The 288,358-nt window shown below is 34.0% G+C and overlaps 4 protein-coding genes and 2 long non-coding RNA genes across 7 annotated transcripts; 5 read left to right on the top strand and 1 right to left on the bottom strand.

Moving 5' to 3' along the window:
- Positions 1-34,578: 34,578 nt before the first annotated feature.
- LOC119189218 lies at positions 34,579-39,784 on the bottom strand. The gene is made up of 2 exons (XR_005112300.1): positions 39,671-39,784; positions 34,579-34,940 (listed from the first exon to the last, which is right to left on the bottom strand). It is a non-coding gene; the product is annotated as an uncharacterized LOC119189218 (long non-coding RNA).
- LOC119189219 lies at positions 36,504-37,864 on the top strand. Its single transcript, XR_005112301.1, has 3 exons — positions 36,504-36,782; positions 36,854-36,890; positions 37,622-37,864. It is a non-coding gene; the product is annotated as an uncharacterized LOC119189219 (long non-coding RNA).
- Positions 39,785-108,060: 68,276 nt separating the features above from the next.
- LOC115453992 (hypoxia-inducible factor 1-alpha) lies at positions 108,061-198,434 on the top strand. Its single transcript, XM_037438053.1, is given in 14 exon segments — positions 108,061-108,505; positions 123,307-123,494; positions 129,484-129,656; positions 134,867-135,037; positions 141,072-141,295; positions 143,930-144,036; positions 166,850-166,902; positions 166,904-166,995; positions 189,569-189,834; positions 189,941-190,149; positions 190,235-190,418; positions 190,421-190,540; positions 190,616-190,776; positions 196,505-198,434. Coding segments are annotated over 14 exon segments (2,910 nt in total). The 5' UTR covers positions 108,061-108,128; the 3' UTR covers positions 197,090-198,434.
- Positions 198,218-204,647, top strand: LOC115452991. The gene is made up of 2 exons (XM_030181615.2): positions 198,218-198,458; positions 198,752-204,647. Exons 1-2 carry the CDS (start codon positions 198,442-198,444, stop codon positions 201,552-201,554), a joined length of 2,820 nt encoding a protein of 939 aa, XP_030037475.1. The 5' UTR covers positions 198,218-198,441; the 3' UTR covers positions 201,555-204,647.
- Positions 204,648-205,545: 898 nt separating this feature from the next.
- Positions 205,546-232,560, top strand: LOC115452993. 2 transcript variants are annotated; one of them, XM_037438050.1, is made up of 7 exons: positions 205,546-206,496; positions 207,988-208,083; positions 213,864-213,991; positions 220,416-220,472; positions 225,639-225,733; positions 226,024-226,152; positions 226,858-232,560. In XM_037438050.1, exons 1-7 carry the CDS (start codon positions 205,740-205,742, stop codon positions 227,027-227,029), a joined length of 1,434 nt encoding a protein of 477 aa, XP_037293947.1. In that variant the 5' UTR covers positions 205,546-205,739; the 3' UTR covers positions 227,030-232,560. The 2 variants fall into 2 exon arrangements, with proteins under 2 accessions (XP_037293947.1, XP_037293948.1); XM_037438051.1 differs by having other exon boundaries at positions 226,024-226,167.
- A 25,475-nt stretch (positions 232,561-258,035) lies between these two features.
- Positions 258,036-262,544, top strand: LOC115453781 (silk gland factor 1). Its single transcript, XM_030182505.2, has one exon. The coding sequence runs from the start codon at positions 258,153-258,155 to the stop codon at positions 259,203-259,205; it is 1,053 nt and encodes a 350-aa protein (XP_030038365.1). The 5' UTR covers positions 258,036-258,152; the 3' UTR covers positions 259,206-262,544.
- Positions 262,545-288,358: the final 25,814 nt, after the last annotated feature.

Raw genomic sequence — 288,358 nt, 5'->3', positions numbered from 1 at the left:
CGGTATATTTTCTGATAACGTTATTATAGTCTTGTACCTTGTGTGGTACAGTTTAGCTGGAAATTGGCGTCGTGCCTGCAATCGAAAGGACTAATGGAATGGCAAGACTGGTCATTGGCAGGCGAGACGGAAAATACATGTATTATGATGGCTAGTGCACATTCTTGTAAAAATAATCGAACAAACATAATCTCGACTGTGTATTTTTACACTAGCATTTGCTTTCGGCTCTGCCCAAGTATTTTTTTCCCGAGATTAATAATTTCCAAGCTAAAAAGTAGCCTATAGCACTCAGGAGTAATGTGGCTTCCTATTAGTGAAAAAAAATCAAAATTGGTTTAGTAGTATATTAGCGCATTCAAAACGTACAAACAACCTCCTCAGGTTTACTTTATATCTATTATATTAGTACAGATATAACAAAAATATAACAGGCTGATGTAAGTACATTACATATATATAAGAAAAAAAAAATTTATTAAAGCTACAGAAGCCAAAACAAGAGTATTACTTTTATTACAATTTTTATCTTTATGTCTGTATGTTTGTATACGCATCACGCAAAAAATACTGCATGAAATTGGGTGCAGTTTTCACCAAAGTATTGTTAGAGTCCTTATCCCGGTAAAATAAAATTAGGGATTTCTATCCCTTCTATGCCACGCGGGCAGAGTCGCGTCGAAAATCTAGTATACTACAATATTCTAGAACAAATTAGATAATTTATAGAATGTTAAGTCAAGTGCTCTCATCTCTAATTGTGTAATAATATTTTTTCAAAATAAAATTCTTACAGTGGACTTTAATAACATATAAATTGCCTTATTTATATTAATCCAAGATTTGAACAGTGTACCAATAAAAGTGGTTTTTGCTTTTACCTTGAGCAAAAACATTATATATTTTCAAATATTTTCGCTTTTTTTATATTATTAGTATAATATAAAAAGATATTGGCGATATACTTAATTAGTTAATTATGCCAACAAGAATATACGTAAAAGAAAATCAAATATTACTTTCCTTATAACTTGGAGTATCGCGTTTCATCTTTTGATCGAATGTCATATTTTTAACGAAGATGTCTCGATGTTTTCAAAGCGGAAATTGCTTATGATCTAAATTAATGTTGGTAGTACACGTGTTTCTTAAAAGTTACTTAAAGCCAAGTTTGCGCATTTTTAATGGCACGAAAAGCAATTTTACTATTTTTTTATTGCTTTGAATGACGAGACGAGCTTGCCATTCGCCTGATAGTAAGCGATACGACCGATAAACGGTAGGAACACCATCCAACGCCTTGAATTACAAAGTATTATTCCACTGCGTTCGCCATCCTGAGATATGAGATGTTAAAACTTAGTATGTCCAGTAGTTACACTGGCTAAAATGTCCTTCAAACCGGAACACAACAGTGACTACACACAGTTACTTGATGGCTGAAATAGATATTGCGGTGGTACCTATCCAGGGAGACCATTATATATGAAAGACCTACCACCAGTACGGTTACAAAACTAGGTGTTCCTCACGCCTATGCACGGTAAATAAAAATCTCTCTATACGTTTCCTTTTTAAAGGCCTAAATCTTAATTTGGGATATGGTCAATCCGTATACCAAATTTCATACAAATACGTTCAACGGTTTCCATGTTTACTTCCTACAAACCTTCAATATTTCGTATTAACAAGGTATGTTTTCTACACTTCATTCAACTACACAGAGTTATATGAGTGTTTTTACGCTTATTGTGAGCAAAGTGTAAAGGCGCTGGCTTGAGGTCGTAAACAAAGACACGAGAATAAAAGCCGAATTTCTTACTCTCGACAAAGCAACAAACAGCCCTATTTTTAGGGCTGTTTTCGCGTGATTTGCACAAAAGAAACACTATGTCTCGTATGTGAGTGTTTTTGGAAATAATTTTGACTATCTCTGTCGTCAAGCATTATTATTATTCCCGATTATAGTATGTATCAGAATTATTCCGCATTTCGTGCGCCATATAACGATGGAATGATATTTATGGCTTATAGGTATTACGGTGTAGCGACACATGTATTGATAATTGCATAGTTGCAATTTTATATGCAAATTTGTTTAGCGCTGTTAAGTAGTCCAGTTACGCCCGGCACAATGTATAGTCGTTTAGTGATAATTGTTGTAGTATAATTGGTGATTTAATTTAATATGACAAGAGACATTTAATGAACATTATACATAAACGTCAGTAAACACAAGCATATAGAACAAACCTCAAAAACGGAAACAAAGCATTTATGTCAAATATATGTTTCAAATTTCCAAATCTAATATATTACCAGAGAAACAGCCGTTTGTAAATTATCAAATAAGGTTAGCTTGTTCGTCAAATTAATAAACTCAATTGCGCAAATGGATAACTAAAAGAATCATATTCCATTATAATATCCCTTTTTCCATTTACCGTGTAATATTATTTTAACGTTACGCAGAAATATTATCGAACAATCCATTTCATAGTACGTACGTTACGTGACTAAAATTCGTTCTGTACGACAATTTACTCAATAAAAATACAATACTAGGTAAACGTGAGAATGGTGAAAAAGAAACATTTGGGTTACATTATCCTTATTGATAAAGAATTCATTCATGTTCTTTAGTGTGGTCATTAGAACTTATTTAACAAGCTTAACAATTTAATAAATATTTTTTTTAAATTACACACACGAAAACAGCCTTTATTTTAAATAAGGTAGGAACAGGCAGCAACCAGGGCATCTAGTTTTCACCATGGGTGTTTCATCCATAGTGTAATGGGGCAAGTTTTTTGCCAAATCCGGCACAAATTTCAGACTTAGAAAAACCGAATATCGCTTTTCCCGACCTGGGGATCGAACCCGAGGTCTCCGCAACGTGCCGTAATATTGTTGCAGTCGTAACGAAATGCAACAATGCGACGAGGCACGCCAAAGAATTTTGAACCTTATTATATACAATACTAGCGACCCGCCCCGGCTTCGCACGGGTGCAATCCTGACTATTTAATGGATGTTATTATTATACATATAAACCTTCCTCTTGAATCACTATATCTATTAAAAAAAAACCGCATCATAATCCGTTGCGTAGTTTTAAAGATTTAAGCACACATAGGGACAGAGAAAGCGACTTTGTTTTATACTATGTAGTGGTTGCCTAATAATAGTCTAGTCAAAAACCGAATATATTATATATTATAATATTATTATTCACTGATTCTTATCCTGCATAGAACTGTAGACTCTCACCAACTTATCTGGCAAAGGAACAACTTTATGATAATTGTGTCATAAGTTGTAAAGAACAAAGGCTAGATTATACAATCAGGAAGAGCTACAAAACGTACAAATTCCAAATACATTTCATAGTAATTGTACGTACACTAGATCATAGTTTTTATGGAGGGAAGGCGCTTCCGCACGTATGTAGCGTAGCCGCGTGTTAACTTACGACCGGCGTACACGTTATGCTGTTATATCGATAACTTATGTGGCCCATGTGGGTAAACTTGCTATCTCTTTCGCGCATGGGCAAAATATTTGTCAAATTACTTAAAAATTTTGCGCCGAAATTCTTAAGTAGATTTCCGTATACAGCCAACGCCATAATTTGGGTTGGTTTGTTAGGCAGAAGGAGGGGTGAATTGATTGTAAATATTTTATTAGTACTCTATAGCAACGTTTAGAAAAGATAAAACCAAATTAAGCTCTGCAAGTAGCATTACTCGTAAAAGGACTATATTACCCATCAAGTTTCGCGTTTTATATTATTATACAACAGTATTAATTATCATCATAGTCATCATCAGCCGCAAGATGTCCACTGTTGAACATGGGACTCCTCCAAAGATTTCCAGATCGACCTATTGGAAGCGGACCGCATCTAGCGACCTCCTGCCACTTTTATGAGGTCATCTGTCGTGGACGTGGTGGTAATAATAATTAATTTAATTTAATTATTTATATTCATTATTTATTTCACCATTTATAGATGCTTTGTTGATTTCTGCACCACCCTATGGTCTACTGTGTTTATAAAGTGTAATAATAAATAAATAATTCGCACTTCAAGAGCACGCGATCAACACGCCACGTGAATATCACACCCTGCCATGCTTAGTCTAACGAGGCCTTTACGGCTTTAGGTGATACGCTATATCTGTCCTGCCAGCCCGAACTGGCTTTTTTGTTTACTTTGTACTCTTATCTATTTTATGTCCAATATAAAATGTCTGTAGTTATAAAACAAAGTCCCCAAAAGCTGTCTGTATGTATGTGATCGATTTTCTCAAAATCTACTCATCGAATTTTTGTACGGTTTTTACTAAAAGATAGTGCAATTCTTGAAGAAGGTTTAGCTTAATAGTACATTACGATTTTATGTAAATTGACTGAAATATAACGATTACTGTTGAAAAGGTCGCGAGGTTGTAAAAAATCTCGTGAGTCGGGATTAACTTTGTGACACACTGATTTTCATACGGGCGAAGAAGCGGGCACAGCTAGTATAATTATAATATATATTCTTATGTGCCCTGACTTACCATAAGCGCAACTATGTTCGCTAACGTGATGAATAAACTATTATATTTCATAATATACCCGTACGAAGGACTTCGAAATTTACGAACTAAAAGTTGTAGCGTGACGCTAGAGAAACGATAGTACGAAGTGACACAAAAAATTGTGTCATAACATTATGAGAAATAGAAGGCGATACCCAGAGAAGCAAGTATATCGATTTAAAAAATAGACCATAGACGCTGGTTAAAGAGTAAAAAATTTCATGTCAGTCGACTGTGTGTACCGGAACGTGTTAAATACTTATACGATGGAAATGTGGCTCGACAAATGGGCTTTTAACATAAATTAATGTCAATTGATAACTTAATGTGCGCAGGTTAAATCCACGAAATGGGAACGATAGAATTTATGCATTAAAATAAAACTATTCGTTTTTTATCGCGGTTTTTATATTATATGTTTCTTCCGACGTTTCGAAAACTGCAACCTTCATGTTTACGCAGGGTCTTCCGTATACCATTCGAGTGAACATAAGAAAACATTAAATCAAATTTAGGTTTTATTTGAGACCATTTTGCGCGCCACAACTCTTTCCTACTGTTCGGCTATCACGATTATATTTGTTGTCAACTTTAATTCCTAGGGAGCAACACTAATTTTATTTTAATTTATATAACCGCGCAGTAATCGCTCTGATTTATATTGTATTCTAGTACTAATAGTTCGGTAACTAAACGTGCACGTAATAAAAAGAGTTCGCATTGCTGTCTAGTACAGCACTTTAGTGAGCACAATAAATTTTTATTGCAACTAAAGAATTCGACTAAAAACACGTTCCGAGTTTGGAAACAATTTGCAGAGCAGCGCTGCCAGTTTTCTAACACACTACAGTACAGTATAACTATACATAGAAACGACTAGACAAAAGTATTTTTTTTTGAGCACCACATCGTCATTATCATTTTGTTTGTTAATGAAATGTAGACACTATTAAAACACAGCTGAGAAATCATAATGTTATGTGTATACTAGAATACTAACTCCTACCTTTTCAGAGTTCCATAAGTTACGATATTGACCTAAATAGGGCCGTACGTGACGCGACCGTAGCGTGAAAGTAAGCGGTTGACAAACTGAAAAACGTCGGCCGTCGAATGTTTTACGTTATCTCAAACTGTTTCGCCGTCAACTTTTGCCAAAAACTATTTTTTCGTTTGAGGTCTCGGCCTCGCTAAACTGTAACGTTATTTACGCTGTCAGATTTCTGTCGATAAAAAAAACATTGCTTTTCCAATTCGAAGATTGAAATCATAAATTTGAAATTTGAAAATAGAACATCCGTGCCCTATTTGAGTTTATTAAGTTTAAATAGACAAGTAAATGAAATATTTGAAAATAGAATATTCACGGCGTAAATTACGGTCAGCTGCCCATTAGTCATGTTGTGGCTTTTAATTTGGCCCGGAATTATAAATAAGTATTTTTTTCTGATAGTACTTCCATTATCTGAGCCGGCCGGACCGAAATGTTTATTCGTAAATCGATCCACTTTCCTGACAGTAGCGACACATACGCTAACTCATTCTGATATACTTACGGCAACTAAATCACGTCAAATTAATAGCTCTGTACCTAATTCCCTATAATCGAATCAATCGACACTACACGAAAAGTTCTGCGATTTGCGACCTAATGATAAGTAAGCGATAGTTGCAAATTGATTATCCAGTGCGGTCGAGGGAATAGGGAATTAATTTACAAACGCTCAATAAATGTAATATTTGTTAGTTCTTTATAAATTTTCAGTCAAATTTTTATTTATAATTAACTAAGTGTTCTTTACGGCTTTACCCGTGTGAAAGCCTTTACCGCTATAGAAGTCCGTAAGACGTCAGCATCATCTATTTCAAAATCACACGGAAAAAAATACGTTATTTCCTACAGGTGCAAATATAGCCTATGCGTAAAGCTAGGATATAGTCTACCCATGTGCCAAATTTCATCCGAACCCATTTAGCTGCTACTGAATTTACTTCTAACAAAAATATCCAAACGTTTCCTGACCTTTTTAATGCTGGCCTTTATAATATTGAAATATTAAAAAAAGAAATAAAATAAGTTTGCAGCTATATTTAGAAATTCGTATGTATCATTCCAAAAAGTTAGCTACCATGACTTTAAACTAAATTTGAAAATGGAACTCTAGTTTTCTGTCGGCCAGAACATTCATTTTGTTCGTCGGTTAATGTCGCACAAAGCAATATTCAACATCTAAATCAAATTGAAATTTGCACATTTCGACTGAACCGGATTAACCGTTCTCGTGAGAAAAACGCCCAAATTATGTTCATTATTCGTATACTATATCGAGGTACACATGTTGGCCTTCTTACGTTATTATTTGTCTTCCAATAAGTGCTCACATTTGCGTCTCGAGTCCCATATTTAAATAAATTAAAAACATAACTTACGGTCGTCAAGGGCCATTTACTTCACGATTTGTTTGTTCACTTAATTAGTATTCCGAAAGCCTATACTTTTTCGTAGTTTTTATTTGACTTTTTATACTTTAATAGCGCATTTAAGAAATTTACACGTCATTTTTAAAATCACCTGCTTATATTGAAGTGTTTACGTGTGTACAAACATTAATTTTGGTTTTTAATGAACAGCGGTTAGTGGGTGTTGTAAAACCTTTCGATTAATGTGTGAAAATTTGTTAACACGTGTAAGTGTTAATAAAATTACAAGTGTCTAGTAATAACACGTCTTACGTATACAATTATGTTATTTAATATGTATAGAATATACTACAAAGGTAATTATCACGTTCGTGTAATATAATTAAAATAATATATATTTTTAAGAAAGTCAGAATATTTGAACAATATTTTTTTTTATGACTGGATGAGCTTGCCGTTCGCTGGATGGTAAGCGATACAACCGCCCACAAACAGTAGAAACACCATTCAACACCTTGAATTACGAAGTACATTGCGGTGGTACATAACCAGGCGGAGTCTTACATATGAGAGACCTACCACCAGTAACAAATATCGATATTTTGTTATTTAGGCTGATCGTTATCAGGTAGTTGACTCATTCCCCGTCCTAAGGTTAGGGGCCACTTACATACTCACTAAGGTCATAAGGTACAAATTTGACTGACAACAATTATGTGACATCGCCGTTAATCTATTTATCATAAGACAAATTAAAATAATTTAGATGCAAACGAGTATTACGAAATGCGATCTAAAAGTCTGTACCTCAACATAATATTATATTTATCATTATAAAAGTAAAAATATGGCCCCTTTGTAACTTCGTTTTATGAAGTTTTGCTGGTGATAGGATATATTTTATATCCGCCTGGATAGCGACCACCGTACACAAGGTGTTAAAATCCGCCATAGTGGCCCACGTAAGTGTGCCCGGGATCAGCCTGTGTATATCCGGTTTCAAGAGGCCGCCATAATTGTGTCGACTGCCGAGGGGTAATCATGTCTCGTCAGTCGATAATCTATTGGCCCCAACTCCACTTACCATCAGGTGCAGTGGGGTCACTATGTCGTGTACGTATAAGGAAAAGAAGTCGCTCAATTAAACTACTTCGTAACAGTAAAATTGTAAGAGCTTCTTTTTCTTCTTTTATATGAACGCTTCCACTGCTTATTTGTCGATGATTTTGCCAATGTCGAGTAATAATAGCAGATACAAAAAAAGAGTCTATAAAATCAGCCATTTTCCGTATCTTGTAAGAGCTTACTTTATCTGTATATCGTTTGACAATCTAAGACCTACGAACATAAAAACAATATAACAATTTTCCACGTCAAAGAAATTTCTCAGCAAACTCAAAGGGTTTCCATTAAAACTTGTAGTTGGTATAACCGCAAAATCCATTAATTAATTTCTTGTGCTGGCAACTCAGATTACTTACAATGTTTAGAGTTGGTGTAAAATACACATCGGCTTGGACCCATGTTTGTTTATTTGTTTTGAGCTGACGTCACGTGTTCTTGGGAGTTAGATCGGGTTGTCACAGAGCTGGATTTGGACTTGAGTATTTAGTAAAAAAAAATCATATGCAGAGCCATCTATTTTTCTCTTTTTCCTACTTTATATCTGCCTTGTAATGTAATAGAGGTTGTCTTCTAAGTGTACGGGGGGCAAATTACAATCATGAGTTTTTTGGAATGCAAAATATCCAATAAACGTTTCTGTTAAATATTGAAATCTTATAGTTTATAGTCTGGAGTTGCTTGCTAATGAAGCGATAAAAAAAACAAATAAGACATATTATGAAAAAAAAGGTAAATGAAGAAATGAAGAACTTCGTACATTGAAATGCATATTTCAGCGGACCGTAATACATGATTTTATTTCTCATATGTGAATAATATTAAACGATTCAATGAACTGTATGAGTATATTACAGTAATAAATATCATTTCTATCAGTGTCCATGCAAGTAGAAAAAAATCAAATTGATGTTCATTCTTGCATCACAAAGGTATGAATAGAATTTAAAAAAGATATTTAAGTGGAATTTTGTATAACTTTGCATCGTACAATGAGTCTTTACAGTATTATTCCATAAATATTAAAAAATAAAGTTCAATTTCCAATTAGCACAATAATTTGATTTGAAAAACAGTCTTTAATTTTACGCGCACAGCTGTTAAGAATGTGTGTAAAATACACACTAAAATACATCAAATTAAAAACCAATGTCCAATAACCTCTACACGCGTAATGGCGGCAATTTCTTTAGTTTCGGTAACCGGTTTACTAGCGGAAGCCGTTTGTAAACTAAACACTGGGTTTCATTAATTTTTTATACTCCAACCAGTGACCACCTATCTGGCGATCGAAATGCGTTCCTGTTTTTATTTTTAAAGTTTTATCCTTTACCTCGCTTTGTTTTTTGTCGCATTCTTAAAAAAAACTAGTTATGAATCATGAGTTATCGTCGCGTTACATAAATTATTGTTCATATGTCATGCAAATTATAATGTCACACAGCAGGCCATTTGTTATCGTTCAAATTACGTAATATCTTTGATATTCTCGGATTCCCGCGGAGGAATCTTTTGTAATTGTTTATTGTGTTTTGTAAAGAGAATTCTGCTATATGCTAGCTATGATGAGATTTACATTATGTTCACATATTTAGTAATCGCCTTGTTACCTTAACAAATTAATTTAAAAATGTTTGATTTTGAATATTTTATTGGGTTTAGACTGCAAAATGAGTTCGTTATAATTTGAGAATTCTGGATATTTTATTAAAATACGTTGCGTATTCGCACAGTTTTCACTATTTTGTACAAACAAATCATAGCCGTTAATTATATTTATGACGCCAATAAATAAAACATTTGCAAGGGATCATCAATGACTACAAATGTGAGAAAATTTTTGTATAAACAAATAGGTTAATAATACTTTAAATAAAATAATACGTTAAAACAATGATAAATTATATTGCGTTAAAGTACTATTAAATATTTAAAACATTAATCAAACAAACACTCTCAAACATGAACATGTAATACAAATGTTTGTCCAACTTATACCATTAATTTCAGCACACATTTTATCTTCACGTATATCTAAATGGCGGCTTGAAAATGCAAATGTATTGGCTGTTGCGTATCATGCAACGCAACATAAATAGCATGTGTACACGGCTTTAGTAAGACGTCAAATATACGAATTAATGATGTCACTTATAACTTGGACAGATATATATTACCCCGCACTTTCCCGCAATGTGCTTATATTAAACAGAATAAACTAGCTGGTCTCGAAGAAAATGAAAATGTACTACAGCATGTCCTACAGGATAGTAGGTATAATTAATTAAATAGTAACGAAATAAGCAAATATTCGTTTAGTAATTGTAGTCCTGTATTATCATACTTCTGGGAAGAATTCTTCTCTCCTGCTGAGGAGGTTTAGGTCTTAGTCCGCCTTACTGGCCTAGTGCGGGTTCGAAACTTCACATACCTTTGAAATATATATAACATCTCTTCGATTTGCCTCATTGCTTTCACATTAGGAAGTGTATAAGCTATAACTATGTTTACTTTTGTTGTATATCTGCTTTATTCCTTAAAAAGATATAACTTTATGTTTAAACATTACTGAGCACTTTCTTCGTTCACCTTCGTCCTTTGCCTATTATCTACAAGGTAATTTTAACATTGAAGATGTAAAATAATAAATTGTAAGGAACAAAATAAATATTAATAAAAACTAATCTTAGTTTTACGCGCCCTAATGCCACTAATACTACGCTAAGAGAATTCGTCGCAGCGGCAACATTATATTTTCAGTCAGAAATACTCACGCACACAACATATTCACATTAAACTACAAAATGATCAGAAAATCAGAAAACGAAACCAGGATTTTTAGTGAAAATATTCGTTATCGATGATTTTTGCACAATGTCAGCAAAGGTGAAGACGAGTAATGAGTATATGGTTTCATTTAACGCAATGCCAAAATGACCGTGTATATTTTCCCTTCCGAAGATACATTCATGTTTCTTTACATATTGTGGGTGTTTATGCATGTTATGTATCACTCATCAGGCACCATGCTTTTCATTTCCCGGCCTATATATCATAAAATTATTGTCCGCAATATCATTTTATTACACGTGGATTTAATTTTTATTTTTACCGTAGATTTATCGCTCTATTACAATTACTCATTAATCATACATCAAATAGCCATTCTGATATTTTATCGAAAATTTCCTTTTCTATTCCGATTGTTTATTTATTCAGCCTTAAACGATTGAGGACGGAAACTCTTTGATTTCTGCTTCAATAGTCAAGGTCCATCTATAAAAAGCCATTTCGATCGTGTTTTATCATTACATACAGTGTAAAATAACGCAAACAGGGGACGTGGCAATTGCCGTAAATTTTCCCTTGAATATACTCGGTCCTAAGAATATGAAGGAATATTTAAAATTCAACAAGGGTGGCCTGTTTTCATTTTTAATGCAGCCCATACTTACCGGAGCTTTACAACCCTTTGCGTGGGTTGACTTTTTCTAGATTTTCTTTCTTTTATCATGTGTACGTGTAATGTGATTATTACATACCCGTATTTCAGACGTTGTTTTTTATTTTAACTTGACAGAGTGATGTTTTAGTTAGGAAGTGTTTATATATGGTTATTTTGACATGGTGTTATTAAATGAAACCATGTACTCTTCTTTACCACTGCTTATATTGTGCCAAAAACCCTGAATCAATAACGAATATTGTTACCAAAAAATCCTGGTTGAAAGTGTGATGTTACCGCAGCGACAAAATCTCTTAGAGTAGATGTGGCATAAGGGCGAGTTAAATTAAAATTTACATTTACGGTTCGAGTAACTAACTCTAATGTATTATTTTCAATAAGTATATAGTTTCATTTAGTAACGCAACGTCAAATTAACCCTTATAAGACCAAAGGATTTGTAAAATTTGCTTTAATTCGGAACTGTTATAAACACAAACAAGGTTAGATAAATGTTATTTTTTTTTAAATTAACCTCAAAATTTTTCATTATGTTTCTAAACAATGTCGATAAGTCAGAATATATGGAATTTCATCGACGTTCAAGTCATAAACGTTGTAACCACTCGACCCGGTTAAAGTGGTCTTTGCACTCTCTATTGAATATTATACGCCATTTTAGTTTCTTCACTCAAAACGTGATCAGAATAGCACTAGTATAATATCTTGGCAATCGGTGTATCAATTAAGCCTTCTTGATGTTTTCATTCATTCATTCCTTTATGACGTTTAACTTTCCAAGAAGATAAAACTCCACAAATTATTTTAAAAAACCCACTTCCTTTTTATATCTGTAGTTCGCCAGGTTTTGTTTATATAGAGTCTAAACAAGAACTTACAGATTTTTAGTAAAATTTTATAAAGTGTCCCTGTCTCTACTAATACTGTAAAGAGGTACAGTTAGTGAGTTTGTATATTTGTTTATTTGTAGGTTTCTAGGGGCTTATCTCTGGAACAACTGAACCGATTTTGATAACTCTTCCACAATAGGAAGTTAAATTACTTCTGAGTGCTGTATTATTTTTATTCCAGAAAAATATAAAGCGGGGCTTTTATCCTGAAAAAACGTTCACGCGGGCGAAGCCGCAAGCATAAGCTAATAAGATCTAAATACTAAAAAGTATAATGGCCCAGTGTGGATAATTTTATTTACATACAAAGAGTATTGAAGACCATAATTATTGTACAGTGGCATAATACTCAATTGAACAGTCAACAAGGACTCTATATTCCATGAAATAAAGTTGATATTTTCATTATAATTTAATTATCTAAAGCCCAAATCCAATTTTGGTTGATAAAAAACTAAAAATATCATGTCAGGGTTACCAACTCTTAAAAATATTTATCCTAAATACTAAGTCAAAAAACACATAAAATCGCTAAGTTTGTTACGAAAACCCAAAAAAGTTTTCTTCTTGTTATTACTTTTCAAACGTTTATTTGGGTAAGAAAAATACTTATAATTGTAGCGGTATGAATGTTATCGGTGTTCCTCAATTTCAATAGAACTAACAAAGGACTAAGGAGTATTTCTAGGTAAATCTTGGCATACACAAAGTAAATAATCACCACAGAGTGTACTCGACCTTTTTTAATTTATAAACGCCTATTCTAAAGTAAAACTCCCAACATCTACGTTTTTATTTAAGTCGTAATTTCTAGTAAAGAGAAATTGTAGGAGAAGTCACTTAATCGACACAAATAAATTAGATTGCAAAAAAAAAAATGGCCCTCAAAAAAAAATCACCCGTAATTCCCTTAAATTTAGGGAGAAAACTCGTAAGTTGGGATCCCTGTATCATGCTGACAACATTTAATAGGAAATGGTTTCTATTGTGTTCTCCCGACATCACACGGCTGATTGAATAACAATGTTATTGTTATGAAACTCTTGTAATAGATAAAATATCCACAAGTAAAACGATATTTTCAAGTTACATCTCAAGGACCAGTTTCGGCTTCACCTATATAGCGGTATAATTTAAGGTTCTTTTAGGTCATAGCTATTTCTAGTTTCTCACGAATTGTTATTCCTGGTTTAAAAGTTTAATTTACTAGGCTATCAGGCGATCTAGTTTTATAGGTTTCTGTTACTAGGTTATCAGCCGAGGCTAAAAACTTTACGAAAACTGTTTACAGTGGCAACAGTGTATACTTTAAGACTAAGAAGATTTCCACGAAATTTAAAATTGTAAGATTCCTCATTATATTTCGTTCACCATTAAAGCAAGTGATAATTTGCAAAGAATATGTATAACTTTAGAATAGTCAGATGTTTGAGAAGCCTTGGATTTAGAACTTGCAAACATTCAGCTCGGCAGTCCGTTCCACTCATAATTAAACTATGGCCACTTTCATATGAATTGTGTTCGATCTCTACCACAATACTACACGGGAGGAACATATGCGAAGTCTAGGTAAACTATTTGCTTCTCTATCTGAGCCTTCAGGGACGTGTGAGTATATCTCGATAAAATATCTCGGTTTGCTCTAACATCTATGTAATGCCTCGCCCATACACCAAACTTGGTGAATTGTTAATGAAACATTTAAACTTTGAGTTATCGATCGCGGATGCCTGCTAAATATTGGATTTTAGAATCACTAACCCACTCCCACGTCGGTATGACACGTATAAGTGATAATTAATCTTCAGTGTGGGTAGATAAAGGTGTGAATAGTGAACGTGTTTCTAAATAAAAGACGAGAATATTTTTGCACTGTATCTTAACGCACCTTAATCATCACACACGGCAGTTATAATGTATATTACATCGCAGGATGTATAAACGTTTTCCCATGGCCACCACAGCTGCCTTCTTTTATTATAACCATCAAATGAAAATTGGCTTATTTCTGTTTAAATGCTCGAAGCGTTACCAAAATAAAACTTTGAAAGACAGCCCAGCTGAAGAGCACTTCTGTCAGGCATCCTTGGATAATTGGAAGAAAATAAAAACTCTTTACTGTTTTATAATAATACAATCATCACCGACAAAACAATCCACTTCAACAGGCCTGATATAACAATTTTCCATAAACCCAGTAAAACTATTTATCTCGTAGATATAGCAATTTGTAACACAAACAATATCGTAACTACACACAATGAAAAAATAGCAAAATATACGGACCTAGCAATAGAACTCAAGACACAATGGAACGCAACTACAGTTAAAACTTTACCCATAGTAATTTCTTCCACCGGTGTCATACCTAAGTCACTCCATGCTAGTCTCTGCACCCTCAATATTCACAAACTTACCTTCATCCTTCTACAGAAAGCCGTAATTCTAAATACATGCCGCATAGTCAGAAAATTTCTATCTCTTTCGTAATTATTTTCATATGCACTTGGCTTAGGCCCGTGCTAACCGTACCTCCGGATAGGAGAGATTTAAAAAATAAAAATAAATAAATAATAATAATAATAATATCAGCCCTGTATTATATACTTGCCCACTGCTGAGCACGGGCCTCCTCTAATACTGAGAGGGATTAGGCCTTAGTCCACCACGCTGGCCTAGTGCGGGTTGGTAGACTTCACACACCTTCGAAATTCCTATAGAGAACTTCTCGGATGTGCAGGTTTCCTCACGATGTTTTCCTTTACCGTTAAAGCGAACGATAAATTCACAAAGAATACACACATGATTTTTTAGAAAAGTCAGAGGTGTGTGCCGTTGGGATTTGAACCTGCGGACATTTGTCTAGGCAGTCCGTCCCACACCCAACTAGGCTATCGCCGCTATTATTTACTGTTTTATGAAACCGAAAAGTAAAAATAACTGTTCATGTTAATGTGAAAAATACAATAAAATATTTTTTATTTGTTAGTATTAAAGATGCGAAACAAACAGCGGTTTTAGGGTACGAGAATTCAGTCATAGCGAACTTGTAAATAATAAATCTATACTATTATATAAAGCTGAAGAGTTTGTTTGTTTGAACACGCTAATGTCTGGAACTACTGGTTTGAATTGAAAAAATATTTTAGTATTGTATAGCTCATTTATTGAGAAAGGCGATACATCAGGCTATTACTAATAGGAGCACCAATAACAAATATTTCAAAACGATATAGTTAACACCGGCACCAGGCAGATATAAAATATATCCTACCACTAGCTAAAATTATATTTAGACTAAACAACTTTAATTACTTTCATATTACAGCACATTTCATTGTACAATAATAATTCTTATTAATTATAAACAAGTAGTTTTTGCTCGCGGCTTCGCCGGCATAAAAGGGATTTTCGGGGATAAAAGTGCCAATATATATTTTCCGGGTATAAAAAGTAGTCTATGTCTTTCGCAAGTTCTCATGCTATGTTCATATCAAACACCGAAAACCGTTGGATAGTTTATAAGTTTATCGTTCTGACAGACGGACGCAGCGGGGACTTTGTTTAACAATATGTAAAGGATTAATGTTATTCGAAAATTCTTCGTGCATATTTTACCGTTTCCCGAAAGGCTTGAAAATATTTCAAATATTCGACCTTTGTAGTTTACACAAAGAATTTTTGGGACTCGAGGCAAATACAATGCAAAGAATCTAGTTGATAGACAATTTGTTGAGCATGAAATTGGTACACAATCTTATAAATGTAATAAACTAGCTTTCGCTTACGGTTCCGCCTGGTTGTTTTTCCGGGATACGCTATATATTGTCCCGGGATAAAAGTAGCCTATGTCCTTTCTAGGGCCTCAAGATATCTCCACACTAAATTTCATAGAAATCGAGTCCGTGGTTCAGCCGGGAAAGCGTAACAAACAGAGTCAGTGTGGCATTTTGGAAACAGTTTGCCCATAATAAAAACTTTGCAAATACTAAAGTAGGAGAAATATTATGTAATTTTTTTGACGTGAGTTAATATGATCTGACTGCAAATTTTAAATGAAATATGAATTTTACATGAATTATCACTAAAGAAACAGCACGTAGTTATAGTAAATGAGAGTGAAATATGCCTGTGTTACCATGTTATGTTTATGCATTTCGTAATATTATTATTCACATCAACTATAACAGTATGCATAAAAAAAATATACACTTATTAAATATACATGTTCCCGTGGTGTATATAATGAATGAATTATGTAATGGAATCTCACGTACGACGGATATAGAAATGTCTTTACTTATACAACTTCTTGTTTTGTTTAAGGGCAAGGTTAGTTGAGTTACGTTTGAGGAAGTATACGAAAAGGTTAATAAAATATTTGAGTTCTCCAGAATTTATATATTTTCTATGACATGAATTTCAAAAGACTAAAGGTATGTATGAGCGTTACATTTATAATATCAATACGGTTCCAATTGATGCTACAATTTGAAATTGAATTTTTGATAGTATTGTCAATTCAATGACTATTTGTGCCACAATTTAATATTATATATTCAAATGAACTCACATTAAGTTACTTTCGCTTCGTATTGCCGATTGAACAAATCACACAATCTGAAAACCAAACCCAAAATATACATTTTTACATTCGACATGTTGTCTCCCACACCGAATCAGCGGGATATAATTACTTACTTCATGTTATACAAGGAAAGGAAAACGACACCTAACATCTCAATAAATCGCATGGCACATTCCGAATAATATATTGAAGCTAAATTGATACGTACATGTGTATGGGCATCAATATGTTTAGTAACAGTCATAAATTATAGTACAATTCATTCAAATTACACGCGGTGTTATGGCAAAAGAGAGGCAATAAACTATCTCTTTATTTTGAACACGCTCAATTGCTGGGTTCGCTTCGGAGGCTGACCTGCGATATTTTATCTCGATAGATTATAGTTGAGAATCGACAACGAAAGTAATGACAGTGTTGTTTTTTTATGTGAGCGTATAGTTTTGTAGTATCAGAGGTAATGGTCAAGTATAAGGTTACAAGTTTAAAGGTTTTGAATTTTAATGACGAACTTCAATAGAATCAATATATATATATATATATATATATATAATATCTGCCCTGTATTATATATTGTCCTACTGATGGACACGGACCTACTCTACTATTGAGTTTAGACCTTAGTCCACCACGCTGGCCAAGTGCGGATTGGTAGACTTCACACACCTTCATAATTTCTACAGAGAACGTCTCAGGTATGTAGAATATCTTACGACGTTTTCCTTCACCCTTAAAAAAGCGATAATTCGCAAAGAATCCACACATCATTTTAGAAAAGGCAGAGGTGTATGCCCTTGGGCTTTGAACCTGCGGACATTTGTCTCGGCAGTGTCTTCCACAATGATCTAGGCTTTCGTAGCCGATACATATATAGAGTCTTTATATGCTAGACAGCCTTCATACGCTAGTTTGATTAAAAAACCCTCAAGGCGCTCTTGACAATCTTTAGTTAAGTTCACTGAACTATATACATTGGTAACACTCATCTAACACTTAATTAAGCCATAATTTCCGATTGAAAGGGAGCATCAATTGTAGTATAATTAGTATTTCGACAATTTAAACTGACTGCAGCCTAGTATTTAGTCCCAACATTTTTACGTTCTCACGGTAATTTCGGAATCTATTTTTAGATTTTATAGCGGTTTTTTATATTTTAATGTTCTCACGCAAAATGAGCACGCAATGTTTTAAAGCGTACATCGCACCATCAATAGCCAAAATTTAAAAATGAATGTATAATGTAGTTAAATATTGTTTTGACTTTTCGGACGAACAACACCTCACTCACCATAAAAACTCGAAAGACTTTGAAATATGGCGTCGGTAGAAAATTCAAATATAAAAAACCTCGACAAAATCCGAAGACTAGTTTCATTTCTATGTTTAACATTCGCGTAAACACCAAAAAATGTTATCTATTTTTAGATAGATATAGGTGAGGGCGATCGATTAAAATTCTTATAAGGGGTCGAAAGTGACATATTTTTGAATGTTATTCATACACACGATAAGTTTGATAACATGTATGGCATATTAGTCCATTAATAAGATAAGAATTGAATATAAAAGGTATACCAGAGATCCAAGTAGGAAAATGATGATAATTTTATAATTCATTATAATTATAATTTAATAATATTCTAACATTTTTATTATAAAATTAAGTCACTATTTAATCATATTAAAGGTGGTTACAGATTTTAAAATGTCAAATATCTTCCATAATTATGTCACATTTTGGTGGCCGATAATATTCCGGTAGCTCTCATCGGAAAGAGGTCAACCTCAGAGATTATAAAGCTCTACATTCACATCATATTCTATTATATATAAAAAGGTGTCAGCAATTATGCCTCGCCAATCGAAATTTAAGTCTGAATCAGTTGGTTTTAATATGAAACGAAGCTGCCTACAATGAATTCATTATGCAAAGCTAACCATTACAAGGGAATATTGTATGAAATGGAAATTAGAAAAATCAGCAAAGTCTTTAATTTCCGCTTGAATTAAGCCCTGACAGGTTTATGAAATGAAATATGAATTGGTACAGATTCTTTGTTCTAATTCCCAAAAATGTTTAAATTAGCAAAGATTTTTTTGCTTATGCCTATTGTAGATATCATTAGCTATTTTGTACCTGAATGAGAGGACGAGCAAGTTGTTCGCCTGATGGTAAGCGATTGCCCATTAACAGAAGTAACATAACCAAGAATTTTAATTACGGCGCACTACATGGTATTGAAGTGCGCTCTCCACTCCGATACATTACATGTTATCTCTCATAATATCCAATATTACATTGGCTAAGATATCCTTTAAACCGGAACACAATAGCGCAAAATGTTGCTTGGCAGCAGAAGTAGACTTTTAAAACCTATGCAGTTACGCATATACGAAAACCTATTAAATGATAGATTAAAATTACGGACGATATAGTAAGGATAACTTGGTCGGATTTGGCACGTTTCCATTTCAAAATTGTGTCAAGTATTGTTATAGTTCACTTTTAATATTTACCTATTATAGTTTTAAGTTAATTACGTTTATATTTTACTACAAATTTGTCCAAATAGAATGCTGTATACAGTAGTATATACGTCAGATTTATGCCATGTTTGTTATGAATGTATCCCTGCATAAAATACAATCTAGTCTTTATCTGTGTCTTATTATAGAAATAAAAAAAGGGATTTCATCTTTTGTTATTGTATGTAATGTTCAATACTAAGAAAATTATAAAAGTACGCAGGAAATATTTTTAGCTCGAGCAAGGGGCTTCGTTCATTAACAAAGGCGCCGGTGAAATATTTAACGCAGACATTTTAAAGTGACTAATTTGTTGACAGATTCAACTAATATAACCTTGTTTTCGTGTACTTCGTCCCATTAGCTGTAACACGTGATGGTTATAAGATGCGTGGTGTTTTTGTCGCCATAAATTTAGAAGAGACGACTTGAAATCGAAGTTACGTTCAAAATCCATAGTACATTTACCTATTTTACTATTAAATAATATTGTATTTAGCTATACAATTAAAATTTAATAAATGAATGAGTAAGTACTTAACAAACCACTAAATAAGATTTCTCCTAATATGTAAATACTGATTGTCAAAGCCACGATGAAACTAATATGTAATTTCAAAAGCAAATATGATTTATATTTAGATAAATTCGTTTAATTTTATTTCTCTATTATTTTGCGATATTACTTTTTTCATATTGTATTTTTTAGGAAATATAATTTAACTTCAGCCCTTATTATCTATACTTAGAAATGTAACCTTTATTGGGTCACATCACGCTTATTACCCTAAATAAGTACGTGGAAACGCCGTGGGTAAAGATATAACATTGTATCCAGACATAACAAAGTTATTACATTGGATATTAGAAAGAAAAGAACCTATAGTTTTTAACGGTTCTGAGCGTGCGGCGCATCGTCTTTAAACAGAATGGTTATGGTGGAGTTTTGTGATGTACGGCAACTATTAACATAATTGGATATAAACGGTCGACAGTCGTATAATATATCTAGCTGAAGATCTTCTCCTTAGATATCATACCCAACAAAAGGTCGGTGGGGGTCAGTATTTGGTCAACCCAAAAAAGATTGGTGTAAATAATCATTAGATTTCGTGCCATACGCCAACGCGATAAGACCGTCAAACATTTATCATCATTACGTAATTAAATTCGATGTCAATTAATCGAATTAGAATGAGTTCGAGCGAGAAACTATTGGACGGACCGTTATGGCGCGTGGTTTCGAGTCACGAAACAGTTCCGCTCTTCTTTACTATCTAACTGTAACTGGGTTATCTTGGTACTTAAAATACACACATCTTAATTCCCGAAGGGGTAAGCAGAGGCCCAGGGCATGTGTGTATTCCATCTCATACTGTAAGAGAGGATGGGCCTATGGCCATATCTAGCACAAAGACTCGGGGCTGATGCTTAATAGAAAAACTGATTATTACTTTGTCTGAGCCGGGGATCGAAAACCTACAACAAAAAAAAATGTAAAGCTAATGTGCATCATTGTTTTGATTTAAGCAAGAACATTTTTAAAATATTGTCTTATTAGTGAACTTCTCAAAATTCATTCAACAGTTTTTAATGTGGTGTCGAACGGAAAAATATCTGATCTGTTCAAAGTGTTTTTTATATATCAATTTTCGCAGGAAATAGTTTGAGATGCCCGACGTGGTATTCACACGAAAAATAATTTAAAATATCTGCCCCTGAGTATATTACAATTAAACGCGATTCGTAAGTCGTTGTTTAATTCTCATGTTTGTGATTGATCGAGAGACCAATGCGTTAATCACGTGTTACTCTTTCAACCAATCCCAATAAAACGACACGGAGTTCTGTTGTGTTAATGCCATATTCTGAGCACATTGACTATTTTAGTTGACAAATCCTTACATTACCTTTAGTACTTAGTGTGGCAATAAGCCATCTTATTCGCAGGGCTAGTCGCTCTGAGATCCTATGTTGGGCGGGAGCTAATGTTTATTAGCCTGGGGAAAGAATTGAATGCGAGTGAAGTCGCGAGCAATAGCATGTACAACCACAAAATCGGTTTAACATTCGAGCCTACGTTAATTAAGCCATAAAGCTATTTGTAATTATTTATGACGTAGATGATGCGCGGACGGCGAATTTTTCAATCCAATTTTCCCAAATGACTGCGCACGGTGTTTTCGACAACATATGCACCATAAATTAACCAAATACTGTACTAATTAGTGTCCAATACTATGCAAATTACGATAAATTTTACAGAATAATGTAAACACAATATTTTAATATCGGGAATATTGCAAATAAGCAAATGTGTTATTTTAACTGCTGGCGATGTTTCGCGATGAGTTACGTATTGTTGATATTTCATTAACTTCGGGTTTAACGGCCTGTATGACGTAAATTCTAGAAGATATTTTGGGATATTTAGTATGGAAAATAAAAAAATATCGCCGCAAGCCGACGCGACGGCTGAAAACATTTGTTATCGATCTATAAAATACGAATGTTATAAAACAATACTACTGTTTCATTCTAAATATAATATAATAACAATTTGTGTGATATTTTCGTAATGAAAATACATGCCCAAATTCTACTGTCAAAATTCATTCCCAATATAATAGAACAAAGCGGCGATAGTCTAACTGAGTGTGGAACTTGTCGAGACGAATGTGCGCACATTCAAATCTCAAAGACACACCTCGGACTTTTCTGAACTTATACGTGTATTCTTTATGAATTATCGCTTGCTTTAACGGTGAAGGAAAACATCGTGAGGAAATCTGTACATCTGAAAAATTCTCTATAGGAATTTTGAGGGTGTGTGAAATCCAACCCGTACTAGGCCAGCGTGGTGGACTAAGGCTTAATTCCTGACAGTAGTAGACGAGGCTCGTGCCCAACAGTGGGACAGTATATAATACAAGGCTGATATTATATTATTTATGATTATGTGATAAACTCGCTCTCTAGTCTCTATTATATATCCTTTACCTGCCTTTACACTTTAACAAAATGAGATCTTTAATGATACATGATTTGACTTAGATTTAAGATAGACCTCTTTCTCTCTAGAAAGATAAGAACATAGACGTCTCCTTGATTAAAAAATCTGTAAAGATTTTAGTACGAGCCAAATGAACTTAGATAAACCTGTATATTACTTCCCCAACCCTCTCAGAATAAAGGCGTAAACTCATATTTATATAAATATGTGAGGTCATACGATAGCAAATAAAAGACTACCCCAATTATTATGTTGCAAACATTATAATTCGACATGTTGGACACCACAAGTTGTGGATATAGCCAATTAGGCGCGAACAAATGCGGCCCTTCGCAAAATGCACAACATATTGGCATCGAATACGTTCGATAGAAAGTAGTCGCCATTTTTTGTCGTATATTTGATCCCATCTTTTCAGTTCCCATATTTTTGTACGAAGTTGGAAACTCATTACTTACCGCTAATTTATTAAGTATTTACATCAAAAAACAATTTGCATTTAGGTTTCCGCTGCAGCAATAATTATATATTACTGTTCAGGAATACTCCAGAACGAAATAATTAGGCCCTGTGCAGATGGAGTTTTTAGCAGATCTATTAGAATAACGATTGTCAGACTCCGACAAAATATGTTTTTTTTTAATTAAACTATTTTTCGGATTTTATAAAAATAAAATATTAAAACCGCGATAAAATCTGAAAAATTGTTTAATTTTAATATCTAACATTCACGTTAACATAAGAAATCATTTTGTCTTTTTTATCAAGAAGTTTTTGCATACAATAATTATTATAAAGCTAACAGTTGCTTCGAGGAAGCGACGACATGAATCAACTCTACTTTGTCGACTTAAAATTGTTTGACCGTTGGCACAAAAATTTTGAACTTTGCTGCACATTTTGCTTTGGAAAATTTACTAAAATATAATTTTAACCAACTTACTCTAATATTATAAATACTAAAGATGATGAAAAAATTTGGATGATTATTAGAAGTAAACGCAAAAATAACTGAACGGATTTAGATACAATTTGGTAAACAGGTAGACCATGTTCTTGATTAACATAGGTTACCTTTTATCAAGGCAATTTGCTCTCAAGTGATATGAATACATTTTCAAATAGATGGCGCTGAAGTAGAAGAAATTTCTAAGGACTTTTTAGCGGGAAAGACTTCTTACGCTGGCTAAGCCGCGAGCAACCCCTTATACAAAAAAACTCAAAAACTATTCAGCGATGGAGCATTTAACACAAGGACTGTTGCACTTTATACATCAACGTATCTAGACGTATTAATTATCGTGGAATTTATTTCTACAGTAAACGTGTGCGCTGCGCCTTAATTCAACTAACATATCAATACAGGCAGTCGACTCGGCGCGGCGCACTTGTAATTTCTCGGGTGTAATTTCTTTCATAAGGGGGGTAATTCTTAATGTGTAGACATTTTTTTTTTGACGAAATATATTGAAATGAGTATTGAATATACAAATAAAATACTTATGACATAATATTAATGTAGCGTGCGACTAACAATACATTGCATGCAAATACTGGCAAACATTTATTATACCTTGACTTGATAAAAGAAAAAAAAAATTTACTGGCGGCGGCCGTTTATTCGACATATCTGTTTGAAATAAATATCGAATTTTTGATAATAGTCCCCGAAATTACATTATACACCGACTCGATATATCAGGGCGATTGTAATCGTGTCTGTTTCTCGCAATTATACAAGTGATAAAGTAAATTGCTGGTCGTGGGAGTGCCTCGATTTGAAGACTGCTATCGCTTTGCAACCGGAATTTGCTTTTTAACGCACCCTCCCAAGCGTGAAATGTTTATGCTCGCACTTTCTTATTAAACACTTGGAAATTAAAATCACTAGTTCTTAGAAATGTAAGTATTTTTGAGAAGGATAACAAACTCAGCCATCTCTGGATACAGGACCTCTCAGGGTGCTGGACTTAATTTTTTTTCATTGTGAAAAATACCAGCTATGAAATGGGAAATGTACTGGAAAATTATTTTTTATGCTTATAGAATCTGTTGGAAAGATAAATTAGTTGTCTCTTAGGGATCAAGCGACTAGCTTTACTACAATTAGAGTAAGTATTCCGGTACATTATGGAGGTATATAATCGTGAACTTAAGATAAGCTTCGTCCTTTACACTGACTTTGATCCGTCTTATCCGCCTATTACATCAAAGGTTATGTCATCGCAAGAAAACTATTCATAGTATCTGTAATAGGCTAGATTGCCTTACAATTCTTAGTTGATTAAAAGTCAATTGATCTGGAATCTTGTCAAAGGTGAGCTCTTGACCTACTCTTAGCCTGCTATTGTCTAACAGCGGTTTTTAATAAACGATCCCAACTTCAATCTTCAATCCGAGAATAAACCAATCAAAATAATTCATTTGTAAGTATGCAAAAAAAACTTTGTTCTGATTGGTCCATTTTTGAGATAAATCGAAAAAATTGATTGAGATCGTTTATTGAATGTAATCTTGAGGAATATATGTATTCCATTATATGTTTACTATTTATTTTTTTATTTCATAGCTTTATTGTACACCATAAACATATTTACTATCTCCTGTCGTCATTATCCACAAGACCAGCGTTCCGTCCTCCCGCACCCTTCTAATAGTTCCGGCCCGCGTGCCGACGAATAAGGCAATGGTTAGATTATTAGCTATGAGTTATGACTACGCGCATTGATGTCTCATCCTCTCCCAGTGAGCGTCCTGAACCGAGGTTCATAACCCGTTAGTGGGTTGCCCTCAGCATGGTCGCTTAATCTTCGAGGATCGCGAGCACCTAAAGCGCACACCTAAAAGTCAGATGTATTTGTATAAGTCGGCCTTTGCTAAGCTATACATTAATGTCAATCAAACATAATTAATTAACAAAGGTGCTTTGTGTGGTGTGCCTTCTTCCTGGAATAGTGCTCGTTGGAGTGCTTTTGACATTGTCGTGGAAATAGTTCTTTTAATTATGATCTTAGTCAATTTCTTTGGCTTAATTATGTCCTTTAATTTTATTTCACTACTAACATTATAAGATTATTAAGAAGGAAAAACGCGATCGGCTTCTCTCTTTAAACTACTTCAGAGATAACAGAGCATTCTGATACGTATATGATTAAGAATATTGAATAATCTCGTGGCCATGTCAGTTGATTAGTGAAATGCGGGCCGTCGGGCTGCATCGGAATTTTATTTTTAATTGAAATTTATGGACGATATCGATACGAAATATTCAGATGTTCATTATATTGTTAATTCAATTAATTAAAATAATGGCCAATTATAATTGTCAGTATATTCACGGAGAATAATGTAGGTACAGTTGACGTCAAAAGTGGCAAATATTTATAAAAAAGCTTTGAAGCAGCGAAGAGAGTAAAAGAAACAGATATATGTGAATATAAGTTGAAGAAGTTCTAAACATTTATAGCGACTCGCTAAGCGAGCAAGTGGGTCACCTATTGATAGGTCTACACAACTCATAACCATCCATAATACTAAAAGAATTCTAATTAAACTGCTGCCCATAACGGAAAGAAATCAAGATCAAGGAAGGATTAAGATTAAAAAGGTGTTTATTTGGGGTTCGAAAATTATTTTTACCTCCCGAAACACAACAGTGTATAATTTCTGTGAGTCAGTTATAGCTCAAACCAAAACTCAATATATTTCTTTATTTAAAAAGTCTTCGCTCTTTAGAATCGTAGTTAATCTACCACCGCTTCGGAACGTGTTATCGCTGAGAAGAAGAAACGAAGCAAGAAACACTCTCAACAACACGATCTGTCTACTCGATCGAGTCGGCTCGTTTATGCTGTAGCCAAATAGAGTTTGTCTTGCCTGACTCTACCAAGTTTTAGTTTAAAACATTTAGTTGAGACACGATTTAAAAAAACACTTGCAGTAGCATACTTCATGGTTTATTAATGTACTAACTTCTGCTGGCGACTACGTTCGCGTAAAAGTTCGTTCGCAGGATTTAAAATAGCTTATAATGTATCTTTTTGTTAGTGAAAGAATTTTTAGAATCGGAGCAGTAGTTCTTGAGAAAACGCGTTCAACAAACTCAATTTTTATCTTTACTATTATTTTTCGTATTTAGGTTGAATAACGTGCCGAAACGTGAAGTTGTGGATAAGAATATATTTTGTATAGTTTTGTAAATATATTTTTGAGTTATTAACAAAGTTATTTATCTTTAACATTGTTTATTCAAGCCAAAAATTAATAGAACGGAACATTCTAGTATAGATTACATAATGACGTTCAGCCGGCCCTCCAAAGCCAACGCAACATAATTTTCAAAACAAGTGAAAACTTGATCCAAAACTGTTTATGGTTTTATTGATCCTAATTCCAATTAAATATTTAAGTACGGGTAGCAATCAAGTTGTTATATAGCACTTTCGAACACTTTATATAATTAAGGTTGGTCGACTTCGATATTTAGTGTATAAGACTAATACGACTTCGAATACTCAGATATGCTAATTAAAATGAGTCTTAAGTGTATTGTAACAAGATTTTATTTTCTCCTTTCTGATATTAAAGCTCCATTGTATTAAAACAAATAGGAAACTATTTTGTATCGAACAGTACAGGCATCGTGCTCTACCGTTCTGATTGGTGATTATTATTTTTAATTACCGCAAGCGACGACAGGCGATGGTATTCGAGATTTAATTCCGAGCCAGCCGGCTCAACATTATAATTACGGACAGAAAAGGCAAACCCACAAGTTCCGACTCATCAATAATTTCAATGATCTTTACCTTAATTTTGTAATGTCGAGATGGAGGTTTGGTACGCACCCCTTGATTATGATATTATGATAATGCCGGCCTATCAGGATGTGTTTTATTCTGAATAATTTTGTTTACATTTAACTTAATGAAGCCATCGTTTTCGTGTTAGCGGATGAATAATGTTTGAGCTAATATAATTTGAAACTATGAAAATTTATAAAATTATACAGCGTAACATTGCATAGTTAAAGTTAATTTAAAAAGGATTGTTTTTGTTTATTTAAATATACATCTCTAACGAGTGCTCAATGCATTGAAGAGCAGGTGTCGTAAATTAGGATCAATATAATCGTTGCGTTTAATGTGATAAAATCAAAACTAACGTTCCATTTGATTTTAATCTAGTAACAAGTTATATTAAAATTACGGTAATGGGAAATATCATACATAAGATGATTTCTTCTTTCGAAAGCTCGGCAATTTAACGTGTTCCAAGGTCTCTATGCTGTCTACAGGGGTGAATCACTCAGCAATTATAGGCTTTCAACCGAAGAAGAACTTTGATAGCCGTATAGGTTAAGGAGTAAATAATCTAATATTTATTTTTGTGTAATTTTCATCATGAAATTAAAGAAACAATATCCACATTATAAAGAAATGTAAATAACCAAAGTAAAGACGATATATGGCAGATTTAGAATGTTTATTTATGTTTATGTTTCTACATGTATTATAAATTATGATATATATATCTTAAAATACCACCGCCTTAAAGATTGTCACTGCTAGTAACTCACGGTCGAACAAAACGTCTTATCGAGTACGCAGTGGAGTGCATTATCCTTTTCATAAGGCCACACATAAAGCCAGTTTTCTTGGGAACTATCATGTTACAGTCTTATGATCGCTTCATTGATCTAGGAGGCGTAGGATGTGTCAACTCTTTTCATAACCGGTTCAGGCTCTTCCGAATTGGGTCGGGTGGACAAAGTCCGTCACCTCCTTTCATTATTATCTAGCCGATGAGATACCAGAAATTAGTCTGTTATTTTTAGTCCTTAAGACATTGGCAAGTTGCAATACAAATTATAATTCATTATCTCTCTAAAAAATTACAACGAATTGACCTTTTGTGAAGTCAAAATAAAACGTCCAAAGGAAACTAAGATGTAGAATGAAGTAACAGCAACAGTTAATCAGAAAGAGAAACAACGAACTAAATGAGTTTGCGGGCGACTTACTGATTGTGGAGTCTCTGGTTTACATTTTAAAACGGATTGAAATAAAAGTTTTCCCAAAGTAATAAATCATTGAATGACGGAAGGGTTATAAAAGAGCTCAGCTGCTGTTTTCCATCCACTTTCCATATTTAGTGCTATTAATTTATTTACTTCGTAAAAATCGATTATGGTTGTATTTTAGAGGTAAAATATATGGAGTGAAGAATTGTGTTATAAAAGAGAATGTTGGTTGTTACCCGCGACCCTAAACTACCTAACTTTATCTAAAAATCCTAAGTAATATTAGCGTTTATAATATTAAGTTCTAGCTTTTGCTCGCAGCTTCGCCTGAGTGATTTTCCCGGGGAAAAAGTTCTATTTTCCGAGAATAAAAAGTAAGCTGTGACCTTCCCAGGGGTTCAAAATATTTCCATACCTTTTATCGACATCAGTTTGGCAGTTTTTGAGTTTAACGCATTCAGACAGACGCGGCGCGGAACTTTGTGAGGAAGTACAACTGTTTATGCTCTTGTGTCTCTTTACTCAGTTTAATATATCATAATTCGTTATTTTCTGTCTTTACATATAAGGAAGAGTAATACAGAAAAAGGTAGCGACTCTGTAATTAATAACAATAATATAATAATATCAGCCCTGTATTATGTACTTGACCACTGCTGAGCACGGGCCTCCTCTACTACTGAGAGGGATTAGGCCTTAGTCCACCACGCTGGCCTAGTGCGGGTTGGTAGACTTCACACACCTTCGAAATTCCTATAAAGAACTTCTTAGATGTGCAGGTTTCCTTACGATATTCTCCTTCACCGTTAAAGCCAATAATAAATTCACAAAGAATACACACATGATTTTAAAAAAGTCAGAGGTGTGTGTCGATGGGATTTGAACCCGCGGACATTCGTCTTGGCAGTCCGTTTCACACCCAACTAGGCCATCGCCGCTTCTGTAATTAAACCATGTAAATATTGTAAGCTTCAGATTATGATGAGTGCCTGTCTTCAGGTCGCGTGGAAATTCGTCAATTCTCGTTACCAAAATCACGAATTGATAGCTGTGTCCAATAACCTCGCGTTATATGAATGTTTTGATATATTGACGCGCTGCATTTCCATACTTTTCTTTTAGGGACCTTACGGTACCCTGTATCTAAATAATAGAGCACATTTTTATCTGTCATCCTTATATTATGCAAATCGGTAAGTCTGGTCACGTAATATCAGATAAAGCGTTAACTTTATCGTTTCCACCACGCGATGGGATGTTTGATTCCATATCGGACCACATTCTTGTATCCAGTTAAATATCTAAAATATCTATCGTTACGATAAAGTTACCGTAAAATTGTGCCGACTATCGCTTCATTGGTTTCGAAATGCTTCACTTTAGATCTCACGAAATAATTTAGAAATACTAAAGATAACTTGAACTTCTCCGTGTGATAGAGTTATATTTATTAACGATTTTAAAAATACTTATAAAATTATACACGATTTAAAAAACGAACTTAGCAAATAGGACCGTAAGCTAGAGTTTATTTGATGGTGTACCACTGATTTGTTTATTTTATTTATTTTATTTATTAGCACTTCATATACAAATGTATACAGGTGGACTTTATGCCATAGGCATTCTCTACCAGCCAACCTTAGGGTGGTGCCGAATAATCATGGCAGGTGCAAGAAAGAAAGGTTGAAACTTTAAAAGTTCAAATAACAAATAATGAAAATATATATACATATAGATATATAAATACATAAAATAAGTATTATTTTACATAAATATATATGTAATATATAAGAACTAAGTAATTTTAAACACTGTGTTCCTATCTGAAGGACATTGACATCCCCAACTCAAAATATCCATAGTTATATAAGTAATTTTAATTGTTATTTAGAAATAACAATAATTATTCATATACATTGTTTTGACGTATCATAAGTGCAACTTTGTTCGCCTACGTGATAAATAAAGTATTTTATTTTATTTATTTATTGGAGGCGATGATTGCGTAATATCGATATACTAAGCTTAATGAGCGTGATGAAATGCCGTTCATTATAAATTCTTTAAGGTGTTAATTCTTTGTATTGACAAGCATGACGTTCTGTATCGAGGTAAGCCTGCTCATCGATTCGTTTTATATCAGAACTACCTTTTGGACGCGGCTCCGCTTATGTAAAAAAAATCTTGAAATAAAGCCCCAATTTATATTCTTTCTGGGATAAAAATTAGCCTATAGCACTCAGGAATAATTTCGCTTTTCATTAGTAAAAAAAAAGAATTTAATAGTGCTTGAGGGCGTGTTCAAACAAACAAATAAACACTTCAACTTTATATTAATATTTAAATTATTATATAGATACAGATTTATTGTAATCGAAATAAAAAACGAATCTCAATAAGAATTTAATCAATAGGTTTTTTAGTTCCAAGGAATTTCAAATGCAAGATATTATTGGTAGCATTTGTGTCATTAATTTTATGTTTGTATAAAATATACATTAGTACTAAGAAAATAAATAACAAAGACTACACTGTGACCTTTAATCAATTAATTTAAAAGTTGCTGTATAATGGGATAAGAAAAAGAATGTATTCTGACCATATTGTTTTGTCTTAGCTGTCAATAACAGGTAGTGTGAGTAAAAAATATATTTTATAACAAAAATATCACTTGAGTTATAACACAAAACAGTTTTAACCTGAGTCTGGCACTTTAATTAGTCATTTATGCATAATTCCTAGAGGCCACACACAATATTTACGCAAACTTAAAATACTTCTTTAATAAGATATCAAAACTCACTTTTTAATGTAAATTGTATTTGAAACTCTATTACAGAGGAATAGAGCTCTGAACATAATGAAAGAACAGTTGAGCTGTTGTACCGACACGAAGTCATCTTAATGGTAAATAGTAATTGGAAAGTAATAAAATGCTACCGGTGTGCTATAAAACTGTTCTTACACTTAAACAGGGTTCTAATTAAGGTTACTCACTTTACTGCCTCCAGGACATCTGCCAAGTTGACACTCAATCTCTATTCGTGTAATCATTACTGATTTGAATCACACATTGTAAATACGAACAGCAGATTTTTTATTACAACGCCATCTATTTATGATAGGTAATAATCATGAATTAAAAATTGCCTACAGCGATCTGTAATTTGAATTTTAAATTTGGAACTTGTCGAACAAGCTGTGAATTCTGTGCGAGCGTGTTTGGAGTTGCCTATGCAATTATGATAATGTTAAATGAGAGCTTGACCTCCGCGGTGGATCCGGTCTGATATTTTCATATTATCTAACTTCAATTTAAAAACATCATCAAATTTCTTAAACGAATTATTTAAGTCGAAATGAACTTAGTATATTTCTTTGATTATTGCATATTTCCAGCATTTTAAAGCGATATCATATTTTTTCGACTTAATTGAACGTATAAGAAACGAAATAAAAGTAAAATTTACATACATTTTATTAGCAATATTCTATTTATTGACAGCATATTTTAAAATAAAAGTCAATTTTACGACGATATATTTATTGACACAATATATAAATACTCTTAGAAAGAAATATAAACATTCCCGTACTTTTCATTTTACATAATGTTAATAATTTGTAATCAGATCTATAAAATATAGTTCTCTATAAATATATGTCATACCACAAAGGTAAATTGGATTAAAGCTGAAATACCGAATGCTTTCTCCGTCTTACCGTACCGATCTTGATCGGTAATTGGTATGAAGAGTTACTAAATATGCAGAGTTTTACTGTAAAAGTAAGTGGGTCAAGTAACACACATACATTACTATAACTTTAACTAAATAATATTCAGCTGTTTATCATAAAACCTGTGGATTTGTCGCCATGTTAGCAACTTTTTAAATATATGAATGGGAATTAGTGTGGGTTTTGTAAATTGCACCTCAATTATAGGGAAATTCAGAGCGCATTTATTTTTCGAATTTTGTGACGGTTTTGTATATTATAATTTTCCCGTTTCGTAGACTTACCGGAGTATGGAATTTGTGCCCGATATGGCGATAGGTTCACCTCCTATCACATGGGACTGAGCACACGTGGCGACAAGTGGGTGCCTTGGCGCGCCTCTGCATACCCTGCGGAGATAAATGCGTGATGTGTATTTGTTTTGTTTTTGCAGTCTTCGAAACGTCAGGATAACATTATATTATAAAAAACCGCGATAAAGTCTGCAAAATAGTTTTATTTCGATTCGCGTAAACATAAATATCATTAACCACATTCATTGTCAATACTATCTGTCCGTGTGTCAGGTGTGTTACATTTTTATTCGTTACCTTTTGTGCCTAATGACATTTTAATGACTCGAGCGTTGTTTCAAGTCCGAAACGCCGCCGGGCTGTTTCTAATCGATTAGATATACCGACGGCTGATTAAACAAACTCAAATCCGAGTTACGGCATGCTTTAAGAACTGATTTAACATGGAAAAACGCTTAAAGTAACAGTAAATTCATTAGTCTGTTAATTGGTCTAAGGGGAGATTGGTTATAATTTTGGATTCCTGCGAAAATAAACATTTTTTTTTATACTTCAGTAACATTCGATTATTTTTTACTCTTTATTGTACATCGTAGGAGAAGTACAAACATAAAATATAATTAATAAAAAATTAACACAATAGTACAATTGGCGGTCTAATAATGGGCGGTCAAAAGAATTATTTTCTTGTATCGTAAACAAATTGAAATACTAAATGTGGTTTTATTTTAATTTCAAATTTTCATAATACATATTATATTATATAACTAGCTTCCGCCCACAGCTTCGCCCGCGTGGATTTCGGACTTCAAAAATGGAGCCGGTCGCGAACGTTCGAGAATGTTCGTTTTACGAAGCTACTCGCTAGGTGATTCGCTAGCCTCTAGGTGCCAAGCAAGCCGCCTGTGTGTGCGTTCGCGACCTTATATATATACAAAAATAATCCTTATAGCTGCCTCGGTGGCGTGGTTGTACTGCATGCGCGGTACGGCAGCGCTCTGAGGTCCTGGGTTCGAATCCCGGGTGGGGCAAAGTGATATTTGGGTTTTTCTGCTCAGTATCAGCCCGGAGTCTGGAATTTGTGCCCGATATGGCGATAGGCTCGCCCCCTATCACATCATGGGACGGAACACACTTGGCGAAAAGTGGGTGCCATGGTTGCGCCCTCTGCATACCCCTTCGGGGAAAAATGCGTGATGTTGTGTTTAATCCTTATAGCATGATTCAGTATTCACGCATGATGGCTTATTATTAGCGTATTTCATGTATAACTTTGGTGTTTCTATACCGATTTCTATGATTCTTTTTTATGGAATATTTAATAATTTTAACGTTTTTAATTCGGGATGACTGAGAGTGTTATAAACGTAAGAGTAGACAAATATAATGAGAAAGCTTCGAACTGCTAAGCTATTGGGAGTTACACGTGTTATTGTGAGTCAACCATAAAAGATAGACATATGCTGTCGTGGGATATTTTTTACATAATTTTAAGGAGAACATTTCCGTCATACATGATTTCTGTGTAGCTTTAACCATTAAGGTTGCACACGCGACGGAAGCTTAAAAATGGAGTAACTTCTCCCGTTTTCCCAACATTTCCCTTCACTGCTCTGCTCCTATTAATTGTAGCGTGATGAAAAGTATACTATAACCAGCACAGGAGTATGATAAATACTTGTACCAAGTTTCGTTAAAATCCGTCGAGTAGTTTTTGTTCCTATAACGGTTATACAGACAGACAGACAGACAGACAGACAAAAATTTTACTAATTGCATTTTTGGCATCAGTATCGATCCCTAATCACCCCCTGATAGTCATTTTGGAAATATATTTCATGTACAGAATTGACCTCTCTACAGATTTATAATAAGTATATAGATAGATGATAAATAATACACATAAACATTGCTTTGGAATTTATTTCATACAATATTGTATAATAGTTAAAGTTTAAGTAAGATTATAACATTTTCAATTCATAATATTTTTATGTACAGCCGAACTACTGGTATGATGGTAGTTTGTATTACATTTCATATTAATGGTTCAGTAGCAAAAACGTGATAATCTACTTACTTCTCAAACAACTATTGAAACTCGTAGTATTCTCACCAATTATTGGATCTTTATATTTTTTTCTATAGTTTATGTTTTTGCTGTAAGAATAGAAAGCCTTCTACGACATTTTTCTTCTTAATACAAGCCATCTTCTTCAGTCTTCCTTCTGCAGTTTATACGAGTATGTCCCTCACGATTACTGGTTTTCTGGAATAGATCGCATTTTAGCGATAAGACCGCCTATTGTCTCGATTCAAAAAAACATATATGTATTCATTTTGATGTATTTGGTGTATAATAAAATGTTTCATTAATGAATTCATACAATAATGAAGCTTTGTTTTTGTTTTAAGAGACTTCTGGGGAATAAAATCTCAAACAAAATATGTTACGGTAGATAAAGCCTCATTAAGGTTTTATAGACTTGTGAATGCAATGCACGAACTCTCTAGATTGGTGCCGACGTTCTGGACTTGTTATTTTGCAACAATTGATCTTAACTTGAAACATCTACAATAAGTCTTAAGGATTAGCAGTTTAGTTTTTCTACAGTACTTGATTCACTGTATATTGATTCGTTTTTAAATATGTTTACATATATAATTATAAAAATATATTAAATCTGTGAACAAAACTTGGCCCTATCCTTTTTTTATATTGTACATTATAGCTGTAGGTTTTATAAATAAATAAAATATAAAATAAATTAAGGCCTTTGTGGATCAAGGAAATAAGGATGCTGTATTCGATAAATCAATTAACTTTTGAAATTGATTTCGTCTCTTTTTTGACGAAATCGAGATTTACAATAAAAATTAACAAAATCTCAAATATATATGGTTTTATAATCTGATATGCATATCTCACGCTAACATGAGTCAACCCGTAGTAGGTACTCCTTATAAAATATGTGACTTAATTTCCGAGTTTCAGCGTTCTAGAAAATATAAGCTGCGACAAAAATAAACGATGTCGTGTATTATTAGGTTAGTCTTGAGATTATCTTTAAGAAAATAACATTATCTCGAATTACTCGTTGGAAATTATAATAAACATTTTGGAATACGTAAGAATTCGCCTTAAAGAGTCGCTATATTTTATCTGTTTTTAATTAATCTTATTATGGAACGTAATAAGCTTGGCGAAAATGGGTGTAAATGTTGCGTCTCTGCCTATCTCTTCGGGGATGAAAAGTGTGGGAGAATATTTGCTGGTGGCACGATATATTTTATCCGCCCGGATAGCGACCACCGTACACAAGGTATTAAAACCCGTCATAGCTGCCCACGTAAGTGTGTTGCGTTCTGGAATCAGCCTGACCCTGTGTATAACCGGTACCAACAGGCCGGCATACTTGTGTCGACTGCCGAGGGATAATCATCTCTCGTCAGTCGACGTTCTGTTGGACCCCACTCCACTTATCATCAGGTGCAGTAGAATCACTTTGCTGTGTATAAAAAACAAATAGCATTATTTTATAAACAGAATCTGCAAATATGCATTAATTATAAAACTTAGCACATTTTTCGAGACTTAAGATGCTATTAAGAGTTTAAAAACTGTTACACTCAGTGCCACGCCAATGGGATTTGTCAAGACAAGCAAACCGTGCCAGCAAATGCTTTAGTAGAACCCGGACAACATTATCAGTCTCTTATCTAGTGCCATTTTACATGTGTTGATACATCTTATCTTTCCTCAGTTATATGGAGAACTATCTTTATATAAGAGTAATGAAATTAACCATTAATTACCTATAAATTTAGATAGCGTTGACACAATAACACTCCAAAGCGGGCCATGAGATAAATTGGATATCCGTTAATGGCATAAAAATGTAAAACAATACCGAAACGCACGTGTTTCGAGTGCCACTCGACGCCGTCGAGTTTGTCCAAATGTTTGTAAATCTTTATTTATTCAAGCGAAACTGATGTCCTCATAGTTTATGTTTGGCTGGCTTGTAATGTGACTGTGGGGAATTGTATTGAACTGTTGCGCATCCTTGCCAAGCCAAACTAGATACGTGAAATAATGTGACATTTAAAAGTAGGTCATGCGTGAAATGCATTTTATATAATAAGTTTATTTGTTGTATAAATCATTTTTTTTTTCTACAGCATGAACTGCTGCAGTGCTGCTAAGGTTAAGATGGTGGTATGTACTAGCTACTTAAAACTCTTTTGCAAAAAGGAAGAAGATATACATCTCCGAAGTCATCAGCGAGTCTGGGTTGCAAATATGATTTCGTTATTTGTTATGTTATGTTATGTAGTGGAAACCATTTAATACCAAACAAGGCACAAGGTGGTATGGCGGCCTATGTTATAAAAAAAAAGTTTTTTTTTTACTTCATAGGCTAAGAATTGAGGAAAAGTGTTTCTATAACTATTATATTAAGAATTCCAAAGGAATCCAAAATGCCATTTCATTTTCTTTCCATAATTCTCCTTATTATCTTTAAGAAAATTAAAATCATTTCGCATGTGTGTGAATATGGTATATTACATTATCTTTACGCCCTTATAATTGAATCTAGGCAAGAATGTTTGTCTTAATTTTCTCATCAAATGGATTTTATATTACTAACGCACGCTGTAACATTAAATAACTTTGTTCTATCACTAATACAATTTTGACAGTTTGTAAATATCTTTGTATGTAAATATCTTTGTATCACGCACAATGGCCCGACTTTTTTACGGGCTTAGTGCGGAAAAAGGAGCCCATAACCATAAGTCATAACCATATCTTTGTATGTCTGTATGCGTAATTATCAATGGCAGACGTTTTTTAATAAATTTAATTTACAATTTGAAACATTTGTACATTAATTTCCGAAGTGACATATATAAAAAATTAAATACCTTTTTTACTTCCTTGTTTAGTGGCAACGTGTAGGAACTGTGAAGCGGGAGTTGGCGTGTTCAATTCCCCAAACTGGATCCCCATGGAGCATTGTTTACGGCAGACAAGCGACCGGAAAAAATCAGTCAAGCTCTTACAGCAATATTTTCGAAAAAGTGCTGCAGTCATTCCACATTTGAGACAAAGGTAAATGGAATTAGTATTCAATCATCGATATATATGTACAACGTACTAGATTTGGCCTTCCGAACATTCACTGTAATATAATCTGTAATCAATTCAAACTGACTTTAGTATGGTCAATATTGACAGCTCGTGGTTGTGTACAGAGAGGCGCTCATGATATAAGAACTCGAGTCTAAGTGTAAACCAGGATTTGAATAAAAATATTAATCAAATAAGTAAAATTATTTGTTGTTCAAGTGAATAAATATGTTATAACAGTGACGTTTTGGTTGCCATTTTAGTTCAGATTTTGAACAAATAATTTATTAGGACGTTCGTGTAAATAGAATATACGTCAATCTATTCAATGACTGAATCTAAAGATAATAAAATTTCAAATCCATTCAACCATCCAATTATTCGCACGCGTTCAAGTAGTGTAACAAGATGGCACAGTTACAAATTAAACATGTGCGTGCTCCATTCGCGTGAGTAATTCTTTAATGTTGTTGGAAATGTAAATGTAATAAGATGAAAAAATTGCTTCCACAAAGACGAACAGAAACATAGGAAAAAGGATTAATAAAATTCGCTTGAGAATTGGGAATCAAAACGAATTTTCAGTTATAAACCTTCACAAATTGTTACATGGTTGAGTTACTATAGTCAAAGTAGTAAGTTATACTATATACCATGAAGGCTGCAAAGTCTTTTAAACGTCGGGAGTAAATGATTATAAAAAAAACCGCAATAATATCCGTAAAATAATTTCATTTTAAAGTCTAACATTGGCAAAAACATAAAGAATCATTAAGTAAGTCAACCTGTTAAATAAAAAGTAAACAGTACTCTTAAAACGATTATAGTTTTAGTTGAAAAATTTAAATATTTTACAGCTTAAAAATAAAGTTTATTGCATAGCGTTCGCATAATAAAATTGTCGTAAATAATAATAACCTACCTCAAGTCGTTTTGAGGTTATTTCTTGTACAAAAAAACGTAATTACGCTAGTTTTCTAAAGGAAGTTCCACTAACAACGTTTCATAATAACAAAGTTTATTATTACTGACACCATAAAACAAAGTATAATTAATTGAAATAATTATATTATCTGAATGACATTTCAAGATCAACGCTTAAATACTGTCACGTGACTTGGTATAATAAATTAAATGATTTAGTGTGTGATAAATTTTATGTTGATAGCTGGCTGATAAAATCATAGAGAATTTAAGTGAAAATAATATATAATTTGTTTTGTTTAGCTGTTTGTTTAACGATGTAGCAGATACTGTGAATATAATTTTACTTGGTGAAGAACAGGCACTTCAAACAGTATAAGCTGGACAATGTTTTGAAGAATTGTACTTGACGACACTCGATGTGAGGAATGTAATTGTTTAAATATTATTTTTCGTCTTTCTACCTTCATCCCAGTGTAGTCGTTGACACATAATCTAACATTGTACCTCAGTATCTGAGAGTGCTATTGTATGTAATCTTAAGTCCATCAACTCTTACGGGTAGTTACTACCTGTAGATTTATTTTCAATAACTATTTTTCACATATATTCTTTAATGGAGTAGGTATTTCGTAGCGATATTTCGCAATATTAATTTTGTGATAATCTCTGCAAAAGTTAGAACAAATTTCCAAAAGCTGTTGTTTTACTCTTAGTTATTCTTCGCGTCCAGGCTTTAACACAAAATATTAAATGCACGGACACGGGAAATTTATGATTTTCTTTACCGAAAAATATTTATATAAAAAAAATCTACTGTAAAGAAATGTTTCTGTACTAAGGGCATTAAAAATACCATCTTTAGAAATAGAAATCTAGATTTTAAATAGTAACAGTGGCATAAATAGTGCTGCAGAATGAATTACATGAATAATGGATACCTCTATGTTACAGACAGGAGACACGTAGCTATAATTAACTTCGGTCAACCTCGCAAATTCATAACTAGGTGTTTCTGGCGCGATACGTCGCGCTTGACTGCTGGCAAAGAGTTCGTCTAGGGTAGCTGATAGAATTATATTTGCCAGTATTTAAAATATAATACCTATTTGAACATTATTGTGTTTTTTAAACTATTTTTTTTCCGAAGTTACGTTGACGTGTATACGCATTAATATTTTGAAACCATAAATAAAGCACTATACAATATTTTATAAGTAAACGCTAAGGAAAATTAATATCGCCATTCTGCGAAGAAATGAAACGCAAACTAATCTTTGAATTAAATCTTCTCGGTGCATAATTTTTATCCCAGCTTGTGGTTGCAAAATTGCCTTGAGTTAAATTTTGTTTTGAACACTTTTTGCTTTCAATTTTGGTAATAATTACTATATTCCCAGCAAATTTGTTCGACCATGCGTCTCAAACAGCGGTTTTGTTTTATGCATCACCTATTTCAACAACCTCATTGTGGTCAAGATTTTACTTTACATTTATTTTATTAGGAAATAAAAATTGCTACTCTGTGGTGTTTTATTTCCAACTAGATTTTTTTCAGTAGTATTTATTTTGTTATGCTGATAATAAAGAACATATCTATAGATGTAAACGGTATTAAGTTCTACTGTATTCTTAGCTATTCATACATAATAAAAATAATATCAGCCCCGTATTCTATACTGTCCCACTGTTGGGCACGGGGCTCCTCTACTACTAAGAGGGATTAGGCCCTAGTCCACCACGCTGGCCTAGTGCGGATTGGTAGACTTCACAGACCTTCTAAATTCCTATAGGAACTTCTCAGGTATGCAGATTTCCTCACGATGTTTTCCTTCACCGTTAAAGCAAGCGATAATTCACAAAGAAAATTATCATATTAGCTATTCGTATATTACATTAAAATTTTGCGGGTGGTAGAATATATTTTATATCCGCCCAGATAGCGACTAATGTACACAAGGTGTTGAAATCCACCATAGTGGCCCATGTAAGTGTGTCACCTCCTCGATATTAGCCTGTATATATCCAGTTCTAACAGGCCGGTATAATTGTGTGGGCTGTTAAGGGGTAATCATCTCTCGGCAGTCAACATTCTAACGGACCCCACTCCACTTACCATCAGGTGAAGTGGGCTCACTTTGATCGTGCCTGTAAAAAAATCCAACTATTCTACAAGCCATTATCGTCCTAGGTACACCGGGAGCACTCCGAGAAGCCTGTGGAGGAACCAGGAAGTTCCTGCGCTTCTGGAAGGAGTTGGGCTGGCTAGGCCCATAACCGGCATCCCACATCATCATCTTGCGGAAAAAGGAGCCCCTCAACATGGAACATAGACATAGAAGCCATTATCGTTTTTAATGCGTAATCTATTTGATTATTTCCTTTATACGTTAACATACTAGTTGTGGTACTGGTTCACATTTATATACTGCCATTCTAGATAACGGTCATTAATCAACTGAATGAATGAATCATGAATGAACACAGTCCGCGTACGTCAAAGACGGACGACCACTTGTTGTGATAACCGCATAAAAACATTAAAAAATGCTAGTTACGTGTGATATCCATTTGTTTAATAGGATACGGTTTAAAGATGGTATCGGGAAATCCGCAGAAGCAATTAAGGCTATCGGGATATCTAGCTATTTGGGTTGATTGGCTCCGCGTTGCAAATTCTACACGTAATCAACGTGGGCACGCACAGTGACTTTTCTACTACAGCTTTGTTGGAAAATTGTTGAGGCATGTGTTTATTTTGTCATTTATTTCTTGATCATATTCGTATGGCGGCTATTAAATAGTAGTTTCTTGCTAGTTCTTGTTCATATGAGCGGAAATAAGTTTCTTTGTATAACTATATATAAAGAGGCTGAAAATGTATACTTAAAACCCGGAAAGAAAATATATTCTCGTCTAAGTAATGCCAAATTACTCAGACATGCGTCAAACTGTCCCAAGTTGGAAGTAACGGAAAACTCGGAGCGCACCGCTGGAGACAAGTTTCCAACTAAATACCCAACCGAACTTGCACACAATTGTCAGGCATAAAATCACGTTCCCATTATTTTTTACGTGTACAATCAAACTGTAATTAAGCAAGACTGGGGCAAAAACAATAAAAAACTAAGCTGCGTAACCAATCAAGTAAGCTGACCTCCAAATGTTCCGTTCAAATTACGTGCAATAAACGCAGGAAGTGCTAAATAGTGGAGACCGACATTCCGAGTACCGATCAAGATATCTTACTACTCTGGGCAATCTGTCACTTTAATATCAAGATGGATATTATCGTTGAAAACCGGTCGATGTTTGATATTCAGATAGTGCGCACATCGAGTTAATAGCTCGGCGCCCTCAATTTCTTCTGTGATTTGAAGTTCATATTTCTTTATGTAAAACCACGGAACAAGAAAATTGTGGGAATCTTTATTGTTTTGTATATACATAGTATCACGCTTCTATCCCATAGGGGTAGGCAGGGACTATGGATTGCCACTTTGCACGATTCATACTTCTCCCGCTTCCTCCACCTTCATCAATCTACTTTTGACATGGCGTTTATTAAGAATGTCAGATATATGACATTCGAAGGTACGGTGCGGTCAACCTCTACCGGCTCTTCCATCTACATTCGCCTTATATACTTTTTGTTAGTTTCCTATCAACCACCCTCTCCAAATGCCCAAACCTGCATGCAGCATGCAGCTTTAGTGTTTCGTTTAATTTAAATTAGTAATGTGTGTTGAAGAATAAGTTTATTACTAATTTTAGTTTTATTTATGAATACGGCCCTAGGTCTATCGCCAATTGGCATTTTGAAAGCATTGTTGTTTTCCTGTTTAAAGAGCACTATATTCAGGTTGCTGGTGGTAGGATGTATTTATATCCATCCGGATAGCGACCACCGTACACAAAATGTTAAAAACCGCCATAATGGCCCACGTAAGTGTGTCACGTTCCGGGATCAGCCTGAGTATATCCGTTTCCAACAAGCCGGCATAATTGTGTCGACTGTCGAGGGGTAATCATCTATTTTATTGGACCCCGCGCTCGTATCAAAAAAATAGTTTTTATAAATAAAGAAATAATTAGGTAATAGTTCTTAACGTAATATTCATACAAAGTTGATAATTCTCGGAGAATCCCAAAGACGTTTAAATAACAAAGATATAAATGGAACATACCGCAGACTTATTCATTCCTTTCATAAAAATAAATTACCTACACTGTCGCTTACAATGGAGCACATAAAAACACGCATTCTGATATCATACAACACAGCAATGTTTCACACTCCATTAAGAATTAATGCGATGAATGTAAGTACTTTAGTTGCTAACTTAAGCACATTTTAATTACGAAAAAAACTAATGTAGCTTTGTGTCACTGAGTTGTAAACTACGTAACGAGCGTGGAACGAGTATTTCTGCTTATCATGCGAGTAAATTACTGTAGAAAGTATTTTGTGTACACAAATATGAAACATCATTAACTACGTAAGTGAAACCAGGGTAAGATGGCATTGGGTGCGTGGGAAACATATAATTAATGAGGTACCACTAGAACTTAGGTCCTTGTTTTTTTTAGTTTTATGTCATGCTTATTTAGATCTACCTATATTTTAAAATACTTACGGCCATCTCTTTAAAAAACAGCGCGCTAACCGTATTTTTAAAAACTATTTATTCGAATTTTTTTATTCATATGGGAAAAAAAATATACAGTATATTTCTGCAATATGTTATATTTACTTCGGTTGTTTAAATATTTTTATAATGAGGATATTGTTTATAAATTACATAATAAAAATGCCACTAAAATTGTTGATTCCATGCATCTTCCAAAAGTACACTTTATTTTTATTTGCAACCAAACAAGCCTCTAAGTATGGTACGAATTGTTCAAGGCCGTGTGCTCGAGGTGGCGTCCTAAAAAGTAACGGAGTGGTAACAAACATGTTTTTATAAAATATTATATTATACCACAGAGCGTGGCAAATAAGAATTATCTACAGTTATATTTCGTTTATACATTCCCGTGCTGTATGCGCTTGATAAATACGCAAAATAATTATAAAAATGAAATAAAATAAAAAGACAATTCGCTAACTCACTAATACTAGGTCCTATGTTAATTTTTGCTTATGTTGCAAAATGAGATTAAAAATTTTCATGTTGGTATAAATTAGAAAGGACAATAACCCATGGCTCCCTTTAGGTATTTATCTTTCGAGATTATTGGAAACTTTCAATGAAAAACATTTAGAATTATGTGATTGAATTCAATTTGCAAGGAATGCTTATTAATTTATATAAAGGAGAAAATTAAAATATAAAAAATACGAAAAAAATCGATAAACTAATTTTATTCTATGTCTAAAATTCGTGTAGACATAAGAAATCATTAACATAGAACCTAGTAGTATAGCCAGCGTAATGTATTGCAACTTGCAACGCTACTATGTGAAGACGGCTATGTAGTAGTAGTTAGTCTGGGTAGGTGAGGAATATTGCTTTGCTTAATACAACTGCTCTCGGCAGCGGTGCACAAGAAGTATTTTCTAGTTTGATGGATATTAAATCCAGAGTAATTATTCTACATTATGACACTCAACAACAAATATCTCAAAGTCCCTATAGCACTTCCATGAGGTATTTTGTAATTCAAAGTTTTGGGTGATGTTTATGAGGGGTCGCAGCGGCTGTTACGGCGAGCGACATGCTTCTCCCGTTCAATTGCATTGTTGTAAATAGAATGATTATTTTTCGAGGAATTGATTAAATGAATATACATATTATTGTTTGAAATTCCTTAGCGTTAACTTGTATCATAATCACTTTAAATTTGTTGAACCTATAATATACAGTACTGCCCTACATATAAGTAGATACCTCAGTTATAATTTTAGTTAGATAATATTCTATAGCACTACTAAATTTAAATAAATAAATAATTAGTTCCGAACTATCCTCGTCACCACTATAAAAGTCGTGCTTCTAATACAGCGTTTATTATCCAACTGCTCTACCGACTAAACAATACTTAAAAGTAACACAGATCAGCTACGAGTTTCGCGCAATACAAACTGATTACGGGCCTAGAAATTCTATAATACGCTGGCAAATTGCAAACCACTTTTGTTAATGACAGACAAAGAGTACAAAGACTTATTACTAATTACTAATAACTTTTGAAGCCGAATTTGGGCCTAATATCCGGTCTGTAACTAACTGTTAAATACTCAGATACTGTTTAATGTCTGATGTTAGAAAAGGTATAAAATGTTACGGAATTTGTTACTAAACGATACATTTTTGTATCTAGGGGTTTTTTTATTCCTTTTCTAAGGTAATTTGTTCTATGTTAAGACTACTTGGCAATATATATTCACTTCGATCAGTGCCTGTATTTCGCCTCATATTAACATGTTTTTTTAAATCAAAACAGCAGCCTCTTTTGACGCGGAATCCATTTTATTCAATTATATTTAATTTAATCAACACGCTATTTATAATATAATACACACTATTTAATTATTATATGCTTTCAAGTAATGTACATAGTTTGAGATATATCTCAGCTTAGAGGATTTGGACTAAGACCCCGACACATTTAACAACTAATATATTATCATGAATTGCATTAATAAAACTTCTTTATCTTTATTTATTAGACATTTTATTTTAGAGATTATGCTCTGTAATTGCCTTCGTAATAGTAACTGAGACAGCTGATATTAATTAGTAAGTGGTAATTTAATTAATAGTATTATTTAAGTACTTATTTTTATTGTGCATCTCTCTTGAATGATTTATAACTTCTCATGATGTTTTTGGTACTTTATAATGTTCTTATGCAGCTATTTATGATATTGCATTATTTGTGTTAAATTATAATGTTCTAAATGTCATGATTTGTTAATTATTTTTCTCAGCAAATATCTATTAGTTTGGTAACCTACAGTAATAATTTCACTAAAATAATAATCCAAATACAAACAAACTATTTAAATTATGGGTGATTTAGTATATTAAACTAGACTACCAAGAAATCGTATCGTTCAATTGCTTTGCTTATGAAATAGACAAACAAATCGAAATTTCTCGTAAATTTGTTCAAAGTTAAACCACGTTATGGTAAATTATACACCGCTATAATATTATGGCGGGTATTTAACAAATACATAGCTATGGGCAAGAATATAATACCATATCTCAACATCAGAATGATAATAATATTAACGAGATATGTTTGTTTAACGTCTATAAATTTTGTGTAATTAAACATGATGTAATCTTTGTTGGGATCGCTCGTAATTTGTACAGTCCCAGCGAAAATTATTTGTCCAAACTGACTTCGTCCCTTAATAATTTACTTGGTACTTATTGTAAATGCCAAGCAATAAATATTTGGGTAAATATTTTATAGACTTCACTTAAATATGGAAGCAATTTCGGAAAATAAGCTTTATTAAAATGTGATATTAAACGAAGCTTAGAAATAGACCAAAGAACCTTGTTGAGTGATTGAACATTTAAAAAAACAAAGCGTACCTATTCAGATTCAATTTTTCATTTCATTTTGTAAACCATGATATTAAATCGATTGTCTCAAATATAAGTTGCTAGCTATTGCGTGGGGTTTCGCCCACATGATGGAGATTTCCGGGATGATAAAAGTCCCGCTATATATTTTCCCCGGATAGAAAGTAGCCTATAACCTACCTAGGGTCTTAAACTATTTCCATACTAAATTTCATAAAAATCCGTTGAGCAGATTTTGAGAAAGTCGATAACATACACACAAGCAAAAAAGGTGATTTTGTTTTTTAATATGTGTAGGTAAATTTATTTAACGATGTGCATTATTGTCAGTTTTTGTGTTAAAACACTTTCATTTGTAATTAAGCAATTTCGTTCATCCATATAAAGTAGTGTAATGTAAATTAAATTAAGCACTTTTTAACCACAGAAAATTCAGTCGATATAATACGTTCCAAATTACTTTTTGATGGCAACTGTACGTGTGTTAATGAATGATACACGGAAACTTACGACGGTGTTTTAAATAGAATAATATGAACGCTAACTCGTTGAAAGAAAATTTTAAATAAAACCGTGTTTGTATGACCATTCGGAATAGTTTCGTGTCAGCTTTAGTTGATTTAGAGCTCAATTACTTTGTGTGCACTGGACTTTGTGATATCAAAATAGGCGGCAATAAATTTATACTTTAAAATCTGTATAAAATAAATACTGTGCGGTCGCATAATAATTCAGTTTTGTAACGAATATTTTTATTTATTTTATTGATAATGTTAATGTGCCCGGGGGCCGAGTGCGGTGCGGTGACTTGATTTAGTTTGTCATTCCTATTCAACCAGGTGAGGGGCCGCATTCATAACTCATCTCACTTTTGAGTTAAATCTTAAGTAAAGTATTATACTAATTAATAAACAAAACTTGTGTCATTTGAGCGCTTGTTAGCTAAGAAGGCGACCACAAAATTCAATCGTGAAAATCGTGACTTAAGATATTATTTAAGGTGGAGTTAATATCTGTCTAATAAATAACGGCGCTCTTAAGATACTGACATTAAATTGATAGTGTCTCAGCGATAATGGCACTTCAGCTTCATTTATGAATATGGCCCTAGGTCTATCGCCAATTAGCATTTTGAAAGCATTGTTGTTTTCCTGTTTAAAGAGCGCTATATTCAAGTTGCTGGTGGTAGGATGTATTTTATATCCACCCCGATAGCGACCACCGTACACAAGGTGTCAAAACCCGCCATAGTGGCCCATTTAAGTGTTCGCGTTCCGGGATCAGCTTGTACATATCCGGTTCCAATAGGCCGGCATAATTGTGTCGACCGTCGACGGGTAATCTCTCGTCAGTCGACATTCTATTGGACCTATCCCGCTTATCATCAGTTGCAGTGGGTTCGCTTTACCATCCACGTATAAAAAGGTCAGTGTAATTATAGAGTTTTATAAAGAACTGAAGATTTATTATTGGGAATATATAATTAAAATATTATAAAACCCTTTCGTAATGCCTCGGAGAGACGAGAGCCCCTGCTCTTGTATTGCCATGGCGCTTTGTATTTCTAAATTCTGGATGGTGTTCATTATTTTATAGTTAGATGATGCGGGTTTTATAGCATGCCAAAAAATTTTAATAACCTTGAGTCTGTGAAAAGATCTTTTACCAATCGACGCTTCTTTTACGCATGATTGATGGATGTATCTTATATTTTTGGCAGCGACGATCATTTACTACTATTTATGGTATCATAACTCCTATTTATAAGTGAATACAAAAAATTCTTTGGAAATATTTTTTTCGCCTCTCAGACGTTTCCAATTACTTATTATTAAAACAGTAATAGCTTAACTATTGATCTGTTTATTTGTCCTAAGTAGGCGTATCACTAAGGTATTATTTATTGAAATTGTCGACACAAGGTTTGACTAATAACGACCTTATGTGATTGCGTACAACGTCGTCGACTCGCTCTTAAATATTTTTAGTTGACATCACAACTGTACTATCATGAAAATCTATAATCAGGAACTACTAAACCGATTTTTCTTTTTTTCGAATAGGAAGCTATATAGTATATACTCCTGAGTGCTACAGGCTGCTTTTTATCCCGAGAAAATATTTATCCTGGAAAATCTTTTTCACGCGGGCGGAACCGCAGGCAAAATCTAGTATGTTATAAGAAGAAAGTAATACCTAAATATCGACAGAATATATCCTTTCGTAAATAAATTTCGGGCTATGTTAAGCGCTCAGGAATGTGCCTTCCATGGCCCACCAGCTATGTTTTGGATTTTTTAAGACTCATGATTTCTGTTGGTTTTATTATTTTTTTATTATTTAACATGTAATTTAATAAAGGAATAGAAATAAATATGTTTGTTTCTATTCCTTTACAAAACGATTTTATTAAGATTATAAATTAAGTGGCCGTCGATGGTACAACGTTATATAAAAAAATCAACTTCTTTATACATTTTATTACGTTTTTATTATTTAATTATTATTTTATTTTATTATCTTTTATCAAGTCCTTTTGAAATAAGCGTGTATTTCACTACTCACCGACGAATAATTAATTATATTTTATATTTATTTCTGTGCATTTGGTTACTCTTGTACTAAGACAAATCAAATACTACACTCAAATAGTAAACATATCTATTTATAAAGAATTATACTATCTAATACGTCTGTCGCTGTGCTAAAGTTTAAAGCCGGCAAAAATTATACTTGTCACGATTCCGCAGTTTCAACTTTGGTGAAGTAGAATGTGGTAAATTTAGAATCAAACAACGCTATGTTCGGTTTAATAAAAACAGTTTTACATGTTCGATATATGGTAGTGTTGACATAGTTGTGAAGGATGGACAGCAGAATCCTAAAAAAGATAAAACTCAGAAAAAAAAAAGGTTAAAGCAACCGATAATTCCAAAAGTATACACACATAATTTTAGAAAAGTCAGAAATTAGTCTCAGTAGTCCTTTCAACAACTAACTATCGTGGCTTAGTCTTATTTTTAATAATGTTATTTGTTCATTAAAACCTATAAAGCAAAACGAGGCTGACTGCAAAACGTAAAACAAAACGTAAGTCTACTATACATTATGCAGATAATAAAGGGAAGCCTTAAATATATTTCTGACTACTTTATTACACAACCATTGCAGCGGATGCAAGTTTAGTAACTCGCTGGATTGCCTCTAAAAATATCACATCCGACGAGTCTAAAACTTTGCTTTTAGTTTATTTTTGTTCTCATAAAACCTGTGCACCGGTAAGGCTGTTGCCATGACATATTCATGCAGTTAATTTAGTGCTAATCACCGGAATAATGTCATTATATGTTTTATTGTATGTAATATAATCCGATATTAGACATAAAGATTACTGTATAATTATAGGTGTTACGAAAACAGGTAGGTACTAATTGCTTTAAGTTTGACATGCAGTTCTTACCGTTTGTGCTGGCAAATTGGTAAAGACATTGTGTCAAAACTATGAGACTGCTTAATGATACGATAGTTGTAGACATTTGTGACTCGTTGCGCTTACTTTCTGATTTGCTGTTTGCTTGTCTCATCTTTAAATTATCGTCATGATCATAACAGTGATAGCTTGTTACATTTCGGCTGCTAAAAATATTTCTTTATAAAAATTGTTGTGCCTAAAAAGCAACATTCTTAGTTAAGTTGAAATCATAACTTTATCTTGTAATAATTCTAATGGCCTTAATAAATAATGCCGTCTATAATGAAGCGCCCTACTTAATTCCGTAACCCCTTACAATACGAATGCGCAACCTTCTGATTGTGTTTTAGTTCTGTAAATACAACTTATTACCTTATAATGTCGGAATATTAGGTGACGAGTGAAATGACTGAATGCCAGATTAACACTAATATATTCAAGGAATACATTTTATATATAGTTAATATAAGGTATAACTGTACATAATACAATAATATGTGCCCACTGCCTCTATGCGTGTACATAAGTGCGTATTTATTCGTCGCATTGTATTAATACTACGATGAATAATCAAACTTTAAGGGACTCGTGAAATAACCACAACAATGGTAGGGCGTCATCGTGGATGGCATTAATTATACCTTAATTACTTTTGTGTTGTAAATCATATTGGTATTACTTAAGCCGTTACTCCTGCTCCTACCTTTGATGATTTAGCTCTTACAGTGCATAAAGTTACAGGCTGTTAGTTGAAACAAAGATAACTAAATGACTTGACCACAGTTTCAATAGCCAATTCGATTCGTGATAGAAGCCGTGTGAGAAATGCGAGATGAATCCGTTTGAACGGAGCTCCGAAGTTGCCTGATTCAATTAACACACAAATGGGCCGATCAGACTATCTTAATTAACCAAGTTGTTCCATCGCATGCTGTTGTGGCCATTTTGTTTATGGAATGTTTGCTTCAAATTCCATTGTTCTTCATTTAAAATAACAAATCCTGTAACGCTCTATATAATATTATCTTCTCACAGTATTTTGTAAATTCATGTAACTCTAATCTCTTAGATAATTTTTTCTAGTGTTGCATAAATCTCTATAGCGATACATTTCAAAATCATAAAAAAAAATTAAAATATTTCCCATGGTAGCAAATTCTGAGTGCAAAAAGTAACCTATACGTATGTTTTCCAAGATATAGTATGCCAAATTTCATCCAAATCCGTTTTATGTTATTAGTAAAAATATGATAAAATAAGGCAGTTTCGTTTCTCACTTTGACATAATAATTATCCAGGATTATTTTATTTTATACAATTCAACGAGAATTTTATAGCTGCAAGTAACAAATACCATATTGCAAACAAATAGTTTTGTGTTTACAAAGCCTCTTTGTTAGGACTGGCAGCACAATGTTGTTAAAATTTTTGAAATTGGAATGACTAACTGAATTGCGTGTGCTGTTTTATCCTGATTGTATTTTTGACATGCAATGATTTACTAATAAATAAATGGTTATATTAATGGAAATCTAGTTTTCTTTCACTTGCTAAACACACTAATTATGTTGTGATATTCTGCTAGAACGACCTATAGCCAAAGAAATACTACATTTTATTTAAAACTAGCGACCCGCCCCGGCTTCGCACGGGTGCAATGCTGACTATTTAATGGATTATTACCTATGCATATAAACCTTCCTCTTGAATCACTCTATCTATTAAAAAAAACCGCATCAAAATCCGTTGCGTAGTTTTAAAGATTTAAGCACACATAGGGACAGAGAAAGCGACTTTATTTTATACTATGTAGTGATGTTTCTAGACAATTGTTCAATTCTATGATATTCAAACGTGATAACTAATGCTTAGTAACCTTTTAACTAAACATTTCAATTATTATAATAATACTAACATTAGGTGTCACGCGTCACGAAAACATTAAGACAGATAACATCAATCGAAAATTGTATAATAGAGGCCAACAACTTCTGGTAGCCATGATTTCACTTTCATCGTGACATCGATTTAAAGTATCATCGAATAAACGTGGGCGGGTATAAACGAATTGACACGTGAGAAATACATTTACATACAATCATACATTTCCTACGTGTATGTAAATTGTAATATATGTCAATCATAATAATATTTTGCATTAGCGATTTAATTCTTGACACACGTTTAGATTGGAACTACATGTTATTTTCAAAAATAACTAAAAAAAAAATTCTTCGGAAATACAATTTCGAAAAATATAGGTAGATATCTCAATAAAGATAAAATTAGACGAACGAAATATTGTTACATAAACATGGATGAATTGTAATAAAATATGCCAGGGTTTACGAGTAACATAAGGAACTTATCTCCACAGCACCATAATTACCGAAAGGATAAACAGCAAGGCAAGACAAGGAACGTACATCAAGATATGAAGAAATAAATAAACGAGCCGGTAATCCACGAGATAATAATACACTTGCAATTGCAGAATGGATGCAGCTGCACCACAATAAAAATAAGGCAGAGAGTTTTATTTCAATTTTTCTTTGGCGCAAACATGAAGAGTCTATTCTGATACTCGGTGTACCTACAGAAAAAAAAACAATTTTTCGGATTTAATCTCGATTTTTTGATATTATAATTTTCTCCTCTAGAAAATATAAAAATTTTCTCGGGCTGGAAATGATTGTAAGAAAACCCCGACAAAATCTGAAAAATAGTTTTATTTCAATGTTTTACATTCGCATAAACATAAGAAATCATTACTCGGTCTTCAGATTAATAATAAGACGTAAGTTTTATGTCAATAAATGTGGCGTTTAAGTATGTCTATGGGTGAAAGGCTTATCGATTTAAGCAATTTTTTGGACTAGCTTTTACTCGCGTCTCCGCCAGCCTGAAAAATAATATCCGCAACAAAAGTTCTGCTCTTTTTTTCCGGGGTAAAAGTGGCCTATAACACTCAAGAATAATGTAGCTTCCTATTAATAAAAAAAAATCTAAGTCGCATATCACGATGAAGTTTTAAATGTCAAACGCCTGATACCGTTGTCAAATTATTTCAATAAGTCGTGGTTACAAGTACACTTCGTCTCGATATCTTTAAACCTTATTGTATACCTAGTATGTAACTGATTTACTCTTACTTTGGTTATAATGTTTAAACAAAACTAGCCAATGAATTATTGACATGTTGATTGAGAAAAAAACTGGATCAAAATATTCTCGTTTACAATGTCTATACGTTTTGACAAACACGAATAGGCAGGTGGAGCGGCTTGTGGTACTCGACTGACAGGGAATGGATGACTTGAACCCGATAACCGGGATCAGTAACGCGAGCCTGGAAGTGTCAAGCAATCGATAACAGACGGGTGGTGTCGCCGTAATATATTGTATAAGAACGAGCTAGACAACAAGCTCTTAGTTATATATTTGGTTTGAGTTGGTGTAATACATTCTAATACTTTAAATGGGATAGTAAATTCCTTACGTTATCTATACTTATAATAAATCTGTAGAGAGGTCGATTCTGTACATTAAATATATTTCCAAAATAACTATCAGGGGGTGATTAGGGATCGATACTGATGCCAAAAATGCAATTAGTAAAATTTTTGTCTGTCTGTCTGTCTGTCTGTCTGTCTGTCTGTCTGTCTCTATAACCGTTACAGAAACAAAAACTACTCGACGGATTTTAACGAAACTTGGTACAATTATTTGTCATACTCCTGTGCTGGTTATAGTATACTTTTCATTACGCTACAATTAATAGGAGCAGAGCAGTGAAGGGAAATGTTGGGAAAACGGGAGAAGTTACTCCATTTTTTAAGCTTCCGTCGCGTGTGCAACCTTAATGGTTAAAGCTACACAGAAATCATGTATGACGGAAATGTTCTCCTTAAAATTATGTAAAAATATCCCACGACAGCATATGTCTATCTTTTATGGTTGACTCACAATAACACGTGTAACTCCCGATAGCTTAGCAGTTCGAAGCTTTCTCATTATATTTGTCTACTCTTACGTTTATAACACTCTCAGTCATCCCCTAATTAAAAAAAGTTAACATTATTAAATATTTCATAAAAAAGAATCATGGAAATCGGTATAGAAACACCAAAGTTATACATGAAATACGCTAATAATAAGCCATCACGCGTGAATACTGAATCATGCTATAAGGATTATTTTTGTATATATATAAGGTCGCGAACGCACAGGCAGGCGGCTTGCTTGGCACCTAGAGGCTAGCGAATCACCTAGCGAGTAGCTTCGTAAAACGAACATTCTCGAACGTTCGCGACCGGCTCCATTTTTGAAGTCCGAAATCCATGCGGGCGAAGCTGCGAGCGGAAGCTAGTCGCTAATAAATTTTAAAATTAAACTAACTTTCGGATTTTATCGCGGTTTTAATATTTTAGGTTTCTCCCGATGTTTCGAGGGCTTCGTGGTCACGGGGGGGGGGGGGTGTTGGTCTTCCGCAAAGTCAAAGTTACAATAAATACCTACATTTTTTTCTGTTGGTGGTCCTATCTACACAGAATGAGCTCAGTCTCTTAGAGTCGTACAGCCGGTCTTTTGGGTTCCGATTTATCAAAGAAAAATACATAACCTATTTTTTTTTCTTAATAATTGTCCCAAACCGAATCCTACGCAAATGAAGTCACGAACAAAATACATATTACATATTATATCATACTAAAAAAAATATCAAACCGTGTGAAATAAAGCACTAACCCCCTTATTCATAAACATTATTTATCTAAGGACGGAGCTTTGCTGTGATAACAAGTCTGTTTCTCAGTGCTGACGACATGGCAGCCTTCGCAGTGCGTATACATAGGGTCGTTGTGATTGACTAATATTGAGATACAACTTTAATCAAGTTGGCTGTCAGATAAACAATGGCTGAATAAATAGTAAGCTGTCAGATAAACAAAGCTGAGAAACAGATATGTTATAACAGCAATGCTCCGACCTTCGATAAAAAACCTCTATGAATAAGGGGGTAAGCCTTCTGTAACAAACCTCTTCCTCGTTTTTTATGGTAAAAGTAGCGCGGACCACTAAATTGACGGCTCATTGGTTATAATTACCAGTGCCGTGGTTCAGTAGTGCCTATGCGAGGCATTAAATTGAGTTCAAAGATTGTATCTGCGGCTATGTAAAGGCTGGAGGAGGGATGTAATACAAATAAACGACTTACAACGGGATGTAATATCTGTTGGAATATAAAGTGATTGCGGACCATAATTTTTTTTTTTTGCATTTTCACTTATAGTATATATTATTTCGTTTTTTAGAACTAAATGATGATTTGAGCAATCCTTAGGATCTCCCATAGTTAATAGTATTTTTATATTAAAACATTAGATGATTTATAAACTTGCAAAAACGCGGCTTGATTTCCGAAGGGGTAGGCCTTGTTTCGCTACGTTTATTCGTCCCATGATATGATAGGGGGCGAGCTCATATCCATATCGGAGACAAATTCCGGCCTCAGTGCTGATATTTAAAAACACTTAATATCCCTTTTCCTGCCTCGGGGTTCATATAAGTTTATAATGGTAGTCTTGACCCGCACGCATTATACCACACCACCGAAGCATAAATAATATAAACTTGCGACTTCATATTATTCACACATAATTTTAAAATCATATTTTGGTACAATCCAAAAGATTATTTTAAGAGCGTTTACGCATCCGCGCGCCGTATGTCTCAAAAACAGCACTTTTCGAAGGAGATAATATCCATCAAAACATTATTTTAAAAACATATGAATTAGTAATTATTATAGAAAATTTTGTTGTCTAAAAAGTTAGTAGAGAAAATTTTTAGATTTATTGAGTATTTGTAAATTGTTTAATGATTACTGAACAGAGGTTTTTACAAATTTGCGCTTCGAACGTCTATTTCGAAGCTCAAAATATCTAAAACCACTAAGGAACATAACAATATGTTATTTTTATCTAACTAAAAAGATCCTGAAGAAAAAAAGTTAGTAGAGAAAAATATCTTTTTATGTTTAATTCATGAGAAATAAAAATTCAAAGAATTCGAAAATTTCAGAAATGTTGGTCATTTAAATGATTTTTTTATAACTATATCTTACTTAATTGAATATAATATTGGATTACTATAATAGAAGAACATCTCCTTAAAAACATACAATTTAAAAATTCAACAAAATTAGTTCTGTTATTTTTCTATAAATATTTTAAATACCACTATAAAACGCAACGCGCAAATCGTTTCAAATTAGTCCGCCTTGAGGCTTTCTAGAGAGAGGACGTATCGCTCGTCGCTCCGGCCAGACTCCAGTTGGCCTTTGCTGTGCGTAGAAAAAATAGTCACGTGTATACAGTGATTGCCACATCTTAGTACTTTAGTAAGTAAAATATTTTTTTCTTTAATGAGTGACAATAATTTTAGTAGTTACTATAAATTATTATTATATTATTATGTTTCAGACACAATGGGAAGTAAAGCTATTTCTAGGCAAGAAAAGGAAACGTAACAACGCTGAAACTTTGTTTCTTTTTTTACTCATTAAACACTTGAGCAACAGTTACTCGAAGGAAAAAAATTGAACCTTAAGCTAAAAACAATTAGCCCATTGAAATGTTACATGAGCTTTGTATTTTTAGAGGACCCAATTTTATTTTTAGAACATGTGTGGGGGTCAATAGAAGCTTAATCTCAAGTTTGTGAGGTCGCCCCCTTGTCCCCTTGCCACCATCATGGAAAAAGGGGTGCAAACACTTTTTCGCGATATCTCGGAAACTATGCGTCTTACATAAATTTTGTAAAGTCATAATTTGTAGCAAATTGTTTTGCCTACAAATATGTTTATATAACTTTTTGCCCTAAATTAAAAATTAAATAAGTTATAAGCAAAAATGTGAGAAAATGTTTATAAAAGTTTTCTTTTTTGCTCTATAACTTTTTTTACATTTTACAAAAAATTACCTCAAACTAACTTGTAAATGATCTTTTGAGGAAAATTGTTCCCTATAATTTTTTATTTCATTCATTTAAAACGCTGTTACAGCGCTCCAAAGTTTACCGGGTTCGTCAATGCTCATGAGAATCCGGTCGAAACAAAATGTTTAACTTATTTTTTGATTTTTTTATTGTAAATATATTATTACAATTTTTGTTAAATTCGTACAACTTTACTTATTAATCCTAACTCTTTTCTTTGCCATAGAACTTACCAAATTTAACTTATCGAATGTTATGCAGGTAGAAAAGGTATGAGTTACCATTTGGGGATAAAGGAGAAAAAACATATTTGCAGGCAAAACAATTTGCTACAAATTATGGCTTTACAAAATTTTTGTAAGAAGTTAAATGTTACGACGAGTTAGCTAAATGATTGAATTTAGCTGCAGAGGACAGGATGCAAGAGGCCGCTAGAGAAGAAACTGATAAAGATGTTGCCTGTAGCGATGTAAAGACGGTATTCCCATACTTACAGTCAAAGCTGACTGCTGTTGGTCAAAAAAGTACAGAACCAACTATTTTGCTTCGTCGTGTGTCGCAAATATTATGCAAAACTATGGATACAAAACTGGTAAATTGTTATACATGGATGTACAATCGATCGATTGATGATCAATGTCACTGAAAAAAAAAACTATCCAAAAAAATATAACCAACTTCCGAAAAAAGAAGTCTTTTATTTCTCACTTTTTAGTTATACATCTAAAAATGACATCTCATTACACACACCTTCTGACTCAAAATATAAATTCCAATATGTAATTTCTAATGACTTAATTTAAACTTTCAATACGCTAAATATTAAAAACTGCAGATCTATGGAGTAATTATGTGGTCCATTATAAACATCGTAGCACAGTAATTTTCCTGATTTATTGTCTGTTTACGGAGTTCTGGTGCCTATCTTTCGGCTTCATGATGAGCTCCACTTTACTAAAGGGTACTTTCTAAATGCAAATGCTTAAATTTTTTTAAGCATTTGCATTTAAAAAGTGAAAATAACAATTTGTAAAATGGCCGTTAAAATTTGTTAAAAAAATTTTTTTTTTTTTATAATTACAAAATGATACATATAAACTATTTCATGATGAATTCTTATATATTTAATAATAGAATTCTTCATTTATCATAAATTCATAAATCATAAGTTACATTCCAATTAGATAATTAAAACGAAAAGATCAAAATTGGTTGGTCTGACTATAAAGATAGCCGACGCGCTAACTCTACGCACACAGCTACACAACGGCTCTGTGTGAGTGAATTTTGCGAAGAATTACCTATAGTTGACTTCACGCGCGGCACGTAAACGCTCTTAATAACATGTGCAGTTTTAGGACATTCATGATAATATTACTTTTAGGCCCCACTCAGATTACAAGCGTTAGACGCGCGTTAACTATAGGTATTTTGATCGGAATTTTCACATGCTGATGCGCTTCACGCGCCGAATTTCTAACGCGCGTTGAACACTTAGTCTGAACGGGGCCTAAAAGTAATATTATGATAAATGTCCTGTGTTTAAAACGTAATGTGGCTATTTAACAACTAGTTTCAAGTCATTTGTAAGACTTAATCATTACAGTAATTTTAAAGCCATTGAACGAACAGCTATTAGAAGTAACAGCTGAATTAAGTACTCTATCGACCCTGGATGCCCGAGTGCAACTCTTTTGTAGCCTTTGAAACGGCCGACAAATGAACGGCTTGTGTCACATTTAATTGTAAAACTCCTCGACGTACTAAAATTGAAAACGGTATTGGAAATCTTACTTTAACAAATGCGAATGTTGGTGAAGCAGTTTGTATGTTTGTTAGAAGTAAACGCCGAAATCGCTGAAGGCATTGGGTTAAAATTTGATACACAGATAGATCATGTCCTGAATTAACATATAAGCTACTTTTAATCTTAGTTTTTTTTACCCGGAAAAGATTTCGCGGGCGAAGTCACGAGCAACGCCTCGTAAAGTATATAACAAAATGACATTATATTTGGTATTTACAGATCTAGGTGCAGCAAACATTATTGAAGAATGTGGTTTTTAGGATAATTCCAGTTATTTAACTGGGCATATTCATTGATTCGTCTGTTGTTTTACAAAAAAAATAAGACTTGGATACATTTATTCAACGTAAAATATAGCTTATTCTAATAATATGTGTTCACAACTTTGATATGAATTATAATAATTTGTAATTCTATGAATAATTTGGTGAACAACAACTTATTCATGGGCCCAACTTTTGCGATTTAAACATCGTATGAAGATTTCAACTTATTTGCACACAGGCTCGTCTCGTGTGTTTCTGTAATCTTATACCTCATATGGCATTTTTTTAACACGGTCATAATAAGTCACTTCACTGGGTCAATACACTTTGCTGTGCTGTGAACAGGTGCAGTGGCACATGATGGAAAGTAGAATGGGGTCCAATAGAATGTCGACTGACGAGAGATGATTACTCCTCGACAGTCGATACAATGATGCTGGGTTTGAATTGGATATACACAGGCTGATCCCGGAACGCGACACTTACGTGGGCCACTATGGCGTGTTTTAACACCATGTGTACGGTGGTCACATAATCCAAAGTCAAATATATCCCACCATCAGACAATTTTTTTTTGTATGTATGGATAATTTTTAGATGTAAAAGAATAACCGCTGCATTGATATGGATTAAATTTAACACACACAAGTCCAGAATTAGCACGAGATTTTTTATTACGGAAAAAAATAAACGGACAGTACCGCGAGGAAATGTCTCGTCTATAAAATACGGATTTGATGAGGAATTTCTATTAAGTCAGAGTGAGGTGTTAAACAACTCTATCAATTGCTTTTTATGACTTCAAATATTAATCTCCGACCGTCACTAATAGGATCGTCGAAGTATATTTTGTCTAAAAAACGATGATGAAGGGCCTTGGGGCCGAATTGACGTATTAAAAAAAAACTAGTAAGAAAATGTAACTTCTTGTTTTTATTCAAATAAAATTATTTTATGGACTTTATTGCGGTTTTTTATATTATAGTTTTTTTTCTGACTTTTCGAAGACTTAGCAGTCTTCATGGTCACGGGGGGACTAGGTGTTGGTCGACCGAAAAGTTAAGTTACAATATCTACGTACATTTTACGATTATATTTTTTTTTTCCGTTGACGGTCCGATCTACACAGAAGGAGCTGACAGTGTCTTGAAGTTCTTGTTTCTAAGTATACGATCTATAGGAAGTTTACTATTACTTCCATAATTGAATGTTCTTCGCACTTGTCCTATTTTTACAATGTAAAATTGAAGTCTTTGTTTGGAAACGTCTGTGGAACGTTTTTTTTTTATTGTTTTGAATGACGAGACGACAAAGTATTGTTCGGTATTCCACTGCGCTCGCCATCCTGAGACATGAAATGTTAAGGCTTATTATGTCCAGTAGTTACACTGGCTACAATGCCCTTCAAACCGGAACACAACAGTGACTACACACTGCTGTTTGGCTACAGAAATAGACATTGCGGTGGTACCTACCCAGGCGGACTCTCACATATTAGAGACCTACCACCAACGAACTATCGACTGCTCTATTTCTGAAAATTCCTTCACCATTAAGAACCTTAATTATTATATATAAAAAAGGTAGTAGTTTTCCCTGTAACTGCATTTAACGCGAACGGAGCCGCGACAAACGCTAGTTAATTACAACGTAAACGTTTGAAGAGATGATTTAATATATTTTCAAGTAGAGCTCGGATAATGAAATATTTTGCATATTTATCAAAATATAATACGTGAGGCTGACGTGAAATTTAATTCATCCTTCGTATCATAAAGTTATTTAGATGTTATAATAGATATTAAAGGCCGAAGGTTTTTGAAAAATTTACTTAATAGGTTTTAATAATTTACATTATAACTTTTAGCTTTTGGAGTCATTGCCTTTTAATTAAGTATCTATGTTGCTAGGTATTAGAAGTCAGATTGGAATAAAGACAACTTAATATACATCAACATTATTAGCTTCATAAAATCCATTGCTTAATACCTCCCTTGTCCCCCTACAAATATCCTAACGTACCGGCTTCTATCTAGCTTGTGCAGCGACCTTTATCAAGTCGTCTAATAATTAGATTATTTACGGCTGTTTTCAATAAACGATCTCAATCTCAATCTTCAATCCGATTCTTAAAATGAACCAATCTAAATAAGTCATTTGTAAGCGTGTCAAAAAACTGATTGGTCCATTTTTGAGATAGATCGAAAAAAGCGATTGAGGTCGATTATTGAAAATGGCGCTTAGACACTTACACAATAAACTTTAACTGAAGCATTTAAAAAAAGAACTCGCGACTTTATTATACGACTGCCACATTTAACTGTCTTTACATAATTATATTATTATTATATGTTACCCGTCTGACTTAAATTTTGCGTCAATGCCGGACATATGTTTAGGAACAGTGTTTGATTCATGCCGCTTTATTTTAGCCCGACGCGAAATATCTTCACGTTCTGAAGTCTTTTGTTTCCCGCTCATTTCAGTCGGCAACAACCGACAATAAGTTGGACATAGTATGCAAAAAGGAACAAACACACAAGCTCGTCAAACTTCATAAAAATTCTCCAATAGCAGACCTTTTACTCTGTCAGAACTAGTAGAGAAAGGCATCTCCATTGTTACTTAATTAAATGTCAGCCGTTATATACTAACCGACAATTAGTATATTTAAATTTAAACATCAATTCATGATAATTTTGGTGTGGGTTGGTTCTTTCTTGCGTAACTACGTCCTGTTGTATCCTGTATGGACGCGGGACGAGGTAATACAATATCTATAAATAGTTGCAGGCGCTAAACACAACATTGTTCATTAGTCACCCTTTGGCAAATGTTTCCTTTCTGTGTATTGAAGTATTTTTATTATTTTTGTCTCGCTAAATAGGAAGTCTAAACATAGAGAACGCACTTCTATTTTCATACACAATAAAGTAACCATCTGTTCCTATTTATGGGCTCAGTGCGAAAAGGAGCCCACGAACAATATCAAAGGTACCGTTTATCACCTGGATTAAACCGCCTTGAAATTTGCCAAAGTGTTATCTATCAAATTGGAATTAAGATTTTGAAACACGAGATATCAATGACGTTAGATTATTGTACAAATTATAAAGTTATAAGGATGACGTTGCATTGATACCTTTTTTTTCATGTGGAAAATCATCTTGAGTTCCCACCTATTCGTGGTAAGCAAGGTACGCCGGAGTTTTGCCGGCTAAAACCCCATGTTGGTCTCCATCTACACCTTGGTGGAGCTCCGGGACCTTAAAATGAACACGCCAAAACACGTTGGTTTGTTACCTAGTTAATATTTGTACGTTTTACAAAAATAATCACGTTACATAACAGACATTTCAACGTAACCTTTGAATGCCTACCATATTTTAAAACCAATTTTGCATTCAGACGTGATAGGTCGCATCATCGATTCGTGCTTGACATCTACTTAGTATATCTACTATCTCTATAGACAGTATTGTACTTCCGCCCTGTGGAATGGGGGCGTTTGGAGAATTCCACCACGGTATCCCCTGCCTGTCGTAAAAGGCGACTAATAGGGGCCATCGGGGGGTCGTCGGCGGGCGGCTGGGGGCCGTCCGCCCTTAGTGTACGTTGTGCACATCTCGCACATTGTGATGACCCCCGAGATGGACGGCAGCGTGGAAGGTAGGCCTCATGCTGCCGTTGACGCCGACAGCGTCCTTCGGTTACGCGGGGGCTTCTGAGCCCCCCCATAGGAGACGGGCCGCAACAGGCGGCACCGCGCAGGGACGACTGCGGACGAAAACTTAAACATTTTGTCAGAGGAAGCCCACAGTCGTCCCTAATGCGCCGAAGACGGCCACCGCGGAGTTTTAGTTGGTATGCCGTGCGTGAAAATAGGTTAGGGACTCGGCCCGGCGGTCACCCGAAGGTCAAAATCAAATCCGGGTGGCTCAACGCCGGGCCGTAAGGCACGGTGACCCCAACATAACCGCTCAGTCGCCCCCCCCGAAGGCTGGGCGGTAGTCATAAGGCACTTTCTCCGCGAAAACAAAAAAAAAAAAAAAAAAAAAAGACAGTATTGTACTATGTGAAATATAGTTATTTTTAAGACATAAAATAATGATTTCTTTTTACCAGCGCGTATAATAGCCGTAGGTTTTCAGTGAGTAAATTGAACTAAAAAATGGAGATAAAATATGAAACTTTCATTTCGTTATCCAATAATAAAGAGATGGAACAGTCTTATGATAACCTAATTTTTTTTATAACAATGGAATATCACGCGAAATTTTTACACAAAGTTTCATTTTCTTGTAATAATGCGTCGTTGAAAACGTCTAATTCTTGTATAGTATTTCAATTAGCCATATTTTATAATTACTATTTTATTAACTACAAGCTGTTACCTGTGGCTCCGCCTGCGGGAAAAAAATCCGGAATAAATATTAACCCGGGATAAAATGTAACACCCGGGATAAGATTCAGGAAAAATGCAGAGCTTCCTATTAGTGAAAAACAAATCAAAATTAGTTTAGTAGTTCCTGAGAATAGCGCGTTCGAAAAAACTTTTCAGCTTTATATATTAGTAATAGATTTCCTCCGTTGTTTATGTTTGTATTTCGACATTAAATATTACGCATAATGTTAATAGAAGTCAAACCATTGTCTTACATATTTTTCAGATTAGTTTAGCAATTTTAATTGTGAGAACAATTTGTACTCTGTAGTTTTCATCACGCTACGAGAAATTGTTTTGAAAGCTTGCCAGATAAAAATATTATAAGACCTAACTCAGCCAATTACTAGGTCATCTGTGTATACACTTAAAAAGAAGCGGATTTTTTCTTTAAAATTTAATTGTTAATCGGCGCACATTCGCAAGTCCGAATTGAAATTATCATTTCTTTTTTTATATTTCTAATAATTTAGTACGTCTTTTAACTAGGCAGCAAAGTAAAGAAAATAAAAACTTTTAGGTCGAAACTAACCATTTGTTCGTAGTTTTATCCGCGTAATAAATATCTTTTACCCTGTGTAAAAGCGTTTACCGCTAATGTAGTAAAGTATATTTTTTTAACAATGACAAACATATACATTCCTTAAGTTTAGACAATAAGTTTGTGGCGCTCCGCATCTTCCGCATGCGGGCACCTATTTAAAGGGAGACAAGAGGGTCCTCAATTGAAACTCTGTAACTCTGAAGCTTAGAGGAAGCCTCTATTCTCCTGGCGCCCCCATGTTACGGACTATACGACCTATTAACAAATTCAGAATCAGTCACATTGTTTCGGTGCTTAGTTATATTCAAACTCATAAACTTTACATAAGTATTTTTAATAATAATAAAATATTATATTTACATTAAGGTCGTTATTATATTTATTTTAATGTCAATTCGTATCGTCCTGGCAAAATACAAAAGAAAGATACTAAGCGTGTTTCAACATTGTAGAGCTTAAAAATTAAATAAATCTGAATCAAGACCGTGAGCGTGATTGCTTGCTTTTTTATTTTATTCGACATTTCATAGAATGCTTCGTATAAAATGTTCGTTAAATTTTATTTACTCTTTATCTTTAAAGTGGTTTACAACTTGGAACTAGTTGTGGCACACGAAAATGTACCACATAGTGCTGTTAGCTAATATTGCACTAGAAGTAGCTAAATTTCGTGATGAACGAACTGAACTAGTTCGTGACTAATGTCACTTTTTATTGAGCAAATTTCAGATATTGGAGTTTGAGAAGTAATCTTCCAATTGTAACCAACGTTACAACTTCTAAGTGAACGGTGAGGAAACTAAACTGATGGTGTAGTGGTGACGCTAATGAAGCGTTAACCATTTTAAGGCCGAATTTATCTTTCCAAACTAAAAGACTTATTGAAATATTTTTTTTATGCAAGTACGGCCAAGTTGCTAAGAAAACAATTCGAGCCCTTCTGAATTTAAATTCCCCATACTATGCATCACTGGTGAAGCGAAGAATTCTTGGCTACCAGTGGTCTGTGAAGTCAAACAACGTGTACAGGCCACTTGACCTGCGCAAACGCAAGACAGGTGTAAAGAGTCATTTCCTTGCTTGTTTTAGTGAAGGTATATGTAAGGTCATATGAAAATATTTAATTTTAAATAACAAATTGAAGTATGTCCTTGCACATGAAATTGAGAATGAAGTTGATTCCAGCAGTATTTAAAAATATAGTCCTACTAAAGGAAATCTTTGTATATAAAAAGATAGGTCGAGGATTACGTGTTTGTTACACTTATGTTATTCCTTCGACGGTAAATGCATTTACTATGTTGTTTTATGAAAGAACAAAATACGCCTTAACAGACTTTTTGTACGATGACATTAGAATTTACTAGCTTTTTAATATCTGGTCCCAGGTTTAAAAATTGCATGAAGTATTCACGGATAACAGCTTCCTTATACTAAAGAATTCAGAATCGGACGAGTATTTCTAGAAATAATAGTAATAGTTTATTTTAGAAATATATAAATGAATTGTTACAGAATTTAAGGAAGAAAGAAAGATTAACCTCTATAGGTCTCGTGGCTTCCAAACTAGATTTAACCTGTATCTTGGGATTGTCAAATAAGAGCCTTCGAATAAGCAAAACATAACAACTTTTATAGTAATATAAATTAAATTAGTGGTGCACGTTACTATAGAATTTGCAATAAAACCAGTTTATTCACTAGAAATATACTTTTAGAAATAGCTCATTAGCTTTTTTATAAAGAATGCCGGCGTATAGGTATTGATCAGTTTTACGAAGTGGAAATTCTTGAAGAAACAAAAAGGTTTAAGAACTTAACACTCTTCAATTTTAGTGCATTGATATAATCAAATGAAATCACTGTAAATAAATTAAATTGTGGCTTTTTTACTTGAGTATCGAGGCCAAAAACTCTTTATAATTCTAGCTAGCAAACGCCCTACCAGTAAATAAATAATACAAGAGCATTTTACTTAAGGTGAAAAAGCCTCCACAATTTCCTGGTTCATTTGTGTTGCTATTGCTTTGTCTATTTCTGCAACCGTTCCATGTCTTCTAATCAATTAATAGACGTAAGAGTTTAGTATCAGAATAGCATGCAGATCACGACGTAATATAAATATCATTCAATGGAGCCTGTGCTATATTGGCGAAAGGTAGAATTGATTTTTTTATTTATTCATTATCCAACTAATACTACTTACAGGGTCATTACCCCAATGCTGTAGTATCGACAATCTATTTACATATTATGTATATATATATAATAGTTATTTAGTTTTATAACATATTATACATGTTGCTATCCTTTTGCATACACTCAGAGTATAATTAAATAGATCAGTTTCAATTGCAATGAAGTTGAGAGTGCGGAGCGCGCGCGTTAGTGGTGCTTCTTTTAATAAGTTGGTACTGGCGCGCGGGATAGCTAGCGCAGGCTTTCGCCGATATATTCCGAAAATATTCCGTAAGGGAACCCGATACAACATATATGTACTACGCATAGTCTGCAAACCGTTCTAATGATTCTACATAAATACTAAATAAAGGGAAGTTGGCAGGAATTAGATTATTTGGACCCTCCACCTCTCTGTACTATACCAATAACGATGACGAATCTATCTTCCCTTACATAGTTTCAAGTAAACTGAACTCTTCGTGCACTGATTGTGTAGGATCGTGGAATCACGACTGAACTCCAGTTGTTGCATTTAACTGAGTACCATAGATGTCGTGTCTCGGAGTTACCGGCATGACTGTTATTGTGCCACCCGGCAAGTTTACTTTAGTAGTATTAAAAGTTGCTACCAGGGCCGAAGCTGTAAGTTGTGGGGGCTGTGACCTCCTGCATTAATTTTGTAAATAAATATTAACGTTTCAGTGGCAAAGGTCAAAAGGGAAGATATATTTACTATTTAATTTACTGATGATATATTTTATTTGCTTTATCTATTGGACAGATTTTCGAAGGTAAACCAGTAAGAATCGTGTTATCTCTACTACTATAAAACTAATTATCTCAAAGTAGACATCGATGCAAGAAGGATGTGAACAATTGCCAATGATATTTATGTCAGGATCAAGACAATTATGTATGTACATTGTGCAAAGGACCTTTGCTTATTGCTGCAATTAAAGTTTCAAATCACTATGGGATTGCCCCCGATAATTGCATCTAGACATTTCTGCAACAAAATCATTAAAGTTATTATAATAAGATAGCTAATTAACTAGAGATATACATTTAAAACTCTAGTAGTATCGACAAGAAGTATCAGGAAGATCTATTTTGAAATGGGTCTTAACAATAGTTCATAAAAAATAGAAAGCTGGACAAACTTTTGAGGCTAATGAATTTTCAAATATGTTTTTTTTTATAAACGTTATACGAGTCGATATATCACCTAATAAGTGGTTACCACCCATGAACATCCACACAGCTAAACCCGGCCCATTCATCCTTAAGACCAAACTGTGAGCCACACTGTTCGGAATGTGGCCATCACTTACAAACTTAGATACTTCCTATTATTGGAAAAATTCTCGCACTAAATTCCTGACTAAGGCTCCGGAAGCCAATGCTAAACGTTCTAGAAAAAAACTGCCGGAAAATAGAGTCCGTATCTGTCTATCGGAACGTTGCATGCATCGACTCTCGTGGGTGAATTGCTAATCGGGTTTTGAATTCAACACGAATTTTACATTTTTGGGTAGAACGCAATACTTTTCGTGATGTATTGAGTGCAGGTAATGTGGTAGTAAATCACGGCAATGGCTATTTGTCGGACATAAAATATGTATTTTGTTCAATATCGCTTAGGGCTAAGACAGACGAGCTTCAAATGCTGTGGGCTATAAAACTATTGAAAATCGTTAAATGCAATAACCAAGTTATCCATTCAAGGACGAACTAAGAGTTCTGGATGCGACCGATTTTATATTATGCATTTATTTGTTAAGAAATTATTCGATTGAATTATAATCAGAGAGATACCTTCTCGTTTACAAAACGTGTGCGTAGCAAATTAAACTACCGATTACCCGAATCCCGGACAAACGGTTTTATTAGCACTGAATCATTGCACCGGAACTTCAGTAGTAGCGTTTCCCACATTCCATGTACCAAAGCCCTAATCGTTTTGTAATTCGCCAACTTCAACTCACGAGCGATTCCGGGAAGGTGGCTATAAAATCCAGTGCGCACGGATTGTTCCCGCCGACCTCACATCGCACAGAAAGCAAGGGCGTTTTTATTAGACAACAAATCATTTCTGTACATATGTGGATAGCGTTAGACACTCATGCATAAGTAATGTACGCATTCCAGTATGACCAAAGTAATTTATAGTTTTCCCAAACAGAACGCTTGGAGGCGTTATGTTGACCATAAATCATAGCGAAAAATAATGGCTGGGATATTATGAACAATTAATGAGGTTAAATACAAATTTATTCAAATTTTATGATAATTGTTACAGCTCCTTCAATAGATGACAAGATAACGTTAATTTGTTTATCCTACGATTACATGTAGGAGCAAATACAAATTGTGATACATGTAAAATCAATGTCCAATTAACACTGGGTTGTCGACTTAATTTATTTACATTCCACACTCTCGCCTAGCTCAGGTTTCATAAAGTTTTTGGGACGCTGTTTATTTATTGATATACAAGTTTGTGTATTTAAAATTTAATTTGCTCTTACACTGACATTAATCCCAACATACGGAATGCAAATGTTAACTTTAATGAATAATCATGACGATAAAATGAGTTATTTGTAGAAAGTTTTAACATTTATAATTAAATGTAATTTTTAACTGCATGCATAATCGTAAAAATTCAATAACAGTACATATTACATTAATGAACGGGTGTTTAGTTTGATTTAAAACGTCAGTGTGGCGAAAGAACACGACAGGAATCCGTGAAATTTTATTGGGATTGGTTGAAAGAGTAACACGTGGCTTACGCATTGGTCTCTCAGCCAATCACAAACATGAGAATTAAATAATATGGACTTACGAGTCGCGATATTCTTAGAGGATTAGGTCTCTTATTATATTTTGTACAAATTGAATACGATTAGGAGCTTAAAATTGTTTTTACTATAAAATGTTTTCTTCTATTTTTTATGAAAAATATTAAAATAAATAAACTTGGCAGTTCGTAATACGCTAATACTAATTTTAAATAAATATTCTAAACCAACAATCAAATTTGTAGTTATTTTAATCTATTAGTTTCCAAGCTTTTGTCATCTAAGCGTGAAGAAGCAATTTGCTCGGTTGAAATGTACAAAGAGGGTTAACGAACTAACTGAAAACCTACTTCCGGTCATTGTTTTCCTATTTTTAACACAATAGGAAGCTAGTATGACATGTAAAAACAGAATGGTAATGCTATTAATTAAATTGCGTATATCCGAATCAATTTTAGTATATTTACACCCAATGTATGAATGTAAAATATCGTAGGTAACCATTTTGGAATTTAAAAAAACTGGAAGACAGAATGATATATACATAGGTAATCATTTCATAATTAATACGTAAAATCTGGAAAAGACTATAAATCTGATGTAATGCGACTAATATTAGAAATGCGAAAGTTAGTTAAAATGTTTCGATGTTTGTTAGATGTAAAAACAGTAACAACTGTACGGATTTGATAGACCATGTCCGGGATTTTAATTCCTATCTGTTAACATAGGCGAATATTTATCTCATGCGATTTAATATTTATTATTCTGCTGAATTATTGTCCCGTAGGAAAAATGTGGTATAAATAGATGGCGCTAACGTCGCACAAATGACGTTATGGATCGCTACATTATTTTAGGGACTTTTCTAACAGAAAGCCTTTTCACGCGGGCGAACACCTACTAAGGTAATAGAATATTCGCCTATAAATTAAATTTGACGTCAACAATTGAACTAATGACTAGCCCTAACAAACGCATTATTTAAATAAGAACTTGGGGTATAACTCGTTTTTCTGTTATATTATGAATTCGGGCAGCACTTTTTATTAGTTTTCTAACTCGATTACTCCGGGATAGAATCGCTCAAAGGTGAAATCAAGCAGGTCAGTCATAGATTTTTATTTCCTTGTGTCACATACAAGATATTTCCTGCATAATAGTTTCATATCCGAAAAAAATCATAGTTACCCTACTACAATGCTGTTCACTGTTTTAGATCAAAATGTATGCCAGTGAGTTGATTTAGGTGTTTTACTTTCCCATAAGCAAGTATCCAGGTGTAAACAACAAGCACCTGTAGCGAGGTCTTCATTACGAAATGTCTCGTAAATGGAACAAAGGGAGAAATGTGAAATGTTCACGTTTGTTTGGATTTGTTAGCTCGTTACTTGTGGAATTTGGAACTGTGGAATTTATGCACTCGCACTCATTTCGTATACATGGTGATACAACATCGCTTTAAAAAAGATTAAGCTAACCGTGTTATTAACATACAATCAACGATAATAACACCAATTGGTTTTAAGTACTTCATGAGTCAGACCCCGACTATAGTAACTAATAGTTATAACGCAAACGGATATACACATCCCGCCTTCAAATAAAGCTTATAGGTAATAAGATTACAGGTATTGGCGTCTATTCTATAGACACGAACGTCCATATAAACTGTTTGTTCAAAATCTGAACTAAAATGGCAACCAAAACGTCACTGTTATAACCTATTTATTCACTTGAACAACAAATAACATTTGACTAACAAATTTATTTGACTAATATTTTTATTCAAATCCAGGTTTACACTTAGACTCGAGTTTTTATATCATGAGCACCACTCCGTACACAACTACAAGCTGTTAATATTGACCATGCTAAATTCAGTTTGAATACATATCAGTTCAAATCAGTTGAACACAGTGAATTTGGGAACGCCAAATCAAGTACGTAGTACATATTATATCGATGATTACAAGCAATTAACTACCTATCAGAATCCTTCTTGAATACTACTCGAAATAAGTGGAGAGCAATTGATATTCTTAACTGGTTGCCCCACGGCCATAAACAGATTAAAAAACTGTATCAAAATAGATGTTACGAGCTCAACCAAAGCTAGATAGGAAAATTAAATCTCCCGCTTTTACAAAGAACGCAATTAACTAGAGCGGTTCCACGAACTAAACCCAATTAATGTTTTATTGTTGTTTCGAATGAGGTAATTGTTTAAGTTTGGAGTAAAAGGTTACATTTTTTATTTTGTTTGACACTACTTCAGGCCAGCTAAGGGATTAAGATCGTGCCTTGATTTTCTAAAAATAACTAGACTATTGGTTTTGGAGGTTATAATCGTCATTGTAAATCTATCTGTATGGTAAAATGCCCTTAAGCCTCAAATAGACAGAGCAGTTTTTTGTGGCAAGTTATTTGAGGCGAGTCTCACCTGGCAGCTCTAGCAAGTTTTGCCTCGCCATTCTGTTCAGACAGAGCATTTTTTTTATCTTGCTCTGTCTAATTGAGTCTTTAGTAACATCTCACCACCATCGATTAACGTGTCGAAAATCATTAATCATATGCTGCGTAACAAACAGTTGTAAACAGAGAGGTTTAAAATTAATGATGTAAGATAAGGCTACCTTTCTTACTAAGAACTTGTGAGATACTACCGTGGTCTATCGTGTTGTCTAATCTAACTCTGCAACGTGGTTCTGCCCATGGGTATACCAGAAGGTACAGAGGACATAATATACCTCTTCCAAGCCCTATCAAAATTTAAATGCCTTATTTTTATTTCTGTTGAATAAAACTACCTAGTACATACGGAATTCCTGGTTTGAGAACTTCTCTAGGCTTAAAGCTGGATGAGTTAATGGTTCCTTCCCTTAAAAATAATTATAATTATAATGGAAATTACTAGCATGGACACAGAGTACTTATGATAATAGTAAGCAGTACGTCTAGGTGTGCTGAGAGCAATAGTACATTAATAAGTTAATAACAAAACGGTTATTATAAAGTGTTGACTGAATCATGACATATACACATAAATATGCAAAGTAAATCCCTTGATCCTTGAGGGACCGTCTTAACCTTTTGGTTAAGACGGTATTTAAAAGTTCCTAATCTGTCATCAAATATCAAACTTTGATGTCGAAATAATAGTCGATACTGTCAAGGTCGATAGTTTTTATTTCGCTAACACAATTAACGCTTATGCGCCGATTATAAAAAATACCTTTATTATTTATGAGTTTTAAATTTGTTATTTTTATGACTTAATTACCCGTTATTTGTTAAAAATGGTATTAATGGTGTAGGTATAAAAATTATATATAAATATTTTCATAGGTATGTATGATTTTTTTATTTTTTTGTTTTTCTTCAAAATTCTCATTCTACGTTGTGTCCAGGTAGAGTATGGACTGAAGAAAGATTATGCCTTGCCAGTTGACGCAACTATGCTGGCTTTTCGAAACTAGATAAACACAGGATGGTTGTAGCTGGTAATTAGATATTTGTAGCGGATAGCGACCAGAGTACACAGGGAATAAAACCCACCACAACGGCCCGCATATGTGAGTCGAATACCGGGATATGTCTTCGTATCCGGTCTCAAACAGGCCGGTATAATTTTGTTGACTAGGGGGGGATAACTGTCTCTCGTCAGTCGACAAAAAAAGGATAATACTGGGAAGCGACACACTTTCGTAAGTGACTATGACAGGACAACTTGCGTGCCGTGGTTTAACATCCGAACGGATATAACATTGTCTTACGACCAGCAACTTACTGGTGGTAGGTCTCTCATATGTGTGAGTCCGCCTGGGTAGGTGCCCCCGCAATGTCTATTTCTGCCGCCAAGCAGCAGTAGTCATTGTTGTGTTCCGGTTTGAAGGACATTGTAGCCAGTGTAACTATTGGACATAATGAGATTTAACATCTCACGTCCCAGGATGGCGAGTGCAGTGGAATACCAAACAATACTTTATATTTTAAGGTGTTCCTACTGTTTATGGGCGGTTGTATCGCTTACCATCAGGTGAACGGAAAGCTCGTCTCGTCAATAACAGCAAAAAAAAAACTTTACTGTATTTATAAATAAATACGGAATATTTCGTGCTAATAATATTTTATTAATATTAAGAATATCTGTAATTATTACTAAACCCATAAATTTAAGAATGGAACCAAGTCACCTGGTATCTAAACATGCCACAACGAAATTAAAGGGGAACCTAAATTGCTTTGACCCTTAATATGAAGCTAAATTAGTTTACACAGGTTAATTTTGAAGAAAATATCAATTTAAGTCACGAGATTTTTCGTCATTTGTGTACGTTTAATTAAAATAAATAGAAATTTAAATAAATGAAATATTAGCTGTAGACGGTCCGGTCTACGCAGAATGAGCAGATGTCTAAAATTTTAAATTTTGTATCATTGTAAAATATAGATAGATATTGTAACTGACTTGCGGATGACCAACATCTCAGTCCGCCCCGTGACCAAGAAGGCTGCAAAGTCATCGAAACGTCGGGAAAAAATTATAATATAAATAACCGCAATAAAATCCGTAAATTGTTTTATTTTAATATAAGCTTAAGTTAAATAAATCATCATATGTTTTTAAGCATCAAAAATGTTAAATATAGGACCTATTACGATTCCTAGGTTCAAAAAATATTATTTCGTTATAAAATCATTTCTTTATAATTTAGTGTAATCCCTCTTCCGAATGTATCTTTAAGGAAATTTAAGAAAAATGATGAAGAAAAGATTATAATATCTTAATAGCCATTGTTGACTATGAAGTGGTACTTTATAACAAGTTGAATGAAGCAATTTTAAAGGCAGTAGATCGTTTGATACAATTTAACGCATCCTCATAAACAGCGAGCTATTTTGTACCGTCTTCAAAATGTATAGAGTTGATCGTAAAAATGAAGAGTTGCAGGAATTTATGATAGCGAGTAAATTACGACATCAATGTACAAAATGCGGCGTGAATGCGGTGATTATAAAAATTGTTCTTCTTGAAAACAATATGCAGTTATGGCTTGGAGAACAGAACTGCAGCTAATTTTAATAAAGTAACCTACTTTTAAATGGTGTGGAGTTTGGCCGAATTTTAATGAGGTAATATTATGTTTAGGAATGAACTAGTCGTGCATGGTTCGAATAGAGGTATAATTATAAGAATTACTAAAATATTCATATGCATACATTTGTTTTATTTACCGGTCATATATTGCGCTCTATATAAAGATTAAATTATGCATATTATTAATCACCTTTTATTTATACCACACAGAATGTGTGAAAAAAAATTTAAGTGTAAAGAATAGTTCTTAAGCAGCATATAATAATCATTTGTTTACTTTCTTGTTTCGCACACACAACAATTTTCACTATCTAATTTCTTTTATTTTGTTTTAAATATGTTTGCTTTTCCTTTTTATTTTTTGTTCTTAAACATTTGTAACTATCGTTTCTATCCAGAGGTGGGCGCTATTAACTGTGATATAATTAGATTAACTAACTACAGCAGTTAGTAACTATTTGTCGTACCTATCTCACGTTTGTTTTGTACCTAATAAGAATTATTACATTTTTACTGTCCAACCTGAGTTAGAAATATATATTAAGATAGTCGTAAAATAGAATTAACTATGCTAAGTTCTCGGCATATTCAATATCCAAGGATCAAACAATATTTAGTGTCACAAATCGCGATCATTAATAATAATTCCATCGCAAACATCAGGCGGCCTATCTCCTCAGATGAACAGAAGATAACACGTCAAAAGTAAACATTTAAATTAATAAAACAGCATATCTTTAATTACAACTGTCGATCTATACCCGTGATTACGTTTCGAATTGATTTGTTTCATGCCCGCCTACTTACGGCTGGTTTCTTCATTGAGTTATACCTTACTGTTACTTGTGCCTTAATTATGACGTGTGTTTTATGAAAATTGTTATGGCTTTTACTTTAGCGACGTTTGTATTGTAGGAACTCTTATAGCTTTTAATTTAGCGACATTTGTGTTGTAACAACCCTTATGGCTTTCTTTTAACCGATGTGTATGTTGTACCACTCTTATGGCTTTTAATTTAGCGACATTTGTGTAAAAACAATTCTTGTGGCTTTTATTTTAGCGACGTGTATGTTGTGGAAAATCTTATGGCTTTTACTTTAGCGATATTTGTGTTTTGGCAACTCTTTGGCTTTTAGTTTAGACGTTACCTTCAAATTTACGGATAAATTGTTACATAACGGTTTTATGATATGAAATTCAGACTATATTGCAAGCTATTTATTATAAGAAGGACAATAGCTAATTACTGTAACTTATAACACCATTTACTTGCTCTGGTCATTTTGGCGCTAAATGAGCATCACTCAAACTTGCCTAGAGCTTAAACTCAAGAAATAATACAAGTTATACATACATTACAAGCGGTTCTTTAATTTATCCAATGTTCTAATTTTTATATTTTCTTTTATAATTTTAATGGTGTAAAATATGCTCCGTGCAGCCGAAGATTCTTCCAGAGAAGCGATATTATTTGTCGATTTAAAAATTCTTGTGTAAGTAAATTTATAAAGCTTTGTGCACTTGTTACTTGATTGTATAAAATGACGTATTATTTCAGTACTTAATTCTTTATATAAAATACCTTATTGGAATTTTATTTTAAGAATATGCCATAATTCGAAGTGGGCATTACTTTATTATAAAGAACGATAATAAAGTAAACTTTATTATTTTATCTTCATTTCAACATATTTTATTATTTGTAACAATAATAAATTCAATATTACCACTTAAAAAATAAATATGTAATAAATAAAATCAGTATTATATATTAATATCCCTCTCAGTAGTAGAGGAGGCCCGTGCTCAGCAGTGGGCAAGTATATAATACAGGGCTGATATTATTATTATTATTATAAATAAAATCAATATCAATGATTTCGATAATTAACATAGGAAATACTTGGGTACATTTTGAAATACTTATGCATTAAAACCTAATGATTTAGTAGTGCTTAATAGTATAACGAAACTCATGAAATTGTTATTAAAATATTATAATCATTAGCTATAATTTGGGAAATTCTTGTGTTGAAATTGGTCATAAACTGTTAGAAGATTTATGTCGTCAAACTGAACGTAAACACTGATACTCGAAAGGATTAACTTAATGTTACGTTACTTTGACAGGTTAACGGCTTAACTTGTGTTTATGATCCTGAGGTTATCACGTTTAGTTATTGCATGGGAGTTATCGTATTAACCGAAAATACTATAAAAGATAGATCAGATTTTTTTTAATTTTATACAACTGAATGTAGAGTTGATTGTCTCATGACACGCCACCACAGACTTTAAACAATGGTAATATCGTCTAGAACTTAGAATTGCATAGCACCAAATATTTTGCTGGCGGTAGGATATATTTTATATCCACTCGGATAGCGACCAACGTACACAAGGTGTTAAAACCCGCCGTAGTGGCCGACGTACATGTGTTGTATTCCGGGATCAGCCTGTGTATATCCGGTTCCAACAAGCCGGCATAATCGTGTCGACTGCCGAGGGGTAATCATCTCTCGTCAGTCGACATTCTATTGGACACCACTTCACGTACCATCATTTGCCCTAGGGTCATTTTGGTGTATCCTTATAAAATGTTAGTTAAGGTCCAACAACTGATTACATTAATTACAATGGCATCAAACCGAAACGTATCAGTGCTAGCTTGTTGTGTTGGTAGATAGACAAATCGGTCACACCTACAAAAATGGACAATTGCAAAGGAGAGAGTTCGATATAATAGGATTATAGCAAATACCTAATTAGTATATGAACTTATATATATTAGCCTTGTTTTATATATTGACCCGCTGCTAGAGAACTGCTCAGGTATTCTGGTTTTCTCACGATGTTTTCCTTCGCCGTTAAAGTAAGCAATAATTGACAAAGAAAACACACAATTTTTTTAGAAAATTCAGAGGTGTGTGCGCTTGGGGGTTTGAACCTGCGGACATTCGTCGCGACAGTCCGCTCCAGACCCAACTAGGCTATTGCCGGAAAATGGAGTATGAACTTTTATAATGATTGGCATTACACCCACAATGTTAAAGAATCATTGCTTTGCCCACTTATAAGGACTGGAATAGCAATTTACTTTGAGCCTCTGGCAATGGACGTAGAAAAATAATGCATTTAAAAGTCTTAAGTGGGTAGTATTTTTTTTAACAATTCTAGGGACACAGTTTATCTCTTAATAGAAGCTGCAAATAAAGGAGACTATTTAAACAATTACCCATTTGCAAAATCTTTTAATCAATCTAAAGTGCCCAGTTGTTGCCTTATTGTTAATGGAAGTAAATGTCCGAGTAGCATGGGGTTCTTTATTCAATTCTCGTGCTTAATGGAGACAAGTTAATGCGTCTGAAGCTGTAAACCTTATATCTATGATGTGATAAGGGCTATTTTACAGCTTTTGCTTGCGACTCCGTCCGTGTGAAATAGTTTTTTCGGGGTAAATATTTTCCGGGATAAAGTAGCCTATAATACTCGGGAGAATGTAGCTATTTGTGAACAAATTAAAACGGTTTAGTAGTTACTGTGATTACAGCGTTCAAACAAATAAACTCTTGGACTTTATTAGTATAGATTGGGCACGAATACCAATTCTACATGATTTCGATGTGTTTGCTGTTGGTAGGATATATTTTATATCCGCCCGGATGCCACCGTACACAAGGTGTTAAAACCCGCCGTAGCGGCCCACGTAAATGTGTCGCGTTCCGGGATTAGCTTGTGTATATCTGGATCCAACAGACTGGCACATGACATGACTAAAATCAGCTCTCGTCAATCGACATTCTATTGAACCTCACACCACTTACCATCAGGTGCAGTGGAGTCGCTTTATCGTACCCTATAAAAAAGGAACCGAACGTGTCGAAGCAAGTTTTATTTCCCGTTCATAGCCCAGAATCTCACGCTTACCGTACCAATGATATTGACGCGGCAATAATGATTAGCGGTGGATTCCAGTGAAATCAAAATGCCTTGAATGTTACTGACTCTTTAAATTAAATATTGTTGTATATCTAACTTCTTCATTCTTTCATTCATAGACATTTTATGTATGCTTAAACTGATAGCACGTGGTTTTAACGATCATTCGGATGCTTTATTTCAACGCTTCTTGGGAACGCCTCCTACGTAAATGCCGACTGTTGTAAACGAGGCCATGAGATGAAAAGGCCTATATTCGCACAATGATCCTATACATTACAAGTAATGCCGATTCACGTTTTGCGTTTTGCAACTTTGTCCTTGAGCATCCGACGGAAATGTATTTTAAAGACAAATTTGTATAAATAGAAATGGAATATGAAAATTTGGGTATTTAAATAAAGCATATACTTAATAAGGAAAAAACATAAATTAATATTAAAAGTACAGAATTCAGAATTAATAATTTGAAAAATACAGTAATGCGCTTTTTATTCCGTAAATTATTCGTTGCGTTGTTTTGTACAAGGGTGGGATAGTAACGGATGTAATACTAATTTTATTTTATTTTTTTATTGTAATCATCAAATACAATTTCTTTTTTTTAATCAAAAGATAAACGTGAACTGTGTAAGGTTTTACTCAGTATGACATACGTTTCAAGCGTCGAAAGGGTCCATTTTTCGATGACAAGAGAAAATAGACAAGCAATAGTACGGAACGCAAGAATTCATGGCATATAATTAGCTGAACGAACACGATTCAGCCAAATTTCATCTAGAAATTATAATGGCCATAAAACTGACCAAAATATTGATAGTGTATTTACATAAATAACAAGCTCGCAAACGAGGAACAAATAATGTTCCGTGAAAATTTGTGAACACATGAACTGAGAATACGTACTAGATAAAGAGTATCCATAATCAATATTGTGTAATTAAAACAGAAACCTTAGAAAACCAGTTCTTCTCAAAGTTGGCGATAAGAGGGACAGTAAGACATCTATCTATAGGTACTAATATTGTAAAGAGGATTTTTTTTTTAACTTTATTTGTACAGGCTAGTCTCTGGAATTACTGAAGCGATTTAAAAAAAATCATTAATTTGAAGCTAAATTATTCCTAAGTGCTATAGGCTACTTTTTATCCTGGTAAATTATAAAGCAGGACTTTTATTCCGAAATTTATCATGCAGGCGAAGCCGCAGGTTAAAGCTAGTATGAAATAAATCCGTTCAGTTAGATATCCGTTAAATCGTACCAATCAAACAAACACACCTAATATTAATAAAGATGTAAATTTTAACTCAAAAAAGGAAAACACAAATTACTAACAGAAGGTATATTTAAATTAAAGTAATAATCCTAGAAACTAGTTGATTCTCACAGTAGACATTAGACGAAATAATTTTGAGAACCATGATCTAGACGATGGTTGATAATTAGTATTCAGAAGTGGGCCTATTTACTGGAAAGCCCTCTTATTAAAATGTAGGATAGTACAAATACTTGTTTAATTACCCAAAAGCAATGTCACCTTTGAATTCCTTAAAATAGGTAACCATAGAATTTACTTAGGTATTCAAAGTACAAAGAGGCTTTTAGAAAGGACGGTCTCGAAGCCGGAGATGAAAGCCTAAAATCCTTGGTTTTTAATTTTCAAGACTAAATATAAACCATTGTGTATCCTTAGCTCAACATACCTTCTATGGGTACCTTTGAATATACTTTTGAATAAATTAAAGAGAGGACTACGCAAATACAAGGCACAAGATACTAGGCGGACATAAACGAAAGGATATAAGAAAACAAAGGTGTAATCAGTCTGAATTCGAGGGTTATGCCCATGCCGGCTCAGCGCCATTATCTGTGGATCGTTAACCCAACGCGCCGGATGGCGGGATCAGTTATTATTTCAATTACTCAGGCAATACTGGCCAGTTTCTTTTGTTTTATTTTGATGAACAAAAGTATTGGGAGTACAGTCAGCTGGTTAGAGGTTTTATTTTATGGCATCGATAAGGATTAAGGTTAAGTATAAAAAAAATCATATATAAACCAATTTATTAAAACCAAGTTTGGTATTTATTTAATTAAACTTTACGGAAATCTTATTCCGAAGAATTAGTCATTTTTAAACGATGTTTTGATTGTCCATTACAAAACTAAATGGAATTTATAACTATAGAAGATTATACATTCAAATTATGTTAAAGAATACAATAAAACGTTACAAGACAAATAGAAATATATCATCACACCTCTTACAGCAAATGATTATATTATTCGTAAGATTGCGTGTGGTCTTTATGCGAACCATATCACCCATCGCTTGTCAATATAATTAAAAAGCCGACATTTCACGGGCTATGCCAGATGAAAGGGCTTGTTAGGCTGGACTCATTATCACGCTGTTACATCGTAACGAGGCCGGCACGTAAACACCCGGTAAATATAACCTTGTGTGTGGCTGGAAACGGTCAAAATAATCAACCTACATTATAATGTTCGGTGGTAGAATCAACATTATCTTTTATTCGGAGAACTATAATAACAGTATTGGAACGCTTACTTTCATTATTGTAAGTGGTTTAATATCTACAGATTAGTCGTAAATATCGGACTTTATTTAATGTATATTAATCCAGTACTCAAATAACTAGGAAGAAAAATTTTAAAAGAGTGAATTTTGTAGTAGGTATCAAGCAATATTCAAATTAAGAAGGCAGTCATCGAAAGTTAAGAAGCAAAGAATGGGACTGGTTTCCTATGATCGAAAAAATGCAAAGAAAATAATGTAAATATTAAGAAACTGAATTAATAAGATGTAATAACAAATGTCATTAAATAAATCTCTAAGGCAAATAAAACTCCGAAATCAAACAAAATTAACTCGCCGCACAAGCCAAATTATACGTTTGCAAAAAATATACCGTCGTTTTTCATATGGGTTTGGTTAAATGACATCAAGTTTATAAATAACATACGGATCTCTCGAACATAACTAGGTATGCATTATAAATACTTAGGATATTATTTCCATCTAGAAAATTCATACAACTTCGCACTCGTTATAGAATAAAAAATCCCTGAGCAGACACAAGTAGGTACGTGACGTAAATAAATAGATCGATGTGTGTGGTCGCCCTTTTGGTTTAGTGGCAGCTTATGTAGTATCAGGAGGTATACGATTCGAATCCGATGACCAGCTTTAACTTGTTGATTTTGATTCATAAGTAGAAGTATGATTAAATCGTATCCAAAACGAGCTCGAAAAGGTGTAATATGCAAATATGATATTGGAGTGATATGATATCATGAGGAAGGATATGAGACGAGTCATACATTGTAACAATATGACGGTAATAGATCATATCGATTACGACTTTCGAGAGAACTGTCAAGATACGAATAGCGACAGAGAAATTTTCTACCAAATTCAATTACGAAGGAAGGAGTCTTAAAAAAAGTAATAATATATATAAGAATGCTTTAAAAAAAGTGAATCAAATGTACAAAAGGTCCAAAATTTTTGCAACTTCGCAGATAATAGTTAAGGGAATTTAGGATGAGGAGCGTTTTGTATCTTAATGAATATTGTAGATCTCAATCCACGTAATCAGATATGCGTGGGTCGATAACTTTCACTAGAATGACCTAGTGAACGTTAATTTAATTCCGCTTATCGTGGTATTCTTTAAACGCATGCCTTTGCCCAATTCTGGTTAATAAACATGGCGACTCGCTACGGTTACGTATGATTTTTAAAAACATTGGTTAAAGCAATATTTATATATTAATAGGTTATGTCTATTCAATGAAAATATTGACCTAATTGCTCCAGTAATGCTAGAGGGCTATTCTGTAAACGTATTTTTTTATTTATATCACGTATTTATACAGAGATACTTATGCATACGTGTTATTAATGCCTCCGTAGTATATCACACCTTTTATCGCCACGCATATCATCTCATTATGAGATAGAAAATGTGTATTAAATTACTTGTTTACGGGCTTATCGGTTTCCTAAGATAAAAAACAAACTGAGTGCATCCTATACAATATTAATATTTATAACATTTATATTAATTATTTTACTAATATATTGCTCTGTTGTACCAAGTAGCATGTCGAATAACACGAAAAAGCATAGAAAGGCAGTTTATTAACGAATAAAATTATAACTCTCGTTGTAAACCCATTAATCCAACAAATGACGGATATTTTTCTGAGCCTCTAAAGCGGAATCCCCGGAGTTGAGATCTTCGGATAAAAGTTCGTAATTTATTACAAAGTCTTGTTAAAAACCGTCCGTGAAATAAATCGTTTTTGATTTTCGACCGAACGTTTAGTGGTCCAGATACTTCCTGATAGAATTGATAAATACATCACGCCCTTTTTCACTTTTCTGGGATAGGCACAGGTGAAATATTTGGGACGAACCACTTTTCCCCACTCAGGGGTCGAACCCAAAACCTTCCACGGTAGTCGTGTACGTTACACAACTCAGCCTCTGAGCCAGTAAATGGTAATACATGGTAACTCCGCCATATTCAGACAATATCCGCCTAACTACGAACCGTTGTATAATGTTCTGAATTAGTGTTTTGTTTTGATTGTTGAGTGACATTTAATGTTCCGATATTGCTTCCTACAGGAAACAAGACAAGACATCGATTAACTATTAGCGATGTAAAACTATACGTATAACTTTTAATAGAAACTAGGCGTTGCTCACGACGTCACCCACATATAAAGCGTCTCCCACTTCAATTGACCCTAAAATATTGTTTATAGGGCGAATGACAGCGCCATCTATTTCAGAAAATTGATAAAAAATTTCATTATTTTTTATGGGACATTAAAAGGATAAAAGTTACCTATGTGTTAATCCAGGACATGGTCTACCCTTGTGTAAAATTTCATAAAAATCCGTTTAGCTATTTCTGCATTTATTTCAAACAAATATCTAGCATCCAAACATCTTAAACTTCCTTCAGTGAATTGATAATTTCATTTTAGATTTAAAAATTCCTTCATAAGTACTAAACTAGATATAATAATGCAGATAAAAATGTTCAAACTCTACAACTTCCCTTGATTACGGCACAAACTCAAGCACTTTTATAAACAAACTCAAGTAGTTTAAGAAATAGTTGGAATGAGCGGCTAACCGCACTGTCAGAGTTTCCGCAAACCCCTTCTGTAACCTTGCTAAGTTAACTATTTAAAAACGTTAAGAATATCGGCTCTATTGCAATTTTACTTAGAGCCAGTTTACGTTAGTTAAGTATATCTTCCTCTATATATCGCTCTATATCTTAGTTGCAAGAAGTGTAAAAAATATTTAATTTGAAAATATAATAACCACGTCACTATACCTCACGCTTACAGCCTTTATTACAAGACCATTGAGGTAATTAATAAAAATAGTATGCAAGAGGCGTCAGGGTAGGTACTACCGCAATGTTTATTTCGGCAGCCAAGCAACAGTGTGTAGTCACTGTTGTGTTTCGGTTTGAAAACTTTGTAGCCAGCTGGGCATTATGAGGCTTAACATATTGTTTCTCAGGGTGAGGAGCGCAGTGAAGTATCACGCAGAAATTCAAGGTTCTGCGGGGTGATCTTACTATTTATGGTCGTATCGGTTACCATCAGACGTGCGGGTTCCTCGTCTCGTCATTCAACTGCAATAAAAAGATTTGCCTCATGAAATAAAATACAATTCTATAAATTACCAAAACAAAAACAATGATGCTAAATATATTGTAACAACTGATATTTAGACGCTCCATTTTTCTGTGTGTTGCAGCATAACGCATAAACTTACGAATAAAATTCATTTACATATTCATGGTTGTGTTCTTTATACAGACACATAAAAGTTAGGTATGTACTGCTTCGTATGAGCATAATGTTGCACTAGAAAAAATACGGTATATATTTCCCCTATAAACTTGGAACATTACTATATTTTTAGAATTGTTTTTTTGTGAATCTATTTGCGAGACCCGTCCAGCTATTTGATATAATATGGCATTGTGTAACAAATGTGTGCAGGTATTTTATCAGCGTAATTTTCTTGAGTTTATTATTGTTTTTGTTTTATCTCATTGCACAAAACGACATCTCAGGCTATATCTCTACGTGGTTATGACCATATTATTTTGTTATTATTTGTAATGTTTGTTGCTACGCATATTTTGTACGTAACTATTTATCTTGATACATAAATTTATTGGCATTATCTTAAATATCCAAAGTTATTTTTAACTTCAAATAAATTATTGAAATAAAACTGTTTTACGGATTTAATCGCGGTTTTTTATATTATAATTTTCTCTCGACATTTTGAAGACTTTGCAGTACACATAGAATTCGTGACCTCAGCTCTACAGCCGTACTGTGATACAACTACGCCATCGAGGCAATTTATTTAAAGTCCATTTTAATCTCATTACTCGGCGTTGTTGGCAGTACATTCCTCTGCTAATCCTGGCTCATAAAAGCTTCATCACTAGCGCGCGAAAGGTCGTCTCATAATAGGCTTTTATTTAATTAATGTATTACTTACCTCCTTTAATAATTAAATTATTTTTATTAATAATTAATATTAAATATTAAGGGATATTTTACTATGTCAAATAACTTGTTCGTGATACGGTTTTTTATTTCAACACAGTGATGCGACGTATGAGATACAACCATTCAATTTTTGTTATTCTGTAATGGATGGTTTTACGCTGGGGTCTTATCACAACATTGTCCATTGTTGCTAGATTACAGACCTCTTTCCATGCACGCTGTGTGCTCAATTTATTTTATTTTATCAACGTTATGGATCATTATTTGGCATGAAAGGAACAGATAAAAATGATAATATTGTCAATGATCTTGTTATTTATACTTTCGAGTTTTGAGAGGTGGCTTCTAATTTTTTTACTTATACTAGTCGTCGTCCGGTGGTCAAAATTTATATACTTAAATGAAAATATGTGACAGCTGCTTGTCAAAAAAAAAATCAAAACCACTTCGCCACGACAATTCTTCTTAATATTTTTTTATAAATGTAGGGGTCTGAAATTGTTCTTTTAATGATTCCAAGCTCTACATTTTTGCCACTTTATTATCCAATAAGTATGAGGTTGGTTGGAAATTGCGTCCATACAAAAAGCGCACATGTTCTTTGGTATGGATCTCCATATCATACAAACTATCTAGTTTGAGACTCTGGGAAGGACATAGACTACTTTCTTGTCGATTAAAATATATAGCGAGTCTTTTATCCCAGAAAATTCTATACCAGAAAAACTTTTTAACACGGACAATGCCGGGAGCAATATCTAGTATATTAATTAATATTATATATGCCCATTAATAGGTACGTAAACATTGGTGTTAATAATTTTACATTGGAATTTGCTTATTATTAATGTATGCATCTACACTTGGAATAGGATTTTAATTGAATATTAAAGATCCGCAAACTCATAAAACGGTAATAAGTTAAAGTTATTTATACGTAGGTATAAATATTTTTCCATAACTGCCCAACAGTGAGACAGTATATTATTAGGTACACGTAGATACAAATATTTTTCCATAACTGCGTGATATTTGTTGTTCCATTTTATTCAAATATTGTGAAAACAACAGATTTATTAAAATGTACCCGCCATGGCATTTCGTTAAACCCTGAGAACAGTACACAGAATCGTGCACTCAGGCTGCTTAACGGCAGAATTAGACAGAGCGGATCAATCTATCCAGAGTAGAGGGTCTGTCCTAAGTATTAATTGAAACTCAACAAATATAATTTAGTCTATCCGTATAGTACGTAAGTTAGTAATGGATTTGACCACCTAGTGGTAAAAAGAACACAATTAATTTTCTTTAGCTGCCAATTACATCGCTTAATTAGACAGCGGAAATAATAAACTTTGATACGCATCTGTTAAAAAGAGACACCCAAACCCGTCAGACAAGTAAGGCCGACCATGGCGATACGTTTAAAGTTAATTAAATAACGACCGCATTAGTGAATCAAAAACGGTAGCTTTCACAGGTAAACTGGCGTAGAAAATATTTAGAACTCAATTCTCGAGGGAGGCGATAACCTCGCCGAAGTCGGGTAAAACAATTTAAACAATGAATGCGAAGAACTTTTAAATGTGCTGCTTTGTGTTCATTCAGTTGTTTTTCGTTCTTTTTCGTTTTAACTTCGGACTTTGGATGGCGAAGGCGGTAAAAGTTTTAGTATCATAACAGCACGGATTTGTGTTGTCGTACTTTCGCCCCACGGATTTGTTTTATGAAAATTTTTGATCATAGAAATATTATATATGGTTTTTAGTTGTCCCAGTAGGTAGATCATTATGGATTTAAACATAGATAAATGGATTGGATCATAAGAAGGTGAGACTACCGATTTTTTTATGATTGACCACTTCATAAATATTCTGTCAGCATTGGTATGATTTAGTTATGAACTTATAAATAACACTTAAAAGATAACAATATTGCTACGTTTAAGATCCCAATCTTTTGGACACCGATTAGTGACTAAATTGACACTTATTTCCATGTTAATCAATTCTGTTCGCGAATTTTATATCAATTTAGAATATTTTATAGTTTATTAGTTGATTAGTGGTGATTATAAAGTCTTGTTGGCGGCGAGAGGCGCCAGAGTGTCGCAACACTCACTTAGGGGTCTAGTATCTCGACTCAGCCTGACCCAGCTCCTAGAATAGATAGAATCTTAACAAGTCAGCTATATTTCTTAATATCACGTTCCAAGGAATTAATAAAGGGAATGTAACATTATGATACCTACTTATCTTCATGCAGTCAGATCTAAATCAAAATATCAAAGTATTAAAATGAGTAAATAATCGTAAGTAGTCAAAACACTTACGTCCTAAATCGTACTTTTTCTTATTTCTTACTAATATTATTCTTAAATGTGAAAGTTTGTATAAGTATATTGACGTTTGGATGTTTGCTAGAAGTAAACGCAGAAACAGCTGAACGGATTTGGATGAAAAGATAGACTGTCCAAAATTAACACATAGCTTACTTTTTATCCAGTTACTTTGCTCTCATGAAAAATACTGTAGTTTTTAAATAGATGGCACTGGCGTCGTAAAGATGGCACTATAAATGATTGCAATGTTTGAGGGACTTCCTTAGAGGGCAAGGCTGTCGCGGGTAAAGCCGCAAGCAACACCTAGCGTTATGAATATATACCTAACCTACCTAATTAATTCAATTCAAACAAAAAAAACGTTGAGCTTTAGATTCCTCCACCGTCATATGGGTCGAAATCTGGATACGCCAATGTACCTAGGTAGGTGTAAAGAAGTTTTACAATATACCTTAGTATTTACCAATTCTTTAATAAAATTTCGCACGAGCGTCTTCAGTCTTGTGTCACTTCAGCCTTACACGGGCTTTCCAATTGCCCGGGGCTTTATCATCAAATTAAGCGAACGAATTTTAAATATTTAAAAATATAAACTAATCAACAGGTAGATAGGCACTGATAATAGACCCCTCTAGCGTTTAACACCGTTATTAGGTGTTAAACTTATATTTTAAATTTTATTTATATCCATAGATGTCGCTTTAATCGGAAAATAAATAGCTTATATAAATAATTATTATTTTGAATAATTGTTATTTAATAAAAGAATAAGGTATTTTATGAAATATTTTTCTTCAGAAGCTAAAAATTCTATAAGCCAAGTGCTGTATCTATGTTATAACGCGACATCTATCAATCACCACAAATACTACTTAATACACACATCACATACTTAATTGTTTTTTACGCCATCTATGGGTGCGGCAGTAAACGATAAATATATGTGCGTGTTTGCTTGTTTTTTTTCAAACGTCAAGAATTGATTGGTTGTTTTTATTTCCCCGTATTCTATCGACGAATAAAATGTAAGTTTGACTTCTTAATCATAAACGTCGCAAGGTGGCAAAGAGAACAAACTATTGTAACATCGTTTTCGATCTCGTGTTTCTACTGTGCAAGTTCACGATAACAAAGTGCATTTTTGTGTGTAGTGCATTGTAAAATGACCTAAATTGTGATTAGTGAGACTTAATTGTGTTGTTGGACTACGTTTCACAAAAAGAATATCGTTAAAAGCGATATGATACTCTCCTTGGCAGTGTTCTAAGATTGTGTTCATATCGCGAAGTTTCATAATAGTGTTTCATATTATCATAAAAACGAAATGTCTTCAAAGCCAGCTAATCAGAAGCGGAGGTGAGTGAAAACAATTTTTTTCGTATATTTTGGTTTCTAACCTATTACTTAACGCGATAGTTAGTATTTGTGTGCGCTTTTCACTAGAGTTTTTTATTTCCCTGTTAATTGTGCCAAGTGTCACTAGGATGGGTTAACTTTCTCTTCTATTTATTCTTTAACCACGTGATATGATTGTAAACAATAGGTATATTACAATCAATGGGTTGCCGAGGGCTTGAGGGCATAATATATCTATATAAACTAGTGGAAAGTAATGCTGTCCCTGATATACCACCTATCTTGTTTACATTGTAAAATTAAACGAAATCAACTCATGGCTTTAATAAAGTTAACTTACAATGTGAGGCTAAATGTTGAAATGCATTTAAATAACATGTGTTTTTCCTGTTTAGTTAAAATTGAACCAGATGTTAACCCTGTAGAATTATTTTTAAATTATATAATATAAACAAATTGCAATTGTAAAACAGTCCTTTTTATTGATTGTGCATGAAGTTTAAAATTATTCAGGTTTAATAATATATCGAAATTGCTAAGTTTGATATTTCATCATCTTTAAACTTTGTACCACCACTATTGATGATTCTAACCAAATTGCCATCTAATGTGGAACTTTTTACTAGAAATAATTCCTTTTAGTTTGCTTAGTTGTATGTAGTATTCATTTACGTATTTATTGATTATTTGCAAATATTTTCAGATGTTTTTAATTTTGTGATATTCTATAACAATCACATGCAATGTCTTTGGATTTATAAAACGCAATAATACCCGCAAACTCCAGTTTGTGAACTATTAAATATCTATTAATAAGAAAGCATAAACAACCACAAAAACATTTATTCAAATGGTTCTATTTTGAAATTCGTCGTTTGCAACTATCATAACTTAGTCAAAAGTTGGTGCGTCAGCTCACACCCTCAGCACCACAACCAAAGAATGTTTAGCCTCAGACAGAAATTGTGTTACCTGTCTGAGGAATAGGGATTGAGAAGCCCAGTAATGGCACTAATCATAGGATTTCCACTTTATATTGAAGGACTTTGGCAATAGTACCCTTTCAGTTAAACTGACTCATTCACTGTAGACAAGATGGCTAACAAAACAGCTTCATAATTACAAAATGTATTAAAATTCAACATCTCATTGTACTGCTTCACGTTTAACCACAGTTTATTAATTTTCAGAAATAGTCTAAAATCAAGCACTGGCAATTTAGTTTTTCTCCCTATAACTTGCAGTCACATATGTAGCAAAAATTCTTCAACCTATTATACAGGAAAATCCTCTAGTAGTCAAGAACATAGTTTAATTAACCTAATTAACAAATTATGTTTAGTTTTGACAACTATATACTAAACATTCTCTTTTTTACCTTTTAAAGTAACCTGTAATATTTAACGTGATGTAATCATTATTCTAACGCAATACATGTCTATTAGCTGAAACCATTTATAGAAAGGAAATTTGTGTATTGTCTCATGGATCATTCTTTGAAACTGCATTATTAATTTAACATATTTTTGTTCATCAAAACAGTCTTCATAATTTTCCAATTCATTCTTTTTTGTTTTGCAATTTGTTAGTTTGTTCTCAAATTGTAATTACGACTGAAATATTTCCAAAGATCGTATTAGAACTAGGAATTTATAGCTTACAGTTGATGCACACTTAACAAACATACAAACCTGTATTTAAAAACACACCATAATTGTTAGTTTTACAGTTTAAATTCCAATTTTATTGCCTAAAGTGCTCTATATGGAGCATAATAGCTATAAATTGCATTATAAAAATATTAATAAATTGCTTTCAAGTCCTTTAGGAAACCAGTTTCATATCATTAAACACTCATTTAATACACAACTTTTACCTAATTACCAAGTCATTTAATTACACTATATTTTTTCTACATCTATAATACCTTTCATTACAATGTCTTTAATTTTTGCCTCATTTATTTTAATACAAGCAATGGCAAAATATGAAGACAAAGGATTTTTTGTGTTTGTATCAAAGGACAATGCCCAAAACCAGGCTATCTTTGCATCAGTCATGCGTCTTAACCAAATAACCATGTAAAATCATAATTTTAATTATTACTTCATTTGTATTTATTTCAGCCATGAGCAAATAGGGGTTTTAAAGATATGAAAAAAAAAGTTGTTTAATTGTTGCAAATCAAACACCGGATAATTTACTGCTAATATGGCGAATTGATACCAATTTATAACAAATTCCCCTTTTAAATGGAATAAAAAAGTTAATATGCACAATAAATGTGCTTGTACTTGAATCTACAAAATATGTATTAAATATATTATTCATTAAACAAAAATATTGTTATAAAAAAAATATTTTACTTAATAATTATAACCAAACTCCAAATAGCTGGTAAAAAAGATAAAATATTAATCCTTCTAAAAACAAACAAATGGCGACTTGTACTTGCATTGACAGAAATACTAAAACAAGTATGGACTTTATTTTTAATGAAATGAATATTTGGGTACTGATTTTTATTACACTGGCAACTAAAATGAATGCCATTTTGACACTAGATTTGTCAGAATGAAAATATTTCATTATTAAAATATTTTACTCAAGATCAGAGTGTTATTCTTATGTATTTTAATGTTGAGTCGAGAAATTCACTGTTAAGAAACAAGGTGTATAATGTGTGTTCCGAACTTTGAGACGGAAGGCTTTTAGTTAGCAATACAAAGTCGTCTAGAACCTAGACCCAGGACAATTAATCGAGACGACATATCCCGGCGATGTTTTAACTGCACCATTGCGATGCCACAGCAACGATAAGTATATGTCTTAGACAAGCTATCCAGTTTGTAAGTTATGTAGATTATTATTAACCTACCCACAATGTGGGAAAAAATCTTGCAAAAACTAAAGAACACAGTTTAACAATAATAATAATCTGAACATGTTTACTCAACTTCTACATTATATTTCAGGTTTCAAGGCTGGAATGAATTTGTGCTGCCTGCTGGAGATCAGTTAATAGAGAGGTTTACAGACAACAACGACATGACATTACCCGACCAGCACTGCAAGAAGTCATTCACTCACTTCAGCAGTATTATAAGCGTGTTGCGGCCTCATCAAGTTCTTGTTTGTTTTCTGGGAAGTCATATCTATCAAAAATACACATCTATATAAAAATATACATCGGACTTCGTATTTCTTGTTTTATTTTTCTTTACCTATGATAAGTAACTATTAGCCTAATTAGGCTGTGAAGTTAGTTCCTGGGTTCCTGTTCGATTTCCAGACCAAGCAACATTTTATCTCGGTGTTTCTGACATGAGTTGCCTGGGATCGGAATCCTCCAAAGAGGGTTGGCATCAGGCAATCGGCCGGTCATAAAAACTAAGCTGAATTTATTCTACAATATGTGTTGACGCCATATTGAAATGAGATAATGGTAGGTGAAAATAAAGATTAAATTAATCCATGTAATAGAATAAGTCATAAGTCAGAAAAATATGTACTTACACAAAGGGTCGGGTAGTATATGCTCAGTGGAAAAATTAATATTCCGCCATACTATCTTAGAAGTTTTATTGGAGCTTCGTCTCATCAGATATGTTAATACCTATCAGTTTCTTATAAGAGCGATTAAAGCTAAGTGAAAAGAATGTCCAATAATTGTTTATAGCAATATCAAGTAGGTACTGCAATACTGAACTTAATTAGGCACGTAGGTACTTTCTACCGTACATTATTGCAGTCCATACTTAACCTCAAAATAACCGAGTTAATAAAATTCTGATTACTCCGAACTCCCATCGAATATCCAATTGTTTTTAATTTATATAAGATTTAGGATATATTCCCTATAGTTTAGTGAAGGTTTTGTACAGACGCAAGCGTAGCCCAACTTTCATACAAAAATGGGCATTCTCCTTTATCAGGGCATGATGTAAGAGCTAAAAATAGTTACAAATCACACATATATCCCATGTGTCTAATCTTGACACATTCATGGCCTATAATCGTGATTGTAATTTCAGGCAGATTTTGATAGGCAACTGATAATGTAACATTTCGATAGCTTTAAAATGTCAGTGAATTCTTTGTTAACTGAGATCTTATCCATAGTGCAGCCTGTGCTGTGGATAAATAATATTAGAATCAATTATTTTTCTAAATATCAGGATTAAGACGTAAAAATCAGAACAACATTACGGGTCTTCAATAATTTAAGTACTAGCGACTATACCATGGTAGATTTCTTCCCAGAATATTTTGAACTGCAGTACCAATAAATATTTAGATTAGGGCTTTTCAGCTTACGGCTCAACGTGTTGACAGAACGCGACGTGGCGCTGTTAAATATAGGACTACCCGCCGGAAGGATATATTTTGCACGCAAAATACACATTATATTGTTACCAAAAAGTCTGTTTCGGTGACTCATTCATAATCATGGCCGTGTCCTATATACGATCAAAAACTTAAAACATACACATACATGAGTTTCTTTTGTAATAATGTAATAGAAAACCAATTTTTCGATAATTAATTTAAGAGAACGTTTTGATTCCTGAAAAATTGCCGATGGCAAGTCGCATCGGATACGCTTCCTTAGCCCTAAGACGTGAGAAGCTAAGATCATAATTTATGTTCCTCTGTATTAAATATTTACTAAGAATCGTCCACTAAAATAATGCATCTTTTGGTTATTATTTATATAACGTCAATCCTGTAGTTATAAATTGATGGTTTAATGGAGAGTTATCTTCACATGTCAGTGAGATTGGCTATCGTCCAAAAGCAACAGAGAAACCACTTGTAGTCAATTAATAATATCCACAAGTTGTCTATTATCTGATAACGAAACAAAAATATGTATTTGAAAGGCAGTGTGCACACGCGACGTTTTTTAAAAGAACTCAAGACGCTTTTGTTTGTTGCTTGTTTTTCCCGTTCGTATGTAATACATAATTATGTCAAAGATCAAAAGTATACAGTCCACGGCTGGATCACGTTTCCTATGCATGTGGCTTTATTTAACCGAGCCGAAGATACGCTCTCTGCGAATTTTGTAAAATATGTTAAAGAATTTTTTAATCCCCGTCCTACGAATGTTTTCAATTAATTTTTCCAATCTTAATCTTTAATCTGATACTGAAAATAGACTCGATGAGTTATCAAAAATTCTCTATTCATGAATGGTCAATTTTTGCTTTGAACAAAAAAGCCATTGACATCGTTTATTGAAAAATTGGCGGTTAATTGTTACAAACGTGTTGACGCGTCATTATACGTCTTTTAAAAATGCCATGTGTATAAAGGCTTCACATATTCAAGGAATTGTTTTGAAAACCGACTTTCCTTATTTACATGTATCGGTGAAATACTATTCTGATTCATTTGTCAATTCGACACGCGTTGATAATAATTGATTTTATTGAAGTAATAATATTTTAATATATCATTAAGCATCATTAATATTCTTTGGCATTTCATTTTGTTTTCTTTGTTATTTACTCGGATAGTCGTGAAACATACTGGCAAATGAACAAGGAAGGCTTACTTTGAGATAACCTTGCTAAACGATGAGGATGGTCTCTTGAAAAAAAAAACAGTGTTATGGGAAATTAAAATGCATGTACTTCCTTATATTTTAATTTAAGATGATGATAATGGGTTGTATTCGAGATAGCAATTCGTAGTAAAGAAAGTATTTTATATTTTTCAAGGTTCGTAATGTCTTCTAAAATAACTCCGTAGATTAATCCAAATAGCTACTTTAAGATCCGCCCCCGAACAAACGGCTTTAAGTGTTCATCCCAGCGGAGGAGTAATAGGCGGGAATAGCCACATTTACGAAGAATTGCTTAAAAAGTCTATTTAAAAAAAAAAACTGTAACAATGTTCTATATTACATTGTCTGATCTAGTAATATTGGTTGCAAATTAATATGACGTGTAAGGTACTCGTAGATGGAGATGCACGGAATCAACAATTTCAGTGACATTTCATGAGGATATTAATAAAACAATTTCCACATTATAAAATAAATTAAACATCCATAGAGAAGGTAACATATTGTAGAAATATTTCAAAGTTCAGAATATATAGTTTTTAAAAATACGGTTAGCGCGCAGCTTTGCTGGGGACACCGCCCTAATTTGATTTATATTCCCCGTTATTCTAAATACAAAGTAGGTATAAAGTATGCAATACTCACAGCGTTTGATCGACTAGGTTTCCCGTTTACAACCTTGTAGATAAATTGCCTGGTTAGTATTGGAACTTACGTAGATACGCTACTATACAGAATTGTAATACGGTTCTTGGATTTATTATGACGTCACTGTCCATTGCCTAGTCCATTGGACTTTAATCCCTCTCATGAGATCCGGAAATCCTTGGCAATTCTTAGGTCTAGTAACATTTATCGTATAATTCCGATTACAGAACTATAATATCTACTTAGGTACGTTTACTTAAAAATGAAAACAGTTGAACGAATTTGAATAAAATTTGGCGCGCATGTAGATCATGTCCTTGATAACATACAATCAACTATTCATCCTGATAATTTTCTCTAATGAGAAAAAATGTTATTTAAATCTATTTTTTTAAATAAATGTCGCTGGCGTCATACAGATTGTGGAATAAATTGCTACGGTATTTAAGGGACTTTTGTAGCTGGAAAGGTTTTCTACAGAGGCGAAGTCGCGAGAAACATAGCACTAAATAGCAGTGGCGAAAGGTGACATTTCCCGAAAGCGAACCTGACAACACATACTAATATGCATAAATGCGGTCTGCAATTTGTAGTAACGATAATTAGGTTCTACATAAAGTGAAGCCGGCAGGAATCCGGTTGTATGGACCCTTTGACATTCCTGAATAGTCCAAAAACTGATTTACTTAGTGCACTACTTGCGAGTGTTACTATGTATGCAGTGATGATTGTTTGTATGTTAATTACTATCGCCCTCTTAACAACTACTTGAGTGGCTACTTGTACATAAGTTATTACTTACGAGTCTACCGTCTGAGCAGGTAATCAATGCCATGACTAACGCTATTGCGTTTTCCTGATCTTTGCTAATCTAATAAAACCGCTTTTTCAATGAACAGAGGGTTCAGATCATCAAATACTATCGCTGTATGCTTTTCAGGAAAACAGGAAATTAAATTGATATCTCACTTGTAATCTATCACATTATACGTACTTACCACCTATCTAAAAACAAATTCGGTGAGTCCAAAGGTGATTCATAAATTTAAGTTTGGAGTATTTTCACAATATAGCTAAATTAGACTCGGTCAGGCAGACTTGATATGGGTATTTTAATACATTTTATCTGACATCTAAAAATCACAATTGCCCTTTAAAACAAAAGCATGGACATTAGGCTGTCATCAGACCATTTCTTGGCACCTAGTATAATTTAATAGATTTCATCTCAGTTAGTATTCAGAATAAGAAAACGTTCATTTGAAACGTTATATTTATATAACTAGTGAAATAAATAATATTAAAACGCGTGAGCCTCGGAAATACTAATATTAAATTTATCTCCGATTTAAATCCTTTCACCGTAAAACAGTTTATTTTACAGAAAAACAGATAAAAGCATGAAATTTCTAGTGTCATCAATCCAAATAACTTCATCCTAAATAAACTGCGCCTTATCATTGAATCAATAAAGATGTTTTTAAAGCAAAAAAGTTTGAAACTTAACTCAACACCTTAGTACAGTTAGTATACGCAGCAAAACAAATTTGAAAGTATAATGCACAAACTACTATTACAGCACGAAAGCGTTTCTAGCACATTCTATTAGTTTCCGAGAAGCGAATTCATATTTACATTATCACTCTATACGGAAAGGAAAATAATTCCAAACACTGGAATGTTTTTTTTTAACGCATGGGCTGAGTGATTTTTATCGTAATTTTAGATTAAAATAACGTGGTGCGATGGTAATGATAGCAGCTGTTACATATTTTAATTGATATTTGTTTACTATGTTGGTGTAGTAGTTATTTTTGGTTCATGTGGTATTTATTTTGAATATAGTAATGTTTGAGAGTTGAGATGTTAAATTAATTTTGTGAAACATATTTGGTTATTTTTTTTATTCGGGCACGGCAAAGTGACCCTAATTCATTTGATAGTAGAGTAGGGTCTGAGAGAATGTCGATTAACGAGAGATGATTACCCCTCAGCAGTCGACACAATTATGCCGGCCTGTTAGGACCGGATATACAAAGCTGATCCCGGAACGCAACACACTTACATGGCTCACTATGGCGGGTTTTAACACCTTGTGTACGGTGGTCGCCATCAGGATGGATATAAAATATATCCAACTATCGGCAATAGAATTTTACCATTTTTAATTTATCATTGAATACAGAAGGTAATGATATTTCTACGCAATTCAGATTATCGTATTTGCAACATTGTACTTTTATGACCTGGTAATTAGTATAGCAATATTTATACGCCAACTCAGTAATCACGTTAATAATACAATTAATTAAAATGATGCATTAATATTTACCTGTTACGCTTGTTTTGAGTCCGACTTGTGGGGCTCCCCTTAGCGCCGCGTCCGGTCGATGCTTCGTGTTCTTGGAATGAAAGTCTGTGGTTGCAAGTTTAATTTAATTGGGTTCTTTAAAATTCAGCTTTTCTGCCATTATCATATTTGCTCCCTCCATTCAGGTTTTGTTAAGGAAATACATTGTTTTATGAAAGATATTCCTTTGAATATAGATGTTATTACCAATATAGCTCTGGGATTCTGAATATATTGTAACTGTCATATAACTAGGATATTTAATATGTGGGTACTAGAACCAAAAGGTGCATATTTCTAGTTGGAGAACTAGTCTATTAAATTAAAGCATAAAAATTGAAATTGACAATACATTATAGTAAATCTTAAAGATAAAATACAAAAAAGAATACTCTTTGAAATCATTGATTGCCTAGGTGTACCTAACGATAAATAAATCTAACATTGTTCTATAACATCATTAATGAAAAAGTATTAAAAAATCATTATAAACAGATTAAAGTCCCGTGTCAAGTTAATGGCATGATATTGTGTCGTCATCTAAATACGTCAATAAATTTTTCATAAAAGGTGATGATTATCTATAACAATCATATTCATTTTGTAAGGTAGAGGTTATTCCCTGACCCTTGGCAATTCCGCAGTGCTGGATTTTCAATACTTTCCTTATAGGTTTAGGTGGAATCGTGATGAGTATAAAGTTCTGTGACCTTTCTTGTGTATTCTAAACAAATAATTAGAACTTAACGAATATTGTGGTTTTAAACTTCTATGCAGCAAATGACAAGAATTTCTATGACTAGTGTGTCATACTCAATGACGTCAGAACATTTTCATTAAGTTTTATGACATTTTCATAAGTTTAAGGTTTAGGTTCTTAGATTTTATTATGGGCGGATTGTACTAGTAATATCAGCCCTATATTATATACTTGCCCACTGCTGAGCACGGGCCTCCTCTACTACTGAGAGGGATTAGGCCTTAGTCCACCACGCTGGCCTAGTGCGGATTGGTAGACTTCACACACCTTCGAAATTCTTATAAAGAACTTCTCAGATGTGCAGGTTTCCTCACGATGTTTTCCTTCACCGTTAAAGCGAACGATAAATTCACAAAGAATACACACATGATTTTTTTTTTTTTTTTTAGAAAAGTCAGAGGTGTGTGCCCTTGGGATTTGAACCTGCGGACATTCGTCTCGGCAGTCCGTTCCACACCCAACTAGGCTATCGATTCGGATTGTACTAACCGGTTTCTATTAGTTAATAAGCTATTTTACCTAGTATAATTCTTATTAAGTTTATCAAAAATGTTTAAAATTGAACATAGAAAGAACGATCGAAATCCGGTAATAAATCAACAAGATATAAACCTTTAAAAGCCGACGGACAGGGTAGATTTAAAAAAAAAACAAAAAAGAGACGCAATAATATTTTTGTAACGTCATGGGAAATTACGACGCGCGAAAGAAAGAGACGAAGCAATTACGCCACTACGCGCCCATTATTGCAATTTGCATATTTATACTATGAATTGCTGCTCCATTTTTATACTAACTTTAATTCGACTTTTACAAAATGTCTTCTCTTTCTTTTTATTTTTCATTTGTAGAATAATCGTTAAAATCTAATATAAAATACCCTATTGTGAGAAAAATAATTCTTATTGTTTACCATTTAGTGAAAATGTCTTCTCCTACAAACACTTCTACCTACTTGTGTAAGCAGCAATTGCAATCACCAGCCGTTTCATTCACAATTTCCTATCCACTTACTTGTTCCTATGTGTATAATTAGTTGCCAAGTACAAAAACTCGTTCTGGATAGATCGATTTAAAAGTACCGTTGCTTTTTTTAACTGTTACTTGTTTTAGTATTACTATCAAGTAACAGTTGTTGTAAACTATCGCCTTTGTAAGTTATTCTTATGTATACAAAAAAGGTGTACCTTTTTGTAGTTATTAATATTATAATGCGCCCAAAGTAACATAGAAAGCTATCGAAATTTAAATGCCTGAAATATGAGTGTTTATCGAACGCGTTGGTGGGGAATGGGAAGCACAAATGTTTACGACTTTCCCATTGCGCAATTCACCATTTCTTAGCCAGCGTGTGTTAAACGGGCCGATATGCAGAAATAGCTTTTCCCAACTTTTTCCGGGTTGTTTTGTTGTTTCATAACAACAGCTGAAACCATCCAGTTCAGCTGTGTACACTGAATGTTATGTTCATTACAAATGAACAAGAGTCGAGAAAAATAAGTCATGTATGTCTTAATGTTGGTACACTCTGACTTCTTTAGGTTTAACATTAATCATAATATGAAACTATAATATAAAAAAAACTGTATCATCGTACGAAGGTTACCTGAGACGAGGTAATCATTTGTTCCGGTAAATTATCTGTGTGTATTCTATGTGTACAAATTATATGTCGATTAATATAAACACATGAACACAGAATGACAAGCAAACATGCAATTTGCTGCAATTGTGTTAAGTATTCCTCATTGTGGTGGACGTTTGGAATTAGACTGTTCATTAGCGGACTCGGTGTTCGTATGTTCATGAATTTGTCCTGAATAATTAGCTGAATTGTTTTCCCAGGCGAATGGTGTCAGCCAGATGGTGGTAAACAATTATCAATAACTTTCAGGACAATAATTTTGTGTTTTTGCGAATTATAGGCTTTGAAATACGGTCCTTTACATACCATAAAGGCAAAGTCTTCGAAACGTGGGGAGAAAATTATAATATAAAAAACCGCGATAAAATTCGAAAAATATTTTTGTTCCAATAACTTTCGGGACGTTATTCTAATCAGAGAAGTGTCGAGCCTTCTAAGAGGTCCTTCGTAAGTTATGAAGAGTTGATGACTGCACCCCATAAAAGTCAGTGGCCTATTTTCATATTCAGGAATCGAAAAAAACAATATTCGAACAGATTTTGAAATATGTTCCTACTTCTACTATATCTATTGCAACAAAATAATATTTGAAGAAAAATATTTGTTCCCATTTTTTGTCTTCTTGAAAATGTTATTTTTTAAGATCAGTTAGTTGTTATCAGCCGTGCTTTTCCACGATTGAATTCAAGTGTTGATCGAAACGTCAGCATCATGTTTGACACAAAAGCATAGAACTATGTAATTAAAAAGTTGTACGGATGGAATCGGAACATTCGAGCAAGTATTTATATGTTTTAAAACTACTACCATATAACTTATTCGAAGGGCCAATCACCATAGATGTTAAAACCGGATTGGTCCTCGTGTCGAGTTGTTAATGCCGTGCCGTCCATGCTTATTGGTACCCTCATAAAAGTTTTATTTTAGACTAATGGTCCAGAAACTATTGCCGTTTGACAACGAATTTATGACTAAACATTTTAGAAAATATTTTGTTTACTTTCGTGTGACAGAAGTTTAAATAGATACTGCACGCGTCTAGAGATTCGCAATACTAATGTGTCAATGTTGCAATATATTGTTACTTTCGTAGTTCTATGAAACAGCATTAGTAGAAAAAGTACCTGAGTGTTTCGTGTAAACATATTTACACAAAAATAGACTATAGCGTAAAAAATGCCATACCTCGCGAAAAAACCAGTGACTATATCAATGTTATTCCTGTGCATCGGTTAACCTTAAAGACCCATCAATATACATCAGTCTCCTTGAATTACGAACGAATAAAAATGATCGCATTAATATTAAAACTTTAATCTACACCTTTGACAATAAATCATGAGGCGACGCAACGCGCTCGCGCAGTTCGTCGACCTCCATTAGAAATGGAGATAAATAGATAAGTAACGTAGATTAATCTGTATCTTGGGTCCGGTCTTCCAAGGTGCCTCGGAATGTAAATCATCACTGTAAGTTGCTCAAACTATTTTAATCCAGCGGTTCCTAATGCATCCTTTTATTTCGTCTTTGTGACATTTTTAAATGGTCTTCTAGTTGTATCGCCTGCTTTTGTATCGATGGATCTTTCTTATTTAGTCTCACCGTGTTTTGTTTTTTAATAGGCAGTGCCTTGTCGGTTTTTGTGTTGAAGATTCTAAAATTATCATGGTTGCCTGTTATTTTGTATTGAGCTTCGTAGAGTTTTGTAGCCGTGATGTTCATTAAATTTATAAAATACAAGGAAATTTGTATTTTATAAATTTATATAAAATTATATAAGAAATTTAGACTAAATTGACAATTCCTAATTACAAAACTCATCGTCATTAAAATAGTCCTTGTTCCCGTTCAATAAGGCCATTGGTTTAGATTTATCCGTGGTACAGATGATTCTCGACACTAACTTGATTAATTTATATGGCACTAACTAAAGCTAATGGACTTGTGTATTGAGGTTGATTAAAGGTTTTAGTTCTCGCTCTATAAGAGAATTAATTCTGGGTTTATTTAAAGATTCCTCGCTCTAAAGTCTAACGAGTCACGTTCTGGCTGCATGCGATACATAATATTAAGTATATATATCACTATTTAGTTAGACAGGTTATTAATTATTATAGATCGTCCTTATGTCGAACTTCGACCGTCAAATTTAATATATTTGTAACACATGCTATGTACAAAAGTTTATTTCTCTACACTCCTCTATACGAACTTTAATCATGCCAAATCATCATCATGCCCGCAATATACTTAAAAAGGGCACATATTTTTTCTTCATGTATTAAAATAATTTATATTAGAAATGCACTATATCTTATACTTATAAGCATGCTTTATTGTAATCTATATTAAGTAATAATATATTTATTGTAAGTTTGCGTAGGTATTTGTACGTTTGTTAGATCTTAAAAGTAGTACACGCAGAAACATCAGAATAGATTTGGATGAATTTAACACACAAGTAGATTAATTCTTAGGAGGACATATTATAGTCTACTATTCATCTCGGAAAAGTACGCAAACAGAGTTTAATTCTAAAACCATTTTCACGCGGTCAAAGTCGCGAGCGAAAACCAGTTTAATTAGATTATTACATCCAGGACGACGCACCCCACTACTTTCCCTAATCGCTTTTAGAGTGTGTGAGCAGTAGGAGTGCATACACACTACGATGGACAGAGTCGAGGCTGAGGCTTGGATCAGTTCCTTTACCCCGCGACACCCCTCTAAACTCCCGCACAAAAAGTGGTGGTGCAAGTCATTGTGAATGAAATTACCTACTAAGTGCAACTTTTTGTGTTAGAATGACTAAAACACCGCTACAATCACTTTCGTGACAACAATAATGAAAAATAATATACAATTGCATATCCAATGCGAATTATTGTCGTTTAATACGAAAACAATTATTCCGCAAATGCAATTAAGTTTAATTAAAATTACACGGCAGTAAGTGAATTTATCATCGCTGACGTCATCACGCTGTAGATAACGTGCTTGTATCTTCAACAGTTATGTTGAACACAGTGGGATATTGTAGCAATTAGAATTAACAACTTACATCGCGCATTTATCCCCGAAGGGGTAGGCAGTGCAACCAGGGCACCCACTTATAGCCAAGTGTGTTCCGCCCCATGATGTGCTAGGGGCCAGGCTAATATCGGGCACAAATTCCAAACTCCGGGCTGATACTGAGCAGAAGATCCTAAATATCACTTTAAATTTTAGATAACAATTAACGCTCTTAATTATACTATAAATATGTGCTATTATAAACTAAACGGAACCGAATCTAAAAAAAATATCGTAAACTGGCAACTATAGCGCACGATCCACGACCTTATTTTTTAGAATTTTTCATGTATTTTGTTTTTTATGGACGATTATTTTTTATTAGATTTGTAGGTATTTGTGATATTTTTGAATGAATGAGGAAATTTATTTTCTTAATAAGTAGGTGCCTAATTGTCTAGTGTTTTTAATTCTTATATTCTCTATTTTTCGATAACGTTGATAAAATAAAATTCGAAATATTATTAAACGCACACTAATGTAACGACAAGTGTACTTTTCATTACCATAAAGTTTATTCAATCACGTATGGGCCGAATGGTTTTTGAATTAAATCAGTAAATATATATAAATAGTAGTGTATATGTTAAAATAAGGATATGGTCTACTTATGAACACATTTCCGATTAAATATGTTGGTCAGCTTCTACGTTTTTGACTTATTTTGTAATTTCACAAACTTAATATTAGTAAGAAATGGTCAAAGAAAGTCATATAAAGTTATATAACGCTGTAGATAAAGGCTAAAAATATTTTTCCGACTATGTCATCACCAATCCGATAGCTGTGCACTCCAAACAACTGGACAGATGTATTTTGACTTATTGACGTAAAAGATAAACTTATCAATGTTTGAATGGCAGCATAATGTTCAAATCGGAATGAAGGTGATGGCATTACGCGCGACTTACGCCCATGATACTCACGCACTGAAGCATTGAGAAAATTAAAATTAAGAACCTTCCGTCTTTTTTTAAACTCGCACGGCAAAGCGACCCCACTGCTCCTGGTAAGTGGAGTGGGGTCCAATAGAATGTCAACTGACGCGAGATGATTACCCCTCGACAGTCGACACAATTATGCCGGCCTCTTGAAACCGGATATACACAGGCTGATCCCGGGCACACTTACGTGGGCCACTATGGCGGGTTTTAACACCCGGTGTAAGGTGGTCGCTATCCGGACGGATATAAAATATATATTCGCGGATATAACCACTAGCAAAGGAGCAACGTAATTTCCAAAAGATTTATTGATTTTCGACAACCTAATTTTGTACCGAGAGTCAATGATTAGTATCATTCTTAATTTGTATAGTGTAGTACCTAATTAGTAGTGGATTGCGTGCCAGGACGGCTGCGATTATAATTTTAAAACAAACAAGAACTGGCAATCTGTTGCGAAATGCGATCTCTATCGCTCATGAAAAGTCACAATACCAGAGGCCGTATGGATCAATGAATTTTAATGTACAGACGAATGTCATATAAATTTATTATACGTAAACACGATCCTGATTTGATATGTATAACAAAAAAGATTTCAAAGTGAGTTCGTCGTGTAATATTTACGAGACGCGAAACAAGATTATGTTTTACATTTTTGTATAGTTTTACGACGCCGTAACTCTTAGCACTTAAATTAATTTGGTACTTAACAATATAGCTCTTACCCCCTTATTCATAGACGTTTTTTATCTAACGACCGAGTAAGGCTGTGATAACAAGTCTGTTTCTCAGTGCTGACGGCATGGCAATCTTCGCAGTGCGTAGACGTAGGGCCGTTGTGATTGGCTAATATTGAAATACAACAATAATAACCAATCACAACGGCCCTATATCTATTTCTCAGTGCCATGGGGCACTGAGAAACAGGCTTGTTATCACAGCTTTACTCCGTCCTTAGATAAAAAACGTTTATGAATAAGGGGGCTAGTTTATGCTAATTTAATAATGGTGTAAAGTATGTTAATAACATCTTTGAATCACCAATTACGAGATTAAAACTAACGATTTTTGTAAATTCCTCTTCTACTGAAGATGGGTAACCTGACGGGACATACAGCTGTGAGATATAACAAAACATATAGTTTGTTCATTTTCGCGTCATATTAAAAGGGCTCATCCGTGCAGGTTTCAGTAATATGGTAAATTAAATTCTAGAATATTAATATAATAGTATATGTATAGTAATTCTAAATACAACAAGTATCAAGAAAGGTACAGTTTTTTTTAATACGAGCACGACAAAGTGACTCCACTACACCTGATGGTAAGTGGAGCAGGGTCTAATGGAGTGTCGACTGACGAGAGGTGATTACCCCTCAGCAGTCACCACGATTATGTCGGCCTGTTGGAACCGGATATAAACAGGCTCATCCCGGAACGTGACAAACATGTGGGTTACTATGGCGGGTTTTAACACCTTGTGTACGGTGGTCGCTATCTGGACGGATATAAAATTTATACTACCAGCAAGTAAATATTGTATATAATGCATATACAATTTCATGCAAGTATCATTGACACAGCTGGTTGAAATTTAAAAGCATCTTTGTAACGAAAATTCTGAACACAAACAATACTTGGTAAACTTTATTACTTTACAATATGATTTGCAGAAATTGTTATATTGGATTGGTATAAAATCATCTAGCAACACAATATGTCCATAACTGGAATTAGAGGTCAACGGTATAGCGATAGGCACGGATGTCGAGAAGATAGAGAAGATTTGTTGAGACTGAGAAATTCATAGACTATACAAAAACAACAGCAGAACGCGCGCGCTGGCATGCTCAGAAAAAGTGGTACGGTCACAGTCCGATACTCATAATATCGACATTGTGTGCGGCTAGTGGCTCAACCACTTTATTTAGTTATTGAATATATCGAATCTAGATACTTACCCTTATTTACTTTTTTCCTCTTGTTGCATATAATTGCGTCGTATATGAAGTTGAATTACCTCATTGTCAGAACCACACCCTCATTCTTACATTTTTCCTTATTGTAACGCATATTTCATTTTCCGCGATCTTATTGACTGTGACTGTATTGGTTTACGCTACGTTTAAAACGACCAATAGTATAACGTTTTACATATATGTATTGTATTATGTATTAAGTCCTAATATGTTTGTGAGGAAAATCGGAAATTTTTACGAGGGCCTAAGTTCAGCAGTGGACTTCATGTGGCTGATGATGTGTAGAAACTTGGTCAATGTCCCAGTGGCGAAGGGTGAAAATTTTCAAAAGGTAACCCGAGTCAAAAAATAGCCTTAGTTAACATATCGGGGCCAATTTAACAGAAAACAAAAACTAAGACAAACGTAGATGAGCCTCAAAGGGAAGCTGGTAGGAATCGAGTTGTACGGACGCTTCGCCACTGCAATGTCCATTACATACGTTTTCTATGTTCAGCCCGTGCAAATTCAATGGATAAATATCAATAATTTTGTAAAGAACAGTACTTTTTACTGGCTGAACTGTTTTGATTTTCAAATTCTGCGAATAAAATGAAGTCTCAGTAGTCAGTACTATTGGCCTTATTTTAACATGTAAATGGACTTTTATTCCTGAAACAGATTTGTAATATGGGCAAAGTCGAAAACAATAGCTAGTTTTAAATTTAAAGTCAGGATAAATATTATCAAAAGCCACTCTCATGTGGAAGGCCTTGATCCGACACTAGGATTACTTCATTGGGATTTCTTAAGTCTACCATTTATCTAAAACAGATTTTCAGATATATACGTCCATTCTCAGTTGGATTTCCTTGACTGATAATTCATGTGGAAAATTCTTGACGACTTGAGATAAGTCTTGTTTATCTAGTTGTAATTTGTTACGTAAATTCAATTGCATCGTGACGATCTGTTAAAATTGATTTAATGCAACAGTACTAAGCCAAACCCAAGGTGGTAATATACGAATTCTTGGATACTCGTTGCTTCGTTTATATCTGACATCAAGCATCATTCTGTGTTTTGAAAGCGTTATTTACTTTGGTTTGAAGGACATAAAAACGAATATTCTTGTGCAATTTATGAGATTTACATTCGTGGCGTTCATAAGACTCGTCCTCAGCTTTACTCGCGTACTGATAACTGTACTGCTATTTGTAAAGCCTGTTTTGCGCAATTTTCTTCTAAGAATAACAATCATAATTCATAGGTTATATGTCAACTTATCCTGGTTTTTTCTCGCAGACTATTTTTAATACACGTGTAAACTAAGTGCTCTTTTCAGAACCTTGACTGCTTCTGTTTCATTGTTTTGTTAATCTTTTTCATATTTTTCCTCAGTTAATTGTTTTTTCATATTGTTATTACAATATTAAATTAACAATACTAATCTGGCGTCAATTTTATGAAAACTTAGTTAATGATTCCTGTTTATAACGCCAACCGTCCGTTATCAACTTGCGTACATAGCCATATGAGTATAATGATGTCGACACATTCAGATAAAAATGTTTAAATAAAGTCTTTGTTTTGAATATGCCATTTAGAGAAAAATTTCATTTTTTCCTTCATGCAAATGTAATTTTGCGATATGGAGAATTTTACCGCTACTTATTCAAAGATAAAATAATGCATTTGCTGCGTATTGATACAACCATAAAAGGAAATCCGATTACAATAAACAAGAATATTAATAATTGCCTTAAGATTTGGATTGGTTTAGGCGCCAATTCTAGCATATGAACGTGCGCATTCGTTCCCATTGGCGGCACACTATTTACGGGTGAGAATATCCAAAGATTTAGGGGTCAATATATAAAAAAACAATTTTAGGTCTTTTTAATATCCATAATTAATTTCCTATCTAACAGTGTTAGTAGCAAATTAAAATTATATTATGTACTTTAGGAGGAGATCGGAACTAAAAATGTTAATGGTATTTTCATTATAAAACTGACGAAACAATATCCATATTATTTAAAATTTTAAACAACTACAGTGAAGATTACATATTGTAGGAATATGAAGTTGTTTTTTGGAGTGTGTGTCCAATTGTTAATGAGATAAACAGTAATGAAACATAAAGCTATTTAATGTGTCGATAACCAGCCTTATTGCAATAAATTAAAGCTTGTAAAGAGACTCCTGTCAAAACACGTGATAATAAAATAGCCAATTACAATTATTACAAACGATATCAACCTACAATGTCATAACTGTCTGATCCCGGAACAGTCACTAAACATATACCGAGAGTGAACGATAAGTTTTCATAAATAAAAAATAGTACAATTTATGAAATTATATTTTGTTACGTTTTAAAAGGAACAATTTTAAACAATTTGAATGTTTATTTGTTTTTGCAAATGTTTCATCAGCATTTTTAAAATTATACTGTTATTGTGTTTCGTAATTTATTTCCCCAAAAACAAATGTGATTTTAGTCTCTATTAAATTATGAATAAGATAAAGTCTGTTCAAAAGAAGGAAATTTCACCCAATGTAGCAAAAAACTAAGTATGATACCTCATTGCTAGTATCTGTCATTGATGCCAATTATGAATATTCTATAACAATTGTAATTACCTATGTGTTAACAGGTGTATTTTATTCAATTTTTCATTTAAATCTTTATTTTAGCTTTCCTCGAAAGGTATTGCCATCTTCAAGTTATGTAAATGAATGATCATTATCCGCAACTTATGAGTAGGTCTCATTACGTCCACGAGTTATCGATAAGCACTTGAGTTGACAGAGACATTCATCCTTTTATATAAAGAGTATTATTTGCCGAAAGTCATATTAATACGTGAAGTATGATAAAATATATATTACAGATATTTCCAGGGTCGGAATAAAGCGTTATCTAACACATTGTTATTATCTACTTTTTGCCACTATGGCTTTTATACCCGAGATAAGACCATCTTTCGCGTTATCAGTCGCTTGCTGATTTTGTACCTCGATGGACTGCTCCGTCGCTCCATCAGAGAGTCATAATGCTCGTGAACGGGTACGGGGAGCAATATGCTGACCAGTGTTCCGTCGGAGGACACTTCGAGGAGGCCGGATGGAATGTGCAGTGTCAGTTGAACCAACAGTGGGGACATCAATCCGTCAATAATGTGTGCAGTTTCGGTGCTTACGGTCCGGAATACCCCGGACAATATTATAGGAGTGTTCCGTACCAGTATGGTGTACCTCCTCCGTATAATCCTCCGAAGGTGTATCCTCGTCAGGTCGCCTATGTACAGCAGCCTATTGTTCCAAACTTACCCTGTCATCAAGCTCAGCAATGGGACTATAATAGTATGTGCTTCAATGTGGATGGACAGGCTTGTCAATACACAAATGTTGTTGACTTAGAAGATTTTATGTGAGTTTTCTTGATATTTTATATCACTGACAGTATTAACATTTATCTGTCTTTCTATTCACTTTGAGGATGTATAAAGGCTATAAATATTTTTTGTCTATCTTGAATAATTTATCCCGGGTTTTAGTTACATGAACTTGTTTTATTTATTTTATTATTATTTATCTCCATATTTAACTTTTGCCTTGGTAAAGCTCCTTTCTCCATAGTTCTGGGTGTTATTATTGGATGTAAGATCCAATGTCCGGTTAACGGAGTACAATAATATTCAGTGAATCACTTCTGGTTAGTATCGCAACTGTTTATGGACAGTCATAAAAAATAAACTTTTGGTGTATCTAGTAGTTTAAAAAAAAGTAAACGTTTTCCTTGACGTTTAATGGAATCGTTTTAAAAACTAACGAAAATGCGAAAGCTTTTATCGAATATTTAAACAATAAAATAAAATAACCCATTAAATAATTATGTGACCGCGGTGTTAAACTGGTAAATCTACTTTTCTTTACATTTCAAAAAACCGTTTCCAAGATTTATTGAGATTTTATGGTGTTTACTCGAGCCCAGCTTTCTGAAGTATTGTGTTCTACATTCGTTATAGATTCACATGTGTATTAATCTAATCGAATTACTTATTATTTCAATTTGAGTCTTGTTGCTTACGTAATTATCTGTGCTTTGAAGAACTGAGTTATCTGTGATTTGTTTTCACGAACCGACTTGTCGGTATGTATAGGTACACACAGCGATCGCGCCACGTGGTTTTCAGCCAAGCCGCACCGATTTCAGACAGTTCATGGCATTACTAATGCATGGAAATATGCCAAGCAGTCTCGAGGTGTATCAGCTGATTGTGTCTCGTGATTAGTAGATCTTGTATGAAAATCATTACCAATGAGTAATTAAATATAGGAATAACTGGAGAAATATGTGTTGCCTGTCACATTATTGTCACGTGGTTATGTTGCTGTAGTCATTTGTTTAACAGTATTGATCTACCAATACCGTAATGTAACAGTCGGTTTCTTCTTTTCACTCGAGTTTCCTACGTCCTCGATTCTGCGCTGTTTCGGCCTTGTGTTTTATCATGTCTAAAAGTGTTAAAACGAGGTACGTTTATATACGTGTTTTGAATATAGAGTTCATTTTCGCAAAATTTTTCATTTTTGTGAATTAAACGTATTTATTTCCATTTTCTATAAATAAAAGTTGTTTACTTATTCTTATTTTAACACGGATTAAATACAAGCTGCGCTAATTATATAGATAATTGTAAACAAAAATATCTTGATTATAAAAATGTTTGCATACTGCTTACATTGTGTGTTTTTCCATCTGGCTATGGATACGGTGTTAGTAATTTGAATCACTTTTAAAACAAACTGTAGGGGAAACACATGCTGTGGATGATTGCGATATATCGTTCGATGGTATTTGGCTAAATTGGCTTTAAATTTTCTTTAATTTCACGTATCAATAAATTCACCTGTTCTAATTGTTTCCCAAGTTTGTTGAAGGCGGCGATAGCCGAGTTGGTTGTGGAACAAACTGCCGAGATGAATGTCCGCAGGTTAAAAACTCAAAGGCACACCTTTAACTTTTCTTAAATTATATGTGTATTTGTGAATTTTCGCTTGCTTTCGTTTCGTTCGATGGTATTTGGCTAAATTGGCTTTAAATTCTCGTTAAGATCACATATTAATAAATTTAGCCAACTGTTCTAATTGTTTACATTTGTACTGTTGTAACTATTAATGAAATTTTGATTTTCTACCGTGAAGTTAAAAATAAATTGCAATTTACACAAAATTACCAAAAGTCGATAAGTTTGTACTTTTTAAATGTTGTGGATCAAAAAGGCTATTTAATGGTTTTTTGCACTTGCGTCATTGTATATCTAAATTGTGAATTCAACAGGTGTAAATTTAGATGTCCATAAGAACTTACTGCATTAACTATTGTTAAGACTTAACAGTCTTAATGTATTATTCAAACAGCATTATCGCGGTTTACATTTTCTATTTCCACGAAATCTGGTACATTCTAGCGGTCACAGTCTGCTGGAGGAAAATGTTTATCTATTCATCTTTTTTATGCTTACATTAAAATGCCCCCCATTTTGCAAACACTGTCTAACTTCCCTACTAAGAGGTCGTGAACCAAAATAAAAACGCTGTCCTGATACGGCTTGAAATATTGCTATTTGTTTGTGAGTGACTCATCTTGAACTGCAGACAGCCACGTGATTCTGATTTAAATTACATAAGGTCGAATGAATAAAAATTGTGCCAATAGAAAATTCTGCAATTAACAACGTAAAGGTATTTCTCGGTCTGATCTACGCTTGCCTTCCGCTCATTAAAGCTAGCGCAATATAGGAAAGATTCAAGATTATTGACCTCAACGATAATGCGTATTAATTAAATTACTTATTCTAACTTCATGTTTACTTATTTGGAACAAGCTCCTGCTGTCCAGCGGGACTGTTGATAACATAACCTTACTCTTTGAATGACCCATCACACAAATATCATGCAAGCGATAACAGTGTTTGCCTGATAACATTATCAAATGGTGTTTTATTAACTTTAATGTATTAATTACTAGCGACCCGCCCCGGCTTCGCACGGGTGCAATGCTGATACTAAATACACTACAGAAAAAACTGTGAACGTTGTATATAAAAACATAGCGGCCCGCTCTGGCTTCGCACGGGTATAACATAACAAAATACCAGTATTTCTCCACTATTTAGTGGATGTTATTATACATATAAACCTTCCTCTTGAATCACTCTATCTATTAAAAAAAAACGCATCAAAATCCGTTGCGTAGTTTTAAAGATTTAAGCATACAAAGGGACATAGGGACAGAGAAAGCGATTATTTTTATTCTATGTAGTGATAATGTACAGCTATTAGATTATAGCTTGCTTAATATAGTACGTGATAGATTTCATATTTATTATCTTCATTCCGGTGCATCGTAATGGAATTAAATGTGGCTAATAAGTCCTATCATCATATTCATTATTTCCGAAGAAAATATTTTGACCTTCAAAAGGTTAATAATGACGGCTTAGGATACTATTTGAGTAGTTTACAAGATTTGACAACGGACATTTTAAATTTGATTCTAGCAGAAGATTCAACAGCGCAGGCCGAATACAAAAGGCATACATACACTCGTAAATGAACTAAGAATAAATATTTTTGCGCGATTGTTTTTATCTTTGTTGGGTTACCTTTGCTTTTTTTGATATTTGTAAGCCGTGGTGGTGCAGACCGTGAACTGCTTTTTTTGTTTTATTTTATCATGCGATTATTCATGTTGACTATGCGCGGGTGACATGATAGAATTAATCGAACATAGAGCGCTACTCGCGAAAGCGCTTTATTGAAAATGATTAAGTTTCACGCTGATTTTTAACCGACGTATGCTTTTAGGGATGATGAGTTGATTCGAATGCTTTTGTGCTTTGTATTTGGGATTATGGAATATTATTAATATTCTACAAGTGGGATCTTGAGAATTTCATGGAATTCATTTGTTTTAATAAACCGTGGTTCGTTCGAGATTTACTTTAGGATATAGTCTTGTACCCTTTGCATTACCATCACATTAAAGTTGCTAGCAAAGCCTTAAAGCTGTAACCATATGAGTTTTAATATCATTTTGTAGATAAGAATTTCATTGTATACTCCTACTTTTAAGATTCAATTTAAAACGAAATAATTTGATACCTTTTATGAATTATTTTGTAACAAGTTGGCTGTTGTTTATAAATAAATGTATTAATAACAATCTAAATATTACACTAATAATGCTTACATTGTTAGTTCGCTACGATTACGCGCATCCATAATCGTTGATCACGGGTCGGGATTTACGCGGGAAAAACTTCGTGACATACTGATTACCACGCGGGCGAAGACGCGGGCACGACTAGTTAATATATACATATATATTTTATCTTAATCATTCCGGTCTACTATAATATAGATATCTAAGTATCCCATAGAAGTAACTAGAAACCATTACAAACGAACTATCCGCGGCACCTATAACCTACAGCGCAATAAATTATCTTGTCGGTCTGTCGCGATTAACTTCTATTACACAAAATGACTCCAACATGACGGTCGGACCATGGCGCGAATCACGTTTTTATCAACGAGATCAATTGCTCCTTAATTGCATTATAATAGTTTTTGGAGCACAAAATAATTAATGATCAAGGAAAAATCGTCGAAATTTATATTGTTATGATTGTTTTGATGTTTATTGCGTCCTTACAAAGAATCAGGATTTGTCCTTAACCCAAGAAAACTGGTCTATGTAATGTTACAACTGGCGAAGATTTGTTTCGTTTCCCCCACGCATATTTGTTTATATATTGAGGCGTATTCGTTAGTAATTTATGTTGATCTGTAGATACATAAATTAATTTGTTTTTCGTTTATTTAAAGTTAATGGAGTTGTTTTGTGTACCATTAGCAGCGTAGTATCCATTTTGATTTAAATATTTGTGTCAAAGTGCCTTTGTTATTTGACAAGTGTTGTTTCTGGTCTTCGTATCAATATGATCTATTAAACGTAGAATTATGTTTTTAGTACTCTTATAGTAGTCAATGTGAATATTAATCAAGGAAGATAGGGATTGTCCACCAGTGGCTTAAGGGTCCACATAGCTCTTTTCCTGACCGCTTCCTTTTATGTAGAATTTAATCATTATTAAAACATTTTGCACAATTCATGCATAATAGTACCTATATCGACGGTTGAAAAGCTAATTGACTTAGCGATTTTTTTTTTCGAAAAATTTTAACTAGTTTAAAAAAAAATAAAAAGGTGCTGATTTTAAATATGTATGAAATGAATTATTATTAAAACATTTTACAGCATTCATGCATATCAGTAGCTATATCGACGGTTCAAAAGCTAATTGACTTAAGCGAAATTTTTTCGAAAAATTTTAAGTAGGTTAAAAAAAAATACAAATGTGTTGATTTTAAATATGTATGAAACTTAATGTCCCAAAAAATGTCGCTTAAGCCACTGAGCCTTTTAACCGTCGATATGTTGTGTTGCCATTCTAAAAATTTCAACTTTAGCCACTGTCGCCCATATTATCCTTTATCAATGTATGAAAAACCACAAGGTGTTTTTGGTACTCTTTTGCATGATGCAATTATCCAAACATTTGCGGATCATACAAGAAATGCGCCCGGTGTTCCACCGTGACATGTAACAGTAGCAAAGGGTCCATATAACCCGATTCCTGTCGGTTTCCCTTTCGTAATCCATGTAAAATCTAATTATCAGAACGATTTGCACACCGTATTTATTCATATTATGAATACTTTTATTTTGTGTCGGGAACATTTCACCCTTCGCCACTGCAGGTAACAGATATGAACTTTGAAAGTACCATTCATATGTTAAGCAATTCTGTAAATAACGTTGTATTGTTAGTTTAAGTATATGGACGGAGTACGTTTGTATGCCGTGCATTATAATTGGATATTATTCTACTGGAACCTCATTTTTGTGCCAACGTTTTTATTCGCGTCGGTCACCGTACGTGTCGTGTCAGTTTCATTTATATTTTTTATTATAATTTGTTTTGGGTTTGTATAAATCGTTATTTATGGTGGAGCTAAAGGCCACGTTAGATTTTAAGAAGAGTTTAATGCGCGGTTGGTTGGTTGCAAGTTGTAGAATAACGGGGTGAAGACAGGTCCAAATTCGGCTAAAATATTAGATTTGGAATCGATGCTTTAGAATATATCGCTTTGGATAGTTTGATCACAATGTCACAGCCTCTCATCAAGATAGTCATTGAAGGACATTATTTTTGTATAAAAACGTAAATAACGCATATTTAGAGGAAATATTTTTTTAAGTATAAATTATTACTTTAATGTCAAGTAATAAAGTCTATAATTCACGTACCTTAGATAATAGATACTGAAAATGAACGGTAACAAGTTTTGGTGCGTGATTCCTCATCAAGTCACAGCCGACGCATGGTTTTGTACTATTTACGTCACGAACCCTCAATTGGTAGACAGGAACGCGATTATTTTTGCAATCAGCGCCAATTGTCGACCGCTGACGTACTTGTTGATCGTCTAGTCGCACTAACTCCGATTGGTTCGTTCATTCATTCATTCGACATTGGCCTCAAAAAATACACCGGTTCTTTAATTTCATGGTAACGCCCCATCACGAAATGTGAAGTACCGATGTATTTGCTGTATCTTGAAGCATAAGTTTTTATGTTCCAAACAATGATATAAGTATTTAAGGCTTGCGTGATGTCAATTTATCTTCATTAAATATGTTTTTGTTCACATTCGAGTCCTATTAGTTCTTATCACTAACCGCCATATTCAATAAACGATCCTTATCACTTTCATCGATCTATCTCAAAAATAGACCAAACGGAACAAAGTTTTTTTGACACATCTAAAAAAAATTTTTTTTTATTGGTTTATTCTCGGAATTGGATTAAAGATTGAGATTGGGATGGTTTATTCAAAACGTCTTTAAGTCAGAAAACTTACAAGTTCGTATTTAGGACTATGAATTATAAGGTAGCTCATGCGTTGAAATAGCTTTTTGTAGTCAACCGGAGTAGAAATTAGGTTTTTGTTTTAATGGTTCGCTCAATGGCGTAGTTGTAATGTGTGCGCGGTCCGACACCGGTCTGAGGTTTTGGGTTCGAATTTTGGATCAGGCCGTGAATTTGTTTTTTTTTTCAGTTAAGAATAAGCCCCTAGTATGGAATTTGTGCCCGATATAACGATCGGCTCGCCGAAAAGTACATCATGGGATGGATAATGGCACAAACACAGCGAACCTGGGTGCCCTGATTTCAGTTCTGCCTATTTCTTTGGACACAGAGGCGTGTTATTTGTTGGTTTCGTTATTCATTTAACTGAAAACACAGCACTTAGAAATAAACTTAACATTTAAACGTACGTAAGTGCGTATTGTATGTGTGTTATTGATTCGTTGCACTTTTAATTCTATTCAAAAACTAAATTGGATTAATTTCAATTAGGAATTCCATTTTCGTGATTCATTGAAATCGTCTAGTTCAAAACTTATTTGATTTAAACAAATCGATTTTTACTTATAAAATCACTATACCTACAGATTTATTTTAATTACTCACACCACCAATCACTTAAAGCTTTTGCATATGCCGGATATACAGTTATGTATAAAATTTGACATAGCATTAATTTACTTAATAATTAAAATATGCCATATGGTTATTAACTGACGAGTTTAGAAACGATTTATAACCATTAGCAATTTGTTTTGCGCCGATCGCGTTACTGAGAATTCCATTTATTTGTAGTGTCGTGTTTATTACCTTCGATTCGTGTTTCAACTGTTTTCCTCAAATCGTTGCACTAAATGTCTCAAATACTTCGGTTATCGTTCGGACCACCGAAATTCGTTTATCATTTCCTAATGTTTGTTTGTGTAAGCGTGGGCGTTAGTTGGTAACCTGTTTTGGGTGACATGTTTGTGTCAACGACGTTTCTGCTTAGTTAATCTAGTTGTACGATTAGTTTGTTTGTTTGTCATTGCTAATATTTAATGTTTAATTATGTATCTGATACATTTTATATTGTTCTCAAAGGGCACTAAAGCCCTAAATATCGAATAAAATATTCAGTAATATACACGATGCCATAGGAATAGCTTATTTAATAATAACTGACTACTTTGAAGTTATAATTTTGTACTATTTGTTAAAACATAGAAGTGCAATACAGTTGGCATTCGTTTATTTCGGACAGAACTGAAATTTGAATGTTTGGAAACACGGTTTACCCTTGACAGAATTGGCAAAGGCGAGCACACTTCAGTGATCACATTTTTTAGTATTGTGCATAATCTCTGAGCAAATTTTCGTGTTTGTCTATTCCGAGTTATAATTAATAGTAATTTGGGCAATTACTCCTGAGTCTTAAAGTACATTCTTATCTAATTGTATAACTAGCAACCATTCGCAGTTCATTGCTCCCTCTGAGTACATCCCACAATACAATTGCATTTTTCTAGTTAGTTTTTGTTTCTATCTTTGCGTGATGTGGATTTCGGTTTGTGATATATAAAAAAGTAGCATATGGTCGTTTTTCCTATACCAGCTTCCATCGTACCAAAATTCATCAAAATCGGTTTAGTGGTTTAGCCTTAAAAGTATGACAGACAAGTTCCTTGCGCATTTATATTATTACGTTGAATCAATTCTACTTTTATTAGCTCACCGTTTATCAATTTCGACGAGTGTATCTAATTAAATATACATTTTCGTCTGTTTACGGGACTACACGTGTCGAGTTCAATGTATTATGACCCCTACGACCGGATTGCATTACAAATCTAACATTCTTTCCATTACTTTACGAACACAGCAAGCATATAAAATGTATGATATAAAGCCTCGAATTTAAGATTATATTCACCTAAATACAGTGATTTGTGTTTTGTTTTGAGATGTATTTGCAATGAACGTTCACGAAATACATGCATTTAAAAACAAACGGCAAACGGCCTTGTGCAATTCTATACTTAAGGTGGTAGCTCAAGGTCCATTTTCATACATTTTGTTTCGGCTTTAATCTGGGTAACTAAACAAGTATTGGCAAGTAAAGAATTTAAATTCACGTCTAGTTAGTGATTAGTTCTCGCAGTTGAAAGAAAAATGTAAAAATAATTAATAATCATGGATATTTCTGCCATTAAAATTTCGTCATATTAAATTTTAAAGGCCGAAATATCCATGATTATTAATTATTTTTACGTTTTTCTTTCAACTGCGAGAACTAATCACTAACTAGACGTGAATTTAAATTCTTTACTCTTTCGAAACAAAATGTATGAAAATGGACCTTGAGCTACCACCTTAAGGGGTTATTGCTAGATAAAGATTTTCATTCATTTGAATATTCCTTAAAACAAGACTTTTAGTTTGATAATTTTAACTATTTAAACATTTCTTATTAAATTGTCTATCTAGTAGTGTTGGTTGTAAATAATAATGATGTACTCATCAATTTTAGTGGCGTTTGTATCATGAAATTAACAATATTCACATTATAATAAACATGAAGCAATTAAAGTAAAGATAACATATTGTAGAAATATGATGTTTATTTTTGTTCCTGTTTGTATTAAAATTCGAATAGCGTCCAAGAATATAGTTAACGCGCTGTTTTGCTAGAGAAGCACCTTAATCAGCATTTTATTTTGTCCTTGCTATGGCCAAAAAGGATAAACGCGTTATAAGAGATGCGGGCTGTTATATATATTTATAGACGTAGGATATGAAAAATACATGCTTTTGTTTATGACTGTTCTGGAAGTCCAGAATTGCCTGGAAACCAGGTCTAGGTGCTGAAAATGTATCTCCCGAACTTCCTACTTTGCAAATAGGCGACAAAGTTACAGGTGGCGGTTTTTTATTTTATGAAAATTAAAAACAATGACTCATTTATGATAATAGAGTGATGATACCTATTGCAATTTTCTAAAAGTATGTAGTACATGCCGGGTCATTCTAGATTGCAATATAATTTCATGGCATTAATGTTATATTTACAATAGTATATTTAGGGCCCTTTGTTGATATGACCTTTTTAGTATGTTTTCTATTTATATATGTTTAGTAAAACAATTCACGGTTTTTCAGGGTCTTGTCAGTTGCTAAAGTTGCCTTTGTGATACAGAAGTACATGTATTTTATTTTGCTGCAAAACTAGCCTCTCAATTTATATTCCATCAGAATGGTGTTTAAAATGGAATATATTTCATAAATACACCTAAAACGATGCTACTATTAATATGCCATCATAATGATATTTAAAATGGAATATTTTTATACTTCTAAAATACATCTAAAACAACACTTGAATTAACCCCAGACATCGACGCCCCAGTCTTCGACATCGATTACTGGTCAATACGCAACAACCTTCATAAGATATACAGAATAGTACTGATAAGAATTGTTAACGCTGACCAAATATTAAAGAGATCGCATACGTCAGGATGATGATGGATGTATTTAGTGTATTTATCGAATTTATTAATTTTAGTCGAGCCATAATTTTACAGAACAAAAATTAATAAAGTAGTCAAACACAGATAACATGTGTATGGGTAATAATGTAAAATCATATATCTTATAAAGTTCTGTAATAGTGATTTTCTGGTGGAAGGCGATTTTGTGCCAACTCATAATGGAAATCCTTTCGATGTCAATAAATAACATATCAATTTCTAACATTAAAATATGAATTTTATAATTCTTGTAATAATTATTTTATAATATGGAAAAACTTACAAAATCCCCACTCACTTAATATTTTCTATTCCTACTTCTAATTACTTAAATAAAAAAATGACGATCATTAATTCAAATTAAATTAAAATAATTCAAATGAATCTAACTCGTGTAGTTCAGAATACTGCAGATATGTTTGAATAACTAGTTGTAATTTTGTTTACATTCATCTGCGAGTTGTAGGCTTGCGTAATCAATCTTTAGACTGTTTAGAATTTTGCAGTGAAACATATTTTAAAAACCAATATACCGGCATGGCCTACTTTTGGGACGTCTGACAATATTGAAATTCTTAATTCAATTAATGTTATTATCTCTGTGTTTTTTTTACAATAAAGTTTCATTTATTATTATAATGAAGTACTTGCGACTGTAGCTGATTGTAATGCAGCAACCTATTTTAGATTTGTTCACGAAATACCTTTTAAAGGTTGAGACAAACGTTCCCTCAAACAATATAATTGTTGACGGGAGACATAAATAGGAAGCCCGTCCAAAGGCGCTACCTGTGAAAGAATGATCCTTGATAAAAAAAATCTATACCAATTGTGTTTCCATTACCATGAGTTAGCGAACCTTTTAAAAGAGTAGCATCTTTTACTTATGTTGCTTTACAGGTATCCTTTTTTTGGTCATATTTTAATGTATTGTGGCCCGAATTTAAATATCGTGTATACAATGTCAATCGATATGTAATGTAAAAAATATCTTAACCTTGTTTAGTACATGTTTGCGCTCAAAAACATTCATATCAACAATATAATACAATTGATACTTGAAATCTACAACAAAAAACGTTGCGTCGTTGTTATTCTTATAAGTTTTTTTTATAGCGCATGCATTTCCAGTCCTCGATTAGTACATTTTTATTTTTGCGGAATAAATTATTAAGTTATCACACTAAACAGGTACTTCATATTAATTATTTATTGTATATTTTTTAACACGTGTGTAAAATGTGTAACACGTATAACGACTAATAGCGATTTAGTACCTACTAACAAGGTATAGAAGTTAGTTTCACCCTGTATTGGGATTTTCCTGCATTAAGTTAGTAAGGGTCGTCTGATGTCAAGTACCCGTCCATGACTATTGAACAATAACAATTCCAGTCAAGTTTCGAATGCGTTTCAGAAAAGGAAAAATAAAATATTTGTGGTAAAGACTGACAACGTAAGGTAAACCCAAATAATCATATTAGATTTAATTTTAGGGTTTACAATAAATATTTCACTAGCGTAAAATAACTATAATTATAATTCAAAACATTGTTTAGCTTTTCTCGTTTGTTTTTAAACCTTGTTGTATGTTCCGGTTCGGTGCCTTTCGCTTTACGGCCCATGTCGATAACGTTTCGTGAGGGCCTTGTTTTATCATATCTTTTTTTATCAATAAACTAGGAAAATGTTTGATAAAACTAGCTACGAAATGTCAGAATTTAGAGATATTAATGGAGGTTTGCTGAAGCAGTAAATAGCACTTATGCCACATGACCGCCAATTCTGTGATATCCGTAGGTGTTTACAGTATATTGAGAAATATTTTATATTTTTCGTGTAAGTATGTATCATATTTTCGGTATATTATAATATAAAATGGAATATTCAAAAAAAAATTAATAAAACTTTGAATGTTCTCCAAGATTCCTAGTCTCTCAGTTAAATCATCTGACATTTATACTATAATGACTATTTGACCAGTTATAAAATGGCTAGATTGTTTTTCCTAGAAAACTAATAAATCACGCTGAATAACACGATTAATTTATGTTGTAATATAAACTATTTTTAATGTTCTGTAATCATACATAGCCCACGTGTATATGAAGAAATGGATAAATTCAAAGTACGTAAAAGCATTAGTCGTAAACTGATAACTGTTCGTCAAATATCGCAAACAATTTTGCAGGTCAGTTATGAATTATGAGCTTATATAATATGTATAGCTTACTGTTTTATTTTTACTTTAAAGATCATTGTTTTAATCAGGTAGTTTTCTACGTTTGCTTTTACACATTATTTTATATGTAATAGAAAATAATACAAAAAAAAAATCTGTGCAATCATCGAAATAGTTTAAGAAATAAAGCAGTTATTCATATTAGAAAAATTAGTGGTGGGTTGATCGCGATATCTCTTTCTCACGCCTGCAGTGTTATGACTGGTCACTTGGTGACGTCACAGTTTGCTATTATTGTTATTTTACAGCTACCTCTTCCAGTATATTACAAAGCTTTATATATTTTTTAGATTCTGAAAATATTTTTTCTGTTGATTTCAAATGACATACATTTTTTATAAAAATAATATATTAAAAAAGTTGTCAACTACCGTATGGCTACTTTTTTCTTAATTATCTTTAAGTTTTGTTGGTAAATGTTTTAAGAACCAGCAAAAGACTTGGTAATCCATTTTTTTTTTTTATATTCTAAGAACTCTTGTTCACGTGAAGTACCTATATCCTTTATGTATGTTAGTAATAGCATAGCATGTGTATATTGTTTTTACATAACGACATTGCCTACAAAGGGAATTCACACTCATTCATTACCAATCAAATTGTTACACACACATTGACGTGGTACAATGGACATTGGACATGTCATATGATTATTCATATAGCCCTATATTTAATGAGCTTTAAATTAACATGGTTTTGGTTAAATTAGGTTTTCAAAGTTTTTATATTTTGTCTTTTAAGAAGCCATATCATTTTGAATGTCTTGTACAAGTTTCGAACTAATCTAAAACGCCACCAAATTAATGCCATATTTTCTAAATAGGTTTGGCGATATCAAATATAGACGCAATATTATTCTTTTTTTAATTATTAAATTTGGTATTCGCAAAAGATTTTTTTTCCGTTGTATTTATCAATACCCCACCCTGCAGGTAAATTTGGCTCTCTCACACCATGGGACGGATAACACGTGGCAAAAATAGGTGCATCAGTTGCACCTCTTCTAGGGTTATTGAGTTGGTGTGTGTAACCAGTCCAAAGGTTACCGTGGTTCGAATTTCACACAGTCGCCTTCTGTTAATCAAATCCGATCACGTTTCTACGTCTGACTTACGTCAACAATCCACCTTCATACATTGTAATGGCACATATTCTCACTTATCTATAATCCATTGTGTTGATACATCGATATGCCTCCGTGACGGCAGTTGTCCACGTTTTATTTGTTAAATTCGGTCGCGAAGCATATTTTGACAGTTGTTATGGGACTGAGTATGTAAATATGTCAGCAGAAAATTTACTGAAGTATTATATGAATAAGCCTTAAACATAAAATGGGAAGCAAGTCTATGTCGAAGCTTATTTGACCAGTTCTACCGTACTTTATTATGATCAATATCGAATAAATTTATTATGAATATTATAAGCAACAATGTATTAGTTGATACAGTCGTAAATCCTCTTATTTTATCGATAATGAAAATTGATTAGATTCAATAACATGAATATGCTTTAACATTCTTTGATATCGGATTTGGGTATTATATAAAATCGAAACAATCAGTTTATTTATTGTTTATACGTCATATTACTTTAATTAGAAACGATTGCAATTATCTAGTTCTTAAATTTCAACATGTTATAACGACTCTGTTTGGAGAAGATATTTGTATCGCGATTACAGTTTACCTTATTTATTCTACACGCTGAGTTCCTCAAGCCACTCGATTGTCCATTCGTAGGTTTTCAAACGGGCTGCGTTTGTTTATCGATTTGAGACTAATGCGTTGGCCGATGTCTGACGTGGCTTATCATCGAACTGGTCAAACTACTTATAAAAATATGTCCAAAACTGCATCTGTGACGCACTTCATAAATACGCTATTTAGAACAACAGATAGCGTACCGTCGGTCGGGGTCTAATGAGAAATTAATGGAATAAAGTCACTGTAATTACTGGTCACACCACACTGTGGTACGGCATGGTGTTGTCTTGTGTTGTATGTCTCTGTGAATTGTTTTACCAAAAAGTTACTAAATTAATGAACGTGCGGTGTAATTTTTGCGCGTCAATATGTGTGTACCCGGAGCTCCGGAAATCGTTGACGAGCGGGAAAAGCTGTATGCTATAAAGAAGAGGTATCTTCAAATAAAAATAATAATTAAAAAAAATATACCGGAAACGTATGCATTTGTGTGATCAAGTTACTAGATAATTCTACAGCACAATAACATTCTTGGTATTTAGCTTAATTGAACAGTTTAACTCTACTGTACGGCTCATTTAACTAACTAATTGGAAACAATTGTTTTTTAATAAATTGTTGTGTTTGGTGTGTTTTTATTTAAGTGATAGATATATTTAATTTGGAGTTTAGTTAGTAGTAGTTTAGTAATAGAAGTGACGATTGTCAATTATTTCAATTTTCGGGAAGTAAATGAAACGTTTGTAGTAATGAGCCTCTTTGTTTTACAGGAATAATGAGAAACGGAAGGAGAAATCGCGTGTGGCTGCGCGATGTCGTCGCACCAAGGAGATGCAGATCTTCTCGGAGCTCACCGCCGCCCTCCCGGCCAAGAAGGAGGAGGTGGAACAACTGGACAAGGCCTCCGTGATGCGTCTAGCTATATCCTACCTTCGCGCCCGGGATGTCGTCTCCATGCGTGAGTATTAACAAACTATGTCATACTAATGACAGGCTAATTGATTGGCTTCCAACGTCAATGCGACTGTGACAGATATGTCATTAAGCTGTTGCGGTGAAGTCAATGTACGATTATCGTTGGGCTAAAATTATTGCATTATATTTATGCGGTGTGGTTAAAACCTGATTTAGAATTCTATGCAAGTTCATTTATATTATAAATTAATACGCAGTTTTATGTTAACAATACATTGGTAGACAAACACTTCCAGGAAAATGATCCTTATAATTCATGTTATTAATACTATTTAGTCTAGACATGAAGCTATTAAAATAATTTACCTTATATACAAGTCTAGCTACGCGACACCGAGTAACAGTTAGCAACAAAATCGAAGTTTATCAGCGTAATATTAAGTAATAGTGATTCGTGTTGACAATGATGAATTACTCTGACATAATAATTGTGACCTCGCTCAGCTACTGAATGATTTGATGTTTTTGCTATGGTTTATGGATGCTTCGTGTCATAAACAATTGTTTTGTTATCAAAGATTTGAAATATCTTTATTAGATCAATTAATTGGCCGAGATAACCTTGTTAAATAGGAAAAAGTGTAGTTTATTTTTTATGGAGTCGAGGGTAACTTGAAATTATTTTACATTTTATACTCGACGTTTACTTTTAAGATCATAGTGAAAATTTTAGTACCTACTGCGATGAATGCAAACAGCTCTGAAACGTCCATTACATTGCCACGTCAAAAAAAATTATTTTTAATAGCCAAGGTGGCGTTTTCTAGCTAATTAATATTCAGATTACAATACAGGATAATTGTGCAGTTTGCTCATCAGAGCCTAACTATGTTTATTTACGATCTTTAAATTTATTTTATTTTTTTACTATAACATCTGCAAAAACCTATCTAATTTTCAAGTAAAGACGTATAATACTATATTTTATATATTATTCAATTCCTTATCAATAAACAACATAAAAAACATAATTTAAAAATCATTATTGTTACAAAAGACAAAGAACACATGTTCAAGCATGTTTACTATTAGAAAAAGCCATGGTTTAAATTAAATCGAGGGTTGAGAAATAGCTATAATACAAATGGTTTCCACATACATGTGGATTTTTAAGGTAATAATAATAAAGTACAATAACAGATTTTGAATAAATTACGTTATAGCTTCATAATTATTTATTATATTGGAAGTAATAAAATTCGAATCGAGACAAAAGGAATTGTAAACGATGTCAAAACGTTTCTTACATTCAGGTTACTGATAAATTTCTTTACAACTTTGAATTATAGCTGTTCTACTGAACAATGAGATAGTTAACTATGTTTATAATGTATACAACTTTCTTTCTCGTAAAATATCACTAAAAGAAGACAAAAGCGTTCCTATCTACAAGTTTATAAGGAGAACGGTAAATAGAAACTATAAAACAGTAGTCATAAATGGCGTCAATATACCAAGAAAATTGGTGTTAATATATATATTTATATTTTTTATTATTATTTAACAAAAGGTATAATACAGAACACAATCATTATTAATATTTATTACATTAATACTTAAGCACTAAATTACATTACGACTAGCCTTCTTTAAACCTATGCCCTAATCGAAATTAAACTGCGGAAACTTACCTATTGATTGATGTTAGAGGAAAATTTACTATTGGCGCGACTACATCGTGCGTGTAACAATCAAGGTCCGTATCGCTATAGCTAAATTATTCTAGATATTATATTGTTATAATTTGCAAGGTGAGTAGCAATTTACTGAACGGTGGGCGCGGTTCTAGTAACTGTTACAATTTTGCTTTCGTCAACTCCTTGGTTAGTTAACTAGTTAGTACTCGCTTTGTTATTACTTTGTTAGACTTGCATGGACCGAAACTTAACGCTGGTCTCGAAGTTTTACATATAATTTTCTGGTTTCAATAATTTCAGTAATACCTCGTACATTTTAACTAACGAATTTTACTTCTTCATATTTGTATGAAATTGGATTTTACGTGCATCTCCATCGAAAGTATGATTTTATTGTTACATATGTATAGATGGAGCAAATAGGTTAATATTATGATTTATGAGGTAAAATTTTAGATCCAACTTTATTCACAATCATTGAAGTTATCAACATAACTAAAAATTTATTTTTTGTCTCATTTCTGCTGTAACTTGTTGACTAATCACATTAGACGGTTAATTACTTGTTTTTGATAAACATCCCCGGTCCATAGTTTACTTATTATCGCAATGTGACATTCAATAAACTATTTGTTTTTGCATGTCGTCACGTCTTTATTGGAGACTAGCTTATACCCGCAACTTAGCCTGCGTCAAATTTTCGGTATGGCGTCAAACATGCATGGACGGAAAACTAGTTTTCGAGTTTATCCCGAATATACCTATAAATGATATTTATCACTGCATTTTTTCTTACACGATTTAATACGTCGATTGGGTTATAATATATTTTTAAAACCAAACTAAACTGTTTCAAAATAAAACATGGCACTTATTGTCTCTGGCAATGTCCACTTGTATAATAAAACTGTTAAATAACTCTGGAATATTTTTAGTATAATCACTTTAATAGGCTAGGCCGGCTACAATACTACGGTAGTAAACAACTAATTGTTAGTTATTGTAATAAAAAAGTAATATAAAATCGTATAATGTAACGAAAATATACATTATTCCATAATTTTTTGTATGCAAAATCCCGCGAAAATAGTCAAAATATGGAAATGCATATAATTCGGTCTGTACTTCACTATCGTTTTTCAATGACAAGGCAATCATGTCAAATGCTAATCTTAAGGAACTGCTTCTTAGAACTTATTTAAATTCTAAACAAAATATGCTTCCACATGTGAATTTTAATGCGAAGTTTACGACCGACAGGTTCGACCACCTGACGTTTTATGACTAGACTGATCTCGTGTACAATTTCCCGACCTATTGCAAAGGGCCAATAGCTGCCAGTTTCTGTAGAAAAATATAACGACAATTCAGGGCGGAATACAGATTTTGTTTCGAAATAAAACTAGCATTCAAATTTTGTTGCGGTTTTAACTGACTTCAAAAAAAGAAGGAGGTCCTCAATTTGACTGTATTTTATTTTAATTTTTTCCCGACGTTTCGAAGACTGTAGTCTTCATGGTCACGAGGCGGATTGAGGAGTAGATTGTCCTATGTAGAAAATTAAAATAACAAACAAAAAAAAACGTGAATAAATTACAGATTTTGGCCTGGCACATAATTCACAATTCATGATATTAATTAATTAAATTCAATGTAGTCCGGACTCCAAATAATGTCGATCGAACTACATTACGTATACGACGCCACGGTCGTAATAATTATGCTTTTCTTATTGGATGAACATCAACCTTCAACGCATGTCTTATTATGCACCGCGCGGGGAGCATGGTGATTGACTCATAATCTTCAAGGTATAATCTATGGGCAGGCTCGGCAATGAATACACAATATCTGGTAATGCTAATATGAACCTTTCATTCCTCGTCATGATATGATTTGTCGTTACAAAAAAAAAAAAAACTATTTCTGCTATTGTTACTGAACACGTATTTGACAAAAAAAAAATATTAAGAAATGCCTCCTAAAAGCTATATTGATCTATAATTTTGGTTGTCTACCAACAATTTGTCAATTCATATAACTTGATAGTATTAGAATGAGTTATTTTCATTCATCAAATAATCCTCTCTTACGCAAATTAAATATTGATGAACTTCAATCTGATAAATAATCTACATTACAAATAAGTTCATCATTTGTTACTTATACGTTTTGTGTCTATAATTTTATACAGAATTTATGAAAGTTTAACTCGTCATAGCTTTGCCACTTACATATAAACAAAGATTCTGACTGAAGATAATGCCTTACTTCTTCCTTATATCTCATTTTGTTTTTGGTACTATGTACACGAGTACATAAGTACTGCGAACTGCAAAACGTTTTATCGCATTAAATAATATCAGATAATATCGACGTGCAAAACGGTAAAATAATAGTAGGTTTATAATATACAATTCATTCCCATCAATTTGAAAGCTGAGATTAGATATGTAAATCTCTTTCAACTGTCTGTATTAAGCTATTTTTATGAACACTGTAAAACACTAGAATAAATTTATTATTTAGGCAGGTGTTTTGTCCATTTATGCCGTGCAAAGCACATCGAAATTAATGGTAAAGTAGTTGATATACTGTGATATATTATTATTTTTTTTTAATATATCCGCCACTTTGTTTTAAACTAGCTCTTGTCTGTGGCTCCGCCCGCGTGAAAAAGTTTTTCCGTGATAAAAGTCCCTTTATATAATTTCCCGAGATATAAGGTAGCCTATGTCCTTCCCAGGATCTCTGTCACCATATTAAATTTCATCGAAATTCGTCGTGCAGTTCATGATTTTATCGTATTCAAACACTTCGTTTTATAATATATTTTTTTAAACTTTTTGCGCGGAACAATACCGTCATATTTGTTGCTTATCTTTAACCATTTACACAGTGTATGCAACAGAAGATTTGCAGAGGAATACCTTTTGCCCATTTTTGCAACATTTTTCATTGATGATTCGCTCCTAATGGTGATAGTGTGATGTTACATAGGCGATAGCCTTCCTTGATAAATGGGCTATCCAACACTAAAACAATTTGTACAGAAACCATAATTTCCTGAGATAAGCGCGTCCAAATAAACTCATCAGTTTTATATAATAGTATAGATTAACTGTCCAAGTATAGCCTACGAAACAATATATCCAACATAATTTGCAATTTTATCTTTGCCATCATTATTCATTACTGTGATTGTACCTCGCGTCACAGACAAGACGATTCAATTGAAATTACGTTTAGATCAAAGATAATTTTACTTGTTGACGCCGTTAAGGTGTTAATTTGAATTGCAAATTTATATTTTTGCGTATATATCAACTTATTTGTAATTTTAGCACGTGTCACATATACTTGCATCATGTTTATAAATTAGACTTAAAACTACAAAGCGCCTGTGATCGATATATAGAAAAATGAGTAATGGCTAAAATGAGCATGGTTCGAAATGCCCTAATCTTTCTTGCAAATATCGTCTACGCCATCACTGTTGGTGACAACGTGTGTAATAGTTCGGCAGGTGAGATAAGGAAAATTTAAACATAATGTGTTAATTAAGTTTTTACTTTTTTATCTGGAGATTGGACTGATATTACATGTAGTACTTCCTTATGCCTTTCATATGGAAGGACTAGTTTTTGCGAAGGCTGTGCTTGTTGCAAATCTTTTCACGTTACTAGTACATTCACTTCAACAAGAGGTTAAAATCCGCCATAGTGGCCCAAGTATGTATGTCGCGTTCCGGGATCAACTTGTGTATATTCGGTTCTAATAGGCCAGCATAATTGTGTCGATTGCCGAGGGGTAATCATCTCTCGTCAGTCGACATTCTATTGGATCTCCACTTACAATCAGGTGCAGTGGGGCACTTTGCGGTACACGTATTAAAAAAAATATTATGCCTTACATATTGCACTTCATGACACAAACTTGTTTCTAATTACCTTTACCTCTATAAGAAGTCTTGTTTGCTTGGTATGATTACTTTATAAACGTGGTTATAAAACACCGGAACAGAAAAAGATGTTATGACGTCAGATTCCTAGAACATGTCGTATACTAGCGGCGCTTTTTACTACTTTCTCTAAACAGTTATGCAGTCAATAAGGATGTAAATTTTTAATAATGTCTCACATCACAGATTATTAAAACAATAACAATAAAGTAGTATCTTATGTTGCGTATTATGATAATACTTTTGGTATTAAAACACGTAAACTTGAAATGAATGATAACAGATTTTAATTATAAGTTTATCGTACTAAGCCCGCGTGCATCACATGGATTTAAAGTATTGTCAATATTCGTAATGATTTCCCCTCCTTGCAGTTCCTGATGTTGACAAAGAGCAGCCCAAAGTGCAGAATCCGAAAGGATATGAGGAGTTGTCTTCAGAACTATCGTACATGAAAGCCTTGGATGGATTCGTCATGGTGCTTTCACAGCAGGGCGACATAGTGTACTGCAGCGAGAACATTGCCGACCATCTGGGCGTGTCACAGGTAGGAAATATCACTGTTATCAATCATTTAATTTGGGTAATTATAGGAGGCAAGGATGTTTATTTTATTAACGATAACAAATCCGCATTTGGCTTAAAACACAAATGTGGGGACAGCAACAACACATTTTTCAAGCACGCTCGGTAAGGATCTGACTGAGCATTTAAGACCTGTTTGATGCTCACCACCTCTGAGAAAATTAAAAAGTAGGTTATAAAATTGTTTAGTCAAAATCGCTTAACTGTTTTTGAGTTTGTGGTAAACTTAACTAGCATGGTGAAATGGTAGCCGGTTGTGCAAGTTATTTGAACAGAACTATGCCTCATTAATTTCCATCAGACACGACAAATGTACTAGACGGTTCTCAGCCAGATACTATAAAGAAAGGAAAAAACGAATAACTATGTATAATGTTTTATACATAGTTATTCGATTTCATTACGAAACATCTTCAATACGAAACATGCAGTAGACAAAATCTTACATATAGATTGCGGAGTAGCTAACGTTAATTGAAATCGATTAAATAAACGATCCTGGTATATGAAATTTTTACATTTTGCAAATGTCAGTAGAAATGCAAATAACCTTGTGCTTTTGACTAACAGAAATGTTTTGTATATTTCTAGAAGTCTAGCGTTCTGTCGTGATCAATGACAATCATCATCTGTCACAACAAAGTGGTACTGGTATACTATCACTAATCTGGTGTTGATTTTGGATTTCTTCGAACATACAATGATTTGCCTGAAATTTAAATTCATCATCATCTTTGGGGTATTTAGAAGTAAATATTACAGGTGGCTATGGCAATATTTTGTTATCTCTTACATTAATAGTTCTATTACATACATAACACGTTTTTAATCAATTTGGCATTATCCGCTCTATTTACCCAGATTTACAAGGAAAAGACTAACAAAAAAATGACAGATGTTTAGCCAGGTCAAGGTCTTGTAGATCAACCTTCGTCGTTCACCGTCTTTGTTTTAATAGTCCAAAGGTCAAACGATAAGCAGAAACAAAGATGCTATATTCAGGTCGTTTATTTAAAATTAATTTCTTAGTATCAGTTATATTAAACAAAGAATAAGTAATAGGAAATGAGGAAGAAATCGATTAAAGCATTATTTATTACGATGAATTCTACGTATTGAATAATGTTGATTTTTCTCTGTTTATTTATTTTACGTTGTTAATTGTTGGGGAAAATGTTATCAGTGTTTGTCAATTGCATCTAAATATTCAAGTTCTCTGGGTACTTAATTCATATATTATCGGTTAAAATTTAATTAAATTCTTAAAACTATTCTTCTTATAATTCAAATGACAGCTTACAAATTAACTATTGAAGTATCATTTCTCAATTATAACTAACGGGAGATTTCAATAAACGATCTTAATCTTCCAACTGATCCCCAGAATAAACCAATTAAAATGAGTCATTTGTAGGATGTCATAAAAAACTTCTATTCTGATTGGTCCATTTTCGCTATTGATCGAAAAAACTGACATTTTAAAAACTGTATGTTCTAGATCAATCCAAAGTCCATAGATATCATTCAGCGCAGATACAATTAGATAGAGAATGCAGTTATATAATAGGCATATCTCGAATGATACAACAATTCAATAGATTGCTCATTGAACGAATTGTACCGGGGGCAATGAACCGAAGGTCATTTATTTTTATTGCTTAGAAATTCGCGGAAACTTCATAAAAACATAGTCATTCCGTGTTTAGATGATAGAGGTGCAAAATGTTCCATGACGGATTGGTTTATGGTGTTTATATAAAGCTGCTATCTATGTATTTTGAAGAATTGTGAAAGAATAACTGGTTTTAGGGCGCAGTAGGCGCTTTACAGGATTCGCTATGACACATGATAGCTTCTAGGATATAGCAAGCGATTGGACTAGGATGTAATCTAGCTTCAAGGTTTTTAGTCAATAGTTCAATATTTATCTGATTACGAAAGGATCGAAGATCTCTTGTACATCCTAATACTCGGGATACAAGAGCTGTCTTAGTGGAATGTAAGAATTTTTGCATATTTTAGTAATTTAGTGGTGTCCAGTGGTCGTAATTTGACCGTCGAATTAAGATAGACAATTCTTTATTGAACACCACTAAAAAAAATACTTATTAATTATAGCTAGTGTAACAAACAATAGGCGGTCTTAACTAAGAGCGATCTCTTCCAGACAACCATAGGATGGAATTATTTTTGCAAAGAATTTGGATATATTAGTCACACATATACATACATTTTATTTCCTTGCGTTCCTTCTCTATATGAACTTTAAATATGTCAATGAATTGTGCTTAAAAAGTGGTACAAAGATTTTTCTTCAAGTATTATACAGACACTTATGTAAATATATCTGTAAGGATTTGTTTGCTGCAGTCATTGTTACTATTACTGGATTGTATTGTTTATTCCTAACTGTCCATTGCATTGAAATACAGAGTACGGTAAATTACCTCACTTATTAAACATAAACGCGTTCACATCCATTATTTCTTAGAAGGCAACAAGGAATGATTATTTATTATTCATAATAATTTAAAGTTTCTTGTTATTAATAAGCGGATAAATCAATTCATATGTAATAGTGTCAAAGTTTATGATTTTGTTATCTTACCGATGAAATATTTTTGATTATAAAATTAGTACTGCAATTACTACTAGTTAGTTTTTACATAGATTTTCCTCTTGCTCGAAGGCAACTTACATTTGTTAACGTAGAGTGAATACAAGCTGTTTTTATTTCAATGTCTTTTCATATTAACATTTTCACATGTAACGATTTACTAAATTCCAGTAGTTACCGTTACAATGAATTATTCATGCATTTATGTATCGTTTCTACTTGCGCGGGCGCCGAACGCAGTTCATCTCAGAACAAAGACCCGCCTAAATTATAATCATTCATCGGCACGACGGCATTAGTAACCCGAAAAACCTGTTCCGTAAATATTGTAGCTCGGGCTGAATATACGTCATAGATGCGAAGGCGAATTATTTTATGTTGAAAAATGTAACCTTTTTAAAGGTGTTTTTAAAGTGGTTAATGATGAATGTATTTCAATACTTCATATCTATAGATAAATACATTCTAATAGATCGATAGAGTGGTATAGTAATATAATCTATTAATTGTCTATGAACAGTATAACCAGTACTTCAAAGGTCGATAACATGTCTACTCGTATACAAATGTTTATAAAACGCATACGTCTAGATGGAGTTTGTCACATATTAATCGAATCGTGAGATTATACGACTATTTCCGTCGTAGTTTATTCCCCTTTAATCCCTCACGGATCGTTTATTTCACGGTTGGAACGTGTGGTTAAATTTGATATGTCGTAACTTTACAATGATAACTTATAATTAATTTAAATCTCCGAATGTTATTAAAAAATTAAGTATGTAATTAATACGTATAACAGATTTTTTACTCTAAATATGACCTGTTTTGTATGTCAATAAAATCATGTATTTATCATTTAGAGCCTTTAAGGAAGTTGTTTATTCAAAATACGTAACAAATACTGATGTTTGGACATCCTGTTCAAAGGCAAAACGATATTCATTGTACCAAAAAGTTACGAGAAACTATTGGCAAAAAACTCTGACGTCACAATAATGACGCGCCTGAACTCTGATGCAAGCATATTAATGAATGCCCAAGCCTAGTTCACATCTGCAAACAATCGTAAACCATATTGATGTAAGTATACATTAAAAGCGTTATACGACGTTTAAACCCATATGTTGATACAGTTTAAAATCTATTGTTGACCTTTGAAATTAGTGAAATCTGCTGACTCATTACGTTATTATAAGCTATGACTTAACATTTACAATGTGGCATACCTGGGATGATGTCCATTTCATATAACTTAATTGAAAGAGAACTGATTTTGATGTCTTTTTTTATTTTCGTGATCAGTTATTTGTTCTAATGATGGGTCTTGAATTTTGTTTAGTCATAGGGTCCAAAATCATTTAACATCTTAAAATGACGAATTGTATAAAGTATTTTATTTTGCATGAATATATTTACGATAATATTTTCACATACTAGAAACTTCCTCTATAACTCGATTAGTTTTGTCAACGTTATCTTTACACGTGTGATGCAATTGCTGACTGGGTGCTACTTTAAATTGCAGTTTACATGACTCTTAACTTAAAGACATAGAGGTTATTTTAACACTGTCTATAATAGGCGCAAGTTTCCACAATACGCGTGTTCGATAATGCCACGCCGGCGCATGTAGGTCGACGCCACCATCGCTTGACGTCACAACTAGTCTCGCTTCGACGAATTTCTGATTTTATATGCGAGTTCTGGATAAAGCCGACGAGAAAAAGCAGGAAAATAGTTTTTTATTTGTTTCGCACGTGACAGGCACGAATTTCGCGATAGCGATTTGGAATAAGTCATATTTATATCACCTTGGCCCCGTTTCAGCTTTTTTCGATGCCTGTAATATTTAAATGAATACTTAATAAGCCTAATGCAGTATTCATTGTAATCATGACATAAAACGTATTTGTGAATTCTGCTACTATCAATTGCATACGTATTGTTTAAACCGCCCAAGGATCAATTTTATTACTTTCCCTTCAACATCCTACGTTTACTAATTGCACAAACACATTATAGATTCCACGCTTGTACAGCCTTTTGTTAACAAAAAGCAGCATACCATCCAAATAAGTTAGAATAACGTTGATGTGTTTATTCAAGTTGCTAATCATTAAATAATCCCTATTTGGTATGCTAACATTGCCGGCGTATATGGTGCACACTGAACGAGTTTGAACCATAGCAAATAATTGTATGAGCAAATGTTTTAAATTGTTCCTTGTAAATGACGAGCTTCTGTCGCTTTGTTATTTTTGTTTGCATAGCAAATGGTGAGAGTGTCTTAATATTGAGTAATATGTTTTTATTATCCTCATTGGATTGGATTTTGTGTAAACATAAATGGAATTGATAGATAGCATAAAGTTCAGTTGATATCATATGCCTTTTATCTAATAATCGGTCCATAAGGAATCGAATTTTCTTCTCCATAAACGAGTAAATTAAATAAAACCTCGATCCCGTGGCAATCTTTATAGGCCTATAGTTTAGTTAAATACCAGGTCATTCTTCAAAGCCGTTGTAAAACACACCCTATTAACTTCCAGATGGAGATAATGGGCCAGAGCGTGTTCGAGTTCAGCCATCTGTGTGATCACGAGGAGATCCGTGAGGCGCTGCGCCCCAATGGCGGCGGACGCCGTGATCTGCTGCTACGTCTCAAGTGCACCCTCACCAGCAAGGGACGGAACGTGCATCTCAAGTCGGCTTCTTATAAGGTTAGATGGGAGGACAGTTGTACGATGTAGGTTAAGTACAAGATTTATTAAGTGGTAAACCTATCTATGATAGCCTGGTTAGGAATGGTACGGTCTGCTTAGATGGAAGTCCACAGGTACACAGCTCCTAATCTTTCAAAATTGTGTATATATTGTTAGTCAATATATAGATGAAGGAAAACATCTTTAGTCTTCTACATAGCTGAAAGTTCTCCAAAAAGAATTTCGAAGGAATATGAAGTTTGTCAACCCGTACTAGACCAACGTGGTAGACTAAGGCCTGAACGGGCTGCTCAGCAGTAGTTCTGGTCTAATTAGCATTGTGCAAGCCCTGTTAAGGTCCAGTTTGATGCACATTGTATCTAGGAAAATGTTCGGCATGACGAGATTTAATATCCAGTGTCGGGGTTCCAAGCACAGTGTAGTATTATGCATTGATGAAGATTTTAATTTAACTGAACGGACTAGTGATCTTGCTTTATGTGAGATGATGTCGCTAAACACGCTAAACATTAGGCAAGTGACGTGCACATCGAACATGATCGTTAAAAAGACCAAGGAAAAAGGAAATTCGAAGTTATGATTCGATCTTGGGTATTGTTCTTTATTCTGTTAAACTATAGACCCATATATGCGGTCATTTTAAGAAAATAGGGAACAAGACCTAATTTAACTAATCGGATAACACTTAATGCTCCCAGCTGAAGCAACACAAATAGACTTCAAACTAACTAAACGAGATGATGTAAGCTCAGATATCCATAAACGATAAAAGCATATTTGCGTTTCGGGCTTTCATTGCCAAAACCACTTACAAGATAACTCGATATGCATAATAAAGTAGTACCTATATGCGAGCTTGCTACAATACATATATTTATAACTAGCTTCTGTTTACCGTTCCGTCTGCTTCAAAACTACGACATAAGAGTAGTCTTAAGCATTCTGGAATAATGTGGCTTTCTATTACTGAATTAATGTTCAAAACTAAATCAGTTTTTGCGGAAATTACCTCCTGGTTCTTGCGTCCTAAACCGCCTTGGGCCTCACGCTTATACGAAGGATCTTTTTTTTACCGCCCTGTTTTCGAACACATCTCAACCATCTTATCTATGACAGTTTAATCGCGTTTATTTGCTCCTGCGCGAGTACTCCCTCCTGCACTGACAAGGAGCATGAAGTAAAAAGTTCACCCAAAGATCCGCCGTCCAGCGCATCGCGTTGGTTAAAGTCGCCACTAGGTACCTACGAACTTCACCTGTCTATAGTATTATGGTATGCTACTATAGTAAGAGGAGCGCGTTGGCGAGCTAAAACAAGGTGAATCATAATTGATGGTCAAGGGTATTGCAATATTAATGAATTGCTCCGCGAACCAGAAAGTATAGTGTATTTTACTAAGCAGATTTTAATTGAAGTGATCCCAATCGGCTCATTGAGCAGAGGAAGTCGCTTTTCCGTGTATGCGTAAAATTAAAATTAGTTTCTAAGGAGAACCTCTATAAAAATATATAGATGTATAGTTTGGTATACCGCCTATCAAAGAAGCATATTAATTGAAACTAAGCTTCAATTTCTGGTGCGTGTATTAATAAACACAAGACTCATAGTATTCCAGTTTTTTTTATTTGAGTTGTCTCTATACGTATCACGGGCTTGTGTATTTTTGCTGCCAAGCAAAATATAAAATTATACATTATACACCTCCAATATTTCAGTTGCAAAGACATTGCAATAAGTTATAAATACTCATTATTAGTTACTAATTTGTAAGGACTTAGGAAGACCGTTTATGCTGCCGTGCTAAGCGCAAAAGCAGTATGTCAGAAAAACTTATTTCGAGGTAATCGAAGTTTTGTAAATATAGTTTTATATGTAAAACTGAGACAGAGAAACTCTTTTAAGGTTTTTTTTTAACAAGTTATAAACAAGATACCGTTATTTAGGTAAGTTCACTGGATGAGTATTTCTTTGAGCTATCCGACGACATAAAAATCAAGATTTTGTTTTTTTTTTAGCTTAGCTCGGCAGTTAACGGGTAGTTGAAGCGCGTGTCATAATGGGAAATATTGCATCATTAATGTTTTAAAAAATAACACAATGTGCTAAAGAAAAGATAGCCATCAAATGTGAAACGATAGTACAGTTGTTATGTAAAATTGATATGATTCATTGCTTTGTAATTGATGAGATAATTTAAAATTGACATTTGTTACAATACCAATTTACTATATTTGGTTGTATTATCTATACAAATTATAAAGCAATGTCCCCGTCTCTCGTGTCTATGTTATCGATTTTCTCAAAATCTACTGAACGAATTTTATGAAATTAGTTAAGAGGATAGTTTAAGATCCTGGGAAAGTTATAGGCTACTTTATATCCCGGGAATATATATAGCGGGACTTTTATCCGGGATAAATCCTTCACGCGGGCAAAAACTAGTATCTAATACAATTACGCAGAATAACTATTTGAATAATGTTGATATTTGAAATTCCACGCGGAGATTAATTAAATATTACTAAAGGGCGAATGTAGGCAAGATTACAGGTAGACTACTTTTTTCCTATTCTTTCTATATATGCTAAATTTGGTAGCGCATCCATGACTATGTGTTTTGACTTTATGGGTGAGCATGGGCGGGTGGATCACAACAGTTGACACTTGTTCGGTTATCCGTATTTTTATAAAATAATATTTTATTAATATATAACAAAGCATAGTGATTCAAACATCACTGAGAACTTAGATGAATCATTTAAATATAAAAATAATATTGTAACATAAAACTAATATCTAAGTAGTATGACTATAATAATAACGTTTAAATCACGTTCCGTAATGTTTCATGGCGCAGTTGTGCCATTACGTGACTGTTATCAACAGAAGGCATCATGAAGGTGTCGTATGACATATATGGTACCTAGAATTGTATAGATTTCATTACAAAACTAGTGTTTTGATAACGAAGCGTCATGTTACTGCATATGCCAGCGAAATGTGAATAATATAACCCAAAACATGGACACGCGTTTGACGCGCGTTGCGAAACTCGGCGTTCAGGGGCCATATTCTCTATCCCGCACGTTATTTTAACGGTGCGTAACACGCACATAACACAACGTATCATGTTTAGGACTATAGAAATGTGGCTTACAGAATACCGTTCCACGCACATTTCTCGAAGATAACATGAGACGGCCGCGTTACGCGTTTACACTACCATACAGGGGCCTTATTCTCTATTCCGCACGTTATTTTAACAGTGCGTAACAAGCACGTAACACAACGCATCATGTTTAGGACTATAGAAATTTGGCTTACAGAAGAATAAGGGCCCAGAGTGCACGTATTTTGATTGCGATGTTCACGTGGTAACACGCGACAAATGCTTGTCTGAACGGGATCTTAGTTTTAAATAAAATAATATAAGAAATATGTAGAATTTGTACTTACTTTTGTTAGGTATATGATACACAGTTATTATTAATGGTCATTTGTTTCCCTTTTAATTAACTGTTGATGACCACGCGCTCTTTTCGTTGTTAACTAAGTACATCCAAAGTTTGTCTGGAAGAAATCACCAATTGCGATAAGACCACCATATGTACTTTTTAAAAATAATTGTATAACTGAAGCTAAATGGATAAATTTTTACGTTTAAACATAGTTTTAACTATAAAATCGTATTACAGATTATATTTAACATCTGTGACGTCACATGGCGAAAGCTTGCTCATGCGCATTCTGAAAGAAATGTAAAATTATTTGTCCTTGAAGACACTGAGGCGTCAGGCGATTTCTCTTGTCTCGAGGTCTGCTTATGCAACTTATTTTACACATTGCAAAATTACAATCACATAACTACATTGATTTTTCTTTATAATTATGTTTATTCGCATTTGGTCATGCTATAAATTCCAAATTATTATACCTTGTGGGTAATGATTTATAGTATTGTAGACACTGTTAGTAAAACAAATTGAAACTGTAAAATCGGTGACGCAATTTAATAATTCTCTATATCAGACAATTATTCGAAACATGCATGTAAGTTTCTCAGTACAGAAACCAATGCCAATACTTATTATAATAAAAATTGGCGACATAAAAAATCAAAATTTGTACTAATATTTTACAACATAATATATCTAAAAGAAAAACATTAAGTACTCGCTGACCCGACAGACGTCCCGTCTTAACTATGAATTTGCAGCGCGCATTCTGTCAATCGCTGACAGTTATGTCAAACTATTGACAGTTATATAAAATTAATATTTTCGTTAATTTTTTAAATTTTCCGCGCAATTTTTTAATTTTTTCTTTCATAAAAACCTTCTCCTGATAATAACAAACACAACAAAAAAAATGTGATGTCGGTCGAGCCGTTCACGCGTAATGGCGTGACCAAGGGAAATAGGGATTCATATTTATATATATAGATTATAGCGGGTAGGTATTTGAAATTATTCACCAGACTTTGAATGGCCAGTTTTGTTCCATTCATAAAAATCTTTATTTATTGTGCCAGCATCATTGCACTTCTATTTTTAAATTGTACGTTGACTTACGAGACTAATCTCCAACGCCCATGTGTAAACACGTCCACAGTTTTTTTTTTTCAAACGATAGATGTCACTTATAAATATTCCATTAATAAACATATTACGACAGATTTTATATATTCTGTTTTTAACCGAATTCTTTATTTAAGCATTTGTGTACTAAGAAGTCGAAAGTAATTCGTACGGGCTTGGTAATAAGGTTCAGAATATAATAAGTTTTAGAAAAGGCCTGGGTATTGTGTACATGCTGAATATGTCAATTTACTTTCATCTATTTTCTGTTAAGTCAACATGTTATTATGTACTTATGGCAGCTAAAAGATTCCGTAGAATTCGTTTATTGGCTTTTTTACAATCGTTAACGCTAACATCATGTAGCGGAATGACAGACTTCCTCCTAGGTCTCTTCCTTGACCACGAAAGCTGTAAAGTCTTCGTAACGTCGGGAGAAAAATATAATATGAAAAACCACGATAAAATCAGATAAATAGTTTCATTCATCGATATATTATATGTACTACGTACTAGATTTGGTGTTCCGATTATTCATTGTGTTTAACTGAATTGAACTGCAATCCATTTTAACTGACTTTAGTATGGTCAATATTGACAGCTTGTGTTTGTGTACGGAGTGGCGCTCATGATATAAAAACTCGAGTCTAAGTGTAAATCTGAATTTGGATAAAAATATTAGTCAAATAAGTAAAATTATTTGTTGTTCAAGTGAATAAATAGGTTATATCAGTGACGTTTTGGTTGCCATTTTAGTTCAGATTTTGAACAAATAGTTTATATGGACGTTCGTGTCAATAGAATATACGTCAATGGTTTTATTACAATGACACTTGTTATTCTGATATGTCAGTCTCATATTTTTTTGTTATCTTTTAGGTATCTTGGCTACGGCCTCTGTTATAGAAACTTTGTTTATGACGCGATCAAAATGTCAATTATTATTTTATTATGTTATTAATACTGGGATTACATACACAATGCTCTAAAATAAATTCGTATGATTCATAGAATTCATTGTTTTACGCCTCGTATGATTGTAAGGATACATTTGGCCTGAAATTCTCATTCCAAGCGATTTCCAATATGTATATTGCATGTCCTTTGTTTTCCGTAATATAAATAAGTCTATAAATTCTTCGAATGAATAACGACACTGAATGTATAATCCTTTTTGAATATTGTCATATAAATACTGCGCCTTTTGTTAATTTTAACGTTTTTAGAAAAGTACAATTAAACTGCCCAACAGTATGCGAAGTTATTGCAGTTTAAAAATAAAAATAAATGTAAAAACGAGCATAAGGCTAGCCTAATACAAAACTGCACAAATGGACCACAAATCAATATATGACCTTCTCTCAAATCTATCCAGTTCTGACTTACGACGAATTATATTGTCTAATGTTAACTAAGTTTCTACCTTCTGTTCTAAACAATAACTCACTTTACAGGTGATTCACATCACCGGTCACATGCTGATGCCGACCAACGGAAAGGAGCGCAACAACAACAAGGAAGATAAGAAAATCGACGACGATAAGAAAGCGAGCGGCGCCTCTCTTGTTGCCGTCGGTCGGCCGATACCGCACCCCTCCAACATCGAAATACCGCTGGACAGCAAGACCTTCCTCTCCAAACACAGCTTGGACATGAAGTTCACTTATGTGGACGAGGCGTGAGTAGCTTTCATCATTATTATCATCATCATCAGCCCGTTGCAGTCTACTGTTGGAAATTGGCCTCTCCTAAGGTACGCCACAGAGCCAGGTCTACTGCTTTATGCATCCAGTCGCTGCCGACCGTCTTTTGTACGTTGTCCCGTTATCTGTCCAGACGGCGTCCCACGCTACATTTGCCAAGACGCGGTCTCCACTACAGAACACTTTATCTATACTAATATACAGGGTCATTTTTACATTGCGTTACTAAATGAAACCACATACTCGTCTTCACCTTTGCGGACGTTGTGCCGAAAATCATACATTAAAAACTAATGTTTTCGCGAAAAATCCTGATTTTATTTTTCTGATTTTTTGATAATTTTGTAGTTTAATGTGAATATGGCGTGGTCGTGGATGTATTTCTGAATGAAAGTATGATGTTGCCACTGCAACGAATTCTCTGAGTAGTAGTAGTGGCTTTAGGGCGCTTAATATTAAAATTACTTTTTATGAATATTTATTTTGTTCGAAATTTACACTTTTTTATTTTACATCTATGGCTCAAGTAACTTATTGTAAAGAGTTATTTCCAAGTAGATAAGAATGTGGTTTCATTTAGTATCGCGACGTCAAAATGACCCTGTACAAAGCTGAAAAGTTTGTTTGAACGAGTTGATCTCAGGAACTACTAAAACGATTTTAATTATTTTTTTTTTGTTCTAATAGGAAGTTACATTATTCGTGAGAACTTGGGCTGATTTTATCCCGGGAAAATACATGTCCGAGAAAAACTTTTTTACTTACAAAGTAATGAGAGGGACAGGTCACATTTTTTTCACGTTCTAATATTCTCGTCTACCTGTTTTGCGACTAATTTAACGGTGCAATATATTTAATAAATCATTTCTCGTGTGTCATGATCACGCCATGGAAAATACACGTAACTTTAACACCTATTTATTTCCTTCTACACCTAATACTTGGAATATAAATATATTCAATTGTCTCATTGTAAATATCACTGTTGCTTGGCGGTAGAAATAGACAATGCGGTGTTAATACCCAAGCGGACTCTCACATATAAGAGACCTACCACAAGTATCTCGTTAATTTACATTATTAAATAGAGTTATGGATAATATGGTTTCATTATAATAATAATAATAATATCAGTCCTGTATTATATATGGTCCCATTGCTAGGCATAGCCCTCTTCTACAACTGAGACGGATTAGGCGATAATCCTCCACGCTGGCAAATTCTAATTGGCAGAATTTATATACCCTTAAACTTTTAATATATTTTTAATTCTACATTATAGAGACTACATTATTGTAGAGTAAATAATAATTAGTTTGCTAAAGCCTGGGTGTCTTATTCTAGATTTTTTACTAACAAATGATTGCAAAAATTACTACCTAACTAACGTGAACATTATTTGTGTATGATTATTTTTTATTTCAGAAAAGATAAAACTTGAAGTGTATTTTTATCAAATCAAGTTAAGAATAATAATATTAATAAAATTATTCGTAATATTGCCTATTTATATGTTTGTTTATTCTGTGTCTCTTGATTTATAAAGGTCCACTTCAGCAAACTATTGTTTAATTTGACTATAATAAGAAATATACTACAAAAGAAACTATAATTTTGTTAAAGCAACTGCCGCGTTAAACAAGAGGTGTGTAAGACATTCATTCAACGCTAAGTTTCTTTATAGAGGACGTATTGTTTCACGTTTTCAATAGATGGCGTTGTTACTACATATTCGCTCGTATTGTCTAGACATTTTCGGTGGTACAGTCGACTTGTCGAGCCTTAACCTTCGTAGCGGGCTACATAAACCGTCCGCGCAATATCAACAAAAATATCACCTTCAAACGTATTTTGTAGGTTAAACATGATGTGATTTCGCGGTTTTGTACACAGTCCGCGATAAACTTCGGCGATTTCAGTTGTTGTACACAATATACGAGTGTTGTGATGTGTGTTTTGTGTTATAAAATGTTTGTGTTGTGGTGTGTGTGAAATTTTGTTCGTTTGGACGGATTTGATCCCGAAAATCCTGGAAAAATGGCGGGATTTTCAAACTGTTATCTCGTAAGTTGTATGGTATATCATAAAAGATAACTTATTTCGAGGTTTTACAGTTGATTATTGTATTTATTGGGACGTCCGTATGTAGGAGTGGCGGTAGGTCATTCAAGGTTACCCATGTTACCGGTAAACATAAACCATGCATGGGTGTTTAGGTCACATTGGGAATGACCTTTGGAATCCATGAGGTGTTTAAATAACTATCGCGCCCAATTTTTATCATCTCTTTATAGAATTCGATATTAAATACGAGAATATTTAAAAAGTTTCGCTTATTGTAACATTTTTTTATATTTTTTTTCTATTGTTTGCGACTCAAGTTATTTCAAATTAAAATTTAAAACCTTTACATTTTAAAATCATCCAAAATTGCTACCTATAAATCGAAATATGATTATAAAAACTATATATGTATTTAAAATTGTGCAATAAAACATCATGCTAACGTTTTCTGTATCGTACGTCATCACACCACTTTTCTAGAACAATAAATTTTTTTATCGTTTCATTGTAATTATTGGTACTAATAATATCTTCCTTTGTTTCAGTTTGCTGAATACTCTCGGATTCGAACCAGACGAGCTGGTCGGCAGATCGCTTTACGATTACCACCATGCAGCCGACAGTGCTTCTATGATTCAGCAGTTCAAGTCTCGTGAGTATCCTAAGAATCTTATTATAATCAACTATTATTAATAACAATATTTGGGTCAGTTTGTATTCTGAAGATGCAATTTATATTACTCAGAGTTGAGGTGCTGTTTCTTAGTTTTGCTGCGGCAAAAAATATCGAAAAGGTCTTATATTTTCGTTTTGTACTTATACGAATTCCGCTTCAAGATATTGTGTAAAGTTAAAACAATTTTCGTACACATATATTTCTATAGTTTTATGTTTACTGTCAATCTACTGGTAGCTTAAGTTTAATTTTAATGTGTCCGCGTGAGACAATGTGACATTGACCGGAATGTGTATTTAAAATTTTTGTATTGTTCTATTTTGTAGCTAAGTTTCGAAAGCTTTAAATTGTATACTGTTTTTTTCTTATATGTGCATCAAATTATCTTTAAAGAATTCTTATTTCTATTGAGTAAATATATCTTTAGGTTCTTTTTGTATTAATAATAATAAAGTGTCGGATACAATGTCAAAAAAGGAATATTTACAACAAGTCTTAACTCAATAAAAATGCAAAGTTTCTTTAACAAATTATATGTCATATAATATTATATACTTACATACCTATTTATTGTCTCGATGTTTTTTTTATCTTTTCGAGATATTCGCAAAATGTGCAAAATGCAGCGCCCTCTGTGTTCGCGTTATGAAACTGAACGCTTAACAGTTACTGTAAAGTGTTTGGTGTCTTATGTAGAACATAGATGGCGACACTGTGCATATATAATGGAATAATGACAAAATTATCCTCTTCAAGAACCTATATCAAAACACATTTCTTTTCATTCACGTAATATTCTCTTGGCAAGGATCGAGAGTTTATTTTAATTGCTGGTCACATCGGTCACCTATTTGACTGCAATAAAATTTTTTGCTTTTTCTTAAATGTGGCAGTTGCCATGTTTTTTTTTTCGAAAATAGTAACTAAGCCAAGGAACATAATTTAAATGCCAACGTGATGCTTAGCAATGTCTACTAATTTATTCTATTCGCATCAGAGTAAGATAGATTTTTATTATGTACTTTGATGCAACGCGTTTGCACTCCATAATAGCCTCTATTGTTCTTTTGGCGCTCTCTATCAGCCACGGAACAGTTGGCAAACGGCCCTAAATATAATTTAGTATTGTCGCAGCACTAATGCAAGATTATTATGTTGTTTAATCAATTTCAAACAGATTATGTAATTTTACATTGTGATGCTGCGGTTATGTAATTTCAAAGCTTTGTAGAGCGATTCCCTAATATTTTTTTGGGTTAGAGCCAAAGCCTCAAACCAATATTGCTTACGGCGAGACTTGGCTCAGTCTGTACGTAGACATTGTCAACGTTTATGAAGGTAGTAAACAGCCAAATTGATTAATTGGAAATATAATTGGCAATTTGACTTTAATTTGCGGAAAAAAAAATCTAGCTAGTACTCTTTAAGAAAACTCATTTAAAGGCACAAAGTGGGGAACCTAGGTACATTCAATTTACTAAAAGGAAAAATCCTTTAGTATGGAGGTTCTATTAAACTATAACGATATAACAAAATATTCAAAAGTTATTTAAAATCTAAGCTTTAAGTATATTTTTATTGAAATAATAGGTGTTACCTCGGGCTTTCGCATGCGTGGAAAGCCTTTCTAGGTACAAAAGTCCTTAAAACACTAACGATTCATAGCGACACCTGTACGACACTAGCGTCATTTATTTCAAAAATCACAATAAAATCCCATTATTTCCCATGGGAATAAATAACTGGGATAAAGTGTTAATCTACATGGTCTACCTGTGTGCAAAATTTCATCCGAATAAAGATTTTTCTGCGTAAACTTCTAACATTTTGACATCCAAACATTGCCACATACTTTCACATTTATTAGAAGGATAAGAAGTAACATAGAAAGGTTCCCTGTCAAAGAACTTTCAGTGGAACATTACAATATACATATGTATTATAAAACAAAATCTCCCTATCCGTCTATCTGTACGGGATCAATTTTCTCAAAATCTACTGAACGGATATTTATGAAATTTGGTATGGAGATAGTTTAAGACTCTCGGAAGGTTATAGGCTTGTATCCCGGGAAACTCCTTCACGCGGGCGAAGCCAGGAGCAAAAGCTAGTATCATTTAAATTAACAAAGTTAACGTTGTGCCAGTTTACATAGGATTTCTTGGAGTGATGAGCAATTGCCCATTGCGCATGTTGATGATTAATGCATAGATATCAATTAACGTATTACGACAGACGTCAGTAACACCTGTGACACGTCAGGAAATGGCGATGTATTTTCTTATCAATAGATTATTTAGGATACCATTTATTGTAATCTAATGCAGTGATACTAGTTTAAAATTTGTGCTCCAAAATTTTTGTAATGCATAAAATATGAGCTGACATCCCACCATAATCTACCTTTATTATACTCAAGCATTAAACGTCTTTGCAATAAAATAACAGAGCAGCGATTTTGTCACGTAAGAATACCACAAAGAAAACTCACGTAAAATGTCTCCGTTGCGTAACTTTCAATATGTAACACATTTTCGGCGTTAGCCCTAACCAGACTCTTTGTTTTGATATTCGAAACGCGTTCGACAGGCGTCCCTATTTACAGATTATGTGTTCGATATTCGATCTTCAATGCATCGTTACGAACGTCAAGTACCCAATCGAGTTCCTATGGAGTCTACAATTCCATAGGAATTTGATTACTGTTAAGCAAATAGATTAGTTTTAAATTATGTACCTTATAAAGACTTATATAAAACTTAAAAATTATAATTATCATCATAGTTCTTGTCCTAAACTAAGGTATATATATAACAGGCTTAACTGTTGCAAGTATCAGTACGTGGGATTTCTTCTAAAAGTACCTACATACTCTTTGCTCGTAAATAATGTTTACAAATAATATCTGTCTGAATTTGGCCACCAATTACCCTTGTTTTTTTCCACTAGTGGTGGGTGGATTTGGAATTCGCTTAAAAACGTGGGAGTTTCCATCGAAATACTCAGCTCGTATTTAATCCCGGAGACCAAAATGTCACGCATTCCGCCTGTGATTTACGACATTTATAAACATAAATAAAATAATTCTAACAAGCTCACTTCAAATTACGTTTTTTCAAACGTTTAAGCAAACTTCGTGCCAATTCAGATATGTTGAGCTGTGGAACGCGTCTCAGGGTCTACTTCGAAAAACGAACGTCGAAACGTGGGTACGAAACGACGAACTTCGAATTTAACTCTACTACTAAATAACTTCGGATCCGTTACCGTTCTGTAGCTTACTTTAGTGGTAGGATCAATTCCACGTATTTTTTTTTTTTTTTCGGAGAAAGCAATGGAACTTTATCCTCGCAGATAGTTTTAAAAAGTATAACTCTTAGTTCTTACTTCCATGTCTGTAATATTGCGATGAATGGATCGGATCCGGCGTCGAATCCGTCATCGGATCCGTAACACTTCGTAGTAACAAAACGTGCAATCCGTCATCCGAATCTACGGATTTCGTTTTTCGAAGTAGACCCTCTGATGTGATGTTTACATCTATTCTATTTTTCCCCGTCATAAGACTTTTTTTCGTAGGACTCTTAGGTGCCGTATAATCAAAGCCGTTCAGAATTACAGGTGTTATCTACTACTATATCATATTTGCGATAAAATAACAATAAAATATTTATTTTCCAGTATTATCAAAAAGCATTACGTATTAAATGCCATGTTTTGTCATGGCGGAAGAATATAATTCCTGGTAATCGCCTAAACATTGTGAAAAATATTATCTAATTCAGGTTACTTGATAACATCTAAATTGACACGCACAAGAGAGAAAATTATTTGGTTTTATTATTTTATGTTTATAACTTCGTAGTTTTGAATCTATTTGTTGTCTGATATTAAATATTTATTATGTACTCTTATAAATTGCCAAATTTTACACACTTAATTTTTTTTTATGTTTGTTATAAAACAGTAATACTCCTTACTATTTCCTTAAGTATATTAATTTTAAATACGTACTCATGTTTGTTTGCTCGTAACAATTATTTATATTAAACATAATATTATCAACATAATATTCTATTCATTGTAACACGCGTCCGTTGTTCGATCTATTAGAATAACAATGCTATTCCATCCAACATGTACACTACACTACACAGTGCTAATTTTAAACCCGACTCTCTAAACACACTGACCACCCACAACATCATGCATTTGTTCAACTAATGATGTTTACAATATTCTAGAAACACGTTGAATTAATCTTGTTAATAGTTGTACAAGAATTAGTTAAAGACATTTGTGTCTGAGACTGATATTTTAGTTTTGTCCTGTTAGTAATGTAGACGGTATTTTTGTATTAACTGGAATTGATATTATCTTTTGGTCCTAGTCTAATAAAGTATCTCTTTATTAGACTGTGCTAATTTCATTTTTCAACTATTTTATTTGATAAGGTAGCGTGACCGATGGACGCCCTGTATGCGGTATTAATTAAATAGTGATGCTTTGGACTGCGTACGTTTGATTCTGATTAAGCAATAGTATCAGTGCAAATTATTTTTAATATCGAATATTTTTTGCACATTAACTATGTTTAACTTATTACACGTAAATAATTAAGGTTTATAAGAAAATTCACAGCTCTTGTGTCAATTCAAATTTCTATATGTATAACATAAAGAAAACATTGTATGACTGTAACATGACTCAAATATTATGCAACTGAAAGTAATTTCTGTGACCTGTAGTGTACAGCACAGAGTGTCGCAACTCGATTGTTTCACGTTGTAATCATTATGTCATAAAGCCAAGGAAATAGCGATCGGCTGACGATCGCGACACGTTAGCGATTACCAACTCGCTCTTTACGATCCTTGATAATTTTAACTTCAATAACGCCGATATCACTTTAATAGGCTCTCATGTTTTTAGTATTAGTATAAGACTATAAACCGTAACCTAAGGTTTTAAAACAAGATAAGTCTATCTCAAGATCGTTTTGACAAAAGATAAGTGTAATTGAATTGCCGTTATAAAGAAATGTTTATCTAATGTAGAAAACACATCTACACATCTGAGAAGTTCTCTATAGGAATTTCGAAGGTGTGTGAAGTCTACCAATCCGCACTAGGTCAACGTGGTGGACTAAGGCCTAATCCCTCTCAGTAATAGAGGAGGCCCGTGCTCAGCAGTGGGCAAGTATATAATACAGAGCTGATATTATTATTATTATTAATGTAGAAAAAAAACAGATGATCCAATATGTACACGGATCAGTGACGAATGGGCTATAAAAACCCGATTCCTGCCGGCTTTCCTTTATGTAGAATATAATCATCATTAGAACAATTTGCAGGCCACATTTACGCATATTTGTAACTATATTCACTTTTCGCCACTGGTACGTAAAGTTGGAAAAAAAAACCTTGACCATCGTGGAGACACGGGTGCGGGGATTATGAAGGTTTGTCAGAGAATATTAATGCCAGAGAATGTGTATTGGACGTCTTATGTAGGCAGTAGAGACCTTAGTTCTAAGATATTGTCTTGGTAAAGAATGTTCTATGTCTAAATTCAAAGACTTCGTCGGTATATTTTTGCGTTTAGATAATTAACCTCTAATTACATAATTAAATCAGTTTCTTGCTGTCGAATATTGAAGTGTATTTTCTTAGCAGTCTCCACTTCTGTTATATGTTTGAATACTCTTATACGTATTAAATAAGGTAACAAATTATCCTTATCTTTTACACATGAGCGATATTAACTTACCTCTTAGAATCACTCATAATACTTGCTGTTAATGATATAGACATATGATTACACAACAAAAAATGAGGTGACTTGGAAATAACAGGTTTAATTCTGAGAAAGAAGTGGAATACGCCAAGTTGACTAAAATTGTTCGAATAACAAAACTGTGATTCCGATGAAATCGCATTCTGAAATTGGACGCTAATTGTGCGGTTGCTACATAATTGGATGTGTTACGTATGTATATTGTAATCATACTAAAAAGTACATTACTAAAAAGTGGGAAAACTATACAAAAAATTACGTCATCTTAAAATTGCCAGCCGTACAAAAGTCTTACGATTCTTTAAAGCTGATGCTATACAAGGAATACAGTCATTGTAGTTTTTATTTAACAGAATAAACAAATCGCTAGTTTCCTAGTGGAAAGGATTCGATATTTATGAAATAATTTGTTTAATTTTTAAAAAAATTATTTAGTGACGTACATTAACACACAATTCTTACTATATACGCTATATCGTCTGAACCGAAATGTCGTAAATAGAGATTTGCACAATAATAAAAATTATGAATAGTGCGCGTAGAGTGGACACATTTAAATTATACATAAAGTATTTTAACAATTTTGAACATAACAAAAGGAATTTTTATTTTACAAATTTAAATAATCGATATTGAAATAAAGTGTTGACTGATACAATATAACATAATTTTAATGTACAATATTATTATACTTATATTAGGACGTGGAGGATTTTGAATGGTATTTAAAGATGGCGTTTCGAAATTCTATAATTTATTTATTTATTACTAACTTGCGGCGATAGCCTAGTTGGGTGTGGAACGGACTGCCGAGACGAATGTCCGCAGGTTCAAATCCCAAGGGCACACACCTCTGACTTTACTAAAATCATGTGTGTATTCTTTGTGAATTTATCGTTCGCTTTAACGGTGAAGGAAAACATCGTGAGGAAACCTGCACATCTGAGAAGTTCTCTGTAAGAATTTCGAAGGTGTGTGAAGTCTACCAATCCGCACTGGGCCAGCGTGGTGGACTAAAGTCTAATCCCTCTGAGTAGTAGAGGAGGCCCGTGCTCAGCAGTGGGCAAGTATATAATACAGGGCTGATATTATTATTATTACTAACTTCTCCGTTTTTTACAATTTGGTTTCGGCTTAAACGTCTCACACTAGGCTAAGCTTGTATCGTGAGATGTTTTTACAAGGGTATCCTAAATATATCTATAATTTAGCCACATGTATAGTAGAAAAGGATGCAAGCGACTCTACATTTTAGTGCATAGCATATAAAATGAATTACCTTTAGTGATCATTGGTACTTTTGGATTTTCATAATATCTCTCAAGCCTATTTGTCCAAAGAAAACTATGTGTCATATCAATTAACTTGTTTGTGTGCCTATTGTTATGTGGGGAATGTATGCGGTTTGGACAGACCAGAAATATCGGAAATAATGCTTCGTAACTAACATATTTCTAGTATTTTCCTCTTCTACGCTACCCTTATAACTAAAATATGTTGCCATGTTTTTTATAATGATATCTGATGTTTACGCGAATTTTAGACATGGAAATAAATCTATTTACGAATTTTATCGCGGTTTCATATATTATAATTTTCTTTCGACGTATCGAAGACTTTCGAAGGAGAGTCCTGAAGAAAGTCATGAAGGCTGCAAAGTCTTCGAATCATAGGGAGAAAATTTAATATATAAATCCGGGATATAATTCGTTAAATAGTTAGCTTCAATGTTTTTTATCTTTATAAGATGTAATTTCCTACTGCTGATACGTTTTATTATGATGATTAGTAGCGTAATTATACTAACTCTGCAATATGATATATTTACATTGTTTGTATATCTCAGTTCGAAAGAATAGGGCAGAGATAAAATTGCCATGTCATATCATACGATAACAATGATTAGACAAATACTAATACCTATAAATTTGTAGCTCAATTATAGTCACTGATTACATAACTAGCGTAAATATGTAAATATTCTATTAATATTTAGCCCAAAATAAAGTTAGTTAACGTGAGTTATTTCGGGATTGTTACATTGTTACGAACGTAAAATTTCCGCGCGCTGTACGCCTCTTCCGGCAGTTTGTGGTAAAAATAAAAAAGTGATTATTTAGGCCGTTTCGAACCCTGCACGTGCCGGTTCATACGTAACAATACCCCTGGACTGGCGTAAAGAATTATTGTTTCTCTAATTACAGTTATTTGGTGCCGTATATGTTTTATTAGGCCGCAATAGGAATAATGTAATTTGGTTTTATAGATACCAACGTAATACGTGATGTTGTTTGGCAGTGCTGGCGAACTTATCGTAAAATAATAAAATATTGTTCAGTACAAAATTTATGTGTGGATAAATCAGAGAAAGTTGAACAGCAAAATTTCAAGAATGCCGTCATGTTAGGTTTTGGTGCTAATGAGTTAAAAAAGCAAGAGAAGTAAAAAGTTTAATTATGTTTCCTTGTATAAATCTTGTTTGACGTCAAGGTTTTTTTTTTTTTGATCGCACCTCGATTTAATATTTAAATAATCCAATAAAATATACCAAAAACTCGATAACCGAAACTTCTCTCTCCAGCATGTCAAATTAATAAAATATTGTAAAGCCGTATCAAGGTTGATTTAAACCGGTAAACCTCTTAATGATTTCTTATGTTTACGCGAATGTTAGACATTGAAATAAAACTAAAAACTATTTAAACGGATTTTATCGCGGTTTTTTATATTATTATTTTACGGTAAACCTCTTGTTACGTGTAACAGTCTGGTAAAACCGGTAGTGTTACGCAACTATTGGACGCGAGCTTTTCGCAAGTCCACGCGTGGAAGCACGCGCCACGCTTTATTATAATACAATGAATTTAATACCATCACGTGATGCTGATGATGTTTGATAAATATACACAGTTTTACCCGTGACGTTACAACAGCTGATGTGATGGGGAATTGTTAGGTTGATGTTATTTTTTTAACTAAATTTGTAGACATATTTACTTTTAGAGGATTTTACATAAATTGGTTTTGGCATACATTTACGTTTCTTCCCTTTTTATGCAATAAATTAAACATGCTGTATAAAAATTAGTTCACAGTTTTCTTTTTGGGTTCATAGGTACAATTTGTTCAAGACCTTTCGTGTTACCGATAGATATACTCCTACGCTTTTAAAGTAAACATTTCTGTAAAGATAAATAGTTCAATGTTAATATACGTTAACCCAGCGGAAACTGCCATACCACTGACACGTGACAAAATTATTTACTTTAACCAAACAAACTGAAATATGGAAATAGTGTTCATGCGTAAACACCATGAAACGTAATTGATAGCTAAATCGTTTTATGTCACGTTTAACCAGCATTAAAACAATTGTACTTATAAACGGACCCTCAAATCATGGCGGATCGAAACGAACTTAACTCGGGGTCATGGCCGCGGTTATTTGGCGCGACGATCATCGGCCGACACACAGCTGATGACTACAGTCTCGTACACGACATTGTCACGTACAAAACACGCACACTCTATGTGACTGATAACGGCTTTCAATAATCCGCGGATGACTTTCGCACTAATTTTAGGGTTGATATCGCCGGATGTTTTCTGCTAGAGCTATTCCCAGTCGCTTTAAGGCGATACCTCAAGGTCCATTTTCATACATTTTGTTTCGGCTTTAATCTGGGTAACTAAACAAGTATTGGCAAGTAAAGAATTTAAATTCACGTCTAGTTAGTGATTAGTTCTCGCAGTTGAAAGAAAACGTAAAATAATTAATAATCATGGATATTTCGGCCTTTAAAATTTAATATGACGAAATTTTAAAGGCAGAAATATCCATGATTATTAATTATTTTTACATTTTTCTTCAACTGCGAGAACTAATCACTAACTAGACGTGAATTTAAATTCTTTACTTGCCAATACTTGTTTAGTTACCCAGATTAAAGCCGAAACAAAATGTATGAAAATGGACCTTGAGGTATCGCCTTAATGTAAAGATTTTTATTTTGGATTAATACGCGTTGGGACCATATTTCCAAATGCTTGTAGGTTATTTCAGCGATTATAAATTAGTTTTTATATTCCTACTTTCACTTGACTAACTTTCAGTTTAGTAAGAATATCAAGTCTCATATGCAAATTTTCGGTGGCGCTTCAAGCTTTAAAAAAGCCTGCTTTAAATCTATGCATGATATTATTTCTTGAACCTTTGAACATAATTTTACTTACAAATCTAAGCTGATTATGTTGCATGAAGGGTGCTGGCATAAAACCGGCTCACTACAAGACGATGCCAGCTAACATAATGATCATCATTGATTGTTAATTTATCTTCATTCATAGCTCTATTATTGCGACTGGCCTTTCGTGTCGTAATAAAACTCTGTGTCTATCTATGATGATAATTGCATCTTTGAATACAAATATGGTTTTAGAATTACGGTGGTATTAATTTATCTGTTGTAAGGAGTCAACCCGCATTGATTTAGGTTGTTAGGGTGAGAGCCAATCCTTCATTCAATAGGGGACCCTGTACCTTGATATTACCGTTTAAAATAAACGAGCTATTGTTATTCTTAGATAAATATTCCAAACGACACACATGCTTTACACTGACTACAAAAATACTACGTGATTTATAGTACCCATTCCTTTTACCTTTTCAGAGTTTTTTAGAGATGTAACAAACATTTCACCAGCTATAAGTAGTGTGTAATCTATATTTAAGGGGGAGTGAGCCGATTGTCACCGGATACTATACCAATTTGGGATTTTATTGTAACTGATCATAGTATAGATGGTATATAATATACAATAATATATTCACAATTATCACTCATTCAATTTGTACCTCGTTAATTTCGCTAGAATAAACAAATGTAGTTGTGTAGTAATTCAGCCGAAATTGGGCCCTGTTGTCTGGACGGAAAATTAAATTCCGCCGTAAAACAATATTGCGAGAACGAAGCTCGTAAGACGCACTCGGCAAGTGTCTAGCTATTCAGATCACGTCTCAATTGGGACAGATGTTTTTCGTGAGTGTTACAATAAGGAAATAATGTATTAGTATAATCCCCCTATGCTCGGTCAAATTGCAGTCATGATAGATCGCTGTTCTGATACGCAATTGCGTTCACTGAGATGATTCGATTGTGGAATAACTTGCGATTTTTCATGATGCTGCATCGCCTACGGAAAGACCTAAATGGCATATAAAATCTGACTATAGACTAGTGGCGGTAGGTGAAAATTTCCTAAAGCGAATCCGACACAACATATAGGTACTAATATGCATAAATGTGGCCTACAAATCGTTCTAATGATAATTAGATTCTACATAAAGGAAAGCCGGCAGAAACTGGGTTATATGGACCCATCGCCATTGCTTCAAACTATGTAGCAGTTTAGATCAATTAGGCAAAGATTTGAAGTTCCCAGTAATGTGGTAAAATCCATCCTTCAATAGGTAATGAATATAAATCACGTCAAATATGTATTTTACTCTGACTACCGATAAAAAAAAGCGGCAATATCCTAGTTGGCTGTGGAACGGACTGCCGAGACGAATGTCCGCAGATTCAAGCCCCTAGGGCACACACCTCTGACTTTTCTAAAAAATCATGTGTGTATTCTTTGTGAATTTATCGTTCGCTTTATCGGTGAAGGAAAACATTGTGAGGAAACCTGCACATCTGAGAATTCTCTATAGCAATTTCGAAGGTGTGTGAAGTCTACCAATCCGCACTAGGCCAGCGTGGTGGACTAAGGCCTAATCCCTCTCAGTAGTAGAGGAGGCCCGTGCTCAGCAGTGGGCAAATCTATCTATATATATACTATTATATAAAGCTGAAGAGTTTGTTTGTTTGTTTGTTTGAACGCGCTAATCTCAAGAACTACCGGTCCAAACTGAAAATTTCTTTTTGCGTTGGATAGCCCTTTGTTCGTGAAGTGCTATAGGCTATATATCATCACGCTATACCGAATAGGAGCGGAGCAGTAATGGCTAATCTCAGGAACTACCGGTCCAAACTGAAAAAATCTTTTTGCGTTAGATAGCCCTTTGTTCGTGGAGTGCTATAGGCTATATATCATCACGCTATACCCATTAGGAGCGGAGCAGTAATGGCTAATCTCAGGAACTACCGGTCCAAACTGAAAAAATCTTTTTGCGTTGGATAGCCCTTTGTTCGTGGAGTGTTATAGGCTATATATCATCACGCTATACCCAATAGGAGCGGAGCAGTAATGGCTAATTTCAGGAACTACTGATTCGAACTGAAAAATTCTTTTTGCGTTGGATACCCCTTTATTCGTGGAGTGCTATAGCTATATATCATCACGCTATAACCAATAGGAGCGGAGCAGTAATGGCTAATCTCAGGAACTACCGATTCGAACTGAAAAAATATTTTTGTGTTGAATAGCCCTTTGTTTGTGGAGTGCTCTAAGTTATATATGATCACGCTATGACCAATAGGAGCGGAGCAGTAATGAAACATGTTGCAAAAACGGGGATAATTTATTAGTTTTGAGAGCGTTCATTGCGTACGCTGCGTAAACGGTTAAAGTTATGCAACAATGATGTATGACGGGATTGTTCCTCTTAAAAAGTTCTAAAAAATATATTATAAAACAAAGTCCCCCACTGCATCTATCTGCCTGAACGTGTTAAACTCAAAAACTACCCAACGTATTAAGATGAAATTTGGTATGGAGACAGTTTGAGACCCTGGGAAGAACATAGACTCCCGGGAAACTACTACTTTTATAACGGAAAACTTTATAACGCGGGCGGAGCCGCGTGCAAAAGCTAGTATATAATACAGGGCTGATATTATTATTATTATTATGACTGCCGATATGTCTGGCACGATTTTCATCGTGTTAGTGTTCGCAAAGCTAGCGTTGAATTTCGGCCCTCGGTACGGCAATCGGTTTATTTAACGCGTGTGTAGCCTGGCTGAAACATAACGTAAAACTTTTGAAATAACACGAAACCTCGACCTTTTTTAATTAGTCTAGCCGATGTTTATCTTGCTTATATATTAAACTGGTCGGTTATGACCTGTTATTTTGTTAAACGTAGTGCTATGCGAATTTATTAACCTTTTTCATTCGTCATTATATTAATTGAGTTGTAAGGGATGATTGATTATTATTATAAATGTATTTTGTATGTATTCGATGTTGGAAATAGTGCAACATTAAGAGGTAACCAAAAAAAATATTATTCTAATGGGTACATTTATATTCTATTAAATATTTTTTTTTTTTATATGATTTGTGAGAAAGCTTTTCTCATGGAAGTATTAAAGTCGAATTTTCAATAATGCTACAGAAACATGGTACCTATACAACTTACTCTTAACGTTGCAATGTTTCCTGGTTGTTTTAAATAATACAAGAATAAGATAATGGCGCCACGTAAAGTGTTCACGCGTCGTTCACGATTCTTCCGTTCACCTTGAACTTGAACGTAAATGATTCACCTTGCAGACATTTTTATATGCCGTAGCGTTGGCAGCGTCTCGCACTTTCATTACCACATCAGTGATAGTTTACATGGGATGTACTTCTCCTGTCTCCTTGTCTTATGTAATGAGAGTTGATTGATTAGAATACGTCAGTTTTGCTTGATGAAGTGAATGATTAGGTGATATGGCATTGGTTTTTGTCGTAACAAACTGCCAGAGAAATCGTAAGGTTATAATTTTATCCGAAATATTTTCATTTTAATGCTTTTAGTATTATTGAATATCTTAAATGTCGATTGTATGGTATGGTAAAATAAATCGTATGATCAAATATTTTTTCAATTCAAAACTCTAATGCATCGATGATATAACCGAAGTGTAATCGTAATCTGAAATTTGAACAGTCCATTACATTCCACTGAAGATGAAGTTGGCATTCATTTCGACTGAAAGCATCCACAGCACGAGACTAGACCTTCGGGCATCTCGAAGAGGTCGAGGCGTCGACAAAAATATCATTTAGACGTACATACGTACACACGTAGCGCGTTCGTAAACAAACGACCACGCCGCAACGATGTGATAAGGGATTATTTATTGAGTTCAGCAAAAAATTCTTGCAAAATTCAAGATTACAAAAACATACGCGTTATTGGTTTGCGTAAAAACGCAACGACGTTCAGCAAGGACGTAAGTAATGTCTGAAGATTAGGTGTTTTCAATATCGGGAATTCTAACGTTCCGCGCGGCGTGTTCTATCGATTTACTTTGAAGGTCTTTTGTTTTATTGTTTATTGTAGATAGGGCAGTGATATACGAACGTTGTCTTTACTGACGTGTTACGTAATAATTTAATTAAGTCTTAACAACAATTCATTTAGTAATTGCAATATAGTCCATTGAATATCTTTAGACGTATTCCCTATCTCAAGTTACATGTCTTCAAAACATATTAAGGTATTTCCTTAAAAATAGGTATGCTAGTGAAAATGGATGCACCCCGAATAACGATTGAAATAAGTTTTAAGTTCGTTTAAACCTCGCATTAATGTCATTTGTCAGTTCAATCATTATCCTCACCTACATTGCTGGAAAAAACTCCATTGTAGTCAATCGATTCTGTTCTATTTATTTCGTGTGAACCTTACATAATGGCAGTCGTGTCCGGCCTTGCCGTTGTCGCATTATCCACATACTAGCGACGCATTTCGGTTATATTATATGAATCCGATGAATAAGTTTTGTAATCTCGGGCATATCAAAGAAAATTATTTGAGTAGGCTATAGAGAGCAATACAATGTGAATTGCAGCCATCAGTCTTGCGTAGAATTGTAAAACGAAAACGAAATTAATCTGTATGCAGTTTTATCGCTTCAAAACTGTCCACTCGTACCCGCTTTCTCCATTAAAACTAGCGTCAATATCCAACTTTCCAGATACAATATCGTGGCTAAACTTCTTTCGGAATAAAGTTTGGCTCAGAACAATACAAGTATGATATAATGCTGATAATTGACGCAGAAGTTTTTTTGTGTAAGTTTACAAACAATTCCGATAGACAGAAATAATGAGAATTTAAAACATAAGCAAGAAATAACGATGCTATACCTTCGGATACCTTTTATTTAATAGTTAATAACGTAATGGAATGTGCGTAAATTAATGGATATCCGTCCACGGTGCCGTAATCGGTCTACCGAAGTCATTCAGAATGAATTAAATTAACAACACATGGTTGTGCATTTACGGAACCATATTTGCAATGGTAACAAGGAAAATAATTGAATTATGGTTAATTATAAATAACACAACATAAGATAGGTGAGCTTTGAGCATTGTTAAAACTTAAACAACTAAGCGTCCCTTGCCTGTACAATTGTATAAATATCAAGTTAGTTTTAAATCTATATATATATAAAAATGAATCCCTATTTCCCTTGGTCACGCCATCAAGTGTGAACGGCTGGACCGATTTTACTATTTTTTTTTGTTGTGTGTTTTATTGTCAGGAGAAGGTTCTTATGAAAGAAAAAAAACAAAAAATTGCACGGAAGTTTAACTGTCAATTGTTTGAAATAACTGTCAGCGATTGACAGAATGCGCGCTGCAAAATATTTAAGACGGGACAACGTCTGTCGGGTCAACTAGTTATTTTATAAATCCAAAAAATAAATAGTACAAATCAAATTAGATGTTTATTTAATATGTTTTTTAAATTTAATATTTTTCATGAATCGTTTATTTTGAATCTGTTTTCATCCACTTATGCCGTAGTCACTGTATGCAGACTGCGTTTTACTACAGTTCGCAAATGAGTTTGTTCACATTACAAGTTCTATTGCAAATACAATACAAATGACGTCACAAGTTTTCAAAGTTACTGCATTAAAATCTGCTACAAGATTGAATATACAAATCTAATTCACATAACAATGTTAAGTTTATACGCAACTATAAATTCCAATATAAAAGTTATCCTGTAGCTATTTCGTCAGTAGCTTATCTAACTCCAACGAAGGCAGATAACATGCAAATTTTACGAGAGTCCAAAATTGACGTCCCCGCGGGCCTTTTTATTACTATTGTGACTAGATTTTTCCAAAGATCAAATCGTTTGCGTCCGCCCACATCTATTCCAACGCTTAAATTTAAGACGGAGGCAAGTTCTATGCGCGTGCCTAGATCTATATTTTGAGCTGGAAACTTTTTAATGCGTCTGTATGGTTCGTCGACCTTTCAAATTAAACGTGTAGCATGCGTTTAATATAAGTATTGATCGTTCAGTGTTTACAGTGAAATTTCCACCTTCAGTTGTTATGACGAAGACCTTCCTCGTTTTGTTTTTTGCTTATTTACAATGGTCGGCGGGTGTTGTTATTGCTCTGAACGCTATTTCCTTTTTTTATGTTCAATTTTCATTTTTATCGTAGCAAACGTCTGCATTTCAAGATAAATATCTTGACGCGTAGACGCCTCTTGTAGAAGGAATAACGGAGCTTTGTTTATGCTGAGAATATTGTCTTGTTATTGTATCTATGTATTACTTAAACAGATTAAAGTAATGTATTACTTACGGTTGTACTAGTATTTGTTTTAACTAAAAATATGATTTGCCTAAACATTATGTTATCTCTTGTGCCATTAACATCGTTCATAACAGTAATGAAATTTAATTAACACGAGTCCAGATATTCAAGTGATTACAAATGGAGCAATTGAATTAAGTTTTGCTATTTTTTTGCGTGCAAGTTATTATTCCTAGGCCACTTTTAATATTTTGTTTGTTTTTTCAAATATTACAATGGAGAAGATGGTTGGAAGCTTGCCTGGGATTCTGTTATACATTTCATAAATCGGAACCCAAAAGACCGGCTTCCAGACTTCAAGACACTGTGTGCTCATTCTGCGTAAATCGGACCGCCAACGACGAATATTGTGAAAATGATATTATAATTATCAAATGTAGATATTGTAACTTTGACTTTTTTGGGTTACCAACAATTCAGTCCGCTCCGTGACCATAAAAGTTGCAGTCTTCGAAACATCGCATTGGGAGAACAATAAAGTATTAAAGACAGCGATAAAATCCGATAACAAATTTTATTTAATTATTAATGAGTTATTTTACAATAATATATACGTATTTTTTATATACTTACTTATGATTATGTATTTGAGTCCGTTATTACAGTGAGAGATATAATCAGAGAAAACATTTACTGTGCTTCTTCATTTAACACGATTTATTCTGTAAGCGTCGCATGAAAATAGCAAAAAAATCTCACTTTACATAATGTCCACAATTCTGGGAGAATTTTACAAAGTCGTAATGTTACAGTTTTTAGCTCTCATATATTCTTTGGAGCGTCGTGAACCTGGATCGCTACATGATTTCATATTTTCAGCACGTTTGTAATTTTTTTCTAATATACAATATCGAAGTGTTATCATATCTTTGAAGTTGAATAAGCTAAAACGTTTACCAAGAAAATAAATAAACCGATACGTAATCATGCAGGTGAAATTCAATACGGACATTTTCATTATGCAGCACATACCGGGAACGTTGACGCCTCGCCTCATGTTTATTTTCCTGTTCCACTTTATTCGGGAACGCGCGCGCATATTAAAAATTACAGCGACAAACACATCTTTTAAGGGTTGTTTAACCTCATTTTAAAAGATTAGCTCGTTTTTACAACATTATTTAGGATCGCACTCGGCCCGTTAATCACATTTTTAATGTTCTTTTTAAGTTTAGTTTTACGTTTATGCCATCGCGTGCCATTCTTATTCGAGTCTTGTCTGCGATCTATACAGGGTTGTCGACCCACCTGTCACACGATCCACCTACTGCTGAAGTTTATTTGATCAGAATAATAATATCGGTGCGGAACGTATAAACTTTCCATCCAAGTTTAAAAGGGTTAAGTGCGTTTCCGCTCCAGTAATGAAATCTTTGAATCCTCGGGCTACGCAGATAGGTAATTCTGCCTTAGTTTACTGTGCGTCGTTTGTTTAGATATTTTGGCAGGATATGTGGACTATACTCTACTGACTTCTACTTACTTGACGGTTGAATTAAGCTGTCAGATATTTTTCAAATATCTACGGTGCCCTCAGAATTCAACAAATTCATTGCTTCAATTTCTGACTAATATTTTTGCCTAAAGTTTTTCCCGATTTGACGTATTTCAGAAAATGCCTGATGCGGTAATTATTATTTAATGAGCGTCTATTGCATTTTGTCGGGGTCACGAAAACTAATAATTCCATGGGTGATTTATAATTGAAGACTCATATAGATTAGCAGAGGAATACTAATTAATATTGATTCTTGAATTATAATATTATCGATGTTTAAAAATATAATTATTATAATTATTATTGTAACTGCAGTGCTATAAAAAAAACACCTCCAGTAGAAAACGACTGAAATTCATCCTTGTCCTGTCAAAAACCATTAATATACATAACAATTTAATTGTTTCACAAGACACATGTTTTGGAACATATAAATGATGGTGTTTACGTCAACCGTTTGTGAAGACCGTCCAAATTTCTCCACGGTGTCGTTTAATATCTCAAGTGATAAATGGCAGGCAAGCTGACCACGACCACGTTATAATATTACTTGGGTTACTGCATATTACGTTATTCGAAGTGAACTTAGTCCCGTGTCCTCGGACCGATTAACACCGTAAAGGTCCATTTGTAAGACAATTTTTCCTACACTGGGATGACTCAGCCTTTTTGTGTTATATATAGCCAGTTGGGACCCGTTAAGTTTGACCGTAGAACTTTTTGTATTTGTAACTTCACAGATTACGATCCGATAACCACTATCTGTCGTTTAAATAATATTATCTACGTTGTTACACGAAATTATCTACTTTTATTTTTAAAGCGTGATAATGCATTTGTCATGAGTGCTCTCAGAAATACTGATATAATTCGCATACATTTTCCGACCGCTCAACAGATAGAGAGCACTGAGCGCGACGCGTGATGTATGCAAACTACCGGAATGGTAATGAACTACCCTAATATACAAGAGTTTTATAAATCCGTGTAAATTATTCATATCTCGACATAAATTGGTTTTAATTTAAATGTAACACAATGTTATTGAACAGTTGCTGTTAAGGGAGTACAATAGCCCGCAAGGATGACACTGAAGATTGATTTCCATCTATTAACATCCATAAGAGTCGGAGTGACGCCACAAACGCAATAGTAACTCAAGAATTAATGGAATGTGCATCAGAGCGTGACAAAGCTAAGCTTCCTTCAGCAAACTAGGGTAGATTTAAAATTAATGATGTTGAACGTGTTGTAAATGTAACAAATATTATTAACTCTGGCAAGAATTGAAGTTAATACTCTTCATTTCTATAAAATATACCTGTAGTTCTTGCTTCGTCCAATCTATCTAAACCCTTTTAAAGTTGTTCTTATGAATTTTTTGATTCAACATTATATTCTACTTTTATAGAATGTTGTTGAGATTAATGCTTTCTGCATTATCCAGATATTGTTTTCTATATAATACTATACCTCGAGTTAGCAGAAAGTGTTACTCTTTGTCAATAAATAAATATGAAGAAAACTCATACAATGTATTCAATTATATTATCCTTGTTATATAATTGGACTAGACATGGAATGTGAACACTGGCACGTAGTTAGCTCAATAAAAACAATACAATCATTTTATTAATCAATTAGATATCTGATAGCCTCGGGACGTTTTACGACTTTCTTGTTTTTCAACCACTGAGCGTAATACATCTAGCAAATTAGACTGAGTAGCGTCTACGGCATTTTAGCTTAGAGCTTGGTTAGGTCTTTATGGCTACAACTAAATCGAAATGCTGTATCGACCATCGACCATTCCCATAATGCTTGATTGTAAAAGGCTTCTTGCGTTCTCGCGAAAGTTTTACTTCGTATAGTGTTCTAGTTTTAGTTATTGGTCGATTGGGATATAATGGAATTCATGCGGTTGAAATGTTCTTATAACTGAACAAGACTCCGTTTCTTGCATCTCCCGATTGGACCGTCATTGCAGAACTAAAAGTATTACTTAATTACATGATGATAATTTTCTTGTAACAAGGTGGATACATAGCGCAGAAATAAAATTTATTTGTATGTTTGTTTTCATCGCGTTGTTGCCAACCGCCTTTGCTGGCGACGTGCCAAATATTTTGTATTTAACCGAAGCAGTGTAAAAATTACTTTAGTACTTAGTTGCATGTTATGAGCGTTGCCTTTATGAGATAATTTTCTTAGGGTAATTAAAAGATTAGTTTATTTATGTCGTTTGATCTATATATTTAAGAATCAAGACAAAACTAGCATATCGTCTGCACTGAGCTAGTCTGTTCCAAATTTTCCGTCGATTCACGTCTCTCGCAGCGTCGAGTTTCAAACAAAACTTGTTCACAGTTCATCACAACTCGGGCGCTTAAATGGACTCTAAGGGCTATTGAAAACATTACCACGCCATCATTCGACACTTTAGCAACTCATTTTAGATGCAAATTACTTTTAGCCCGCATCTAGCCAGACTAAAAATATTCTCAATGTTACTTAATTGGAACAGTTTCCGTATGATGTCATCAAATTAATTGGCAACAGCAATTTAGTTATCTTATCAAATGGACTTGTTGAAATTTATTTAAATTTTGATTAAAAAGTCTTTGTTGCCATAATATAATCGGACATTGCTCCTTTATCTGACTTTATTTGTTTAGCGTGACTTCTTTTCGTGAGCATAAAGCATTATGACGGGTGTACATGCAAAATATGAGACTATCGTATGTGGTGCTGTTTTGTTTTCGTAGATCATGCATTCAGAACACAAAATGTTTTGACTATATTATGTACGGATGATTTGGAAAAATAGATTGCATTGATAAGGATATCCTAATTTTATCTACAATTACACAAAAGAGTTTAGATATGGCCGAACACTCATGCCTTGTTATCGCATCGATTTCTTGCGATAACTGAAGTACTTTTAGTAATATTGTGTAATGTGTTGTTGATTCGTTTGGAATGCCGATAGTTCTTGAAAAGTAATATGGCTCATTTTATGTTGTAATTCACAACATAATTATCTTTGGGCTTTGTTATTGTTAGTTGCTAGTAAGGGTAGAACATCTGGATTACTTTCCAAACCCAATACAATTTGATGTAAATGTGATTGTTAAAGATGATTTTCCAAAGATTTATTTTTGTTTTGAAATTTCGTAATAATTCGTATTTTATATTATTAAAAACGTAGTCAAAAAAAAAAATATAATCATAAGGAATGTTTGTCGTGCGTTTACTAAACTTACCAATATCAGCTTATCGATTTGACTTAAACTCTTAATACAAACTAATGTTCTACCGTATTTTCTAAATTCTAAAGAATATCGCCATAAAATAGTCTTAAAGATGTTTGGTTATTAATCTGAGTGTATAGTCCCGCCGGTCCTACGTTTACGAAAAAATAAATTGTCGGCTCAAGATCACAGCGAGAATTAACTGGTCCCCCGGGTTTGGTTCTTATTACGATCCTCGCGCCTTATGTGGTGGCCATTAATCTTTATTAGTTCCCTCTTTTGTTGACCACTTGCACCTACTGTCGAATATTGTGTTTCAACTTTGATATATTAGATCGAGTGATATTACTAGCGAGCTATGAAGCTACTATTTTTCAAATACCTCTGATTCGTTTTTATTACGTTCTACTTTAACAAATTGACTTATATTGTTCATGCATAATGGAGTATTGAAATATCGAAGAATATTACCATATTCCTTAAGTAAATAAAAGTGTTTAGTGAAGTTTTTGAAAATGTCTTAAGTTTTCTTGTATTATTAGTATTTCTCATTTTACAAATTGAAAAGTTATACGTGTATGTTATTTGCCAGTGTCGAGTATGGGTGATATAAAGAGATAAGCACAAATTTCATCTGGTAAATGCGTGACCGGCCCTCACATTTCGGCTCAAGTGATAGACAAGTAGAAGCACCTAAAGAAATTCCTTCAAACATTTCTCTTTGTATTTGGCGACCGCACTTTATAGCCGTCTCCTAAGTACTTCCGTAATGTATCTCACTCTGCACCGGTCGTTTGACTTTTTATTTATTTACGGAATGGAGTATTTGACAAGTTCGCGTCTGGAGAAAATTGAATTTGATATTGCGAGAGCTCGATAAAGTCTCGTTTAACGCTGTTAAGATTTTTTTGTATTGTGTTTGTTTCTTTCATTTTCATTCGTAAACGTTCTTGTTATGAGAAATGTTATTTAGTTTCTAAATATCACCTTTCTTTATAAAATCTTTTTTACTTTGCATTTTAACTTTATGAAATAAATTATAAACAATTTTAGAACCTGTCCAATAGCCAAAGTTTATTTATGTATAATTTCTGGAAACAATGAGCTTATCCAGAACTTAGTACATGTTCAAGTTATATCCTTGTTAACAAAGTTAATTTACCTACCGAACTACAAACTTTACGTGTTAATATTCACATACCTTTCCACATCGATAATGCTTGAGGCTAATGACCTCCATTAATTCAGTTACTTGGTATATAAGATTACAAGTTTACTTTAAATCACTTTATAAAGGTCACTTTATATATCGGTTTTAAGTTTTGTTTATTTCTTGAGTTCTTCCAACCGAATTAAGAGCGGGAGTTCTCCAAGACTATACAAATCAGATTGTAGTGCGAATTCTTTTATATGCAGTTCGTATGAAACTGTTTCTTTTATTTTGAAAATATGCTGACTGCTATTCGTCTGGAAGCTTGTTGTTCGCGAGTTTTGTATTCTATAGATGCTTTTCTTGAAAATAAGATGCAACAAAATCTGTTTATTCACTTGGACATATTTTTTCCTTTCGATTTCTCTCAAGTTTCAGCACTATCGGATGCATTGCATTGCATTTATTTGATAAACTGGTGATTGGTCTATATCATGATTAATTGAACGATATTCCTTTGTTACAGTGTTCTCAAAGGGACAATGCGAGACCGGCCAATATCGCTTCCTGGCCAAGGCTGAGTGGCTACGCCTGGGTCCAAACCCAGGCCACCGTCATCACCGACAAGCAACAGAAGCCAATCAGCGTCGTGTGCGTCAACTACGTCATCAGGTAAGGCTAGATATAACACTCAATATTCAATAATGGCTTATTTTGACAGCGCTATTTCAGGAATTGACCCAAATTTTTAAATGGATATGATGTAAAGATAACGGAATTCCAAGGTAAGTGACTTTCTCATTGTTTATACATTTCATGTTTTGTATTTTGTTATCAAAGTAATTTGAATACTGGTCTACCGCCATAAAAAGTGTTACGAGCTGTGACATGAAACCATACGTAATACGTACGACGAAGCGGGTTTATCTTGATGTACCAGCTCCATTTAGAGCATTTCCATTAACTTTATTACGAAAATATGAGGCCTTATTACTGTATGTCATAATTTGCAAATTTTCGGTAAAATTTTTTACATCTCACGGCGGGTCCTAAAAAATCCTTTACTTACCTAAAGACATCTCTTTATGATATCATTGAAAGTGCACAATATATAGATAAGGGATCATCAATACTAATATTATAAAGCTGGAATTTCTTTGCCTTTTTGTTTGAACAGGCTAATTTCAGGAACTATTAGAATTTTTTTCACCATTAGGAACATTAGGTACAGCTGAGTGCTATTTTTTACACTATTAGAAACATTAGGTACAGCTGAGTGCTATAAGCTATTTTTTATCCCGAGAAAATATTCACCATGGATAAACTTTTTAACGTGAGTAAAACCGCAGGCAAAAGGTAGTATAGAAATATACTTATCTGACCAGTTACTATGTTGTGTACATTAAAGATTGTTTAAAAGAAATGATTTATGGGTATCCTTTATCTATTATTGCGTTTAAAGCAATTAAACATTTCTTCACAATCGTTTACGTATCATTTGGCTGTACAAGAGTCGGTAAAGTGAAACACAAATATTTTTTGTTCGAGGTAATGTTTTTACAGATGCGCAAAATTATTTGTAGGTATTTTCTTATTTACACCGAGCCGACATACGACATACAAATTGAATCTCTTGTGATTTGTGATGCGTGATTTTAACTTATTTTCAGTGGAATTTTATGAAAATAAAAAATGTATATAAAAATAATAACCCTTTAAAATACAATTGCTTTTGTTGTGGTCACAGAATGAAACAAAAAATGTTTTGTATTCTGCTAAACACTAAAGAACTCAATTAGTTGGAACATTTTATTTTGCTTGCGTAATAATTAACTCTTTCTTGGAGATTCGTTTCATTAAAATTAATTATGAGCTTCCCGTTGTCTTCGCTTCGAGAGATTTTATTTATGTGCTCTTATCATAAAGTTTTGGTTTAATTCAAAATGTAACATTATTTTCTTCACATTATAGTTCTTATTTGAACATTAAATAATAAACGTGTAAGTTGCGTTACATATACACGCGTCGTTTACAATATTTTCAAGTAAATATTATGATAGTAATATAGCCTTATCGAGAATATAATACCTTAAACTTGATTAAATTGTGTGAGTCTAGATTTAATATCTCATTATTGTAGATTAGCTATTTTCGCAATAAATTTTCTTAATCAGGCATCCAGAATGTTCTACCTTTTTCCATATCATAACTAACAATTTAACAAAATCCGTTTTAGTTATTCTGTTACACTACCATCAAACTGACCTTATATCTGCGACCGATATACTGATATATTTATTTTTATCAAGATCTTGTTAGATAGTGATCTTATTTCGCGCCGGTAAGTTGTAAATATAATGAACTATTAAACACCTGCGTGATCCCGGCATCGTGTCAGGGTCGGTAACTTGGCGTCTTTGTGTAGTTCGCAATATCGCTTGGCAAGAATTTGGATACGTTATCTAACTTTTGTAACGCGACGGAAATTTTTATTATAATATACAATGGAGACAGCTAAAGGGTTACGTGATGAGATATGAAAAAAAAAATTACATGCAATTGTTCCGTTTTGCCCGCATGTTTTGAACACACAAGTTGTGTGTGCTATAAACCCTTAGCTATAACCAGATAAGGTAGAAATTTCTTTATACCTATAATCCTAGCATATTTCATGGCGATGAGGTCACAGAAGTAGTACAAGACGAAATAGCCCATTTTCATAATATGTTTTTGGCTTTGTTACATAACTTACCGTAAGTATTGTTCCAATTCCTCCCTCTTGCTTTATGAGGTCATTAATTCGATCGTTACATTTTGATTACCGAGCGGTGCCGAAAATTACGTTTAATTTCTGATCATTACAATTTGCATGAAACTTGTTTGTGATAAAGAAAAACATGGACGTTCTGAGATCAGTTTACGAGAAATTGCTGCAGGAAAGTATGGAACTATTTACTTACAATTTAAGTTTGATAGCATTGTTCTCAGTTCTTAACTTGTACGAAGTTTAAAAGTTTTGTTATGTCTTAACCCTTGAGTGGCATCATGTCGACGTAAATTTATGCAATTTGTGACTTTAATTTATTTGAATTACACTTTTAAAGTGTTATAACATTCTTACGTGCGTAAGCGATTTAATCGATATGAGTCATATCGATATAATTATTAATGCCAGACACTTTTATCGCTGTTGCTAACTAGAGTTTATCAATATTATCACAAGTTAAGCATCATTGTAATTCATACTGAAAATGCATAAAGGAGTCTGACCACATATCCGGATCATAACATGACCGTGCTATGAACGTATCAGGCACGGCAAGAAACGCGCCATGGATTTCCATGCCCACTAGAACGTATCAACAGCATAGCTAACCGTTTCGTTGCCTGCGCGCATCAGTTTGGAAACGTCCCGTGCCATGTACGGAGCGTAGTGTCACTTTCATGATATTCTCACCGATAATTGTTGATGATAACCGAAAATCCTTGCATGAAACGTGACGGTGTTGGTCGATGACGGGACGGGCTCGTCTTCATACTTACTTCTCATAGTTTCAATACAAAGAATTTTTTTTTTGCCCATAACGTGCCTAGAACATTCATAGTATGAAACGCTTTAGTGCATAGACCTCCTTTAGTCCTAGTGACGCATGTGGATTATTTGGATTGTTTTACCCCAAAATTATTTATAAACAAATTTGGTTTACATTTAAATAAATTATGAGCGTTAAATACAACCTTCCAGTTTTATGCTGCATTAAATGTTTCAATTACGCGAAGGCTTTTTACGAAGCGCATTCATCCATGACGGACGTTTTTTCGATGGCCGTGGAAGATGTTTGAATCGGTAGAGAAAAAGTATAATGTTTCTCTTTTATGACAAGACTAGCTTTTGCCCGCGGCTCCGCCCGCGTTACAAAGTTTTTCGGGCTAAAGTATTCCGTTATAAAAGTCACGCTATATATTTTCCCGGGAGCCTATATTCTTCCCAGGGTCTCAAACTGTCTCCATAACAAATTTCATCTTAATATGTTGGGTAGTTTTTGAGTTTAACACGTTCAGGCAGTCGGATGCAGCGGGGGACTTTGTTTTATAATATATTTTTGTAGAACTTTTTAAGAGGAACAATCCCGTCATACATCATTGTTGCATAACTTTAACTGTTTACGCAGCGCACTCAACGGAAGCTCCCAAAACTAATAAATGTTCCCCGTTTTTGAAACATGTTTCATTACTGCTTCGCTCCTATTGGTCATAGCTTGATGATATATACCCTATAGCATTTCAAAAACATATTGCTATCCAACACAAAAATATTTTTTTCAGTTCGATCTGATAGTTCCTAAGATTAGCCATTACTGGTCCGCTCCTATTGGTCATAGCGTGATGATATATAGCCCATAGTACTCCACGAACAAAGAACTATCCAACACAAAAATATTTTTTTCAGTTTGAACCGGTAGTTCCTGAGATTAGCCATTACTGCTCCGCTCCTATTGGTCATAGCGTGATGATATATAGCTTATAGCACTACACGAATAAAGAGCTATCCAACACAAAAATATTTTTTCAGTTCGAACCGGTAGTTCCTGAGATTAGTCATTACTGCTCCGCTCCTATTGGTCATAGCGTGATGATATATAGCCTATAGCACTCCACGAACAAAGGGCTATCAAACGCAAAAAGAATTTTTCAGTTTGGACCGGTAGTTCCTGAGATTAGCCATTACTGCTCCGCTCCTATTGGGTATAGCGTGATGATATATAGCCTATAGCACTCCACAAACAAAGGGCTATCCCACGCAAAAAGAATTTTTCAGTTTGGACCGGTAGTTCCTGAGATTAGCGCGTTCAAACAAACAAACAAACAAACTCTTCAGCTTTATATAATAGTATAGAAGTATAGATAACTGTTAATGTCGTATCTTGGAGAGACCAGAATTTAGTATTAAACCCGGGTCATTAAGTAAGTTCGGTAGGTACGTTCAAAACGGCTGAAAGTATGTAATTTGATAAATTCTTAGTGCGTAACATAAAGCGGCATAAAGTTATCGTGTTTTTATTTCGTGCGCTTATTTTATTTAAAGATTTATATATATATATTTTTTAATTAAAGTATATTTGTGAAAAACGCAGCGTTAAACAAATAATTTAAAGATTTTCGAATTTCTTAATATTTTTTAACAAATGTTATAAATTGGAATTTAAAGATACTCTTATTTACTTAGCGCTGCTTAATAGCAAACGCGGTCTTCAGCAAAGTGAAAACAAAAGCGACTATTTTGAACTTTATCGGCTGGATCCAAGATAAAATCCTGTAATCACGTACGAGATAAGGTTCTTAGTTCCACTGCGACAACCATACTGTTTCAACTCGCCTCGTTGAGCCTGAAAATAAAACCTAATACGTAGTTAAAGAGTAATGTGTATTCCAATACTGAGATTATGATTAAATCCAGGACTTGAAAACGTTAAATACGATTCTGGTTTGAACTATGTATCTCTTTGGCGTGATTTGGGACAATATACCTCGACATGCACGATTTTTAAAAACTTATTTTTGTGTTTAATCAATTAAAAATATTATCGCATTTTATCCAGAGATTTACGAATATAAAATAATCATAACTGAAGTTCGATTTAGTTTTTACGAGCGTATTTCGGCACGTTATGTCTTCAGCACTCAAGTTGCTGCCATTGCAAACAGTGCGATATTTTTAACGATTCTTCTTTGTTCGATGTCGTTATTTGGGTTCTTTCGAGTTGTTAGAAACCTTATGGTGACAGCTATGTTATTTTTTCTTATAATAGAAATATTAATAATTAAAATAGGCAGAAAAGTAAATATTATGTATCTTTGGTTTAATAATTTTGGTGACCATACTATTACAATTACAATCGGTTTTAATCACTACATCTAAAATCAAATAGTCTGTGAAAAAAGTAAATTAAATTATGCTCACATCATTTTGATGGAACCCAAACGAGTTTATTTGTTCTAATTTTCTGTTACTTCCATACAATAAAAAAAAATATAGTACATATAAACGAGTACGTCTAAAAATGAACAAATAACCGTTCAGGTTTGTAGCACGTGCAGTTTCCACTCGTGACAGTAGTTTCACTGCCTTACTACGTTTGTGAACATAAATAGATTAAAAGTTGGCGATCGTCGAAGACATTGTGTTATTGAAAAAGTTTAAATATTGTTTGTTGTGGGAAATAAACCGTTACGACCTTATGGTCAGTTGAGACTGACGGTTTTATCACTGAATTGAATAGTTAAATATTATTATGATTTAAAGTTATGAATTATTTACGGAAGGAACCGCTCGCGTCTTCACTCGCGTGATAAACCTTTCCCGATACAAAAGTTACTAAAAAACTACGACGCCAATGCCATCTATTTAAAAAATCAGATAAAAGAGTTCCATTATTTCCCATGGGAGCAAATTACCGAAATCAAAAGTAGCCATGTGTTAATCCAGAACATGGTCTATCAGTGTGCCGAATTTTATCCAAATGTATTCAGTTTTTTCTGCGTTTACTTCTAACAAGCATACAGACATCTTCAGAAACTTTCGCATTTATATTAGTAAGATAATAATATACTTAAATAAGATACTTCATCATATCAACATGTTGAGAAACTGTGATTTACTTAAAGTAGTTATTTAATTTATTATATAAAATAAAATTTTACGTAACCATAGTGAATTGGCAAAGGTTTTGTTATTTATTCTATGTTATACCTAAAAATTAGTATTTATTAATTTTATGTTTTATTTTATTCTATGTTTTAATAATGTTTATGATTGTTTTTATTTTTTGTTTTATCAATAATTAATTGTTTTTTAATTTTTTATTATTAATAGTTACCCCACATTGTCCCTTTGGAATACTGTAACGACTGTGTGGGAGAAATATAAACAAATAAATAAAAATAAATAAAGATAAATAATTATGAAACAAACCATTTACACATTAGAGTTAAGACTGATTGATTTAAGAGATCGTCGGTCACCATTGGCAATTTGAAAAGATATCAGTTTTATAGAATCCGAATCCCTGCAAATTGTATTGCGCACTATCAAACAAATGACGGATTGCGCGCATCCCTTTAGCTGTAAGTGTTTCGTAAATCCTATCGCTTTTATGGGCTTCGGTTTGGTTGAAACATTCGGCCACTGTAGACATTGATCGATACTCGGGGTGTTGATAGCGAAAGTTATGCGATTTCGTTACGATTTACACGCTATCGTTAAAGCTTCTCCTAAATTATTTATAAAGCAATGTTTTCCTGTTGGATTCATATTATTATTACATTTAAGGATTAAGCAACGAATCTACCAAGGAACTCCAATATGTTATTTCAACGACTCGTCGAAACATACGGTGTTCTATCTTTGTCAAACCGGGAAGCTGTCGCGTTTAGGTGTTCTGTTCTTTATTCAGTGTAAATGTATAGCGAAGTGGGTTTTATTTTTATATGAAAAAAGGAGATCCTTCCGCCTTGGAGATATGTATTCTGAGAGTTTACTCTATATAAACAAATAAAACAAACACCCATCACGTCTTCTGAAGGGATAGGTATAAAATTCTAGTCACCGGGCTGTTTGTGACCAGCAAACCTAAATATAGCTTTGCCTGACCCAGGATTTAAACCCGGGACTTTAGGGCAGCGGTCATACCGCGCACGCAATACAACTACGTCACCCAAGCAATTCTTCGATATGACTGTGATTTACACATATATTATTTTTAGACCTAAAAAACGTTTCACGTAATAAACAAATTACTAAGAAATCTACAATTTATCCAAAAAAAATGTTAAGTAATGATTTCTAATATTCACGTGAATGTTAGACATTGAAATAATCTTACGGATTTTATCGTGGTTTTTATATTATAATTTTCTCCTAACATTTCGAATATTGCCTTCGTGGGCATATTCGAAATGTTAGGAGTTCGCCCCATGATATATCAAAATAGTTTTATTTCAAAATTTGTTAAGTCTAACAACGGTCAAATTGACGGCTTGAAATGTTGGTACACACTCAATAAACGCAATATAACCATGAGGGATTACAAAATCACGCGGCTCGGTCGCTCCTTACATTATAAATGCGAGCGCTTAACGTAAGCAGGTAACTGACCTTGACCTTAGGAAAGGTTAATACGTTTCCAGCCACCACTTTCTATATCAACTATACAATACAACATATAAGCAGTATAATATATGCAAAATGTATTCAGCGATACTGTGGTACAGCAATGTACAGTGGGTACTTAATATGGACACTTAGATGGTGGGTAACATCGCATGCAAACAGATCTAACGTCACTAAACTATACTGGGACGCCACATTACTATAAAGTCACGTGGTGAATTCGTTATTACATCATGAAAGAAAATGTGATACAAAAATTAAAGATTCCATAGAAAACCGAGATTTACTCCTATGAAAGTGACGCTGACGTACTGCAAAATATAGAACATTATAAAATGCAAGCAACCGCTCGCGGCTTTGCTCACGCGTTAAGTCTTCCTGCTATAAAAGTCGTTAAAACACTGTCTGACGCCGGCACCATCCATCTAAAAATTCAGATTAAAAAAAATCGTTATCCATGGGTACAAATTGCCAGGATAGAAGTAGCCTATTTGTTAATCCAGGACATGATCTACCCGTGCAAAATATCCAAATTCGTTCAGTCGTTTCTGCATTTACTTCTTACAAACGTCAAAACATTTTCTCAAACTCGCTATAATATTAGTAAGATAATTCTCCATTCTTACTGACCCAGCGTCCCTTAATATCCGAATTATTAACGACGGGCATCCAGAGTGTGGGCGCTATCTGATTCATTTTAATATTGCTGACACGGCTACCACAATCCACCTTTACGAATTCGCAAACAAGTGCCTTACATAATTTCACACAAGGATCACCCGGTTGGCCCACATCAATGGCCTTTTATATGCTATCATTTCCGACCTGATTATAGTTCTCTCTTAGTAGGAAATTTACGGTAAGTACAAGAATTTGTAGACATTTTGGGTCGGCATAATCAATATTTTATGGCTTGTGGTTCAGCTTCGTTCCTTTTTATTCGTTAGGTTCCGAATGGATTTGGATATATTCAATATTATATTGTTTAGACAGTAATTAGCCTGATTTGGACGTTAATAAAATCATTTATCTGTGATGTGTAATTATATAATTTTTTCCATAAATAAGTATCATAACATAGTATTTGATAAGTACCTACACTCTTAAAAGGCTCGAAATTCCATTTATTTCAATTAACTACACATTGGTTAACGATATAAATATTTTATTTTATAAAAATATGGCTCTCATTTTAATGCCAAGGTTCCATGCATTGATTTTGAGAATCCAGCATTAATTGCATAGAGGATTATATTGTATAAAATCATACCTACGAGTCGTTAAATTAATTTTCATATCTTAGAATTATCTATTCGTAACCTAAGGTTAGTTTTATAATTATTTCCGTGGCTAAAAATAAATAAAGACTGTATCGGAGATCGTGGTATACAATGTAGTATTCTCTCGATAAGACAATGTATAGGAAGACGGCCGGGGATTAAACTTGTAAAGTATTTAGCTGAATGTGGTATTTGACTCATTTTTGTTCATTACTTTTATCAAATATAATTTTTTAAGAGGAACAATTCCGTCATACATTTTTGTTGCATAACTTTAACCGTTTACGCGCGCGGAATGGAAGCTGTCAAAAGAAATATTTTTTCCCCGCTTTCCGGTTTTGCAATATTTTTCATTGATGCTTCGCTCCTATTGGTCTTAACGTGATGTTATATAGCCTTCCTCGACAAATGGGCTATCCAAAATTAAAAAAAATCAATTCGACGCAATACCTCCTGAGAATCGCGCTTTCAAACAAAGAAACGAACAAACAAATTCTTTAGCTTTATATATGAATGAAATGAAATTGTAAAAAATCTTCCCAATCATTAAATGAGCACTCAATAGAACACTACGTAAACTTTACAAGTAAATATCTTCTACAAGTCCTGAATAGAAATCAAATATTTATAGATTGACGAACAAAATGCGAGAATCCGAGAAATTGACACCGGTTATGTTTATAAGCATGTGCCAAGTAAAAACCCTGACCGTGAAGAACAATCTTAAATTAGTTTTTAATTTTCATTTACTATCTGTAATTGTAAATCTGGATGTCGCATAGTAACAAATTTAAATATTTCTAAATCATAATTAGCTAGCATCAGCTACTGTTAAATAAATTTCTATTGGTTTGAATATTATCGTAATTGCTTGAACGGAAAATTTATCTTATCTCGTATTACTGTAGGTTGATATTATGAACGTTGCATATGTCATCAGATATGCGTCTTTGAGGTTATCTCGGGTGAAATGGTTGCTATGTTCTACGACATCGCCACCTCCGCCTAGCCACACTTTTCATTACATAACGTAACTATATCAAACGTATTCAATTCCAATTTAATTCTACGTAAAAATAACTAATGCTTCGTTGCCTTTTGTCGTCGAATATGCTCGCATACTTAAAATTTAAACCGTGTTTGCTGTATACGTTTTGCTGAGAATACATTAATTTCATCCAAACTTAGCTACGTTTAAGTAATATATTTAAGTGGTTTTCAGACTATTCATACAAATCAGTACCATGTTTTATGACAACAAAAACAACGCATTCGTTATGAAACTGTAAAGACAAATTAATGCCAGTTTTTCATGTCGTATTACGTTAATGAATAAAGTTTTTCCATATAACTCACTGTGAGTCGTCCTTTCTATTCAACTAACCCGGCGGGGGATTAAAGAAAATTAAAGGAGTTAACTGTATTTAATTTGTAGCTTTTATTTCATCTTGTAACAGGCTTTCTGTTTATTTAGGTCGTATGATAATGAGTCCTTGTATAAAATCTACTCATGGTATTTATCTACACATAAATGTTACTTTTAAATGTATTACATATTCAATTTGTCGTAGCGGAACTTTGTTAAAATTATAAGTAAAGGGGACAATTCAAAATACATAGTTAATAGTATTATTTTTTACTTTAGTAAAACATTACCTTATAAATGTCAGTATGTTGGAATCAGGCAATCATTTTATTATTTTAAAGTTTTTCCAGGAAATGAGGTATATTCTAGTGCCTTCCTTATTTACAAGGATGTGCGTGGAATGTGAAACAATGTTCGCAGGTTAAGGAAAAAATAACCAACCAAATGACACGGCAGACGGCCGAAATATCCATGAATCCGCTTGTCAAAATATTAGGAGGACTATACTGTCCAATAATTCATTGGATATAAGTACAATAATTCAAAGAAGAATATTTAAGTAATTATTTCACTTGGTTAGATGAGCATGTCGCCACCCAGGCAGTTAACCAATCGACCCCATGAACAAAAACACCATGCAAAAATTTGAACGGTATGGTAATAGCATCGACAGATTTATAAGCGGGAGACTACAATAAACTCATCACACTGCGACATCAGATCTCATCTTTCACATAACGCCCAGTAATAACTGGCCATTTTTAACATTTTGTAAATTAAAAACAATTCCCGTTGCATATCAGTTAAGTTAATCTCACCCTCGCGGCCTTTGCAGTTATAAACAACGTGTAAGATCGTGGAGACCTCAAGCGCGGACCTTCCGAGTAGCATGTGAACGCAATATCTTGATCGTGAGTTGAATAGCACACCGCAATTTATTTTCACGCCACATTTGGGTCAATGCGAGAACAACTGTATGATATGTATCCGTTACATATGAAGGGGCACGCCTCGCTTTTTCTATAATTAGAACATTAATAGTGTCTTGGTCGATGCATATGTAATGAAGCGAAAATAAAAACATTTTATACAATGTAAACGATGGTGCGAAGTATGGACTGTAGGGAGGTAAATGTAACAAACGTTAAACAGCTAATGATGATAGTATAGCTATAGAATATAGATACTGGGTTTATGATAATATCGTAGCTATAGATACTGGTCTTTGAGAGACTTAACATGATGATGAGTGCTGTGTGATGTTTTTCAATTCACTTCTAGTTAGTAGTTCTAGAGTTACTAAAATAATGGTCACATTGTATCCCCCCGTAATCACGAATGCACCCAAATTAGAAGTTCGTGCAGATTTACGTCATTGTACTGATCCGACACTGAGAACAATTGTAAATAAGGATTTCCCCTGAAAAATTGTATTTCTCCATAATAAGAATTAATTTAAAACTTTAATAATTTATCGTGCATAAATTAAGAATTAAACTACTGCGCCGTGTATATATTGAAATGAATATGGAACAACTTCTATTACAGACTACTTTTACTATTAATAAATTGTAAGAAATATTTTATTTGAAAAATTACTTTAGTATCTTGACCGCTCATGTCTGTTTAGTCTACTAAATCAATCCAACGATGTATCACCATAATATATTCACTCGTATAAAACATGCATCTGTTTCAAATAACCAATTGATGAAATATAGTGAGCGATACAAATGTATCATAAGAGTAAGGAGGTCCAACAACGGATTCAAATTTATTCATTACAACAATGAATGCTGATTGTTTCAAACGTTTCATGTCTTGAATAAAGGCACTTGTTTAGATTTCTTATTGCTCTACCGCTACTTTGCATTTTGTATTAAGAGTGTAGGAAAAGAACATAAATTATGTATTTTACTGTGTTTAGAATTTAGACTACAATTTTTATTCATATCATTATTGTTCTCTAAATTTTCGAGTATATCTTTTGTGTGTCAACGGTATAAAATTTAGCTTGATTGCGTTTTATTCTAATATTATGTGCATTTTTTTCAGTAGGTACATCATTTTTCTTAATGATATCAGTCGTTTCGATTTAAGTTAAATTAGATCCGCCATTGTAAAGATTGCATCTTTTCTTTTGAAACTGAGCAGTTTTACGGCCACTTCTTTATAGCACTTTCATCGATTCATTCGAATTGATCTGTCCCACGATGACTACTCCCGCTTGATTTATTTTAGCCTTCGTTCCATTAAAGCGAACTTTGATTTCGCCGAATTCAGTAAATACGATAATGAACTTTGAGTTTAGTTCCTTGATTCGATTCCTTACTCCGATCTGTTTAATGCGTCACTATCGCCGAAATCGACCATGTTTCAAGCATACTGTACTAGCAAAATATTCCATACATTATAGCTAAACTTTGTTCCAACTTATTCTAACCACTTGCACATGCTGCGGCATCAACATAACACGAATACAAGTTAATCCAACATTGTTGTATTATTTAAGTTGCGAATTCCTGCTCCGACTCCCGCCAGCACTTTCCGCCCGGAGTTCGTCGGACGATTTATGCAACAACCGGGAGAGTGCACCACCCCCCTGACAGGTCGTTCACCCCACCTTCCTACTCCGGATGGCGCATAGCAACTCGTGTGGCGAACTTCGCATTCGCGTTGAATGGGGCACGTGGGTGTCGTCAGTTTCTTACGAACTTCTAGAATATTCCGACTCGCCGCTTGCGTGACTGCTCGCGTGTAGTTGATGATGTTATTTTTCGTAATCTAGAGGCGTAACCTCATACAATGTTGAAAAGATTCTAAAAAATAACTTCTCTAGCTGTTCATTCTAGTTTATCATACGTTGGTATATTGAAATCACTGCTAATGTCTGCTTATTATCGTCAATAGAAACCATGAAATTCATTTCACATAATAACGTCTGTTTCCTTTTTGTTAAATTTTGCTTAATGTGCATTTCGTGGAATTGGTACGTAAGTTTAAATGGAGGAAAATTAAAATGATGGTGTCATTCTTTACTTTTGCATGGCTATAGTTGATGAATTAAATGAATTTGTTTTGCGACGTACCACTCGGACGAAACTAATCCCACGCACACACACGCGTGATGAAGTATTAATTACTGCGCTAACGAACCATACAAATCCTTTTATAACACTTAGTTGATAAAAATCTAAATCTAAATGTTATATTTTTAGGCACAACAGGTAACGTACATGCTAATGATCCTCCAGTTTCAGTTTAAAATATGTCCATGACAGTACAAGTTCTATTATAGTAATTTTCTTACTAATAACATCCATTGCTTAAGGCGATACCTCAAGGTCCATTTTCATACATTTTGTTTCGCCTTTAATCTGGGTAACTAAACAAGTATTGGCAAGTAAAGAATTTAAATTCACGTCTAGTTAGTGATTAGTTCTCGCAGTTGAAAGAAAAATGTAAAAATAATTAATAATCATGGATATTTCTGCCTTTAAAATTTCGTCATATTAAATTTTAAAGGCCGAAATATCCAATACTTGTTTAGTTACCCAGATTAAAGGCGAAACAAAATGTATGAAAATGGACCTTGAGGTATCGCCTTAATCTATGTATGTGACCAATTCTAATACCGTTTTAATCAGTTTTAAAACCAGAGGAGGTTCTGACTTTGAATGTACCTTTTTATTCTGTTGAGTAAAAATATTGAATTCTGAGATTTATTTATTGAACTGCTATAACCTCGTTACAGATTACAATTTTATATCATTACATTAACTGGTTACTTGCGAAATGTGGAAGTAATAAAAACAGGATATCAATCTCAGTGTTCGATCAATAGGAAACAGAAGTGATAAAAAATATAATATTCATATAATTCGCCATTTATTATATATATTATTTTATGGTTCTTGGAAGAGAGTTCAAAACCAGTTCATATTTTTTCAGTCATTTCCTTTGAACAAAATTAACATGATCAGTACGGTTTGCTTTTAATCTTATATCGATATGTATTTTGGTTTTAAATGATTTCATGTTTGCACAATTGATGCCGACTTCTAAATAAATCGGTCAATATTGATTAGCACCTGAGGTCAACGACACGCTTCATTGTACGACCACTAAGAACAACCAGCCCATACCAACAATATGAAAGTAGTTCACTTCGCTTTTTTATTTGTAACAGGACTTTAAAAAACCGATATCAATCTACGACGGCATTCATTTCAACTGTAATTTCTCATGCGTCCCCAAATATAATATCAGATCCTCTTGTTTTATGTGTTCAACTCGAAGGACTTCGTTTTGGAAGCTCGTAAAACCTTCATAAATCTCATCAGCCGAAATAGACGTTATTTCACATTCTGATGGATTGACAGATTGGCTGGGGCTCGCGGCTGTTTGTTTTGATTCGTTTTGGTTATCATTCCGTTCGTGTTGGTCCAGCCAAGATTATTTTTAAGTTTATTCGTTGGTACCATTGGCTGTATTTTTTTTTATTATTAGTGGGTTTTGATTCTATAATAACAATGGATGTACGCTGCAAAAGGATTTATATTATGCGTGTCTTTCGTTATTCAATGAAGGTGCATAAATGATTGTGCATGTTTCACCCAGGTTGAAAGTCGTGCGTGTGACCGACTTTGACATACGTTATGGTCCGATCGTTTCATGAAACAGTCGACGCTCCATTATTAAAAGCTAAATGATTGCAGTCGTTATTATTGTACCTACTTCCTACGTCTATACCACAATGTTTTTCTTAGCTATCAAGTAAATATGGTATTTAAACTGTTTTTTGTCGTCTGTGTTATATCATTAAAGAACCCAAAAGCGTGAATTGCGATATACGAAACGTATGTATAAAATTGGATGGGAAAATCTTAGTCATGTTTCTATTCTTTATTTTTAATGAAACAAGCCATGGATGGTGTCCAAAATTTAACATTAAACCTTAAAATATGTATCTCCCTCTTACACAATCCTAATCCAAATTACATTTAGAAGTTCATTTACACGTGAAATTTATTATGTTTTTTTAATTGCGATATGCTCTAGTTCCTGTACCATATTTGGATATGTGTACAATATTGAATTCATCGCAGGTACTCCTTTTCTAAGTGAATGGAACGTTACATCATTTGATTCTTAATTACAATAAGGCATCTGGTATTCTCAGGTGTCTATATATAGAATGGAGTAAAATATACCTTGGAAAAATTCTTTTTTGTGTTGACGGTAGCTTCATAATAAAATTTAGAAAATTGCCATTTTAGTCTCCGCCAGACCGTTTGTCATTTATGAGGATTGCGGATGCTGATTGTCGCAAACTTTAATTTTATTTTTTTGCTGTTATTATTACGCAGTTATTATCAGCCGGCAATATCTTTGTGATAACTTGGAGTTTTTACACGTTTGACGTACATTTGAGTCATTAGTGTTTCACAATCTTATTAGACGTTAGTCACTAAACGTTGCTTGTTTGATTCGATCTAAATGTTACTATACACAAGGCCTTATGTAAGTAATTGATAAATTGGGGTATGACGTAGATGCAGAACACCGGCGTTGATGTAAGGTGTGTGCAACGATTGTGAAGTCACGTAGCCGGCCACAACGAGCTGGAAATGGGGGTGGGGCCACGGGTCAATGGCCTGCAACCATCTCCTTTGGCCCTAATTGCACAATGGCTTGCAGTTCGCGAATACCATACTGTATTTCGCAAGTTGCTTCCGACCATTTAGCATTATATCGAATGGCGTGCGCTAAATGTTATAATTGACGATAAATTCCATTGTAAAGCATCGTTTCTGGTTTACGTCGGTTTATTATTGGCGAATGTAACATTAATCTGCAATATCCGTCGTAAATATAATCGAAGTCTTCTGTCTGTAATTTTACGATGCATTAAGGAATATATTTGTAGTATCTACCTAAATTAAGAAATAACATGTCCAACAAGAATAGAAAAACAAGTCCTCCAATCACAAATGGAATTCCAAGTTTTTCGGCAGCCGGCTAGACAAGGCAAGTTCGTAAATCAATATTGTAAGTTGTCGACAACGTTTGTCGTGTCACGTACTCACACGTAAAACGAACTAGGAGCACGTAATGGGTGTGACGAATTGTACACACGTGGTATTCGTCATTTCACTATGAGAATCGCTTAGTAACTATGAGGTAATATCCGCATATTATTTGGTAATATGGTGGTAATAGGATATTGTTTTGTCTGCGGACCCCACGCTCCGATGTCTCCGACCTGTTCTGTGACGCCGTTCGCCTGCAATATGGTGCAAGCTTTGCGTACTCTTTTATCCTATTTAAAATCGATATTTCTGTATTGCAATTTGCATCTTTATAGAATGAAAATTGAATTGATATTGCCATCGGCATTTTTGTATTCAGTATCTATTTCTATGCTTTGTATAAATAATGAAATTCTGATTTCACTCATATTTCTATTACTTATCTCTTGGTGCGTAAAACAAATGGTATCGATTTGTTTTATACCTGAATCAGGTATTCTGCAAGGGTTGGTTTTTAAGGATCAATATTAATTTTAGCTTTATAAATTTTATACATGGCATGATATTTCAAATGATATTTATTACTAACCTGGAAAATAATAATTTAAATTGTACTTCCCCCATATAAATAGGGTTATTTAATTAATAAAATTAATTTTAACGAGCGTAGAATTCCTGAAATGGGTAATTTAATATTATTAGGGCCTATTAAAATGTTCAATTCATATTATTGTTTTAGTTACATTTAGTTTTTGTCAATTATAACGTGCCTTAGGTTTTCTTGTACAATACCTAAATTCGTGTTAGCACAATTATCATAAACCAATATTATACAATTTCAATTTATTTCCAATATAAGCTAATGGCTTATAATATCAGTTTAAAAAAATAATTAATTAGATTGGGAACTAAACAGATCCAATTCGATTGTAGTAACAGCTATTTAACCTTGTATTAGACTTGATTTTATATACTTCTGGTATTTTATATTTTTGTCACATCATTATATTTTTCATACATATTTCAATGTTACCGCGCGCGACCACACAATTATTATTGACATTCGCCACATCCTTGCGACCAGTCATTGCTTGCCGTGCTCATGGATGCAAGCAACAAAAAAAAGAACTTAAGCAAACAGTTGCACGAGTTAATTTATAAATAAGAATCCAATGAACAGCGGTTCAAGTTCCAACGGACCGGATGCCTTCGTACTTGAAATGTTTTTTCCGTAACCATCATTCGGAACGGTATACTTTTTATATCAAGCGTCATTCGATTTGTTGGTAACTTTGTCGTTTCTGATCGTCTCCATCTCAATTTTATTCCGTTTAAAAGCTACTAGATGACAAAAGGCAGTGGCTGACGTCCATTAGAGTCGGGTATTGAATTACGCGGCTAAATTGTGGAACAACACGGCTTCATCGTCCAACCGTATCGCATGACTGTGCCCGTGATGGATTGACAGACTCGTGTCTCGAATACTATTCAAGTCTCACAAATTATATTGGATAATGGTGAAGGTTGTACAGTGAATTAAACGCGATCGCTGGCTTGTGATTTTATGATTAAACATTTTTGCAATTTTTGTATATAAATCTATATTCTTCACTGATTGAAAGATATCATAACCTAACAATAGAGATGGGTGTGTTGCCAAAATGTCATATCACATATATTGACCAGCAGTGAGTAGAGTGCATACACCGTGCAATGCATAGTGTATAATATACGATTGCGGTCCTACCTTGAAACATTGCTGGTTCAAATAAGTAAGGATTGCTTATAATTAAAGGCATAAATGTATCTGACGGAATTTTGTTTTAAGTTTGTTGTAAATTATAATTGTTAACCAGGAAAACATTTTATAATTAAAGGAAAATATTTTGCATAAACAATATTGAATACAATCAAATTATGAAGTTTAAAGTTGCTAAGCGTAGAATAGTGGCTACAAATGTCATTTGCTAATCGAGTTCATTGACCTTTTGCAACTGCTAAAGCGGCTTTAACCAAAATAACTCACCCTAAATTAGTCGCTCATGATTTACTTTTAAAATAATGACATTTATTTTCAATATAAAATTACTAGTACCTGAAAACAATCAACCATTTTGTACTCTGTTTCTAACAAAGTTATCGCCGTAAACGGTGAAAAATTTCCACGTTTTTTTTTACTACGTCAATATTATCAATTTTATGAATGGGCTGTAAAACAACATTACAGACCTTTTGGAGTGAACATCACACGGGTATGCAATGATATCTGACCAACCTGATCGTGATATTATAGACAGACCACGCACGGTGCCGTGAGCCGGCTTATCTAGTCGCGTGGCTTTCGGATGAACACAGGCTATCCTCAAAAATTTATCGTCCAATTATGTCGACCGGTGTATATGTGTTTAGATAGGTCGCGTGACGAGTGCGCCGCCGCCGCCGCTCGCCGTCTCGTATCATTCGCGCTACAGACATCGTCGCAAGCGTACACAGGACACCCCACGCGCCACCCTACCGCCCCCGAGCGACTCGCGAACCCGATCAGCTGTTCGCACTGTAATCCACAACACACCAAGCGCCGCCCGCACCAGACTTGCTTGTTTAACAACACATCGACCAACTCGCGCACCATGGTAAGACGCAGTGCAATAGTGACGGTGAATAGTGCATCATATTATAGTGTTTTGTGCCTTCGTACAAGTGCTCCGCTACTATATCAGATGTTCGTAATACTTTGGTGAATGCCACGGTCGGAAATTTATCAGAAACACTGATACGGTGCGAACAAAAATAATAATCGGTCACATTTAAATTTTAAAACATATTTTGTCGATCTACGTGAATGATTTTGTGTTCCGTTCGTGGCATTATTATTCAATCTACCCTCGGTTCTGGTGACACGTCGGTTTAGATCGCCGGTTGTAGGAATTGAGTACGCGTTGGTTGACATTTATTGTCGATTATTTCCAATTTAAAAACATTGAGTGCCGTACAGCGGTTCGATTTAATGTTTTCCGTAATATTGCATCGAGCATCGCTGGCGAGTGCGTCGGTGCCTGATGCGATGTGTCAGTGTGTTGTTTGTGTGAGACCCGCTAAAATTAGCGGTCTCTCCCTCCCTCTACCACCGCCTCAGGCACCGGTTATATAACCGCGCCACCGGCGGCCTTGACTCCCGCGCCGCAACTTCTTACTACTCCATTGGCAAACACCGATGCTATCATTCCTCTATTAACCATTATACGAGAACTGCAGCCGTTCAATTCGAACCTATTAAATCACTAAATAGATCATACGACTTGTCAACAGGCTTCCAATTCCTCGCACGTTCGTTGTCTTATATGGTTTTTGTTGTGGTCAATTTAAATATTCATAAGTTGCCGTCGAAGAATGTGTGATCGGCTGGTGACTTGCATTTTCCGATAAACATTGTTAGCGGTTCGTATGTTTAGTTGAATAAACGTGTGCATGGTGCTATGGAAATTTTATAACTGTGATGACGCGTCTCAACAATACCTATAGCTTCCCACAGCGATTTAAATATTAGATATATACTACATTACGTGCTGTGTACAACTAGAGTTGTTTATTAAGTATATTTTATCACTCGCGAAATAAATAATGTTTATTTAATGCATATTAATTGTACTTACGCCTTATCTAATCTTATCAGAATCGGCCTTGAAAATATTCCTAAATATTGATAAAATTGTCGCGAGTCTTCGCCGTCTGGTCCACAATCACTATTATCTCATTTTCGTAATTCCGTAATGGAGCACGATAAGCGGATTAAAAAATTATTCATATACCGCTGAAATTGTAGGGCTTTCTTTTTTTACATTTAAAATGGTTTTAAAATTACATTAATTCCATATTTTTTTTATGTGCGTTACTTATTGATTAGATGTTACCGCACTTAAAGTATTTTGCTTTCGGAGAGCATTCTTGAGATACCCAGGAATCTTATTTTGTAATTTATAAACCATTATGTTCGACCCCTATCATGTCATAGGTTTATTATCCCTCGAATATTTACTTCGCGTCACTTCTCTATTTTAATAAATTTTGTTGCACTGATTATGTTTCATTACTCGATGTAGAACGATTGGTAACTTGTGCGTAGTTAGGGGAAGCGTGAAATCGGCTTAATCTTTGCCTACCCCTTCGAAAATTCTATCACGCGTTTATATTACTTATGTACGTACACCTTTAACTATTTTTCTATAGGTACTTACATATTTTTTTTACAGATAAATTATTTTTTGTCACGACTGTATTTTAATGAGATTCATATTTACGGGATTATAGATACGACGAGGTGACGTCACATAACCTCGACCGTGGCAGATGTAATTGTTGAATTGCCTACCCGTTCGGCGGTATCACGGCCAAGGACGCCGCCGAACAGCTGCTCTATTTCTTTAGTGTTTAGATCTTTTTGCTGTTACGCAAGACCGCCTACTTAGCGCTCAGTACAGGCTAGACAAAATCGATTTCAACCTCTCCGATATTTAAGTAATTTAAACCCTAAATCGATTTAACGTGCATTATTATGTTTCGATAGAGGTGGGATCAGCGTTTGTTTATGTACGAATCCCCGAAGAGACGTCATATCGGTATATGTGTGTTGACGCAAGACGATGAATCGGAATCTCTTGTTCTAAATCGATAGGAACCGCGTGCGCTGTGCGCGCGCATCCGCTTCTGGTGAATGGCCGGAGTGGAGAAAGTATGAGGGCTCGTCTGAGAGGGTGAAAACTGAGGATGGGCAAGGTCGTTAGCAAGGCCATGCTTACTACCATCGATACATCTCTCTCTAGCGTGCAGCCAGAGCGATTTGCTGTCCTTTACCAATAAATTCACTTTCGAAAATAGCACGTAAATGCAGCTCTACCAAATAAAACACACCCCCCTTCGCGTCTGGCACGCGGTGAGTCGCCACGCACACTTTCGTATGATGTCACGTAGGCACCGAATCACAAATTTCTGTTTCGTATAAACTTTTACATCAAGATAAATATTCTCCTGTGTCTATTATACGCAATTACGCTATAATTTTTACGTTTTCCGATCGACAATATTTTGTTTTATTCTATAATTTATATTTGAATGAATTTATTAAACAGATGTTCACATGCGGATTCTGGGACTTAGAATGCAAGCCTTCTTCCAAAAGCCATCTTTGAAATATTATATTAAAGAGTAAAATTGTTACACATGACAAGAATAATATATGATGTGTTGTATAAATATGTGAGTGCATTGCAAGTTTTACACAACTTGCGTGCTATATCTAGCGTACTAGGTGTTAATTATGCTGATAGCATACGCTGATTAGGACCTCCGTAGTGTATATCCACGATGATCTTAAAGGTTAATGAAAACTTAAATTATCAGCTTGTCAACAATTTTCCATTATCTCCTAAGCGTTTTCGTATCAGTTTCAGAGTTGATTTTGATATCAATTGACGCAAACGCCTTGCCTAGGAGCGTTTCTTAGGTTATCATATTGCAGTATTCATTAATTAAACCTTAATACATACAATATTGTACCGACTACCGGACTAGATTTATTTATAATCTTTTATCAGGCTTCTGTCTGTTTGGTTAAATTAGTCTCAGCTGCTGTACAGTGAGGACGCGTTGATCGATGTCTCAGAGCTGTCCTTAGTTTTTTAATATTGTGAATTGATTACGGAATCGTTCAAATCGTTGAGTGTAATATTTCGAACATATCAAATATTTGATTCCATTTATTATCGTCAGAAAGCTATTAATATTTTTATTTAAACGTTTGGCTGTTTGTTCTTCGTTTGTTATCTTTACTTTTGACTTATGGTGATAATACAGATAGCTATTTCAACAATTTCGTGTTTTGTTTACGTATGTAAGTATTTTATCGGCCTTTAAAAAAATATGTTTGTCATTATAACGTATTGTTTGTTTAGCTAATCACCTCGAGATGATAATTTTATTCACGTTTACGCTTGGATTGCGTTAGGTTGCAATAGCTAGATGCGGAATAAATTAGCTTTTATCGGTTCATCTAGTCAGCTAGCTCGTCTCTTCACATCAACCTTGAATATTGTTGACAGATTACTCTACTAACTTGCCGCTATTGTATGACTTACTCCGCGTTGACAATGTGCTATGTGTACTTATGCTATTGACACTTCCTACACAGTCGCGTGTATACAAAACCGATTAGCACTATAAACTATGATACTTTCTGTACTAATAACCATGCAGTTTCAATTATCATTTCTACACTCGGGCACTTGTATTACGCACGCACAGCTCATAAAAGGCGGTAGACCGTGACATTTAATAAGTAGTTCATAGCAATTAATTAGGTCTGCCCTGTGGGCATCGAAATTACCAAGTTTTTTGTTCACAGCGGTATCGAGTGCAAAGATGAGGTGTTCGCAGCACACCAAGTGCAGCACGCCGATCTGAAGCCCCCGGTGGCAGTGACTGCACCCGTACCCGCGCCCGCGCCGCTCTGTGCGCCTGTCGCGCCGCCTGCCAACGGCGCAATAGTCGCCGCCGTACCCTCCGACGACGAGCGACCTATACCCGTCACAGAGCTCATTTTCGCACCGCGAAAGAAAGAAATGAATAAAGGCTTTCTCATGTTCTCCCAAGACGAGGAGGGACTTACAAGTGAGTGGCTCTCGAACCACAGCTTAGGTATCCGATGTTGCTTTATTGTGTTTTTTATTGATTTCGTCGACGCAGCACTGTTTATGATGGTTTTGTTTTCTTTCAGTGCTTAAAGACGAGCCGGAAGATCTGACCCATTTGGCACCTACGGCTGGTGACGCTTGTATCCCTCTGGAGAACAGCCCGTTTGACATGTTCGATGATTTTATACTAAGCGACAATTACTGTAGCCTTTTGGGTGATGAATTGGCTAATGCGTCACCGGTAGACTCTCTAACTCCTGATTCGTTGTTATTATCTTCGCCCGAACCTCAGGTGATAATTCATTTTGTTCGATTGAAATATTTGTGTAAGGATTTTGTTGTCATTTATTATAATCGATGATTGATATTTTTTTCAGGAGAATGAATCGTCATGTGAACAATCATCGTTATTAACAGAACTGTCGTTGGACGCGTTTGACGGCACGAGGTCGGATAATGATATTGACGATGGAAACTCGCCGTTCATACCGACGAGCGACGAGCTGCCGGTGCTGGAGCCGGCGGTGATGTGGGGCGCGCTGCCCGACAGCGTCAGTCTGGCTCGCCCCAGCCCACGGAGACACACAATGCCTCCCCAGCACCGGCGCTACAGCGCTTGCTCACTGCGTCGACCACAGGCCCGCCGCCACAGGATCTCATTACCAATATATATTCAGATCAAGGTAACTTTTCAATGCAAACATGAATATATACGTTTTGAATTAGAATGTATGTTATATCAAATTGTTTTGTTTTAGGTCTCATACCGAGCAGAAGCGTTGCGTCTTGGGATACGGGTGTGAAAAGAGTATTGAAGCAAGAGCAGGAGCCGTGCGCGAAGCGTGCTAAGCGCAGCCCGTCCCCGGCGCCGGCTAGAGCGAGTAGCAAGCCCTCGTCGAGCGTCCTCATGAATCTGCTGGTGAGCGGGTGCGACGTGGACGCCGGCTATATCTGCATGGTGCAGTGCAGGCCGCGCCACAAAGCGAAGGCCTGAGGCGCGCCGTGCGACCACACTCAGACTCATAAACTGTGATAATGCGCGTCCAGTGTTCAAACGATAATTGCCTCTAGCTAGTTCCGAGCTACGCAGCACTTTACTCTGGTCGGAATTTGTACGAATTAAATTTAAACACAGTGCCGTCGATACATGTGATATTAACCGTATACATACCAGTGTCTGACTGAAGTCGCATCTTATTACTCTAATCAGCAAGTCCCACGAGACAATAAATGATACGAGCCAGATTAAAGTCTGTAAAGGCAATTCGACCGTCAGGCGTGTAGTCGTAGGGGCTCGGCGCGAGGACCGGTTAGCGTAGTTAATCTTCCACAGACTTGCAATCTCGTGCTTCGCCCGAGGGCGTTAACCAGAATTAGTTTTAGGTGATGTGCGGGTAAACCCGTGTTTTTATTGTAACTGTGTAAATTTGTAAGCAGTCGAGCGTTGAGTTTAGTGCTTAAGTTAAACGTGCGCATATCGTGGTGGTTATGATGAACAATGAATCGTTCCTAGGTTAATGTAGTTACCGAACGTCCCCAAGGCCGGGACGCGCCGCGCGCTCCGTCTTATGTTCGTAGCTCGAACCGAGTCAATATTAGTAGTTTTATTTTACCTTGTTCTCAGAGGTTATCGCTATTTATTAGTTACTGTAATTCTACGCTTAGTTAATGTTAAGTAGGTCTAATGTTATCTTTTACATTGAAATAGTGCTAGTTGATTTTTAGTCGTTTTACACGGAGTGTAGCCGAGGCGTATGTCGAACAGCACGATGGTTGGCCCGCGTGTTTGCCGTTCCCACTGCCAAATGACACAGAGTACAACTTACAGCGAAGTTGTGCTGTATACGGTTTTATGTTCGTTACGTATACACATTATATTTTGAGATCTTTACACAAAACTTTAGGGAGTTGTCACAAGTTGAGAATATTAACTTAAGCAGCTGCGTTGTATTGTAAAGTAGTGTGAACGTCATAGTGTGCTTGACTCGTCATCGCATATGAGTATTCTAAATTAAAGACGTCGAGCGTATATAAATATTTTAACTTATCATCGTTGTTTTAATAACTTATAGCGTTTAAGTGATGACGATGTGAACTAGAGAAATGTTATATAATTATTTATTTTTCTGGAGAGAAATAAATATTGTGAAGTTGACAAAGAGACATTTAATAAAATGAAAAAAATAGTGTTGGTAAAAAGGTGCACTTTGCTGATTTTTATTGACCTTTCCTTATTCCCAAATCCTATGAGTATCGGCTTTGACATTTTACAAGCGAAAACACATTATAATTTTATTTTCTGCATTTATATATGAAATCTAATTTGTGCTGAAAATGCTTCGACAAAAATTCTGCAATATGAATTTTCAGGGTGAATATCGGAGTAATCTCATTAGAGCTAGTTTTTAATATCCGATGTCTGTAATGAAATTTTATATAACTTATTTATGATCTTCATCGTTCTCATGTGCAATATTTATCTAGAATGTAAACCAAGAATTACATTAAAATCTAAGACCCATTAAATTCAAACAGGAAAATATAGTCACTATGAATACAATAAAATAGAATACAATAAAAAGTCTGACCTTATTAAGAAGTAATAAAACGTAATGAAACCCAAATTAATTTAAAAGGTCACAAGTTTTGATTGTTTTTGCGTATAGTTGATTTAATTTCGAGGTAAAAAACAACAGATAACACATTACGCAATCGGTGAAGTTATTTTCATCACGATGTTATCAGAACGTAAAGTTTCTGTACTACTGCCGGAATAATTAATGGATCGATTTTCTTGCCTCGCGAATTTTATGTAATAATATTTCGATAAATTCTGTTCTTTGTTCATATATAGAATCACTTGTCTTGAAACAGATTGATAGAGAAATAGTACTTATTCTCAGACGTATAAATAACCTTATTATTCACACAATTCATTCAAAATTTCTTATAAAATATGATCAGTTAGTTCGAAGTATCTGAATAGTGAATAGAGGCGAAATTGTTGCAAGACTAAGGTCAATAAGCAGACGAGAAATCCTTTTTAAGCCGTCCCTCGAAGCGTCATGGCCTTCCTCAGATATCGCTGGCATAAAAAGGCCACTGACATGGAATTTGTCCCGACCATCTTATTTCCTTTCTGTTTCGCTTTTATTGCGTCTACGGTATTGTGAGGAATAACTGCGTACGTTATGCGACGGGCTCAACTGACTTTAACTGTCCTAAAGTCTTGTATTTAAATAACAATACATGGTTGTTTAGGGCTGCCATGACACGAAAATAAAGAGACATAATTTGGAGTAAAAATGTGTCAAATATTTCTCTCAGAAATTAGGCCGCGTCTACAGATATGGTTATGTTCTTAAAAAAGTCCTAGAGAGAAAATAGAACACGTAAACCCAAGATGGCTTAGGCGTTCTACTTTTGCAGTGAGATGTTTCGCAGCCCTAGTTTAGTCCTAACTTAACTCCGTTATAAACGATCCCAGCCAGCCTTGAGACGGATTCTTAGATCAAATATATTTGTCGAGGTGTGGTATTTGCACGCACTTTTAACATCGGCATAAACACTGCTGAGTAGGGCGCGATGAAACTTAAGTTAAGATTAATTTTATGATGAGAAATCTTGTTTTTTATTACCTTCATTTTTTAATCATATTCTGAAAGTTGCGTTTTTTATGGTTGAATGCCTGGTATCTGAATAATAAGTCATCCGAGCATTAAAATTTCATAATGTGAAGCCCCTAAAAACTCTTAAGTTCCTTCCATGTAAACGTATTTAAGAATTATTAATTTAATTATTTTTATTTAGGGCCGCTTTTCCATCATTAGGTAATTTTATTTTAAATAAAATACAATACAACGAATTAAAATTATAGTTGTGTGTATGATTTGGTTAATATGTCTCTTTCATAATCAGTCACGTCATAATTTATTTTATTTGACGATTGAAAAAGCAGCCATTATTCATAAATCGAGCAAAGTGAATAAAATATTTGGTCTTAAAATTTATCGTAGAATCGTAGTGATATATTCTAAAGACGTGGGCAGATCTTTAAAAAAATCTACCATATTAGAAATTATTTTTCTGTGCTCCTTTTCTATATGAGCTTTAATTATACCAAATATACTTCTCTGTGCGCGCAATGTGTTTTAACAGGGGTACGTTTTTTCCTTTAATTAATAATTAATTTTGGCACATAGTTAGACCATAATATAATAGAAAATGAGGAATAAACATTATTTACTTCCTAATTTTTACTTTATTCCAAAAAGTACACAGTGCCTCTTGTATTCCCAAACGAAGTCACGAGCGATTTTTTAATCTAGTTAACTAGTTTTGTATAACAAAAATATTACAACTTTTATGCAAAGACATTCGTTTTGTTTTGGCTTTTGTGTATTTTTTCTTGAGATGATAAAACATGTTCAGTGTTTGTAAGTAATTTGCTAGGTTGTCTGTTTTCTCCGTAGGGATCTCGGCAAAGAAACGTTGTTTCCATGTTACGTATTAGATTGGAAAATATATATATGTTTATAATATAATATATATGTTTCTGTAGCTTATTTAAAAAAAATAAGTTTATTATATTGCTTTGAATGACGAGACGATCTCGCCGTTCGCCTGATGGTCAGCGATACGACCGCCCAAAAACAGTATAAACACCATCCAACACCTTGTATTACAAAGTATTGTTTGGTATTCCACTGCGCTCGCCATCCTGTGACATGAGATCTAAATACTTGTTATATTTAATGTTGTTATTCTTGTTATCTCTAAATTGTACATAAAGCAGTATCTTAAGTTTTAAAATTTTCTACGAAATCTTTATCCTTAACAGAATGCTTATCCTCGTGTGAAACGATGTTTCGTGTTTACATTGATAATACAAATATAAAACTAGAAAAAACTATAAGCCAGTGAACCAGAAACTGCAAACAAATCTAGACAAAAAGGTGTCAATAAAATTAGCACATGTAGTGTTTATTTTCCATTACCGCGAATAAATATAATGTGAACTTTTTCCTCATACTGAGTAATCATGCGGTATAGCAGTGCACATAGGCATTTACTGTAGGATATTAATTTTATAAGTGCTAATTTCGGAACTCGGTCACTTTAATAATCAAAAAAATTAAACACAAGACTCATTTAACACGCACATATTTTAACAACAAAATAAAGGTATAACATGAAAGTGCATGTTCATATCTTACATTCCCAGGCATGCATTACCTCGTAAAGAGATGAACGTAAAAAAGCTTTTTAAATATAAAACGCGAAATGATCTTATATTATACTCTTTGTTGATATGTGTGAAGTGATAAATTTACGTTCCCTCAAATAACTTATTGCTATTCAATTTACATACTGCGATTGTGTATAGCCTGCTTCTACCGTCGTTTAACTTTTGAGACAGATCACATAGTATTACAATTTACATTCTAGTCCCCATTATTATTATTTCATCTATAAATATAAAGTTGTACGGTGTCACTGTGCGAAATTATACCTCCATGATAGCTGTCTCATAGAGGTACAAAAAGAACGTATTTTGGAAGGACATGGAGATTAGCGTTACATACATTCTTGTTTTAAGCAATAGACAACACATTATTACATTAAGTATTTGATTTATCTTGTAATGAAGAAGTTACATTTACCCCGAAAATTTCCATTTTTATTGTTCCCATATTTTTACATTTGTCATATCATTTATCAAAGGATATTGAAAAGTTTGAACGACTTTTAGAATCATGTTTGAAAAATAACAATCACCATTACTATGCAATATGCATGCAGGCAAGGAGCTGTCGCAAAGCAGTAGGTTAATTTGAAATTTTTATCGATCACTCACAAGGCCGCAGCAGGCGAGCCGCATTGCACCAACCTGGCATCTGGTGGTGCACAACCCCCATTTCAATATAATTAGTTTTGATGCGCTATAAACCAAAGTAAAAAAAAAAATCCACTAAACATAATTTTATAAGAGGAAAATTTTGTTATTCACTAAAGTATTTTTTATCACTGGAATGAAAAGTTAAGTGACAGTCTGAAAAGCTTACGTTTTATCTCTTGAGACCCCAGTTTACAATAGCCAGAACGTTACAACCTTAAAGACGCCTATTTCACAGCATGAATAATTAACTACTTGAAAAGTATCAATGTTTAATTACGACCAGTTTGAAAGGTTTGTGGAGGAAAATCAGTATTACGCAACCCATCGATCATACAATTCACAAATAAAGCGACCGTGGACATACTTATTGAATCACATAGCGCCTTAATGAATACTAAACACGACTGCAACCACAGACGTTAAATACGTAAGTGTGTCAATGAATACACGAATGTTGAGAGACACTTGTACCGTTAAATATTCTTCAATCAATCTTATTACTCTATACAACGTTCATAACGCTTTATTATAGTCTGACGCAGATATTGCGTAGAAATAGAGACGATAACTCCTTTGAAATTTATGTTTTCAGTGGTAAGGTCAAAGCTTATACTCTATATTTTACTCATCCGACGTGCGCCTTTTTGCTAGCGGCAAAAACCTTAGATACAACGCTGGACGATCGCATAATTTATGTCTAACAAGTCTGGGTGCTTCATTCGCTAATTTTCTTTGTCTGTGCTTACAGGATACGCCACAACCGTCACCCCAGAGTCAACATAATATGCACACCAATTACCAGATGATACAAAATGCACAGGCATTAGGAGGCCAAGCCATGAACAGAAACAGCATCCAGATACCTGTAATAAACATCGTTCCGACCATAAACAATCAAATATCGCGTACCAACACACCTATCAATCAAGTTATACGCACAAGCATGGCCAGCCCGATGTCTCCTTTAAGCCTGAGTATCGGCAGTCCGATGTATTCGCTCCCGCCCAGCCCGAGCAGTTACAACAGTCCCGCCATGAGTCCTGCTCAGAGAGACCGCATGATGAGTCCGTATTCCTCTTCGCCATCGCTGTCCCCGATGGGTAAGTACCAAGTGTACAGTCCAGGGAGGTTGATGTCGCCGGCGGGCGTGATCCAGGGCTGCGATCCGTACCTCACGACCAAGATGCAACCCAGCCCGGGGTTCCCGATGCAAACAGAAATGCTCCTGGATTCGAACGTGCCGCTGACCACGTCCGACTTCTGGCCGGACACGGACATGCTCCAAGGAACAAGCGACTTACTAACGGCTTTCGATGACGTCAAACTAGGCTAGTTTTTTAAGTTGAGAGCGCGGTTGAGGAGTGATTTCCCGATTTGGATGAGTTGTGCGATGATTGAATACTGCCTACGTAAAAAGCATTTCTGTATTACGACGGCGACCAAATATATCGATACCGGAAATTTCAATTGGCGTAAGGGACATTTTGGCGAAAATGAGTTATATATATTGCCGGATTCGGCTTTTCGAGCTCTATCGATTGGTATATATGAAATTGTTCTATCTTTAAAAAAAAATCCCTTACGCCCTGACAAATTTGGTATTTTGAAGCTAAATATTTGAAAAAGTTGGTCTTATGTGACGCGTACATACTTCAAGCTGACTTAAGGTACATTTTTCCAAATAAGCCAGGTAACTTCGAACCGCTGTATTAGAGAGTGCCTTTACGTCGTTAAAATTTTTTCAAATATCAAAAATAAGTTGGTTGTATTTGTTACCTTACTTGTTATTGTCCGTTACGACCCTGATAACAATTGTATATGTCGTAATTAAATAAGGGCTTAAAGGTCTAATATTTTATTAATGTTCGTTACGACCTCAAATGCTATTTTTTAACAAAAATCGTGTCGAAACCAGTGTTGAGCGGCCGCACATTGTCGCGGGTAGCGGGGGTGTAAGTACCTTGCAGGCGCGGGGGCAAAGGAACATCGCGCGACTAGTTCATTCGGATTTCATCATTCAACGCATGAACTTCGTGTTAAAAGTCAGTTGAGATTAGAATTTGTGTTTATAAAATGACGAGTCCACGGAAGCGACTATTTAGTGATCCTTTGACGTCAAGGAAACGGAAAATTGATTCTATTTTACGACATAAAACCAGAATGTTACGGTAAGTGTTATCAAAGTTTCTTATTTATTAAATTAAAACATTACTTATGTATTCACCTACGTGTATAGATTTGACGACACATATTAAAAGTTTTATAGTTCTTTTACATATGAATTTTAATGTTATTTGTTTAATAATAATAATAATTACGTTTTGTAAAGTAAGTAGGCACTTAGGCAGGTATATTAAATGTAACTGATCGGCGAGCGCTCAGTCGGTTACCGCCAAAACCTATTACGAAATAGGTCGTAAGGGACATTTTCTTAAAAATATTAACGCTGCTTTCTTAGTAAATGTTCCTTACGACTCAAATATTATATATATGTTTTTAGTCTACACCCTTTACCCCCTGTAACTGCATTTAAAATGCATACTTACTAATAAATTCGCAGTAATAGTTGTGCATTTTTTTATTTATGTGCTTATTATTTTTGTATTCAGTGACAATTTTGAGCTACCTGATGCGAGTCCAAGCGATTTAGATGGCAAAGAAAATGAAAAGAACGAAAATATATTCATGCAAAATAATGCTTCGTAAGTTATACATTATAATAAAAGCTAGTTTCGTAATTTCTTAATTGCAAACAAGTAAGCGGATCATATAATGAGCAAGCAATCACCACAACGTCTATAGTTGTCTATCTGTCTAAAATAAAGTAAAAATAACGTAAGGAGACTATCGAATGTCCATGAAAATCCTATGGATAAAATGTTTATTAGTGGAAAACGATTTATTTTTCGAGAATAATTCAAAGTACAATTTAACATAATGCAAATTATTTCGAGAAACATTGAGATTGTAAAATAATATTTTTTTGCTTTTTAAGGTACACGACACTAGTTGGCGCCTCCTCACTGCCATCTTCTGGTAATAATAGTAGTGATGTAATAGAAGACAGTGATCTTGAAGTTACCGAAGCTTCAAAAGCTATTTATTCACATAAAATACTTGCTGTTGCCATCGATGAACCTTCGACTTCTGGTCAACTTGATAACTACATGCTTCCAACTGATCCTTATGTTGCTCAAACTGCTGTAACTACTGTCTCGAATAATATACATACTGTTACCATAGATGAACCTTCAACATCTAGGCAGCTTGAAAACTCCATGCTTGCAAATGAACCTTATATTGCCGAAAATCCTGAAACTACTGTTTCGAGTAATATACTTACTGTTGATATTGATATAACTTCAACCACTGATCAGCTTGATAACTCCATGCTTGCAACAGACTCTTATATTGCCAAACCTGCAGAAACCACTGTATTGCGGGAGATAGGTGTTGGTGACGTTGAACCTTTAACATTTCATCAACTTGAAGACTGTGCTTTGTCTGTGATTTCATCAGGACCTTATATTAACAAAGTTACTCACACTAATTTACCTACTAACACCATTTTGTCTACGCCTACCATTAGTAGCTATGATTCAGGAATCAAAGCTTGTGATTCTTTGGAAAATACAGTTCAAACACTCGGCAATATCAAGGGATCGTTTATACATGAAAGCAGCTTCCACCTTGATCCGGGTCACTCTTCAAGGTGTGTATCAACACCTAATGTAAATAGCTCACTTCATGCCCAATTTAGTACAACTATCAAAACAAGGTGTAAAAAAAGTACATTAAAATCTTACGCTGATTTTCTTTCTGATAACGAAGAATTTTCTTCAGGCAGTTCTAATTTATGGAGTCCAAATGAATCAGATACTTCAAAAAATAGCGGTTCTGCAAAGAAATGCAAAAAAACGAAAAAAAGAAAACGAAATGATCTAGAATTCGGCCAATCACTAAATATGCGCTTAAAAAAGCCAAACAAAGGTAAATTACAAAAAAAACGCAAGGATGCTGGACTAAGTTATGAAACTAAATTGGGTCAAGTAAAAGAAAAAAAGACTATTAAAGAAAATCCGTGTTTACCAGATAAATGCTTCAGAAAATGCTATGAAATATCAGAGGATAGAAGAAAAGGCTTATTTGACCATTTTTGGAACCTCGATGTACAACGCCGGCGAGATTGGATTGTAAGATGTGTACAACCAAGCATTATTAAGAGAAAAAAGACTAAATTAGTAGAAAGTAGAAGGAGTCTAACATACGAATATTATATAAATGAAGGTGAAGGATCTAGACAGGTCTGCCAGCAATTTTTGCTACATACCTTAGATATAACACAAAAAATTATTTTATATACAATAAAGCATTCAATAGAAGGTATGGCGAGCCAAGAAAAGAGAACCTGTAACGCACCAAAATATAGTGAAGAAGCAAAAGACTATGTTCACTCTTTTATAAAAACGCTACCTGCAGTTCCATCTCACTACTGCCGAAAGAAAAGTTCAAGCCTTTATTTGCCACAAGAATATAGAAATGTTACAAATTTGTATAGGATCTATCTAAAAAACTGTCAAGAAAATTCAAAAATACATGTGAGTGAAAAGGTTTTTGTTGCTATTTTTAAAAATGATTATAATATACGTTTTCATACGCCAAAAAAAGACAAGTGCGTACTCTGCACAAAAACAGAAAACAAAGATATATTAACAGAGGATGAAATAAATGAAATTGAAATTCATTTGAAGGAAAAAAAAGCTAGCTACCAAAGATTTAATACTCACCAGAATTTGATCTCAAAAGATACACTCACTATAAGTTTTGATTTACAGAAAGTGCTGAATACTCCATATGGAGAAAGTATGCTACTATACTACTCCAGAAAATATGCCTTTTATAACTGTACATTCTATGAGAGCCAAACTAAAATTGGACATTGTTACTTGTGGGGAGAGAGTGATGGTAAACGTGGAGGTAACGAGATTGCAACTTGTGTTTATAAATTTCTTCTTGAAATTGATAAACGTGTCATCAAAAATGTTTTATTGTATTGTGACTCATGCCCAGGGCAGAATAAAAATAAAATATTGCTCACCGCGATCCATCATTTTTTGAAGATTTCTATAAATATTCAAGTAGTACAGATAAATTATTTACTTCCTGGACATACATACATGCCAGTAGATTCTATGCATGCCGTTATTGAAAGGGAGACCAAGCGAATTATCGTTTGGGCTCCGAGCCAATGGCCAGCATACATAGAATCGGCAAGAAAACGACCTAAACCATACCAAATAAATGTTTTGGAACATTCCGATTTCATTAATTGGGATAACTTGGTGTCTGAAACATTTACTGATATCACTCAAAAACAGCTACATTTAAAAAAGATACGAATAGTGACATTGAAGAAACATAAAGACAAAATTGTAGAGGTGAAATATTCCATGAAAGAAGATGAAAATCCGCAAATAATAGCATTAAGTGAACGAAGAAGAAAAAATTTTAGTGCTGGAAAAGGAAAAGGTAATAGATCAAAGACAGGGAAAGGAAAAAAGGAAGAAACAATTTCTGAAGTTGTAGAAAACCAAGATCCAAATAACATTGTTTTGCCAATATTGTATGAAAATCGTCTTCCTATATCAGTAGCTAAGTTTAATGATTTGAAAAAATTATGCAATAATGGAATTATACCGAAACGTTTTCATAAAGAATATCTAGAGCTACCGTCTTTGGCATTGGTTAGAGATGCTCTTCCCGAGACTGATGCGGAGGAGGCTAAGGATGATGAATAAGTATTTGCATTCTTTAGAGAAGTTGATTCTATTATTACAAAATATGGGTCATGTGTATTTAAGACTCCAGTAATTTAGAATTATTATTGTTTGTGTATTATGTCATGAATGTTTTTATAGAAGAGATATCTACATTTTTTGTTATTTTGATACTGAAAATTATTTAACATACTACAAACTCATGGATGATTGTATTAAATACTGAATTAAGTAATTATTCTTTCTTTTTCATACGTAAAGGAACATTATTTTTCTTTTAAAGAATTTGATTTCTTCTTCGAATGTTATTTTTTTGTTTGATTTACTCTAATAAAAAGACAATAAAATTGTAGTAAGGGTTTTATTTCACAAAATTCCATAAGTTTTGACCTTCTATTACCCTTCATATTTAAGTGATGTGACATTTATAACCTAAAACGCTAGTTTAATTTGAGTAAAAATGTCCTTTACAACCTATGCAACCTTAATAAGCTAAGGGTGTATAGGCGTTTTATTCATTTTTGGTGGGACGTAAGGGACACCTATCTTTGAAAGTAGTAGACCTACGTTAATTTGGATAAAACTATTAGAAAAAGCACAAAAAAATAGATCAGTGGTCCTTAGACACCTTTAAAATCAGATTACAAATAAAAAAGTTATAACGAATTTCAGACAAAAAAATATGTTTTTTGGCTCTCCTGAAAAGTGATGGTTTGTCCCTTACGACAATTGAAATTTCCGGTATCGATATAATTTATCAATATTCAGTTTTTCACACAAACATTCCCGTAAAGATGTTTTTTACTTTCAGTAGAACAGTCTTTTAGAAATCACTCGAATGAATGCAGGGTCGGAATGGTTAGGGACATAATAAAAGGATTCCACGCGAATTTCTCATTTCAACCAAAGTTGTTTTTTTTTACTGCGAGCACAAAATGAACATTCTTCCTTTTGTCTATACATACTGGTTATGTTAAAATCGTGTCAAATATAATCGTAATTACTGCTATATCTAATTGAACAATTTGCTTGGAATCCTGGTGATGTAACGATGTGACTTAGATTAAAATATACTACATAATATAGTGAAGTGAGTATGTATACCTACCGTGTTATTTGTATGTAGGTATGTGTTTACCTACGTGTACATAATATGTTAGTGCGGTTGTAAATTAGATTTTTATAGAATTTATGAACAAAACATAATTGAGACAGATGTAAAGATCTCCTGTAGTTCACACGTAGTTCTTAATTATTGTAAGTTTGTTGAAATAAAACTTTAACTATATTACCTTTTGTAATAGCAAGGAAAATTTGTTTCAGACATCAATCTACATATATACTATTGTAGAACCAAGTCATCTTTGGAAAATTGCAACGTTTTAGAAAAAATAAAGGTATCCTTTTGTCTAAGTTATTACACAACAACAATAAAAGTAATCTTCACAAAATAGATTACAAATGTATGGATAGAAAATAGATACAAAATAAAATCGATAGGGCGTCCTACTGAAAACTGAAGAGTACAATTTCGCAAATGCGCCATCGCTCTACGATGGTGAATTAAAAAACAATTTCGCAATCCTACATCATTACGATTGTCGACGACCATGACTCAGTCGTAGGTAGATACTTCCTCTACACCCTCTGTCGACATTCCAATGCAAACTGCAAGAATTTTCGCAATTACAACAGTTTTCTATTGGAAACCTTTTAAAATAATACATTTTGGTGCTTAAACAGGGCCCCTGCATCTGTCTCAATTATGACAATATTTTTATATTAAAATTATATAAAGAAGAAAATTGGCATATGGTATATCTATGATAATTCAGCGTCACGTATTATTCGGCATGGTATTTTATTTTCATTTATGAACATTTTCTCAATAATAATTAGAGTACGAGGGGGTTGTTTAGTGTAATGATCAAAATTATATACTCAGTTAGTGAATAAGAAAATGATTTTCTTTATCAAAGATTTAACATTATTGCCGTTACGATGAAAACCAAATAACTAAGTATAATTTTGTTTGTGGAGCTCATTTTGACATGATAAAATCCATCACAATGTTTCTATAATTGACTTCATGTGGTATTGTTGGAAATCAAAATAAAATATTAAGACAATATTTTGACATTAAGACTATTTTGCGGGTGGTCCGCCCTGTGACCACGAAGGCTGCAGTCTTCGAAACGTCGGGAGAAAATTATAATATAGAAACTGCATTAAAATCTGCAAAATAGTTTTATTTCAATTAACATTCGCGTATACATAGAAATCGTTACAATATTTTGATTTTCAATAATATAATTTCATTTAAACACTGCCTTTTGTCACAATTACTAAAATTGGGCATATCGACATCTATAAAGAATATATTATTGTTTTTCTGCAAGAAATTATGTAAGGTGCATATAGACCCAGCGTTTTTGGTACCTCCTACTAAATACACTCGAATAATTACTACTTATATAATTTCCTTATTCCTGCTTTTACTAACTATTTATTTCTGTTTAAATTATAATATCCTCTATTACAAACACCCGTACACTTTAAGTACAATCAGCAAAATATAATTTCATGTGACATCAACGAATGCAATTACTTTTCTTTAACTTAAATCTCGTTAGAATTAAACATGTAGTTAAGTTATATATTAAGTTCTCGAAGTTAATCGCCCGAGATGAATGTTTGCAATGTTTTTATCACACATAGAAGTGAAAAATATTTTATCGTGTAAGAGAATTGTTAAACTTGTTTAATTTCATATTAGTTGTAGTTCTAGTATGTGCCTAGTTTTAATTTTTAATTAAGTATATGCTTTTTGTTTTAAGTATAAACTGAATGGAGAGAACATACTGCCAATTTTCACCGATTAACACGTGTATACTTTGTTTTGTCTGATTTAATAATTTTGTTTTCGAGTCCACTCTGTGCCATAGGAATAAGATGTATTTCGTAAATGGAATATTGTCTTTTATATTATTCGGAATTTATAAAATGAAAATTATACATTTATAAAAATATATGACGAATTGAAATCATTTTTTTGTAAATATACATAAAATCAGATTGTTTTATATATTTAGAGATTAAATTACTGTCAATGAATTGTGCTTTTATTTTACCCCTTTTTAGTACCTTTCTAAATTTATTTAAACGTCTAAATCAAAGAGAATCATATTATATATGGAAAATATAAATTCAATGAATACTAATAATGAGTAATATAACCAGACTTTAAAAAGTATAGTTATAGAACTGCTTACAAAAAAGTCGCCTGGAGGTAAACGCCACGAATATCCTTATGGAACATAAATCCTTTCCGGCGACCTTCTTACAATTTTTTGGTGCCCCTACGTAGTATATTACGTACGCTATGGGTGCCCCCTGAAACCGGGGATTCGTGGCATTTTACCTGTCATGTCAGCCATTGTTGCACCCATAATACAGTATAGTCTTCATTCTACAAAATTTTATGTCACGGATTCTGGATGTCGGGAACTTTGAGGGGCTTTTTTCGGTACATCAATAAATTCCATACAATCTATTTACGGATAACAAACGTATGCAATTTTGTTACGTGCTGTTAAAATAGATTCAACTAATAATGAGCGTAATTTCAATAATAAATAATTATTGTTTATCCTAAAACCTAATCAAATCAAAACTATGCACGTACAACTTTTTTTGTTATAGTTGTAAAGCGCCATCTATGCGATTCTATATTTAACTTATCTAGCGTCAATGTTATAGCATGACACGGTTTTAAGTTTTAGCGCCATCTATGATTATTTTCTACTTTTTCAAAGTACCTAATTTTGTTACGTAATAAAGTATTTTTAGGGAATTGACTATGTATACTAAAATAAGCGACTTTAAATAATTATATCGACATAATCATTTCTGTTGCTTTTAATTTGATCTAAAGAAATTCATAATAGCGTTATTATCACCTGGCACTATAATTTCAATGACAGTAGGTATAACGTACCGATGACAATGACAGCTGACAGTTGAAAAAGGTCACTCATTCGATTGGTTGCCCAAGTCGGTCGAGCAGAAAAAATACTTTATTTTTGTGTTCACTTCATATTATTGATTGCGTCGTATGAAAATGAGTTAACATTCGTATTCTTGTGAGAAACCTAAAGTGAAAATTCCGTGATTTACTAGATTATTTATTGTGTAGTTTGTGTAAAAATGGCATCAACACCAAAACAAATGAACGGCAACGGTTCGATTAACAACGGCTCCCTGGGAAAACGAAAAAAATCTCGCGGCAGCAGGGGGTCGTATCTATCAAAGTGGTTGGACAGGACGATGCAGCACATCCCAGAGCCAAGCTTGGACCCGTATGATTCTTATATAAATCCCAATGTGAATTGGACAATGTCGTCTCAATTTGCGCCCGGCTACGATCCATACAGGTATATCTACGGTTGTGCGGAGCCAGTGTCACTGCCCACGCTCCCTTCCTACTGCAGCCCTATGATCCATTTGGGCCCCGAGCACAGATACATGCAGAACGTAAACAAAGCCATGCCAGTGCAGAGGCCTCGGGTGCGGCGGCGGAACGACATCAAAGCGGAGGAGATCCACAGTACGCCTATGTCAAACAGTCAAACATATTTGCAGCCAAAGAACTTCACGGACAGCCAGGATTTTGCGAGTTTACCGCCCATAGTGACTTCAGTTGCTGATACAAATTCCAACAGTGACATGAATACGAATGAAAAAGACGACGGCAGTAATGCGAGGAGGTACAGTGACCCGTGTGTACGGGGGCTGCCTGATATAGCCAGGCCAGAGAATGGAGAAGCTGAGTCAGGCTCAGAGACAGGATCAGACTTCTCAGGCAGCCAAGTAGGGAGCAGACTACTGACATGTCTCCTTGACCAGATAGCATCACTAAAGTCATCAAATGAAAGACTGAACAAAGACTTACTGAGTACCAGAGGTGAGTTATTCAGGTACCATTTCACGGAACCAGTAGATGACATGGTTGTTAAGTTTGAAATATTAAAAAAAACTGTGAATAATCTATTTGGACACTGTATTGGTCACGCTTTGCTTCTGCTGCCAATTTGTTGAAATATTTTTGTAGAATACAATGAACTTTTATCAATAACCGTTATGATATTTATTTTTCAATAGAAGCATACTAAGTTTAATCTGAGTAGCATTAACTTTCAGAATAAATAGAGAATTTTAAAACATAAACAAGATTCAACTTTGTTAACCAGTGATTAATTTTTGTCAACCTGCACATTCTTAATGCATGATTTAATGTTATTAATGTCCTACCCACATGGTGTATAAGGCCATCCTTTCAAATCACACCTACATATAGCTCACCCACACAAGACTCCAAGAAACTACATGTGTATTATAATTATGTGTTTCGCTATTTAAATATTATGTTAATTACGGCACAAATATTCAACAAAACTTATCTATGTTAGTTAATTACCAACAAGTGCTTTGTGGGGCAGTGCTTGGGTTAATGTTGTCAATTAATTATGATGTCTTGTACCAGCAGATGTTTACTAAATGCTTACCAATTAAATGGTTGTCACATAAATTATACTACAGCAGGTGTTGCTAATAATTGTTTCTTAAAGCAAGCTTCCATGGTTACAAGCAAAACATCTAAGACAATAACAAATAATAAAGCAACAAATAATAAACCAAACTAGTTTAATGTATGCTGTTAGTTCTTAAAGATGTATAAATAATATAACAGTAATATGTTTCAAGGCTAAAAGTATATTCATGTAACAAATTTTTATCACTGGCTGATTATCAAAATATGTGTAACAACCATTGGCAGTGGAAACATGAAATCTTTAAATGATTTAAATGCACCTTGAAGGAGGGTTCAATCTCATCAACAGGGGTAGCTTCATGAACCATGCAATTTTGCTGGATTTTGTGCAGCTTTGGAGAAGGATTGCATTTTAGCTCTCTTCCCCTTTAACAAACAAAGTTAGTCTACCTGCTAACAGTTTTTTTTAAGTTGGCATTCTTGTTGCTCTTGCCTAGAGCCTTGTGCTGGCTAAAGCCTCTACTTCTCATCATGTAAATGGCTAGAAATAAATAAAACAGTAGTTATGCATAAGATACACAATAATTTAAAAGTCTGAAATATAAATAATAAAGTATATTTTTTGCATTTTAAAATGGGTAACATTCAATGGGTCAATAAGCCAAAACTCTATTCAATTTATTTTTAACTTTATATTTGTGTATTTTTTTTACAATCTAATTCCATAGATCCTGTTATTGACAACTTATTGTGAGGTAAAGAATTGTTAAACTTCAACCTCAATCAGGCATCCATTGTTTTACTCAACCGTATAGATTGCATGCAGGATGCAGTTAATTAATTACCGTTAGTACTACAATTATTTTCCTTATTTTTGTTTTACTCAACAAATGTTATTTTCAGCTGAATTGGAGAATATACGACAACACAATGTGATATTACAGAAAGGGTCCGCTTCGAGCATTGGACCAACAGCTAATCATGCACTCAATGACAATGGTAAATATTTGGCTGTATTCTTATCTAAATTGTTTAAGTCTTACTGGCGACATGAAGTATGTGTTTGACAATGGCTACAACAATTTAAATTTGAGAATATATTCTTCTGGAATTAGATTATAATGAGACAACTATCAATTGGCATAATAATTTTCATAGAAAATTTAGAGAAAGAGAACGCGTAGGTTAATTCCGAATGAATGTATTTTGACGCGTTGGATGACACTGTTGTTTTTTTTTGGTTCGACGCCAAAATGTCGTCACACACAATCGGGTATCATCTTCGTCTAATAAGAATCTACCTCGAACTTATACATTTTGCTTGTCTAGTACTCTTTAGTTTCAGTCATGAACTATGATTGCAAGAGCGGATCTAGAAGAATGGTAATGGGAATTGCCACGCTCATTAAATTAAGGGGCTGATGAACAATAATGCTTACGTTAAAATCACTTAATACGCCTTTGTGCAAATCTATTTAATAAGCAAATTGTGCAAAGATTTTGCTGCACTAAAGTAAACTATATTTTAGCCCCTATAAATATAAGTAAATATGTCCCTGTACGATAGCGTAGGGAGATTAGAGTCGAGTGTGTGTAAACGTATCTGAATGTCTCTGTGCCATGCCTTACAAACGTCTTTGATCGTTGATTTATGTGATTGACGTCCGCATAGTAAATACGCTGTTTATAACTCCCGTCCGTTCATTCGATTTTACTGTAAGCAACAATGTAACCGCATAGAAACGGATAACACGGGTTTATTTTAATATGTTATGAGATGTCCTTACTTTCTTTTTAGTTATATGTCAAACAAGTAAGATCGTAACATGAGTATAGGCTTTAAAATGTTACATAAATCACGGCTTTAAATTTTCGTATTCTGTTCTAAAAACAAAGCGTGCAATGTTTTTAAAAACTAAATTAATTCACTTAAGAGCATTGAATGAACGGTAGATAAAGATCATATCAACTTTAAGATGTTAAAGAATTTATATGGTTGTTACGTTCCGTAATTACCTGATTAAACTAAGCGTAAAGTTCATCAATGTAAAGTTTTTTTGTACAACTTCATGACAAGACGATAAATTAGTCGATCTTATATTAAATGACACGGTACAGAATTTTCAGTACGCACGGAGCATCCTCGATTATGATGCGTTTTAATGATTATAATCAAGTGAAGATTTCAATGAAATGCTATATTCTCTACCGGAAGCTATTATGATACATACTATAAAAAGAGTTATTATGATAGCTTTCTGTAGAAAGTATTGTATTTCTTGTATAATAGTCGCATACCAGCTCGTTTAGCATTTTCTTGTGTTTAAAAATCTCCGGCAAGGGCATGAATTAATTACTTTTAGCATATTTAGGTAAGCCTTTTGAATTTTTTGAAAGTATTTAACCGACTCTTTGAGTTTCAATTCACAATAGTTACATCTACTTAAGTCGAAAAGAGTGCAATGCAGATTTGCATGTTGGAATTCTTCACCGGCTTGTTTATCATAATTTTAGACTGCACGAAAGCCGTGTATAATAAAAACTGGGCTTGTCCATACTAAACAAAAAAGGAAATACCTCAACAAAGTTATCTTTAACCTTATCTTTTATGGGATTGTTTTTCCTGTAATTCTTGTCAATGCAGGCTTTTCAGCGTACCAAGAATGTGAATAAAGGTCAATCCTTTGCCTGACTTTCGCGTATTACAGAGCTTCTTTGTAAAGTACTAGATTATCAGTACTCAGAAATTGTTACAATGTTTTTTAACTTAATGACGTCATTTCAATGGGCAGATGCATACCCTACGACTATGTTGGCAGATGTTTCGTCTAAATTTGTCTGTGATCACATTATGCAAAAAAGCTTGTATGAAACTCATTGCCTATTGGTACTAGCGGCTTTCAATGTGGGAATGAGTAATTACTGAGTGTGTTTACTTATTTATGTATAAACTGGCTTTAGCTCGCGGTTTCGCTCGTGTGAAAGAGTTTGCCAGGGTAATAAATAGCCTACGTTCTTCTCAGAGTATCATACTATCTCCAAATTCAATTTCATCGAAATGCATTCGGTATCGGTTTATATAAACAGACGCAAAGGGAAACTGTGTTATAATATGTAAAGATAAAAAACTAGAATGTTAATTTGTTTGCATGGAATAAAATGGCAGAAGGGATTTTGCAGTCATAGTAACTGTATATTATAATTTTCAGAAAATCAAGATCTATGTGTTCAATGTCCATGGTGTCAATATAATCAAACCTGAAGTATTTATGGATTACAATTTTGAGTCAAACCTGCGTTACCTTTCGTTTCACAGTCGGTTTACTCACATGATTAGGCCGCTTCCCGCTCTCTTTATATTCGTCGGCAAATCCGCGGATGAAAGCTAGTCTGATCACATTGTTAATATTTGAAACCGAGCATCATAATTTCATGTGATATTATTTTTTTCACCTTGCAAAACTTTATATTGAAACGCTAATGAACTCGTGGACTTAAGAAAGTCGTGTAAAAAGAAACAATATAGAAAGTTGCTTAATGGACACATTTAGGTTTAATTAAATTAACTGTTCAAGCAGAGAGTAAGCGACATCATTTACTTTTACTCGACACTTACGATATACAATACTCTTACTTATAAGACGATTGTGAATGTTTTTTGATTTCTCTTTCTTTAATTATAAATACATTCATTTTTTAAATTATATTGTCCTGATTCTCCAAAAGCGGCGGTGGTCAGGAACAACGATCGTAAGAACTACGGGGAATCCTTTGTTCAACATCAAGGAGAAACTGTTCAATCTATGTAGTGGAATAAAACAGGTGGATGGAGATTCCTTTATGTGACGTAGCGTCATTGTTAAGTACTAACTGCAGCTAGTACGTGGGGCAGTGGTTTGTTATTCACGTGGTCTGAATTTAATTGCATTTGGAGAAATTTTAGGTTTTCTTCCTATTCCTTTCTTTCCACCATTAAATGTAATAGCAATCATACAAACGTATCTATGTCAGGAATGTGCCCTAGATTAGAATCTGAGACTTTCGTGTTGGCAGTCCAATTCAGTCCCTTTATTCTAACACTTTATATAATTTCATTTTACACTATATTTAACTCAGTAAATGCTGCGAAGCAGTGCTAAAAGTCATTGATGATTATAACTTCATCATCTCTTCATTAAAGTGATCTCTCTGATGTTGCATCGTATACTCTTTAAGTGCAGGCTATTTTAAGATTAACTTCTATTCATAAACTTTTATTCGCTGCGCCACATCCGTCCTTAAACATTATTAACAACACTCATCACTTTTAATTACAAAGTACTGCATGGCAATCTAAATCGTCAATACTCAAGACATCATAAAACAGACATATCACTGGCTCACTATAACAAAGTTCAATATTATTTTTTACTGTTAGAGAAATTAGATTAATAATTTTCTTGTTAGTAAAAATACAAAATTTTTCTCACAAAAGGTTAGCCTTTACAAAAGGTTCTCTATTTTTCTGGATTATTGATTTTTTTTTACCGAAAAACACATAGTATCCTGATATACATAATTAATTCAATTTATACTAAAAACATATCATAGATCCTTGTAATACAAACCCAGCGTTATGTTGACTCATCATGCCAAATTATGCCAGCCACAATGTCCTACAAACCGAATGCCAACACTATCCTGCTTGAGGGGAGGAATAGACAAGCGCATTTATACCCAAACCTAACCACGCTTACGAGTGACATACCTTGTGAAAACTATAACATCGGTACCATATTCCCATAATGCGAGAGTTTATAACACCAATAGCCAAATAGCGACTGAGCTCGGCCCGGCATTGCGTTTCAATGTGACCTACAAGATAACCTCGCGACGCCCCTAATAATATCTCATGTTATACGAATAATTCCTACATTTATTTTGTTGTTTTACTAGACGTCCGCTTTGAATGTCTTCCGTTATGAATGTCTCAGGTATAGCCTATAGAAAAACCAATGAGGATGTTAGTTAGTAAGTTTATGTACGAAATCTCTTCTTTATGCGGGCTGCTCAAAATCAGATGGTTGGTGCTCATTTTGGGACGCTTACGTTCAGCAAAGTACGGCGATGGACTGGTTTACTAGTTGATTCTCTCTTATCTGATCAGGATGACATTGTACTAAGTAGCTCCATCTTGCCTAGATTTATAGATGGGCTTAAATCTTGTAGTATATTAATAAGCGAAGAAAAACTTTTTACCTCTTCTTAAGCATCTTTCACGTAAGAAGGAATGTGAGATTCGGCATAATATATTTTCATTCATTTAGAGTACACAAAAATAAAAAAAATATTTAGATATGTTACAAATATTTAAAATGTGAATTTTGACCGTCGCGTTGGATGTCTGCCTTATTTACAAGTCCGTCCACTCATATCTAATTAGGACACTGTATTGTTCTAACCCGTTGTCCTACCATATAATAAGGGTAAATATGTACGTTCAACCCTACCCTACTTTTAACGGAGATTATCTCTGAGCATTCCACCATTTTAATAACCTTGACATACGTAATACTTTAATCCATTATAATGTCATTACTAATCTCTAACCACTAACATAGAAGCTTAATGAAGTAAAAAATCTGTGCCACTCACATATCGAAAGAAAGAATGAAATATTTTATTTGGTTTTAGTAACATAATATAAAAAGCAAAGCAAATAATAAAATAAGAACGAAATGAAAACTACATTAATACAAGAGAATTAAAAAAAAAAGTAATCTAAACAAAAATGGATCCAGCTTAATGCTACAGCCTGAACTGAAGCGCTGTTTTTCAGCTGAACCCAATGTAGATTCTGACTCGTAATAAACACCAATATCGATTGATATTCCAATGCAACTAACTGACGTACGCTACTGAACTATTCATGCAAGACGTTACGTGTATACATAAATAATTTCGCCCTATATACGATTGTTTTTAACATTTTTTTTTTATTTTATAAGAAAAAAGGAATATTAGCACAAAATTATCGAATTAAAATCGTAGGTCATTTTAGGAGCTATTTTGTTATGGTTTTGTAAATAAAAACAAACCAATTACGTTCTTCGTAAGACTATTAGTATCGGTATTTTAGCTTTAGTAAACATGATAATTATTGTTTTTGTTGTTTTACAACAAAATGTTACAAAGTTTGCAACCCGACTTAAAATACAATTTTGATAATGCTGGATGTTTGTATATTGCGAAAAATTATAGTCCGGCGTGGATATCGCACGAAATAAAATATGGGGTAAAGAATCGTTATGACATGCGTATATTTATCAATACTCCATTTTGCTTCTATTTCCGGCCACTATAAAGACCTTGCTCTGAAAAAAGAAATGTTCCTCTGTACATAAAAATAGTCTATACCTTAATCCACTGATCTTCACACAAACCTTATCAAAAGCCACTCATCATAAACAATTTAGGTCTCCATTTTTTCACAAATTATAAAACACAAACAATTTCATTAATATTCGCATTTTTAAAGTTGGGGTACTAAATTTCGATATATTATTTTAATTTGGTTATACCATTATATTAGTGAGTACAGATCAGTGCCGTAGCGTCCATACCACTCGATTCCTACCGGCTTCCCTTTTAGGTTTACTTACGTTCGTCTTAGTTTTTCTTTTTTTATATTGGCCGCAATATTTTAACCAAGGTATTTTTATTTTTTTGCGTTTTACCTTTTGAAAACTATCACCCTTCGCCACTGATACAGATATTGAACTTTTAAACATTAATTCCAGGTCTCTTAGGCGGGCAGTATGCCCCGGGATTCTTGACTGACTTGGTGCGAGAAATTCGCGACGCTGCGCGCATGCGCGAGGAGGCGCTCTACTCACGGATGCGGGCGATGGTACTCGAGAGGACTGACGTATGTATCTATAATTTTTGAGTTCATAAAAAAAGGATTAATTATTGCTAGTAATAATTTTACGCAATTATTGTTTAAAAGCAGTTGCTCGGTTTAAACATGCGCAATAGCGAGAGAATTCTCACCCGCATTGATGTAGGAGTCTTCACACGATTATGTCTAATAATAATTGCGCCGTTTATATGAGACTTTATAGGCTATTGCCTCCACGTGTTATTATTGATTTAATTTGATATCTGTTTCATACTTTATTTTCCCATAAACAGTACCAATTTAACTTAAAAATACACGGCCTTGCATGACAATGGACATCGCGTCTCATTCTGATACGTTATATTTCGTAAACTCTTATTTAGGAATTGAATAATGATATGTAATTTTATCTTCAACTTCCGCATTTTGTCGTACGTTTAGCCTTAGGTATTACGTTTTAAGGCAATTATTCAAATATACAACGGTCACTTTTGTTTGTTTTTTCTTGACGGTACATTGGCTCAAAGATGGCCGGCTTGAAGCGAAGTTAGACGCGATACCCGCCCTCTATAAACTATATCTTTTGTCATCCTCTAGTCTACACAAGCAATAACTTTGATAATCTATGGCTAACTTCAAGGTGGTGATTGAAATAAAACTATTTTACGGATTTTATTGCGTTTTTTATACTATAATTCTATGTAGATCGGTCTGTCAACAGCTAAATATTTTAAAATTTTGTATAATTGTAAAATGTAGGTAGATATTGTAGCTTTGACTTTTCGCATGACCAACACTTCAGTCTACCCCGTGACCACGAAGGCTACAGTCTTCAAAATGTCGGGAGAAAATTAAAATATATGAAACCGCGATAAAATGCGTAACATAGTTTTATTTAAATGTCTAACATTCGCGTAAACATAAGAAATCATTATTCAAGTTGTTCATTTTGGTTAGTTCTTACTGTAACTTTCTTCAAATATTTATATGAAGATTGTTTCAAACATGAGCTGCCAAAAAATATAGAAGCTTCCACGTCTCTTATCGATATCAGATCGTTTATCATAATCTAAACGTATTATCGTTATCGGTCGTATACGTAATGCAAATTATACTGCATTATCGCTGTTACTTCACTAAAGTAAATGTGATTGCGTTATCTTGTAGCCTAATGTCCTTCTGTATGTGGGTTACAGTGGTTTTGCGTAGATTTTTAATTAACTATTATCTGGATTAAGATCCTAGTTACTATTATTTTTTATGATTCTAGCAGAATCCTATGCCTTCTCTGCCTTCTGTCTCAATCAGGAGAAGCAATTGTTTTGCTTATACATTGAATTCTGAATCTAATTGTTTGTATATAACTTATAATAGAGACAGTTACCAGTATTTAGTAGTAGTCACTTGAATTTAAAGGAAATAACAATTCTATAGTATTTTGTGGTTTAAAAACTTCAAAATAATTCACCTTTAGTCAATAACTAATTACTTTTAAATAAGAAGAATGGGTGATTCATTTATGTTTTGTGTTAATCGTTTCGTTGGATGGTCAAATTAGGTACTTATTGTAAGTTTCAAATACGATTAATATTTAAAATCATACCTTGTATATTAACTACGAAATGTAGTCAATGAATGGCACTTCAATTCGTTAATAAATGCTGGTGGTAGGATATACTTTATATCCACCTGTATAGTGACCACCACACTCAAGGTGTCTAAAACCCCATAGTGCTCTACGTAAGTGTCGCGTTCCGGTATCAGTTTGTGTATGTCCGCTTTCAACCGGCCGGCATAATTGTGTCACCTGCCGAGGGTTAATAATCTCTCGTCAGTAGACATTCTTTTGGACCCCACTCCACTTACCATCAGGTGCAGTGGGGTCAATTTGATGTGCCCGAATAAAAACATTTTTATAGATGCTGAAATTAATTCATGACGTTGGAGAGACTATCAAAATTACTTCATAATAAGTATTGTTAGTACTGTAGCAAATTTTTAATTGGATTCACTAGTATTTGTAAAAACTATGATTACAAGAGGATTAACCACTATATTTAAGGGGGTGTTGTTACTAAGTCTTAGATAACACACCATTATATTCAAAGGTATATTGTTCCTAAGTCTTTAAGCCCTTTAACACGATGAGTAAATACTAACAATGCAAATAAATTGATATGTAGATTTTCTATTAATATAATAGGTTTAACTAAAAGATTCCCGACCCAAAATGATATCGCGCGACCAATAACCAACGGAAATGTGTTAGAAAGTTTATATTTTTCTTTAACGTTACACTTGTACTGATTAATATTCGCTAAACACTTATTATGGCTAGTAAATGGCCGCGAAAGGAAACGCCGCGTGGAAAGTAGCAATACTGAGATTTCCGCGGGCGTACCATCGTTCGTTGCACGCGATCTAATTTAAACAATAGGGTGACTGTGTTGAGTGAAATTGAAGGATAAAAAATACTACCTTTGGCTGTCGGCAAATTATTTCCCGGTATGGAAGTTTTAGTGTGTTCTTTTCAGGAAAAAAAATTTACTAATACATACATACATACATAACATCACGCATTTTATCCCCGAAGGGGTATGCAGAGGCGCAACTAGGGCACCCACTTTTCGCCAAGTATGTTCCGTCCCATGATGTGATAGGGGCGAGCCTATCGCCATATCGGGCACAAATTCCAGACTCCGGGCTGATACTGAGCAGAAAAACCCAAATATCACTTTGCCCGACCCGGGATTCGAACCCAGGACCTCAGAACGCTATTGTACCGGACATGCAATACAACTACGCCACCGAGGCAGTCAATTTTATAATATATAAATTTACTAATATGAGTATTTTAATCTGGAATTTGGTTTATTTACGTGCCAAACTTTACCCAAACACGCTCAACGGTTTCTGGATTTCATTACTAACAAACATCTGAAGATCTTTAAAAACTTACGCATGTAAGTATACTGTGTAAGTTTTTGAAGGTCTAAGCTTGGTTACTTTGGTTGGAAATTGGCGTTGGTGTAGCCGAAGGCCATAGGCGACGGTGACGACTTTAAACCAGGTTTGCCGTTAGCTTGTAGAAAAAAATATCTCATAATGCCCATAAATCGTGGTTACTATCTTCCCTGACATATAAAAATGTGATGCTGTTACTTGTTAGGTCTAACACAATCAATTTGTGGGCTGCCATCGTGATTGCGATCAATGAGTTAGATTACTTTTTTGACTTGTATTGCTCTTTTATTATTGATTTTTAACGAAGTCGTTTTGTAAAGTCTTTTAATTTTCCACTTTTTACAAATCGGTTAAATTTTACCGTTTTGTAAATTGATTGTTTGTATTATGTAGAGTTTTTAAAGCCACGGTTCTAACCTAGATCCAGAGTATTGAAATTGCTCGATTCGCTATTAACCTATTGTTACTGCGCCTATCTCCCATTAGAGTATAAAACTACCAATTACAAAAGATATTCAACTATTCTCCCAAATAGTCGAATCAGTACTATCTACAATGGCTAAGGGTCAGTTTAACCCGATTCCTGCCGGCTTCCCTTTCGTATTTTATGTGAAGTCGATTTTCAGACCGCATTTATTCATATAATATTAGTTATAAGTTGTGTAGGGTACCCTATCGGACCATTTTACCCTTAGCCATCGACCGTCTTCGTAAATTACCACTGTAATATGTCAACTGGGTAATAAAATTTACTTAAACATTGTTAATTATATCAGTTTTACTTATACAAATTTCGCAAAGCTATGCTTAGTTAAAACACTAATTTACTCGATCAGTCTAAACCCGCCATCTTGCCTCTTAATAAGTTTTAAACTAGGAACCGGTGACGTTTTTGACAGCTATTTAAGCTATTCTTAGCCACCTTTTAACGCTAAAACAAGTTTATAAGTAAGACTGTATTTGTTTTTTGGATTTGAATTGTATATAAATATGGCTTCATCTCGCTCTAATGACGCAAAGGTGATGCTGAAAGGTTGAAATCTGTTTTATGTTCAATAAGGCGCAATTTCCTATACGAATATATTTTCCTTATTGGAATTTGATTTCATAATTTAGAATCGCCTATTCTAATCAAATCTATTTATTAGAATTTAAAAGATATACTGTTCTTTATCAGTACGAATCTGATTTATTAGGTATGTACGCATTGTCGAAGTGACTAGCAAGTTTTTAATGATGCTAAATCATTTATCACGTTCCATTTATTTGAAAAGACTATAAAATTAGCATGAAAATTTAATTCACTCTGTTTTCGAATATTTATTGGTTGAAACGGATATATGAAGATTTCTCGAAGCAAAACTATGATTCGTTTTACTAATAGATACTTACAGAATAAGTAATTATTTACTGAGAAATTGTATTACTGAACGAATAACACTTTTAATTGATTGTTAAAATAACTGAATTATCAATTTAATGTATGTTTTTGTAGACTAAAGAAACTTCTGATAGGCTTAGTGATAGCGATAATGAGCTGTGGATTGATGCGTCATGGATTCAATTTGTAGGTCGGGTAGCAATTTGCGTAAGTTTTTTTTTATAATTTTTTTTTGAAGATTGATCACCTTGGGCTGACAAATGGTTGACTATATTAATCCTAAGTCAAATGCCTTTCTTGCAAAATGTTTGAAAAGGTGTGTTGTCCAACCCCCACATAAGCTTGGGAGACGAATTACGGATCAAATAACGGAATCTCGTCAACCCCCTCCCCGTTACCCAATGAGGTACCACCGCGAACCAAAAGTAAATGTAACTTGGTTATTATGAGAAACTGTAATTTTCTACATATGGAATCATTACTAAAGAAAAAAATCCACATAAGGGCGAATTAAATAATACTGAACTAACCAGTAAGTAAATATTTGAATATCGAAAACATCTTAACACTGCCGTCCAAATACTTAAAATTTCTATTACGTTCGGTTTCTGCATTCAACAAACGAGGTTAAAGGCGACCAACGGTATATTTCATATATTGTATACAAATAAATCGATCATAAAGGCAGTACGTTCGGTCATATCATTAGGCAGGTCGTTGAACTGCACTGAGCGATAACTGCAAATGCTTGGAGTGACGCCAAACTTGCACTGGAGAGATTGCTCTCAATACTCTACTGAATTACAAGCGTGCACTGAAATATCAGTTGTAAAGCTAGGTTTAGACAAGCGACAATACTTGGTGAAATTGACTTCCTCACGCGAATTTTATCGTGTACCATCACGGCAAGCTGTTTTCTGAGTTTATGCTTGAAGGACTAGAGGTTAAACTCATGTGTATAAAATATTAAAATCCATTTTTTTTTATTGTTTTGAATAATGAGACGAGCTTGCCGATCGCTTGATGGTAAGCGATACGTCCGCCCATAAACAGTAGACACTCCATGCAACACCTTGAATTACAATATACTGTTTGGTATGCCACTGAGCTCATCATCCTGAGACATGAGATGTTAACTCTTATTATGTCCAATAGTTATACTGGCTACAATATAAATGCAAATTAATCATATCCGTGAAAATCTATAAATGGCTTTCTGGCCTTACTTCATTAACATATTTAAGTTATTGTAGCTGTTGGTTTTCTTAATAATAAAAAAATATGTTGCCGTCAGAGTAAACGTATCTGAAATGTCTTGGGAAATATATTGCTTTACGCATACTACTGACTTGTACCAACAGCTATTTATTTACCTTTACGATAGTTTAATTTCATGAAAAATCATTATAAAAAAATTATTACTCATGGAGGTATATAAAAACGTTTATGATAGATCAAGATAAAATAGAAAACATAATCACAATTAACATATTGTTAAAAAAATAACATAGATGTACGAAGAGAAGTCTTATATTGGTTCTATATGATAAACATTAGACAAATACCTGTTATTCTCGAAGGTTAGGCAAATGGTGCACCCACTTACCACCATGAAATATTAGAGTGTAGCGGAATTCGCTTTCCACTTGGTTCGTAATAGTGTAAAACATCGTATTTATTCTGATCACGCGTAGAAATCTGTTAGAAAATTTGTTATACGTGCGTTTAGAATGACAATTACTAAAAATTATGTTCACTATTTATCGGCGCATGTCAAATTCGCCTCAAGTCGCTAGTAATGTACTTAGGGAGGAATTAATAACTCAGTCTCATCTTTAGGTAAAATCTCAAGAAGACGTAATGTATTAAATATTTAATAAACCATGTTTAAGTTGTCATTTAAGAGATTGTTCTTAGCTAAGTCGTTGTTGTTACATAAACAAAACTCGGCTATCTGTGACTTACTGTAATTTTGCCTTATGATCGATACTTACGGGCGATTTCAATAGACAATGCCAATAACTCTTTTTCGTTCAACAGACCGATCTGTTTGCGGCGTTTTACCGTATATTTATAATTTTTTTAACAATATTATTTTTTTTACAGAATGGTTTGGCATCGTCGGAAGCTAAATACACGGAAAAGGCACTTGAAGAGATTAAGGTAGGTTAACACGATTTTAGTTTCAACGCCATCTATGTAACAAACGGTGAACTGTTAACTCAGATAGAGCCACCTCTATGGCTTGTATCATCAAAATCGGTTGTAGTTTTTACACACGTTAAGAGATGGCGCTGTTCTAAAATTTATAGTGGCTTTCACAGATTTGTTCTATCCATAGACAAGAAATTTACTTGACAATATCCCCAAAAAATTTAAAACATAAATACAAATAGACTGTTAGTGCCTTTAAACACTTCTCTCTTAACTGTTGAGTAGAGATCTCTATGTCTGCTTTAAAGGTCGCAATAACTTTCCTCTCAGACTTTTTTGTTAGTATGTTAGTTGGAAAATAGGTATGCGCGGGCAGTCCATTCTCTATATCGTCCATTGAATATTGATGTGTCCATCCAGAAGATATAAATAGCTTCATACCGACTCTACAAGACAGAACAACAACCGTTACCTCTTTACACTGAACATGGTATCGTATTTATCTTTTGAACTTATATTGTTTTTAATTTTCGCGGTGGGTCAATAAAGGAGTAAGAGGGCTATCAATAATAAAAAATAAACCGCGATGATTCCTAGACACGATACCTAAATTCAATGATAAAAAGGAGTTAGTGTTTTTTTTTTTATTTTACTATACATGACCTATCTGTATGTATTTTAATTTCAACACATATACATCCCGCGTTTATCCGCCGGAAGGGTATAGGCAGGGGTCCTACTACGGCATCCACTTTTCGTCTTGTGTGTTCCGTCCAATAATGTAATATAGGGTCAGCCTATCGCCATAGCGTGCATAAATTTCAAACTCTAGGCAGATACTGAGTAGAAAAACCTAATATAATTTTGCCCGACCTGGGCTTCGAATGTGGGATCTCAGAGTGATACAACTACACCACCGAGTCAGTATTTTTAAGTACATTATTGTCATTTCAGAACTGTCATAGTTAATTTGTTACGATTCTAAGGTAAATCAGATATGTAATTAAGAACAATGAATACAACATACATTAAACACAAAATTTTATGAATATCTTTACTCTCTAGCAAGCGTCATAAATATTACAGTCATTTCGATATATACCCCTACCCACATAACATCTCTATTTTTTCCCATCCCACAACAATGTACCTCATTTTTTTTTTACACCGTCTTGGTTGTTTTTCACCTCAATTCGGTGCTATTAATGTGTATTTGCGCTCGCTGGGTGGTCCGTGGAGGGCACTCGAGTCTCGAAGCCGTCCGCGCCGTCTCGCACTTTTGTGCTGACGTGTTTGTGTTGACGCGAAACGAACCACAAAACCCCACCCGTGACAATGCAAAGGTGGATGTTTAGATTGTTAAATAGAATCCTCACTTTTGAATTTCGAATTGGAATTTTAAATTTGGAATATCGGTTTATTTTTTATTGTTTATTTGAATGTGAAGAATTATACGGAAAACAAAATTATAAGGGGTGAATCGGTTTGTAAGGGTGAATAGGGACAGCTATTGTTACGTTTAATTAATTACAGACTAACTCACATAACACTTATTTGATTGATAAATACACTACAAAATTCACACTTTCATTACAAAGTCACAAGACCAATTTTGTCCCCATTAACCCCATTTAACTAACATTGTTATTAATCACGAAATTATTGAATCTTTGTGGTAAATGTCTAGATGCTGTTTAAAAAGTAGAATTTATATTCTTTTGTGACCTCAGAAACTTACGAATTCAGATTTAACATGATTACTATCAACAGTTAGAATGTTGCTTATAATTCGAATTATCTAAAAGCTACGGTATTTGGACGTATGTTTTTTATTTCATCCTTAAGTAATACGACTTCTTCGTATAATCTCAAGAATTATATGCTACAGTTATTATTAAAATTTTTATTATACTCTTTAATATTTATGTGCGTATAGTTTGACATCAAATGAACAATCATTTTAACTATACAAACATTGCATATTTTATATAAAATGCAAATGAAAACGTATGAACACGCGTAAATCACGAATAACAAACACGCATTTAACATTTTGCAGCGTTTTTATGCAAAGCCGATGCGTATTTTTGATTTTTCGTAGCCGTTGCTCGTCGAGGGATTATAAAATCAGCACGGCACAGCGCGAATAAACTACGCATCGATTTAACTAAATGTTGGGGCCGAGCGTTCGCACATCCGACTGTATGATGCGCTCTATTGCACACCGCCGTGTAATATTATGGGAATGTTGGGGATTCTAACGCGATCTCATAGACTTTATATACGTGTACAGCTAAAAAGGGCATAAGTCTGTCATTGTATACTTTGGGAATACTGAAGGCAAAAGATTGCAGTCGTATACCAACGAGATAGACCGACCAAGTAAAATACTCATCGTCATCTAAATTCTACACAACCGTAAGAGAGGCGCTGGACAGGAACCGGTGGAGGCAGATCATCCGCTTCAGATGCAACCCTGATGCTGACCACGATCCTCGGATATGAGGGACCGACCAGAGAGAGTATACTTATAAATATGGAATTTGTGATGTCAACGTGCGATTTGACTTTCCATAATCGTGTTGCTTTGACTTCAAACGTAACTTGTCACAATGCATCCAAGAAGTTGTTACAATTGCCATCGAGATTCGTACTTTTAGACACGTACGTTATAATCCCGTGTGACATCGTCCCGCAATTTCGTATCTGGTGTTCAACGTGCCCACATTCGTTTGAAAACATCAACGGGTGCGTTCAGTACACAGGCGCAAGGGCGAGGGGTGCCTGCTAGGTAAATATTGGCAGATGTAAGTGGATGGTGCTGCAGCCACTAGGCGCCACCCCTGCGTGACGTCACCGCGCCGCGCGCCCCGGGTTCCACTCCCGGCGGCGTACATTTTTAATGCCGTTGTAAATTATTGTAATGAATTGTTATGTGCCGGTTTTGAACGTAATTGCGACGGTTGTGTTTATTGCTGGTTTATTTAATCTGTAGAATGTAATTGTGTCGCAAATCTATTAAATTAATTTTATTAATAGTTTCAATTATCGTAGGGAAATATTAAAATTAGCGAAGTAACGTTTAAACGTGTTCTATGATAAGTGACTAGAAATGACGATATGTAATAATTTCCAGTCTTTCTTATTGCTTTTGACACACACAGGCTCATGTGTAGCAATCATAACCACAGTTTGTCAATTTTACACCCGTCCCATGATGTGATAAGGAACGAGCCAAACATTCAACTCCCACACTTTTTTTTTATACAACAAACTCAAAATGACCTGGAAGTGGAACCTAAAACCTCACTCAAGCACTGTACTTCCAAAACATTTTAATACTAAATGTTTTATTCACAGTGGAAATTGATCTTTATGAAGTAAAAAATCCAACAACCCAATGACAGCACACCGTACTTGCATTGCGTGGGCGACCCCCGTCCCCCCGGGCCCCCGCGCCGCACTCCCGCGCACCCCCGCACCGGTGCAAGTTTACACGTGCAATTAACGCGCTCGCTCCTCACACGGGCCTTAATAAGTTAATTGAAGTGCAAAAACACAACCGCCGCATAACTCGCTTAGCACTGTCGAGTTAAGCGCAACGTGTTAATGTTACGATGGTCTGACTTAATAGTAGGTAGAATTGTGGTTAAAAACATGTAGTAATAACAAGTAAAACGTTAGCCTGTATTGGTAACACTAGGTAGAAAAGAAGTAGTAAGTAACTTTTAACACAAGCAATATATAAAAAAAAATCAATTTTCGTAGTCGGTTAAAAAAATCCTGCGATTCGAGACTTGTCTTCTTTCTTGCAATTTGTAACTATGTTGTAAATGGTGTAATAGTGTGTCGTAAGTCCCAATAATTCATTCACTCCTTACGCCACATTTACGAGGTTTTATGTCCGTAATGTGGTGTTAACCAGCGTTTGTGAAAGTGGATGTAGAGAGCGACATTGTCGTGAAATAACGACCAAAATTCTTAAATAAAAGAAAAAACAACAGCCTTGAGCTATATGTCGCATCACAATATAATAATAATAGCAGTAAGGAAGTAGTCGCTATTGAAGACATGCCATTTTATTTTATGATATGTTGTATTATATCTATGCGACAAACTAAAATATTTAAATCGGTAGTAATAGTTTTATGTGGATCTCTAATTTTGAACGTAGATTGGAATGATTGTTTTAATTCGTCTATCTGGATCACTGGACTGCCTACCCAAAAGGACTCGAATACTAAATATCTACCTAAAGAAACCATAACGCTTAACAGCCGTTTTCGATAAACGATCCCAATATCAATCTTTAATCCGATTCCGAGATTGAACAAATCAAAATAACTCATTTGTAAGCATGTCGAAATAAACTTTGTTCTCATTAGTCCATTTTTGAGATCGATAAAAAGGGATTGGGATCGTTTGTTGAAAATGGCGCTTAGACACTATCAGATGATAGTGTCTAAGCGCCATTAATGATCGTTCCTAGATAGGAATCATCTCAGCACTAAACACGCAAAATATAACCCAAGTAAGAATGCCACACAGGCCAGCCCTATTTTATGCCTTATCCCTGTTCTTCCAAAGCATTGTTTAACACGCACGGTCAGCGTTTCGTGTCCCGGCATACATTAGCCGTTATAACAAGTCCCTGCTGCATTTCTGTACCGGCAATGTTCCACGGACATGCCGGAACGATATCTTATGAACTTTACGACTGGAAGAAAATTGTTTGCACGGATACTTTGTTAAATAATCGGCCCATGTAGAGGGTAATTAGGTTTATTATTTTGGTGGTTTTTTTTTTATGAACATATCTAAGCGCCACCACTGCTTAGCTCCGACGTCACAATAGAATTATAATCGATATTCTGAATCACACTGCGTTCGTCACCACGAGACGTAAATGTGCAGCCATAGGATGCAGATTATAATCCCCGTTGCGGAAATTTACCAGACAGGCATAATTAGACATTAGTCGATTTTAAGTTTATAAAAGTTGGGCATATGGGTCATATTGATAACAAATAATTACCACGACATACAAAGTGTACAAGAAGCCTACAAATTGCAGACTTTTAATTTAGGAATAAACTCGTTGATGTCCCAATATAATAACGATCTAGAATATTCGATGTGGTTGGGGTATGATATTTATTGATACGTTTGTTACAGAGTTCCCTGCGCGCCTCGGAGGCTGACAAGCGTCGCATGATGGACCGGATTGTGAAGCTCGAGGATGAGCTGCGCGTCCTCCGGCTTACCAACGGGTTAGTGTCCATTCATAGTTTAATGAAAGGTAAAAGGATCATGCGGGCAGAGGGAATTTACACAGCAAAGAAGTTGCAAGAATAGGCCTAAAGAATTTGCTTCGTTTGTCCGAAAACTATTACGAGAAATGATAAGTTTTGGTAATGGACTTAGCAGCTATTTTATTGCCTCTTCTGGTGCACGGCACGTAAGTCATAATTACATGTAGCTCGGCGGCTGGAGTTTCAAGCTCAAAAATTGAAGCTGTGTTGTGAAGTTCACGTTTTTAATCCAAATCTAATTTGCACAGGTTGGACCCAAACGATAATAAACTGACGAACGGAAACGTTGAAGACGGCGACGCTGAAAGGCTGCGCTTGCGCAAGGAACTTGCTGAGATGCGTAAGGCAAAGACAAATGCCGAGGAGCACGCTCTCAAGTAAGTCGGGATTAGGTAGCGTATGATTATTGCACGTTTATACTTAGATATTAAACGCATCTTCGATTGATATGATGACGATTGTTCTTAAAGCTAACCAGATAATTATTTTAATGCCAGCTATAGACTGAAATCTTAGGTAATTGTTTAGCTTAGCTCGCAGAGCTGAGATATATTTTTGTGTGAAGACCGCAAACTATACAAACTAAGTTATATACTATGTGTAATTAGAGTAGCTATGCAAGCTAAGTTTAACTAATTTAGCATATCTATTGGTCTATGACCGGCATTTTGTGTTAAATGTTAAATGCAAAATTCCGTTATTCCGTTACTTCAATTTTTTTTAGTACTGAGCCGCTTACATTTAGTGGCGCCTTTATAATATTAAATGTATTTGACTTAACTATATGAAATCTAATTAACCGAAGATGACGTTTAAATATAGCTAGCAAGAGTTCTTAAGTATTTGCATGACGTATTCTAGTGGCATAATATTTTATGATGAGCATTGAATTAGAATGTAAATTATTTACTTTAAATCAGATTTGCATTGAGACTGATATTTTCTAAATTACAAAATTTTGACAAGTAGCAATTACAGCTTACTAAATCGCTTAAATCGTATGTGGCTGTGGTTTACATTGAATATTGCACGTAGAACTTAACCTCAAAGGCATGGTTAGTACTAATAACATTACCTTTCAGACTGGAGCGTCTAGTGACGCAACTCCGGTCCAAATTCAACGGGCATCAAATATCCAACGGGCCGGACTCACTGCCGAGCGACCCCGAACACGAGACGAATGCTCGCGCTCGCCGAACCAGCGTTAACTCGAACAACGCAACGGTCGTGTTCGGCCCGGTGACTGACTTGTAGCGAACGTTCGTCCGTGACGCGTGCACGCTCGCCGCCGATATGTTCTGCTCGGTCGCTTATGAGTTACTCGCCAGATATTAAATTGTGAGCTTAGAGATTGGATTTTTAAGTGATTGGATCGCAAACCGAGATGAGAAATGAGTGATAGGATCCTTCGTGGTCGACATAACGCTTTAACTAAATCTTTAGTCGACTAAACACAGGAGTGTAAGTTGTAAGTTTGAATCTCACGGGAATTGATTATTATAACGTCATACATATGTACGGATAGACTTGCCCGGTAAAGCTGTGATGGCCTACTGAGGTTAAAACTAAGAAAATTAATTAGCTATTTAAGACGTGTATCACAAAAATGTAACCAAGAGAGATTAACGATATTGAATTTTGAAAATAATGTTTGTGAGTAGATTTTGCAATTAGCGTCATTTTTCTAACTACCTATCCTCTTAGATATATAGTAATTACACCATGCCCTTTTGCTAACAGTAACAAAGATAAATGATTAAACTTATATTGTACCTTTAGACTGGTAGTAATGATGGCCTACCAACGAAATTATTGAGGTTTAGTTTGATTCCCAAGTTATAAATGGAAATATTCTTAGGATTCCAAATAGTTTTCAATTCATATTTAGGTTCTACACTTATATCGCCTGATATAGAAATAATTACTGAACAATTGCACTACAAGTAGCCGTTAGGCCTCTATCTACCCTTCGTTTAGAAAGGCGTGATGCTATTTGATTCATTTTGATACTTAACACACGCTCACTTTTCGTATTGTTTGTGATTTTAATGTCTCAATAGTGTTGTTTACTTAGAATCTTAATTGCAGGTGCTAAAGGAATAGAATAATTTGATTGACAGGATAACGCTTAAAAAAATACAAAAAATATTCATTGTAAAGAGCTCATGGTGATTCCTTGAGTGTTTAAGTATTGCTTATTCCAAAAATATTTTTTTAAATATATAATATCAATCCCTTTTATTTTTTTCGTTCAGTGGTGTTTATTATAGAAGTTATTCATTTATTTTCGTTGACTTATTAGTGAGTCCTGAATACTATAATTATAGTTCGTTTTTATGAATTTCTTTGTGTACTCCACCGCGTTTGTGTTTGGTCAGTCACTGTCATGGAAGCTTTAATCGTTATTCCTATTTTAAATATATTAGTCAATGGCATTATCGATAAAAATTGTCTCTTACATATCGACGGTTAAAAGGCTAATTAACTTAAGCGACATTTTTCGCGACACTAAGTTTCATACATATTTAAAATCAGCACGTTTTTCTGTCCTTTTTTAAACTAACTTGTTAAATTTTTCGAAAAAAAAAATGTCGCTTAAGACAATTACATTTTCAACCGTCGATATAAACTTTTTTGGTGCATGTAATAATAAAAAAAATCATATCGACATGTTGAAATATTTTTTTAATATCTCTAAACATAAACAATTAAAGGGTTTGAGTTTCTTTGTAGGATTTCGTTTTCAATAAAGACGAACGACCTGAACAGGTCAATAACAATAAATCAACACGTTCATATCTAAAAGTAAGAATATTTGAACAGAAAATATGTCCGTAAATCCTAGACATTCGTGGCCCAGATATTTATATTTTTGTATTAACCGTCCATACAAATCTTACACGTTTAATGATCGCATAACAAACAATATTACATTACTAGCTGTTTGTCCAGTGAGGATATGTCCACAATAATATTGACCTATCGACTCGATAAGACCCATATTTTTCAGGCTGTATCTTATTGGCGTTTGCAATTTTCGTCCAATTGGCTTTTGACACCTCCCTATTAACGAAGTTTTAAAATAAAAATCGACATCGGCAAATATTTTCCGTTGGGCAACTCTTATCCGAGTTTGTTTTGGACGGCGTTGCCAAGTTCTTTCTGTTTACTTTCGTATCATTTTGCTTGCATTACTAATACATTAAGTTGTGTCTACATTGTACTAATTTTGACATTTATACGAACTTGACATTTTTATAATTATTAACGAGTTATTCTGGGGGGGACACTTTACGGAGTATTTGTTAAGGTCAGAGGGTCCTATTCCGCCTACGGAGGTAAATCCGTCTTTTTGCGATTACGGGCGATTTAATTAAAGGACAGCTTTGAGAATCGTATAGATAAATAGAGGATTTTTTTTACCTATGCGGCTATCAAAACTGTTCTACGATTAGATCACCAGCAATTGCAAAAGGACGGATTTGCCTTCGTAGACGGAATAGGGCCCCAAGACCTTACTCAGATATTGGTGAGAACTTGCCGGATATGATTCCTATTATTCTAGAAAATACTACATCTCAACATACATATTATGTCATTTAAAATGATTAGTTTTCACATTCTGGTACTGAGAAATGCCATTAATTTATAAATGAAGCTGTTTCTACTTTGTCACTATAAAATCGTTGCAGTGTTGTGATTTAATTAATTAATTTGCATGATTAAATAATTCTGTGTTATAACGGATTAGCGTATATAATGATATCCGTCTAAATTGTGTGCTGTTTTTAGATACTTATTTAGTTGTAAGTATCTACTAATTAGTAATTTGTTTGGGTTTGAAAGTAGCACTTGGTAAGTGATTGTTTGGTAATCAAATTTATTACTTTGTAATTGTGTTTGCGAATTGTTTATTTTGGGAAAATTGTTACGGGATGTTGGGCTTTCGAGTACCGTTATGCGAGTTTTAGAAGATTTAATGAAAAACAAAATTATAAAGGTGAAAATCCTATTATTGTTAACCCTTGTCTAAAATTTGCATCGTTTCGTTCTATTCGGGGTAAAGTTAGAGTAAGATTTTTTCTTTCTCGTTAATTTGTTGGCGGTAGGATATATTTTATATCCGCCTGAATAGCGACCACCGTACACAAGGTGTCAAAATCCGCCATAGTTGCCCACGTAAGTGTGTCGCGATCCGGGATCAGCCTGTGTATAACCTGTTTTTACAGTCCGGCATAATTGTATCCACTGCCGAGGGGTAATCAGTTGACTCGACATTCTATTGGACCCCACTCCACTAACCATCACTTACTTTGCCATGCACGTTTGCAATAAATTGCAGTATAATTTGATTTGTTTTTACATAATATTCGAATATTGTAAACGACACGGTAGTACAAACAGCCAAGTCCCAATTTTCCCAAGCTCATAATTGTGATGTTTTATATGTTAACCGAATTTTAAAATTTGCATATTTTCACGTGTGTTTGTGTGTTGACGTGTATGATTGTTTTGATCACATTTTTTTTTATTGTACTGATATTATCTACTAAAGCGTGTTTTGTGTGTGCTAACACTACAGCGTGCAAATATATAGTACTCAAATATTAGCGGTAGTTTTTATGTCATAGTGTCTGTTATTTTGTACTTAACAAAATTGATGAAGAAATTATTATGTGATTATTGGTACTTGATTATATGTTAATTTTGGTAATTCTTGAAAAAACACTTTTCAGTCATTTTTGTGACGAACGTAAATGAAAAAAAAAACTTGAAATATATAATTTTATGATTCACTTTAGCTTATTATGATACTAAAACAGAGTATAAAAAATAGTTAACAACTCCATTTTAACAAAAAAAAAAACAGACGTTTTTATTGTGTCATTTTTTTTATAAAACTTTGCCATCTGAACTACAAGTATACCTTCCTCCTTTGTCCTTCATACCCGCAATAATAATAAAGCCCCATATTAACCACCGTCGTTAGAATAGTCTGATTTACCTTATTTATTGAAGTAATCGTAAGTAACATACCAAATTGGATATTAGTAATAAACGTAGTATAGTTAGCTATTAACTTATTAAACGCTATTAGTGTGTAATGTACGTCTAAAATATATCAAAACAATAAAAATATAACTGTAGTTAATATGGACCCGATTTTTTTTTTGTATATGAAATGATCTCAATTGGACTTTTTTGAATTACCATTTTTTTCACTTCACAGTAAATATTATGTATAACTTTTTTTTTTACAATTGTGTGCAAACATCCTAATGTTTGACTAATTGCTATTATAAACGCTGCTTAACACAGTTTACTTTATAAATTATAAAACGGGTGTCCATCATTTGAGATATCTAGAAATTGTAGAGATGATTGTAATATCATTTAATCCGATATTTAAAATAATAATTCGGATTTAGATGTTATAGACCACATGTTAAATTATAAAATATTATACATTATCATTAGATTTTCTCTATAAGATATGTCGTAATATTTAATTACTATTGTATGTATTTCGTGCAGTAACTTTACCGACATACTGATTTATTCAAATGTAGAGGCTAGTAGATTATCTGCTTATTTATTATGTTATCATAACTAAATAAACTTGTAAAATAAAATAAATAATATTACTCAATTAATTCATAAAGGGACATTATTGATATAAAACACGTCCAATCGTTTTTGTTGAAATCCACCTTATAAGATTTTTTTTTAAATTCAGCTATGATGCGAGGGTGTAGTGAGTAATCCAAATGCCTAACTGGGCGGTATCTTAAAAAATAGATCGCTGAACTTTCATTGTTTTCTTTTACAAAAATGCTTATATTGTTATCACATCTCGGTAAAGTTACTGTCCTAAATCCATCTTCACTTATGTAAAATTATATCGTTCTGAAAATATTAATAGTCTCGAACGATCACGTGCAAAATAATACACGATATATGTGCATGTACGCAGAAATGTATGCATATTTACATTTTATCTTCATAAAATATAAATATGCGTAGATATCTGAACGGGTATCTGTTAAAATAAAAATTATGGTGCCTTATACAAGTAACTCATCCGCCCATGTATAACGTAGTGACGGATTTATCGTAAGTTCTGATTTTATATTGTTTTTGTTAGATTTTCCATATGTGACACAGGATGATATCAAATACCGTAAATTTGCTAATATGTAAGCATTTTAACAGGATCCGCCAGGCAGTGTTTAATATACAGATTAATTTACTAAATTCCAACCTAACCTAACCTAACCAACAAAATAAAGCATATAAGTTTACACGGCAATTTTTTTTTTAATACTAAAGTCATATAAAAAAATATTAAAATATTTGTATAAGGTTTTGTTGGATCCTAAATACGGGTTTTGATATCATCCAGCGATGCAATAGTACATTTAATGCCATAAAATAGTGGTGTCTATTGTGAATAACTTCTATTAAAAGTGTTTTTGTACCGTTTTATTTGGGATAATTTTAACGATAATGTTGTAATTGAATTTGGCTTAAAAAAACGATTAACCAAAAAATATTTTTAATGGACAGTACAGTTAAACCTTGTTTTAGAAAATATCGCAATTTATTCGATAAAATTATCTCAACAAATAATTTTAAGTTACACCGATAGTTTGCACCCCAAGTGTAAGTCTGGTTGGCTGCCTCTGTTACATATAATACTCATTTTAACGTTTTTGTCAATGTTTGTCTCATGGTTATGATTTTCACTTTTGTCAAATAATGAGAATAAAATACTGTATAAACTATTTTTTTTATTATTTCATTTTAATATCAACCGATATATTCCTATTAAGCTTAATACACTAATTGTTATATTTCCTATGAACTTACGTTTAGAAAATCATTATCCAAGTCCAGGCATAATTAAAAATTTCATTCGGAAATTCGGAAATTAAAAATGTACAGTTTTTTTTTCATATTTGTATTCGCCTCAATCATACCACGGCACGCTCCAATATGCGTTCTTATTGAGCTTTTATGCGTTAATAATGACCAGTTCAATTACGTTTTAACCCCAGCCTTCCGGAACTAATTTATTCCAGAGTGCACCGAACGCATTGTTTCTGTTATTTTTGATCGTTTTCAATAAAAACAGTAAAAGCGCAAGGGTGCGTGCGCGCACGGACGCGCGCCGCGTGCCGCCGCGTGCGCGCCTCCAACGCCATCTCGCGCGATGTGTGGGAACTTCCGGTGCGTCACTAGTGGGAAACTTATTAAAGGTGTCATACTCGTTAGTCGGAAACGAAGGTGAAATATATTGTCACGTTAGTGTCAAATATAATTTATGTGTTTCCGTGTTTGTCCAATATACCATCGGATTCCAAGAAAGGCCGGATGTACTAAACATTGTAAAACGTTCAGAAATTGATCAGGTGTACCTGTGTGTTGCTTTTGGTTGGTTTAATGTTGAGAAACATTTTTATAAATTAAATTTCATCAAATTAACCTATGCTCTGTACAACTTATATCAATTTATTTTTAAATTCCGTTTTAGCATATTACGAAAAACGAATACAGAGAAGAATTATCCTCTATTAAGGTTATTTCATATTAGTTAGGGCGTTGTAATAAAATATTTAAGTGACCGCGATGCGACAAATTGGCCCCGTACCAATCGGCGGTCGCTAAAAACCGTCCAACCTCATTATGGATCATAAATTAATCACATGGCGATTATTGCAGGGCTGTCTTTGAGAATTATCGATAATATGTGATATTTTGTGTATAGAGTGTTTTTAAGGCACTTGAACGAAAACATTGCGAATAAAAGTTTTCTAAGATCTTGTTTTCAATTTTAATACTATGAAAAAGTTTCAAAATGAATGAGTCGATTTTCACAAAATGAAAATATGTTACTTATAGAAAGTGATATCTAAATATACACAGGTAGGTCTTTTGTACAGGAGCTTAATTTTGATAAAAAACTCACTAATATATCTATAGCCAATATATACCACTCAAGGCACACCTTTGCCTAAAATTACAACCCAAAATTGGCACGTACCTACTTTTTAATCAGTATAGCAAATTACAATCACACCTTTCCATTTCCTTTGATTTGTACTCGGAACAGACAGACCTCCCTAGAGCAATGAATATTGTATGTCGCAATTTGTATAATTTGATTATGCCCCACCTGTCTCGCGTTGTTGCAGGGGCTGTCGGTAGCCGGTCATCTACGTACTTATATACTGTTAGAATTCTACTAAAACGGTAGGTAGTTATAGATTAGTGTTTCGTTCCAAAATAGCTTTCTTAGAACCTGTCAATTGAGATAATTGAAAAGTTTAGACACCTGATTACCTACATGACATTTTCTTTCTCCCTGAATCTTTAGGTGTCTATATATGATAATGTAAGTATACCTATATAATACCGTAAAAAAAATTAAACACACTTTTATTTTTAAATTAATACTATAACTATGTCAGTATTTGAATTATGGTCACGAGGATACGTGCTCTAAACCTCCACTGAAATATCAAAGATTCTATATCAAACGTCAATTTACCAACCTAGACAGTATACATAAATCAAAAACAAATATCCTACAACTAAATGTACGTTAAAACTAATTGGCGGCTGCCACTTCCATTGTGGACGAGCTGAAATAATAACATTGAATACGTTTACAATTACGGACGTGAGAGTGCGTTTTGTGCAAACGGCACGCGACTACCACCTGCCCTATATTCAAATAATTTGGCTCAAAGCGTAAGACCTGCGGGTGTTGCAATACATTTGATATGATGGCTTCAAAACGGCTTTGTTTAGTTGTAGTTAGAGGGGGTTAATTCCGTTATTTGAATATTTTTCTTCCATTTGATTTCATACTGGAAAAGATGTTTGCAAAAATTTGCCATGGTTAATTACTCGTTGTAGATGCTTAAAATATGGACCATTGCCGAGTCTCTACAACTTAAAGACTATCTGACTGCGGCAATATAAAAAATCTATACAAATCCTAATTATATATAAAAAAAATGATAATAGTACTCGTAATATTTATTGAAAATTTCTGAAAACCCTCATTATCCTACTAATTATGATTTAATTTTTTTATCAACCCCGTTTAACCTCGTATCTGGGTTGTGCACGCTTCTTTAATCAATCAACCCATATCAGGCGCCCATCCCGACAAATAGCATATTAAGTGCGGGCAACACTAAAAACCGAGCTGTCAATCTGACACCCTCTTTGTAAAAAGTGATCGCCGCCGGAAGCTCGTACGCATAACTGTTTTTACTTTTAAAAGAGGGATCCATACTATTTTACTTTTAAAAGAGGGACCCGTGGGAGAGAGGGTGTATCCAGGTATCAGAGGGTGCGGGTGGCGAAAGGATGAGTATAATGTGCTTAATGCCAGGTGCTGATTTTGACTTTGGGGATGCGGACAAAGGTGATAGGATTTGTCACGGAGATTACGTAGAATTGCGTTAGTATAGCGAATTTTTTACTGATTCTGCTCGGTTGGGTTTATTGTCTGACCAAACGGTTTTAATGGTAGTTTTTAAAATGCGATAATACGTTCAAACTATTCTAACCTAAAATATATTTTTTAATACATTTCTACCCTCAGGTAGTATTGACGATAAAAATTTATCCAAAACATTTTGTTATACAGCAATACATAATTAAATTAATGGAACACTTAAAATTTTATTCACACATTTAAAAATGATTCCGACGAACCGTCCTCTATCTATATCTTTAAAAGCCTGTAATACAAATAAACCGCAGTGCAATTACGTAATGTGTCACCCCCTCGAGAGGGTTTTTATTCGAATATTGTATCTGTCTGCGTAATTTTCCCAGAACACTTTTTAGCTCAATTCAAACTTTATTCCAACTACACAACGCTGTTTTTAGTTTGCGTTAAATTGGGAAATAATAATGCTCGGGAATCATATGCAATTTCATAGAGCTATGGTCGATCGGCTTCCGTTGAAGTGGCGACGATGCGCGCGCCACGTGTACTTCCCTTTGTAATTTAATTAATTATTTATATTTGGGACCGTGTTCCTTGTTTGCGAGATTTAAAATTAATTAATTATATTATTACATCTTTTAGTATTCAATATTAACGATGAAACCGCAACTTTAATGCACGCTGTGAAATACAAAAATCTGATATACCTACATAATGTTTTGTATAGGTAAATAACGAATTTTATATTTTGAAGCGAAAACATTAAATAAATGGCGTACTTTAAGCAACTTCTTAAATGGTAAATACTTTAAAACTTTATATTTACGCGAATGGAACACATTTGTATAAAATTAGTGTAGGGATTATATCGCGATATTAAATTATACTGGTATAATTTCAAAATGAGGGTAGTTATTGTAATATTACCTTTTCGGACTACCTTCAGTCCTCAGACTTCAATCCGCCCCGTAACCGAACTGCTACGTCGTCAAAGGTCAAGAAGCTAAAAATAAACACACCGCGATAACAATCGGTTGAAAAATTTTGAATATTTGTGATTTAGATCTTATTTGTAAATTATGAGTGAAAAGATTAGTTCATTAATTATTAACAAGAATATGTTTTAAAAAGTTTTGGCAACTTAGAGGGACCATCTTTATCAGGGATCAGAGCTTCTATTCGTCCGACCATCACACTCATCAAAGAGTATAATAATATATGATACTCAAAGTAAATACGTATTATATGTGCTTTCTTTGTAAATCATATTCTTGGAATTCACCCTTACTTGTTGACGTTTATGTAGTCGTTTAGATAATTTGTTTATTTATTTATAATATTTTTTTAATTTCTTTGAATGACGAGACGAGCTTGTCGTTTACCTGATAAGTAATAGCCCATAAACAGCAGAAACACCATCCTTGAATTAGAAAATTGGTATTCCACTGCGCTCGTCATCCTGAGATATGAGATATTAAGTCTTATTATGTCCAGTAGTTACACTGGCTACAATTTCCTTCAAACCGGAACACAACAGTCACTACACACTGCTGCTTGGTAGCAGAAATAGACATTGCGGTGTTACCTACCCAGGCGGACTCACACATATGAGAGACCTACCACCAGTCTTCTTCAGACTCTCACATATATTGTACTGACGAAATCGACAATTATCTATACGGTCCTACTGCAAGACAGGAATTTAGGCTTTAGTCCAACAAAGAGAGGGATTAGGTTTTATTCCATCCCACAATCAATACATCATGCTTATCACTAAAATTCCTAACACCAATTCCAAACAAGAAACATAAAAATATCAACCCATTTTACACGGCACTAAAAATCATACACGAAAACCGCGTGGTCACGTGATTTTTGACAGATTCCCGCCACGGCCCGGCCCGACCACCCACGGAGTGTTTGCATTGCTCCCGTTTAATTGTCTAGCCAAACAGTTCGGTATAGTTTTTTCTTAAACCAAGCGGCGCTCTATTGAGGCAGGTCATTACTTATCAAGAAGCGTGTTAGCGTTTCAATTAATGTTTTTGTTTAAATTGGCAAAGGCGAGATGAACTTAGAGCCATTTCAATTGTCTGTTGACTTTTTTTTTTACATTAGAACGGTCCATGGTACAAGAATAAGTGGGCTGCATCGCTGGCTAGATGGAAAATCAAGAGGATTTTGGACTCTTATTGTCCATATAGTTGGAATGGCAAATGTGCCAATTTATTGGTTTTCAATAAGACTGATAAATACTGCTTCTATCAATCCAGCTCAATCATGCTGTGAACAAAAAAGACTGTAATGCTATCAAGTGTTCGGTCATTTATCACATTGAATACAATAGTAATTAATGTCTTTACTTGGCCAAAAACTCCATAACTATATACATGTAAACTAATGAAACATTTCAAAGGATATTGTCTATACGTATAATAAACTTACTAGAAAAATGACACAAAATAGGTCGCCATTAAAAACTCCTTTGAACTGTAAACCCTACGCATCACGCTGCTCCCGCCAATGAATAATTAAGGCCACCACAATTGTCTTCAGGAATCTAAGCTATCTGATGACAAGTGTTTGTGACGCTGTGGTCCAGACGGGAGGTTCCGGGAGGCACGACTAGTGGACTCGAGAGTACTTGAACACGGGTGGTCTGGTACACGTGCAGGCGGCAGTGGATTATGTTGTGATTCTATGATAATATTTTATTTTACACAGTCTTAGCATACTCTTATACTTGAGTGTGTTTCCCAAGTTTTAAGTAAAATTTATTTGCCAGTCAAGCAACAGCAGCAACTAATGTCAATAGTATTAAATTTATTAAACTTTGTTTGGGAGAAGATTTTGTTCGATTTATTTGTTTATGTGACGTAATACTATTCACTCAGAAGTTATGAGACCGGCTTTAAATAGCGTAAATATTTTCTATCAGTTAAATTTGGAAAGTACAGAGAAATATCTGTTCTGTGAGTGTTTAAAATAGTTTAAATTATTTGCATTTTACAAATATTCAGTTATATGCGATAGGCAAATAAAATGTCACTGGGTAAACACACAGACATAGCTATAATAAAATTAAAACTAATAATTCTGAAGTAAGTCTTGAACACATAATGTTACACTCTTTATTAGATTTTACTTTAAAACACCATTATAAATGTATTTATGCCCATAGTAGTGTTTTTATCATTTTTCTGTCTTATATCTCAAGTCTCAGAATTAAGTAAGTTCTATATTATTTTCATCTATAACCGTCAATTTCTAAACGTGTAAAAATATTAAAAAAAAAATATGAAACCAACATGTCGTGCGGTGGTGGCCGTTATAGCGAAGACACAAGTTTATGATGGTTTTACTGCGAGAGCCACTTAACGCTCGACTACCGGGCACTACCCCCCACTGGACCCCCTTTAATTAGATGCACCGCCACCCCGACTCTACATGATGTTTTTATTCCCGCTAACTAGGTGTTTAGGCGTGCGTGGGTATCTGTGAATTTTGGATTTTAAGAGAGAGCTTTATGGGTGGTTTTTTTGTCTGTCGCATGTTTTAATCCTGATTTTTACTATTATATTTATATAAAATTAATGTAGCGCCAGCTTAGATATTTCTGAGCAAAGGTCGCAATACTTTTCTCGGGTTAAAATAGCCTGAGTTAATGCAAGACATAGTGTGCGCTGAAGACACAAATAGTGCATCGATACTTCGTATAGCTTATATCTATCCATAATGTGATAGGTATGTCACTATTGCCACATGTGATTAAATTCCAATCTTAGTTCCAGATTGTCAACATATGCTCTATGTGAAAATTAAACCACTAAAATTAGTTTCTTCACAGACAAAAAAATCCAACTACATATTGGCTAAAACAGAAAATATTTGTAGTATAATCTTCCTGATCTAATAACAAGCATTTACAGTCGTATACAATTCATATCGCACAAACAAAAGGGCACAGAGACCCCTTTACAAGTTTTAATATACTGCAGATTAGCCACCCGCCTAAGGGTTCTACCACAAATTAATTCATTATTAATACTGCATCCCAATCTGGGAACCCAGCCACCCTCAGTCTTAGCCACCAGATTGGGCATTGGTAATATTCCCAGGAATCCCCCGGGGCGGCCACTTGTCCCGGATTACCGGCCGGGATTACCATGGGCCTGCGGCGTAGTTTCGCGATTTTGAGAGATAACGCGTGGGCTACATGGCGCTGGAGAGCTCTAACAAGTGATATAAGAAATTGTAATAATATGAAATATTCTAATCAAATACTCGTCGAACAATTAAATACATATAATAAATTATATGTTCGAAAAAATTAAGAAACATCGGCATTCATATAGTAAGTTACCTTAACGTAATGGTATTACTTTAACTATAATAATATAATACAATCTCTGCTCCGCCGGATCGCACCGCATTGTCCTTTTAAATCACCTCGCCATGTAACAACAGCCAGATTTGTGGCATAACTTTAATTGTTTTTTAAGTGCACGCGGTCCTCGGAGGGACCGTGAGACAGCGGGAACTCCCATAGATCTATGGCCCTTAACTGTAAACGTTCGCTGCGATGCTCGAGGGTGCTTCAGAATAGCGATACTTCGTTTATTGTTCCATACGTGAATATTTTTACATTTTTCGACTAGCACTGCGATATGAAATTCTGACGGATTTGAACTTTGATTTTTGAAATACTTTTTCTCATATAAATGGTGTATTTTTGATAATATTTCCGCATTCTACTTATCAATCATGTTAATAAGTTTGATGTTAATCAAAAAAACTGCTTGACCTCTACTGATGATTATTGATCTTGATACTACCTACTGGGTAGAGATCGAATGAAAAATTATATAAAATCAATATCATAAAATAAAAATTCAGCTACAAAACAAATTGATTAGAACGCATTGAAAAAAGGAAATAATTCTGTCTGGAAACATAATAACTAGTTATTCCATTATTCAGTCGTGGACCCAAGACGTAGTTTTAAGTACCAATTTAGGTATATTACGTAAGAAATTTACCATAGCTACATGCGACGATGACTACACATCTTACGGCCGGTCTCAATAACTTTTAACTGGAGTTTGTTATCTCACTCGACGGTAAAAGTTACGCTAATTGCTATTGCTGTTTCAATATCCCGTAACTCTAAGTACATCCGCTAAAGCGTTTTATTTTTGCACTGAGTCCTAGTAATATTACACTCTCACGCCTTTTATCAACCAAAGGGGTTGGTAGAGGCGCAACTGGTGCACCCACTTTCCGCCGTGTGTATGCCGTCCCATGATGTGATAGGGCGAGCCAACACAAATTCAAGACTCAGAAGAAGACTGGTGGTAGATCTCTCATATGTAAGAGTCCGCCTGGGTAGGTACCACCACAATGTATATTTCGGCCGCCAAGCAGCAGTATGTACTCACTGTTGTGTTACGGTTTGAAGGACATTGTAGCCAGTGTAACTACTGGACCTAATGAGGCTTATATCTCATGTCTCAGGATGGCGAGCGCAGTGGAATACCAAACAATACTTTGTAATTCAAGGTGTTGGACGGTGTTTCTACTGTTTATGGGCGGTCGTATCGCTTACCATCAGGCGAACGGCAAGCTCGTCTCGTCATACAATCAGCAATAAAAAATAAAATAAAAAAAATCTCAGTGCTATGACTGGTTACTAGACACTAGTAATATTGTTTTAAATATATCACTGAGTACTTTTTATGTTTTCAACTATAATTCTTTTCAATATTACATTCGATTGTACGGTAATATAAATAACCTACTGCATAGATTGTAACAATAATTTAGCTCTATATTCATCTTTCGAAAAAACGAAACTGACCAATGACAGTAATCATATTCAACCCTCCGATAGATGTCAAACTTCACGCGTAAGGTGTTCTATCTATCTTAGTTTATAAAACACAGTTTACCAACAAATGTAAACATTTCAACTGTTTGTAATCTCTCCGTAAGATATTGTAACATTATTTAGTAATATTAAATGTACTAGAGCTAATTAACGAGTTAAAATAAATACAGAATATTGTATAGGTAACACTTATACCTAATAAGTAATGTTCCAATTTCGATAAATGAATATTTTTTTTAGGTTGTCTTTTGTGAGCAATTTTTTCAGAACTAGACCATAAAGTTTCTTGAAACTAAGTAACAGACCGTTCTCAAAGAGATTTCCATACAAATAAATGCATTCCTATTAGAAATAATAAGTATGTTACCAAACTTCCGAGTTATCTATAGCCGCTAAAAACAATTCAATGAATTAAAATTGATAAATGAACACTAAACAGTGAATTCAAATCTAAGTACCTGAATACTGCTAGACCAGTTATTTTTTGTAGTAAAACCAGCTTCGAGGCCTCTGGCACGTTTTACCACGAATATGTTTGTTTCATTATCGTCTGAAAAAGCAAAGGAAACAAGTTAGGGGATGAGAGGCCTCGTACCTGTGCCTACACCATACCTGACCTAGGAAAACAAACATGGCCGCCGGAATATTGTGGATATGATCAAATTTTTAAAGTATTTTTAGTGTTTGTAAGTATGAAAATTTTTAAATAAAAAAACATGTTTAACATATGTATTTAAATGTTTTTTCATTAGCATGTTGTGTTTTATGAAATATGAGTTAGGTTTTTTTTAAGTGAACTTTTTTAGTTACCTACAGAGTATAGGTATACTAATATAGTAAGAACCAAACAGATTTATCATAAGTGTTAGTGTACATTAATGATATATTTAATATGACTAATATTATTGTTGATGTTAAAACTATGAGTAATGCTCTCCTGTTCACTTATTTCTAGAATCAGTCGTATATATCTGATGTCACAATAACCTACCTCACGTGGCACACCCATATAAATCCAACGCGCGTTGAGTTCAATATTTTCATATTTTATGGTTTTGGTTATTTTTTGTGACACGCTAAGTGCTGTGATATGGACCACCCACAGCGTCATCGGAAAATCCCACTTCTATTAAATATTCCTTACCATATCCGTGGCAATTAGTTAATACAGATCCGTAGAATTGCGATCTTTCCCAGTATGGGAGGTTTCGACGCCAACATTTGTATGGACTTTATTATAGCGGCATGCGAAAATGGTCATATTATCGATCATAGACTTAATAAACTTCTTTGGTGGTGTAGTTGTAATTTGACTACTGCGTTGAGGTTCTGGGACTGGGTTTTTCCATATAAAATTATTCAATCGCAAGCCAAAGCCAGGAAATTGACGGTATGATATCCCAGTGGCTCGGAAACTACGTAAAACAACGGCTTTAGACATGACATGATGATGCTCATGTCGGATTGCAGCCTCGCCGGGCATACTGTAAAGGTCCGTTTCTGGAATAAGAAGCCTCCTTAGACATGATGTAGCTTCCTAATAGAAAAAAGAGGATCTAGGAGGTGTACAGATTATCACGACCAAATAAACAATATCATCAGCTTTATATATCTATAAGTACCTATAAATTTACAAATTGATTCGACTGTTTTTTCTCGACTGACCTTATAAAGAATCAACTTAGAATACATTATGCGATATGTATGCTGTAAGATGTCTTTACTACCGAATAAAAAACGTTACACGTGCATATTTGTGATTAAATCAACACTATACTGAAGTGAATATTTTTTGATTTGTGACGTTTTTTTCTAAGTATTTTTTTTTTGGTCATAAACTGCGTTGAATATCTAAGGTATTTTTATTTATAAAAGCTTTTGCCCACAGCTCCACCTGCGTCAGTGTTTATGGGATAAGTATTTTCCTGGGATAAAAGTAGCCTGTAGCACTCAGGTATGATAAGTCACCATTTCCCCCTACCTGCCAGCCCGAACTGGTTACTTTGGTTTGTACCTTGCTTTTATTATAAATTTTATCCCTAATTTAAAATGTCCATAGTTATATAAGTAATTTTAATATTTGTCTAGAAATAATAATAATTATTCTTATGCTTTGTTTTGACATATCATAAGTGCAACTTTGTTCGCCTACGTGATAAATAAAGATTTTTTAGTGTAGGTTTGTATACCTCGCATCTTCAACGAATGCTATTTAATCATCTCACGGAGATGTTAATTGCCAATGATGTTAGAATTCAGGAGTAATATAGCTTTCTATTGGTGAAAGAATTTTCAAAATATGTTTGGTAGTTCTAAAAATATACTCCTACAAACTAACTTTTTCTCTTTATAATATTAGTTATTAGTATAGAGAGTGAAGTGATTGAAAGGCAGTTAAGAAATAAAATTGCAACACAACTAGTTGGGAAATAAATTTATAGTATAATTTTATGATTATAATTTTAATGCTCGGATCAACTATATATTAGTATAGTGTAAGTATGTTTAGTTCCTGTATAAATTCGAAAAATATTTCCTAAAAGGACGCCAAAAAACAGTTCCCATAAGTTTTAACGGTCCGAAATTTATTATCAAATTATATTTCATAAACTTGGATTGTAAATAACAGCTTCACGTGATACAACTATAAGTAACAAACTTATCTATAAATAAATCTCAAAAACATGGTTTCATAGTCTTGGCATAATCAAAAAAATTTAAAATCAATTTGCAATTCTATTCAATACAAAAACGTGTACAAAACGATTTTGAAGAGGTTTTATACTAGACATACTTATCATTAATTTGGCAATGTAACGATAGAAAAAAACATGAATTACGTAAGTGTCTAGTTACTGGGTGCATTACTTGTTTCGAAATAATCATAAAAACTAAACACTCGTGAACAAACGTTATAATAACATTCAAGACTTAACGAAATAACTACGCAGTCGTCAATGACTGAGCTGTAATGTGGTTTACGTGAATATAACATTGGCGAAGGATGAAATTTTTCGGAAGGATGAAAAGAGAACACGACACGTCTTTTATGTATTAATAATATTCATAAATGCGGCCTGGAAATCGTTCTAATGAATAGATTTGACATCAATTACGAAAGGTAAGCCGATAGGAATCGGTTTATATGGACCTATCGCCACTGGTATATACATTTAGAAAAAATACGGCGATAGTTGAGAACGAAAATGGTATAATTAAATTGAATTAATTTGGCTTTTAAAATCACTAAATGATTTATAACGAATACTGAGAATACTTTCCGACAAGAGTAGATACCAATCTTTATATTATTTGAAGTCACTGAGAAAGTAGGAACTCTACGAGACTCTTACTCTAGCACCAGAGTTTCTTGCCCGCTCTTCTCTGGTGAGACCTGCTTTCCGAAGTGGTGGTAAATTAATGGAATCTAAATAATGTATAACATTTTACAGGTTAATATGAATGATTTCATTTCTAATCCCGTGATGATGACAAAAAAACCTGGTCGCTTTTATAATAGCAATTTATGTTCATAACATGATTGTATCAAACTTTCTCATAAAACGTCGTTGTGAATAAGCGGTTGAAATAAAATATCAAGGTTCGATTCCCGCATTGAAATATACGACACCAATTATTTTTACTTTATTTCATTAGTGAGAATCGCAATATCAGTTCACTAACCTAACAAACAAACAAGATAATATTTTCTTAATTACAAGCTTAAGGCTGGCAGCCCGTTCTATTAGATTGATGTGTTTACAGCGTAGACATTTTTCGGAGCATATTATTATCAAGCTTACATCTATTAACATAAGATTTTTATTGACTTTCCAGTCGGGTATTGTCTGTATAATAAAGAAATATACTATATACTATATGCCATAACAAGATATAAGTAAAGGGATGAAAAAATGTAATGAAACTGGTAGCACGCACATTGATATTTTTAGATATTATGTTTATAATTCTCTTATTTTTTTGTCGCGTATTTGAAATATTATGAATGGTGCTTGCTTGAAGTATGTACGTACATAAACGAGAGAGCCAATACTTGCCAGGAACCTGTTTGCGTTAAATAAATATACATCAGTGTTATTAGACATTACTTATTAAAAATATACTCAAAGGTTACTAGGAAGCCCGATATTTGCGTGACAAACAAAATAATATATTCAATGGAAATCGAGAGCCTTTTTAGTCTATGAAAAGATGTGGCGTTATTTTATGATCAGATAAAAATAAATATAAATAACAATAAATATTGATTTAGTTGATTAGTGAATGTTGTTATAAGATTATTATTCAGCACCTGTTACAATTTCAAATTACAAATATGAATAATTTCTTTTATTCATAATACGCGACATTTCTTTTTTATTTAATACTAGCTTCTGTTTTTCTTTTCAGGATAAAAATCCTGCTATACTTTACCCGGGATAAAACGTAGCCTGTAGGCTACGGTGCTTATTCATTTACCGATTATAATCTATCGCCGTGCCAAAATTCCTCCATATCCGTTCAGCCGTTTTTGCGTGATTTAGTAACAACAAAATCATCAAAACTTGCTTTAGTAATATATTTCTTATTATCTCATAGCCAATATGTGCTAGGCGCTTCCAAACCTCTGAGAATAGTAAAAATATCGGGAAATATCTATAATTCTCACATATATTTTTTTGAGTGGGCCGCATGACGCTGTGTCAATACAACTCGTCTAATGGTCCGCTGTGGGACGACGTGTTAATACAGTTTGTTCGCGTTCACTGCCTTTTTGGGGAATTTCACCTTCCATATACATTCACGTACTGATTTGTGTGTGGTCAGCTAATGTGATGATTCCGAGAGACTGTACAATGGCGATTTTACATGTTTGTTATGTAAAGTGAGATACAAATGTCTGTGAAAATGTAGTTATGCAATTTGGTGTGTTGTTGGCGTGAATGTTCTAGGTTTGGTTTTGGAAGCATTTTGAGCGAATTTTACGATTTAAAAATTTAAATGCCGTCGATTTGATATTTGACATGGTAATATATTTTTGTTTTTTATTTTTTTTTGTATACGGGAGCAGTACATCGGCTATACCTGATGGTGTGGAGTAGGGTCTGGATAATGTTTTCTGACGAGAGATGATTACCCCTCCCCAGTCGATACAATTATGCCGGCTTGTTTGCATCTGGGTTAGACATATTATACAACTTACAACTCCATTTAAGTCTTATAACATCTTTCATCTTCCCTTAAGTATATATTAATAATGAGAGATAAGGGAAACACTGTCAGGCGTGTAACAGTTTGAGTTTGGTTTATAAAACTCGCTTGCCTTGCATAAATTACCACTGAGGGTTTAATTCCGGGCAATTTGTGTTAAAAAAAAGCCTATGTAATTTTGAACGACTTTAGATTCGAACCCAAGTTCTCTCAGTTCATAACATAAGTTGCCACTAGACCAACACATCCCTACATTAATGACTGGATTAGAATATTTTATAAAACTAAACACCCAAGTATCTAGTGCCTATCTATAATCTCAACCTTAAGTATAATAAAAAAATCATAGCGACTCTATTTGGGTTAGTTCCGTCGGCTGACAATAGATGGCAGTGCTTATTACTTAGTTTAAAATCAGAATTTTTGTTACCTATTGTAAGAGATTACAAATATATTTTATTTATTACTGTATTAGATTTGGTTTATTTTCCCTTGCCTACGTAACTAAATCATTTTATATTTGATTTAACACTAATTAGGTTACAATATTACAGAAATCATTAGCATTTTTAAGTTTCATTATAAACATGATAAACAGATTTTACGTGTTTTTTTTTAATCTTGGCTAGACAAATAACGTAGATTGGCTCTAAAATTAAAGGTGGCAGGAGATTATAAGTTCTCAATAAAACAGTCACTATTTGACAAAAAGGAGATAGTTATAGCTTCATTTGTTGATAGTGATTAATTTCGTGATTTGAGACATTATTACAATAACCACATATGCTGTCTCAATTCCAAGGAAAAATACAATTATTTTACTGTACGTAACTAGCTCCGAAACCAAATCTTACAATCATATAAAATTCAATGCGATACGCGAATCGAACTCAGGAATTCTCGTTACAGTCCGATTTACACCTGCTGCGCCATGGAGACAGACAGCTAAACGAATCGATATTCACCTTTATCGATTCAACTGTAAGTGTGAACCACACTATGTAGAATGTTGTAGACTTGAAATCAGTGGACTGAAACATATAATATGCTTAATTATGAAAAAAATAAAAGTAAGTGTGGAATGGTGAGTTTAGAATCCAACACGTACGGCGCACAGTGGTAAAAACGCGGAAAAAATACCATTTTTTTCAGATCAGATATTGCTATAGTTTATATCGTAAACCTAAAGTAGACAAGTTGGATAACTTAAGCCTAGAAGGATATTTAATTTAGTGTATTCTTTATAGGAAAATTAAGGGCCCAAACTTGTAAGACTGGATGCGACGTAATATTGAGTTAAAAAAGACGTTTGTTTGAAGTGACACACTGCTTATACAAGTTATACTTTAGTTTTATTTTTTATTTTATTTAAGGAAGCATATATTAAGGTATTTAAGAACGATAGAATAATTATTATTTGTACATTAATTTATGTATGGCTTACATTCAAACAACATAACCTTTATTTCGCCATTTGTTGTTGTTTCATTGGCTGTAACTTTTTTGCGTCAACGAGCGTTAAAATAAAACATATCACAAATAATACCCTAATGATGTAGAATAACTATCAGATAGGTTTGAGCTGCAATAATTTGCAAACTTTTAAAAAATGACCATTTGACTTGGGAGTTTCTTTGTTGTCGGAAAAACAAAAAACAAGGACAAACACTTTAATTACGGTAATTAACACGAAAATAACAGATTTTGACTATAAAATTCATAAATTATCATTTTCCTCTTTATTTACTAATACCGATTTCACAAAGTAATACAGTATTCGATAGTTATGGCAAGTTTTAGCAAATGTTTAAGTTGAGTTACTTAACATTGTATTGTCTAGTTACCGGGAAGTGAATAATTGTATTAAAAGTTTAAAAAGTAACTATCCAAATCTTTCAGAAAATATACTAAACTATAGCTAAATATACTATACTATATACTATAATATACTATAGCAAATACATAACAAATCAAGTAAAATATTTTTGCCTAATTTCACGAAAAGGTGGCATGCCGCATCAAGAATAAAGCAATATTTTTTCACAAAACAAAGAGTGGGCAAATAATACATTTCCTATTAATGTGATTCCTCCAGAATCCAATGCTATAGAAAGTGGCCCAGGACCTTCAAAACGATATGGAGGTGATCATGTAGAAAAAACCAACTTTCTAAACTATACGTGAGTTTGTACATTTGGTATTATATGCCCAATACGGTTCCCAAAGTTCTTGTTCATGGTAGTAAAATAACTTTCGCGGCTGGTCTATCTATAGTTATTTTAATAAAAGAAGCTCAAAGAGCATGCAACAAGGATTATCGACGTTATAGGTTATATCATTCGAGGGAATGTTCACGTGAGTCAACCAATGAAGACATTATGCATATGCTCTTGACTTCATCAAACCCATTTATAGCTTCAAAATTGTGACCACATAAAAAAATGACCTTAAATGATGAAGTTAAAGCGTTAGTTACTGATAATAATTATTAAAAAGTAGTTGTCAATAATAATAAGTTATAATTAATAATTATAAAAATTGTCTAATTTCTATCATACAGAGTTAGTAATAAGCCAAGTAATATTTGTTTCCTTTTATATTTCTTTATTTTTATGCTTTCTATATAAAGTTAATTACAAAATTTTATTGTAAAAAGTGGCAAATTATTATGTATGTATATTTATTATAAATGCCCGTTGCATATGCATAGTTCCAGCATAAAAATTTTATAATTTTTATTCATTTTTAACACTTTTATAAATTACACACTTATATTTCTTAATGTATGTTATATAATAATAAATATAATAAGTAAATCTAACCATAAAATACCGATTTCAATTCATATCTTCCTCAAAAATAGTTTTTTCCGCGGTCCCATACAAACTTTACCACTGTGCGGCGTGATATTAAACGGCTTTTCTCTGATAAAATATACAAGTTAGCAGATAGTACATAGAAATAGAGACAGAACGTAAATTCTGTTGTCCCACTTAACAAAAAAGTTTACAAGTATGAGTTTGATACTCATCAATTAAAAAAATCTCATACAACCATGAAATCTGGCGATGGTCAAATGTTCTCACGTTGGTTTCTACTCCATCATTACAAAAATAAATGTCATTTGAATTGTTGAATGAGACAACCTGTCAATGAACTACAATGTTACGTGACAATGTCGCACTAAGTTGGCTTACCTTCGGCTATTTGCTGGGGTTGCCAGACGAAATGTAATTCCAAAAATATTGTGGCAAATTAATGACGCGATGGCTGAAGTTTTTAAAAATCATTAGTAGTCATATATAAACAAAAAATACCTAAAATAAATGGTGAATTTGAATTCTTTTCTGTGATTATATTGCTGTAACATATAATATAAATTTAAAATTTATCTACTGAAATAATCTATTTGTATTACTTTGCAGCCCATATAGTTACATTCCATGACAAAAAAATACTTTTTAATTTGTGCATTCTCACTTCCCTGTAAATAGTAAAATACCTGAATATTTCAAACATGAAATGTATTGTTTTTACTATCGCATTTCAAATGTTCTTATATTGACATCTTTAAATATGATTGGATCGATATCAATGAAATTTTTAGGTAATCTTCAAACTAGCTCAGCGTATAATCCTTTGTAGTATGTTAGCTCGGACCACCAGAAATCATTTGGCTATAGATAAATAGTGCTAGTTCAAAGCCGGCGCTGGTAATTTCATATTTTTCCGGTAATGTTTTTTAAATAATCCGGTAATAAAGTTCTCTACCCCTGGCCACCCCACGTGTACCTGTAGTTATCTCAGTGCGTGCTAATGCAATCATCCGCTTTGTCTCCCCGATTGTTATGCCTTCACCCAATTGTTATCTTTATCCTTCCTTTGAGGTGATTGGTTTAAACTCAACACTAATTTCCTATTCAGACGTGAGAAATTAAAATAAATACCTGGATAAAATGTTTAAGTTTTTTTATACAAGGATTTTTGTTTATATGAAATATGTTTGCATGTTTATTTTAATGGTGTGGAGGTTGGACACATACAGAAGGATAAAAAATACTCTAAATTACAACAGTATATCTGTATTATGGATATGAATAACACACTTTTTTTCCTCTCTTAAGGTTAGGTAGAAGCATATCCCACCTACATTTTACTATGCTAATACTGATCTAATAGAAGACGAGCCTATTTGTCTGAAGCCACTGATTTTATTATAATATAAAAGCGATATAGTGTGGTCAAACTCTTAATGCGTATATCTGAGTTATTCTTAAAAAGGCAATGCTATTTTTTTACGTACGCTCTAAACTCTTTCCACTATTTTCATCATCCAATGGTTGTCTGGTAGAGATCGCTTCGAGCGATAACACCGCCATTTCTACCACCTGTGTTTAAATTATTGCCATCATATTTATATATATTTGTTTTTTATTTAATATTACATATACACACACATCAGGCATTTATCCCCGAAGAGGTATGCAGAGGCGCAACCAGGCCACCCACTTTTCACCAATTGTGTTCCCTTCTATGATGCGATAGGGAGCGAGCCTATCGCCATATCGGGCACAAATTCCCAACTCCGGGCGTAAGTAGAAAAACCCAAGTATCACTTTGCCTGACCCGTGATTCGAAACCAGGACCTCAGAGCCGTACGGCGCATGCAGTACAACTACGCCACCGAGACATTAAATATTTATAGTGTACAATAGTTTATAAAAAAAAAATGCTATTATAAATGTAGTTGAAATTAAATTTAGCGTACATGTTGCCAGACAATATTCTGATCTCAATTGTAAACGATGCACTTATAATTTATGAACTTTAGTCGAGCTGGGACGTCCTGTTTGCACAATTATAGAGGCTAGTTAATTAACATTGTTTGTTCCGACTCAAAGACATTCGGCTGACGTCGTATTTGTCCAATTAAATGTTTTGTTTATTTCTGATAAATCGCAGCGGATCGTTTGCCGATGTTTAGGTTTTGTAAAATTCTGTGAATTGGGTAATTGTTTGTTTTTGTGTTCATTAATTAGTGATGTGGCCAGGTTTTTGTATTTCGGGCGGGTTTTCGAATATAATCTGTTATACTAATATTATAAAGAGGAAATGTTTGTTAGTTTGTAGATTTGCAAGGGCTAATCTCTGGAACTACTGAACTGATTTCGAAAATTGTTTAACATGAAGCTACATTACTCCTGAGTGTTATAAGTTAAATTTAATGCCGCGAAAATATATTAATCGGGAAACTTCTCGCGATCAGTTCCGCGGGTAAAAGTTAGTGTAGTATAAATTATGTCTTTAATAAATATGTCCAGTACTAATAAAGTTTAAGTAAAAAATTTAGATTACGATATATTCAAAACGGAGACGAAATACTTTTTAGTTTTACAATTGAAAAATGTATAGTTAACTCCTAATGGATAAGTTTAACATTCAGGTGAAAGTTTAATGCAAATTTGTGACAAATACAAATTCGATCGACGCTCAACGTATTTTTTTTTTCTTTATATACCTAAAATGTTAAAATATTTTCTCCATCGCAGAAAATGATCTAGCACTGAAGCTAATAATATAATATATCACTACACTTCCCATATTTCTTGACCCTCAAACATTTAAAAGGTAATACAGTGAAAGCGGGTAACACGGCGTTCAGTTACAGCGGGGCGCGGTACACGCATCCACCATTAACTCGGATCCGGTGTCGTGTTGCGATATCTTCTTTATACGACCAGTTTATTTCAACCTCACACAATCTGACTGCCTCGGTGGCTTAGTTGTAAAGCGATGACTACGGCGCTGACGTCTTGGCTTCGACTCCTGGGTCGGACAAAAAATAATTGGGTTTTCCATCTTAAAAAAATACTCAGTTACAGCTCAGAGACAGGTACTGGATGTTGTGATACCCCCATGCCTTGGAGACCACCTAAACCCGTTGGTTCTGCGCCTGAACTCTCTCCGGTCATGTCGGATTGCCGTTGGACTATGAGAGTGAAGGAACAGAGAGTGCACCTGTGTATTGCGCACACACTTGTGCACTATAATATCTCCTGCGTACTTGGCTGATTTCTGTTGAGATTGGCGGCCATGGCCGAAATTCGGCTAGAAGGGATTCGATTCATTATTTCATCGTAAATGTAGCCCATAACTAGAGCTACTTGTAAGTTATCATTAAAATATGAATACTATCATTTTTAGTTTTTCAACTTTGATTTCCGTAGCACTGTGTTCTTCACTTTGCTAGATAAGATTTTCAGTTTGACTACCCAGCAAAAGTAGCTTCAATGTCTTATAAAATTGATAATAATAATTAAAAAGTCTATTGCACCCATTTTTTTATTTGGTAGAATTACTCTAGTAAATAACCACTTGTTTATTTATCGACGCTTTACGTTAATAAGTCCAGTATTCTAATCAACTAAATATAACGTCACACCAAATTGAACTTAAATACATGAATAATAAAATTCTTTGGAGATTGGCATTTAAAAAGCTCGTATATGCAAAACTCAGGTCAGGCCTAAGCGGAACGAACCTGCATTGGCATCAAAGCCTGCTCTTTCATGTACAGTAACATTATCTTTCTCTACTTACTTATTCATATGCACACAAATACATACTGCCTGCTTTATAATTATATGCAGTTAGTAGGTGTTCCGCTTAAAGTTGATAATAATGGACATTTCAATTATGGTACTAACAGTACTTTTAAAATTAAATTTAAATACTTATTATAATTTTTTAAAATTATTTAATTTTACAATCGTAATTCATATTTTTTGTAATACGTTTTATTATTTCACAATAACGCATACTTAAAAAATGATAATAAAATTAATACATATTTAAGTTATATTTAGAACGTTCATTTAAATTTATTTTTATTTAAAATGACGTGAAGATATGCACGATGTTGCAAATGCCATATTACAAATGTACGCGTTAATCTAGTGAAAACCATTTCCAAAATTGACTGCCGTCATACACTTGAATATAAGTCTCTCCTTGTCTCTATTGTACGGCCGTGCTAAGCGCAAAAGTGGTATATCGTGGAAACCTTATTTCGAGATAATCGATTTTTTGTAAATATAGTTTTATAGTTTTGTAGGTAGACAGAGAAACCCCCCGTGATTATGAAGGCTGCAAAGTCTTCGAAACCTCGGGAGAAAAGTAAAATATTAAAAACGCGATAAAATTCGTAAAATAGTTTAATTTAAATCTCTTTTAAGGTTTTATTTACAAGTTCGAAACATGCTACCGTTATTTAGGTAAGTTCATCGGATGGACATTTCTTCAAGCTACCTGACGACATAAAAAACAAGATTTTGTGTTTTTAAATACCGCTTTTGAGCTTAGCACGGCAGTGTACTAGTCTACGCGGTATCATTTGGCATACTTTATACCCATTATAAATATGACTTCCTCCATGCTGTACATAATTAGCACCATAAAAAATCTCATTACACCGTCAGTGCAAGTATGTTGTATTGACGTTGGAGCGACGCGCTGTAAAACGTTAACCAAACACATTAAAACGGGTGAACTTTGGACCTCGTTTCATAATGAATTTACTATACTAGGAATTGTTAGATGTGATTATAATCCTCAGTTAGTGACGATGGTTGATTGGGACGTGTACGGATTTTTGGATTTTGAAATTAATTTCGCATTAGATATATATAATAAATAATAACATCAGCTCTGTATTATATACTGTTCCACTGTTGAGCACGGGCCTCCTCAATTACTGAGAGGGATTAGGCCTTAGCCCACCACGCTGGCCTAAGGATTGATAGACTACACCCGCCTTCAAAATTCATATAGAGAACTTAACTTAACTCACCTGAGTTAAGTCATGAGGAAACCTGCATACCTATGTAGGTTTCCTCACGATGTTTTCCTTCACCGTTAAAGCAAGCGATAGTTCACAAAGAATACACACATCATTTTAGAAAAGTCAGAGGTGTGTCCTATTGGGTTTGAACCTGAAGACACTCGTCTCGACAGTCCCTTCCACACCTGACTAGGCTATCGCCGTTTTTTCAGATTTTTATATTAAGATATCATGGCCATTGAAGTCATATTTTTTCAAAACATACTTATACACAAGTCACAACATACATACGTAGAATATACATACATATGTATAATATTTAAAAACCTTGCACAAGGTAAATTTAATATGTTAAACTCAAAATAAATTAAAACTACATATCAATATCATAATAGTTTCCGAATATTCAAATCATTGATAACGTATTACAAAGTTCGTATTCAGTTGTCTCTTTATTTCAAGGTACATTGTCCATTGTGAAGTCGCAAATAGAATCGATAATGAATACGTCAAATAGTATCATCTACGAAGGCACTTAATGAGTACTTAAGTTGGCTGGTCGTTAGCTAATTTGTTTGCTTGTCCGTCTGTGCATTAACATTTATCTAATAGTAAACAAGTAACATCGTAAACATCTTTATGTATAATGGTAATTGTAAAAATGTTTGTTTGTATTTGTTATTGTCACTTTATATGCATGAAAAGACATTTGACATTTTTAAAACCAAAGGATAAATATAGGCTACACGAATGAATGAGTGACTTAATCCACTTCTAATACCTATAGTAGTCTTTTGAATCTTTCAGTAATAAAAGTACAACTGGTGTCGTATCTATGATACTTATATCATGTAGTTGCTTTTGCATCATATAAATCTAAATCTCAACCTGATCGATACTTTCATGATAACTTTTTTGGCAGTTATTGCACTTTTTCCTCAAATCTTAAGCCACCTAGAAATATAACAACGTCGCAATATAATATCATTAAAATAAATAAGACAACTTCCTCGTTTCCAGTAAGAAAAATAGAAAGACCACAAAACTAACAGCATAGAATACCACACCACAGCGCCGTGTGGCATACAAAAGTTTAATCTTCACAAATATTCCTTACCAACCGAATTTCGGCCACGGCGGCCAATCTCAACGGAAATCAGCTAAGTACGCAGGAGATATTATAGTGCACAAGTGTGTGCGCAATACATAGGTCCAATCTCTGTTTTGTTCACTCTCATAGTTCAGTGAGATGGCAATCCGACATGACCGGAGAGACATCAGGAATAGGACAAACGGCTTTACGTGCTTTAATATTTTAATCCACACAAAATCGCAGCAATAAACATGCGATTTTTTGAGGCGTACTGCGCTCTATCTATCTCATTTAAAACTAGCAATTGTTTTGTAAATTTTGAACCTGAAATAACTATGATCGACGTGAGCACGAAGTGAATGCGACGCCTTCGAAAAATTGGTAGATTAAAAAATCCGTAAGAGTAGTTTAATTTCAATGAAATACCTATTTTGATAACAAATAAATATCGTTCTACATAACAAGAGTCTGGTAAAACAAGCAACAATCCCTCACTGGTCAGCCTTCTATAAGTATTCCTTACAATATTTATTCGTTATGATAACTTGATAAGTGTTAGTATTGAAGCTATTGCGTTATAGATAGCATGCCAATTACAAAACTGCGACTAAGGATTGTGTATGATGCAAGTCATGCCAGAGGCGAAAGAAAAATACCGCCCAAAACCTTTGTCTTTTATTACCAACAAAACATATTTTCTTAATGTTTTAAAATTTGTTTAAAATTAAAAATGAATTTGTTAATATAACATTTACAATAACTATCCAAAATATACCCAACTATACATCTAGTGTTCCAGTAACATAAACAGCCCCTATGAATGGGATATAATGATACAATTCATATTATTATTTATCTTTAATTTTATTTGTTTAAAATTATTTTGCTATCACTTATCAGTAATTTTACAAGAGTTTGTTTATCAAAAATTTTATTTGATTGTTTAATGACAAAAGCTTTAGGGATAAGACAAATCAAACACAGTAGATAATTCATTTATTTACTGATATCAATACATGGAATAGCTTATTTTCATTGATACAAACACTTTTGTAAAGTACGATACTCTAATGTTATTTATCAGACCAGGAGAGCAAGATCATTATGAACAATGTTTCGGCACTACCATTTTCTCGAGTTTCTAGGATCTTAAGTTCTGCGTTAACAAAATCAATTTTTTTGAATCCATAAAATGTTTAAATTTGATTCCGTAAATTTTTACTATACCACTAGTTCAGTAAGCAGTTTCCACTTAAGAACGACGGGCAAGAAACTTTAATGTTGTTTGTCACAAAATCAATTTAAAGTATAGTACACAACAAAAAAATCTTATTTTTTTATTTTGAGCAGTTAAATTAACTTCTAGATATATATTGCACTCATAATAGCAACATCTGTATCCAGCGTAGATCATATCGAGTTCCGATGACTCGCAATAAATGATAATCAGACTAGAGAAACACTCTTGTAATTCTGGAAAAGAGCAATATTTCTTGTATGTCGATATTATATTTGGGGCCTGAACATTTAGTGTAAGCTATTCTATACCAGAAAAAAATATTCATTAAAGTTTTTTATAGGTATGCATTTAGTTAGAAATTGATTTTAATTGTATTTTTAAGCTGAATACGACAAAAAATGGAATTTTAATAAAATATTGACCACGGACAATAAAATGAAATCCTAAAACAGTACTAAGAAGTACTCGTGTATTATAATGAAAAATCTTAAACAGTATTGAATTTGAAATTGTTTCATTCGAGTGTATCGTACCTACAATACCTATTATTTTTCTTTGTTCTCGTTACCAGTCGCCGTCGGACTCTCTCCCGCCGGAAGTTATTTGGACCTCTGGGCTTAATTCACACACGATTGCAATTGCAGTTGTAATAAAATTACAATATGAGAATAATTTTATTTAGAAGAAAATTATCTTTTTGTTGTTTTACCTTTGACGTTTTAATTTGAGTTTATACGTACAATGTTGGCTATTATTGGTATTATGTAATATTATACGAACATATATTTAAGTGTATTGTTTTAATATCTTCCATATATGATTTTTAGTCACGTATTATTTTGACACTAATTTATATAATTTTATATTTTTTAATATCTCGTAATGCTCTACATTATTAATTAAAGAAATACTAAAATAATAACTAATATAAATTTTTAGTTTACATACATACAGTAATTTCTTTAGTTGTGACTATAAGAATTACTGTACGTAACGCCTGTGCTTTTGAATTTATATACTACTTACAATGACAACATTTTCCGATTAGATAAATTGGTTTCACATAAACGCGTAGAGTCGTTTAAAAGTTATGTTAGTCACAGTTTATATCTCTAATACCTACATAATATTGCATTTACGAATAAAAGATCTACGTAGGTACCGTCGTCTAATTCACATTTCTAGCACTGGTTTATTAAAGTACATATAAAATTTTAATAACGGTTATTGGAAATAATTGAGCGTAAAATAATAAAAATAACAATGATTGTAAGCTTCACATAAGCTCACATTGGTGGTAAAGCACTCATGATAATTCCATATTTTTTATCGTTTCGAGATGCGATATTATTAGCGGCGGAAAGTGTCGCGCGGCGCGAGGCTATGCGCGCGCGAGCGGGGCGCGGCGGGGCGGTGGCGGGGCGGTGGCGGTGCGCCAGGGTGGCGGCGGTGTGCGGCGGGGTGACGGGCCTGCGCGCGCATCTCGCGCCGAGGCGGGTCCGTGCGCGCTCCGCCCCGCGACACGCCAATCCGCGGCTCGGTGGAGGGGAGCTCGGGCCCCCGGCCTCTATTTACTCTTTCAATCAGTGCGAGTGTTTGCCCCTGGCCGGCGTGCACGCGCGGGTGATGCGCTAGCCATGATCTCGCAGAAGTTATCGTACGGCGACGTGCCGACGTCGGCGTCGTTGTCCTCGCTGTCGCCGGGCCTCGCGCCGCCCTATGTGAACGGTATGGGCTGCATGCCGACGCAGCCCTATCCGAACCTATACTCCAACAACATGGTGGCCGGCGGCTCGTGCATGGGCTCGCCCAGCGTGGGCTACTCGCCGCCCAGCACGATGGCATCATGTATGGGCGGCGGCGGTGCTGTGCCCTACGGCTCCTTGCCGCGCGAACAGGAGGCGGCCTCGCCTACATCGGCGCTGCAACGTGCGCGCAACGACAAGACTTACCGCCGCTCCTACACGCACGCGAAGCCACCATACTCCTATATATCGCTCATCACGATGGCCATCCAGAATAACCCGTCCCGCATGCTCACGCTGTCAGAGATCTACCAGTTCATCATGGACCTGTTCCCATTCTATCGACAGAACCAACAGCGCTGGCAGAACTCCATCCGGCACTCGCTCTCCTTCAACGATTGCTTTGTAAAAGTGCCGCGCACGCCCGACAAGCCGGGCAAAGGTTCTTTTTGGACGCTGCACCCAGATAGCGGGAACATGTTTGAAAATGGCTGCTTCCTCAGACGACAGAAGCGATTCAAAGATGAAAAGAAAGAATCGATCAGACAGGCGCAGAAAGCGCAGCACGGACACGGGCACCACGGTAGTTCACACGAGAAACGTAGCGAACATTCGCACGAAAAGAGCGCAGGCGGCGGCCCGGGTGGCGAGGACAAGGAGATGCGCGATGAGCTCTTGGCGCAGCTGCACGCGGCGCCCGAGCTGTGCTTACCGGAACACACGCCTCTGGCTCTCGAGCATTACGCGCAGCTGAAGCAAGAGCCAAGCGGGTACGCGCCAGCGCAGCATCCCTTCAGCATCACGCGGCTGCTGCCTGGCGCCGACACCAAGGCGGACCTCAAGATGTATGACGTGAACTACGGGTACGGACACTCGCCGGCGGACAACTACTACCAGTCGCCCCTGTACCACCATCACCATGCGCACGCGCAGCCGCCCTTGTGACAGTATCCGCTGGCGTAGGCGCCGCGGCGAGTGCCTGCCTGGTGCGTGCCCCACGAGGAGCCCACCGCACCCTAGCTGCGCTGTAGCCGCGCCGCCATCGCCGCGCCGACCAACAAGCCTCATCTGTAAATCTCATAACTGATATTGGACTCCGAGTGAGCGATACGTGTTCTGGTGATATTATAGAAGCGTCGCGCGATCCTCGCCCCCAGCGTGTTTGTATATTGTGTAAATATTTACGACTGTTTTCAACGAGTCCATTATTGTGTGCGTTTTATTATTAGGTAGATGTTTAGTGCACGGTGGACGCTGGTGAGTCTCGGGGCGGGCGTCGCGACGACTGTATAGGCCTAAATCTAATGCGGAACTTCTGAGAAAGTGTCCTTTGTAGTCATTAATACTGATTCTCGTTTGCACATAACACTCAAAACAAACTTAGATAACGTGTTTAAATTCAATTAAAACAAAGAAACCGTAAAAAAGTGAAATAATATAATACCGTTCGAAATTACAACTTTGCCCGCCCAAGCTGTCGGACATCGAATATGATATAATAATGGCGTAAGTGATGCGATCAATACGATACCGTTATCAGCGTTTATGTTTATCTATTGATTGTTTTGATATACAAAATATTATTTGTGTAACGCGTTGAAGTCTTTTACATCGTCTTAAGTAAACAACTGTCGTCTCTACATTTCGAAAATATCCGAATTTAAACAAACATTAAAAAAATATAACATAATTCATACTTTAAAATTACTCCGTGTAAATAAATGTCCTCTTCGTAGCGACGAATTACTATATTTTTATTCATAGTGTTATGTACAAAAGAGAACTTATGTGACATCATATCGTGGACTATCGAACTGTGCAATGTCGTTTGTGTAACAAATTGTGTATAATACAAATATATATTATATAATTAGATAGGCGAAAATGGAATTTAATTTCTGTCATCGACCATCGCATTTAGGAGTGTAGATAAGTTTTTGTACATATAGATTATAAGTTAAATACATGTGACTTCTAAATACAATGGAACCTCAAATATCCGAAACTTATACAAAATTTTAACTATCAGAACTCAGTGGTGTACTTTTTAATTAAACTATTTTAAAATAGCATCTATTATTGTGATAATAACTTTAATGTGTTGTAGCACCATTTATTGTATATACGCAAAATATCCGAATATCCGACCGAAGTGTATCTCATTTATTTCGGATAATCGAGGTCCCAATGTAACGGTGTTTGGTGTAAGATAGGTACCTATCTCGGCTTCTGCACATTCCGTACGAATATATATTTATGTGCAAGTTTTAATTTAGCATATCATCTTGAATGGCGATCGTGTGCGGTAAGTCATAGTGGTCATTTTCGTATATCATGAATTTTGAGTTATTTATTTTTTATATTTTCAAGAGGGTATTTGTGGTGGTTTAACCAAAATATGTAATTATTTAGTGTTTTAAAAGTTGAGTAACTAATAACAGTGGGGTAAAATATACATTTCTTTTTTAAATATCTCATGTATATAATCTATGATTTTATTCAAAGTAACGTGTTGAAAAAATATGACATTCTCATTTTATAAATTATGACTTTAAAGTGGGAATAAATTAACAGCAAAACAATGAATAAAACTTTACTTGTTACAAAAACAAAAACGTAATTTTTGTAAACTACATAAATATTGTAAAAAAATAAAAACCTCCAATCCTAATACAACAATAGTATTAATTAATGACAATTTCACATTATCCATCTATATCACGAATAATTATAAACATTTTATTCCAATAAACAATAGAAATTAGCCGTAAAGTGCAAATTTAAATGACAAAATATTACAAATGTTATATAACGAAGTACGAGTAACCAATATCATGGCCGATCAATTGACAGCACAAAATAAGCCTAATGATATGACACAGACAAAGGTTACCGAAATTCAAGTAACCACGTTTGCCTTGAATCACTCATATTTAGTACACACCTTGAATATTTAACCTTTAGTTAGCGTTGCACAATAGTTAACGTGTCACATCCCGAGCTGTGGATCTTCTTAACTCAGAGATCAATATTTATATCTCCAAGCAAATATATAATAAAGCTTATAACTATTAGTTTCATAAAATGGTTTTTGTATTATAATGGTAAGATCATCTTTTAAGATAGAACCTCAATAACTACATCCTACTGAGGTCACTGGAGGTAGTCCCAAACATCTTACAGATGGAATGTAGGTGGAGCGAAGTCAAGATTTTGAGAAAATTCAAATCTAACTTGCCTTTGATATCAAACCGGGTTCCAAATTCTATTGAAACAAATGCTTGTTGATAGACGATTTGTGAATTAAACACAAAGGAAAATTGTAATGGAACCACTTTTTAGGGAATTATTTATAATAATAACACTACGTCACATTTCTTCATAATCTACCTTAGTAAGATTACTAATTACTTGCATATTTTGTAAATTATCAATACGAATTATACTATAAGTTCCTTTCAAATTCCTCCTTATTTCAGAAGTCAATTATTTTTACTATTTAACTTTTTTTGAACAACCTACAGACCTGATCGTCAATTTTGAATTATTGTTTATAGAAGATAACTAGTAAATATTAGTATTTTATAAACTCCTATATTAGATTCAATTGTCCTATCGAAGCATTATGTTTAATATTGGGATTCTGGAAACATAAAAAGCTATAATATTTAATAAATTTTCTATGTTTAGCAATTAATTGACATCATATAATTTCATCACTATCGTGCTAATTTCATTTGTTTGTTTTTTTATTGATGACATTAGAATATTTCAATTAGTTATTAATAAAACCAGAGTCTTTGATCTATATTTATATGTGTTTAGAGCATTGACAAACATATTTTACATCATTTGGGACTCACAACCATGTATTAAAATTAGTTATATTATTACAAAAATTTTTTACGTAAAATCCTTAACCGAGTGGTAAAATCAATTAAAATATGTTTAGCAATAATCAGGACACTCATATTTTTATTTATGTCAATAAAATCTAATTACTTTGATTCCTATTGTAAAATTATAATAAAAGTTTTGGTTAACCACGTTATACTATTTATGATATTAGATATGTATCTGTACATACTGCCATGTGTATATCACTATATATGTTTGTTTCCACACGATCGCCATTCCCTAAATGTTAGCTCTAACAGCGTTAGTCATGCTAAATTCACTCTTGTGGCTATAAATAAATATTTATTGTATAACTCAAATCTAGATAGGATACTTATATCATCTGTTAGTTTCAGAGTTAATAAAATTAAGTATTTACAAAAAATATTTAAGTTTTTTTTATTTCACGCGTATACCTTCGAGGTTAGATATTATCAAATGAAATCTTTCCGGTATTATCCTTATATGATAAGTAATATTTCTATAAGCCTGAACAAAGTGGTGTGATAATTTTTATCTTATTCACACTCGATGTTATATTGCTTTCTTTTCTAAACATCTATAGATTTGAATACCCATTTATTTAAATTTCCTATTTTCTTACTAGTTTTTGCCGCTTGGTCCGCGTGAAATACTTTTTCGGAATAAACATCTCGTTATATATTTTTTGGGATAAAAAGTAGCCTATGCCCTTCCCAAGGTCTCAAACTATCTCTGTACCAAATTTTATTGGAATACGTTTGGTAGTTTTTGAGTTTATAGCGCTCAGACAGACGCGACGGGGACTTTGTTTTATATGTAAGGATATCTACGGAAATTACTTTATTGCAAATATGCATTAGATAATGTCTATAACTTTAATCATCACCTGAGGTGTTAATTTTTTCGCAGACACATAATAAGTATTTATTATGGTTCTTTTCTATACTCTTTTATTTAATAAAAAATGATTCTTTTAGTTCAAAACCTCATCCGATTGTTTTCAATGAAACAAAACGAACGTAGTAGTTCTTTTTAAATGCACACGCTTCCCTAACAATAGCAATTCATAATCTTTTATTATCCCTTACGCAATTTTTCCCTATACCTGCCGGCGCTTGTTTAAAACAAAAACAAAAATCTTATCAATACTTGGTGCGCAACTTTTACTGCCATACAATTTCACTTTTGTCGGCTTGCGCAAGAGTGGGCCGGACCGCCGCCGCGCTAACCTTACTAGACAAAGCCCACAATAAAACCATAAACACACAAAAGGGTTAACACGTGGATAGGAGTGTTAATTTGTTTAAGAAATCGGCAAATGTAAAAATAATATGGATTTGTGAATGAAATAAGTTTCTGAATTTTATTGCTCTTACTATGTCGTTTGACATTAATTTCTTTGTAAGACTCAATTAGACGCGTGAGTAAATCAACAGTTTATGGATCATTTTAAGTATCAAAATGTTACATTCTTACCATATTGACATGGAAAGTAATGTAAAAATAATTACTTGAAAAACTGCTGCAGCGAAATATCGTACCGAATTTGCAATGTCTTGCAGTTGCGGATAGTTCATATGATCCGATTTCTGCCAGCTTCCCTTTATTTAGAACTTATGTAGAATCTAATTATCATTAGAACGATTTGCAGACCGCATTTATATATATTCGTATCTACATGTCGGGTTACTTTTGGAAAATTTCACCTACATAACATCTAAATTAGTTGTATTTAGGATACCTTAAAATATGAGATGTGTAGCACGACATAACAAATTATAAATTATTAAATTAGGCATCCTCTTGTACAGGATTATATTTTTGTATACTCGCACGACAAAGTGACCCCAATGCTCCTGAGGAGTAGGTCGAATGGAATATTGACTGACGAGAGATGATAACCACTCGATAGTCGACACAATTATGCCGACCTGTTGGTACTGGATATACAGAGGCTGATCCTGGAACGCGACACACTTATGTGGGTTACTATGGTGGGTTTTAACACCTTGTGTGCGGTAGTCACTATCCGTGCGGATTTAATATATTCAAATAGCAAAATTAATTTATTTAACTAAATTGTGTAAATTTAAAATTAAGCAGAGGCTATTGTTTTGAGATATCCGTTTCTCAGCGGAACATACCGCAATATAATCATATTTGAGCGTATAATTAGTAAATCCATTGATGCTTCGGTGTATCTCTTTAGCGCCCGTGTTGGGTTCGAATCCGAGACTTCGCGGGTGGTTTACAGCTGCAATAAAACTAAACACTACCCGTGACCCACTGTCGTTTTCTATACGTCAAGAATGACGTACACAGCTCCATTGTTTTACGGCAAAGGAAAATATTAGGCAAAAATATGGTTACACTACCATCAGATTTATAAATTCACAAGAAATAATTTTCGTTAGTAAATGAATTGAGCAGATATTGCTTGGTACATGCTCTAAGACAAATAGTTTAGTTCTGTGTGTATATAGTATGCTCTAATCTGCGATAAATCCACCAATAGTAAGTGCTCATCCGGGCACTCATTGACAAAGTGGTAGTAATGTACAAAAAAAAAGATTGACAGGAGGCAATGAGTACCTAATTCAAACAAAAAACCTATAGACGATTACAGACTTAAATTCTAGCTGTCTAAGGGCTGATATTGCACATAAAATATACCTATACGTACGATAACGTACAAAAATAACGAATTTAAGTTTTCAATTTGTCTCCCTTTCAGTTAGGTTATAATTTATTTGATGAATAACTTTTATCTGAGTATTGAAAAATTATCCATTAATATAATAAGCTTATACGTCAAAAAGATACATAAGTTCTCACGATAAATATCGGCCAATGGAAACGCACCGCGACTGAGTGTGGGCGATCATTTTTATTTATTCATTTATTGATTCCGCGTGTCATTGTATTCAGCTTGTTACGCGCACGCTACCGGGCTTCGGTCCGAAACATCATCCAACTAACGACCATACAGCTCTTTACAACTCATCACTTCAATCAACAAACTTATCTTAGCATCCATATTTAACAACCACACTATAAAATGCCCTTTACCACCCTGGTTACAAGGATTATACGTTACGTACAAACGGCAAATAAAATACAGACGTTGTGTAAGTTTATAGTGAATCACTTGAGTTCCATATTTTTTGTACGCGCTCAGTGTTTTCGTTTTATTGTAACATTTTTATTTGAATACGTAAGATATTATGTCAGCGAGGTCTCGTGTCTTTTGTGATCACAACACAAATAAAATATTTTCTTTGTACACAGTAACGGTTGCAGCGTTGTTGATGCATATTTGGTTTTAAAGTATCAAATATATTTTTTCTGTCAGATTAAATTTTTGTTGTTAATAAATTCTAAATGTTTAACGTTAATAACTAATACTAACTACTAACTAATACTATCATTCTCAATGTTATATAAGCAATTATGTTTTCCTAGTTCTTATTCTCAAACAAAACCTTTCTGATGGAATCATTCCCATCTTAATTGTTCTTTATTCAAATTATTAATTTCAATATGATTCGATTTTCAAAAAATCTTCAAACGCTTAAGAAAATTGAAAGTGAACTTTATGTTTTCTAAATACAGTCGGTATTATTAAATTAGTCAAAAATAGCTAGACATGCCGTCGGTAGTTATTGGCTAGTTTTTGCGTCATCTCACTTATTATCACGAGGCCAGGCCGATGACGTCTTCTATTAATTCTGTCTTTGATAAAAAGCTCTTTTATCGTTGTTAAACGTCTCGGCGCGATGCGAAATTACTCAATACTTTATTTAGAAGTACAACCGCCGACATAATGCGTTGCGTGCTCCATTTCTGATAGATACAAACTTGGGTCCATTTAATCACGAATATTTAAGGAAAACTGCTTTTCTCGTGGCACTGTTAAATAACTACACTCTCATTACTTATGAGTTATAGTTACAGTACAATCTCCAAACGTGTAAAATTAGTGGTTAGGTTTCTTGTCAATCGCGATAATAATGCTAGCCTACATTGCTTGTACTACAATCTACATGAATGAACTTGGAAATCAACTCGTCGGGTGACGTTGACGCTGGTTTATTACCATTTTCACCGCTGTGGTCGATTTCGAGAGCAATTTACATCGATTACGCCTACCAGTGAGTGTTTCATAATATATTTTAATATAAGTAAATAAAACTCTTGAGTGACTTTGTGAGGTGGCTGTATTAATTGCGTGGCGCAACTATCGCGCTGACGTCCAGGGTTCGAATGCCGGGACGGGCAAAGTGATATTGGGTTTTACTGCTCACCAGCCCGAAGTCTAACATTTATGCCCGATATGGCAATAGGCTCGTCCCCACCACATCATAGGACGGAATACGCGCGGCGAATAGTGGATGTACTGGTAACGCCTCTGCCTCCTCCTTCAGCAACAAAAGGACGTAAGGATCTGTAGTGGTAATATATAATTGAGAATTGGACATTAAAACAAAGGAACTGCAAAACCACGGGAATTGGAACGGCCTACTACAGAACGTTATAGTTTTATTTTATACAGATATCAAACACCGGGGTTTTTATTTATAGGATACTATGCCGCTATGGGTTGCAAAATTCCTGAGGTAAGAGTTTTGTATGAGACTGTACCCAGGCTGTCAAGTTACGTCAGTTCGTAACCACATTTTACGTACATGTGCTGAGCGGAGATGTTTCGTAACATCGCATTACGACGCATAATCTTTGGAGGTTACCGCCAACAAATCTTTTTTATAGGGTTCCGCACCTAAAAGTAAAAGTAGCTGTCATAAGGCCAGTGTTAAGTGTATAAACCTGACTAACAAACTTCATGGTCATATATAGAATATTTAATTCAAATTTAGAAAGTATTCCTTTTTTAAACTGTTCTAATTTTAAAAACAATGAAAGGGTGACAATCTTTTATAGTTTTTTTTTAATTACTTTACCACAATTATTATATTGTAAAAACTAAAAGAATGCTCCTAGTTTAGTTGGTGATTAAAATGGTGTCGTCTCGATTGCGTTGGATTAGCGGAATGCGAAGATTCGAATAACTCTGTGACTTTTGTTATAAGTGACAAAATAGAAGCTTATTTTACATACTAAATAATAAAACCGTTTTTTGTTGTTAAACGTAACATGTTTATTAGAATATATTTAACGAAATAAATTATTTAACGAAATATATTCTAATAAACATTATATTAAATGAAATAAAAATTTCTTCGATTTATTATAAAGGTTAGTGTTGTGTAAAATATTTCATTAGCTATTTGAGCCATAAACTGTGTCAAATATGTAATTTGATTTAGATAAGAGTTTTATGCTACTATTTCTAAAAGTATTTAACATTTAGAACGCGTTTTAAATATTACACTCGTCCCATGAAAGCCCCAATATCGAGTTGTGAATTTTGCAAAATTTCGCCTGTTTTTGGATAGGTATCAAAGCTTTGTAGCTGTCCCTAAAGAGTACGCCCACACTATATCATCAATCACTGAAGCGCTTTAATTTAAATGACATATATTAATATTTTTTTTTATTTATTTTATTAGGAAAACAAACAGCGAGGTAGACTAAGGCCTAATCCCTCTCATTAGTAGAGGAGGCTCGTGCCTAGCAGTTGCACAATATATAATACAGGGCTGATATTATAATTATAGGTATACAAACAAAATAATAAAACAAATTCGTACAAAATAACATATAAAACAACGTGCAATTAAATGTCTACAAAAAACATTATATAAAACAAAAGACAGTTACTAAACAAGAAAAAAATGAGACAAAACAAAAGTTACTTCTTGGATTATGAATCCTGTGAGGCGATAGATTTACAGACACAACACACATAATTTATGACTACAATTATTCTGTGGTGTAATTAACAATTTATCTCTATATAATGATAACTCATGTTTACGCGAATTGAAATAAAACAATTTTGCGAATTTTATCACAGTTTTTTATATTATAAGTTTCACCCGACGTGTCAAAAACTGCAGCCTTCGTGGTCACGGGACGGACTAATGCGTTGGTCATCCGATGACCAAAATAGAGTATATTTAAATTGATCTCTACTAAGAGGAACAAAAAACAAGAATCACCATTCAATTACAAAATTGGAATTTTTTTATTCCTTTCAGCAGCTCTACATTCAACATGCTTTGAATCTACATAAACATCTTAGAAGTTGCTTAACGTACGTGGAGGCAAAGGAAACGCAAGACAACCTTTTTTCGTCGCTTGTGTCGGCGTTATCGAATGTTTGCTCGTCTGGGCCGGAATAAACGGCCTATGTACCGTATGTATGGCGTACGTATGTACTGAAATAAACGTAGATTGTATCTAGACATATACTCCTACTCTTTTATAAATTACTAGCTTTTGCTCGCAGCTTCGCCCGTGTGAAGAAGTTTTCCGGGATTTTTTTTTCCGACTTACTTCATATGTATCGTTATATTATGACCAAATTACACAAAACCATTACAAATTGTAGTCCATGTGTTATTCTGATGTATAAATAATATTACTGTAAAGTTTCATCCAAATCTGTTCAGTAGTTTTTTCGTGAAAGAGGAACAAACATACATCCATCCTCACAAACTTTCGCATTTATAATTTTAGTAGGATAAGACTTTTTAAGAATTTATTACTGTAATGCGAATAATGGTATCTAAAAGTAACTTAGACTAATTCTTAGTCGTTAACTGTACTATGTACATACTACGTACATAGTCCAACCAGGAAAATAAAAACCTTGCTTTGTTTCGCCACTTTTTTTCGTTATAAAGTTAATGTTTTCAGTACAAGTAATTTGTACCTTATTTCACACGCCGAGGTTTCTTATTTTCCTGGTCGGGCTATACTATGTAAGTCTCTTTCTTTCGTGGCATAGAAGCTTTCCAAAATCGACTTACATTTAAGGTCGAAATCTTAAAGTAAGCTTAAACTGATGTCCCTTGTTATGTGCCATGTAACTACGACCTAGCTTAAAAGCTTCAGAATACAGTTTCAAATGGTCAAACACTTATCAGTTTTAAATGAAAAACAATTCAAAACCATAGAAATAAAGTACACATTAGTTTACTTGAAAAGCCTTGGATATATTAATTTAACTGAATATAAAGGTCTGCTTACAACGTAGTTTACTTTATACATACATATGAAGGAGTAGCTTCGTATATGTAGCCATGCATCCAATCGATACACTTGTTCAAACACACGAGATCTTAGTGTTAATTTAAAGTACTAAAGTAATTCTATAATATTAAAAACTTTATCTTCCACGTACTGTCATATGTTTTAAGCATTTTATTTTTATTTTATTTATTTGTTTATAAAACAAAAAACAATCAGTCATTTGAAAATGACTGCCCTTACTAGGTAAGATATGGTTAGACAATGTTTCTATTAGTCTTGTTACTGCACCTAAGTCCTTCTACTTGTATAAAATTAGTTCTTGCAAAAATCACGCAATGATATAGCTTCCTATTAGATTAATAATTTTCTGAGTCAGAATCATACAAAAATACGTGGTTTTAAACAAACTTTTAGCTGAAATTGTGTTCTAATTTGGCTGGAATAATTTAATAATATAGTGTTTTGAAGTGATAAGGTTTTGCTTTTATAGCTTCTTATTATATTTTGAGTTCTGCAATGGAAATAGTTCTGCAGGAAAACGTAATATAAAAGACAAATTTACAATGAAGAAAAATTAAACGAAAATGGCAAATAAATATAAATTTCTAATATAAACTTCGCAGTACATTTTCTAATATAAACCGAACTCGCATTTCACATCGATTTTCATGCACAAGAACACAAATTTCGTAAACGAAATCTGGGTATCGGCGCGGCGCGGGCGGCGGCGAGGCGACATAAAATTGAAAACTATTTGTACAGCAAACACCATCCATCACTGGCACTTAGTCGTATTGCCGGAATAACCTGCCCGTCCGGCCCTCAGTAATAAATCCACTTTTCATATCGACGTATTAAAGTTGGGTTTTAAATGTGTTGACTAAGTTCCGAGTTGTAGATAAAAATTAGGAATAAGTTGGGTTGACCCGTTTGTGGAGTTGTGAGAAATGTTTTTGCGATTAATAAAATAATATGCTTACTGAAAAAAAATATATAATGGATGCAGTATCTCTTACAGCCAAAGACATTAACCAGTATACATAGCCAGTTATAGACTGGACATCAGAGCTAAATTTTTGCTCCAAAAGTCATTGCCAATTGGTAATATGTCTCTGTCTTATTTGAAATGTTCATGTCCCAAGATGTCATAGCGTTCTTCAAAATAATATATTTACAGAAAATATCCTAATATGCGCATTAAAAACTTGAAAATCAAGATATGGAATTTTTTGTAATTATAAAAATTGTTTTATTTGCTATTTCACGGTAGATTGAGGAACCATTGCATGAGCGCAATATTTTTGTATAGCAAATTTATCAATGTCCGCTCTATATAATCTTAGAACTTTGCCTACAGCTGAAACATACAAACAGCAAAATTTCAATTCATTTCCACTTTTCAGAGATGAGTCGACATTTAGCAACTGTTTCTTCCCATTCCATGGCAGTCTATTGCCATTTACGGGGCACAAAAAATCATTTAACATCTACAATTTTAGTAATAAGTTATTCAGATAAAATCAATATAGACAAGGTAACACAATTCCATTATTTTTCCTAGACCAGATCCCAATAACTCAGTGGCCGGTGCGTCAGGAGTGATTTATGAGTCAGATCATCTCACCGCTGTCTCCTGCAAGATGAATTACTCCATCGGAAAACTTCGCGGGGAACTGGTTAAGTTTTTCCAGTGCTCTACAAAGGCAAAGGAATTGCGAGTATACGTCTCAAGATTCAAACGTATATAGAAAATTATAATATATAACTATAAATTGAGAAGTTTGAATGGTAAGAATATTATAATTTTACTTAAATCAAATAAGTAGTAGTAAGTGTGGTAGAATAAAGCAAATACCTTAAAAAAGTACCAAAACATAGTTTTATATTTACTGATGGTATTACTACCTTGCAGTGGCGAAGGATCCATATATAACTCGATTCCTTTCGGCTTCTCTTCTATAACTTATTTTAATCTAATTATCGTTTGAACCATTTGTAAACGACATTAGTAGTACCTATATGTTGTGTCGGGTTCCCTTTTAGAAATTCTTACCCTGCGCCACTGCTATCTTGCACCCGATTTTAACTTGAAAAGCAAAGCATCGCTTCACCAACCTTACTACTACTGTAATAATGATTCAAGATCTAAGATCGCGTAGAACACTAAAACCAATTACTATAACCCTAACAAGTGACCTAAACCTCCGAATACGAAAAATAACGACCACAAATGCACCAAAACAGTCTAATTGTGTTTTCAATCATAGCACTTAAGCCGACGCTGCAATAGTAGTGCGATGACCCCAACTCGGCAGCCATTTTGAAACTGATCACTAATTATTGCGTCACGGTACTTGGTAATGAAAAATACATTTCAATTAACACTAATAAAAGATACGTTTTAGCGTACACGTGAAGTATTGCGAAATTAGGAAATCGTGGATTTAGGAGGTCGATTAAAGGGTTTTACATTGTCTAGATTTTATGCTTAAACATTTTTTAGTATTTTTTTTTATTTTTCAGATCGTGTATACATTATTTAGGTAATCTCTTTAATAATAAAATACTTAATTTTAATTGTTTTTTTAAATTATTAGGATTACCTAAAGATAAGGTACCTACATGAATTTAACACAGCATTTAAAATTATGTATTTTATTAAAATCGATACAAGATGAACGTTTTTTTAAAAGCGGCCATGATTATGGTCAGATTTTGGACTTTCTTAAAATGTTTAATTAGGAGACATATTGCAGTATTAATTAGACTAGATGAAAAATACATCTACTGCTAGAAGAAAATATAAGTAAATTTCAACCAATTTCCAGAAATTCAAGATATATATGACTCCGCTGGCAGCAAGGAATGGTCTAAGGTGCTGGCAATACTATATTATTTAATATCTCTTCGATGATATCAGAGTGCCGTCCCACCGGACTATGAAAGTGAAAGAACAAGTTCACCTGTGTATTCCGCACACTTGTGTACTATAAATATCTTCTGCGTACCAGTGCTTCTGGATAATCTCTGTTAATATTGGCCGCCGTGAACGAAATGCGGCTAGGAGGGAATCAATCAATCATGATCCTCACACCTATATATTCTCCAATCTGATGTCGAAGTATCAATCGTTATAAACATTATGCCAAAAGATTAGGCTTCATTCTGAGAACTAACTTATTGTTTAACATTACCCCCATGTAGAGAATACATTGCTAGAACATTCCTATCTAGTCAATCCACATACTAATTTTATGAACCCCAAAAATATTATTTCATCAATCAATAAACTTTTGCCTATCATTTCAACGATGTCACCAATATTATTTCTATAAACAAGCGATTCTCATGACATAATAGTTAAGTAACGTAATATAAACAGTCTTGTGCTCGTAACAAAACTGGAGGCGATATACCATTCATTTTAACAAACAATTCAATGTTTAGAACTAATATTTGTAGTATTGATTAGTGCTGATTAAACACTTGCTCAAAATGTAGCGAATCATCAAAACAAAGATTGTATCGATTGACGGTTAAACATCAAAATTTAAATCGATAACGTACGTAAATACACAGGCACGGAATTGGGATGGGTTCGGCCTTAGTCAAAATTTAAATATATTTTTTTTTGTAAATTTAATTTTGAAGTGAAGGTAAATTATGATACTATTAACACAATAAAAATATACGTTAAATAATCCATGAATATAAAGCAGTTGTGAAATAATAATATCCAGTAGAAGTGTTTTTAGACGTTGTATAATATAGTAGGCATAGTTTTTTGTTCTTTAAATTGCAAGTTATGTGATACTTATGTAAGGTAGCGGAACCCTTGAAGGCACGCCTAATTTTACAATCTTCATTAAACGGTTTATTAAAAAAATATAAAGAAATGCCTCTGATTAAATTGCAACATACCACATATCATAAAACATAATAATAAATAAATATCAAAAATATATCACAAAAATAAAAAAGACATAGATTGTGGGCGTTATTTGGGACCGGGCGTTCTTCGGTCACTCTACCTTAGTACTCAAATACGGCTCATACCTCGAAGCATAGCGGGTTGGACAGATACTGGGTAGATATCAGGACGATATTCCATGTTTCCGTTTTGACTCACTACGAAGGAATTTTTCGCGCCTTTTCCTAGAAACCTTAGGATATATGTAAAAGTAGTTTGATAAAATATCACGTACTTTGTCGGTATGTTATTGTATGTAGTAAGGAATTATTTTTAATGCATTCTGTATTTCTTAAACATTTTACGTCGATAAATTGGTGTAATAAGTGTATGACTTTTAGATATCGGCTGGTATTCTTCTTCTTTATCTTCTTCTTCAGCCTTTATCTACCCAATACGGAGTGAAGGCCTCTTCAATATTCCGTCAACTAGTGCGGTCTTGGGTTTTCCGCATTCCGTCCCTCCCGGCTTGTATTATTTATAAGTAATAAAGAATTGCATAAGTTATACATAAGCGTTTTGTTACGGAGGGGGATCGAATCCGCTATGCCACAAAGGCTCTTTATATTACGATTACAAATAAAATTCTCATTGACGTTGATGATTAGAGCTGAAGTAGCCTTTTACTTACTCACCTCACATTTTATCCTAACTTGATACTTATATTCCAAAATATGGCGCCGGAACTGTATACGTCTTCCTAAGCTTATATTTGAGCATAAAAGTCACACCTAATAATCGCAAAAATAATAAAAGACTTACTATACTATTGAGCAACAAAACGAACAAGGACATTCCATTTTTGAATGTAATAACGATTATACCGCCATTTTCAGCCGAGGTGCGTTCCGTTTTTATCATCTTGGCGCACTAAGTATTTACTTATCGACGCGGTATCACTGCTCGGTCAGTATCGATTCGTCCGTTATCATATAGTCGGTATAGTCGATGTATTTGTTTGCATAGACCCATCAATGAGAGAGGCTCGAGTGTATCTTGCGTATTTGAGCAATAACTTGTTTGATAATGCTTTACAGTGCTTGCGTTGTGATTAGTCTCGCCTGTAGATTGCGTTATGTGATTTTTTTTTGTTCTATCTATTAGAACCCTAAAGATAATAGATGTTTGTGGTTGTAATCATATTATTAATTTGTAATAAAGTTGATTAGGTAAGCAATTAATGTATTCACAAAACGATAACTACCCGAATTGTATCCGCACGTTGATCCGACTAAATCTAACCGCAGAAATCCCATAACGAGCCGTGTCCCCTTCCTACGGTTGGAGCAGGCACTTAAGACCGCATTTGGGCTCTCCCATGTAATAAAATACGATGTAATATAAATACCGATCGCATTAGCTAAAGGAGCCATTATTAAAAAGTATCGAGTTTCGGAACGCACCGCGTCTGCGCGACGTCCAATCACATTCTCCCGCCAACGCGGCGACCAATCACAAAACGCTCTGTTTTCTTTTTTTATTGTAGATCGAGTTAATGGATTGTTCTTCATTTGATTTATTGTTTCTTGTTTTTGTTTTAATTGTTGTTTCTGTTATGTGATATGTATTGAACGGATACGATTGGTAGGTTGATGACCTTAGCATTATTTTCTACAACATAAAAATAAAGTTAATTATCGTCATCAATTATAATTATCATACAATAGTTTAGTTTTTTTTAACTTATTGATATTATTTGCCTTAGGGTATGTAGAGCCTAAATTCTGACCTAAATACCTACACAAAAGTTCTTACAGTACTAGGCAGCAAATATTACCCGTTGAAAAGTACAATACTCAACAACGAATATCGCCCATCAGTATAAGAAAAAGATAATCGGTTACCGTCGGCTTTGTAGAGCGTCGTCTCTCTCACTCACATGTCACAATTGTGTTACATTTTGTCGTTGACTTGCCTTGATGTGTAGATATATATTTTCTGGTTGCTACAATACTTAATTTTCCGAATAAAAGAAATACTCAGGCACGATAAAGTGACCCCACTGCAACTGATGGCAACTCGAATAGGGTCGTAGAAGATCTTACACCTTGTGTACAACGGACAAATATATTCCACCACTAATACCTTTCAAAATTCTCAGTATTAGGATGTAGACCAAAATCTCTTCGCGTAGCCTAATGTGAATCGAAGTCACAAGTGCTCCATCTAATATCCAGACAGGTACAACATTTGTAGATGAAGTTAAATTCGATCGTAGATGTCAGTTAAAGTCCTTACACCCCATACCACATCTAAGTAAAGCTAGATACAATGCTTCTTTATCCCTTGATTGACTTGTTTAAATCTCTTTTGTTATTTCATTATAATTGTAATTTTTATATTGCAGCTTAGGATATTGTTTCTATATTCTATCTATAGAATTTGCAAGTTTTAACCAAAAAAGTTATTGGTTAGTTTCTTATACACGAGGGTATAGGTACTGTTTAGTTTATTTCTGTCGACAAGCATCATCATGTGCTTAGAGACTATCAGGCCAGGACTGCTTGTCAAATAATTTACTAGCTTAAAAAGGTATATAAAATTATTATTTGCCAAAAAGACATATCCAGATATTTATAAAAATATACCTTTCCCGCCAACTTAGCTATTTATCCTTTCATTACGCAAATATTAACAGTTTTCTTACAAGATGTTGGGCTTAGTAAATGGACGGCCATGTTTGCTTTAACGATAACACAACCTACATGTCCATTGTGATATTCTTATAATTATATTTATTGTGCCACACACATTGAACATATGGAAGGTTTCATTGTCTTTTATATTTTGGTTTTAACACTTAGTTCCGGCTGAGCGGTTTTTAAATTATGAATTATAATTCGTTATTTAAATTATTAATTATGATTCGTTTTTTAAATTATAAATTAATTATTCGAATGTTTTTATTTAATTGGATTGTATTATTTTAGTTTGCGTTAATCCCAGCTCCTGGCTCTTTATATTACCTAGGATACATAATGCATTTAATTTTCATAATATAAACATTACAGCTGCCGTTTGAGGGTACGTTATGGTTAAGACTCCAAAACTCTTTTATATTAAATTGACTACTGACGACATTCGAATTACTGAACTATTTATAATATCTGGCACGATACGATTACACACGGCAAACCCCTTATTCACAAATAATACTATGAAGACGCTCAGTGCGCTCGAACGCAGTGGCAATTTCATAGTTTTCTTTGGCTTTATTTATGTGACAACCAACTAAAGTTGTATTTTAATATAAGCCAATCACTGCGCCCGTATGCCTACACGTTGGGAAGGCAGTCATGCGGAAAGCACTAATAAACAGACTTATTATCACAACATTGCTCGGTAGATACTTACACGAGTAATGTTCGCAAAAACGGGCCTTATAGTTGTTGATGTACACCATCCGAAACAACAGCCAATATGGCCCGACTATCAGAATATATATTTTTTGGGTCGTGTGAAGTTACTTGTCTCACCCGACCTCGACGTCCTCTGGCATCATTTATAATAATAATATTAGCCTTGTATACTGTCCCACTGCTGGGCACGGCTTCTCTATTACTGAGAAGGTTTAGGCCTTAGTCCGCCATGCTGGCCTAGTACGGGATGGTAGATTTCATATACTTTAGGTAGGTTTGTAGGTTCTTTCTTAGGTATGTAGGTTTCATCACGGTATTTTCTTTCACAGTAAATTGATGACAATGGATAAACAAAACACACATAACTTCAAAAAATCCGAGGTGAAGTGAGGTCAATTCCCGACCAGGGTATCGTACACAGGTTCTATTAGGAAAACTCTAACTGTGAAGTCTCTCGTGACTAACTTCAGGTTGTACACGAAAATTGGTGACAGCAAGTGTACCGTGAATTAGAGAGACCTATACACGGTTGATGGCATCGAGAGCTCTGTATAGAATTGTTAATGTATTTACTCTGCATGATAGCAGTCTGAGAAGTCGTTTCTTGACTTCTGAATAAATACTCTTTGTAAATTATAATATAAGATGATCAAACACAAAAGTCATACTGTCAATTACGCTCTTAAATATAATAGTACCTAATCATATAAGTACTATCTCCATTGGCTGTCTAATACGAATCAACATCGTACAACAAGTTCCAAAATAATTGATTAAAGTCTCAAATATATAAGGTATATTATTGACATTCCAAGCCACATCTAGTAGGTGTAAGTTCAATGCAACAACAGGCAAAGTGTAGGCATGCGCAATCGGCGCAGTCAATACGAGACACGGGCTGCGAGGTACAGAAGTGCGTGTCGACGGACAACAGTTCCAGAACCTTCTACGCTGTTGAAGACTTATAATGTGTCATTTACCTCAACAAATAAGACATATTTTTCAATCGTCGTGTAATGTTATCCATCAATTATAATTTGACTGAATTTAAAGAGAGATAAATGATCAATTTTGTTTATGCAAATGTGATTTTAAATTTGTTCATTTTACATGCTATAAATATTTGATCTTGATGATTGATTGGAAAATGAATCCATATTGTCATAAATTAAGTTCGAGTTTCGTTTACGGTTTCTATCTGTATTCTTTATCTTTATGAGTTACTGGACTAAAAGGATGTGTCACAATGTCTTAGTAAACGCTAATCATCGAATATAATATAATGCGACCAAATACAAAATCTAATCGCCGAAATAAATGGCAAACAAAAGACTGCGTTTAGAATTACCTGTCTTATAGGCTAACTGGCGATTTATATCAATGTAAGCCAAATCTATAAGATGTAAATTTCATATATTTTGGCCTTATTACTGCAAACACACTTTTTTACGCTTATTTTACAACTATAAAATGACAATTACAGAACATACAGTCCTCTAACATTATTAATATTACAGATTGTATATTTTATTATATCATTGTAAAGGTTATTAAGTAATTTTTTATGTTACCTACTCCAAATATTGTTTTGCAATAAATTAAAAAAAATCTCCACTGAAAGTTCCATTACGAACAATATAAAATATTTGTATAATATGATAAATATGATATATACTTAAATTATATTTTTTATATGATTTAATGAATCTTACATATCTAAATCTCTAAGTCTGACAGGCTATCCCGCATACTATTTCAAATTGAGGCATCAACTCAAAGTCAAAGTAACCATGTCTTAAAAACACCGAAGTAATACACGAAATCTCAAATAAATCAGACCTATGAAAGTAAGAAACGAGCAAAATATGGTCTTTAACTACCTGAGCAGATCTAAATAGCCAAAAACCGCCTCGATCACATCAGCTTTCAAGCAAAAACTCGCATCAAAATTGGTCGTTCAGTTTGCGAAATATAATGCCACAGACGAATATACAGAAACACACCTTTAACTTATAACACCCTTATCAGTCGGGGTTCAAAAAGATAATCAGAAATCTTGAGTGCTGTTACGTAGGACACCCAAAGCCTACAATACTGAACAGGTGAGAGCTCTTATTAGTTAAATATTATGTTTTAATGCAGTCATTTTACAAATAGTCATCATAGACAACGAATGGAACTTAATTATAAATAGAGAAAAAACTTGAATACGCGCGTACTTACTAATAATTATTAATACGAGTGTGAAAATGTTTGGATGTTTGTTAAAAGTTAACACAAAAACCGCTTAACAGATTTGGATGGAATTTGGCATACGAATAGACCATTCCTTAGATTAACATATACTATTTACCCCAGAAATTTATTGCAGTTGGCAATACGCGTATTTTTATTATGATTTTTGCAATAGATGACGCTTATATTGTACAAATGATGCTATGGATCGTTTCTATATATAGGGACTTTAATACTAATTATAACACTAAATATATTTAATATGTAATACTAAATATAACATTTACCCTAAATGTACAGTTTTATTGATGTGCACCTTCTATGTTCTATCTCTGCACCACCGCAAGTTGACTGATAGAGAATGCCTTTGGCATTAAGTCCGTCATTACGTGTTTTGAATGAAGTTCAATAAATAAAATAAGGAAAGCCTTTAAAAGGCAAAGTCGCGAGCGACCGTGATGGTAATCGGTGTTACCATTGCTTGTTGTGATCGTGAAACTTAACATCAGGAGCGGCCTTCTCCTCTTATTAGAGGCCTAACTACCAACGTATCAGCCGTATCAATGATACAGGGCCCTTAAACTTTAGGGGCGCCTCTTAGCCCCTACATTAAACTAAGCGGGCGCTCAAAAGTTCACACTGCTCTGAAAGGCCTTAACAAATTTTGATATAGCACCTCTCTAGGACAAGCTACGCCATTGCAGAATCAGGGCGTTATATAAACATAATGTAATAATAATATCAGCCCTCTATTATATACTGTCCCACTGTTGGGCACGGGCCTCCTCTATTATTGAGAGGGAATATAAACATACTGTAAACCTAATACAATATTTAATAAAATTATTTGCGATCCAGTTTAATTCGTTTTTAGCGCCATTATTCCTCGCATACAAGAGCTTAAAGGAAATTTCCTTGCGCCATATAAACTGTCCACAGCGGCACGACGTTAAGCCAACAACGACTGTTGGCTCATTATTGCTTAAGACCGACTTTAGCTCCTACTTAATTTCAACTTGATTTTTAAAACTCACTTGGGTAATTCCAAATATACCTAGTTTTATTGGCTTTGTGTAAATGAAGTTAATGTAAGTTATTGTATTTAAAATATGTTATGGCTTTTTGTCACAATACGAAAACAAATAAATCTAAAACCTTACAAGGTTTTGCTGGTGGTAGGATATATTTTATATGCCCGGATACCACCGTACACAAGATGTTAAAACCCGCCATAGTGGCTCACGTAAGTGTGTCGCGTTCCGGGATCAGCCTGTTCTTACAGGCCGGCATAATTGTGTCGACTACCGAGTGGTAATCATCTCTCGTCAGTCGACATTCTATTGAATCTCCACTTACCATCAGGTGCAGGTCAGTTTGCCTTGCACTAATAAAAATACAACGGCTATTTCGATCATAATAATATCTGTCCAAAAATAATATCTTGGTAATGTACCAAAATTTTACTATAGAGGAAAAAATATAATAAAGATTCAAACTTGTAAGTATTTGGGCTCCGTAATGCGATCAAACATTCATTAAGGTGACGGGACTAGCATCGGCCGAAGCCGGGACTTTTCATAAGTTCAATTGAATGGAAAAAATCTGTTCGGACTAATCACGACACGACTTGGACGATGTTATGCATTGAGGAACAATTTGGTGTAATTTTTTTTTTTTCCATGCCTAATAAATAAATAACCTAATGCTCGAAAAAAAGAAACATAATATCGAAACTTTTTATCCTGAACACCGTTGATTAGGGAACAGCTTTGATTTTATTCATAATAAAATCTAAAATTTTAATTGACGGTCCGTGTTAATGTTTTTTCAATGTAACAAGTATCTTAGATATTTATTATTCTTATATACCGATCAGTCATCTATCAGCTTTGACCTACATACATACATAACATCACACATTTATCCCCGAAGGGGTATGCAGAGGCGCAACTAGGGCACCCACTTTTCGCCAAGTACGTTCCATCCCATGATGTGATAGGGGGCGAGCCTATCGCCATATCGGGCACAAATTCCAGACTCCGGGCTGATACTGAGCAGAAAAACCCAAATATCACTTTGCCCGACCCGGGATTCGAACCCAGGACCTCAGAGCGCTATTGTACCGGACATGCAATACAACTACGCCACCGAGGCAGCTTTGACCTATCTGTCTAAATTCTATAATAATCTTGTAGTTAACATGCGCAGCAACAAAATATATATACATAGCCTGGCTTACAATGAAACGATACCTAAGAATATATTTTAAAATATACAAGTATTTTGTTTAGACATTTGGAGAGGATGGATGATGGGAGAATGACAAAGAGGGTTTATGGTACCTAAGGCGAATGTGGATGGAAGAGCCGGCAGGGCTCGAACCTTCGAATGACAGATATCTGACATTCTTAGTAAAGGCCAGGTCAAAAGTACCCGGAACCGGCGGGAATGCATGAAGAAGTATGCCAGAATCGTGCAAAGTGGCAATCCATAGTCTCTGCCTACCCCTATGTCATAGAGACGTGATACTATGTATGTATGTTAGTATTTTGTTATAATATTCTTTGCACTAATATAGTTCATCACCAATAGACAGTCGTCTTACAATTCTTCCTATGGATTATTGTGTCATTTAGTTTCTTGGCTTCCTCACGCATTATATTTTGTCTAACAATTAAGGTTGAATTTTAAAAAAATCCTCTTTATTTAAAAGACCGGGCCCGGTGTTCTCGGAGATCGGTAATTTGTTCAAATTTTCTTTTAAAATTTTGCCCGATTTCCGTTAATGGAGTACCTGCCTTATGTTTATTCTGACTTCGTGATTCGATTGAATTGTTAAAAGTTTAAATTAGATTACGTTTTAATTTTGTTTAAATTAATAATTTGAGTTAAAGCCGTTGGAGAAAATGATTTTATTAAATATATTTTAAATTCCGAATATTGATTAATCTAGTTCCAACTGCTGTAATATGCTCAGGTCACATGTCATTTTTTCAATTATAAAATAATATAACACATATTATTACCAACTTAAGGAATATAATACAATGCCACACGTAAATGCGTATTATTTACTAATGCATTAACATTACAAATATTCCAAATTTAAAATTTCTTTAAAACATAACACTATAGTGCGATCATGTGACAATTAACAAGGAATACGTGGCATTAGTCCCGGTGTCCCGTGTTATCAGTTCTCATTAGATAAGGGCCGCGACGTCCCGGAACCGATGGGTAAACACGGTTATCTGGGGGAAAAGACGTAAATGCACCATTTAGGGAGGTTAGGGCGCGTTTGGAAAGTTATAATATTCATTAGTGTTCTCTACCGTGAAGTTTGTATAAAAGGCTGCGCGTACGCATTAGAAGTTAGACAGTTTAAAATAGAGTTGGTGGTTTAACTGGTTTAGATCCTTTTAATATCCATGTCGTAGGCATTATCTGAAATATATTTACTGATATATATTTTTATGCAACAGAATGATAAGGCAAGCGGGTTGCTTGATTTATCATTCCTGATGGCAAGTTCGCTATTGTCCAGAACTATTCTAATAAAATAAAAATACCATTAAGTATATCAATTGGCAACAAACAAAGACACCTAAGAATTATACTTATTAATTGTAATTGTTTTTTTTTATTCTGCCATAGACAACTTGGTCTTAAAACTTGATATTTGAAAGTCAGAGAAGCAAACAAAGTTATCACACGCGGACTATCACAGCTTACCTATGTCTATTATTATGCAAGTTTTATATTTGAGCAACATTGTCCTCAATCTGTCTTTTTCATTCCGCAGAAAACATTGTGAAATCAATTATATTTTTATCCATAGTGCTATTAAAAATAACACGAAGTTGAAAAAGCGTATGCGCCGTCCATGCATGGATTCGCGCCATTGCGTGCCGCCGCGCCATCTTGGTTTCGTAAAAACGCACCGTCAGCAAATATGAGAAAATATGAAGTTATTATATATTTTTAATTTTTTTTAATAATAACCATAAAACATAAATGTTTTAAAGCATTTTGTAGGTATTGGAAGTTTATTTCACAGATAGAAGTGGTTAGATTTATCGTTATCTTTGTTATTGTACCACCTCTTAAGAAGTACATGTTATATATTGAAGCTTAAGAGACTATAAACGGTCTACTTCTTTTTTCAATTGTGCTTGCCTCACTACAATATAGAATTCGACTCATTATGTCGGATGTTGTTGCAACAACGAGGGTCAATTGTGGATCGAATCGCGATCAAATAATGTTAAAAAAACACGAATTGGGAATAAAATGCAGGGTTTGCCACTTCACAAACCATTACCACTGCTACTAGACTATAAAGGCTATATGTATTCAGACTAGAAAGAACTACCTAATTTAAAGCTTATATTTCTGATGAAAAAACTAATTTAACTGAAATTTTCATCCTGCAAATGTTTTTGCTTAACTACTTGAGCGTCTAATCAGAACACTGTAAAACATTTCTGCTGACTGTACCTAACTTATCACATAAAATATTTTCGAAATTGTTCACAAGCCGGTTTCCAAGTTTTTTTCGTCTCGTTCGCCATCTCAGTTGAATAAATAAAGCCAAGTGTGCTTCAAGGAAAACACACGATTCAGAAAATGGCCTTTTTCGGTATATACCCAAATTTTACCGACATTTGTACGTCATTGACGCATAGTTCAGCGTTATGTCTTACACCATAAAGGTTATTTGGTAATAAGTACGTTTTTCGATTAGCAAATTTAATATTGTGTATACAAGGCTTTGATGGCAAGTGGTACGTATCAAAATCGCACTGCACGCAATAATTTGCGTTTTAATAAGTTTTATCTGTCGACGCGAAATTAAAGCTAATATTTGTTAATTTTCAATTTATTTTATGTATTTCTTGTAATATATCCTTGCATAAAAAGATGTTTTATGTTGGATCGCCTATGAAATTACCAATTAAACAATGCGTTAAAGGTTGATTTATTTTATATTGTTTTGAAACGTAGTTCTAAATTATTATTGTATCTTGTCAAAGTACTGAATTAAAACGAAAATAATAATAACCTATAAGAAAAATGTATACATAAATGTCGATAGTATACATCGTTTCTTAAATATAATATTGCGGGCTATGTTGCACACCCAGGTGCTTCACATGGCCCACCATGTTTTCGAAAAATTTGATTAATTTGGTATCATAATGTTAAACGCATGACGACTTTTGTTAATGCTTTTATTATCAAACATGTTGTAATTTAATCAAAGATATTTGTAGACATTCCTTCATGAAACGATTTTATGAAGATTTTAAAAACGTAGACCAGCAAAGGTTCCGCTACCTTATTATAATTAGTGTACTAAAGGGTAACCTTGTTCGAGGACAAAGGCATTACTTGAAATAAACACTCATAACACTTATTTTGTAGTGTACTAGATCTTTTTTCATTCCCTGAATAATACAGTAATCAATACAATCGATGGAGAGCGTGGCCGTTACACTGTGGAGTGCAGTGAGCACCTTGATACTAAACTTGTGATAACGCAGGTTCGATGCCCGATACCGACGCAATCAAAGTGACACTGAGCTTAACGTTATTGGTGCAATGTATGTTTTCTTTTTATTGTTTAGTCAAGTTGCTTTTTGTCATAGGCGATTTTTTTTTTATTCTTAATTGATATCAGTCTTCTTTGTTAATGTTTTCTCCACCTTCTCTCGTTGTGTACACCTACCTCTAGTCTCTGCACCACCTAAAGGTTGACTGGTAGAGAATGCCTTCGGCATTAAGTTCGCCTTTATACTCTTTGCATATAAAGTGTAATAAATTAATAAATAAATATTTGAATCCGTAATTATGTCGACTGGGGAATGATCATCTCTTGTCAATTGATACTTTATTTCGAGGCTATTACACTTATGAAGTGCAACGGACGCACTTTGACGTAACCAAATAAGAAATACCTTAATTTGATTTAATAACAGTAAAGTAACTTGATGGAAATGCAGTATTTAGAACTTAAGAAAAATGTCGGATAGCAAGCGAACATGGTAGAGATAAGGGATTGAGCTTATTATGAGGCCATAACGTAACAACTGACAACAAGTTCTACACAAACCATAAAAAACCTTTACCTACCAGACTTAAAAGGAAACATACCAAATCATTTTCAAAAGTAAACCTCGTTCTGTACTTATGTTATTTTAATTTCCGCTAAGTGGGAGCGCTGCGTCGGCGCGGGGTGCGCAAGCGCCGATCAAAGACGCCGCCTGACCGCACCGGAAGGGGCTACAATAAGCATTTACAGGTGATAGTGAGTAAGAATTTGTTAGATCAAACTTTCGAGCAATTGGAAAATTATTTTTAAATGTATCGGTAGACATTTTTATGAAATTACGTAAAATTATTTGAAAATTTAAATACGGTTTCGAGTACTGACATAGATTATAATGTGTTTGTTCCTTTTTTTATTAAAATATTTTAATTCCTAAATAAAACTCATCTATTTGATTCTAAATTCAAATGTTCAGTATAAAATCTCATTTACCAGTCCGCAAGAAGCGTTTCAACGATTTAAAAACATCTTTTTGGTACAACATCGTCGCAACACAGGCCGTGCCAAGAGACTGACACACAGGGAATATTAGATGGCTCAATTCTCTATAATCTGTGGCGACGCTGTTTACCCAGCCCGCCAAGAATTAGTGCTGGCTGTGAGCTTGCAAAGTATAAATAGGAACAGATTAGATCCCTCCCAGCCCTTTCATGTGCCTCTGTGCGAGTGAATAGCTTTGTAATAAATTTAGAGATATGCGTTGTTTTGTAGCAGATTTACAGTGATATGAAAGATTAAGTGACAAAAAGGGGGCGATAGCCTAGTTGAGAGTGGAATGGGCTTCCGAGATGAATGTTCGCAGATTCAAAACCCAAAGGCACGCATTTCTAACTTATTTAAAGGTATATGTGTATTCTTTGTTTATCGCTTGTTTTAACGGTGAAGGAAAACATCGTGAGAAAATACCTGAGAAGTTCTCTATAAGAATTTTGAGGGTATGTGAAGTCAGCCAATCCGCAATAGGCCAGCGTGGTAGCCTAAGGCCTAATCCCTCTCATTAGTAGAGGAGATCTGTGCCCAGCAGTGTGACAGTATATAATACAGCGCTGGTATCAGAAACAAACTTCTTTCAATTGCCCTTAAGTCACTATGAAGTCAACGCAAAAAACTGTTTTAAGATGTAGAAATGATTTGACTTAGTTTTTATGACTGCTTGACTTCAACTCCCTCTTGGAACTCAGTCTTGGGTGAATAGTATAAGAAAATCAACAAAAAAAATTACGTGACCTGGAGTTTGAACCCAGGACCATTTAGTTCACTGCCCGTGTACTACTAGATCAAGAGAGTGATGAAGCGAATAAATATACCTAAGCATCATATAAATAAGAGTCAAAGTCTGAGGGTGCGCTTTGCATACTACACTTATTATATAACAATATAAAATAACCAAATAGTAACCACTCACTATACTACAGAGTTACTAAGGAATTTCACAGATGTATACAAATTTTTCCAAGGAAACGTAGGTGGAGCATGCAATAACCATAATTTTCCTAGAATGTCCGTAATCCTCGACTCACGTGCGTTACTTTTGTTGGATTATGGACTCTAGTTAGATTGTAGTTCGGTTTACAATTGTATGACTCGAAGTGGTCACCGTAGAGTGTATTTCAGAAATCTTTATCGCTACAACGATATACAGCGATACTAGAAAGGGCCGATTTATTTTTATAACAAATTATTACCTATATAACCTTACTGATTTTATATCGTGCGGTAGGCACTTTGCCTAACTTATATCTATCATATGATGTGACAAAACACGAACCGTGCGTTTTCATATTGCAGGAGTGAATGACAATCGGATCGAAGAAGAAGGATTGCGGGTCGAACTTGGATGGTATTGGCTCGAAAAAGGGGTCAAAATATAATAGAGGCCTATACCCAGCTGTGGGACCCTACAGGTGACAATACTGACATGGCGAGTTTGAATGAAATATTTGATAAAAGCCTAGCATGTCGAAACCGAGTATTAATATTTTATTTTGTCGGTACTGACGGTAAAGGTAAATTAGTTTATAGGTTTGAAGGGGCGAACCTCTGGAATTATTACACCGTTTTTAAATTCTTTCACTAATATGAAGCTATATTACTCCTAAGTGCTATAGGATTTTTTTTCACGCGGCCTGTGCCGCGGTCGAAAATCTATTAAACATATAGAAGAAATGTCTGATAAAATCCAATGCATATCCAATATAAGACGTCATATTCCATCGTGAGAATAAAATAAGTATAATAAATGATAGCTACTATACTTATTCGCCTTACAATTCTACAGTTCCAACATATTAATTTCTGTTGAACAATTTTCGCCTACATTTTTAACGATTAAAGACATTAAAAACGCATTTTTATTAGCCCAATAACTATTTTTAAGTACAGTACCATCCAGTCCCCTAACTCGTTGTAAGAAGTTGTATAATTTTAAGAAAAACCGTGGCGTGCCAGCGGCTTTGGTTCACACCGAGCTGCTAATGACGACATTTCCACGAACTTTATGTACGTTTGCACATAATGAGCTATATATACGTTATTTACTTGCCCTACATGCGGAGGGTATGCAAGGGCTTCTGACGACTTGTCTAGGTTAAGTTTAGTGCACACACACACACACCTTCCACCGTGTCTACTCCGTCCCATGATGTGATGGAGCGACCCATGTCGGGCACAAATTCCAGACTTCGGGCTGATATCAGTATCTCGGAGTAAAAATAAAAACAATGTCACTCTACCCTGGGAATCAAACCCGAGTACTCACAGTTCGCAGTCCACGCTGCCACTAGAAATCATAATATTTTAGCTATGCCCATGTATATCAAAAAGTTCTAAAAATAAATAAACTGATCGTATTCTGCCAATATTATTTTTTAAGTCAATTAATTCCCACATTCCAAATTCAAATTCAAAAAACGATTTCAACGGAATCGTTTCGCAAGCATCAATGACAGGATCGAAGCTAAACACATACCATTTAACGAACGGCAGATCAACTGATGGGAATATGAAGGTTTTATTGGCGCCGTAACGTTTGCCCGCGTCTGTACCGGCCAATAACTGGTCAGAGCAAATATTTATGGAAGCGAGACAACGACACGGTTTTTGAGAATTTCGAATGAAGGTCCGTCCGGCGTGTTTGTGTGTTTGTCCGGCCGTACGTGGTTCGTGTAATCTCAATGTTTGCTCGGGCACGATACGCGACCTGGCGGTCATCGTACATCCTACAACACTATTGGTATTGCGTACGCTAGTGTATCGTCAGCCTTATTAAAATTTCGCAGGCCTTTGTCATGGACTATGCTTTATCCGGTTGTCGATTTGTTGAGTTGTGATGCAGGAGAATATGTTTTGTAAACTTTATGCTGTATGAACAAAGTTTCATTGGAGCTTTAAA

Source organism: Manduca sexta, chromosome 13, assembly GCF_014839805.1.
Source record: "Manduca sexta isolate Smith_Timp_Sample1 chromosome 13, JHU_Msex_v1.0, whole genome shotgun sequence".
Classification (NCBI taxonomy): Eukaryota; Metazoa; Arthropoda; class Insecta; order Lepidoptera; family Sphingidae; genus Manduca; species Manduca sexta.
The sequence above is the reverse complement of the archived record's forward strand: the minus strand, read 5'-3'. Positions and strand labels throughout refer to the sequence as shown.

Excerpts from the sequence above, each read along its gene's own strand:
- LOC115452993 (XM_037438050.1), top strand. The coding sequence starts at position 205,740 with ATGGCATCAACACCAAAACAAATGAACGGCAACGGTTCGATTAACAAC. Across the intron at positions 225,734-226,023 it reads GTCCTCCGGCTTACCAACGG|GTTGGACCCAAACGATAATA; the intron begins GTTAGTGTCCAT and ends TAATTTGCACAG. Across the intron at positions 226,153-226,857 it reads GCCGAGGAGCACGCTCTCAA|ACTGGAGCGTCTAGTGACGC; the intron begins GTAAGTCGGGAT and ends ATTACCTTTCAG.
- LOC115453781 (XM_030182505.2), top strand. The coding sequence starts at position 258,153 with ATGATCTCGCAGAAGTTATCGTACGGCGACGTGCCGACGTCGGCGTCG.